Raw genomic sequence first — 244091 nt, forward strand, 5'->3', positions numbered from 1 at the left:
TATATGTAAAAATAGTATCCATTATTTTATCATTTAAATATCACTTTGATTACGAAAAAAACTTTTTTGTTATTACGAATTAAAAAAAACATATGTAAAAATAGTATCAATTAATTTATTACGTATCTCTTTCATTAATGAAAAAAAAAAATCTTTAACGTCATTACAAATTATATGCTAATATAAAATATTTTTGAAAACAAAAATTATATCCTCAATTTTATTTTGTATTTTTTGTTCTACTAAATGATCAACTCTACATTCGAAAGGGTTTCGATAATTTACACAAAGCTAAATATTTAGTTATTATTTTTCCAAAGTGTACAAAATTTAAGAGCGTATTTTTGATACATTTTACAAATAAAAATTTTTAGTCTTTTCTCTCTATCAGCTTTTGTTTTTTGTATTATTTTTGAAAAAAGGTAAAATTTTTTTCAGAAATTTCTGCACTTTTCTGACAAAACTTAATAATATTACAAAAAATAAATTGGAATTGAAAACAATGATTAACTTTCTCAAAGATTTTTTTGTTTACATTTAACAACTTAGAAAAATACGGAAATAATAACAAATGTTCAAAAAAGAAACCAAATTGAATTTTTAAAACAGAAGTCGAATATGTTTTCAGTCTTCAATAATATATAAATAAAAATAAACTAAAGATATATATATATAGATACTTACTTTAGAAATGTCAGGAATACTTGTATGATATCTTTTCGAACTGAAAAAAATTTAAAATTTATCTTTTTAAATCATTGTACATATGAAGTTTGAATATCTCGGCAAAATATTATTGTTTCATTGAATGGAGGATAATAAACAAATTCAGAAAAAAAATTTTCTTTCACGTGGTTTTGTTGGTTTATCAGTTATATTGATTTCAATAAAATCTGATTCATTTTGAAACTTATATATAGGTGAGAATGAGGATACTTGATCTCTGGGGATACTTGATTCCTTAGCTATATCTCGAAAATGGAATGTCTTACAAAGATCAAATGTTCTAGCAAAATGTGCCAAAAAAAGCAAAATAACGATGCTTGCAGTTTAAAAATTTTTAACAAAATAATTGTTAGAGTAATTGAACTTTGTTTGAAGAATTTAACAAAATGCAACTTGAAGATCTTTTTTCATCACTTTAAAATGTTCCTTACATGGTTAAATTTTAACCAAAATATTTGTTCCAATATATCAATCGTTTGAGCGTTATATGAACTTCATAATACCATATTTTCAAAGCAATCGGAAACTCCCAACTTTTTTCAGAAAAAGTTTTCTAAAATGTTGAATATGGGTATAATTGATCCCTTGAGTTAAAAACGACATATTCTTCTTATGAATTGATCGTTATAATTGTTGATTACGAGATTACTAGGATTTATTCAAAAACTAATATTTATCCAACAATTGTCTGAAGAAAAGGGCTAAAATAATGAATTATAAAAAATTTTCTTCTTCTGTCAGCTATAAATTGTGAAATGAGAACAAACATGACCAAAAAAGTCAAATAACATTCTATCTTGGGGTTTTGTTGGATTTTTATACAAGGATTAGGGCTTCCTGAATAATAGATCAAGTCATCTTTAATAGGGTATCAAGTCTCCCCTAACTTCAGAAAAATCGTATTTTTTTTACTCTCACGAAAATGCTTCTAGCTCATGTACGGGATCAAGTATCGTTCTTATTTTTGAAGCTTAGAAACTTGAAGTTACAAGCTATCAGAAAATGTAAAAGACGGCGAGTTGCTAAATTTTTCCAAACAGATGTGGTAAAAATAAGAAAAGGGGATCAAGTATCCCCACTCTCCCCTACACATCAGCAAGACTAGATTTGAAAGACGAAATCTGTCAAAAGACCCGAGTTCAGAAAGTTAAAAGCTTCCAAATAAGTCGTTAAATCATCGACACCGAAATGTTGTTATATTTTTATAGATAAGATTTTAAAATGGTAAGACGTTTTTTTTTTTGGAAAAGTTTCATTCAAAAATGTTAAAAACCCATTTTTTTTTCATTTAAATTGTTTTTTAATTTTCCAGCAAATTTTTCAAAATTTGCAGTGACACTATTTAAATTTTTTGAAATTTTTTTTTTGGAAGATTTATTTTTTTGTTTCTCAATTTGGAAATGTAGTGTTCTGAAAACATTTTTTTTAAATCTAAAAGAACATTGTGTGTTCTTTTTTTCCCTTCCAGGACCCATTATTTAAAATTTTGGCGACAACGTATTAGATCTTAAAAGTTTCTTTTATTATTTTTGTTTTATATCTTTTTTTATCGATTTTTATTATAATCTATGAAAAGTACTAAAAATTATTCCAAGTTGCCTCAGCAAAATTTATATTCTCTTCGTGATTTCTGTATCAAAACTTGGAATTCCATATTTTTTATCAGCCTAGTCTTATATTACATATAAGTTTTCAATGATAGATTGAACCTGTTTTATTTTAAATATTAGAAGTTTATATTGTGAACTGTAAAGATAAATGTGTTTTACTTTTTGTTATGATGACTGAGAGTGTTTAAGTATTAAATAAAATGATCAAAGTGAGAAATTTTATCATTCGATTTTTTTTTCTTTTTATCAAATTAAATTCAATGAACTTATAGGTATCTGCTTTGAATAATTTGTCTAAAGCTTTAAATTGACGTTCATTTTTTTCTGATCAAGAATACACATTTAAAACTGTTTTTTTTAGACTACTTAAAATTCATTTCCAAGAAAATTTATAATTCAGAATAAAGAACATCTATTTGAACATTTTTCAAATGACTTACCGGAATCAAGATTTGATTTAAATATTTGACTCTGATTCAATTTGAATCGTGAAACTAGAATTAATCATGAAACGAATGTTTTTTTAGAATTAGGATTCAATTTTTTTTTAATCTGGTTCCATATTTAATGTATTCTATCTTTACACTGATTTTTATGTCCGTAGTTTTAAATTTTTGTGTGAATTATAATTCATATTCGTTTTTGGTGTTTAGGAAATTTTGATTTCATATTAGTAAACTAGACTACTTAAAATTCATTGCCAAGAAAATTTATAATTCAGAATAAAGAACATCTATTTGAACATTTTTCAAATGACTTACCGGAACCAAGATTTGATTTAAAAACTTGATTCTGATTCAATTTGAGTCGTGAAACTATAATTTATCATTAACTCAAGTTGGTGTGAGGGTCATAAGTAGGAAAATGGTTTAAGGAATCAATTTTCTTATTTATTGTGCAGTTTTGGTTATTATTTCTAGCTAAATTTAAATTTTGAACCCCCCCCCCCCCCCTTCTCCCATGGATGAGTCCTTCGCACGGGCCTCACTCATACCATTTGAAAATGTGAAGAATGGTTTGATGTTTGAAAATTTCGGAAATGCGGAATTTTTAATGATCACACAAAATATTCATTGCAAAAAATATACGATTGGATCCCAAATATTTGAAACTAAAGCTTACATTTTCAAGGATATATTGGCTAGCATCTTACTAATGCTAACAACACCAGCCCACAGAAAGAGTACTATGTATTCCGTGACCGATACTCGATCTCATGATCTCTGGCTTAAAAGACTTAAACGCCATCCTCTATGCCACGGTTGGCGGCCAATTAACTAAAATTATTTATGCAACTTTAAACTGTAAGAGCATAACGTGGCTCTTTTAAACTTCAAGACTCAAAAATAGCAATTTTTGTTCTTCCGAGGCAAAAAGTTGCTGACCCCTGGACTACCCGCTAAGCTTAGAGCACGTGCAATCCGCTGATTGACTTGACGCGTCAGACGTCGATTTCTTGAGATGCTGCTGCTGCGTTAGGATCATGATTAGTAGAACGCCTCCCACCACCTCTGATCTAACTCCGGTCCAGCATTTTCAGTTGATTCGGTGTCCGAATTTTAGGCAGCTAGGGTAGTAGTAGCCGGGTATCTACTCTCTAAGTTAATCGTTAGCTGCTTGACGCTGACGTCGCGTCGCCTCGTTGGACCTCCGGAGTTTGATTGGAAGTTTGTTGGATTGAGTTTGGAAACGTGTATAGTTGATGACGTATGCGCGGAGTGGCGCGGAAAGGCACTTGTGTCGCCCCAAGACGCTCGTAACTGTCAGTTGTCGTTTTACTTTTGTACGGTTCGGTGGCCTAGCCTAGTGGATTGCTTCTGAGTAGACGGTTTTTAGTAGCCTTTTTGTCCAGGTTTGGCTAAGGATCGCAATCTTGGAGCTTCCGAGGAACAAACCGTGGATTTGGGCGTGTTCGTTTTCTAACAGTTTTTTAGATCGTGTTGGATTGTTACGCGTATACGTTTGGAAGTTTCCTTATTTTTCCCCCATGCGCCTAAAGGATCAACCTGATAGTTGAATGTGCTCCAAAGTGCTTTTCTGTTCGAAAGTGTATCGCAGGCCTAAGTGATCATCGCAATCGCAAACCAAAGATTCGAACCAGGATATCTGTCGTCTGAAAAATTCGGGGCTATTTGTCCCCAAGCTTTTGTGATTAATCGTTGTACATTTCGTCTAACAAATCTAGGCCATAACCTGGTGCAGTGTCAGTGTCCAAAAAATTTTGTGTGATCGTACAAATGCGACTAAATTCGATCTTAAGAAAAAATATAATTAACCCAAGTGCTTGTTTGGTTCAGTGTGTGTGCTGAAGGAAATTTAAGAGAATTAAAGGATTGCCCCTCTCGAATCCCGTCTGTGGTTCCATACTGGCAATGGCTCTAGCGGATAACTTTACGGATTTTACGACCGGTTTCCGGTTCGTGTCCCAGATGGCAGTTGAAGAGTACCATACTGGAAGGAACTGGTCTGGCCTGGTGGATCGCTACTGGCTGATCGTGGAAGAGCTGTTAGCAGGTGGGTTGATTCTGAAATGTGACAAACGGATGAGCAAAAATTCGGTGAAAACTACCGATGCGTAACTAGAACGGATAACGAAAGATAAATCTTAAGATCGCAGATTGAGCATTGAGACAATTTTTCGGGCGGGCTCATGAATAACTTCTTCTTGTGAGATGTGGCTTCAATGTGTGCTTTTATTGGTTTGATGTTATAATTTTATGTGAACTTGAACTGTGGCATGTTGTGTTGGAATGGATGCGGCTATGACTTTTGGGCAATATGGCATGGTTGTGACCATGGAATTTTTAATGCATTTCGTGGACTATACTTGACAAATGTTTACACCAAAAGGAAGGAAAAATCTCTACGATGCTGCCAGAACAACTTTTCCTAGATTCAGAGAACCTTAAAAACTAAATCCTGGAAAACTATAGTATCTATCGGTTAAATAGAGTGTAAAATGATCAATCAGCAACGTTTCATAGACATCTCCGATGCCTGGAAACCGGAAAACTAATTCAAATTATTTATCATAGCACATATCAAATCACACACCGGAATGATTCTGCGTTACTAGGATTAGTTGCCCTACTTTGGACCCATTAAGCGGTGGTTTTTAAATAATCATGTTTTTCTTATGAATGTACGGGAAATTTATATCCTTTAGGAAGTTCATTTATAAGTCATGATCTTATCTGCAAGTTTCAACGAAAATTTTCAACATGGGTTTCGCCGTTATTAAGTGATTTGCAAAGATATGGATCATTTAAATTTTCATTTTTGAACCTACTGTTCCTACTTTGGTACTTGGCCGGTTCCTTTTATTGAACCTAGAACTAAAATTCATATAAAAAGTTTGATTTTTCGAAAATACATAAACAAATTTATAAAAATGTAATCTTCAATCAATTACTATAAAATAAATAGTATTACAGCTTTTTAATATTTAAAAAAAAACTAAAATTTCTGTTATGAATATCACAAACACTTTCATTCCCCGTCAGCTCTTTCAGCAGAACAATAGCTGAAACTTGATTGTGTTTACTTACTAGTAGTTTTTTTTTGCATTAAGGTGGCAAAAATGTTTAAAATATTCAATATTGGTTTTGAATTATGCCCCAATTAAAAATTCGCACCTCTGTTGATTTGTTGGTTTTGATACAAAGATTTGGTGATGTCAGGTCTAAGCATGGAACATCAAAGTCGAAAGTTTCCTATATTTGGACCCTTTGCAAATTTTCCGAGTTTTCCCTTGATTTCGAGAATTTTTGGAAAAATAGGTAGTATGGTTCATATTCTTCACAGTGAAAGTATTTTCCCTTTAACTTTTGGCTTGGACAGTAAAAAAACGAGATTTTTTCCTTATTCACTCTAATTTATCAAAGCACTCCCCACTAATTAAGCTGTCTAATTTATCACTGATAAGAAAGTACATTTTTATATACCTTTAAAACTTTATCAGAAAGACTTTTTTCAGCTAAAAACTGTATTGTAGGATTCAGGAAGAATAAAAGTTTTTTGTGTGCATAGGAGTATCTTTATCCTTCGCTATAAAAATGAATGATTCACAATTTTTGGCAATTTAGGATTAAAGTAGGCTCTAGGTCCAAAGTAGGAGCACTCACTCTATATGGTATCATAAATGGTTATATCATATTTTTCTATTCGTATAGTTAAAAACATAGCCAAAAATATTTTTTTTTAACAATTTATATAAATTTTGACGTTTTTTTTTTTAATTTTGTAAAAAAAATTATATTTGTCAGAAACTTTGGATTCACTGAGCTACCGATTATTTAATAACTTGAAACATCGATCACACAAAAAACAAGAAAATATTACAACAGTGATCAATTGATAAGCACCAGAATTTAAAATTCAGAATCTCCTCACAAGCACTTCCTAAGTCCAAATTAAAGGCAAAGCTAGTCTTGAATATTGACTCAAACTCCTCATAAACAAAAACCCAAACATACGTCTGATCTTATGGCTTTTCACTTTTCATCGATTCAGTTGTTACAATGCATTAACATTTAAAAATGTCATCAACTGTAAAATTATTATTTTTCATTCCAAATTGAAAACAATTGAAAAGCCATTATTTTAGAGTTCATCCATAAGACAAATGGCATTTACAACAAAATTTAGTCAAGGGGTTTTTCGTGACAAAAATACATATAATGTCAACTTTCTGAAATATAATACTTGTTAAAATTGTGCTGGGAGTTGAACCTCAGTCAGCCTTTAACTAAAATGTCCATAACCGTTTCTACATAATTTGAACATAATACCACGTGTATACCACGCACCGTTGTATAACCCGCATCGGAGTTAAAATGCGAAGCCACGAAATTAATATAATAAGGTAAATAAATGCCACCTAATGTAAAAGGTTTTGTATAATTATTCAGCTTTGAGTTTTTTTTTACTATAATAGTTTGGTATTTTTTAAATTCTAACTTTTGAAATTAAATCCTAGAAATGCAAAAATATAAATGATAAATAATGGACTTTCAAGGTTTCATTTTTGAGAAAAACAATAACCTTATTCTTTTCAACCACAAAATAACTAGAAATAAAAGTAGAAGATTATGTTTGCGGTTGAAAACAGATTCAATTTTAATTCTTGTAAACTCGATTGAAATTTGAAATTTTAATTTAAAATTTGATTTTGATTTTGAATAACTTTGCAGTTTTGACTATTTTTGTTTATTCTGTAAAGCCTCAATCGGCTGCCTGTCATTGAATTCCAATGAAAAAACCATAAAATATATTAGCAGCGTAATTTTCGTTAGAAGATAATGAAAAAGTTCTTTGACCAACAAAAATTCATGAATAGCTTATTTTATAATATGAATCCTCCTGTGAACATTTTTTTAATTCAAATCTCTATTTTCCAAAATACGAATGCTTCAAAATGAATCAAACTTTTGTTGTTTATTTGTTGTTTCTGCTGGTTTGTGTTTCCGACTGACTAAAATTTTAATTTTAAATCCAGGATTGAATCTATGGAACTGCGATCTCTTGTAATATGATTTTTTTCGGATCTGAATTCTGCCTTTTAAACTTGAGTTCAAAATCTGAGTTCCATATCTGACAAAGATTTTTTAATCCAAGCTCCAGATAGTAATTTTTTAGATTACGAACATACAAGAAAAGTTTGAATCAAAACACCAAATCAGAAATCTTTCATTAATATACTGAATTTTTGGCTTTTAATGTGAATTCATTCCTCAGTTATTTATTTGTAAATTTGTTAATCTAATTAATAAATCACGGTGTGTTTTGTAGAAGGACTTCAAGAAAAAAAAATACAATAACGCTAATTTTTGCATGGGCAGAAAGGCAGCTTTTCCCGGTTCATTTCCAACAAAAATTAATATATTTGGTCGGTGACCCCCCATACAATTTTTTTTTTGAAAATTTTCTACTTGAAATCTTTAAAAAATATACATATGGATATTCCAAATAATATATTTCAAATAAAATTTTCATATAAAATATGTTTATCAATCCAAATCATCAATCTTTCTAGGCGTTGAAATTTGTTTTATGTTTCAGAATGACCAAAACTTGAATAAATATGAAAAAAATTGAGTTTTTAAAGAAAAACATTGCAATTCTATTACACTGGAATAATTTTTCTGATTGAAAATTTATAAAAATTTACTAAACATCTTCCAAAAAACAAACCGTATGGGGACTCACTGACCAAATATTTTAATTTTACCTGGAAATGACTCAAAAAAGGCTAAATTTTCGATTTCTGAAAAAATTAGAGTAACTGTTTTTTTTTCTTTTAAACATCTTCTAGAAACACACCGTGAATTGTGAATGATAGACTGTTTCACATTTTTTAATTCTGGATCACCATTATGAAACTTTCTTAACTTCCAATTCTGCAAAAGAGTCAAAAGCTAAAATGTTGTTATAGTTGTAATTTTAATTTTTTTTCACATTTCGAAATTATGAATTTCGAATATGGAAAATGTTTCTAGTATAAGTTTTAAATGCAAAACCAGGATACGAATCAGATTTTTTTTTTTGATGATACAAACTGGATTTCAATAACAAAAAAAAAAAAAACAGAATAGAGAATCCGAAATCTGATCATATACATTAATAAAAACAAACTTAAAATCTTCTTTATTTATGTTAGTTTAATACACGGATTGGTTTTACATTTTAAGAGATGTGTTGTCGTAACATTTCAGCTTCGATGTTTTTGTGCAATGTTGATTTTTGTTTTTATCATAAAAGTTTAACATAAAAATATAGTTTTGAAGCTTTGCTTCCGTTTTTGTTTATGATCACATACATCGAAATTTTAATGTTTATAAGCAAATTTTCAACCACATATTACAGAATTATTCTGACCTTTGATTATCAGACATTTCTCCGCCAACTTTCGGGCCAATATAAAAATAATTTAAAAAAAATAATTAACAAAAGCACTTTAAGACCTGTTTATTTTATATCTAAACACATCAGTAAATTTTAAATTATATTTTAAGTTGAAACGAACCATTTTAGCATCAAAAGACGGATACTGATTTAATTCATCGACAAATTTTACACCACATTAACCTTTAAAAATATTTTATCCTCTCTTTTATTTCTAAACATTTTGACTTGATAAGAATCGTTTATGTCATTACACATTACTGATATCAAATATTCTTCAAGAATCCAATTTTGGCCTCAATTAGTTTTTTTTATTCTCCTCAATGCTTAACATTACATTCCAAAAGGTTTTGATAAGGCCAAACAAATTATATTTGGTGCAATCAATTGAAAACTTACTTTTAACAAATTTGAGTGCCCTGAATTTAAATATGAACTTTTCCTATCAGCTTTTGTTATAGAAATAATTTTTGAAATAAAGTTAAAAAATTTAAAAAAGTTCTGAAAAACTTTAAAACAAAAAAAAACAATTTTAAATGAAAGTTTTGAATCAATTATCAACATTCCTTAAGACTTCAAACAATGTTGAGTTATGCGAAAAAAGTTTTTTGTTTATAAGAGCAAATTTAACGAATTAAAATGAAAATTAAATCAAATAAAAATTAAGATATATTTTAAAGCATAAATCTTATCGTTTTTCAGATTTTAACGAATTGTTCAAATGAATTCATTTTTTTATTGCAGTTATGCTAAAAATTCTTGTACCTAATGATATTTCTCCAAATTTTGAAAAACTATTGAATATTACTTTTAAAGATCATCATCTTCATCAAAATATTATTACCAAATTGATTGAAGTATAACAACCAAAATAAGAACCAATAAATCTTTCATAAATGGTTAAAACCTTTCTTTTAAATCTTCAGGTTTTGTTTTTAATATTCAAACGAATTGATCGAATTTAAAGTATTGTTTTTTTCTTTAAATTTTTTAATAAATTAACCAAATTTTAATGTCAAACTATTTAAATTTTTAGAAATATTTTTGGTGAGTTTCTGCATGTTTTTGAATTTTGAGTTTTTGAGTTTTTAAATCGACCCTTCAGTTAAAAATAAAGAATAGAAATGTGAATTAAGATGAATTATAAATAACAATTATAAGTTTTTCCCTAACAAATAATTAAGGGTAATTTTTATTTAGATCAAAGCAAGCATCGTTTTCTTGAAGACGTGTTTGACAACCGCTCCTACAAATTTTCAACATCGTGAATCTTCATGAAATTAAGGAGGAAAAATTAAAATCACAGTTTGAAGGAACAAGAGGTTCAGTGAAAATTATAGAAAAGGAAGAACTGAGAAAAACTGAAAGCTTTATCAGTGATATCGATTGTGATAAACAAAATGTCTGCAAGAAAAACCATCATACAAATCCTGTTGGCTGCAAAAAGGTTGGGTATTGTGGTATTGACGTTAAACTCTGGAAGTTTCGGGTGAGATCAATCCATTTTTTTTTTGCATTATGATTTCAACTTTACAAACTGAATTATCAAATCCAACATAATGATTTGATATGAAGCGTTTGGTAGGGAACTCCACGCTTCATTCCTCCCTTATTCCTGTTTTTTTTTGCGTTTTACATCTCATGGTTGGCCTGGCCGTAGTAGTATCTGCAATGCATGTTCTATGTATCAGATACTATGTTGAAAAGAAAAATGAGGAACGCAATTTTGTCATTTTCCAGGATGCATACAAGTATCGGCATGTTGGTGTTAGAAGAAGAAGAAGAAGAAGAATAATAATTAAGGGTAATTTTAAACCTGATCTGACATTTATTTTAGAATTCAATTTTTTTGAAATCTGTGTATTAGAAATATTAATTTAAAATTTTTAAACCAGGCTGCCTAAAAATTATTTTGGAGCAAATTGCTAGTTTGAAAAAAGAAACACCATTTTGAAAAATTAATCAAAGCCTTACGAAAAAGATTAATTATTTAAACTTTCACTGTGATTTGTTTTGGAAGTTAAGAATTATTTTATCAGTTAGTTTTTTTTTTGAGTTTTTGTTATACTAATGAGCAAGGAAATGATGTAAGAAATCAATTTCCTTTTTTTTTGGGTATATGGTATTGTTATTATTTTTTAGCTAAATCTGAATTTCAACCCCCCCCCCCCCCCCAGTGGTTCAAATCCCCAAAAAGCCGGAAAAAGCCCGTTTTTCAAGTCAGCAACAACCTAATTTTTTGTATTGGAATCGAATCTCCAATATTCTACGAACGTTATGATGTATTCAGATATTTTTTAGGACCTTTTATACACCTTCTATGAAACAAACATGAACGACAACTTTAACACAAGAATTAAAAATAGGATTTTTTATTCTCAGCCCAAAACAACTTAAAAAAGCATATAAATCTTTAAAAATTTATAAATGTTTATACAGAAGTGATGTATTATATTCTTATTCAGAGTTTGGAGATAAAAAAGTTCCTTAATATCATGAACTAATAAAGTTTCGCTTGATTGAAAACCCAAAATTAGATGATAAAAAATTTTCGATTTACCCTATTTATTTTTCAGAAGCAAAAATGAAGCATACGCTGCCGATCGCGGTGGTAAATTATACACCGTTGGATAGGTGAAAGTCTCATCAAAAACATATCTTAAAATCAGCTGCTAGTTTTTGCTATATTTTGGATACGATATCATTGAGTGGAACGCTGTTTGGTTTAAAAATGCAAATATTAAAGTATTTAGACAGAGTAAACCAAGCATTGTTTGCTTCGATACATATGCAAATTCACCTTAAAACATCAGTTTTAATATTTGTCCAACCAACCTATAGGAATTTAGGAGCTCATTCATAATTTTAACAAAAATGTTCATAATTAATTGAAAAATATTCAATTTCCCAGTATAAAGCTCAAACCCCGTTTTGGCAATTATTGAAAAAAATGACAAATTTAAAAAAAAATCTAATTCATTATTTTTCCCAACTTTTCGCCTATAATCTTTAACAAAATAGCTATTAAAGAATTTTTTCCCACTTTTTTTATTTTGAACCACTGTGCCCCCCCTCCTCCGCGCACCCCCTTTCTGAATGGGTCTTTCACACGAGCTTGATTTGAATTCTGGTTTGATTCTTAGTCGATGTTTTGAATCTTATTCGTTTCCGAGTGTTTCGGACAAATTAATTTGTAATTTGACGAGAACTAGACTGCTTAAGATTTATTTTGAAACAAATCTCTCACTAGGAAGAAGAAAAAAAAATATTCGAAACTTTGATTCTGGTTAATACTAAATCGAATCAGTTATTTTTTTTTTGTTTTCGTGAGTTGGTGTGTTGCCCATTAGTTGAAAATGGTTTGAGAAATCGATTTCCCTATTTTTCGTGCATTTTTGGTATTGTTGTTATTTCTAGCTAAATTTTAATTTCGAAAGCTTCCCAGAGCACAGGCCTGTTCACTTGACTTCTGGTAATTTCAAGCGTTCTCTAAGTTCATGTTTCAGTCCAAATTTCAAGAAGTAGACTTCTTCTTGATAGAATGCCAAATGTCAGAATTATGGTCTTTAAAATTAGATGGTAAACTCTGCAGGAGTAATAATAAAAACCAGACTCATCAGATAACAATAGCAATAATAACAATAAAGCTGGCTATTATCATCGTCATCATCCACACCCCGCAATGATGGAGGATCAATAAAAATAAACCAATCGCAATTGGAACATCCCCACTGGCATCCAACTACCTGTATATGTCTTGTTTGGTTTTGTTCGTAAATCTGCCCCCCCGGGGGGACGATGCTATAAAGCCAATAGATGTTGCACAAATGTGCAACAACACACCACAACACGACAAATATATCTCGCGATAGGCGTGAAATATATACACATCGCGGCTAATCTAGCCCCAGCGATTCTCTTTCCCATCCACAACTCGGTTTGTTTCTACTTTTTTTTAATGCCGCCCATCGTCATCGACGCGTGCAATCCAAACCACATAAAAGAAGCTCCCCTAGCTATAGAGATCCATATGCAAACAAGCGGGAGGAGACCTTCTCTCAGGTCTATCTGACATCAGACAGAAATGCTGCTAGGTACAACAAGCACGCACCGGAGATGAGCTACCCAAGCCTACACCTAGAAAGGCCTAGAAGGCAAAGTTGAACTGATGCAACGGAGAGCTTCCGACGTTCGACAAAACCGACTACGAGGCCCAAAACCACGATGAAGCGCATTCGATGACCATGGGCTAGGGTTCAGGTTCACGTTTTGCGTTTCGTTCTGAGGCACCTTTAGGTCGTTGTTTGTAGTAGCTTGTAGTGCTAATGACAGTGCTATTCGTCAGGTTTCAATTGAACATTTTGGTTTGGTATGTTCACCACTGGGCGGTTGAGTTCAGCAATTAGTATCAGATTGTTGCACCCAAAGACAAGATTCTGTATTTAGCTTAAATTGAAACATGTCTTTATTTAAGAAAAAAAACTGTTCAGAAAACTAACAATCTACTAAATATTTAAATTGGCTTTACGTTTTTGGCGCAAAGCGGAACCAGAAGTTCAGAAAGCATTAATCATTTAAATGATTCGTCATCCATCAAACAGCAACTGCTAGGATGGAACGACACCTGTGCTCTCTCAAAACCGAGTGTGGATTTGAGTTCAATGTTCGGAACGGCTCGTTACCACGTTCTGCAATAAGTCAATGACAATTGACGAATCATCATATCGTGTTGACATATTATAATCTATCAATCTGCTACGGGTCTATGTTGGTAACGCCCTCTAGCTGCAGATAGATTTGATTGAAAAAGTTCGAAACAACTTCCTGTTGAAAATATCAATGCACACTAGGGTGTGTTTTTTTGCAACTTTTTTCGAATCTCAACAACCCTGTAGTCTATAATGTTTCATTGTTGGTCAAAACAAACTAAAGAGTTTTCGCAGATCTTCGCAGATCGAGTTTCGATTTGAAATCTTGTTTCAAAAAACGTGAAAATTTGTGTCTTTTAGTTTTTCTTCAATATTTTGTTCTCAAGCAATGCAAATGAAATTTCAATATAAGGAGCTTGCTAGGAAATTATCTTCTTCAATTTTGTTCTCAAGCAATGCAAATGAAATTTCAATATAAGGAGCTTGCTAGGAAATTATCTTCTTCAATTTCGCCGACATCGGCAAAGCGGTAGAAGAAGCGAGAAAATAGTTATAATGTCTCATACAGAGCATTCTTTTACATGAAAGGTGAATCAGCAACATTGACAGATTTCTGTTCAATTTTCTGAAAAAAATGAACAAGAAAGTTTTTGGCGTTGAAATCTTCTGATGAAATGATTTTATTTAATTTTTTATCATTTGCAACAAATATAGGGCCACCAGAGATTTAAAGTCCCTAGATGATTTTGAAAAATATATTAAAATTAAATTAGCAATAGCTATGTTTTCTCTTATCGTAAAAGCCAAAAACCTCCAAAGGTTATTTAAAAAAATACATATATATTTAAAGATCAAACTAAGGCTTGTGCAAAGGTTGAAAGCGTTTGAATACCTATGTAGTTGAAAAGCTGAGGGTATGCTTGAAAATTTTCACGTATTTTAAAACTGAAACACTGAGATGGGTCTTGACTCAAACATTCAGTCAATGAAGCTTTTTTTTATGGAGAATCAAATCCAGATAGATATGACCCATTCCAAGCGCCTCTCAACTAAAGAACCGATTTTCATTTTTCATTATTTAAAAATAATTTGCCCAGCTTTTGAAAGTTTATTTCTTGAGCTTCATTTTTCATCAAAAGAATTTCAATTACCTTTTTTCGGAATTGAGTACGTTGACGATGAAATTTAAAAATTTTAGTACGAAAATAAACTGATTTTAACAATTATTCTTTATTTGAAACATAACTTTGTCAAAAAACTAGCTATATAAAAAATTATTGCAAAATGATTGAAAAAAAAGTTGAACGCTTGATTTGAGTATCAATAATCAATCATAAACATGAAATCCTCATCGAGTTTTTAAAACAATATTTGTGAACTATACAGCAGGTAGTAATTTCTGAATAAATAAAAATCTTGGAGGTAGTTATCTGAGGTTTGAAAAGAAAATTACAATGAGATCAAGTTCTTCAATATAAGAATAGAAAAACGCGCAAATAGCTTCTATCACTTGCTTATATTATGTTCAAACAAAATAACTAAGTATATAGATATGGAATAAATGCAATGAGATTAAAAAAATCCTTGAACATGGTGAATTTTATTAATCAACATTTTCATTTTTACAAATTCATAAGACTTTAAAGGAAAATAAATTTATAATAAAATAATTTAAAAAAAAATGTCCTTTATTGAAACTTCCACCTCAAAGAATGTTGCTAGATAATCCAAATCGAACCCCGTATTTACATTAAACCCCATGAAAAGACTTTTAACTGAATAACAAAATTAAAATATGAGAGAGAAGCAGGCGGTGATCAGTTCGGAACGCATACGTTTTTTAAGTCACTTTCGCGAAAAATTTTGAAAATTCTAATTGTTCATACGGAAATAGTAAAAAAAAACTTCAGACACATTATTATTCATTTTCCTGATGGAACATTAAGTGAATCAAGTATGTTGTGTTGTACTCATAAATTATCGCTGGAAAGGAAGGCGTGTTTCAATATGTTGGTTAAACTTAGCACCTGGGGATCAAAGACGAAAAAACTGACCCGTGATTGTGAATGTTATTTTTCGAATCTTATGTTCAGTTACTCATGCCCTGAAAGAGTGTTTTTTTTAATTTGAAGATATAGAATTTTAAGACTAAAATTTGTTTCATAATTTTGTTTGAGAAAGTTGTATTGGAAGAAAATTTTTCTTTCTGTACGTGCCGACGCGTTGTTGTTGTTTCGAATGCTTCTAAAAAATTTTTAATTTAATGATTAATGGCATTTCGGTGAATTATACATTCTAATAGGAAGAATTTCAAATGAAAGTAATGAAAATTATAGACGGATAGATTAGATTAGGAAGCATGAAAGGTATTGAAAATGAGCCAAGAGCGTGATTTGAGAAAACTTCTTGCCGCACAAGACCATTTGTCCCACATCGTATTATTGTCTAGAAGAAGCAAAGTCGATAGGCTGACTTTGCATTGATCTATACAATGATACATGGATGGATCGAAGCACGTGTTTTTCGTACCCCGATCGGACGCTTCTAAAAAATGTGTGTTTCTCTGCAATGGTGTTGCCTTGTGTTTGGTGGATTGCTGTGATTGAATACTTCTGTCGAGTTTTGTGGGGAAGTGTTGACAAAGGAGGTGATTCAGGGATGGTGACGATTTTTATCTGGGAGAACAGCTGCTGGACGTTCAGCAATTCACGGGAGAGGGAGTTAACCTAAAAATGGCCTAGCAATTAAAAACTTCACCGATTATTGTACATTTAAAAAATCATGAAGAAAAATCGACTCCTGCTGCGCAAAAATAAGTATCTATATATATAAAAAGCAATTTCTGTATGTTTGTTAGTTTGTTTGTTTGTTTGTTTGTTTGTTTGTTTGTTTGTTTGTTTGTTTGTTTGTTTGTTTGTTTGTTTGTTTGTTTGTTTGTTTGTTTGTTTGTTTGTTTGTTTGTTTGTTTGTTTGTTTGTTTGTCCTCTATAGACTCAGTCCACTCAGTCGTCTTAAGTGCTAGAGGTCTGAAATTTGGCATGAATGCTCATTAGGACCAGGAATGATGAAAAATGTTTTCAGATTTTCGGATGACCCCTTCTGAAGGGGGTCGTCCATACAAGACAAATATTGTTTTCGCGATATTGACGTTATTTTTGGTCGGATTGTGTTGAAAATTTGCTCATGAATGTTTTGAATGACGAGCAATTGATATCAGGTGTCAAATTTTGTGTAAGGGGTCAGCCAAAGGGGTCGTCCATATTAACTGTTCGCTGTTTTTGCGATATTGAAGTTATTATTCATCGTATTCAGATGAAAATTGGTACACGATAGTTTTGAGTGACGTGCAATCGATTTGAGGTATCAAATGTAGTGTAAGGGGCCGGCAAAAGGGGACGTCCATATTAACTTTTCAATATCTAAGTGATATTGATGTTTTTATACAACGGATAAGGATGAAAATTGGCACATAGGAGTTATTAGGGACAAGAAATTGATTTAACTTATACAAATTTCAAACAGGGGTCGGCCATAGGGGTCGTCCATATTAACTATTCACTGTTAATGCGATATTATCGTTATTATACATCGGATTTAGATGAAAATTGGTACACGAGAGTTTTGAGGGACGAACAATGAATTTCAGGTATTCAATTCAGTTTAAGGGGCCGGCAAAGGGGGTCGTCCATATAAACCTTTCAATGTTTTTGCAATATCGTCGTTATTTGACATCGGATTGGGATGAAAATTTGCACACGGTAGTATTCGGGGACGGGCAATTGATTGCAGGAGTCAAATGTTTTGCCAGGGGTCGACGAAAGGGGTCGTCCATATTAATTAGTTTTTCACTGTTTTTAGCAATATTGACGATATCATGCATTGGAATGCTTTGAAAATTTGCACACGAGAGTTTTGAGAGAAGGGCAATCAATTTCTGATATCAAAGATTGTATCCGAGGTCACCGAAAGGGGTTTAACTTTTTGGCAATAATTGCGTTGTTTTGCATTATACACGGGGGATTTTTGACACGGTCAATGGATTCCTGATTTAAAATTTAGTAGCAGACGACAGAAAACTGATCGTCCAATATTTTTGCAATTATTAATTAACAATGAGTTCAGAAGTGCATCTCAAAAATGCTTGGCAATTGACTTTCATACAAACCGCTCATGACATATTCCGAGTTGAAAGCGAAACGGAGTTCGTATGGGATCAGCTAGTCCTTAATATTTTTTACTCGTGCAATAAAGTCTATTTGAAGGTAAATAGTTATACTCATAATTAATCAAGACTTACAATTTTAAAAAGCTTACTCTACTAGTGGAATCGTAATTTATGTGCATTTTTTCCTTAAAATAAAAATTCTAACATGCATTGGAAATGCCACACATCAGTTACAGTACATTTCTATTATTAAAGTTAATTTTTAGATAAAACCTTTCGAGTTCTTAACAGACCTCGAAAGGTTTTATGATCTAGTAATATTTTTCGATTCTCTTTTTCATTTTCAAGAGCGAGTAAAGACGCTTTATCCTTGGTCGATGACCAGAAATGATTGTGCACTGAAACCCAAAACAGTTCAACTTAGAAAAAGTAAACCTTAAAATCTTTAAATCAATTTATTTATTTCATCAAATTCTTCAAAATACTTCTGTTCAGGTTTTGTGATTTCTGTGTACAAAATAAATCATTTCCAGCCTCTGAAGAATGGTCCCAGTGATTCGTGAAGTTACTTCACATATCGTAGTTTCTTCATCAAGGAGCATTTTTCTTAGCATGCTTCCAACGATATTCCCCATTTGAAAAGTATGGTACTGGTGGTCCACGTTTCTTCTGTTCCTGTGTTCCAGATGACTCTGCGTTCTCTGCTCCATGGTAGGCCAAACCAATTTATGTATTCGGTTATTTTAATATTTTAATGTTAAAATAATGGAAAACATGAACAAAGATAAGAAGAATAATAAAACTCTTTTATTATTCTTTGGGATCAGACATAACTTCTGGCTATGGAAGTACGATTAGCGATTAGTGATTAGTGAATATCAAAATTAAAATATGAAAGTTCGAGCACACTGCTCCATGCAAAATTATGGCCAGATTATACTACGAAACCTTAAATTTGTATAGAACTGAGCAAAATCTTTTCGGGTTAAACAAAAAAAGCTTTCAAACAGTTTTTCACCAATAATTTTGGTCCTTATTAACCGATTTTTCTTATAATTTCAGTGTTTTAAAGCCTAAATTATAACAATAATTCATCTGAAGAACGCACTTCGATTACAGTAATTATAAAACAGTTATTAAAGTTCAAAACAGGTATAAAGCTTAGTTCTTTTAGAAATGGGACAGTTACGAATGCGTGTATCTCAAAAACTTTTCGTTTGATCAAAATACTTTCTATGAAGGAAATGAAGGTAATCTTATGATAATTCATGACAAAATTTGAAAAAAAAATTATTTATCGTTTTTTGTAAGAATAATCTCTACTTTATTCTTGGTACCTCCCTTCGGCCAGCGCACACTTTTTTGAGTCATGATAATAATCAGTTTTTCAAACTAATACTTCGTCTAATCTGTATTTTAGGTGGCTACATCCCCCTCCTTCAATTTCTGATACTTTTCGGACCAATACTTCTCTTTTAAAAGAAACTGAGGCTACTTTAGTGGATACAGTTGTTTCGAAATTAACAAATTTGATTATTTTTGAGCCACTTTTTGAGCGTTTTGTAATGGAATTTCTGCTGGCCAAATCTGGCAATAACGAAGTAAAACCATGAGGAGATTGAACTTATTGTATAATCGGTTAGTATAGATCGTAGGTTGCGAAGGGTACATAAAAGATTACTCTTCTTAGACTTTTGAAAAGAGTGAAAATCATAGTTTTTGTTTAGAAAATTGTTGTTTTTTTTCCACAGGAGCAGAATATGGGCAAATCATTATATTTGATACAAAATAACCAGCAAATACATACTTTAATATACTCGGGACCTTGCCACGAGCAGACGTGGTATAGGATTCAAACGCTGGAATTTGTTTAAAATAGTTCATTTCATAAGTTTTGTCGTTCATCATTAATCATCTGTCCCATAGCCTCGAGACCAGATATACAGCTTACAAGCTGTGGAACTAGCAAAAAATATTTGTTTGAGGTAAGGTTTGAATGACTCATTAAGAGGCAATACTTTCAGCTTATCGGAGAAGATTTTTTTTGAAAATTTCTGCGATCTACCCTTAGTTTTTCGCTTATTGAAAATTAAAAATGCTGGTATGAGACTTAACTTCCCTGATGACCATTAGCCGAAGTTGCCGATCATATGCTTCACTTCAATGGTTGATTTAAACTTTGTGGACATTTTTCACAGTATTTCTATACTTTTCCACCACTCACACACAGTAGTTCTTTGAATAATCAACGGTTTTTTCGGCTATCAATTTGATAATGATGGATTTTGAATGAAACTGTGCAAAATTATTTTTTTTCCTTTTTATCTTGCATCGTAAATATTTCTAAAACGCATAAATTTCAAATTTTGAAAAAAATTGGTCGGATAGTAGTTTTGAAAGGCAAGAAAATGTCGTCAAAATTTTGAATGTCCAATTACTAGTAAACGAGCTATTAGCAAAAGAAAGGGCCCCATTTCTAAAAGAACTAAGCTTTATAAGCGTCGATTAATGATAATTCATGTATTTAGTTATAATTGACCCATCAGAAGCTTATATTAGAAGCTTATCGAAATGGGATCTTTGGATTAACTGTTTGTCATAACGAAAGCTTTGTGAATGACTATAATGAAAACAAATCTCCCGATAGGGACTTCAGAAATTGGTGCAAAATTGAGTGTTCATGTTTTTTCCAAGAAAAATTTCTCAAAATACTATACAAATTTTAGGCTCATTGCGCCATCTATTGTCGTGGTCCAATCCCCCCAATTTAGCACTGGACTTTGTGTTAGGCCTGGGATCTATTTTAGCTTTTCATAAGTCGGCGGATTTGTGCACTCTAGTGTCCATAAACTAACTTTTAATAGATCGCAGGATTTTGAAATTATCATTTAATTTTCCTATTCTTGGCAATTAAATATTGAAAAGATTCAGAAACATATTTCAACGCTTTTACTAATAAATATTTCCAAGAATAAGTTTTTTCTTTAATCAATATTCACATCATCGCACAAATAAATTTTGAATACAATTGATGTGCGCAGTGTTGCAAACCTTATCTGCTTATATGGATCATTAAGTTTTAATTCTCTTAATGTTTTGGGTATAAATGGATCGATTTCATCTATAAAACACATTATTAGTTGAGTTTATAAGCTTTTTCAGTAAATAAAGCATTAATTTTAAGTTTATACTTTGAATTATTTCTTGTTGCTGACCATAGAATTTCGTGACGTCACAACGCTTTGCATAACCGTGTTGTAAAAAAATGACACGTTGTGACGTCACGAAACTAAATCGCTCAAAAATAAATTGAAATCAAAATTTTAAAAACAACCAAAAACAGCTATTTGTTGGTTGTAATGAATTGATACTTGTTCAAAAACGCAGGTTTCAATGGTGGAATAGAGTAATCTTTATTCATGTTTCGTCTGTTAGGTCATTGTAATACAACTTTATTAAGCAGCGATAGCTAATTGTCTCTTTCCACTTCTTATATTCCCTATCCGCGAAAGTACTCGTTTCTCAATGAGTACTTTTATATTCTTACCCAGAATATCTGGCAACACTGTTTTGTTACCACAAACCCAATTCGAGTATTCTTCCCTAACCGTGTAATGATGTAAACATTTGTACCACGTTTATCATCATCACCTGTCATCAGCAATCATTGATCTATTGCTCTCGATTGAGAATTGAACAACAAACAAGAGGAACCAAAACAAACAATGTTTTGGTTCTGCTGCAATTGGCAGCAATGTGGGAACGGCTAAGGATCCGCCGAAACCGTAAGTTTCAACAATTCTTTTCTGAAATTTTCATGAAATTTGATCGAATGGAAGAGCAGAAAAAAAAGGTTTGGTAAAAAAAACAGAAACGTGGATAAAGTCACGAGTGACCTTATATTTTGAGAACTATTTATTGAATAAAAATATTTTTGATTCCAAATTACAGCGAAATAAATTTTGAACTTAGGGATACAGACCCCGTTCGATTTTGGCAACATGCTCGTACATTTTGTGTTGCCAAAATCGAATGTTGCCAAAATCGAACGGTTTTTTTTCTCCACTTTTTTATCAGTCTTTTTTTACAAAATAACTAATATTATTATCAAAAACGTTATTTTCAGTCAATTTCCGAACATTTCTAGTAATTTTTGATTTTGTTTTTCATCATGTTTTTGATGCATTTTGCAATCTTGTTTTGTTTATAATGTTTGTTTTCATTGGTCATATTTGCTGTTTTTTCGTTCTTCATCAATTTTAAGTTTTTTTTAGTCATTTTCAGTCTTTCGTTTGAATTTGTTTTTTAACTTTTTGAATTTTTCATCTTTTTGTCATTTTTTAGTACTTAATAATTTTTTTAAAAAACTTTTGTTTTTATTACTGCATTTTATCACCATTTCAGAACACAAAAACGTATAATGGGTATTTGTCTGTTTTAAATTGGTCCTGTAATAACGAAAACTAAATTGTAATGTTGTTTCTAAAAACCGTTCGATTTTGGCACATGTGGCAAAAACGGATGTTGCCAAAATCGAATGTTGCCAAAATCGAATGTTGCCAAAAACGAACGGGGTCTGTATATATTTTTTTCAATATGCGCTATGAACAATATAACAACATACAATATACGAGAAAATTGTGTTGCAAATGTTGTGACGGCACGCTAGAATGGGTCTAATAAACTTGTTCTTTCAATTAAAGCATCAAATTAGAGTTTTAACCCAGACAGAAGGATGAAAATGCACATTAAATTCCTATCAAAATTTATTTTGGAATTCAAGAGCTACTATTTCAAGAACAACAAAAATAAACTCATTATCAGATTCTGATTTTTTTTCTACTAATTCTATTGTTTTGAACGAGATGGTTCAATTATCCGTTGAATAGGTTCTGCAATTGCAAAACTTTGAACAAATTGATGATTTAAATTCCAAGAAATTTCAGTGCAATTACCTAACTTACAGGTGGTAAGGATACATTAATGTGCCATCTCAAACTGCTCCGTTCTCGAAAGCATAGATTATAAACACAAAAATTATGAGAAGGCCTCCAAAGTTTCGACACGTTTGAGAGATTTTTGCAAGAATTTCCAAAAGTGAAGAATCCACACATGTGTATAGATAAGAATCTACTTCAAGAACAAACGAAGAGAAGCCTTAAGGTGCCTTCAAGTCAAAACAAGCGCTAGACGGAAACGAGAGCTGCATATCGCAGTTTCCAATCTCTCAAAAGCTGCCATCGATGCTATTTCCTCCATTCGTCATCTATTACCTCAAGTTAACATTGGCGGAAGCTTTCAAGTGAGTAGTTATTTTAGCGGCCGGCCATTTAGTGCTACGCGTCAAACTTTTGCCCTAAGGCAAGTTTGAACAGACAAATTGTCTGTAGAACTGCTTAAGGTCTTTGGCATTACGGTGAGAAGATCAAACATGGGGCTGCTAGAAGTGTTCCGTAAAGTGATTGAAGGGGTCAAAATAACACATTTGGTACAAATAAGGGAAACATTTAAGAACTTTGTTTATTGTTTCATGGATTTGTGGATATCTCTTAAAATGACCCCTTGATAAATATGTAGGTTCGGTCAACCAAGTCAAATAAACAAAACCATTTGCGCCAGAATCGGGAAATAAGTTCGATGAAAAACAAAGTTAATTTACTTCATCAGCTTATCTCGGCAGCAGTTACACTCCGATATAACTCGGAATTAACAACAATTGATTTGATTTTTTTTCTCTCTGTCCCAAACCACGAATCTTCCTTCTCTCGTTTTTCTCGCATCCATTGAACATGTATTCCCCGGGCAAAGTTGGACCCGAGCTCAATGAATTGTTGGAAAACACCCATTATCCGGATAAGTAACGAGTCAGGGGGAAAATGAACGAGCGAACGAGATAAAAAAGGTTAAGGTCACTCCATGAACAGATCGTCCAGCTGTCCGATTCCAGCCAAGTAGCGAACAACAACGATTCAACACGTGCTTTTGAAACTTATCGCGATAACAACAACCCACAACAACTGAATTGACGCATTCCGGGCGCTCGAATCGAAACCTGAAATGCACGGCAGCAGCTAATTTGTAATAAATATGCCTTCCTCCTTGAAGAAGGGTGACCCAACAAGTGGCAAGTTCATATTTCTTGGACCCCTTTTGGAAAGAGGGATGAACGAGTTTTGCCACGCCGCCGTCGTCCGTCGTTAACCCTGACCCACATCCCAAAACTGGCTCTGGCTCTGGGCTTCGGGCTCAGGGCAGTTTCATCATCCCGACCTAGTATACTGACTAGTGAAAAGACCTTTGATGATTGGTGGTTCGACTTAGCATGTGTGCTTACTAAATATTTAGATGGCTTACAGTGTTCAATCGAAGGGCGGCTTCAGTCGTGGAATGAGCGAAAAGAAAAAGAAACAAATCTCCATTCAGTGTGGGCAGCTCCAAGAAGTCAATAATGTGGGCTCCGTCAACCTTTCGTTGATGTCTTAGGCGCTTGAGAGTTATGCTACAACAAATTCGAATGCTAATTCATACTATTAACAAATATGATTAATGTTTATGGTGATTATGACGATGATGATGATAATGATACTTATGGATGGCCTAGCAATTTTAGTAACTGCATATCAGAACTAACCTGCTACAAGTTTGAGACTGCTCAATCATTTGGTACTGTTGTCAAAAATCATCAAAACAAAAATTTATGACAAATATATTCCTTTGCTATTGGTATCACTTTGTAAGGGATGATAAGAAAGCTTGACAACGAGCTTATAAATTTTATCGAAGAGCTCGGCTAAAACTATAGGGGAGAATGAGGATACTTGATCCCTGGGGATACTTGATTCCTTAGCTATATCTCGAAACTGGAATGTCTTACAAAGATCAAATGTTCTAGAAAAATGTGCCAAAATGAGCAAAATGACAATGCTTGTAGTTTAAAATTTTTTAACAAAATAGTTGTTTGAGTAATTGAACTTTGTTTGAAAAATTTCACAAAATGTAACTTGAAGATCTTTTTTCATCACTTTAAAATGTTCCTTACAAGGGAAAATTATGAAAAAAATATTTGTTCCAATGTATCAATCGTTCGAGCGTAAAATGAACTTCATAATGCCATATTTTCAAAGCAATGGAAAACTCTCAACTTTTTTCAGAAAAAGTTTTCTAAAATGTTGATTATGGGTACAATTGATCCCCTAGAATTGGGTACAATTGATCCCCCTTCCAAACGGCATATTCTTCTTCTGAATTGATCGTTATGATTGCTGATTATGAAATAACTAATACCTATTTACCCAAAAACTAATATTTATCAAACAATTGTCTGAAGAAAAGAGCAAAAATAATTAATTTTCTCTTAATTATAAAAAATAGCGCCTTTAAGTATGCAATGATATTAGCGTTGAGACAAAGTTTTAGAATTTTCTTCTTATGTCTGCTATAAATTGTGAAATGAGAACAAACATGACCAAAATAGTCAACTAACATTCTATCTAAGGGTTTTGTTTGATTTTTATACAAGGATTAGGGCTTCCTGAATATAAGATCAAGTCTCCTTCAATAGGGGATCAAGTCTCCCCTAACTTCAAAAAAATCGCAATTTTTTTACTCCCACGAAAATGCTTCTAGTTCATCAACGGGTTTAAATATCGTTCTAAATTTTGGAGCATAGAAACTTGAAGTTACAAGCTGTCAGAAAATGTCAAAGACGGCGAGTTGCGAAATTTTTCCAAAAAGATATGGTGAAAATAAGAAAAGGGGATCAAGTATCCCCACTCTCCCCTACAGAAAAAAGTATGTTAATGTTATGTCGTGTGTTAGTATTTATGAATGAAATGGTAAAAAATCTGTCTGCTGATTGTTAATGTAAGGCTTTGGACTTTTTCCATAGTTTCAAGTTTCCACTTAAGATTTCAAGTGATTCTCGAATACATGCTGGTATGATTTAAACCATGGGTGGCCAAAGCTTGGCTGTCTTTTTGTGGCCCGGACTATTTTAGAGATTAGGTTTTGATGGTTTCTCTAACGATTTGAGATAAAGTTCATCAGACTCTGTATCATTCATTCAACAATTCGAAACAAAAGTCGAAGAAAAACTTGAATATTTTTTTAATTTTCCAATATTGAACACATAAGGGGGTGGTTTGGAGACTGAATTTTACCTATGATATTTTTTGCATAATATTGCACGAATTCAAAAATAAATAAAACAAATTATGTTGTATTCATTTTAAAGTATGGGAGAGTGGGGAATCATGGGCCACTTTTTTTCGTTGTTCCATAACTTCTTTATTATAAAAGATAAAATGAAAATAAAAAATGGTATGGTTTTCTATATTTTCAAGGTATCATAAGGTATTTTTTTGAAAATTTTAATAAGTTATTTTCCCCAAATTCTGTCTGTTTGAAAAAAAGCAATTTTTTTTGGGTTTTGAAAAATGGTGGGGAATCGTGGGCCACCGAATCCAAACTGACCAATTGACATGCAAAATTTATGAGTTGACCCAAAACTGTGATTTTCTAATTCATTTCGTTATTTTAAAGCAATTTCAGATGATGAAATAAAAATGAGAGCTGTGTATGATCGAATAGATTCCAACACCTGGCTCGCGCACGTTTTGGCAAAATTTCTTATACAGGATGGACAAAATATTTTTCATAACTCTTCATTTGGCATAAGAAAACTTTACAGATGGAAAAACGTATTTAACGTTCTGAATGTGTATAAAAAATGAAAAATATAGGTGGTTCAAGATGTGTGGCCCACGATTCCCCACAAGCTATGATTTGTAAATTGGTTGCGTTTGTGTGACTTATTGATGTTTTATCAAAAATTCCTTTTTCACGTGAAAGATCATGAAAAAACTAAGATCATAAGCGTATGAGCATATTTTTGTTATGCACTTTAGGTTCCCCATCGATGAAATTAGCGGTTTTTTTTTAAATTATGTAAGTAAATTTTTCTAACATTTTTTAGCTTGATAAATAAAAGAAGCATATGATGCGTATTCAAGTCAACAACATATAGAAATATATGCTCACGCAAAGCGACGACGATGGCAGTTGGTTTGAGATTTTTATCTTAACACACATCTGAGATATTAAAAGTGGCCCACGTTTCCCCATGGCCCATGATACCCCACTCTCCCCTACTTCTATATTCAAAGTTTTCGTATTAAATTGCAATTTAATTTTTTTTTCCAAGACCTAAAAGGTGAGCGCTTTTATCGATGGTTCAAGTCTTTGGATTTGTCTAAGAGCCTGGTAAATAAAACTAAGTTGATTTGAGCACTAAATAAGGTCTTTTTAAAGGTGTTTTTTTTTTCTTAAAATACTTTTTCTATTCTCAAATCAAACAAGCCCAATCTTCCAAACTCTTTTGCAAATTCAAAAATTTTATCTTCGATGAAAATAAATCAAATTTACATCAAATCACTAAAACATATTGAATTTGCACAATTTATTCTATTGGTTTGTGAAATTTTGGGGTATGACGGCTTAGGTTTTCTCGCGGTCCATAATCTGTTAATAGTGTTAAACAATTCGCTGAGAAAATAAAGATTTTTTTGCAGATTTTTCGGTGAAGTTCAGGTACATGTTTCTTTAACAGCAAATATGTTTCATAAAGAATCATTTACATATTGAAAATCATGTGGATGATTTAAAAAAATAAAATTTGAGTTATTTGCATAAAAAAAACTTATAAAATTATCCCAAATTCTATTTTTTATTTCTGACTTTCAGCTGAATTGTTTGTTCAAACTAGTTTTGATCAACAATTGAAAACTGGAAATTGAATTGACAAGCAATCTTAAGTTCATGATCTCTTGACTTCCTCTACAATTTATGTAGATTGTTTAATTTATTTACAAGCTAAATCTTTTTTCTGAAATTTTATTCTGCATTCTGAATCTGAGTTCTGAACTTAAATTCAAAAATAAAGGTTTGAATCTGTATCAATTTCTATACAAGTTCTGAAATGTACAATAAAATACGTTTTATGAATCTTAATTTTAGTTTTGAATTTTTTTGAGTCAAGGTTTTAGAGCTTCCATTCATGAATCTATAATTTGAAATCTGCAGCTCAGGTTTCATCTTAATTCACTTTTGCATACTTTTAATTTGATTTTCAAATGATGAATCTGAATCTAAGCTTTCAATTTTGGATTGCCATTTCGAAGCATTAAATGTTCGAATTTTGTGTAAGAATGAAGTTTAAGAACTTTGGTTTGGAATATAAAACGAAATTTTTCTTTTTTTTTTCATATTCGGAAAACTATTAACTAATGTTGAATATTCATATGATATCGAAAAACATGATTTAAATTTGAAACAAAATGCAAAACAAAATATTAACTAGAAGCAGTTTTCCATTTCTAACTTCTTTTGATTATTCGAACTGAAAATCAAGCATCGTGAATTTAATACAGAATCCGAAATACGAAAAAAGAAATATAATTTTTGTTATGGGAATTATAGAATCAGAACCTCCGAAATGGGTTTAATTTAATTTAAAAGTCAGTATTCAGACCTGATTTTTTATTATTAAAATTTGAATATTTTTAAAAAGTGTAGAAAAATTTTGAATTTGGAATGGGTTTTTGACTTTATGACATTAGTTTAAAGTCTACTTACTTACTTACTTAATGATCCCGCGCCGATCCTCCGGTGCATAGGGCCGTGGTAAAAGACCTCCACTGTTGACGATCTGGAGCCAGCGTCTTCACCTGGTCCCAGTCAAGATTCTCGTCGACAGTTCGGATTTCAGCGGCTAGGCTTCGCCGCCACGAATTTCTGGGTCTGCCTCTTCTTCGATGACCTACTGGATTCCAATCTAGCGCCTCTCTGCAAATCTCGTTTTCATCTCTTCGCAGCGTGTGCCCAATCCATCTCCACTTACGTTCCCGAATCTCGATTTCTAGCGCCTTTTGATGACACCGGCGATGTAGTTCCTCATTCGAGATCCAGTTGCCAGGCCACCAAGCGCGGATGATATTCCGCAGGCAGCGGTTTACAAATACTTGCAGTTTTCGCGTCGTCACCGCATATGTGCACCAAGTTTCGCACCCGTACAGCAATACGGATTTGACGTTTGAGTTGAAGATTCGGATTTTTGTTCGTAGAGAGATCTGGCGTGACCGCCAGATGTTTCGGAGACTCGCAAACGCAAATCGGGCCTTTCTGATCAGTGTTTCGATGTCTTTTCTGGTACCACCATCAGGCGTAATCTGGCTACCGAGATACTGGAAGCACTCCACTTTCTCAACTTGTTGCCCAGCTACCATGAAACTGGAGGGATTTCCTGTGTTGATCTCCATCGACTTGGTCTTTCCGACATTGACTTTGAGACCTGCTGCCTTGGAACTTTCGGTGAGGTCGTCGAGTTTGCTCTGCATATCTGGTTGTGTTTGGGCGAGCAAAACAATATCGTCAGCCAGGTCAAGGTCGTTCAGTTGCTCCATTGTTGAAGGATTCCACGGCAATCCTCGGTTCGGTGCACAGTCAATCGATCCAATCAGAATCTCATCCATTACGATTAGAAAAAGTAGCGGTGATAAAATACATCCTTGTCTCACTCCAGCAGTTACCGGGATTGGTTCGGACAAGACACCGTCGTGCAAGACCTTGCACGAAAATGCCTCATACTGTGCTTCGATGAGATGGACTAGTTTCTCTGGGACCCCTCGTCGCCTTAGAGCCGCCCAGATGTTTTCATGGTTAAGTCGGTCGAATGCTTTTTCGAAATCAACGAACACCAGCAGAAGAGAGTCCTGGAATTCGTTGATTTGTTCCAGTATGATTCGTAGCGTTGTGATGTGGTCCACACATGATCGTCGAGATCGGAATCCAGCTTGTTGCCGTCGGAGTGTAGCGTCTATTTTCTCCTGGATCCTGTTCAGAATCACTTTGCAGAGTACTTTGAGGGTTGTACAGATCAACGTTATGCCTCGCCAGTTACCGCACTCTGTCAGGTCTCCTTTCTTCGGGACCTTTACGAGGATACCCTGCATCCAGTCGGCCGGGAATGTTGCAGTATCCCAGATGTCAGCGAAAAGACGGTGCAACATTTGTGCTGATAGGGCAGGGTCGGCTTTCAGCATTTCAGCAGGGATGCAATCGATCCCAGGTGCTTTGTTGGATTTCATGTTTTTAATTGCCGCTTCTATTTCAGCCAGCGAAGGCGCTTCCGATTTGACGCCATTTATGCGACTTACTGTTGGCGCTTCGAGCTGCAGATTCTGTTGGCCATCGCTATTCGTGACTCTGAAGAGTTGTTCGAAGTGCTCAGTCCATCGTTTGAGCTGATCTGTTCGATCGGTCAATAACTGACCTGCTCGGTCTTTTAGCGGCATTCTTGCATTAGTCCTTGCACCACTGAGGCGGCGAGAAATGTCATAAAGTAATCGGATATCTCCATTGGCGGCGGCTCTTTCTCCCTCTTCGGCTAGGGAGTTTGTCCAAGCTCTCTTGTCTCGTCTACAAGCTCGTTTAACTGCCTTTTCCAGCTCCGCATATCGTAAGCGGGCGGCTGCTTTGGCTGACCCGGTACATGCCTGCTCAATTCCGACTTTCGCCTTTCTCCGATCATCGACCATCCTCCAAGTTTCATCCGACATCCATTCACTCCTTCTTCCACAAACTTTACCGAGAGTACCATGGCTCGTCGTGATAAAGGCATTCTTGATTCCACACCACTGTTCTTCGACTGTTCCGTCTGTCGGCAGCTCCGAGGCTCGGGATTCTAGCTGTTCAACGTATGCCCTTTTCACCTCTGGATTCTCCAACCGGCGGACGTCGTATCGACACCCGACTTTCTCCTCGCGCCGTTGGACACGCGCAACTCTCATTCGTATCTCGCCAAGGACGAGGTGATGGTCAGATGCAATGTCTGCGCTTCGCTTGTTGCGGACATCAAGAAGGCTCCTTCTCCATTTTCGGCTGATGCAGATGTGGTCAATTTGATTTTCTGTTCGGCCATCTCGGGATACCCAAGGGACCTTATGTGCTGGTCGATGGGGGAAGAGCGATCCACCGATCACCATGTTGTTGTTGCCACAAAATTCTACAAACAGCTCTCCGTTTTCGCTGATCTGTCCTAGGCCATGGCGCCCCATGATGCGCTCAAGGTCCTGATTGTCGGAGCCAATCTTTGCGTTGAAGTCGCCCAAATGGATTTGAATGTCACCCTTCGGAATTCTCTCAACCACGCTGTTCAGTTGACTGTAAAACTGCTCTTTCTCCTGCAAGTCGGCAACGTCAGTTGGCGCATAACACTGGACCATTGTAAGGTTTCTAACCCGTGTTCTAAATCTGGCTACGATTATTCTTTCGTTTATCGGTTCCCATCTAATGAGGGCCGCGTAGGCCTGCGGGCTTAACAGGAAACCAACTCCTCGTTCCCGAGTAGCATGTTCTCCTCGTATGCCAGAGTAAAGCAGGACTTGCCCGGATTGTGTCTTGTGTTCTCCAGTATTAGGCCAACGGACTTCGCTCAGTCCCAGAATTTCAAGCTTGAGGCGGCTAGCCTCTCTAGCAAGTTGTTCCAGTTTGCCTTGTTGGGCAAGGGTTAAAACATTCCAAGTTCCAATTCGTGTCCGTGTTTTCATGCTAAAAGTCGTCGCCAAAGTTCCAGGTCGGTCATTTCTTTCGGATTCCGTAACAATTTCAAATCGGGAGCAGTAGGTTGTTAGCCTAAAGTTAGTTTTAAGTCTAGATTGTTTTTTTTTATTAAGCTTACTCTATTATCATAATTTGATCCGGAATTAAACGTTTTGAGTGTAGAGTAGAATAACTCGCTTGCTTTTTTGATCCTCAGCCCCCCCCCCCCCTCCGTTCCTACGGCAATGGAGGGACCTATTGATCGGAAGAAAGATAAAGATATGGTCAAAAAATGGTTCATATCTTCTCTTTTTTTACGTCTTCTAGTTTTGAATAATCATCTATTTTAAAAGTATAACGCCATTTCTGCCAGGCCAGATATCTACATATATTATTGTCAGGCAAGTCTTGAGAGTCTCGGAGTTAGAAGTTCCAATAATAAAGGAGTTAGTTCATCTCAAATCATTATATTTGAAGTTCTACCATTTGCATTTGTGGAGAACATGGGTCGAGTCGAGTTTTCTAAAGGCACACTTTTTAAAGAATAATTTCTCCTTGGTAGGGGTTTCACTATATTTGGTACAAGGAGATCCATTTTATTTTTTTAAGAAAATAATCTACAAGCAAACTCAATCTAGTTTTCATGAAGGGTTGTACCATGTTTTCGAGCGATTTTACAAATGACATATGTACCTACATGGAATTTGAAGAGATCAAATTTTTACTCACTTTGTCAAACTGATTTTCCAGCTTCGCGCGTTTTATTAGTTCTGGCACTTCTAATTTGAGTTTCATTTTTAATCTTAAAATTTTTAATATTTGTTTGAATTGTGGCTTCTATGGGTATTTTTATGGCACGCATTTCATTTGAAACTGCATTTTGATTTGTTCAAATTAGTTCAGTTTTGAAACTGTTAGTTTTGGAGATCTAGTTACTTTAAAATTAATAATGCTTAAATAAGTTTCTGAACAACTTAGTGTGCTTAAACAAAATACACGGAAAATAATTAAAAGATAAAATTAACCGAGAAGCAGAGGTAATTTTATCCACCCATCTTTTTTTATTTTACTTTTTTAACATTCACATAGAAAAAAGGCAACGTTTACGACTTATTCCTTTAACTTAAATTTTTTCTCATTCACTGACTAAGTTCATAACCTGTTCAGGTTATGAATTTTTTTGAAAGTAAAGTTTAGACAACTCAGAAGGATACAGAAGACAAAAATCTGATTTTTTAATTTTTGAAAAATTGTAAGACCATGAAAAAAATTTAATGTACTCTAAAACTCCAACACTATTGAACAATTCTGTTACAAATGCTAATTCTGCTTACATACATCTACATTCAATTTAATTAGAATATACACATATTCTGTGTCATATAATGTGTCTCTTGAAAATTAATCTTTGGTCTCAGAAATGAGCTCTCAATAATTCTTTAAACTAATTTAAATCAATCCAAGTGGAAACCTGTACCGATTCTCATTAATATGTCTTTCAGATATCCGTAGATATATTTTTGAAAACAAATAAAAACAAAATTTATTTGATTGAATCATCATTGAAAATCTGTTATTTATTAATTTGCTACGAATGTTTTAAAAATATACTGGTATGGCCCGCCAGCCTATCCTATTTCTAAAACTTGGCCCGCCTGTTAGATAGATTTCACATTTTTCTTTCATATATTTTTATAAATATTTATTTAATTAAAATTATTTAAATGAGACTCATTTGAAAGTTGTATGAACATCAGGGCTGGACGAAGACGTCACACAGTTGGGCAGACCTGACGATTCGATGATAAAAACCTCATAACTTTTTCAAATCAAATCCTATTGGTTTGAAGTCTTCTGAAAAGTTGTTTATCTGATCAAAATCTTTAATAAATGTATTTTTTTTTCATCCAGATATTGTGAATATTGATCCTGATAACTTTGATTGGCTGATTTTCCCCATTAACCTGAAAGCTTCTCAGTCGATCGGCGTGAAAACTTTCATGTAGGGTTTTTAGGACCGTTAAAAAGGAAAATGATGTTTTGAGATCCCTCTCCTCACATGAATTGGGTCTCTCATGCAAATGTTACCTGAATATCTGCACAACTCTTGAATTAGTAATGCAAAAGGATCCAAATTTGTCAAGAGAGAAATGCATGTTATTTTAACGCTAGTTTTAGACCCATCTCTTTTCTGGAAAAAGGAGATTGGTACAAAATTTTTACATTTCTAAAAACCCCAGACAACCATTTGGTGGGTATTTCGAATTCGCAACGCAAATATACGTGCAAATATACGTGTAAACATATCGTATATAATGTAGCAAAACCAGTATATACGTATCATTTTGGAGGCCATATAGGTACATTAGCAAACATATTCTTGATTTGGATTGTATTAAATTACGATTTGCACGACTTGTCATGCGCATCATTTACGACTACCCTGATTCTTTTTGGAATATACTATGACAATTTACATCATCATATAGATGATTGAGGATGTAATATACGACATTTTTCGTAACAATATGGAAAGTTTGACGACTTGTTTGGTCGTCTTTTGCGACTTGAGTGCAAGGCTCTCATTTTCCGTCAGTTCAATAAAAATAAGATTATTATTATTTTTGTATTTTAAACCAATTGGTTTATTCATTCCCAAAAATAATAATAATAAGATTATTTCAAAAAAATGCTTTTTTTGCTGCCAAATTCAAGTTTATATCGTACAAATTTATTATTTGCCTGACCTGGACTTGATCCCCTGACCATACGATCTGCAGCTCATGATGGTCCCTCGACGCTATCTGGAATATATAAATTCAAGAGGATTTGCTTCAAAGGCATTAAACCAAAAGCAAATCGTATATTTCTATAACTTAAATCTTTAAAATCGTAGAACACGTCATCGATGATCTAAAAATAGACCAACATTTTGAAGCCTCCTTTAATACGATTCCAATCATCGATGTCCCATCATCATAAACGATTTTATTGAATTTTTTTGTATTCTTTTACGATTGCCAGCAAATACGTTTTACGAAAATCAGACATGCGAATTAATTTGCAAAGGTATACGATTGCATGCACATTATTACGAATCAATGCAGTTATATACGTTTTTTATTTCGAATTATTTTATGCATAGCACGACAAAATCTCTCAGTCACGGCTGATCACCGTATATCGGTCGTTTCACGGATTTTATGCGAATTGTCGTACACAAAGGTCGAGTTCATATGTACATAATTACGAGTCTCTCTTCTTGTCGAAATAAAATCATGCAATGCTTTTAAATACGATAAAGAATATGCATGGACCGCACATTGTAGGTGCAGATATACAAAAATGAGTATGAATAACATTCTATACGATGTAATCTGTAAAAGAAAATACGACTTCTGGTTGTCTGGGACTAACCAAGCAACCACAACAGATCTTACAACTGGTAAGAACTTGAAAAGGAACATACCAAGCAAAGTGAATCAAATTTGATCTGATTTGGAGATACTACATTTAGTTTATTATAATGGCTTAAAACTCATTCCATCCATGAAACGAATGCTTCCATACAAATTAAACATAAAATTTATGTATATCTCTGAAATTCAGCAAGCAAACCGAATTAAAGTGGTCAATTTTCTTACAGAAGAAGAAGCTTCCGCAGAAAAGAAACTCAAAAATCATTGATTCACTAATATTAACTAAACTCAAAACTAGATAAGCTGGCGAGAAGATGTTGTAAGAAATTTTTCCTTCGCAAGGTTGGCTTCTGCTGTTTCTTCTTCTGAACGCAAATTCAATTCTGTCTCCATTGCAAGCAGCTATCTTGGAACAAATTCAAGTAATACAGTAACTTTTTTGCGTTTTGAACGATCTTAAGGATGTTCAAAACTAACTAACGTATTTTAAGGTTTAACCATTTTACATTATATAAAAATAATTTCATATTTACCTTCATTGAAAGCTTTGTCCAAACTGATTTTTGTTTGAAGCCAAAGATTATTTTTCTCAAAAAAGAAGGTATCTGTGCGGTTAGAACGTTTCCATTTTTGTTGTATTTTGGAGCATTAGACTGAGTCAATCCAGGTTCATTTTTGAATTTCTCAAACTCTGGAGACTTAAAAGCTTCGTTTTGGTTCAAAGCTCATCAATGAATTTTTGCAGAATTTTTAAGTAACGATTACATGAGTAAATTTGGACTGTTATGTTTGAATGGGAAAATTGAATATTTTGTACTGAAAAATCAATATCATTTTTATTTCTTTTGTGGAACCGAGTGTGATCAAAGTTTTTCATTATGATGGCGCATCCTGTACAATAAAAACGATTAATGAATAAAGATTCTTGATCAGAATTTCAAATATGAGCCTAAAATTTAAATTTCGAAATTTAATCAGGAAGCTTTAATTATTTTATTTTAATTCTGATGTTTTAGATTTCAATCTGAATTAATAATTTGAATTATTTATTTTCAATATGACTTGAGAATCTGAATTTATAAATGAACTTCAAATGATGAATCCGATTCTGAGTTTTCAATTTCGATTTCATATCTGTATATTGAAGCTTTGGTACATTTGAATTTTAAGAAAGAATAAAGTTAAAAAACTTCGAATCTGAATATGAAACAAAAATTAGGATGGTTTCCAATTTTATTTCTAACATGAAGAAAATTATTATCCATATATTGAGAATTCATACGAGTTGAAATTTTGAATGCAATGCAAAACGAAATTTGAACTATGATATTTAAACAGCTTATCTATTCTTAATTGTGAAATGTCACTTATAATATTGAAAAAAAAAACTTTTTTGTAATGATGCCCGAAATCGAAAACCAAGAATCCCCACTGAACTTAATGATATGATTCCTAATAAAGAAAAACTTCACGCTTACAATATCGGAAGACTGAATACCACCTTTTGTAAAAAATGCCATCAAAATGATAATAATTACCACAGAATGTCAAAATGTAATGCAGCTACAATAGTTACAGATTGGGTAAAAAATTTGATAAGGAAAAAGTTTAAGATAAACCTATTAGAACCCGAAGATTTTTTGTCAGTGGATATTGATGATTATAATTAAAATGAAAAAGCAGCAATGTAAATGACGATTCGTTGTATTTCCCATTGCATAAAGCCTTTCTCAAACGCGGATTTGTTCATATCAAAGAAAGAAATCAGAGAAATGAAATGGGAGAATAGAAAGCGATATGAAAAATGTTTTGGTCAAAAGCTTAATATCTGTTAGGAAATTGAAGGAAAGGACAGGTTTAGGTTTTTATTGTAGCATAGCTCTGATGTAATTTAGATTAATTTAAATTCCTCAATTAAAATAAATTCTAAAAAAAATACAGAATCCAAAATATGAAAACAGAAATTCAATTTGAAATTTTATCATATGGAACTAGAACCTTGGAAAAGAGATTATTTAATTTAATTGAATTTATTATTGGAAAATAAATTTCTTTCTGCAAATGAGAAAATTTAAAAAAAATGGAAGCATAGTTCCAGGCCGGATGCGGCCATCGGGGGGCAATTTTTTTAATTTCATATGCGGTTTCAGATAACGCATAATATTTTAAACATGCAGAGGAACTGTAACAGTTCGTTATATTGCCTTCAAATAACCATTATATCTGAAAACTTCAAACAATAATTGTTAATCCATCGTGTGCAAATATTGCGGAAGGATAAATCAACTATTCGAAAATTAAAATGCTGATAATAGCTGTTTAATGCTTAACTCCATTCAGAATTTTTTCAATAACTCTATCACCATCTTAAAATTAGGAAAATTAAGATAGATATTTAAACTCTTATCATTTAATTTTCAATCACTTGGTATGATTTTCTTCGAAAGCAGAATATTTTCCTAATGATAAATGTAAGTTACATGAAGACTTCAGACAAAGAATCTAAAATAAAAAAAAATACAACAGAATTAAATTCAAACTCCATGGAGCAAAAGACAATTAAACAGTTAAATTCAAAACCTAAAATCGGATTTTATTTAGACTCACAATTCAAAGTCTCAAATTATAATCACACTATAAAATTACCAATGAAGTTCAAATACACCCTTAAAAATCAAAGTTACAATGAGAAAAAAGCAGGGATTGCAAAATTTATAATTGAAGGTTTCAGGATCAGAGGGGTGAAACAACTAAAATCATCAATTTTGAGTTAAGTATACCCAACGATTCTTCATGTTCCAAAGTACATCTGGTGAAAAACGCAGATTTTTTATAATTTTTTTGAACACTTTTTTGATTGTATCAAAACTGCTCGAATTCGAAAAATATATGCAAAACCGAATACGTTCACAACTTTGAAGCGCGTTTTCTCGAAACTATCATTTAGGCACTAGCATCCCTTTGATTCTAAGCGCCTCAATTCAAATCTAAATGTATATTTCACTGTCATATTTTTAAAACACAAAAAAATCCTAATCCTGATCATAATTATATAACTACATTATTTTTTTTCAAAATTAAAAAGGGGGTAGAATGTATAAACCAATGCAAATTTCAATAATGATCGAAAAACTCACATTAATTTTGAATTAAAGTTTTCCACCGGTACTTTTTATACAGTTTTCGCTTATTAATTTTTTTTCGGTGAGTGAAACAACTTTTTCAGATTTACGCAACGTTTCGGGTTACTTTTATTCACCCAAGCAGAATAGTAACACGAAACGTTACGTAAATTTAAAAATGTTGTTTCACTCACCAAAAACACTCAATAAGAAAAAAACCGTAGTACATTTATTTTGCACTATTCATTCTCCTACTTACGGTTTCAAAGTGAGCATTCCAGATTTTCTGGTTTTATTAATTTGATTCCCAACGAAGCTCGAGAAACACTTTAAAAGGATAAGAAATGTTTTATTTCATTTTTTTTTTCACTTTTTCTATATTTTTCAAATATTCTTCTAAAAAATGATTAATTCATTTTTTTTTACATTATGACAAATTTAAGAACATGTCAATCTATCCCCTGTAAAAACCACTACGTTTGTTTTTATGAAGAGCAAATACTTTCTTACCAGATCGTTGTGCTTGATTCGCTGGAAACTCCAGAAATATATTCTTTATTCAAAAAATAAGAGAAAGTATTATATAATGTAGGGTATGCATTCATGATTTCCCAAATTTATTCCGACATGCCCGGGTTTTCAAAATAAAGTGGATGAATGAAGCAAACTAAGGTCTGAATTAGGCTCAATTTTTCTGTGCTTGTTTTATCCAAATTCCATAGTTTTTTTTTCGGGCGTTTGAAAAGAGATTTGAACGCTGTTGACGAGTTTGGATTAAAAAAAAATGAAAATTTAAGATTGTTTTAGTCTCTTTCTTATAGATTTTTTTCAACATCACTGAATTCTACTTAGATTTGTCCGGATTTCGAAAAATTCTGGATCAGACGACCAGATATTGTCTGGTATTGAATAAGTAGGGGAGAGTGGGGTATCATGGGCCACTTTTTTTCTTTGCTTCATAACTCATTAGGCATTTTCGTTTATTTTTCAAAAACATGATTTTCCCGAGTTCCGACTGTTTAAAAAAATGTAACATTTTTTTATTTTGAAAAACTGTGGAAAAACGTGGGCCACCGAATCCAGATTGACTAGATAACGTGCAAAGTTTATAAATTGACCAAAAACTAAAATTTATAATTCATTTTGTTATTTTAAAGCAATTTCAGATGAGGAAATAAAAATGAGAGTTGTGCATGATCGAATAGATCCTAATTCCTGGCTCGCGAAGGTTTCAGCAAAATTCTTTATATCCTCTCTATCGTATTGGAAAAAAATGGACAACATATTTTTCACAACTCTTTATTTGACATAGGAAAATTTTGCAGACAGGAAAAACGTATTTTAAGTTCATAATGTGTATAAAAACACCAAAATATAGGTGGCCCAAGATACCCCACAAGCTGCATGACATGATGATAGTATCATGTCATGCGGCTTGTGGGGTATCTTGGGCCACCTATATTTTGGTGTTTTTATACACATTATGAACTTAAAATACCCCACAAGCTATGTTTTGCACATTGCTTGCGTTTGTGTGACTTATTGATGTTTCATCGAAAATTCCATTTTCTCGTGAAAGAACATAACAAAACTAAGATCATAGGAGTATGAGCATATTTTTGTCATATACTTTAGGTCTCCCACGAATGCCATTTGCGGGTACTTATTTAATTATGTTAGGCTAGTTAAATATAAGAATCATATGATGCGTACATAGGTCAACAACATATAGAAAACATGCTTACGCAAAGCGACGACGATGACAGTTGGATTGAGATTTTTATCTCAACACACAGCTGAGATATTTAGAGTGGCCCACGTTACCCCACTCTCCCTGAAGTTTTTATATTTCAGAAAATCAATTGAAGTTGAATTGAAACTTATGAAGAAAAAATCTGCTTTTTAATAATTTGTTTGTATCTTAATACTCACGTGCCATTTTTCTCCATCTTTTCTTTTCTTATTCCAGGTATGTCATCCCCACAGAAGATTGCAACGATAGAGCAGGCGTCAATCAGCTCTTATAATATGGGTTTTGTAGTAAGGAACAAGCAGTTTGTGACGATAGCAGCTGCCGTAAATCACAGATTTAGCCATGGACGTTTTGTAATGGGCAGCTATCACAGGCAGGTTTTGATTCCAAAACTGGCAATTACCAACGAATAGTTATCCGGATATATTGAATGGCACACTTTTGAAATAATACACTTCATGGGTAGCTCATAGAAGTTGTTTACCGCTCAAAGTTTCTTAGAAAATTTAAGAAAAATATGATTGTGATGACCCTGGTTGGATAAAATCGCGATTTAAAACAGAATTACCTGAACCACGATATTGAACTGAGTAGAAATGAATTTATTCCATGTAATTTTTTTCATTTCGGAATTTTTGTCACAGAAACTTACAGAAAGACCCAGTCTCCGGATATTGGAATGAATGTATAAAAAATCAAGAGGATGCCAATAACCTGAAACGATTCACTGATTAGCATTTCTCATAGCCCAAAATCGTTGAAATGAAGCATTGAGAGAGATGTTTCAGTCTTTAAGGAATGCACTAGAAATGATTTGAGCTAAGGAACCGGTTTCAGGATCATTCTACGTGGGTAAAAGCATCAAAATTTTATCACTTGAACAAGGTCACGGACACAGCTTGAGCTGTGAATGAAATGTTTTATTTCTGGTTTGGAGTATTAGGAGTAGGAGAAGAAAAAATATAAATTGCCAGTTTTTTTCTACGAATGTAATGCAATTTTAAGGACGATAAAAAAAATCGGAAACTCCAGGAATCCATATGATTGTTTTTTTTTTTATATTTCAGAACAGATTCAAGCATTTTGCATATGAAACGACGTAAAAGATAAACAGTTTCAGGTACTGTTATTCAACAACAATGAATTAATCACTCTTGGTGAAACAAGTAAAAAAAACTATAATTCCATGTTAGCTTTACTAGAACACCCGAACTTAACGTTTTAGCCTTTATTGATTTTTCATCCCATCAAGCAGGAAATTGCATTAATTGATATTGTTCACAGCTGATAGAGGGAGAAAAAAAAACCTATGTTTTTCTAACGGTACAAAAAGAGGAATTGTGTTATTAAAACGAATCGTTTCATGATCATCACCTGGGACTGCGAGATACCGGTGGTGAGATAACATTGATGCTATCAGCTGGGATGAGTTTATAAAGCTAACGATGCTGTGATGCAATTTCAATCAGACTCCATTGATGCGGTTGAGGTTAGCACAAATAGATAATCAATTTGCAACAGTTTGATCACATCATAAATTAAAGCTGATAGCGTTACATGGAGCAAACGAAAATTTCCATATGCTTCATCTGTTAGCTTTAGTCACCCAAAGAAAATTTTTGAATGAAATCCAAAATGTACGCAAAGATGCCAAGTGAAAAGCTCACTTCTCGTCTTTAGTTTTCGATTTTCAGAAGGTTTCTTGGAAAAAAGATGAGCAAATAAAAAAAAACTGTCGTGAAAAACACTGTAAAAGTATGAATTAGATAATGCTTAAAGTTTGGACAAACGAGTGATACTGACATCTAACAGTTTGAAAAAAAAACTTTTAAAATTCTGAAAATTTCAAAATTTATCTAAAATTTTGATTAGAAAAATTATCATTCAAAAAAAAAATTGGTAAATCAAATATGAGTACTCTGGGTACATTTAAGCAGTTGAAAAGTCCAGACTTCTATTGGAAAATCAGAAGCATGATTTGAATAACCCAATAATTGAGTTGAGAATCAATATTCTCAACAATAAAAAAATTATCACTGAAATAAAATATTAAAAAAAAATTTCTGTTTCTTGTTTATGGAAAACAAATGAAATTTATTGAGAAGATTTATAAGTTTGAAAAAAAGATTATAAGTTTGAAATAGAATTTGAATGGAAAAAAAAATTATAAGAATGATTTCTTACATAAAATTGCAGTTTAAAAAATAAGGTAGCTTGACCATTTTCAATTCTTTTACTAACTTTTCTTAGAAAAATCCTAAAATACTTCCTGTGACAGTTTTTGGTAGCATTCGGCTTGAAGTTACACCATAAAACTGTTGTTTTTTGTTTCTTAAGCTTTGAAGAATATTTTTAAGAAAGCTTGCTGTAAAATAAAAAGAGAGTTCATAATAACGCTGGCAATAGTGCAAAGTTGTACTTCTTTTTGCTTTAAAAAATCAAATAAATAAATAAAAATTATAACAAAGTGACAACTTGTCAGCGTTACTTTATTTGGCACATTTAAAACCAAAAGCACATCCGGTATCTAAAATAATATCAAGGATAAAATTGAATGCTTAACGGATCATCTACCTTTTCTTTACCTTAAAATGTGGAGTAGAATTTTTACTCTTTATGATTTTTTTTTTTAGAAAAACAACAGTTTTTTCCTGTTGAACTCATTTGAAACATTAAACCGTGAATTTATGCTAGAATATTTTACTTCAGTACAAATCACCTTAACTTCCTGTTCTCTCTATGGAAATGGAATATTCGTGGAACAGGTCGTAAATGGATTATTTACATGAAAGTTAACAAACAAAGTTATACCTCTTTAAAATTGTTACGTGACTTACCCAAGTTTGAAAAGAACTGAATTTAGGTAACAAAAATTTTTGCTTATCTGGACCATTCTTCAAAGCGTTCAAATTTTCTGTGCACCTTTAAACGTAATATCTTGTTATTCTGATTTGTACAACCTTAAGTTTTGAGTATCTTTTTCTTACTGGAAGGAGGATCAATATAGCTTCCAGAGCATTTTTTCCTAATAAATATTAACAAAAATAATCAAATTTTGTGACGTGCATTTGTTGTTGTAACTAAGCTGGATCTCTACCGATTTCTATAAAATTTAATCTTTCTGATTTTTTTCATCATTTTCAGTCATTTTCGACTTTTTGATTGCTTTTTAAAACAACTCAATTGAATATGACCTATTTTCTTTTCTTTCTACATAATAAAGCAGTATTTTTTTGGCTTCAAAACGTGTTACGAAAATTGCGAAAAATCAATCTTTAAATATATTTTTTAAATTATCTTGTTAAAGTTGTCAAAAATTAAATCCATCTGAAAATTTCATATTCAAAACTATGTAACAATATTTTTTTACTTTTTCCGATGGATTTTATGATTAAAGTTATAGAAATAATTGAAGATTTTTAGATTTTTTTTTTATTTTAGAGCGGGTAAAAATCACTTGTGAGTGATACAAGCGCGTGGAATTTGTCATTTGACAATCATCACCATATTTTTTCTAATCTTGAGCTCTAGCAAAGCTGTAAAATTCTTAGGAAAAAATGATAGTGTCTCAAGTTTCTGTTCTCGATTTGTAAATAACATTCTCACAAGTAAATAGTTTTGCTTTCGTTTCCCACAATTTTTTTTTTATAATTTTCTTAACCGCTTTTTAGTTTGAGTGGATGAAAATCATTCATACTTACTTTTTTTAAATCATTAAAATTACATTTTTAACCCTTCAAACGTATTTTTGTGGTTTTTTATTTAATTTTTTATTCAGTTTTTCATAACTGTTATTTTGCCTTCACAATTCATTTTCTGGATATCTCATAATTTGTACCTATTGATTCTAGTCCGAGTGTGATTATTTGAAGTTCTATAAATCTCTCTTGAAATTTAATATAAATTGTTAAACAACATTTGAATCACAGGAATCAAAAATTTTTAACGGAGAGTTGAATAACAATTCTTTACAGGGTACATACACTCTAGGGCAGTGGTTTTCGAACTTTTTCTACTCACCGCCTCCTTTTTTCAAAATTTTTAAGTTCAACGCCCCCCGGTCAAGTCTTTAGAAAATCTTAAAAAATGATAATCTGGATCGTTAAAAACCCATTGGCTTTTGGCTTTATGTTGTAGTAAATTGTGAGAGTTAACTCAAAATCTATTCAAATTCATATGAAGCCCTCAGAGCCAAAACGGTAGGGAGAATTTTTAGTGTTAAAATGTTCGATTTTTATTTTATAATATATCATATTTCAAAAAAATATTTCGTGACTTTTGAGATTTTTAGAATTTTATTTACATACTATTTAGTTTGAAAAAAAAATGCAAATTTTCGAAAAAAAAATATGGGGAAAATGACCAAACGTTACAACTTAAAAACGTTTTTTCTCGAAACGAGCATTTAAGCACTTATATCCTTTTGGATCCAAAGGCTTCATATTGCTTCAAACCTCCAGTAAACATTTAATTTAATGTAGATACAGTTTCCTGGACAATCGCTAAACCCTAAATTTCATGATTTTTTTTTATTTTCCTTAAAAATCATTTTAAAAAGTCAGAAATGATGTGTAAATTAAGAAAAAAAAATTAAAATAAAACACGATTTTTCACTTTTTTCATACATTAGTTGTTGAAAATTTTTAACTTTATGAAACGAAGGGTTAATTTGACTGATAAGTTTGTTTTGATATAAAATCATATACCTTAAATTTTGGTAAACAACTTTATATATCCACCATTAATTTGCATTATTGAATACAAACTTATTTCTATCAAGCCAAATAACGAAAAAAATAGTATTATCCCTTGATATCTGAATTTGAGTCCTGTTCTAAAGTCATGCAGCATTCACAAGTCTTATAGTTTAACTTAGATTCTGATGACTGAATTCTGGCAATAACCGAATAGATGATAAGTTTATCCATGGCAGATGGCACAATTGAATTTTTGAATCGACTTAAATAAAGATGAACAAATAAGAACTTTAAATAAAAATTCTTTTACCTTTCATATTTTTTTCCAAAAATTCTATCACAGATGATACCTTTTTTCACATATATTTTCGAATATTTCTCCTGTTTAGCAGATTTTTTGAGACAATCCATTTAAAAGATTATCAAACAATGCCAACTAAAATTAATCTTTTTTAGTACCTATAACCCAAAATAATCTTACAAAACACGATCAACATGTAGAGCGTATACAAAATCTGAGACAATTTAAAAATATCATTTAGATACATTTTAAGAAAAAAAAATTATCGAGATACTGGAACAAAGTTTGCTTGCAGCTCTGTAAAGTTATAGAAATTTAAAGCTTAGTTATTTTAGAAATGGGACACTTTCTTTTGCTTATAGCTCGTTTTCTAGTAACCGGACATTAAAATTTTTAACAGAATTTTACTGCCTGTAAAAATAAACTATCAGACCTAATTTTTTCGAAATTTTAATTTAACGCGTTTCTGAGATACTTACGATGCAAGAAAAAATTAAAATAAATATTTTGCACACTTTCCTTCAAAATCCATCATTTTCAAATTGATAGCTGACAAAACCGTTGAATAATTACCGTGTATGAGTGGTGGAAAAGTATGAAAACACTGCCAAAAATTCAAAATTTAAACTAAGCAACAAGTTTTTTGCTTATTCCAGAGCTCGTAAGCTGTATAGTTGTATAAGTTGAAAAAACTGATCAATATCATGAAAGTATTAGAAGAATAAATAAGAAAATTTGCTGAGAAAAAAATGATTTTTTTTTAAAAATTTTTTAAAAAATAACCTTCATTTCATTTCAAACGAATGGTTTTTGAGATACACGCATTCGTAACTGTCCCATTTCCAAATGCACTTAGCTTTAGTTTTAAGTCTGATGTTTAGTTCTGAAACGTAATTTCATTGTTTTGCATCGAACTTTCTCGTTGTTATTTCAAATCTACGTTGTTCCGTGATTTATGAATTATGATCTGAGCCCTTCCAACGCCCCCCAAATTTCAAAGTAAAGTTCTTCGCCCCCCTGAAAGCTCTCAACGCCCCCAAGGGGGTGGTAGGGACCACTTTGAAAACCACTGCTCTAGGGCATGGGTCGGCAACCTGCGGCTCTTTTGATATAAAGTATAAAGCTGCAGCTCTTTAGCTTACTGCGCAAATATTAAATATGATTTTGAATAAAATATTTTTAAAATCCTGTTATACAGACTTTCGTGTCTTATGACCTGGCACACGTATTTTCGTAGGTCCAGAAGAATATTTTAAAATTGCAGAGGATAAAATGGCATAATACCATTTCGAGAATTCTATTTTAACAATTTTAAGCTTTTCACTGCTTTGAAGCATCAGCATAGTGGTCATTATTTAATTTATCATTAACCTTAAATGCAAGAATAACTGTTGTTTGAAAAAAAAAAATCAAAAACTAAAATCGAATCATTTATATCCAAAATGTGCAGGCCCGTGCGAAGGACTCGTCCATGGGGGGGGTTTTCGAAATTCAAATTTAGCTAAAAATAATAACAATATTAAATTACACAATAAAGAAGGAAATTGATTTCTAACATCATTTCCTTACTCATAATTTTTACACGAACTCAAAAAATAATAAATTTTAGTTTTGAAATGATTCAATCTTTTTAAAACAAATCACAATGAATGTTTTAAATCAATTATGTTTTCGCTCAGTCATTGAATTCTTTTGCAAAATGATGTTCCTTACTCTGAACTTGAAATTGCCGTCAAAATAATTTCTCAGCAGTCTAGTTTTCAAATTTGAAATATGTAAATATTTCCAAAACACAGATTTAAAAACAAATCTTAATTCGAATAATGTCCAATAAATAAGTGTCAGATCAGGAAAAAAATAACCATCATTGATTGTTAGGAAAATGATAATAATTGATATTTATTACTCATCTTAATTAACATTTCTTTTCTTCATTTTCAACTCAAGAGTTGATGTATTTTGAATATGAATAAAAATTAATCGCGAATTGAAATGTAAATGTTTTATAAAGAATAAAACTTGAAACACCAAAATTCAGAATTGAAAAACATAGACAAACTTTTTAAAAATATTTATAACATTTCAATAGCTTGACTTTGAAATTCGGTAAATTTATTTAAAAATTGGGAAAAAACTGTACTATGAAATTCGGTAAACTCATTTGAAAATTGAAACAGAATATTAAGATGAAAAAGATAAGTTCAAGAAGGATTTTTTTTTTCAATAAATACGTCTTATCATTATTAAACTTATTTAAGAAATTAAATTGATAACTCAAGGGAGAAGCATTTTGGTGCTTATATTTAAATGATTAATTTGGAAAATTTTAGCGCCCTGAACTCGAATTTTCCGTTAAATTTGAACTATCACATTTTGTTTTAAAATGTTTCAGTTTTCAGTGAAATCAATCATTGATAACTGATTAACTATTAATCCTACATTTAAGAAAAAAAATCTGGTTCTGATTTCTTTAATAAAACTTCATTCAATTAAGGAATAATATTTTAAAGACGATGATGATGATGATGATGCATGATTTTAAAAAGTAAAATTCGACAGTTTTTGAAAATGTAGAAAGATATCATTAGAAGTATTTTAGACATTAATGCATAAAGCTTTAAAAAAAATGGTTAAAACTTCTGTAAAAATTCGTTAAATGAGAAAAGTAAACAAATAGAACTCTTAATTACTTAAAGTTTTAAGAAAACTGTTCAATTATTTAATACTTTTATTTCAAAATGTTTTTTTGTTGTTTTCAAGTTTTTTCAAAAATAAGTCCAGAACTTCCTTAAAAGATTTTAACTTATTTTGAAAAGTTTTTTCTGAAAGCGATTTTCTGTGCTCTGGTGCGTAGCGTTTTAGAATATGCCGTGGCAGTTTGGACCCCTCATCAGGCAGTACAAATCGAACGACTGGAAAGGGTACAAAAGAGGTTCCTACGATATGCACTCCGTCGATTGCCATGGAATGATGCCGTTCGACTGCCACCATATGCAGAAAGATGCAATCTGATATCTCTTGAAACCCTTCGCTGGAGGCGAACGTACATTCAAAGAATGTTCGTTTTTGACTTGTTAACGAATAATATAGACTGTCCCCAATTGCTGCAAAACATTAACATTCACGCGCCAGCTAGACGACTTCGTCAACAGAACTTTCTGTGGATACCATACAGCCGCACCGTCTTCGCACAAAATCATCCTCTGTATAACTGTTGTCGTGTTTTCAATGAAGTGTCAAACGTTTTTAACTTTAACATTTCCAAAGATATATTTAAGAATAGTATACGTAGTTCTAGAAATTAATACATGTTTAGTTTAAGATATGTTTGTGTGATTACTATCAAAGACATTAATAATAAATAAATATCAGCTGATCAGTGATAGAAAGATTGCATATTTAGATTCAGGGCACTCAAGTTAGACCAAATTACTTTTTAAATTCATTTACCTTGGGAAAATGTAGATTTTGTGGTCTTGTGTTATTTATCAAAATCTTTTCAAATCTGATGTTGAGCAAGAACAAGAAATGCAAAATGTAATTAAGACTGAAATTGGTTTCTTGAAGAATATTCCTTATCAGCACAACATTTTTAATCACATAAACGATTTTATTAAATCAAAATTTAAGTAATAAGGTAAGGATATTAGATTTTAGTTTTTTTTTTTTTTGCTAATTCGGTTGATCATTGTGTCTGTTGCATGGTTTCCAACTTACGATGTATAAAATTAGTATTCGATAAATTAATTTTAAAGTTAAAATGGTTCGTTTCAAACTATGTTCTTGTTTAGTTACAATTCTTAATAAAAATCCATTCTAAGTTTAGGGTTTTTGTATGTCAAGTTAAGAGTTTCAATACAAAATGTTAATTGAATTGCAAATCAAAATTGAATGAAGTGAAGTAGAATGAAATGTCTGAAGCCAAGGGTGATTTAAGACTAAATTCCGCCGGAGGCGAGCAAAATTTTGGACTGGCTTGTTAACCCATATTTAAGATCAAGTTGTCTGATACTACGGTGAAAATTTTACTTGAAAAAAATCTTCATGGGGGGGGTTAAACCCCTAAACCCCCCCCCCCCCCCCCCGTTCGCACGGCCTTGAAAATGTGAGTATATTTTTGAATCAATCAAACACAAAAGCTAAGCTTAGCTAACAGGAAAATCAAAGTTTATCATTCACAAAAAAGTAGTTTTTAGATTCCCTCTTTTTTGTACAACTTCTCTATGAATATCGATCAGTTTAATTTTCAAAACTCGTATAAGATTTTATCAGCCATCCCCAAAAATGTATAGATACAACTTTAACTGGATTTACCCGGATATTACCCGGTTTTGAGTTTGAAATTGATAAACCCAATACCCGGATTTGTCCGATCAACAAGAAAAAAATTCAGGACAACTTACTCAATAAATAACGGGTTAAAAGTGAAAAGATGATACATGAGATTCAAATACAAAATCCAAAAATTATGAATTGAGAATAACAAATTAAAGTCTGAAGGCTTTTCAAATTCGGATCAGCATTGAGAATGAATGAAAATATCAATTCTGATAATCTATTTGAATACTTAATCACATGCTGAATACTTGTAATCAATAGCTACTTATATTGGCCTTTATACCCCGAAGAAGTTTGTTTTATAATTAAATTGTATGTATTTGTTTGAAGTAAACATTTGAGTCTTTGAACACACTTTAAATTTCAAGTGTGATGCCTGCAGGCAATATTTATCAAAAGTACACAAATTTTGAACGAAGATCCAGTGACGGACATAATTTTGTTCATTCTGGATTTAGAATTAAACTCCGTTGATTTGGTTTTTTTTCGAAACTTTCAAAGCATCCTTGAATTGATTTTGCCATTTTAAATGTAGTGTTTCTCTGTTGTTTGTTACGAATTTTCAATGAAGGCTACAACATCACCTTATTACAGATTTATACTGGTCAAACCACGGATTTCTTCTAGTAACCTAAACTATGGCTAGCATGGATGAATAATCTACAATGTATTGAATTTCATTCTTCATTCAATTGGACTCACAATTCTGAAGTATCACATGTGACAAAAAATGATATTTTTGAATTTACTAGATGCATAAAATTCTGAAGACATGTCCGCTTAATGTCATGAAACTTAAAAATTCTACCAATCGTCAGGAGCATAATTTTTGAAGATTAAAATTTTAGATACCTAAATTTCAGTGGATTTTAACCTCATACTGCTGGATTTGGGAAAGGATTAGCTAAATCTGTGGAATGTCATAAAAAAGCTTGATAAGCTTAAAAAAATTCAATTCCCTTTATTTTGTTATTTTAAGTAAACTTTTCTTTGTCGAAGAAATAAAAAATGTTCTGCTAAAGTTAATATGTTCAAATCTTCCATGTAACATCATGCAAAGAATTCATTTAAGCTTGATAAGACACGAATGCCGCAAAGATGGTAACAAGTGTCTCAAATAAACAAAAAAAAAAAAAATCAACCTTGATATGAATTTGAAATTTTCTTAACCTGATATTTGCCAACTCATTTAAATTTAACTAATATCATGTCATGAGAGTTGACGATGAAGAAGAGAATCCAGATTTAAAAGAAATATACAAGAGTCTGAACAACTCTAATGGCTTTAAAGTTATTTCCGTAAAAATAACGTTCATTGATCATTCATTATTTTTATTTAAAACAACAATAAATCTCTAAAGTGGCTCTTTCAGACTCTGAAATTTTGAAAATTTTAAGTTTTTGGCTCTCCCGGCTCAAAAGGTTGCCGACCACTGCTCTAGGGTGATAGGCTGATTTATTTTCTGCGAGAAATAAAATTCATTAACATATCTCGGATTAAATTTTTATTTTACTGTTCAATTATATGAAGAAGTGTAAATTTCTTTTTAACTAACCTAACTGTAACCTTTTAAAATCAGGGAAAACCTGGTTTAAGGATGTTTTCAGGACCTGTAAAACATTTAATTTGTGAAAAGTTCGAAACTTTTTTTTTATTTTTTTAATTTGACAGTAATATCTACAATTGACAATAAAATTTGATGAATTTTTAGCAGATGTATTTTCTAGAGAGCAGAAATGTATCAAAAAATCTGTTTCAAAAAAAAAAAAAAAATTAAGTGCGTAAAATCAAAAGAAATTGTTATTAAAATAGTATTTTGACTGTTCACATTTTTTCTTTTCTGACTAAAATGTAGAAGCGTTAATCTATAGAAGCCCTGATGGAATGATCGAATCTCCATCCGAATCCGTTGTAGGAAAGTTTGATCATATTTAGATGTATGTATGTATGTATAATCCATCCAACGACCCCCTGAGCTGGCAGGTATGTTATGCAAAAGAGCCAATAGTAATCCGTTTGATTAAAATTGTTCAATCGCGGGTGCTGCTGGTGTTAGCTCTATTGAAATTCCAGTAACCCATTTCAGAATGGCAGCTGCACATCCCGAGGCTACTTTCATTGCCAATAAGCCCCGCCCAATCATAGCCGCATGACCAAATGGGTCATGTAATTATGATTAGTCTTTCCATCTTTTATTGTTGACATATCTAGGAACTTCATAAATATAATCGCCAAATTATATAAACTTAGCACCCTAATACGTCCAATAAGAGATGGACATGTATTTAGTTTATGATTTCAATTATAGTTTCTATTATGATATAGATGATGATAAATAGTATGGGTGAAAAAAATAAATAGTAGATATTTTTTTTTTAAATTGAACAATGGTCGTAAGAGTTGAAAACTGAAATATAGCTATCATATTTTTCTGGAAAAAAAAATGGTTAATAAAACATTTGATGCATAAATTTTTCGAAATTTCTCCTTTTCTACTTGTTATTCATCCAGTGGCGATCCAGCTGAAAATCTTAAGAATTTACAAATATTTATATTCTAATGTTAATATAATAACTACATACTTTTTACGAATAACATGATGATTTACATATTATGATATAATTTATGTGAAAATGTTAATTGAAGAAATAAAAAATAGTTGAGCCCGTTAATTTTGTTATACTATTAATGAGATATGCCTCAACTCCAAATTCCTGTAAATTTAAACTTAATTAATGGCTTACCATTAAAGACTACCGTTGTACTATTACTTCTTGTGGTTTCAAGCAACAATGACAGATGATGCTGAAATCATCATTTTAGTTTGCTGATACCTCTCTATTTTTTAATTGAATTGTTTGGCATGTTTCTGGATAGCCTGAACCTTTTTAAGTTCGATCTAAATTTTGTTTAGTGATTATTTGGAGGAAAAAAAAATTTTTTTTGTACATACGACATAAAACTGTAAAATATTAGTAGTAGGTAATATAGCCATTTCGTATTATTGGTTTTATTTCATATTAAATAAAGCTATGGTTGTTGGCACGAACTCCTACCTAAACTTACCAAAAATATCAAATATTATGTTAGTAAGAGAGGGAATTGCGGGTACATTAATTCAAACTAAAACACAAAGGTGCAATGCGTTTACCGATGATTTGATAGAAGCTGAATATGGAATACATAATTTGTAAGATTTAACATATTGTAAAAATATTCTTTCGAAAATTCAGATTTGTGATTAATGTTGTGTTTATTCTGGAAAACAAAAATTATTATAAGAAACCAATGTTTGAAACTGTTGAAGAAATATTATAGTTTAAGTTTGATAAAATAATTCCATTTCAGTAAAATTCAAGATAATGAAATGGTTTGCTTAAAAATCAGAAAGATAATTGTTATGGTGCTCCTGTTAAGAAATTATTTTTAAATGTTAAATTTTTAAATACCAATTGAATATAGATGTTGATGTTAAATTCTCAAAAATATTACAAGACCAGTAAAACGAACTAACTCATTGCTCTGGTACTGAAGCAATTTTTAAAGTTGTTGAAATATGCATGAATTTCTTGTATCAACAAAAAAAGCATGAGGAAACTGAGTAATGCAATAAAATAAGTTTTTAGTTTTAACTAGTTGTTGGTCATAATATTGAATGAAAGTGCATTTTAATGTTTTGAAAACATTTCCAAATTTTACTATAAAATTGGCCTAAACATGCGCTTCATTAAACATTATTTCATTAAACATTATTCAACCTCTCATTTACTATAAGATTCTAACACTGGTGTTAAAATAAGAAAACTTCTGAAGTACAAAAATATCATCCCCAAAGCGTAAAACAAACCATAACTTCACTTTCCGAAACGTGTACTGCCAATTATAGTTCGAATCTAGCTATGGACTGTTCACAACCCGGTGAATTCTTCACAAACACAATCATCTTATTGTGTACAACTCTTTCGCACAACACACCGATAATAAAAAAGCTGCCATAAAATCTCTAGTCCGAATGAATGATTTTAACAAATTTAACAGAAAACCAATAGAAGCAATTTCTCCCGAGAAAAAAAAAACCATTCTCCATTGAATTAAAATTCCATTCATCCAGTCGTTCCTAATTAGTGCATATTCAAAATTAATGCTCCAATAAAAAAAAAGGTTTCATTCATGAAATGCAAAATAGTTAAGATATTGTAACTCAAAGTGAGCCCATCTTTCAATCTTTACTCTCAACAAATAGTCCGATCCGATAAGCATTATGATTGAATTGGTTATTTAAATCAAGCTTTCATTTAAAATGTCCAATATTGGCAAACTCATTTCGATTTCCAAGAAAAAAAAAATTTCACAACTTTCGATTTTGCATTTTTATTGTAAAAATAATATATTCAAAAACCACTTACCAGATGACTTCCACAACTTACACCCCTGTATCAGGATAGTATTTCCTTCCGTCCCTCAGCTGGCAAGTCCATCCTTCGTTCCAAAGCAGTCGATGTTGATTCGATCCTTCTAATTTAGGCTCAGGGATAAAATTCATGTATTTAAGATTAAAATTGTCGTGAAAATTATGGATCATTTTGCTGTTTTGTTTTTGATTCCAAAACCGGAAAGTTTGATCATATTTAGATACTACTTTTTGTTATTTTTTGCAAGGCTGTTGGATAAAAATAAAATGTTCCTTTTAAATTAAATAAAAAATGCAGAAACACGAAAAATGGTTACAATTTTTTCGATTAAAACACAATAAAGGCTTTCTCGAATATTGTGTTCGAAGTTATTCGAATTTTACTTCCATATGAGGCCCTCAGAGGAAAAGGGGTATAAGTGACAAAATGGTCGATTTTGAATTAATGATGCCAAACGATTTTTGATGTTTCAAACTATTTTTGGTGATTTTTTCAGATTTTAAGAATTTTATTAACGTGTTTGAACGTTCCAAGCAAAATAATATTGTTTTAAAAATATATGGGAAATTGCCATACACAAAAACTTAAAAGCCTGTTTTCTCGAAATAAGCTTCCTTGCACTTATACCTCTTTGGCTTCTAGGGCCTCATATGTTTTTTTTATCCATGCAGCATTGCAATTTGGCTCACTTTTTCACAAATTTTAACATCAAGGGCCAAAGAGGTATATATGCAAAAATGACCAATTTCAAGTCAATAATTCCAAACAAATTTTCATATTTTCAAATACGTTTGGAGATTTTCATTTTTTTTTAATCATTCTTAATAATTTTTTGTTTGAACAAAAATTACAACTTTTCAAAAAAAATATATATGGAAAACTGGCCAATACGAAAATTTTGTAGCTTCAAAGGCCATAATAGTTCAAACAAATTATGAGAGAAAATAAATAACATTGATATTTAAAATATAAAATTAATGCTGAATTTTTGATCATAAATTAAAAAATAAATTGAATCTGGATATTAATTCTTGATTTTTTTAAAGAATTGTCACAAATTAAAAAGAATTCATAAATTTGGGAGAAATGTTCGGTTTTGTTTCAATGCTCAATAATCATACCATAATGAGTTCAAAAAAATTGTTCCAAATGTACTTATGTTTAGTTAAAAGTTATTTCTTTTCAGTGTTTGATTATATCTATGTTTTTTTAACAGCATTTTTCGTCATCTTTCAACTACAGTAGAAATTCAAAAACTGAAAAATATTAATTGGAACGATATAATTTTAGATAAAAATAAAAGTTGAACTCTTTGACTAAAATGAATGTTTCCTCATAACTACTCATAAGTCAATTTAATCATTTAAAATAGCAGTTTTGAAACTGAAAATAATGAAATTTCGTTCAAAGTATAAGTTTAACTACCATTATTGATTATTTATTTAACAAGCGGTAAATGTTTCAAACAAATAGTTAAAATTCATTATCATTTATCCCTTGAATATTCCAAAGCATCACAGAAAGTACTTGATTAATATTCGTTTAACTTTTATGCTTTTTTTCATTCTAAGTTATGTACTTCACAAAGTCTTTATCATCATAAGTAACATTTGCTTAACTGCCAATTTTTTTTCATGTACAGCTTCTTATGACATCTTCATGACTTTTAAAATACAATTTCAAACGTTTTCTCAACTTCGTTGAGGAAACTGAGAGTAGCTTAATCTGATTTTTATTCAATCAGACAGCATGATATAGCGAAAAATTTGTCTTAACAAAAAAATTTATTAATAGATTTCGATGTCAGCTGAAAATTGCTGCCCGGTTATCCGTTTTCTAAATATGGCCACCGAATTGAATCGCCCATCTGTTGTAGCTGTTGTAGCATCCAAAACCAAAACAACCCCCTTCAGTCAGCAAGCATTTGAACTTGAAAAAGGCTTCGTTCCGCTCCAGTTGCCGCCAAAATCTGTAAAACATGCACCGTCCATTTTGCACTGCTGCTGCTGTTTGTTGCAATCAAAGAAGACATTTCTTTGATCTCCGTCCGTATATTTGACATTGAGCTTGGGTTGTTGTGTGATGTTAACAGATTGTTGTTGATAGTTTATCGAAGTGCGCCAATGGGTGCTGTGCAGATTTGTGTAGCATGTGAAATAGAATGAATTTGTTTTTATATTTTGAAACTCCATCGTTTAGTTGTAGCGAGTGAATATCAACGTATTTTACTAGCTATTTGCAAATTGAAGCTGATTTTTAAGCTATTTGGAATGACAAAAAACCATCGGTGTGAATGATATTTTTTCAATGTACCGAAATCCGGGGTAAGATTGATCACTTTTTTCAGTATATTTCGATTATTTTTCTGTTAAGGGGAATGTGGCTTGTTTGATATTTTTAAAACCAGTACTGGACTCCTATGAACGGTAAACATGGGTGCAGAAATTTATTAAGCTACTTTAAATTTGATTTGAAAATCGTTTTTGTCTCTGTTCAGAATTTGATGGTTTGGGGTGACATTGATCAGTCTCTATTCTGACGGTTTTAACGAGTTTTTTTGATCATAAAGGACACAAATCACCTTCATAATATTTACATAGGCTAGTTTATCAATTTTATCTTGATTTTTAACGTTTTTTTTGAAATTTTTTTTATTAATTAAAAAAAGAACTATGATGCTGCCTACATTTAGGGGCAAAAATTGTAATAAGTGCTAAATAGTTTGAGCTTCAAAATACAAATAAAAATTTACCTTCACACATTCCCCTAGGCCCACCCTCTATTTTCATTTTCATTTTTTCTTCATAGTAAACGATTTGATAAGGTTTCTATCCATTTGTACAATACGGGCTTACTCTTGGAAAATGTCCTTATTTTTTAAATATCAAAAATTTATCATTAATTGACTATAAAAATAGCACTATAACTGTTCATATACAAAGAAAATAAATTGTTCTTTCACATTAAACAACTCGTTTGCATCTAAATGCTGTTTGGTATCATAAAGAGAGCTGTTTGTTTGCGCGCCTTGGAAAATAGATATTTTAAGATTTTTAAATAAGATTTTTACTAACAGAAAAAAGATTTCAAATACAAACCAAATTTTGCCTATTTGATACTCAATTGATAGGCTTTCAAACGTAGAAAACAGTTTTCAAAAATTCAAACCATACACTAAGTCATTGATGATAATGTGCAAAAGTTTGTTGTTGGTTAAATTTACCCCGGTGATCAATTATTGAAGTATTCGTTTGGCTGGACTTGGAGTTAGTTATGTAATGTCTATTTTTAACCTATGATTTGCCTCTGAAAAAAGAGATTTTGTTGTTCATATTAAAGAAAATTTCGGAAAGTTCGGAAATAATATTTAAATTCTTCTTATTATGATTGTTAGAATTCTTATCATAAAAAATAAATAAAAATTAGTTTTTTCGAACATCGGAGCTCAGGTTTTTGGTTCATAATTCATCCGTGATTTTATGTAGATTTTTTTAGTAACGTTGCCCAACACGAGGAAATCTTAACTTGGAAGTTTGTGTGGGAGATTTAATATTTTATATGGAAACGAGCCTTCTAAAAGAAGCCTTCAAAAACTGTACAAAAGTATGGTTCTACAAAAAAATGAAAAATTGTTATGATTTTTTTTTCGCGAAAACCTAAAAGTTAACCCTTTAATGCATAGTGTTGTTTTAAAACAACACTAATCAAAATCCAAATATCTCGGAAACGCATGGATATTTTTGAGTGATGTGTTCACAAAAAATATTCTTGAGATTAAAAGAAATTAGGTCATGGTATTTTTATAACGATATTTTAAGGTATGTGTGAGATATCGAACAAAGTATGCGGAAAAAATGCAAAAATAGAATTTATTTATTTTTTTGAAAAAAGTAGTTTTTGGAAAATCGCTGATATTTCTTCAAATTTGCAAATTCTAACCATTTTTTTAATCTCAATCAATCACAAACACCTTCCTGCACCCAATACACAAGATTTTGATGGAATCGGCAAAACCGTATTGAAAGTAACTAAGAATTTCAAAAAATATTTTTCAACTTTGATGGACCATAACTTTTATAATACTCAAAATAACAACTTCAAACCTATTGAGTTTTCTTATTCGAATTAAAATGTTACTATTTCACTGAATCAATAACTGGAATTCTCATTTAAAAAAAGTCATGCATTAAAGGGTTAAGATTAACTCGTTGAAACCGTATTTCGAAGTTGGTTCTATAAAAAAAAACATGTGTTTTGACCGTAAAGGAAACTTCTATATTTCAAGCCCTGTAAAAAATGACTTCAAATCTGCCCAGTCTAGTTCTAAAGTGTAGTTTAACGATAAAACAAATATTGCTTCAAACAATTTTTTTTTAGTACAATTTCTACATGATAAAACAGTTAATTTCCTTAAAACTGGACCATTTCATTGTCAAACGAAAGCACATGCTCAAAACCATTAGACCATTTCCTTGAAAGTCGCGTGAGCCGAAACGCCAATAGAGCGCACGATCAACATTGAAGGTACTCAAAGTGTACAGCTGAACTTCAAAGTAAAGGCAGCCTTCAAAGACCCAACAAGGTACAAACATACTGGTACATATGTACTTTTGTACATATCGGTATGTTTCAAGTTCAAGTTCGAGTACTCGTTGGTACCGATTTGATTTACCGGTGTTTGCGGTTGATTTTTTTTTACGAGATGACGTTATGAGCACAACATACCGGCATCAAAGTCTCAGCAGGTATCTGAAGAAACCTAAGCACTTATGGGCTGGTAGAGCTACCAAAGCAATATACGTTTTCGGTCACTTGAACTTGGGCCGAGTCGTCATCTTGGTTGATTTATTGTGGTTTTTTCGCGTCTTAAGTTTACTTGAGATGGAAACAGAGAGAACCGGAGAAGCTGAAATTAGTAAAGACCAACGTAAAGCATATTTATCCTAACACGAGCACAAGTTCTTGAGCATTGAACAAAGTAATAAACATAAGTGAATTTTTGAATCGGAAATTAGTAACAGTGTGCAGTTCAGTGATGATGGATCCAAATTCTCAGTAGCATTTTATTGTATCTTCTAGTTAAAACTTCAAAATAATTGACAACTTATATAAATCATATATCTTTTTAAAAATATTTTAATTAGTTTTTTAAAATTATTTCTCAACCATGAACGATATTGAAACTTTTCATGAATCTTTCATAGATTTGATGGCTCACTAGTCCGTCTACTGAGTATTTCAAAAAGTTTCTACAAAAAAGTTCAAGTTGAAAAATTAATAAAAATAAAATAACTTGGCTTCTTGAGATTATGAAGTCAAAGTTTAGAAGTATTATTTGACTCACTAAGATCTCACATTAAACAGAAGGCTCCGATTACACAAAAAAGTTACTGAGAAAATATATTTACATTTCAAGATAAGCACAAAAACGTACCTCACAAAAAGTCGAATAACTTCTCCATTAGCCAGAAAAGCAGCTTCTTTTTATTTGTTAAAAAAGTTGAAACTTGGTTCTTCATTTTGATTTGCAGCTTGACGTATAATTTTGCTTAAAAACTATACATTGAGATGTTTGAAATTGATGATAATTTGTGTACTTTAAATCATACTATTCATGCTTTATCTGGATAAGGTGCTATTCCTATTCCTTGTATCCATGAAAGATCTTAAATCAAGATTTCAATTTGAAAAGACGTAAGATATTTTCGGAATTCAAAAATCTAATATGAGTCTTGATTTTCAACTCTTATTATTTCAACCGATATAGTCAAATTTTTTAAAAAGAATAACTTTCACTTTACATAAATATAGGGGAGAGTGGGGAAACGTGGGCCACTCTGAATATCTCACATGTGTGTTGAGATGAAAATCTCAATCCAACTGTCATCATCGTCGCTTTGCGTAAGCATATTTTTCTGTTTGTTGTTTGTTACCTTTCTACCGTACTGCATATGGCCGAAACCATTCCATCGATAAATGTTGTGATCTTTTTAACTCAGTGTACCATCTTTTTGATTTTGATATGTGTAAGCGTAGATTTAAATTAGTGTTAAGCAGTTTCCCTTAGTTTTAAGTCAAAGTCTGTACGGCTATCTAACCAAAGACGAACTCAATAAAAATGTTCTTTCACGTGGAAAATGAATTTTTGATGAAACATCAATAAGCCACACAAACGGAAGGTAAAGTTTTAGTGCATGAAAAGGTAAGATTGGAACATCATCAAATGCCCATTTTAATTATTTATAAATTTCAGAACTTTATCAATCACTTTTCTGTTGGGCAGGTATATACACGAGTGAAGAATACCTGTCGAAGATTCATAACACTAAAAATGATATGAATTTTTAAACAGCTGCAAAAGTGATTGGTTTTATCGAAATTTCAAGATAAAATTCTGTTTTATTTAAATTATGAAAAGTTGTCAAAAATTTATTTTTTAAAGTCTTCATAACTAGTAATAATACTTTCAATGTATTGTATTTGTATTTAATAATATAATCCCATATTCCATTCTGTAGGTTCAAACTGAGTCGTACCGATGTTTAAAAAAAAATCAAAGTCTATTAACGATATTTGTATTTCAGCTCCTAAGATCAACGTAAAGCATTATTTAGTTATTGCAATTCATAATATCAATATTCATTAATAATAATCATAAACTAAATACGAGTCCATCTTTTATTGGGTGTATTAGGGTATTTATTGTATATAACTAGGCAATTGGCTGGTAAACGGTGGATAATGTGCAACACGAGACCCCATAGTGGTCATATCACCTCTTATTCACAACTCCTATCTCTACCTCCCCGCGGTGCCGGCTGGGGTGCGAGTAACCTAAGCGGAGATCGGGTACCCAACCCCGGTGGATGCTTTGGTCGCATGCAGACTGAGAAGGTGGCCGCACGCGTCTGTTCCCCAGGTCAGGGGCGGCGTGCAACAACAACCGAGCGTCTGTTCTCCAGGTCAGGGGCGGCTCAAACAGCGTCTGTCTTGCAGCAAGCGGCTGAATTTATGAAATGCGGCTCCCGCCAGCTAAGTCCAAGATGGCAGCCCCATCGCGGGATAGGGACTTTAGGCTAACAACCTACTGCTCCCGATTCATAACTTGTTACGGAATCCGAAAGAAACGACCGATCTCGAACTTTGGCGACGACTTTTAGCATGAAAACACGGACACGAATTGGAACTTGGAATGTTTTAACCCTTGCCCAACAAGGCAAACTGGAACAACTTGCTAGAGAGGCTAGCCGCCTCAAGCTTGAAATTCTGGGACTGAGCGAAGTCCGTTGGCCTAATACTGGAGAACACAAGACACAATCCGGGCAAGTCCTGCTTTACTCTGGCATACGAGGAGAACGGGAACGAGGAGTTGGTTTCCTGTTAAGCCCGCAGGCCTACGCGGCCCTCATTAGATGGGAACCGATAAACGAAAGAATAATCGTAGCCAGATTTAGAACACGGGTTAGAAACCTTACAATGGTCCAGTGTTATGCGCCAACTGACGTTGCCGATTTGCAGGAGAAAGAGCAGTTTTACAGTCAACTGAACAGCGTGGTAGAGAGAATTCCGAAGGGTGACATTCAAATCCATTTGGGCGACTTCAACGCAAAGATTGGCTCCGACAATCAGGACCTTGAGCGCATCATGGGGCGCCATGGCCTAGGACAGATGAGCGAAAACGGAGAGCTGTTTGTAGAATTTTGTGGCAACAACAACATGGTGACCGGTGGATCGCTCTTCCCCCATCGACCAGCACATAAGGTCACTTGGGTATCCCGAGATGGCCGAACAGAAAATCAAATTGACCACATCTGCATCAGCCGAAAATGGAGAAGGAGCCTCCTTGATGTCCGCAACAAACGAAGCGCAGACATTGCATCTGACCATCACCTCGTCCTTGGCGAGATACGACTGAGAGTTGCGCGTGTCCAACGGCGCGAGGAGAGAGTCGGGTGTCGATACGACGTCCGCCGGTTGGAGAATCCAGAGGTGAAAAGGGCATACGTTGAACAGCTAGAATCCCGAGCCTCGGAGCTGCCGACAGACGGAACAGTCGAAGAACAGTGGTGTGGAATCAAGAATGCCTTTATCACGACGAGCCATGGTACTCTCGGTAAAGTTTGTGGAAGAAGGAGTGAATGGATGTCGGATGAAACTTGGAGGATGGTCGACGATCGGAGAAAGGCGAAAGTCGGAATTGAGCAGGCATGTACCGGGTCAGCCAAAGCAGCCGCCCGCTTACGATATGCGGAGCTGGAAAAGGCAGTTAAACGAGCTTGTAGACGAGACAAGAGAGCCTGGACAAACTCCCTAGCCGAAGAGGGGGAAAGAGCCGCTGCCAATGGAGATATCCGATTACTTTATGACATTTCTCGCCGCCTCAGTGGTGCAAGGACTAATGCAAGAATGCCGCTGAAAGACCGAGCAGGTCAGTTATTGACCGATCGAACAGATCAGCTCAAACGATGGACTGAGCACTTCGAACAACTCTTCCGAGTCACGAATAGCGATGGCCAACAGAACCCGCAGCTTGAAGCGCCAACAGTAAGTCGCATAAATGGCGTCAACTCGGAAGCGCCCTCGCTGGCTGAAATAGAAGCGGCAATCAAAAACATGAAATCCAACAAAGCACCTGGGATCGATTGCATCCCTGCTGAAATGCTGAAAGCCGACCCTGCCCTGTCAGCACAAATGTTGCACCGTCTTTTCGCTGACATCTGGGATACTGCAACATTCCCGGCCGACTGGATGCAGGGTATCCTCGTAAAGGTCCCGAAGAAAGGAGACCTGACAGAGTGCGGTAACTGGCGAGGCATAACGTTGATCTGTACAACCCTCAAAGTACTCTGCAAAGTGATCCTGAACAGGATCCAGGAGAAAATCGACGCTACACTCCGACGGCAACAAGCTGGATTCCGATCCGGACGATCATGTGTGGACCACATCACAACGCTACGAATCATACTGGAACAAATCAACGAATTCCAGGACTCTCTTCTGCTGGTGTTCGTTGATTTCGAAAAAGCATTCGACCGACTTAATCATGAAAACATCTGGGCGGCTCTAAGGCGACGAGGGGTCCCAGAGAAACTAGTCCATCTCATCGAAGCACAATACGAGGCATTTTCGTGCAAGGTCTTGCACGATGGTGTCTTGTCCGAACCAATCCCGGTAACTGCTGGAGTGAGACAAGGATGTATCTTATCACCGCTACTTTTCCTCATCGTAATGGATGAGATTCTGACTGGATCGATCGACTGTGCACCGAACCGAGGATTGCCGTGGAATCCTTTAACAATGGAGCAACTGAACGACCTTGACCTGGCTGACGATATTGTTTTGCTCGCCCAAACACAACCGGATATGCAGAGCAAACTCGACGACCTCACCGAAAGTTCCAAGGCAGCAGGTCTCAAAGTCAATGTCGGAAAGACCAAGTCGATGGAGATCAACACAGAAAATCCCTCCAGTTTCATGGTAGCTGGGCAACAAGTTGAGAAAGTGGAGTGCTTCCAGTATCTTGGTAGCCAGATAACGCCTGATGGTGGTACCAGGAAAGACATCGAAACCCGGATCAGAAAGGCCCGATTTGCGTTTGCGAGTCTCCGAAACATCTGGCGATCACGTCAGATCTCTCTACGAACAAAAATCCGAATCTTCAACTCAAACGTCAAATCCGTATTGCTGTACGGGTGCGAAACTTGGTGCACATATGCGGTGACGACGCGAAAACTGCAAGTATTTGTAAACCGCTGCCTGCGGAACATCATCCGCGCTTGGTGGCCTGGCAACTGGATCTCGAATGAGGAACTACATCGCCGGTGTCATCAAAGGGCGCTAGAAATCGAGATTCGGGAACGTAAGTGGAGATGGATTGGGCACACGCTGCGAAAAGATGAAAACGAGATTTGCAGAGAGGCGCTTGACTGGAATCCAGAAGGTCATCGAAGAAGAGGCAGGCCCAGAAACTCGTGGCGGCGAAGCCTAGCCGCTGAAATCCGAACTGTCGACGAGAATCTTGACAGGGACCAGGTGAAGACGCTGGCTCCGGATCGTCAACAGTGGAGGTCTTTTACCACGGCCCTATGCACCGGAGGATCGGCGCGGGATCATTAAGTAAGTAAGTAAGTTAAGTAGGCAATTGTACATACTAAGTACCTAGATATGTCAACAATAAAAGATGGAAAGTCTAATCATAATTACATGACCCATTTGGTCATGCGGCTTTGATTGGGCGGGGCTTATTGGCAATGAAAGTAACCTCGGGATGTGCAGCTGCCATTCTGAAATGGGTTACTGGAATTTCAATAGAGCTAACACCACCAGCACCCGCGATTGAACAATGTTAATCAAATAGATTATCATTGGCTCTTTTGCATAACATACCTGCCAGCTCAGGGGGTCGTTGGATGGATAATACATACATACATACATACAACATCAATAAGCCACCCAAACGCAACCAATTAGCAAATCGTAGCTTGTGGAGAATCGTGGGTCACCGATATTTTTAAATTTTCATACACATTCAGAAATTAAAAAACGCTTTCCCTATATGTTAAGTTTTTGTTGATACTTACGGATTCGGAACCTGAAGCAGAACCGCTTTCCCGGATCGGGCCGATCCATTAGCGGAACGTGATGATTTCACCGCGACGAAACCAAACCAATTTCTGCTGCGAGCCGAACCAACACATTGTTTGTTTCGGTTCCTCTTGCTTGTTGTTCAATTCGCAATCGAGAACAATAGATCAATGATTGCTGATGACAGGTGATGATGATAAACGTGGTACAAATGTTTACATCATCACATGGTTAGGCGAGACTACTCAAATTGGGTTCGTGGTAACACAACAGTGTTGCCAGATATTCTGGGTAAGAATATCAAAGTATTCATAGAGAAATGAGTTCTTTCCCGGTTAGGGAATATAAGAAATGGAAAGTGACAATTAGCTATCGCTAATCAATACAGTTGTATTCTACGTACCTCACAGACGAAACATGTATAAAGATAACTCTACTCCACCCCTGAAACCTGCGTTTTCAACAGTTTTCTTATGCCAAATGAAGAGTTATGAAAAATATTTTGTCCATCCTATAAAAGAAATTTTGTAAAAATGATTGCGAGCCAGGTTTTTGAATCTATTCGATCATACAAAACTCTCTTTATTATTTCATCATTTGAAATCGCTTTAAAATAACGAAAAAAAATTTAAAATTAAAGTTTCGGGTCAACTAATAGACTTTGCATCCCAGACAACCATTTGGTGGGTATTTCGAATTTGCAACACAAATATACATGTAAACATATCGTATATAATGCAGCAAAATTAATATAAACGTATCATTCTGGATGGAGGCCATATAGGTACATTAGCACACATATTATTGATTTGGATTGTATTGAATTACGATTTGCACGATTTTTCATGCGAATCATTTACGACTACCCTGATTCTTTTTGGAATATACTATGACAATTTACACCATCATATACATATGTAGATGATTGATGTTCTTATCTTGTAGGTCTTCGCTCAGTATGCGATTGAGAATATCTTTATATACGACATTTTGTAACGTAGCAATATAGAAAGTTTGAAGACTTATTTAGTCGTTTTCTGCGACTTGTGGGCATTGTTCCGAAAATCACTCGGAAAAAACGCTCATGATAGTTCTAGTTGGAAACATTCAAAGGCGAATGCTGCTGCCTGTAGTTCCCTAGAGAGTCGGCAGAGCGACAATGCGAAGTCAATGTAAACAAGATTCAAAAGCGAGAGCAGATTCGCATTAAAGTCTATCTCTCAAGCTCACTACCTGGTGTATCAGAAGTGATTGTGACCCTTACTGATACAAGATCCAATTCGAAAATCCACTCACTCACTCACTCAAACTCAATCATCGGTTCATACTGAATGCGTACTTTCTGCCTTAGCGGTAGATACATATGTACATACATACTGCCTGTGTGTTTGAATGGCTATTTTGGTCCTCTCCAACAACAGCAACAACAAAGCAAGATGCATCAGGCAGACAGCATCCGATCATCGATCAGTAAATGAATGAGTGAGTGAGTGAGTGAGCGAGAAAAGTTATTGAGTGAAAAAAGAAACTGAAAATCAGGTAGCTTCTTAATCAGTTGAGAATTCCAACTGGAGAAGGAACGTCTCTCTTTCAAATTTTATTTCTTTGATTCTCGGAGCAGCGCTGCCGAACACAATCTTTGCCCCGCTGGGAGATAAACCAACCAACAATTTTGGTTTTGCTTTCTCTGTTGAAAATGTTTCAGTGTCTCTCATGAGAATTGAGTGATTTTCGGAACACTGCTTGTGGGTAGGGCTCTCATTTTCCGTCAGTTGTATAAAAATGAGATTATTTCAAAGAAATGCGTTTTTTGCTGTCAAATACAAGTTTATATCGTACAGTTTATTATTTGCCTGATTGCTGAATTTTATCAACGTTCATTAAGTTATTGTAGTACTTGGACTTGATCCCCTGACGATAAGATCTCCAGCTCATGATGAATCCTCGACGCTATCTGGAATATATGAATTCAAGGGGATTTGCTTCGAAGGCTTACAAATCATAGGACACGTCATCGATGATCTATAAATAGACCAACATTTTAAAGCCTCTTTAACCCTCCAAAGCTGTTCGGGTCAATATGACCCGAAGCGCACATTTCAAACATCTTTATCATCATTCCAATACACTGAAGAACTGGGAATTTTGACAGACTAAGTATGTTCTATGAAAATAATAACCAAATTAACGACAAAAATTAAAATTTGAGTTTTGAAAATCGCTTCATTGAAAAATGAAATACAGCTAAGCAAAGCCAAAGTTGGATGTCGTTTTTTTTAAAGTTAGATTTTTTTTCTACCGGAAGATCTGAGAAAACGGTAAAAACTTACATTGGACCCCAACATATCTATACATTGTCGGATAGATGGATTCTTGACGATTTCAAACATCAATGAAACACTTAAATATAGAAAAGCTGTCAGAAGTTATGAGTATTTTAAAAATTAAATTGATTTTTCGGACTTTTTACTTTCTGAACCAGTTTCTGATAACATGGTAATACATATCGACTTTATTTTGAAAAATTGTGTTATAAGAACAAATAACCTACACAATGATTGTAATATCATCAAAATCGGTTTACATATACAGCCAGGAGAACGAAATCAAACTACTATTCAAATTAACCCGAAACTGATATTTTGCGAACGGCTTTGGAAGGTTAAATGCGATTCCAATCATCGATGTCTTACTATCATAAACGATTTTATTGAACTTATTTGTATTCTTTTACGATTGCCAGCAAATACGTTTTACGCAAATCAGACATGCGAATTAATTTGCATAGGTATTCGATTGCATGCACATTATTTCGCTGGCTGCTCTCAACACCCCAATTCCAATACTTTCCAGCATTCCTCATACTGATTATGCTCAGATTTCTGGGCGTTCTCAAAATGGTGCGGGTATCGCTCGGAAGATTTAGATGTAAGTCAGAGTTCAGAGTTCCTACAAGGGAGTTCAAAGCAGAATTCGGTAGACCAGTTTCGAGTTTTATCAACTAGTCTTGTGCTGCCAGCTAAAAAATAAGACTGTAATATAAGCGTATACATAGGTATATAACAACAGTATCTTAAAATTTTCGGAGGCTTCTAGGTCCCTATCGGAATTGGATTTGGAAAGAATGGATTTGGGTAGAAATGTTTCGTCACCGCGATCGATGTGAACACTCTGGGAAGAACTTTTATTACCAGAAGATACCTTAGTACTTTTGTATCGCTGGAATAATCGACTGTAGATACCTTTCTTCCGACATTTTATATTATTTCGTTTTAAAATATAATCTCTCACTTTAGCAATCTTGTTTGATACAAAAATTTGCTTTCTGCTAATATCTAACACTTGGTTTTTATGATAATATTAATCGTATTTCATGTTAAAACAAATATTAATTTCGAAATATTCTATGCATAACAAGACAAAATCTGTCAGTCACGGCTGGTCATCGTATATCGGTCATTTTACGGATTTTTTGGGAATTGTCGTACACAAAGGTCGAGTTAATATGTAGGGGAGAGTGGGGTATCGTGGGCCATGGGGAAACGTGAGCCACTTTTAATATCTCAGATGTGTGTTGAGATAAAAATCTCAAACCAACTGTCATCGTCGTCGCTTTGCGTGAGCATATATTCCTATATGTTGTTGACTAAAATGAGCATCATATGCTTCTTTTATTTATCAAGCTAAAAAAAGTTAGAAAAATTTTCTTACATAATAAAAAAAACACCTGCTAATTTCATCGATGGGGAACCTAAAGTGCATAACAAAAATATGCTCATACGCTTATGATCTTAGTTTTGTCATAATCTTCCACGTGGAAAGGGAATTTTTGATGAAACATCAATAAAACACGAACGCAACCAATTTGCAAATCATAGCTTGTGGGGAATCGTGGGCCACACATCTTGAACCACCTATATTTTCATGTTTTTATACACATTCAGAACTTAAAATATGTTTTTCCTATCTGTAAAGTTTTCTCATGCCAAATGAAGAGTTACGAAAAATATTTTGTCCATCCTATATAAGAAATTTTACCAAAACGTTCGCGAGCCAGGTTTTGGAATCTATGCGATCATACACAGCTCTTTTTTTTATTTTATCATATGAAATTGCTTTAAAATAACGGAATGAATTAGAAAATCACAGTTTTGGGTCAACTCATAAACTTTGCATGTTATTTGGTCAATTAGGATTTGGTGGCCCACGATTCCCCACCATTTTTCAAAATCCAAAAAATATTGAATTTTTTCAAACAGTCAGAATTTGGGGAAAATGACTTATTAAAAATTTAAAAAATACCTTATGGTACCTTAAAAATGTAGAAAACCATACCATTTTTTATTTTCATTTTATCTTTTATAATATATAAGTTATGGAACAACGAAAAAAGTGGCCCATGATTCCCCACTCTTCCATACATAAATACGAGTCTCTCTTCTTCTCGTTAATAAAAATTATTAAAAATTAATTAATTTAATAAAAATTTTTATTTTTTTACATATAAATTTTCATCTTTAAGACGTTTGAGGTTCGCCTTAAAGTTGTCAAGTTAAATTGAAGTTTTGCATAGTTTGTCACCTTGATATACAGATCAAGATAAGGGGTTGAGGAAAGGGAAATTTAGGTTTTTCAGACCCTGCATATCACTCAGGGCCACCCCAGTGTATACAGTTTATTCTTAAACCTATATCTTTATCTGAATTTATTTTCAAACAAGGAACTGAAGCATCCTTGATTTATATTTCAAGCACACTGAGCTTCACCTTGATGGTGTCTGCTCAAAAGAAAAGCTCTCAACATCCACTCCACTTCGGGGCTAAATCAAATCAGTAAATTTCAATGGTGGATTTCGCGCCCGAAAAGAACCGCCCGCTGGACCATAAGACTTACTTAATTTAATACTAATCTATCTCCATTGGCTCGAAATGTAGCTATTTATTCCGCGCTGCCCACAATTTACTGTCACACTTTGGCTGTAGAGGCAAAGAGACAACGAACGCCAGCCTAAATGTATCCGAAAGGACATTTCCCCCCGACCTGGCTGCTTCCTTATTGGCCATCCGGTCCAGAATGATGGATAGTATGGTTCCGAGTGGAATTTTCCGGAAAACGTTTTCCATTTGATAAATTGAATCATTACTGGTGCGTTGTTCGGTAATTCAAAGACGTATCGATACCACGCCAAAACCATTTCGCTCGCTTACATTTTCTCACTTTTCTACTTCCTCTAGCAGTGGAGGACGGCTGCCGTGCTACGATAAGATGATTGATAAGACTTGGCGAAAAGCGTTTTGGAAACAATTTTTCCTGCTACCGGAAGAGATTGTTGAACTTCATGTTTTCCTGATGTTACGGCACGCGTTTTGGGAAGTATCTATTAGGATTGTCATTGATTTCTGTGATTATGTTTGTACAATAGCTTGTTTCCATGTTCACGATTTCTTGTGATGATGTTCTGGAATAATTAACATTTGTTTAAATTGAAGTTTGAAATTTTATTATTATTCTGTTTTTTTTTTTTGAGTGTCCATTTCCTGGCCTTTTTTCTGGGAATTTCCGAATATTCCGAATATTCTCTCCGAATAGAGATCCCGGATCAAGATTTTTTTCAATGAAAGTAAAATGAAGAAAAATATCACAGGAAAGAAAGACTACATCAAACATTTTTAACTTTGATTGAATACTTAACCAATCTATCAAAAATCACGACTTCCGTACCTTCAAGAGAACTTTTTTGAAAGTCCCTCCTTTACGATTACTTCATTAAGTCAATATAATATGCAAAAATATTAATTTAAACTGAAGCCCTTCGCTACGTAGACCGTTTATGGTTTTGTTAATATGTTTCACTTAACAGCAATTATAAACCGGATAGATGTTATGGCTTGATGGGCTTACAATTGGGCTAGAAAACTGTTTTGTTGAAGAATGAATGTTCATCGATAAGGAAGTAACTTTTCGATGTGACTGCTACACTTGGTTTAGCGGAATAATTATGTTCAATTACCTATATTTTCGATTTCCTACACTGACCCTAGTCTTGACATATTAATTGCGCTGATTTTTATCGCTTTAACAACTCAAACACCTTAAAACTAAACGTGTGAACGTTCTACCGTCTTCCCTGCTTAAATGGTCGATTTGTTCTTAGCAACTCCTCCACCTTACTCGATTCATTAAGCTCAAACTAATAGTGGTCTACAACAGCATTCAAGCATCAAGCATAAATTTGCTAACTAACGGTTTCTGACTAACGGAATGAAAAATTTGCTTAGAGCTGATAGTCCGTTTTAGAACGATTCACAACACTTAACACCTAGTTAATTCACTTAAAACGGTAGGGCAAACAGCAGCCTGGCTTCAGTATCTGAAGACAAAAATAAATAAAACACAATATCAACAATGGCAGTCCAGCGATGATGGTACCATGGAAAAAGACTAGCCGAGTGCCCCAGTTTTGCCTAGAGGTTAAACTTAAAGCTGAGTTTTATGCCGATTCAGCTGAATGGATGCATCATTAGCTTAAACTGTAGACTGTTAATTTGAAGGCAGTGTTCGGACTGATTATCAGTTCCAAATACAATTAGGAATCACGGGTTTGAAGAGCTCAAATGAATGTTATTTTGTTATATAGCCAGTAATTAGACCAATAGATAAAAAAAAAATTAATTCAATCTGGTTAAAATATATAATAAGCAAAATAATTGGATATCAATTTTACAGAAAGCAAACAATGAATGTTGATTTCTCAAAAAATGCTTGAACTTGAAAGTAAAAAATTAATACACTTTGGATATTATTCGAATATTTATTGATAATCTGAAATGTTTAGTCCTCATAATATGGAATATTATAAATCGAGGTTAATGAGAACAAATTAGGTAAAATTTGTTGTGATTTTAGTTTCTATTGATCTGATAGAAGGTGTGTAGATATTCTATTTTAAACACAAATTGGGAAGAGTCCAGTCCGGCCTTTTTATCTGGATTTTTTTTTTATGTAGTGGCCCACCACACTTTCCCACACTTAAAGGCTCAATTGAGCCCCCTGGTAATGGACGCTACTGTTCTCAGCACGTTTGGCAGAAAAACAAAGGAACTTCAACGTGAACATAATTTCAATCATGCTGAAAACACAAAAGTTTATTATTTAGTGCGAGGAAATGTATGCTATAATTGAACAAGATTACGATAAGGTAAGGTTGCCAGAATTTTTTCCACTCCCATCCGGGCCTAGCAATTCCAGGCATTTTTTCAAAAAAACCTGGCAAAATCCGGGCATGGATTTCAATTTTTCAAATCCAAAAACCGGGCAATAACCGGGCAAAATTTAGGTGTTATCTATATATATAAAAATGAATGTTTGTCTGTCTGTCTGTTACCTATAGACTCGGAAACTACTGAACCGATCATCGTGAAACTTGGCATCTAAGGGTTTTTGATGCCGGGGATGGTTTCTATGATAGTTACAAACCGCTCCGACTTAAGGAAGAGGGGGCTTCCATACAAAACATGTAGTTTTTCGAAACAAATTAAAGTCATGACATCCATTTTCTCGAGGTTTTTTTTCCTTTGGGCGGTTTGTTTTTCGTCTCCATGGTCGAGGCGTCGCAAACATACGTCGCGAGAGGATAGTAACCATGGCATAGCATACTGATCAGTGGGAATATTTTGGCGCGTATTTCTCAACCAAGCATTTTTTCAATGCACGTGGTGGCGATATGAAGCCTTGATGTGATTTTTTTTCTACTTGATTCCTAGCTCATTTATACAGCACATGATTATGAATGACGCCTAGATGTTATCCAGATTGACATTTTGCCGATCGAATAGGCGATGGAAGCGCTGCCGAATTTGGGTCATGGTTTTGCATTAGTGCAAGCGGGATGCAGCTAAAATTTCACCCAACTTTTGACAGATACCTACGGGTTTTTCTTAAGGAGAGAAAGAATAACTTTTCGATTCCATCGCCCATTAAACATATACATTTTTTTTTTGCCAAAATCTGAAATTGAAAAGTCATGGCATCCATTTTTAGAGATTTCCTTTTCTTTGAAGGGTTTGTTTTTCGTCTCTATGGTCAAGCAAATGTCGTCGCAAGTGGATAGTAACTAAAGCTGTTCGTTGATCGCTGGAAAAATTGAACAATTAGGCGCCTGTTTCTCAACCAAGTATCTATATTTCTTATGCACGTGGGGGCGATATGCAACCTAGATGTGCTTTTCTTGCCTAATTGTACACAGCACGTGGAAATAAAAAATATAAATTTAGTTCTGATGCTAATGAAATAATGGTATGACACTTTGCGAACAATTGAAAAAAGAAACACTGAATTAAAAGAATTTACCATACAACTTTCTAACCCAAGGTTATTTTTGAATCATATTGATAATAGAAATATGAATAAGCTGTCTACATAGGTAGATCGGAAACATTTTGTTGATCATGTAAAAATGTACTAAACTGAAAAAGAAGATAAAAAAATCTGATCCGACACATGAACTGATCAAGAGCCTTTTCTTTAAATTAGATAAGATAGGACTGACGTGTTCATAAGTGAAAGGTATCAGTGAAATAAACTGATTTTTATTGACCAAAAGTGAAGGAATTCATTTTACGAAAGAATTTTCATTCAAGTAACACTAGAGCATGTCCAAACGTTCAACTTTTCTCTGTTCCAAAAAAAAAAAAGTTATGTTTTCTTCTAAAAATTGTTACTTCAGCCCAAATACACAACAGAAACGAATTTAGAAATGAAACAGGGAGCTTTTTATTTTAAATAATTCTGAAAAAAACATCGTACTTTTTGCTCACATACCAATCCAAGTACGTACTTAACATGAAAAGTGTTTTTGTGTTACATGGCTGCATAAAAGAGACTTTTGGTCCGCTTCTTATTTGAAAAGTGAGACTTTAAAACTCATATTCAACTGGAAGCAAATATTTTATGTGAAATTTTTAGTATAGTTTGAAAGTGTTCAAAACAATATCCCCTCCTGTGAACTTACACGATGGGGCAAGGGCAAACGTCGAACTTTTAAGAAATTCATCTTTAAAACGATTCAATATGTTGAAAAGACCAGAAGGGGTATTCCGAAAGTTGAAACTGAAGCGGATATTGAAAATTCTTAAATGTCTTTGTAAACGAAGGTCATTTGCAGTGAACAGCATTCGTTAAAAGTGCAATAACAAACATAAATTTATATTGCTGGAACACTGAGGATATATCAATGATAAAACAAATAAACAGATATACGTATTAAATCCATTTCAAAGCCATTACTCTGACGCATCTGAAAATAAGCTTTCCATTAACACGTGCCCCAATATACGGGACAAATGTTAACTTAGAAATTTGTTTTGGCCAACTTTTTTAAAAATTTGACTTTCAAAGAGAAAATAAAAAAACGTGGAGAATTTATTATGTGATGCAACTGATATTTTTTGCTTTAATAAATTTACTAAAAAGAAAAAAAATGCACTGTATAAAATCGATAATTTTCATAAGATAGATATTAAAACTGCTTCGGAAGGAAGTGCTCATAATACAGAATTTTAGGAATATACTCAAAAAAACTGGCCCGATTCACGCTATTGATCGATTTCCAAAAATCTATTTTCATAAACTACAATGTACAATAAATTCCAATATGCGAATAATTTTCTTTAAATTAGAAATTTATGTAAACTCGAGCCGGGTAAATCAGCCATCTTTTTCAAGCAGTGGGGACAAAATTGGAAAAGATGGGGGAGCTCCCATGTAAGTTTAAGATAAAGAGCTTTTAAAAGAAGGGACCATATTTTAAAAGAGGGTTTTTTTGCGTACGGATATTAAGCATAACTCAAAAATAGATGTGACAAATGTTTTTATAGAAGTTCGTAACTTCCCATTTTTGGGAAAAAGGTGGAAAATCCATAAATATTGACAATATTTGAGTCATTATGAAGCTTTAAAAACAGAGTACAAATTTCAGAACTTGAAAAACAAGTTTAGAGATCAAGCTTCAGTAAATAATATAAACCATCTTTGAATTGCAATTCTGAACTCCAGCTGCAGCTCTCATCTCAAGGTTGTTGGTTCTAAACCATGATGAGGTTTGATTTAAAAAAAATGCTTACAAAAATCTTAATTTGAATCAATTTTTAGAAATTACATTTATTTTTGCAAGGTGTAGCAATGCACACCGGGTCAGCTAGTTATACATAAAAGCAAAGAAAAAATGCAAAAAAAAATTAATCAATATTTTATTAATGTAATTGCAGACTTCCAAAAACTTTTTGCAACACTTAAATATTTAAAGGTTTATAAAAGTAAATCAGCGAAATTATTTGAAACAACCGTTGAAAATGTCCATACCGTTAATCGATTTGGCTGAAACTTACTCAAAAACTTTGATTTTTTTTTGGTTTCTTTGTGAAAATTGTGAAAAATCCGGGCAATATCCGGACTTTTTTCACGATATCCGGGCAACCGGGCCGGACCGGACTTTCTTGAAATTTTGCATCAAATATCCGGGCAAACCCGGATAAAACCGGGCAGTCTGGCAAGCTTACGATAAGGATCTCAATGAAAAAAAATCCTTTAAAGAGATCCATTTCTTTTTTTAATAAGGCTAACTAATCAAATATTATGCTTGATTTACTTAAGTTTACTTAAATACGACAAAAAAATACTACGATGCTACAAAAACAAACAAAATTTGATAAAAGAAACTGGTAGATGATGGACTTTTTTAACGATTCAATTTTTCTTTCGATAACTGTTCTACTTTGACTTAAAACATGGAACGGTTGTTGATGGTCTTTATTTCAGTAGGTAAGGCGTTGTATATTGTAGGTCGTATATAAGAAATTCTATTTTGCCCTAAAGATGTCATGGATCGGCCTAGTTGCAAGTAATTATTTTGACGAGTATTCTTAGGGTAGGGTTCTTAATTCCTTAGTAAAATTAAGGTTTTGGTTATTGCTACTCGAGTGTATATTACCATGAAAATATATAACGGTGTGCAAATTACAAAGTTCGATTATTGGCAGAATGCTATTCGCTTCAGTCCAGCTGCACTGCTGCCAGCTGTGATATTTACGAACAGAGTGAGCTCAAGTGTAAACAAAGTGAGCATATTTATTAGGTTTTTCAATCAATTATTTCAATAGTTTAAAAAGGTTTTTTTGTCCGTTTTTTCTATAAGTTTGTTGTTCAACGTAAGTAGATTCAAATTTCGTATAGTTTGAAAAAAATTATACAACTATCTAGTTACAGATGCTTAAAATAAAATGCATGTTTAATTCATCGTTTTATGGAACCCCACAAAAAACATTATTTTATGATGAATTTTTGCTTTAACCCTTCCCGTTTTTTTCACTAAAAGTTAAAAGAGACATAACTAGTTGCAAAATGATTTTTGGTAGAATTTTGAAATTTGAAACTACCAAATTTTTTAACATATAAAAATCACTGATTTCATTGACCAAAACATGCATATGTATGTATGTATGTATGTTTGTATCCACCTTGGGTTTGCGGCAGCGCCACGGTTATGGCCAAGAAAATAACCCACGCGTCCATCTTGGCTACCACGCAACACAGTCATAACCCCTCAATGAGACTTCAAAGGGAATGGAATCGTTAGCAGAGTCACTAACGGTATCCAGGGTAGTAATGGGGAAAAGTCTCGAGAAACTATAACAATATTGTTGACTAACCAAGATAGCTTGCAAATTATAATCCCGCCCCCAAGGCTTCCGAAAAGAGAGTGCGTCCTTATTTTACAAAAAGTCATTGACCAAAACATGCATATGAGCACAAAACTAATTCTCTAGCGGAACCGCTTTAATCGTTCTGGAATGTACATAAAGGTCAAATGACCTAGGTGTATTCTAATTTATTTACTTTAACAGTTTTGCAGCTGCCAAAAATTTCAAATAAAATGTTTTAAAGCTCAAAGATGCAGTTCGAGTAAGCGAATAATGACTATATGCGAATGGAAGGCTACAGTTTGTGTTGTCCATTCAACTAAGTTCATTCGGTTACAATTTGGTTATTTTAAAAAGTTTTGAAAAAGTTAAAATAGTTATCAGGAATGAATAGAAAAAAGTTCAGTAATTAAACATACAATTATTTAAGAACGATGCTTCATCACATCCGATAATCAATTTCATATGGCCTCACAATATGTTTGGCAAAAAAATTATGAAAAAAAAATCAAACTATCGGTTCAATATTCAATTACTTTTAAAATGATATTCTTTTTAAATTTTACATCAAGTATAAATAACTAGTATGTCTAAGTTTTGTTGATATTATGGTTTTAATATTATTGAATTAGACATGAAAAGTACACTTTTTGAGTGAAGCATATAGTTTAATATAAAAATAATAATAAATTTTGTATAATGAATGCTGATTTTTGTATTAATTTACTTACCTTTGTGCTTATTTTCAACTGAATCAATCCAAAAATAACAAAGAAAACCTAAAAAATTTAATCAATTTTCAAGCCGATTTACGATACCTTGACGGCTTAACACAACCAAAACTCGCTTATATATGATTATTCAACTATTTTTTATGAATATAAAGTTGAAAAAATTGAAAACTGATAATTTTTCATTTATAAATTCACTTTTTAAAAAAACTTGTTTTCTAATACCATTTGAAAGCACTGACTTCAATCACATAATACTCACCTTGAGAATACATTTTAAAAAACAAAAAAAAGCAAAAAAAGAATCTTGAATAGTTTTCCGAACTTTCCCTTTCACCAGTTTTTGTGAAAAATCGGAAGGTGTTTCAAAATTTTACGTTAAAAAATGTTGATTCCATGCATCATTTGTTTACATTTTCCTTCACTCTGTTCAGCTGTCAAAATCCAGTGCGCCCGACCCCCATGCGTTCCCAGAGAGTATAACTGTTGGGTATGAAATAGCAGGGGTAGTCTGAAGATGTTTTTCAAATATCTACCCCGGGGGGTCTGAAGTTTTTGAAGATCTGACAAGAAGGCTCTTCCCCATATCAAAATAAGATAGTCTAGATGAGATGAATAAATGCATAGTAAAACTTTAAACGAACATGTTGGGGCACTAAGTTTCTTAATTTCCAGAAAACACCGCAAAGAGGAGAATTTTTTTTACTAGGTTCTCTGTGTGACAACTTCAAGAAAGTGTTTCATCCAAGTAAATTCCTAAGTACTTGAAGTAATGAACTCTTTCAATAACAACTCCATTCATAATTGGGTCATTGTTTGACAGTATTTTTTTATGTGAAGAACAAAACAACATTTATTTGGTTTTTGTATAGTTTAGAGAAAACAAGTTGCATTTAAAATATGTTGATAGTAACTTAAAATCATTCTCAATTTGTTGAGTTATAACATTCGTTGATGCAGCTGAATAAAAAATAGCTGTATCATCAGCAAATAATTGAGATGTGCCTTTAAACGGTAAATTACAAAGATCGTTTACATACAAAAGAAAAAGTAACACCAATATCAATGTTGCTCAACTCGCTTCTTGTATTTTCGATCGCTACGAATTGTTTCCTTTCCGATAAATAACTATGAAGGATGTTGTTAGCAGCACCTCTTATTCCGTTTTCATTTAATTTGGACAATAATATCACGTGGTTTAGTGCGTCGAAGGCATTTTTAAAATCCAAGAACAAAGCACCAACGATATTCTTAGAATCAATTTTTGAAATAATAGAATCTCTGTGATAGCAATTAGCGTACTCGATCCAGGTCAGAAACCTTACTGCAATTTGTACAGTATATTTTCATGATTTAGAAAATTTTCTATTCTATTCATTAGAAATTTTTCAAAAACTTTGCTAAAAACACTTAAGGTTGAAATTTTACGGTACTTATTTATGTCATGTGGATCACCTGCCTTGAAAATGGGAATAAATTTTGCAACTTTAAGACAATCCGGATAAACTCCTGTCTCTAACATGTGATTAAAATATTGCATGAGTATACCAGAGAAAATTCCGTTGTTATTTTTTAACGCATCTACAGGAAGTCCATCAGGTCCACGACTCTTTTTATTTTAAAGAGATAGAATTACTAGTCGTACAACTTTGACACGAGCTGAACGTAAAAATATTGTATTTTGTACACTATTAATATGCAACAAAGGATCACTTCCGGGATCAGATGGGAATTCATTAGCTAGTTTTTTTTCCCAATCGTAGAAAAATTTTTATATATTTTTCACAAATCTTAGAATTGTTAGTTGTTATGCCTTCTTCATCAGAAAGATTTATTGGAGCGGTGAATTTATTTTTACCAAGGAGTGTAGGGGAAAAGTTTATATAACGCCCCATGTAGCCATACGCGCCACCCTTGTTTTGAAGAATCTGAAGCATTTTAAGCCCGCAAAATATTACCAATTTGTTTTAAATGCTGTGATTGGTCATGGCAAGTATGAATTTTTCCTTAAAATGCCCCTGTGTCGTAATAATTTCGCAATTAAGGTTTTTCTTTTTTTCGATCTAAATTTTAAAACACTTTTAATAAGGTGTCACCAAGCAGAGAAAAACGGATAAGACAATATTTTATGACACACCGATAGAGGAGAAACTAAACTATGATTTTATGCTAAAAAATCATTCTGAACTCGCTAAGTTATGCTTTTTATGGGTACCTATGTTCTATCACGGCCCATGCGCTCGTTATAACGCGCCAATCGTAGTAGGCTGAAAATAGCATTAATTTTTCAAAAAGGCCAATTTTCAGAACACACTTTTCTTCAACAATTATATCCATTTTTAACACAATTTGTACGTGGAATACATAGAAAATCAGCGATTCGCTTAGGTGGCGCATAATAGGGCATGTTCCCCTATTTATGTTTCTCGAGAGCTTGGAATGTTGAGTAGTGTTTAACAATCGCTCGTTATATTGTTTTTTGCATTCTTGTTTTTTAAAGTTCCGCTTTTTGTTTATATGATTCAACATTTCTTTGAGTTGGACATTATCGAGATTTCGTTTACATCGTTTCGAATGGTTATTTTTGATTCTAATAAGTGTCCAAAGGTACCGATTCAGTACACATCCGAACCAGTTTAACCTTCCAAAGCCGTTCGCTAAAAATCCGTTTCGGGGAAATTTGAACTGTGGTTTGATTTCGTTCTCCTGGCTGCAAATGTTAACCGATTTTGATGATATTATATTCATTGTTTAGGTAATTTATTCTAATTACTCAACATTTCAAAATAAACTTGATAAGTATTACCAGATTACCAGAAACTGGTCCAGAAAGTAAAAAGTCCGAAAAATCAATTTTATTTTTAAAACACTCATAACTTTTGACAGCTTTTCTGTATTTAACTGTTTTATTAATGTTTGAAATCGTCAAGAATCCATCTATCCGACAATGTATAGATATGTTGGGGTCCAATGAAAGTGTTGACCGCTATGACTAATCTTACGGTAGAAAAAAATCTTACTTAAAAAAAAACGACATCCAATTTTGGCTTTGCATAGCTGTATTTCATTTCCCAAAGAACCGATTTTCAAAACTCAAATTTTAATTTTTTGGCGTTGATTTGATCATTATTTTCATAGAACATACTTGGTCTGTCAAAATTACCAGTTCATCAGTATATTGGAATGATGATAAAGAGGTTTGAAATGTGCGCTTCGGGTCATATTGACCCGAACGGCTTTGGAGGGTTAAAAAAATATGCAGTTAAACTCCATTTCATTAAAAGTTAAAATGGTTCTCATCAAGGGGAACAATCCCGAAATTATTATACTCTGTCATAGGTATTTGATTCTCACATCGTATATTTCGATAGTGATTGTTAGTCTCATCCTTCTCCCAACGATAGATTCTCAAGCACAAATTTCTCTGAGAAGGGGATAACGACAAGGGGACGCGGACGATGCATGCACACCATCCCATTTTCTTACGTGCCGTTCGTGCTCAGGAAGCCTTTTCCTAAGCACCACAGGAGAGAATTTCGTTTGTGGAAGCAAATTGAATCCAATTAGACAAATGCTACTCAATCCTCTCGAGCTTTAAGCTCTCGGGATTTTTTCGTTCCCTTTTCTCTTCCTCTCTAAAGATCTTATGTTGTACGATGAGAGCTTTACGTTCGCATTGAAAAATCTGTGCAATTGTTCCGTTGTTGTTGTTGTTGTTGGGGTTGGTGTCTAGCAAAGACGATCCCCCTTATTCTGCGCCGCTGCCCCCTTATCCTGCTTCGGGAATAAGGTGCCAAGACTCACGTGACTCCGACTCGACTCGACTATCGTCACCTCACGCGCGGCGCAGAATAAGGGGGGATGACGGCTTGGGAGTCAATCTGAACTTTCACTTCCTGAAACCAATGGTAACAGTAGCACCACCTAGTCCTCCATAGTAAAATTGACGAAATTCATAAAATTGACAAAATTGACAAGAACGGAAAAACTGACAAAATTGACAGTATAGCCAAAATTGACAAAATTGACAAAATTGATAAAATTGACAAAATTGACAAAATTGACAAAATTGACAAAATTGACAAAATTGACAAAATTGACAAAATTGACAAAATTGACAAAATTGACAAAATTGACAAGGTAGACCAAACTAACGAAATTGACAAGGTAGACCAAACTGACAAAATTGACCAATCTTACAAAATTGAGAAATAATTACATTATTTTCAAAATTGACAAAATTGACAAAAATGACAAGAACGACAAAACTGACAAAATTGACATTATTGAAAAAATTGACAAAAATGGCAAAATGTTAAAATTGAAAATATTGACATTTCAAAATTTTCCAAAATTTCAATACCTATAGATATTTTGATCGAATATCGTACCCTACGTTGCCGAATTGTGATCAACTCTAGCAGTTGTAGTTTTACCCAATTATTTTTTTAATATATTCGTTTTCTTCACTTGAGAGGTTGAGTTATTTAAAACACATAATCAAGCATCTTTTCTTAAATTGTTTTCTTTATTTTTTAACTTCTTTCATGTAAAAGTAGCCATATGCTGTGACTCAAAAAAAAAATGAGTGGGATTTTAATGTCAGAAAACACCATCTTTTGAATTTTGTAGCGTGTAATTTCAAGTTTATATGCTCCAAAGTTTGAATGATACATGAACTCGTAGGTAGAAGCATTTTCTTGAGACTTAAAAATTGTGATATTTTTAAAGTTATAGGAGACTTGATCCTTTACTAAAAGAGACTTGATCCTTAATTCAGGGTGCCCTGACCCTATTTGCCCGTTGACTATTTTTTGTCATATTAGTTCTTATTTCATAGTTTGTAAGTATAAGACAATGAGAGTTCTAAAACTTTGTCTACTACCAGGGCCGGATAAAGCCATCGGGGGCCCGGGGCAATTTGTCTCTTTTTTTCATATTCCGTCCTAATGAAAACATTTTATTTTAAACATATGAGAAAATGGAAATGAGTTCTTCAAGGATGCTAGCGACTTTTCGTTTAGAAATTCCAATATTTTTGCCGGGTTTTCCCCGGTTAAAAACGATGATTTTCCCGATATTAATTATACTCGTTTTTTTATTTAAAAATAAAATCATAGTGAATAAAAAAACCAATGTACAGGGCCTCAAATTTCTAACAATGGTTTACCAAAACTTGTTAACCGGTTAGAAATCATAATAAATCGTTTTTTAACACGAAGCCTTTTCGTTTAAATGATTTTTTAAACGAATTTAACGAAATTTGCATCTATTCGTTGTGTTTCTCCTCAATTTAAAAAAAATTGCAATAAAATAGTCCGGTTAAGTTGATCTTGGAACTAGAATATAGTACTTTTCAGCTACTGTGAAATTTTTTGAATTTTTATAGAGTTCTTAAAAATTGTTTTGTTTGTATAGAAATATATGAAAAAAATGCATCGAAACATAACATCAAATCAATTGAATGGAGATTTGTCCTACAAAACTCAAAATCATCAGATTGCAGAATAAAAATAGTTAATTCGTTTGCTAATGCAGTTATTTTTTTTAAGCAAATCTAAAGATAAGCTTGCGTTATGATGCACAGGCCAACTCAAATAAAATATGCAACAACAACATTGGGAATCCAATATCTTGAAAAAGAATTGTTACTCTGCTTAAAAACGTCTCTCGCTGCCAAATTATTTGTATTTGGCATAAAATATTGAAATGAAATATGTATATCGAACACTGAATCATTTGACGTCGACAACTAAAACTGGTACAGTCGAACCAGGATAAGTAAAGAACTTCTATAAGTGGAAAAAAACGCTTTTCAAAGCAAAAAACCTCTTTAAGTGAGAGTGTAAAATCTTTATAAGCTAGAGTCGTTTTCCTAACTAGACCAAGGAAACTAGAGAAAATACCACTTGAGTGTTAAAGTTTTGGTACCAGAATGATATTTTGTTACCACAGATCAAAATTTCATATACAATATCGAAAGTTCCATATTCAAACTCACTCGAGATTACTTATAACTAATGCATCAACTGGTTTCTTTTAAATCAGTGGATTTCTATCAAATACACATTTAAGAGTTACATTTCTAGATCACTTGAATGCATTTTTATGTTGCTGACTCTCTAGAAAAGAGAACCTCGTTGAGTTAAACACTTTTATAAGCGAGAAAAAAAGCTCAGTCCTTTGGACTGTCACTTATCCAGATTCTACTGTAATCAGTTTTATTTTAAGTTTTGTCAAAAATAGTTTCATTATTAAATTAATAACATTTGAGTTATGCTTTTAAGTTTAGCGCACTTCTAAAGAGCGAAAAAAAGAGATATCTCACATTGCTCTACAATCAGTTAAAAAAGGGATCAAAACTTCGTTTGTTTACTTATGAACAAAAATAAGCGATAAATAAGATAAATCTATATCGAGACTGTCATACTTTTAAAATAATTTTGAAATTCTATGAAACAATTTCTAGCATGACTATTTTGCTGGTGAGGTGTCAAAATTTCCGGTTTTTCCGGTTTTCCGGTGATGCATGGAATGATACATGTACCCGAAAATAAACTAGAAGCATTTTTGTGTAAGTGAAAAAATTGCGATATTTTTTAAGTTAAGGGAGACTTGATCCTTTTTTGAAGGGGCCCTTATATCTTTGTGAACTCTAGGGAATATCTTTCTGAATAAAGATCTTTTTGAACTCTAGGGATCAATTGAACTTATAATGAACATTTTAGAAAACTTTATCTGAAAAATGTTGAGAGTTTACCATTGTTTTGAGAATATGGTATTATTAAGTTCATGCTACACTCTAACGATTTATGTAATGGAACATCTATTTTTGATTTGATTTTTTCATGTCAAAAACAACTTAAGTGATAAAAAAAGATCTTCAAGTCGCATATTGTGAAATTTTTCAAACAAAGTTCAATAGCTCAAAAAAATATTTTTTTAAATTTTTTGATCTTATAGCATAGTTGTTTTGCTCCATTCAGCACATTTTTCTAGAACATTTGATCCTTGTAAGTCATTCAGTCAGGAAATGTACTTATTATGCAGCCAATAAAAATGAAGGAAAAATTCTGCAATTCTTATTCTAGTTGCCCCCCTTCAATTATATTATAGTGAAACAGAAACTGTTAGAAGTATTATTACACTAGAGCTCTCTTACTTGTTATGTTTTATGTTTCAATTCAATTTTTTATCGTTTCAATTCTTTCTTTTTTCTAGATTTTTAGAGCTTAAAACAGTATGATTCAAGTAATGTTATATTTTTTATTTTCCTCGGGAGCCCCCTTTAGCCGGGGGCTCGATGCAATCGTCCCCATTCTACCCCCCACCTCTCTTCCCTTAATCCAGACTTGAAAGTTGAAGCCAGAAAATTTGAATGTGCGTTGAAAATACAAAATTCTCCAATCATGGAAATAATTGATTTATGTTACTCAGACGCTTTAGACTATATTTTTGAAAATCTATAAAAAAAATTTGATCAATCATAACGGAAATTTTGAAAGGGTAATTCAAATTGTTATTGCTTTTTGAAACACCTTCATAAAATCACGATAAATTTATATTTCTTTAGGTTTACAAGGTATTTTTGTAATGAGCGTTTAGTTAAAAGGAAGATTGGAGAATCGTAGACCACGTGGAAACGTGGGCCATCCTCAATATTTTGTTTGTTTGTTAAAGGGTGATACGGTCAAAATTTAGTCAATATCAACTTGACGTATTTCTTTCAATTTTGCATTTAAAAAACCTGAACACCCCTCGTTTTGAAGGTGGATTTGTGTGTTGAATGTTGCTCCTATTTTGATTTTGGAATTCACTCTTCAGTTGTCAAAATGCCGTCCAAGGAAGAAGAGTAGCGTATCAAAATTTTGCTCACGCATCGCGAAAATCCGAGCTACTCGCACGCAAAATCACTAAAAGTCGCCAAATCAACCGTTACAAATGTAATTAAAGTATTTGGGGAACGTTTGTCGACCGCCAGGAAGTCTGGATCGGGGGGAAATCGAAAACCGAAAGCCACTGAGACGACAAAGAGAGTTGCCGGTAGTTTCAAGCGAAACCCTAACCTAAAATAAGCTGAGGGTATCGTCTACAACCATGCATCGAGCCAAAAAACGAGCCGGACTATCGACTTACAAGAAGGTAGTGACTCCAAATCGCGATGATAAACAAAATACGACGGCCAAAGCGCGATCCTGGAGGCTGTACACGACGATGCTGACGAAGTTGGACTGCGTGATGATGGACGACGAAACCTACGTCAAAGCCGACTACAAGCAGCTTCCGGGACAGGAGTTTTGTACGGCAAACGGAAGGGAAAAGGTAGCAGATATTTTCAAGCACATGAAACTGTGAAAGTTCGCGAAGAAATATCTGGTTTGGCAAGCCATCTGTACCTGTGGCTTGAAAAGCAGCATTTTCATAGCTTCCGGGACTGTCAACCAAGAAATTTACGTGAAAGAGTGTTCGAATAAACGTCTGATGCTTTTCCTGAAGAAACACTCAATCGATTTCAATCGGGCTACAAAGTTATTAGAATCATCAAAATGAAGGAATCATTTGAACTGGAATATGTAATGTAATTTAACTTTGCTGTCGTATTAGACTGAGTCAATTTGGGGTCAATTTTGAATTTCTCAAACCTTGTGGTCTAAAAAGCCAATAGGGTTTGAGAAATTCCAAAAAGACTCCTTATCGACTCAGTCCACTGTCGTATGTTGACGCTGTTTCGCTACTATTTTAAAAAGTCATCTCGAACAGTTTCAATCGATATACATTATCTAATGATTTTATTTTCTTTTTAATTTCAGGTAAAACTGTGTTCTAATCATGAGAAGGATGCATAGAATTGAACTCCCAAAAGCTGATAAATAAGTATTTATTCAATTTATTATCAAAAGATAACATATCAACACTCGAAATATTCTTCTTAGTTCATGTTTCCATTTTATTTTGTTTCAAAAACCACATTATCAAGTGCTTGAAAAAAGACCATCCAGGGAGTAAAAAACTTTACTCACTCACCTAACCGTTTCTTCCTTCGGATATATTTTTTCCGCTTACCTTCGTTCACAATCTTCGCGGCAGATGCTGGCTGAAGCCCTCCCCGGTGATTGATCATCTACCACAAAGACAGTTTGGGAGTTTGTTGTGAATGTTGGCCGTGAGTTTTATTTTTGTTTCGGGGTTTTTTCCGCATTTTTGCTCTGCGGCCCCGGTCATTACTCAGTGCCGGTACTTACTTTTTCAGTTGTTGGTTTGCTTTCTGTGTTTTTTTTTTGTTTTCTTGATGCTTCTCACCAGGTTGCCCCCCGTGCCGGTTTTTGAGATTGAAGCTCGATGTACATATGCTATTTTTGACGGCAACGAAGAGGAACGAAGGACGTGATCTAATATTTATCTCAATTGGATTTCTTTTTTGTGCTCGGTTAATCAAGAACACGTGATAAGATGGGTTTTCCCAACTTTAATTTAAAGATATTATGATCATCATGAATCATTGAGTCAATCATTAGGAAAGTCACTGATAAATATTTTATTACGAAAATTCAAGATTTTTATACGATTCCTGTGAACGATTAAGAAGCCACTGTCGATGGTCAGGAAAGGATTTAAAAAAATAACTTCTGATTCATCTTCGTGTTTACATGCGAATCAATAAAACCAAATGATCTTGAAAAAACTTTACTGCCCCATTCAGACGCACGCAAACAACATGCTTCATAAAGAATGATAGGAACTCGAAGAACACCTACTAACTAAACTAACTATAACTATAACTGCCATGACATTGACCGACTGAGAAAGAACTGATCGATTGTTCCCAAGCGCAGTCAATTCAAGAACTATAAAACGAATTCTAACACCTCATCAATCAATTACGACATAGCAAACCTCACACACAAGTTGCTTCCATTCAGAAAACTACCGAGAGCGATCGAGACGATTCGAATGACCATCGGAAGGAGGCTTCAGGCTCTTCGGTCTCTTGAATGGGTTCAGAAAAAAGGGGCAAATCGATTGAGGGGCCTCCTCTTCATTAACTAGGTGAAAAAAGCCGACAGAAAAGTTTCAATGGGGCCTGTCGACCAGAACCGTTAGATTGGTTCAAAATATTTGAATAACAATGTAAAATGAAAATCTATAACCTGAAAAAATAGATCAGCTAAGATTTGAAATAAAACATAAACAAATAAATATAAAAAAAATTGGTATAATTTTTGTTATATATTGTATCTGTATTTTTTTAATAAATTTTTCAATATAGTTAAATTTTCATATTGAAGTTGTGATCTGAAGGATCCATCATTCATCCAAAGTATGAAGAACAGTCGCAAGTAACACACACAAAGTAGGTTTTATAGTATCTGGCTTGTTTCGAATCAAGAAAATAAATTCGTTAACACTCAACATTGGATTCAATGCTAGCAACTTTTAGAAATAGGCAATCTAACAAGACTTGTTCTCATTTATTACCCAGTGAACTGAAAACCCAAAACAAAAAATAAAACTGATAGTTCATTTGGCCCCGCCCGCTAGTTTCCACAAAATGCATAAAAAGAAAATACTAACACCGACTAAGGTAAATCTTCTTAAAATGATTAAAATTCGAATCCTTATTATTTAGCTTTGAGGCCAGGCTTTTGATGCCAGAAAATGATATATTCCAAAACAGTCCGTGGTAATTTGAAAACAATACCTACTTGTTATTTCAAGATAAAAAGTTTAATGAACACTTTTTGCCAAGCAACAGATCTACAGAATCTAAATCATTTTTGGCGATAAACTTTTCTTACTCATTTCTTACTTACTTACAATGGATAAATCCATTATGAGTGTCTATTAGACCGAGTCGATTTGGGGTCATTTATGAATTTCTCAAACCCTGGGGTCTAAAAAGCTTCATTTTGATTCAAAACTCATCCATAATTTTTGCTGAATTAAACGTTAAACGTAACGTTTACATGAGTAAATTTGAACTTTTTTGTTTGAAAGGGAAAATTTAATATTTCATACTGCAAAATCAACACCATTTTTGATTCTCCTGTGGAACTGAGCTTGCTCAAGGTTTTTGTTCCAATTTATAAATTCTCTGAAGAAAAATTTCCGCTGAACAACTTTGTCGAAGACTTTAACTTTGTATCTGATAAGGCATAAAATTTATTACTGTTTAACAGAATTACGTCTTTTGGCATTGAAAAACAATAAATAGAATTGACATCACTGCTTGACATAATTGTTCCCATAAAAACATAAAAATTCAAATTTACTCATGTAAACGTTATTTAAAAATTCTGCAAAAAATCATGGATGAGTTTTGAACCAAAACGAAGCTTTTTAGACCCCGGGGTTTGCGAAATTCAAAAATGACCCCAAATCAACTCAGTCTAGTGTCTATTCCATTTAGAAAAACGTCAAACGAAGCAGTAATTCAAGCTCTTTTAAATCTATTTTAAAACTGTTTGTCAAAATTGTTTAACTACAGCATTTTTTCTAACTGGCTTGATACAATTTTAAAACTGTTTTACAACTGCTTCCAGATTTTCAATATTTGCTTACTAAACGCCATGTTGTCAATCGAAATAACTGAAGCCATCTTACTGGAAATTATATTATTATACTAAAAACTAGACTTTTTTAACAAATTTTGCGGTACTATTTGTTGTATATGTAATGGATTTCAATGCAAAAATATGGAATCATTCGAGCAAATTAATATGTTCCTTAAATTATAATTTTTTAATTAATAAAAAAACTTGCTTGAAATATGGTCAACCTTGATTTTCTTTGAGGCGCGCTTATATTTTGATGGTATTTCGTATATATTTCCTCTGAAATCTTAGATTGCATGAACTATCATGCTAACATATGAATAAATTAAAATATTTTTAAAATTATTTCAAAGCAATCTTCACCAATCACCATATGCTTAGGAGAGTAAGTAATAACACGAGGAAAAAACACGGAGCTCCCACAATTAAATTCTTATCAGACTCCATGACGTCGTTTAAAAAGAGCTGTGGGTAGTCTTAAGAGAGCTCTGAAGGGTTTCTTAAAACTATATCTATAAGGTCGAATAAAACTATCCTGTTGGATGTTTTATAATAGCTAATAAAATGAGCTGTAATGATGTTGTCAAATCAGAGCCAACTAGTCCATATTAAAGCTTTAAAGTAATTGTGCTAAAACATGGAATGCGCTTTGGCTTATAAAGTACCCAAGCAACCAAAAGTCCCATAAAACAGGTACAAACACGCTTACTCAGCCCCATTATTGATATGAAGTACGTTCTATGCACCTCAAAGTTTAAGTTCTTATTGATGCTTTCAAGTTCCAAAACAAGTCTTAATGATCTTCTATTCAGCTTCCAGCGGCCTATTAACTCAGCTTCCGAAAAATCGCAAAATGAGCAAAAAAATCTCTCTCTATATCAACTGAACCGTTGGCTTCGGTTCATATCACCTTAACTTGATTATTTACTGTGTTCTGTACCGGTGCCGCCATGATGCCACGCGCCGGATTTCAAACTCGACAAATTGTTCAATTGCTTCTTTCCTACATATATCGCATCAGAATGGTCACTCAAGTACAAAATTACTTATTGAAAAAAAACTTGCCCGGCTTGGGGATCGAACCCCGACCTTCGTGGTGAGAATCGAACACGCTACCACGAGACCACGCCTAGATGTTGTTCTAACTGAAACTAAAACTCGAAGAGGTGATTCGATTCTGAAAGCACATCAATGCACTTTGCACTTTTTATCAATACCCGTTTGAGCACTTTTGTGCCCTTTATGTGACTTACCAAATCCCGTATTGAGCACTTTTGTGCCCTTTATGTGACTAAAGTCCCGTATAACGTACGTATAGATCACTTTTGCAGCTTTCAAGTTCGTTAATGAGTACATATAGTTCACTAACGGGAATTGGGCAAAACAAGTCACATACAACGTACATATTAACCACTTTTGCAACTTTCAAGTTCATTAATGAGTACATAAAGTTTACTAAAGGGAATTAGGCAGTTGATTCTCTTTATCAGCCAATATGTTACTTTCAATGCATTCATTCAAGTAAATATGTGACTTTTGGTTGCTTGGGTAGCTTTATGAAATAGTCTTAAACGAGCTGTGGGGGCTGGCATAAAACTTAAATTGTTACTTGGGTAGTTAGTAAAAACTTATCACAAGCAACTCAAAAATCATTATTATTTTATTTTTTACAAAGTTGCTAGAAGTAAATTACCTAAATATTGCAAAAATATCGATATAAAAATCTGATAGCACAAAATAGAAAATCGTTAACACAAATTAGAATTTGGTATAGATTAGTTTAAAGACACGGTAAACCATTCGTGAGAACATTAAAGTGTCCCAAGGCAGAAATGAAAGCGCAAATAGTTTTAGTTTCAGCGTTCGGGCGATTTATTGACACCATATGTAGTATGTAGGACTCACTACACTCAATCAAATACATTGATCAAACGAGTATATTTTGGGGAAAAGTGATTTCTAATCTACTTTAAAATTATCCTATATATAAAGAGCAATTTCTGTTGGTTTGTTTGTTTGTTTGTTTGTCTTCAAAAGGCTCAGCCGTCTTAAGACCTAGATATATGAAATTTGACAAGGGTGCTCATCAGGACCAGGAATGATGAAAAATGATTGAAATGATTTTTTTCAGTAGAAGGTTTTGAGATATGAGCAATCGAATCCAAGTATCAGATTTAGGGTTAGGGTTCGCCTAAGAAGTCGTTCATATTAACCGTTCATTGTTTTTGTGATATTGTCTTCATTATGCATAGGATTGAAATGAAAATTTGCTCTTGGGAGTTGTACCTACAGCACGGATAATTGACCTCCATAATACATGTCTACTGATTTTCCAATATTTGCGTTACGTTATTCTTCATTGAATTGAGATAACAATTGACTCAAAAAAATTTCCAGGGACGGACAACCGATTTTAGGTAATAAATTTTGTGTAAGGGGATTCTACTTTTCTTCAAAATTTGCTATTCCTAATTAAACTGTGATAATACAATAGGTTTATTCGATAGTAACAATCTTGACTGGGAATTGATATCAAAACCTCGAAAACTAATCCCAAGTTTAGAACTTGGCTAAAGTTTTTCTAAATTTTCTCACTTTTTGATAGTAGTTCATTTCTAAATATTTAATTTAAAACAATATTTCATTCATATCAGGGTTCTGGTTCCATATCATCCAAATCAAACTTATATTTATGTTTTCGTACCTCGAATTATGCATCCAGTTTAGGATTCTTTATTCTGGTTCGAATCATCATTAAAAATTAGAATATAAAGGTGTATTTGAAATCGTCGTTCAAATTTTACATTTCCTTCAAAATTTAATTCATGATTTCTGAAACCCATTCGCATTTTTTTAAATTTAGTTAATATTCCTCCAAATTAAAAAAAAACTTTGAAATCATTGTGAGTTTCTGTTCCATATTCAGATTCGAAGTTCATGAACTTTATTCTTTTTTATGATAAATTCAAACAATTCAAAGCTTCCAGACAGTATAGATTCATCATTTGAAGTTTATTTTTTTTTAGATTTGCAGGTCGGGCTAGAAATACTTAATTGAAATCAAGAAGAATCTTTGAAACCAAAAACAAAACATAATTATGGATTCATGATTGAGGGCCCTGAAACTGATTCCAGTTCTTGGCTTATTTTTGTAAATTCAGAAACTGTTTTTATGTTCATTTCAGAAATCGTTTTGAAATTTCGAAACAGGTTGACAGGTTCAAGATTCAGATTCCGTTCGAAAATGAGTTCCACTATGAAAATAAAATTATTAGGATGACTATATTAGCAAAGAATTTAAATTGCAAGAGATCGCAGGCTTATAATTCTGATGATTAGTTTGATTCTGAAATTAATGACAAAAATGAAGTAGAATCTAGGTTCATTTTGCAAGTTCTGTCTTGTGAAAAACTCATTTAAAAATGAAAGGAATTGATTTTTGATGAAAGGTTATTTACGATAAAGAAACACGTATCTTCTCTTAAAGAAATGGTAGAGAATTCCATTTGTTTTGGCGTATTGTTCAACATTATTAATATTGCTGTTTTTTTTTTCTAGAACCAAACTCAAATCTTTAACTAGGATCGAGTTTGCATAAATCCGATTTTAACCGCAAATTTTTAATCTTTGACTTTTGAAAATTTGATTTTTTAATTTTTTTTTTCAAAATTTAAGCCTTTAAACAAATTAACTGTAGATTCAAATCAAATTGGCTAAATATGCTGGCCAGAACATTAGTTAATTTTTCCGGATATTGCCTGGATTTTGGATTGAATTTTTTTTTAAATAGAATGTCCTAATTTCATCAGGTTTTAAATAAAATAGCACGGATTCGCTCAGCCCGAATACGTGCGGGAGAACTTTTGGAACTCTTTAGCAAAGTTCACAAGATTTTGATGCAAACTTTAAGACTTCAACCATCGATGAAAGTAAGTTTCCTATTTTGTTAGTGAAGAACGTTTATTACAAATACTAGTCATCATTTGAAAGATTTAAGAATGCATTTTCAAAAGATACTTTTTAACACGAAAAATTATTTATGAAAATTAACTTAAAAATGAATAATCAAATAGCATTTAAAAATAATATTTTTAATTTTTTTTTAATTCATTCATTGTTTGAGCAAAAATGTCAGAATAAAAAGTCACCAAACCTTCGCCCCCCATGAGTCAGTTCTTCCTACGGCCCTAATACAAGGCACTATGGGTAAAAATGTAAAAACCTCCAAGAAATTCAATATCTTTCGTCCTTAATAAATTATATACATGAGCCTAATCTATCAAAATATACTTTCCGTTAGTGAAAATGACTTTTTTAACCCTCAATTCCCCTAAATTTTTCAAAAAATTCAGAAAAAAAATGTTTGGGCTTAAAAGAATTCCAATAAATCGAATAAAGGCAACTAAAACCAACGTACGCATCGAAAAATGGTGTTGTGGCTACCCAACAACCAAAAGTCACATATTTACTTGAATGAAGGCATTGAAAGTTACATATAGGCTGACAAAGAGAATCAACGGCCCAAATCCCTTTAGTGATTTTTATGTACTCATTAATGAACTTGAAAGTTGCAAAAGTGATCAATATGGGCGTTGTATGTAACTTATTCCACCCAATTGCCATGAGTGAACTATATGTACTTATTAATGAACTTAAAAGTTGCAAAAGTGATTTAAACGTACGTTGTATGAGACTTAAGTCACATAAAAAGCACAAACGGGATTTGTTCAGTCACGAAAAGTGCATTGATGTGCTTTTAAATTAAAATCACCACTTAAAGTTTTAGTTTCAGTTAGAACAACATCTAGGCGTAGTCTTGTGGTAGCGTGTTCGATTCTCACCACGAAGGTCGGGGTTCGATTCCCAAGCCCGGGCAGTTTTTTTTCAATAAGTAATTTGGTAATAGAGTGACCATTATGATGCGGTATATGAAGCAAATGTAGGAAAGAAGCAATTGAGCAATTTGTCGAGTTTGGAATCCGGCCGTGGCATCATGGCAGCACCATGTACAGAACATAGTAAATAATCAAGAGAAGGTGATATGAACCGATACCAAGGGTGCAGTTGAGAAAGAGAGAGATGTTTTGCTCATTTTACGATTTTTTGGAAATTGAATTAAAAGGCCGCTGGAAGCTGAATAGAAGATCATTAAGACTTGTTTTGGAACTTGAAAGTATCAATAAGAACTTAAATTTTGAGCTGCATAGAACGTACTTCATATCAATGCAATGATGGGGATGAGTAAGCATTTTTGTACCTCTTTTATGTGACTTTGGTTGCTTGGGTATTTTAACCCATATTCTCCTTATTGTTTTTTTGTTTATTTAAAAAAACTGTTCCGACTTGAAAAATTTAAAACAAATGAGACTCAGCTTGCGTGGTTTTTCCAAAGGTATTGAATGAAGGCTATTTAAGCCACCCCACGCTTCGGAAGATGAAGTTATGCCTGCTTTACCATCAATTCCCCTACATTTAACAGTTAGTTAGGAAAAAAGCATGTTCGGATTTAAAAATTTGGAACCCAGTGAGACCTTTCTTGTTTGATTTTTTTTTCGAAAAATCAAACGATGGCTATTTGAGCTACCGCACGCATCGCAAAGTGGAGTTATGGCTGTTTAATCCTCAGTTTACTAACATGTCTCAATTAATTCAGAAAAAGCTTGTTCTGATTGGAAAAATTTGAAGCAAATGAGACCTATCTTGTATGATTTTTTCCGAGTTATGGAATAACCGCTATTTGAGCCACCGCACGCATCGAAAAATGAAGTTGTGGCTGTTTTACCCTTTATTCCCCTACATATTTCAAATAGTCCTGAAAAAGCACTTTAAAAATAAAGACCAAATAAAACTTATTCTTGTGTGTTTTTTTTCCAAAGAATCGAATAAAGGCTGTTTGAGCCACCACAAGCTTCGAGTTATTGCTTAACTTTTTCCAAATTGTGGGAGAATTGAGGGTAAAATCAGCCATAACTCCATCTTCCGAAGCGTGCGGTGGCTCAAATAGTCTTCATTCGATTGCTAAGAAAAAATAGCTCAAAATAAGTCTCACTTGGTTTGAAGTTTTCAAGTCCGAACATGCTTATTTTAAATTAATTGAAAAACATTGGGAAATTGAGGGTAAAAACAGCAATAACTCCATTCTACGGTGCGTGCGGTGGCTCAAATAGCCTTCAATTGATTCCTCGTGAAAAAATCATGCAAGATAATTTTCATTTGTTTCAAAATTTTTAAATCCGAACTATCTTTTTTAACTATAAATTGAAAATATAGGGGAATCGTTCGTTTTTTTTTTCAAAATTTTGTATTCCAAATAATTTTTTTCTGGATTGTTTACAAAATGTAGGAGAATTAGGGGTTAAAAATGTTCGCAAGCGCCTTAAACTATGTTCAATCAATTTTTCGGACATTTTTACTAATGAAAAGCATATTTTTATAGATTTAGTTTGAGTAGGAGGGAAAATATTGAATTTCTTCGCGTATTATACATTTTTTAAAAATAAGGACATTTTCCAAGAGATAGCCCGTATTGGACAAATGGATAGGATCCCTATCCAATCGTTAACTTTGATGAAAAAATGAAAATGGAAATAGTGGGAGGACCTAGGGGAATGTGTGAAGGTATAACTTCATGTGTATTTTGAAGCTCAAACTATTTAGCAATTATAATTATTTTCCCCCTGAATGTAGGCAGCATCTTTGTTCTTTTTTCGATTTCAAATATATCAAAAATAAATCGTTAAAAATCAAGGTTAAATTGATAAACTAGCATTTGTAAATTTTATGAAGGTGTTTTGTATCCTTTATGATCAAGAAAACTCGTCAAAAACCGTCAAAATAGAGACTGACCAATGTCAGCCCAAAGCATCAAATTCTGAACAGAGACGAAAACGATTTTTAAATCAAATTTAAAAAGGCCTAATAAATGTCTGCATCCATGTTTTATGTTCATACGACTCCAGTACTAATTTTAAAAACATGAAACATGCCACATTCCCCTTAACATAAAAAATAATTGACATATATTGAAAAAAGTGATCAATATAACCCCGGATTAGGATATCAAATTATGCGTAAGAGATCGACAATAGGGGTCCTTCATATTAGCTGTTCAGTGTTTTTGATATATTGAGGTTATCATGCTTCGAATTGAAAAGAATATTGAAGCTCGAGAGTTTTGAAGGCCGAGAAATTGATTCATAATTTTAAACATTGAATTTGATGGCAGAAAAAGGGAGCCGTCGTATTAACTGTTTATTGATTTTGTAATAATAAGCAAAGGAGTCTAACAAAACGGACAATAGATTCCTGAATTCAAATTTGAATCAAACAGAAGAAAAATTCGTCCATGTCAACTTTTTCATCTTTTTGCAATTATTGTGTTACTATGCACCGGATCGAAATGAATATTCATACAGGAGTTTTACAGACAATCGATTCCTGATTTCAAAATTTGTATCAGATGACAGGAAAAGGGGTCGTTAACTTTATATTTTTGTTCATTAACAATTCGTCAACGAATGTTCGGTCAATCAGTCTCTTATTTTGAATTCAAATTCTATAGCTGTTCATAAATACTGTTTGTTATTTTATTTTATGCAATACTGTCATGTCGTGGTAACGCTTCCCTATTACAATTTGAACAAAAAACCCTCAAAACATTTTGCCTTTTAAAAGTGAAACAGAGTTCGTTTGAGAAGTTTCCTACATTTTTTCTAATTTTTTTTTAATCGTTAGTCACGTTATTGTTCTAATAATGTTTCATGAATCGGTCTCATAAGCCCAAGAGTGACTGGCCGAAGGTTCTCGCACTGTTCAGTTTGCTTACTGAGAAGCAGAAGAAGGTAAGTAAATCGTAACTTCTGCTACTCCGCATGAGGACTTTGCCAGCGGTCTTCTACAGACCCTTAGAGGAACATTCAACTTTTTTAAAATATTTTTCATTTTGAACTTTTTGTTTAATTTTTATTCGAAACAGTATTCGTTTTTAAAATTGTATTTTCGAAAAATTGTTAAAATAAGCTACAGTACTTGGTAGAAATTAACCTTCAAGGGTTAATTTCTACCAAGTACTCGTTCAAGTAGTTGTTAGCCATTTAGTATGGTTGGAATTGTAATTACTGCACTATGCAGCAACTGCAGTGCTAGCTGCATGAATGAATGGAGCTGTCGATGTAGCTTTTTTTTTCTTCAATTCTTTCCACCTAGCTTAGCATTCTACTAGGCTACCCATTCTCCATCTTCGTTTCCTTCATTCCACGTGCTATCTTCTTCACTATCTTCCACGAACATCGTCTCGAAAGCGCCGCATAAGGTACGCTATAAGAGCCTTACTAGGTGTGTTAGTAGAAAGATGGCAATGCATTTGCACTTGGACTTTTAAGACCTTGGCACTGACGACGTCGACGTCGGTTTTCGTTGAAGTTTATGGTCGAACGAGTGATGTCTGACGGGGTTTTGGGCCTGAGGGAGGTTCCACTTGTATGTTGCCATGTAGTTCTCATTGACGGAAAGCTTGTTTCGATTTTAGGGCTAAAATTCGGGGGGAGGCTGATTGACTTTTATTGGGCTCGAGTTGCCGTTGATTAATCTGGACTCGTTTAGATTGATATGGAACGAAATGTGGCCATAGAATGCAGATTGCCTTCCATTCTTCTGTTCATTAAAATTGTTTGAAACACTTTGAATGAACACGATTTTTGAGGCCAACGGTTTATGAATATGACTGTACTTTGTGTTATTCATTTGAAGGATTTTTATTCCAGTGTTTTTTTTTTTTTTTGTATTTCTCGTTGTAAGCATAAACTAATGATCCGGAATAAAGATTAAACAAAACTTTTTTTTTTGTTATTATAACAACACGTTGTCAGAACTGACACTTCAACCGGTGTCTTGCGTCATCATAAATGGCAGTTTCTCTCACCTGGTTCACATCGGCACTACGCGTCACAAACTCTTTGGCGGAAGCTCTGAGCCAAACAAACGCTTGCCGGCCGCTACTTAATCGCTTAGCACCAATGGGCGAAGATCCCATTCCGATCGCGCGTGCCGCGCCGCCTCAACGTGGCATGGTTGTGCATTAGCGAAGTGCATCCAACCATTTTACTAGTTTAGGCTGCTCTTCTTCTTCTTCTTCTTCTTCTGTAGGCAAACCATTCTTGGCACGTGACTCATGGCTCGTATCAATGTTGCAAGAGCTTTTTACTAGGTCCAAGAAAAATTAAGCTTCTTGCTTATAAATGTGTTTCGATTTTAGTTGAACTTTGCCATTTCTGAGTTAATGATTTTTAATAACAAAAAACTACTAAATTCAAGTTTAACAATTTATTGAATGTATAAAAAAAACAATTGATGATTAAACGAACACAAACACACAGGTCCTCATTGAAACTTGATGTTTCCTCGAAGAGAAATTACTTTTTCTTAACTCTAAGCGTTCATCTTTCAATGATATGATGGCTAACATCTAACAAATGCTAAAACCTCCAACCCACAGAAAGTGTACCATGTATACCGTGACCGGGATTCGATCTCATGTCCACTGACTTAGAAGACTTCAAGGCTATCCTCTACATCAAGGGCTGCGGCCCATTTTGCGTAGCGTTATAAAATTTCTACTTGAACTAATAAAGCTATGACTAATTAAGGCCAATTTTTGCATTTGAGGAAACGAAAAGTTTATTTTTGGCAAAGTCCCTCATAAGCTAGTTGAAATGAGGTATAAGTTCCACACTCTCGTGTATAGTAGTTAAGAATCTATATATATAAAAATGAATTTCTGTCTGTCTGTCTGTCTGTCTGTCTGTCTGTCTGTTCCCTATAGACTCGAAAACTACTGAACCGATATGCGTAAAACTTGACAAATAGGGATATTGGAGGCAGGGGAGGGTTCCTATTATGGTTTGAGACCCCTCCCTCTCTCATGAAGGGAGGGAGGGGCCTCCCAAACAAAAGAAAATTTTTTGCATAACTTGAGAACCAATCAAGCAAATGGTATCAAGTTTGGCATGGAGTTGTATTTGGGAACGAAAAATATTTCTATGAATATAAGGTACCCCGCCCTCCTCTCAGTGGGGAGATAAGAAGGGGAAGGGGGGCTACCTTACAAATTTTCATATATGTCAAAAATTATTCAAGATATTGGAACCAAATTTTGCATGGGAAGGTATTTGGATACGAAAAATATTTCAATGATTATTTGAGACCTCTCCTCTTTCCAGTAGAAAAGCGGAGGGGGCCTCTTTTATAATTTTTTACATATCTCATAAACTAACAAGGCAAATGGAACCAAACTTAGCATGGAAGGGTATTTGGATACGAAAAATATGTCTATGATTATTTGAGAACCCTCCCTCCTTCCAGAAGGGAGAATAAAAGGGGGGAGGGGTCCTCTTATAATTTTTTACAGCACTCAAAAACTAATTGAACGAATGGAACCAAATTTGGCATGGGAGGATATTTCGATACGTAAAATGTTTTTTATGATTATTTGAGACCCCTCCCTCTTTGCAGTAGAAACATATATTGGAGGGAGGGGACCTTTTTTAAAAATTTTTAAATAACTCAAAAACTAATAAAGCAAATGGAACCAAATATGGCATGCAAGGTTATTTTGGAACAAGACATGTTATAATGATTGTTTGAGACCTTTTCCTTCTTCCAGTGAAAAGAAAGGAAATAGGGAGGGGAGTTTCATACAGTTTTGGCTGCATAACTCGAGAACTACAACAGCAAATGGAACCAAATTTGTCATGGAACGATATTTGGGTACCAGAAATGCTTCTATGAATATTTGGTATACCTCACTCTTTCAAAGAGGTGAATGAAAAGGGGGAGGAGGGGTCTCCCTTACAGATTTCAGTATAACTGGGGGGTCTATATGGCATGGAAAAGTATTTGGTTACGTGATATATGTATTTCTACGATTGTTTTAGACCCATACGCTTTACAGTGTAGAAAGGGGAAGATAGGGGGAGGGGGGGGGGGGCTCCATATGAATTTTGTTGTAAACCTTGAAAACTTATCAATGAATGGAACTATAGTTGATATAAGAGGATTTGATTATATGAGAGGTATGATTATTAAAGATCCCGTCCTCCATTCAGCGGGGAGTGATGAGAAGAACAGCGGGGCATTCTTTTCAGTTTCTAAGCATGAAATCAGAACATATCAAGCAAAAATAACCATATTTTATAAGTAAGATTGTTTGCGTAAGATTTATTTGAAACCCTCCCAGCTCAGAGCAAAGCTTAAAGAAACAGATTAAAATTATAAGATCTTAAACACACATTTATAGATCAAGATTCAAAAAAATAGTTTCAGTCATCTTTGTATTGCAATTCAAAACTCCAGCTGTAGCTCTCATTTTAAAGTGATTGCTTTTGAATTATGTTATAATTTGATTTAAAATAATGCCAACAAAACAATAAAAATTTGAATAATTTCTGAAAATACCATTTGTTTTAGAAAGGTGTAGCAAAGCACAACGGGTCAGCTAGTAAAAAATAAGAATACCATCTTACCATCTTTGTGGCATTTGCGACTTTATCAACGATCCAGTTCGCGGACAGTTATTGAATAACTTCTCCGGTACAACTGTGTTCGATATTTACTCTTGGGCTCAAACTCACGGACATCTGCTCTGGAAGCAACAGACTTGCCAACTGAGCTATATCTCAAGCCCTGTGAATAGAAGCGTGGGTTGATATAAATATTGTAAAATAAGCCAGATTTCAAACTTAGCTTTATCAATATAGTTGGTCATTTCGGCAGAACGATTTCTGAAACACACGAGGAAGTGAAATATCGTTAATAAACAGTTTTGGCAAGATTTTCCCAGAATCTATGCAACCTAAGATACTTTAGTTAGTATGAAATAGCTAAATCTTTGTTATAAAATCTTCTAGGAATCACTGATTGGCCCTTATCAACCTATTCGAAAATAAGAAACATAACCGATATCGATAACCGCTGAAATTTCTCGTGTTTAGAAAGGCACTTTCATGTAAGTTTATAAGATCTTTGCTTGGACATTTCCTAAAATTAAATAAGCATTGGAGCAACTTGCTCTTAAAATAAGTGTTACGAACTACTGCCTTGATAGGTACAATTTTGTTCACCACATGTAAGCTTCGGACCACCCAAATATAATTATACAGTAAGGTTTTTACACGGTTTTTTTAATGGCTTTTTTAAGCGGCTTTCGGGAATAAACGCGTATTTTTCACGCGGTTTTAGGAATTTACGTGGTATTTAAGAGAATATATTTCAAGTCCTTTTCAAGAAAAAAAAAGAGACCTGAGACCGTAGATCTGAGACCTGAGACTTGAGGCCTGAGACCTGAGACCTGAGACATAAGACCTGAACCTGAGACCTGAGACCTGAGACCGTAGATCTGAGACCTGAGACCTTAGATCTGAGACGTGAGACCTCAGACCTGAGGCCTGAGACCTGAGACCTGAGACCTGAGACCTGAGACCTGAGACCTGAGACCTGAGACCTGAGACCTGAGACCTGAGACCTGAGACCTGAGACCTGAGACCTGAGACCTGAGACCTGAGACATGAGACCTAAGTCCTGTGACCCACGACCTTGTCTCAGGTTTCATGTATCATGTCCCATGTCATGGAAAACCCTGCCTGATCTCGTTCCTTTGATTTTTTTTCAAAATAAGTTAAATCTCATTGTACTCTTTTTGGAATTACAGCATACTTAAAAAATAAATAGAAATTGAAATATTGAATAAATAAATGTTTCAGATAATTAAAAGTTTGTTTTAAAGTGAAGAATGCAAGAATATTGAAAAAATAATAGCGTACATTCACAATCTTTAAATACGATGCTGTAACCTAGGGTCCAATAAAAGATCGAATTTACTATTGATTTTGTAAATTTTGTAAATTTTTATCAATATTTTCAACTTTGACAATTTGCCATTGTAATCTTTTTTGACTATTTTATTAAATTTAAAAATTTGAATTTTTTGTCAATTTTGTTAACAGGGTCAATGCGATCCATTTGTTTATTTTTTTTTTATTTTTATAACTTTTGAAAATTGCAATATATTTTTGTTGAAATTATTAAATTTTACCAAATTTTAAGCAATAAAAACATTGACAAAAAGAAAAAACTAACAAACTAAAAAAAAAAGAAAAATAGAAAAAAATTATAAAAATTTCTAAATTGAAACGAAAATTGCAGAAGGACAACTTGACCAAATCGAAAGAAATAAACAGAAATGCAGTAATGACAAAACTTACTATATAGATAAAACTGACGAAATGTACCAAATTTACAAAGTTGTCAATAAAACAATGAAAACTATGAAAAAAAAAATTAGCGAGCTTCACAAAATTGACAAAGTTAAAAAAAATCAGAAATTGACAAAATTGGCGTAACTGACAAATTTGAGCACATTGAAAAAACTGACATTGTTGGTCAGTTTGACAAAATTGATGAAATCAACAAAATTGACTAAACTGACGAAACTGCCGTCCATTGAGTAAATTATGTCAACTAACATAGTTTGACAATTTTTTCAACTTTGCAAATTTGGTCTATTTCGTAAATTTTTTTCATATTTGTTAATTTTTGCCCTTTTTTGTAATTTTTGTAATTGTTGTAATTGTTGTAATTTTTTTCATTTTTGTCATTTTTGTCATTTTTGTCATTTTTGTCATTTTTGTCATTTTTGTCATTTTTGTCATTTTTGTCATTTTTGTCATTTTTGTCATTTTTGTCATTTTTGTCATTTTTGTCATTTTTGTCATTTTTGTCATTTTTGTCATTTTTGTCATTTTTGTCATTTTTGTCATTTTTGTCATTTTTGTCATTTTTGTCATTTTTGTCATTTTTGTCATTTTTGTCATTTTTGTCATTTTTGTCATTTTTGTCATTTTTGTCATTTTTGTCATTTTTGTCATTTTTGTCATTTTTGTCATTTTTGTCATTTTTGTCATTTTTGTCATTTTTGTCATTTTTGTCATTTTTGTCATTTTTGTCATTTTTGTCATTTTTGTCATTTTTGTCATTTTTGTCATTTTTGTCATTTTTGTCATTTTTGTCATTTTTGTCATTTTTGTCATTTTTGTCATTTTTGTCATTTTTGTCATTTTTGTCATTTTTGTCATTTTTGTCATTTTTGTCATTTTTTTCTTTTTTGTCATTTTTGTCATTTTTGTCATTTTTGTCATTTTTGTCATTTTTGTCATTTTTGTCATTTTTGTCATTTTTGTCATTTTTGTCATTTTTGTCATTTTTGTCATTTTTGTCATTTTTGTCATTTTTGTCATTTTTGTCATTTTTGTCATTTTTGTCATTTTTGTCATTTTTGTCATTTTTGTCATTTTTGTCATTTTTGTCATTTTTGTCATTTTTGTCATTTTTGTCATTTTTGTCATTTTTGTCATTTTTGTCATTTTTGTCATTTTTGTCATTTTTGTCATTTTTGTCATTTTTGTCACTTTTGTCATTTTTGTCATTTTTGTCATTTTTGTCATTTTTGTCATTTTTGTCATTTTTGTCATTTTTGTCATTTTTGTCATTTTTGTCATTTTTGTCATTTTTGTCATTTTTGTCATTTTTGTCATTTTTGTCATTTTTGTCATTTTTGTCATTTTTGTCATTTTTGTCATTTTTGTCATTTTTGTCATTTTTGTCATTTTTGTCATTTTTGTCATTTTTGTCATTTTGTCATTTTTGTCATTTTTGTTATTTTTGTCATTTTTGTCATTTTTGTCATTTTTGTCATTTTTAACATTTTCGTCATTTGATTTTCAATTTATGTCCAATTTATTGAATTTGTCAATTTTGTCAATTTGGCCCATTAATTTTTTTTATTATGTTTTGTCAATTTGTCTTAATTTTGTCATATTTAAATTCCATATTTTTTTTAATATGTCTAAAGTTTTGCCATTTCAGTATTCTTAGTTAACTCTGCTATTGTTTCAAATTTTGTTAATTTTACAATTTTCGACAATTCTAGCAATTTTCGATCATCTTGATTAGTGTTGGTTGGATGTTCCTAAATAGCAAGCCAGATGGATATCATTTTTGGAGTGATCATTTTAATGATATTTAAAATTTGATAATTCTATTTTGTTTTTTCCCGTTCTTTTATAGAATGAAGAGAAGAAAAAACCATTTCTTTTTTTTTATAAATATATTTTTTTTTGTTCGGCTCAGTTTCGATAAAACGCCGACAACAAAGGGTATAAAAATTCATACATACATACATACATGCACATACATCGTCAAAACTCATCGAACTGATTCGGTAAGGTATGTCGAAGATCCATAATTATTGATCTCTTAAATCGACCGACAAATCTACTGTTCTGTAAGAAAAACAAAAGGATATTAATTTTCCGAAAATAAAAAAATAAATTCAAAACCTATCTGAAAGTTTCGTTCAAATTTTAAAACTTAAGCTTTATGCAAAATTCAAACAAAACAAAGCTTTATAATGACAATCTGAAAGTGAAACTCAGAATCAGATTTATTATTGGGAATTCATACTTTAATTCAGATTCACAAGTAAAATTTAATATAAATAATTGAAATAATAAACTCAAATTGAAACCCAAACCACCAGAATTCATGATTGAGGGTTTGAAACAGATTTCCCTTTTTTTTTATCATATTTGAAATTCGGTTCTGGAATTAAGATTAAGTAATAACTTTTGTATATTTCAGAAATCAAATGGAAATGCGACAGTGTTGAAATTTAAAATTTGTTATCCGGTTCAGAAATCTGTTGCTGAATTTTATTCAAATTAAAATCGTTAATGAGATTTACAATCAAGATTACAATATCAAGATGACTAAATTGAGAAATGCAAATCGCAAGAGTTCCCAGACTTTTCATTTTGATTGTTATTCCTTTCCAAAATTATAATCGTTTGTTCAAACAACTCAGCTGAAAATAACAAATGTAGAAGATAATTAGGGTTAACGTTACAAGTTATTCTTAAATAAAAAAAAAATTATTTTAAAAGTATCATCTTAGTATTGTCTTAGGAGCCAAGATCGGATACATTTATCCTACACCAATTATATAAGGAGTACTTTGCTGATTTTTACGTGAAGTGTAGGTTATTTAACATTATTAATATTTCTTTTTTTTAAGCAAGTTATAAACTAAAATCTTAAATTCAGACCTAGATTGATAAAATCAGATATGAAACGCAAATTAAAAATTTCTTTATTTAACTTTAAAAAATTTTAGTTTGAGATCATGAGGCGATTCTTGCCACGGCCCTGTCCTTCTTGTATACAGGCCAGGTAAATCCATTTTTTTTCATCATACAACCAAGCAAAATCCAGGCTTACTTAAAAAATGAACGTAAAAGCCGGTGAAATTTGAATTGTAAATTTCCATAACACATTAGCATGATTCTATTTGAATTACAAACTCCTAAAATATTGTTCAGGGGGACGATTTTCGATCACCGCTAATTTTTATCATCGATTTTGGTTGATATTTTTCGGTGAAAATTAAGCCAAATCCAAACAACTTCTTTACGTTTCGGCTTACTGTTTTGTTTCGGCCATCTTCAGAAAAACTGTATTTCATAAAATTTCAAAAATAGAATATAATACAAAAAATTTTGTTAGAATAAAAGTTTTACACAATTTTCCGTCAATTTTAACTACACTAGAAGCACTTACAATTGTTTCGCCGTGTGCTTTCCTAACGGCTTTCTAACTTACTTTGAGTCAGATTTTGAATCGCTTCTAGTAGCTTGCATTTTGCGTTCTTGGTGACGTCGTGCAGTCGGTTGTTGTCGTCGTGCTTGGGGTCGTCGTTTTCGAATTGTTTCTTGAAAACTGTGGCGTCGCTCTTAGTTTTTTTATTGTTGAGCTGTATATTTTAGAGATCTCGATAGCGTCTTGTTTTATGTTTACTGTATTTCCTTTTTTCAGTTTTATATGTAATGTTTCAGCAGTCTTTCTTTTTCCTTCTTGGTTCACTCTCTCTAAAATATAAGCCTTTTCAAAATCAAATTTGTGGTTTTGCTCAAGAGCATGTTGTGTCAATCAACAAAGAAGTTGTTTGGATTTGACTTAATTTTCACCGAAAAATATCAGCCAAAATCGATAATAAAAATATTGTTCAGTAATAATATTTATAAAACATGCTCAAGAAATTATGTTTTGAACGCAAAACTGAAAATTTGATGCATTCAATTCATTTTGCAGACAAAGTGTGTCAATGCGAACAAAATGTTTTTTATTTTAACAGAATCCGGGAAACTCCGGGACAGTTAGGACGCTTTGCAAATTTTATTTTGTATATCCGGGCAAGTCCGTGAAAACCAGACAATCTGTGACCGTTCACTGTGTTACGGCCACAAATCTATAGTCACATCGGGGGAAGCAAAGCAAATCATTTAAATTAAATAATTAGCAGAATAGGGTAGTATAAATAAAATTTCACGAAATACTATTGAAATCTTTAATATTAAAATGAATAAGTGAAATTCTTAGATATGCTAGTACGAATATGAGGAGAAATGGCACATTGATCACATCTATCAGAAAAACACAACACTCTAGGAATTGTAATCGGCCGTTTCACAACACTACACTTACAACAAACCGCTGAAGATGCCTGAACACGTCTAATACGCAATTTAGACGAGTTCTGGAAAAACTATGCCCAAGAGAAAAACAAGGGACATTTCCTCTTCGACTTTTATCTGAACTCTGGAAGGAGGAACACCTACAAAATCTATCTGGTGTCAAGTTTTTATCATCTCCCAAAAGCACGCGTCTCCGAAGTATCCTGGAGAGTTCGCGGGTGGTTATTTAAGTGGTTCAAGTGTCGAACGGATTCAGGCGGAGGCCACGAAAAGCCGTTCCTATCGGGCACTGCCTAAAGGAATCCAAGATTGGGACTGAAGCCGCGATATCGCCAACATATATCGGGCACAGTCACTGGCATGACCACATGGTCATGGTTTCTGGTTAAGGAGGAGGCATTCGTTGAGCGGAAGGGTTTTCCTCAATATCCCTTGGCCAACTAGAACGTTTATTACGGGCGGGAACTGCTCCCACGGCACAAATACGGTAGAGCGGTTTCCAGGACTGGTACGGAAGACGATCCAAAGCACGATTCCCCGGGTGGCCACGAACGCTGTGGCTTGGTTAGGAGACGGATCCTAGAAGCGGAGCGAACATCGTTGGGCCCATACACGTCACACTACACACCGTAGGTTTTGTAAGTACATCTGTATAAATTTGAGAATAGGGAACTAAGGTAAGTAAGGGAACTAGGGAAAGTGCCAAATTAACAGTTTCGACATTTAAATAAAATGATTTGCATTTGGCCAAAAACACTACAGTTCTCGTATTGTTCTTGCAAGCCGACCTTGAGTGATCTTTAAAGAGTCCTTGTGACTGAGCGGGCGTAACAAAACGGATTGTTACAAATCAGGAAAGATCAGTACAATATCCGTTCTAGTGATTTCTTGTGGGAGTTTTATAATTATTTATCGATCTCGTTCATTTTAGTCACCTTGACTATTTACAATTTACCGTTAGTATCATAAAACAAATTTCCATCTAAATTGCTGATGGTCAGTTTCGATTCATTGCTGCCGAACTGACCGATCTACCGGAAAGGAACTAATGACGTGTTAAAGCGCTCTGTTAAACCATCGCCGGATGGTATTTAGCTGCATACTTCTTATTACTGATGAACTCCCCCTAATCGCGAATGATCAGTTGAACACGTCTTCAGGGGCCAGTCGAACCTTTAAACCGAATGGATCCGATCGATTTACCACGCTCGCTTGTTGGTTCAACCAAGTTACTAGTTACCTTTTTTCATAATTAGTTTATTATATCTTGACCAGCCATCGGATGGCTTCTGTTAGTTAGGTTCTGCCGCTTTGGCGTGGGTGGTCGCGTTACGCATTTGTTTACGCGGATTAGAACAGCGTGACGATCAGTGAGCGTTCTTTATCAGCGGGATCCAGAGAATCTGAATATCTAGTCATTCCGGGATCAAAACAGGTCAGAGTGGAACCGGTCAATGTTAGAAAGGGAAATCAAGCAGCAGCAGCAATTTAATAACAGTGATTGGTAAAGCGGTTCCACTGAATGCTAATTGATGTGCGGTGAAGATCTTTGCGTATACTTACGACGACGACGACGACGACATTGTTGGTGTTGTTTAGAGCGGGAATCAATTTGCTACCCCTGAAAGTGCCAAGAAAAAAATGGATTGTGATATGATAGCTGCCAGCATGGATGACTCGGCGCAGAGTTATCCAGAATCAACTGTGATATTGAGGCTTGATAATGCGTACAACGTGGAAGGTTTCTGGGGAGGTTACGGTGAAATGCACAGGCTGACCTTCAGAACGGTGGAGGAATTGGGAGCAGGTAAATGGGGCTGAAAATTTGGATATTCCAAATTAGATAAAATTGCTTGAAGTGATTTAGTACAGGGAAGAATGAGGATACTTGTTCCCTGGGGATACTTGATTCCATAGCTACATATATCCTGAAATTGGAAAATTTTACAAAAGATCAAATGCTTAAGAAAAATTTGTCAAATGGAGTAAAACAACTTCACTTTAAGCTCAAAACTATTACATCAAGTTTCTTCTTCACTTATTGCACTTTGTTTTAAAAATTTCAAACAATATTACTTGAAAATCTTTTTTCATCGATTAAAAAAATTGGTAGAAAAAATGGTAATAAAAATGGTAATAAAATATTCATTTAAATATGTGAATCGTTGGAGTGTGATATGAACTTCATAATGCCATATTTTCTAAGCAATTATTGACCAGAAAAAGTTTTCTGGAATGTTTATTGTGGGTTCAACTAATCCCTAGAATTCCAAATATATATTTTTATTACGGAATGGAATAAATAGTTTTTATATTAAAAACTAATATTTTTCCGATAAAAGCTTCGTAAAAAGAACTCAAAAAATTGATTTTGTCAGAAAATCAGAATATATCGCCTTTAAGTATGCAATGAGTTTAGAGTTGAAGATACAATTTTAGAATACTCTTTTTTCCGCATTTATAAATTGTGAAATGAGAATATTTATGGTTCAAAGTAGTCAATGAAACTTTCATCGTTCTGTTTTCTTTAATTGTTTTTCCAAGAGTTAGGGCCCCTTGAATAAAATGTCAAGTCTCCTTTAATAAGGGATCAAATCAGCAGCAACATGTGAAAAGGGTATAAAAGACAAAGTAAACAAAACCGGTTTTTAGTGGATTCAAATAGCCCAATATAAGCTCTGCTTAACACAAAAACCGTTTTAAGTTTTTCAGTTTTCGTAAGATATATAATGCAGTTTGAGTAAAGGATCTAAAAAATTTAGAGCTATAAAATGACATTATCCTCACACAGATTGTTTTATACACCCTTTACTCCACAACAGAGCAAACGGTCTAGATGAAAAACATTAAAAGGGGAAGAATGCGGAAAGCTATTCACTCAATCCTATAGCGAGAACCATAAGCCTTTGTCAAAAAATAGGGAAAATTTTTTATCTCCATCTCACTCACACATATGAGACATACAGTACAAAGCAAAGGGTGTATAAAACATTTAGACGAATTTCATACTCCAGCTAGGGTCTATAAACAATTGCGAGCTATTTTTACATGATAAAACCGTCGTATCGATAAAAACATGTTTAGAATGATGCTACGCACCGTTTTGGCCATAAAGACTTGGGAGATTCCTCGTGAATATTAATTAGCGATTTAAAAAAGATTGCAAAATATTCAAACGCGTTTTTCTCTAAACGTCATAAATGAACATAGACCCTTCTCACGTGTTGGTGCTGAAATCTACCTTAACTTTAAAAATATCTCTTTTTTTATGTCCCACTCTCACCAGAATGATTCTTATTCATGAACGGGATCAAGTATCTTTCTATTTTTTGGAGCATGGATACTTAAAGCAGTGTTCCGAAAATCACTCATTTTCAATGAATGTTCCTGATTGCACTTCGCAACTGAACGTACAGCGATCGGGTTTTGTTATTGATTGCTACTGGACTTATCCGATCATCGATCGTTCTATTCATCGCTAAAATACAGATCACCTCGCACGATGTTTGCTGTCAAAACAGTGCAGCACTATCATCAAATTGGAATCTCACCATTGAGCGATGCATACGGCGAATCATGTTGGGCTAGGATCAGGAGTGAATGGTTCAGGCAGTGAGCGAGTGATACATGAAACCGATCATTAGCAAATGTTGTTTGATTTTAAACATAGCCAATTAATACATTTATTTGATTTTACACATTTTTTTACTACAGTAAGAATAAAATCAAACTGTAGTTGTGTTTGTGATGGAAAGATGGTCACTTCCGCCGTCTTTTCAATTTCTAATCAGCCAGGCGGATACTGAGTGAATGACATTCAGAATGGATCAGTTGGTATCTCACTCATCTCCGATATGCGATATTTGCAAACCCGATGATTCTGAATGATGGGACTCGGTTGGCATTGCTGAGTAGAGCGCTGATCGAGATTGCATACCAGTCGGGCGAAGCAGTTGCGAGAGGCGCTATCCCATTATACAATCAGAATGTATCCAACAGGAAACGCATCCTGAGTGTTTATTTTGATTGATTTTCGGAACATTGACTTTAAGTAACTCACTGTCAGAAAATGCAAAATACGATAAGTTGCTAAATTTTTCCAAAATTATATGAAAGAAACAGGAAAAAGGGATCAAGTATAATCATTCTCCCCTACTGATTTGGGCTGAAGAAGGTCAATAAAAACTTTCGTACCTTAGACATGTATGGGATTATTTAAAGTAGAGGACGAATTTAAGTTTACAGCTAAGATAAGCTATATAACATGAGAAACTGTAAATGAACCTATTTTTCGAAAAATGACCAATTTGGAAGCTTCAGAAACCCTTAGTCAATACATTCTTCGATCTAAAAAAATGGTTGGCAGTTTGGTCAAAGATTAATCACCTTTCTGGATTGATATTAAAAGAAAAAAAATCCTTTGTTGGGAAAGTACGACAACAAATCGAAAAATATGCACAACTTTTATATTTCATATAAGATTAAAAATCGTTTAAGAGGTTTTTTTGGGAGATTTTTCCAAGTAAAATTTTCTCCGTAGTTACGGAAAATTACTTGATCTTTGAAAGTTTATAGAACTAAGAGTGAACAAGCAAGTGGCTCGCCTACGGCGGAATTTAATCTAAAATCACCTTAAACTTAGGACATTTCATTTCACGACACTATAGGATGTTCACAAATTAAAAATAACTTTTAATTGTTAATTTTTATTTGCAATTCAATAAATTTTTTGTATCGAAACTCTAAACTTGTCATACAAAAACCCTACGTCGTCTTAAGAATGGATTTTTATTAAGAAGTATAACTACCCAAGTAACACAGATCAAGCCAATTGGCTTTTTTGAGTTTAAATATTGTTTTATGAAGACTTTTCGATGGCACCCAATTTTTAAAAAGGTTTTATTGTAACATAGGAAATGCTTCATCTATCGTGTGTTTTAAAAGAGCGCTGAATGTTTTGCTAAAACTTAAATAAAACACTATCTTTAGAGTGTTGTAAAAAAGTTGCAAAAGTATTGGTAAAGATTCATTAAAACACATACTTTCCTGTTTTTATTAGAGCTTTGGTACCAGTTTTAATAATACGCTCAATGCGCTTTAAAAAATAGCGTTCAAGCCAAGGTGAAAAACTGATTTATTGGAACATTGGATGTAGGCATGATAAAACTAAGTGACAGATTATTTGACAATCGAGAAGAACGTATACACGCTGATACTTTTTTACCTCTTTTTGAGATAGCATAACCAGTTTTGAAAGGATTATCACTCAAAATTGAGAAAAACGTGCTATCAAAATGATATAAATCAACACAGCTAAATTCATCTTAAAAATAAAAATAACTTTGATGTATCCGCATTGAAATTTCAAAACAACCGCAATTCGTTCAATTCTTATGGTTCGAATAAAAACAATGCGTGAAAGTGTGAATTCACGTTTTTTTTAGAATCGATAAAAATAAATGTATAAGACATTTGATTTACAAGTACGCCAAAAAAGCACTTGTTTTATGGATCCATCCCTGTCTCTCAATGTGAAGTTAATCTATATTTACGTCATCCAATCAAGAGTTAACAAAATTCTTTCCTGATCAACCGCTCTTGCAGACACCGGCTTCTCCTCAGCAAAGACGGAGAAATTGAGCTTCAAAACAAGCGAAAATGCTCATTCTATACTTTCATCAGCCTCAACAAGTTTCAGAGGATATGAATAGTCAGAATAAAGACTACTAGCAATGGCCGGTCATTGAAAATTACGATTTATTTAAAGCGTTACGTAGTTCTTATTATCGTAAGCAAAACATCCGAAGCACGTTTTATAAAATCATTTTATCGCTTCCAATTGCAACAATAACCATTATAGTTTGATATGTTGCAAACTATTAATAATATCGTTTCCCAAATCGTTAGCATACTGTTTGCAGAAAAAATTTCCCATACAACAGTTTTAACAGTTTTTAACAGTTTCAGAACCTAACTACATATTCAATATACAATTTTTTCAGAATTCACGATTCAGGCAATGTATTCGAAAATTTTTTTAATCGTTTGCAACGTGTTTTTGCGCTTCATCAAATCGTCGTTTAACGATTTAAGAAATCGTTTGGTTATAATACTCAATTATGCGGGTTATTATTAAGCATTAAGGCCAGGCTTTTGATTACAGAAAATGATCTATTCCAAAACAGTCTGAGATAATTTGATAACAATGCCTACTTGTTATTTAAAGGTAATTGACCACCCTCTAATCATAGTCAAAAGGAATCAAAACAAAAAGTTTCATGAATGCCTTTTGCCAAGCAACAAATCAAAATTCTCATTTTTTTACGAAAAACTTCCATTTCTCAAATATGGATATATCCATCATGAGCCTTTATTTCATTTAGAGAAACGTCAAACGAAGCTGTGATTCAAGGTCTCTTAAAACCATTTTAAAACTGTTTATTGAAATTGTTTTATTACAACATTTTTCTAACCGGCATGAAACCATTTTAAAACTTTTTTACAACTGCTTTAAGATGTTCATCATTAACTACTGAACGCCATGTTGATTGCGAAATTGAATCGATATTACTGACGCCATCTTGCTGTAAATAATATTATAATTCTGAAAACTAGACATTTTAAACAAATTTGACAATGTTTGTGGTACTATATGCTGTATAGGTAATGAATTTCAATGCAAAACAAAAATTGCATCATTTGAGCAAATTTTTATTTAAATCATAATTTTTTAATTAAAAAAATTCTTAAAATTGTGTCAACCTTGATTTTCTATGAGGCGCGCATATGTTTTGATGCTATTTCGTATATATTTCACCAGAAATCTGAGGTTGCAGGAAGTTTCATGCTAAGACATATTGAAAATAAAAATGAAAATATTTTTAAAATAATTTAAATGCAATCTTCACCAATCACCAAATGCTTGGGAGAGTAAGTGATAACACGAGAAAAAACACGGAACAGAAAGCTCCCACAGTAAAATTTTTATCAGATTCCACTGCTGCCACAGTAAAATTCCTATCAGTATCCGTTTTATTATAGCGTATAGAATTAGCTTTAAAGACGTTAACAAAACAGGGCCTTATTGGCCATATGTTAGCTTTATAGTAGATGTGCTAATAGCGTAGAATGCGTTTTGGCTTATAAAGTAGCTTTAGGAAAACGTCTTAAGCGAACTGTTAAGGTTGGAAAAAAATTTAAATTGTTACTTGGGTAAACAAGTTAAGAGTTTGAAACCAACCATTTTTTTCTTCAAATAAATTCATCGAATACTTATTGTTGGTCTTTACTACTAACGACGGTTATCAGAAATAGCAAATAAAAATTGAAACCAAGAATCTTCAAACTTTGATTCACAAAAAATCGTTTATGTCATTACAAATATTATGCTAAAATGAAACATTCTTAAAAAAACAATTTCAGTCTCCATTTAATTTTGTATATCTTGTTTTTTTCTATATGCTCAAAATCAGATTCAAGCAGGTTTGAATTAATTATCCAAGGCCAAAAAATTGACATTCTTTCAAGGTGCTTTAATATTTTTTTTTGCTAATTTGGATTAACTAAGGTGCCATCGATCAGCTTTTGTTATTTAAATAACTTTTGAAAATAGGTTAATTTTTTGGAAAAAAAATCCAAATCAAAAACATAAAATTTTTAAATAAAAAATTAAAATCAGTAATTAATTTTTGCGAAATGAATTAAAGAAGTATTCTGTTTCTTCATTTTTCTCATTTAACGATTTTTTGAAGAAACTTTTAAACAATGAATTTTATATAATTTTTAAAACAACAATCTAAAAGTTTTTCAGGTTTCAACAAATTCATTGAATAGAATCAAGTTGTTTTTATTATTTCTGCAGAAGTGTTAGAAATACTTGTAATATTATCTTTCCAAAATTGTTAAAACTGTATAGTTTTACTTTTTCAGATCATGCATCATCATCATCATCAGAATATTGTTCCTTTATTGAATGGAGTATAGTAATTAAATTTAGCATCATATTTTTCTTAAATGTAGATTTGTTAATAAATCAATTATCAATGATTAATTTCACCTTAAAAACATGACACGTTTTAAAACTTATCATCTTTACCATAAACTGAAGATGATAGACAAAATTTGACAAAGGTGTTCATTGAAAAAATAAATCCTTCTTAAATGTTAAGACACCTTTTCCTTCCATCTGAATATTTTGTTTTATTTCCCAATTAATCCACCTAATTTTATCTTTTGTTTGTTTTACAATGAAGATTTATTTAATTTTCAAATAAATTTGCAAAACTTTAAAGACAAACTATTAGAAATATTGGTAAAAAGTGTGTTTTTGTTTTTCAGATCTGGAATTTGGTATTTTGAAAAACATTAGCATGAGAATCTGAAATCTAAATTTTAAATAAGAAATATATCGTTTCTACCTTCTGTTTTTTCCAGGACTCTATATTTGAACTAAATGTGACAAAATCTTCAGAGTTTGAAATTTAAAACTTGAAATCTGCAATTGAAAATTGAAAAACTTTTCTTTTTTTTTTAATTTTTATCATTTAAAATCATGTATTTTTTTATCGATTATGGATTCAGAATCGATCATTATTTTCTAATTCAACTTAAAAATTCAGAATCAGATTTTGCTTTAATGTAGATTTTCTGATAAATCAGTTATCGATAATTGATCTCACTTAAAACTTATACATTTAAAAACTTATACATTTCACCATAAACTGAAGATGATAGGCAATATTTGACAAAGGTGTTGAAAAATAAAATCCTTCTTAAATGTTAAGACACTTTTTCATTTTCATCTACATATTTTGTTTTATTTCCCAATCAATCATCCAAATTTTATTTGTTGTTTATTTTACAGTGCAGGTTAATTTAATTTTCAAATGAAATAACAAAACTTCAGAAACAAACTATTAAAATTTTAAGAAATATTGGAAATAAGTTTGTTTTTGTTTTTCAATACTGAAATTTTGTGTTTCGAAAACATTAGCCTGAAAATCTGAAAATTTAAATTTTAAATAAGAAAAACATAGTTTCTACCTTCTGTTTTTTTAAAGACCCAATATTTGAACTGTAAGTGACAAAATCTTCAAAGTTTGAAATTTTGAACTTGAAATTTGCGATTGAAAATTTATAAACTTTTCATTGGTTTTAAATTTTATCATATTAAATCATGTTTTTTTTTATCGATCATGATTTTAGAATCGATCATTATTTTCTAAAAAATCTTAAAAAATTCAAAAATTGATTTGGAGTAGTAATTTTAAGCTTAATTTTGAACAAAGTTATCTTAATTTGCTATTTTTTTTCTCAGTTTTTACTAATCATTTACGGCATGACATGTACTTTGTCATTTTAACTGAACATGATATATAAGAAATAAGGTTCCTATTTTAAACTTCAAAAATGACCTTTTTTTAGCCTTGCATTTTGAAATCTGGAAAAAAAATTATTTTGGAAAAAGGTTTCATCTATCTATTTGATCTCAGGAACTCTTGAAGTAATATCGAATATTTTCTTCTTTTTATCAAATTAAATTGAATCATAAACTACATCATCATCAACACATTTCAAATCGTTATATTTTTTTCAAATTCAAAATACTAGGGTGGAATTTGGCAATAAACCCTTCAATGGAAATGTTAATAAAGATGAATAATAAATAACAATTAAATATTATCATTTTCCTAACAAATTTTATTAATGGATTATTTTTGACCTGATTTTGTTTAGAATTCAATATTTTAAATCTGCGTTCCGTATTCCAAATATGAAAACAAGATTGCTTAGAATTTATTTTCAAGTAAATTTCTAGTTCAGCATAAGACATTTAAAAATTTGACGTACCGAAGATAGATTCGAAACTTTGTTATCAGTAGAATTTTCATATATTTTTGAGTTTGTGTGATAATCATGAGTAAGAAAATGGTGTATGAAATAAATTTCCTTATTTATTGCGTATTTTGGGTATTGTTATTATTTTTAGCTAAATTTCCATTTCGAAGCACTCACAACCCCCCCCCCCCCTCATGCGCGGTCCTATGGGGGGGTGATCGGGGTGATCACCCCCCCCCCCAAATGGCAAAAATCCGTTACAAAATACCCGCAAAAGCTCGAATTTCTATAAAAAGTTGGAACTTTTATTAGTAGATGTGCTTTCCAATTTTAAAAATTCTCCACTCCGTGGCACAGTGGTTTAAAACTCGAAAAACGTGATCATGGGCTTTTTGATGCCTTAGATGTCAAAATAGCTTAATGACATGTTCTACAATGTTTCATTATTTTTAATTGCGCATATTTTGCCATTATTATTTTTCTGATCGATTCACCTAAAAGTGAGATATTTTTTTTATTTTTTGAATTTGTCATCCAATCAAAATGACGTGTTCAGAAAACTTGTAGACAATACAATTTTAAAAAACTTTGTAAAAAACTTTAAAGCTCTATCTCTCAAAACAACAGATTTATAAACATTTTTCTAAAAACTAACCTCAAAAAACGAAATTTTCGTTTAACTTTTTTCAAAGCGACTTTCGAGTCTTACTTTATATGAGAGAGTTGTAACAATTGTAAAAGTACACAACTTCATTGAAGGTGTCAAGTTTCTATCTTGACGTTAAATGGTACTTTTTGTGTAATTACGTTTTAAAATTGCATATTTTCATTGATCCATATCTCTAAAAGTTGCAAACTTATGAAAACATAATTATATGTATTTGAAAGGCACATTCTTGAGCTTTAATGAACATATAATTTCATTTGTATGTATCAGGTTTTACTACTAAAATCATTTATCTGAAAGACGGTAGTTTTGAAGTTTTTGTTAAGCCAACCCGGCAAACTCTTGCTTTTTAGCAAAAGGAAGGATGAAATCTTCTTTTTTTTTCTATTCCTAGCGTTGACAAGTGAAGACGATAGTTCTTAATTTGTTAAGATTGAAGAGTTGGCCCTGTCTAGAAGCGTTAGTTCCATTATAGTTAGTAAATCATTTATCTGAAAGAAGCTAGTTTCGAAATAATGGGCATTTTGCGTATTTTATCAACACACATCTTTAAAAAATGTTGCCCTTTTAACACGAAAGTGGCATAGATGCATGATTTTGAGACCTTTAATTTTCATGGCTATCATGGAAGCACAGTACGAGGCATTTTCGTGCAAGGTCTTGCACGACGGTGTCTTGTCCGAACCAATCCCGGTAACTGCTGGAGTGAGACAAGGATGTATTTTGTCACCGCTGCTTTTTCTCATCGTAATGGATGAGATCTTGACTGGATCGATTGACTGTAGACCAAACCGAGGATTGCCGTGGAATCCTTCAACCATGGAGCAACTGAACGACCTTAACCTGGCAGACGATATTGTTTTGCTCGCCCAAACACAACAAGACATGCAGAGCAAACTCGACGACCTCACCGAAAGCTCCAAGGCAGCAGGTCTCAAAATCAATGTCGGAAAGACCAAGTCGATGGAAATCAATACAGAAAATCGTTCCAATTTCGTGGTAGCTGGACAACAGGTTGAGACAGTGGAGTGCTTCCAGTATCTTGGTAGCCAGATTACGCCTGATGGTGGGACCAAGAAGGACATCGAGACCCGGATCAGAAAAGCCCGATTTGCGTTTGCGAGTCTCCGAAACATCTGGCGGTCACGCCAGATCTCTCTACGGACTAAGATCCGAATCTTCAACTCAAACGTCAAATCCGTATTGCTGTACGGGTGTGAAACTTGGTGCACATATGCGGTGACGACGCGAAAACTGCAAGTTTTTGTGAATCGCTGCCTGCGGAACATCATCCGCGCTTGGTGGCCTGGCAACTGGATCTCAAACGTTGAACTTCATCGCCGGTGTCATCAAAAGGCGCTAGAAATCGAGATTCGGGAACGTAAGTGGAGATGGATTGGGCACACGCTGCGAAGAGATAAAAACGAGATTTGCAGAGAGGCGCTTGACTGGAATCCAGATGGGCATCGAAGAAGAGGCAGGCCCAAAAGCTCGTGGCGGCGAAGTCTAGCCGCTGAAATCCGCACAGTTGACGAGAACCTCGGCTGGCAGCAAATGAAGACGCTGGCTCCGGATCGCCAGCAGTGGAGATCTTTTATCTCAGCCCTATGCGCCGGTCAATCGGCGCTGGACCCTTAGGTAGGTAGGGGCTATCTTTAAAGTTTTTTCTTTATTTATAAATTTTTATTTTTGGTTAAATAGTTGTGTAAGAGAGTAAATTAGAATGAAATATTAAAACTAATATTCATGATCTTCTTCTTCTGATTGTTCTAAATCAAGCTTTTTTTTGCATCGGCAACAAAAGAAAAATGTGGTCTTGGTTTAGATTTTCTTAGGCTCGTTATAAGAGGGTCCAACGATTCGAGCATCCGATGCATAAGGTCGATGTTTGTTGCTTGCCTTGAAAATTTTCGAGTGTGATGTTCTCTAAAATTTCAAATATCCTTATTCCTAGACTCTTGAGCGTCTTCGGATAATTGCCCAAAGGGTATTAAAAAGTGTATCACGATTTGAGCCCCATGAAATAAAATTTTGTGAACTGCTGCGGGTATATATGTAAAACCACGGATACAAATTGACTAGTTTCATGGCCGTTTCCTTAGAAAACTTATCGAATTTTTCCACATTTATTTTCTGGCCAAAACTAGCAGAATAGCACCGCATCGTTGGATGACTTCCAAATCTATACCTTAAATATTAAAAGTTAGTACAGAAAAAACAAATCGTACTCTATAAGTACCATTGATTTCTGCAGATTTTTCAGAGTCTTGAAAAAAATGCCTTGCTGTATTGCCATCAGGTCTTTCGGATAAATGATTTACTAACTATAATGGAACTAACGCTTCTAGGCAGGGCCAACTCTTAAATCTTAACCAATTAAGAACTATCGTCTTCACTTGTCAACGCTAGGAATAGAAAAAAAAAGAAGATTTCATCCTTCCTTTTGCTAAAAAGCAAGAGTTTGCCGGGTTGGCTTAACAAAAACTTCAAAACTACCGTCTTTCAGATAAATGATTTTAGTAGTAAAACCTGATACATACAAATGAAATTATATGTTCATTAAAGCTCAAGAATGTGCCCTTCAAATGCATATAATTATGTTTTCATAAGTTTGCAACTTTTAGAGATATGGATCAATGAAAATATGCAATTTTAAAACGTAATTACACAAAAAGTACCATTTAACGTCAAGATAGAAACTTGACACCTTCAATGAAGTTGTGTACTTTTATAATTGTTACAACTCTCTCATATAAAGTAAGACTCGAAAGTCGCTTTGAAAAAAGTTAAACGAAAATTTCGTTTTTTGAGGTTAGTTTTTAGAAAAATGTTTATAAATCTGTTGTTTTGAGAGATAGAGCTTCAAAGTTTTTTACAAAGTTTTTTAAAATTGTATTGTCTACAAGTTTTCTGAACACGTCATTTTGATTGGATGACAAATTCAAAAAATAAAAAAAATATCTCACTTTTAGGTGAATCGATCAGAAAAATAATAATGGCAAAATATGCGCAATTAAAAATAATGAAACATTGTAGAACATGTCATTAAGCTATTTTGACATCTAAGGCATCAAAAAGCCCATGATCACGTTTTTCGAGTTTTAAACCACTGTGCGTGGGGGCGTTTATTCAACAAAAAAGATAATTTATCACTTAAAAGGCTCAATATTGAAAAAAGTCGGTCCACCAAACTCAAGCAGCTGTAACTTAGGATTCCCTGGACTGAATTATACCAAATTACTTTTGTTGATAAGTTACTCAACAAAAGTGTGTTGTTGATTTGGAATTTGCTATTAATAAAATGTAGGGACAATTTTTTAAAATTGTCACTAATTTCCCTCATATGCCTTAATTAACACGAGCTAATCGTAACAAATTTTAGTATTTGCATCAAATTCAGAGCTTCTGAAATACTTGAAATATTTGTTCTGCTTTCATCATACATTTATTGCCTTCAATTGCAAAATAAAAAATCAGGATCTGAATCTCAGTAAAGATTCTCTTTCGCGAGAATTTTTCACCTTTAATCAATCCACCATTCAAATATGAATTATAAACTTAAAATTAATAACCTTTATTATGAAATTAAAAAACAAAAATTTAAATTTTAGATCTGATTTTATTTAATTCAGTTTGAAATGTATCACATCAAACATTCATATTGTTTATGACTGTGAAAAAATACAAGTACTGCCAAACAAAAATCGAATATAAAATATTCATAGTAAGAGTTTAAATTTAAAAAAAATCCTCTCAAGAGATTTCAGCAACAATAAATCGAAGATAGAGATTACGTTTTGTGACTTTTGCGTTTCCTATGAGTTTTAGTGCCAAAAAGGAACTAAAAGTATTTATATCAGCTGTTTCAGGAATTGGTGTTGGAGATAGAGATTCAAATTCATCTCTAGAACCCAAAATCTGCATTCAAAACTATAACACAAGAAAACAAAACTCACATTTTCCGAAGTGCAAAGAATTTGAAAACTAATTTCAACTTATTTAGGAAGCTCTAAATGCAAATTTGTATTATTTTATCAGCTCTTTTTTCCGGTATAAATTTTGAAAATACAAGGCTCATTGGATAAATTTGTACACTTTTTAGCAAAAGTGTAAAATATCAAAAAAATTTGAAAAAAAAGGTATTAACTTAATGATCAATTTTCATAAAGACTGTGAGTAATTTACCATAAGAAAAAATTATAGAAGTAAGTATCTTTCCCCATTTTGTAAAATGCGAAGATTATCTTGTCGAAATCTGTATTGTTTTTTTTCCGGGAATTTGTTACTTTTTAGCACTCTTCCCTCTGACCTGCATCGTTGAATGAATAAAGGATAATGAAAAGATTTAACATATTTTTTGTTGTTCAGGTTAGTTACTTCATCAATTATGATTGATCGATTTAACTCTGAACTGCTTAGTTTTGAATGCCAGAAAATAAGAAGGGAAAAAAACAGACAAAAAAATCGAGTTTGAGACGCAAAAAGCTTCCGAAATCAGTTTGCCACGGTTTTAATTTTTCCATTGTGAATTAAAACTATCCCCTTATCATTCCACTATTTTTTCGGCAACAAGGTATTCTATCACGCAAAACAGTCAGAAGATCTTTTAGTGATTTTTAACCAACACTCCTGGATTTCCAGATCTACAGCAATTATGTCACCGATACTGCTTTCAGCTGATCTACGCAATAATATTGAAATTTTAATTTAAAATTTAGCTTAAGGTTTGATAATCTTAATCTGAAAGCTTGGCCTTTCAATTGCAAATGATTGAGACTGTTCACTAAAGAGGAGTATTAACATTCAGAATTAACCCTTCATTTCATAATTTTCTTTATAATTCAAAATTATTTAAAAAATTGATAAATATGTGAAGGTGAACAAAGATTAATCACTTTTCTTCGTAATTTATTTGTTGTAATACAATTAAAATAGAAAATTTTGAATGAAAACTTTAAATTCAAGAGCAAACTAAATAAAATTCGGTTCCAGAATTTAGAAACTGATTTTGATAATCGGTTTTCTACTTAATTTATATTTAAAGTGTTGATTTAATACATTGTGTTTTAAAATTTGAAAATTATAATACTTAATCTCCAAATCACGATTTAGTAAAATACCCCAATGAAGAATTCAAAGCCCGTTAGTTATGTTTGTTAATTTGTTTCTCGGGCTTATCGGTGAATAGTAAAATACTTCCGATAAATTATAAAATACCAGAGCGCTAATATTAAGAAGCTAAGGAAAAAAATGAAGATATGTTGAATTTTTTAAACGTGTTCATCTCTTAACAACGTGTGTATTATTTTCATTGAAAAAATTACATTTTTAACGGGAAATTTTTTAAAGAGCTCTTATAGTGACAATTCTAAAATACCAGATATACCTACAAATAAAAAAAATCAACATTTTTTCGCAGTGGTTATTATAGATTCGCTGGTTGTTTTATAAAGTGATAACCCTCCTCCCCCCCCACAACCCCTCCCTTCTCCTTTCGCTAACTCAAATGATTGTTTTTTTTTTCACCAGATATTAACGTTCCTTCATATTGACTGATTTTTGAAAATTGGAAAAATCACCCCCCCCCCCAAGAGCCGACTCTAGGACCGCCCCTGCCCCCCCTATGGGTTGATCCTTCTCACGGACTTGCATAATTAGGAATTCCTATTTCAATTCCTTGAAAACTTTTATATCAACTAAATTTTGAAAGCAACCATATTTTTGTTAGGCACAGCTCTATTGTATCTCACATTAAAGTCTGAAATGTGTAGTTTAGTTGAAATTGTTAGGGAAATTTTAAGTTAATAAAGCGATTTTTTGATAATAAGCCTTGATTCTAGTTAACAATGAAAATTTAACAAAACATTGATTTGATAACTTTAGCTGGAATTCCATCCAGAAATCTTCCAAATCCATTTAATTTATAAGTTCTTATTTTGAAGTCTGTCATTCGAAATTATAAGCTTATAACACATTCTAGCGTGACGTGGCAACTTTTTAACAGGTTTTTCTTGCATAATTTGATAATTTTCCCACATTATTGAACAACCCTAACATATTATACAAATTCTTAAAGATTTTCAAAAACCCTATTCAACAAACTAATTTTGTATTTTTTTCAAAGTGCGGCTCCAAAATGCGGCGTAAAAATGACTTTTCCAAGAAAAATCGCAGAAGCCAAATTTCTTGTGTCCTTTAACATTGAGGCCAAAAAATATGTTCTAGAAATTTATAGCAAATGAATTTTCTCACAAACTTTCGTTACACTGCTTTAATCAAAACACGATAATTTATCAAGCTAAAAGAACCATATTTTACATGTGAGCATATAGATATGTATGACTAAAAATATTTCATTTATGCTTTTGGACCTCAGTGGAGAGAAGTGGGAGAGTATTTGTTCATACAAGAATTTAAGACAATGCACAATGGGGAAAAAAGTGTACAAACCGCGAAGAAATTCAATATCTTTCGTCCTACATAACTCAAATCTATGAAATTATACTTTCCTTTTGTGAAAATTTCCGGAAAATCGATTGGACATTGTTTCACACGCCGCACAAGCTCACGAACGGAGATATAGTGCCTTTTTAACCCCTAATTCCCCTATATTTTGTAAACATTCCAGAAAAACACTGATTCGAACCAGAGAATATTGAACCTAAACACACCAATCGTGTGTAATTTTTTCTGAGGAATCGAATGAAGGCTGTTTGAGCCACCGCACGCTTCAGAAAATGGAGTTATGGCTGTTTTACCTTCAATTCCCCTCAATTTTTCAAATTGATAAGAAAAAAAATGTTCAGACTTGAAAATTTTAAATTTATTGGGACGTATCTTTTGTGATTTTTTCCCAGGAATCCAATAAAGGCTGTTTAAGCCACCGCACGCTTCGGAAAATGGAGTTATGGCCGTTTTTACCCTCAATTCTCCTACAATTTTCAATGATTTCAGAAAAAAGCATGTTGGGACTTGAAAATTTTGAACCAAATTGGTTGTATCCTATGTAATTTTTTCCAAGTTATCCAACGAAGCCTATTTGAGCCACCGCACGGATTGGGAACAGGAGTTATGGCTGTTTTACTCTCAGTTGCCCAACATTTTTGAAATAGCTCAGAAAAAGCATGTTGGGATTTGATAATGTTGAACCAAATGTGTTGTATTTTGTGAAGTTTTTTTTAAGGAATCGAATGATGGCTGTGTGAGCCACCGCACGCTTCGGAAAATGGAGTGATGGCTGTTTTACCTTCAATTCCTCTCAATTTTTCAAATTTTTAAGAAAACGTATGTTCGGACTTGAAAATTTTGAATCTATTGGGACGTATCTTTTGTGATTTTTTCCAAGGAATCCAATGAAGGCTGTTTGAGCCATCGCTCGCTTTAGAAAATGGAGTTATGGCTGTTTTTACCCTCAATTCCCCTACATTTTTCAATGATTTTAGAAAAAAGCATGTTCGGACTTGAACATTTTGAACCAAATGGGTTGTCACATTTTTTCAAATAGCTCAGAAAAACATGTTCGGACTTGAAAATTTTGAGCCAAACGGAACGTACTATGAGTGATTTTTTTCGAGGAATGCAACGAAGCCTATTTGACACAGCGCACGCATCGGAAACAGGAGTTATGGCTGTTTTACCTTCAATTCCCTTTCATTTTTCAGAAAGTTCAGAAAAGCCATGATCGGATTTGAAAATTTTTTAACCAAACAAAACTTATCTTATGCAATTTTTTCCGAGGAATCCAATTGGCTGTTTTTACCCTCAATTCCTCTACATTTTTTCTGAAATCATAGAAAAATGTAGGGGAATTGAGGCTAAAAACAGCCATAACTCCATATTTCAAAGCATGCGGTGACTCAAACAGCCTTCATTGGATTCCTCGAAAAAAATTGCATAAGATAAGTCTCGTTTAGTTAAAAATTATCAAGTCCAATCATGATTTTTCTGAACTTTTTGAAAAATGAAAGGGAATTGAGGGTAAAACAGCCATAATTCCTGTTTCCGATGCGTGCGCTGTGTCAAATAGGCTTCGTTGCATTCCTCGAAAAAATTCACACATGATGCGTTCCATTTGGTTCAAAATTTTCAAGTCCGAACATGTTTTTTCTGAGCTATTTCAAAAATGTAAGGAAATTGAGGGTAAAACAACCATAACTTCTATTTCTAATTCGCGCTGTAGCTCAAATAGGCATCGTTAGATTCCTTGAAAAAAAAAATAAATAGGATTACAACTCATTTGGTTCAAAATTTTCACGTTCGGCATGCTTTTTTCTAAAATCATTGAAAAATGTAGGGGAATTGAGGGTAAAAACAGCCATAACTCCATTTTCCAAAGCGTGCGGTGGATCAACCAGCCTTCATTGGATTCCTTGGAAAAAATCACAAAAGATACGTCCCAATAGATTCAAAATTTTCAAGTCCAAACATACGTTTTCTTAACAATTTAAAAAATTGAGAGGAATTGAAGGTAAAACAGCCAAAACTTAATTTTCCGAAGCGTGCGGTGGCTCAAATAGCCATCATTCGATTCCTCGAAAAAAACTTCACAAAATACAACCCATTTGGTTCAACATTATCAAATCCCAACATGCTTTTTCTGAGCTATTTCAAAAATGTTGGGTAATTGAGGGTAAAACAGCCATAACTCCTGTTCCCAATCCGTGTGATGGCTCAAATAGGCTTCGTTGGATAACTTGGAAAAAATTACATAGGATACAACCCATTTGGTTCAAAATTTTCAAGTCCGAACATGCATTTTCTTATCAATTTGAAAAATTGAGGGGAATTGAAGGTAAAACAGCCATAACTTAGTTTTCCGAAGCGTGCGGGGGCTCAACTAGCCTTCATTCGATTCCTCAAAAAAAATTACACACGATAGGTCTGTTTAGGTTCAATATTCTCTGGTTCGAATCAGTGTTTTTCTGGAATGTTTACAAAATATAGGGGAATTAGGGGTTAAAAAGGCACTATATCTCCGTTCGTGAGCTTGTGCGGCGTGTGAAACAATGTCCAATCTATTTTCCGGAAATTTTCACAAAAGGAAAGTATAATTTCATAGATTTGAGTTATGTAGGACGAAAGATATTGAATTTCTTCGCGGTTTGTACACTTTTTTCCCCATTGTGCAATGATTGAAAAATTTATTTTAGCTCGGGTTTAAAAAAAATTATCATTTATGATTAACAATTTCAAATTCAAAATTCAGCACTCATTTTAATGAATGATTGTTTAATAAGGTTTTTATCTAAGTCGAAAATTATGTATGAATATATCAAAATTTAAAATATTTATTCAAAATTTCATTAATTATATTGGAAGGTGTAGAAAAGCACACTGGGTCAGCTATATAGTAAAATACTAAAATTATAAAATTCCAAATGACACAAACTTGTTCACTATGATCGGATCCAAAAAATCTTCATAATTTGCCTGAATTATGATTTCATACCTTTATTTAAAAAAAAAATTATTCAAATATGCTTTCCACATCAAAATGAATCTTTATTCATATTTATCCGAGTTGAAAAACGATTGAGAGCTGTTTTAAAATAAAGGATTTCAATGAATATAATTAACGTTTGCCTTTTGAGAAAAAAAGATATCTATTGTGTTTTTTTCCTGTTATATAAATTACGGGAATTCATAGATAAGTTTCTAGAATATTTAAGCTAAATGGATCCTCATCTATTTTTAAAAGCACAAAATAAAGATTTACAGTTCTCAGCAAAGTTGTTTAAAGGATCAAAATTTTCAATATGAATAATTTTTCATCGAGCATAATTTAAGTCAGATCCCTGATTTTTAAATTACAATATGTATCTCGAACAATAGAACTATTAACTTTCGAATGATGACTGATTAAAGAGAAATCAAGAGATTCAAAATCAGTTTTTGTTTTTCATATAGATTGGTTAGTTCAACAGTTATCAGTGATCAGGGATTATCAGTTTTTTTTTATACAAATTTGACTTATTTGATTGACAACAGTTATTGAAAGCTCTTGAAACATTGGCACCCAAAATGCTGTTCTTTTGTTAAAGATTATGTATTCATAATTTAATTATATCGAGTTTTAGAAAGACAACTAGCAAAGAAGTCCAAACTAACTTTTTCTCATGGAAGAGGAATTCCTTTAAACATAAGATTCAGTATAAAGCCTTATAGGAAAAATCCAATATTTGGGCATCAAAAACATCATAACATCTTGCAGTTAAAAGCCAACTACCGAGCTTAATTCAAGCTGAGACTCATTTCTCCAGTGTCACGTTTTCGTTGACCGTTAAGAATTTGAAATATTCATAGGTAGCACCAACTCAATGTTGTACACAATACAGCGTGCAAGTTTTAGATCCAAGTTATTTGCTTGCACGGAAGAAGTATGCGGGTGCTTGAAATATTTCTCAGAAGTTTTTTTTTTTTTTTTGTTGGGTACCTATCACTGCGACCAGTTAGTTGATCTATTGTAATATCAGAAGTTACTCTTCTTAGAAAGAAATTGTCGAATACATTAAATATAAGAGATGTAAAAAAATGAGCATAGCTCCTTGAAAAAAAGACTTACACAAGATTTTTTTTCTTTTTCTCTCAACAGATCCTCGTGCCAAACAGTTACCATTCATGGATAACCCGCTGCCAACCCTGGGAATGATCTGCTGTTACCTGCTTTGGGTCCTTCTCATAGGGCCGATGTATATGCGCGACAGGAAACCGATGGACCTGCGAAGGGTTATCATCTTCTATAACCTGTTCCAGGTGCTGCTCAGTGGCTACATGTTTTATGAGGTAAATTTGAGTATATATGTACATTGCTATGATTTTTCGGCATTTTCATTTTCAATTATCCATTTTTTTCTGAGCTTCTTTATATCAATGCAAGGTAATCACAAAAGATTGTTTTAACACTAAACATACCGGCACTCTTATTTTATTTTTTTTTATTTAAATAGTATTCCGTCTCACGACATAACTTGACGAACATAATTCCTAAAATTCACTCGGTTCATAGCAACCGTTCTCCAATTTCTCGGGCACCCCACGTTCGCCAGATCACGCTCCACTTGGTCTGACCACCTCGCTCGTTGCGCCCCCGCTCGTCTTGTTCCCACCGGATTCGTAGCGAACACCTGTTTTGCAGGACAGTCGTCCGGCATTCTCGCAACATGTCCCGCCCAGCGTATCCAGCCAGCCTTCACCACCTTCTGGATACTGGGTTCGCCGTAGAGTCGCGCGAGCTCGTGGTTCATTCCTACCGGTACTCTGTATATACCTATTCATACCGCCGGGGGTCAAATGACTCCTAACACCTTTTCCGCTAAAACTCTCTTGTTTCTTAACCGATTTTTTCAAAATTTATATTTTCGGAAAGCTTGTAACGTGACTCAAATATAGTTTACAGACAATATTGAGCTACAAACATCTATTTTAAAGTTATTCGAAGTCTAAGAAAAAAAAAAGTCCGAAAAAACATGCTTCGGGAAAAAGGCTGTAAGTCTGTTAATAAGTGCTCGAAGAAAAATTTACTTAGTGCCTGAAAAAGCTGAAGTTAAAAGAAATATGTTGCATGTGTAGGAAAAAAAAATCAAAGTTTTTTATGATCATGGCCACCAAAAGTGTAGAAAAGTGGTGTAAAAACGTACATTTTAAAGAATCAACCGCCAAAACTGTCCTAGTAACAGTAGACATGTTTTTAAAAGTAAATTGGAAAGTTGGCGTGATTTGTGACATTTTGGCATCTTTAGATTTATAAAACACGAAATACAGAATTCTTGAAGGTTATTTAAAGGAAGCTATTTTAAGGAAGTTTTATCAATCTACATTTTCTGAGACTATTCTTTCACTTAAATTTTGCTTTGCTCTGGATTTTGAGTATATTAACGCAAGATTTGGGCAATAAAACTATATGCACAAGAAAGGCCATTTCATACCGGTTCTAGTGATGTAATTATATTGGCGGTGCAATGCTTAAGAAATTATGATAAATATTTTTCTGAAAGTAAAACCAGAATATTTGCGCTAATGCTTGTTTGTTTTTTTTTCGTTTCCTTTCACCCGTCTTCGTGTGCGAATTGGCTTTGAGATATTGCCACCCACTGCGCCCGTCTGCCAAGCAAGAACTTGTGCTGACTTTTGAAAATTCAGGAGATACTTGCCTATTTTATTTATCATATTTTTGTTAAGCACTGTATTGACTATGTAATTACATCACTAGAACCGGTATAAAATTGCCTTTCTTGTACATACAGTTTTATTACCCAAATCTTGCGTTAACATACTAAAAATCCAGTGCAAAGCGGAATGTAAGTGGAGGAATAATCTCAGAATATCAAAATTGATAAGAATGTCTAAAAACAGCTACATTTGAATATCCGTCAAATATTCTATGTTTCATTTTATTGTAAATCTAAAATGCCAAAATGTCACAAATTACGCCAACTTTCCAATTCACTTTTCAAAAAATTTTTATTGTTACTGGAACGGCTTTGGCGGTTGATTTCTTAAAAAGTACAGTTTTTACACCTCTTTTATACATTTTTTGTTGCCATGGTCTTAAAAAACTTTGATTTATTTTCCTTCACATGCAACATATAGCTGTTAACTTCAGCTTTTTCAGGCACTAAGTAAATTTTTCTTCGAGCACTTATTAACAGACTTACAGCCTTTTCTCCAAAGCATGTTTTTTCGGACTTTTTTCTTAGACTTCAAATAACTTTGAAATAGATGTTTGTAGCTCAATATTGTCTGAGAACTTTATTTGAGTCACGTTACAAGCTTTCCGAAAATATAAAGTTTGTAAAAATCGGTTAAGAAACAAGAGAGTTTTAGCGGAAAAGGTGTTAGGAGTCATTTGACCCCCGGCGGTATTAATAGGTATGCCACATACGTATTTCGAAACTTACAAATTTAAAAAAAAATATTTTTATGAAAAAATACGTGCATTTTGAAAATAAAAATAGTCATGAAGAAAAATTTGCGAAAAAACAATTTTTAAAGGAGTTACAGTCATTTCAAGTAAAAAAAATGTCATTTGACCCCCTCCGGTAAAAATAGTGTTAAGAATGCTCATTTTGCGACATATAATTGAGATAAGTTTTTAATTATTTTTTTTTTTTTGATAATTCAATTCTTCAGTTGAAAATAAACGACACAAATTCGATTCCCTACATTCACTATTGGTTTATCATTGATCCATGTAGAAAAAACAAGATTTTTTTTCGAAATTAAAGACATTTTTAAAACTTTTGTTTACATTACACACTTATTGCACAAAATTCAAATTCTTTGTACCTCAAGCGAGAAAAATCTTTTTCCCACCTTAGCACAGTGATTAAAAATGCGAAAAACGTGATAGTTGCTTATAACTTTTTGAATTGACATTTTCGGTTATTGATGTCTTCGGAGAAGTTTGTCAGTAAAATCAGCTCTATAGTAAAACAATTTTTTTGTTTATTAATCCCCCTTCAAGTGAGATAAAACTTCTAACTTATCTACTAACTTCTCTACTATATAGACATCAACTAGTTTCAAATCAAATTTTCTACAGCTTTGTCCCAGATGTCAAGTTTAAAAAATAATTATTCTTCAAGCTATAGTCAAAATAAGAAACTTAACCTCTTAAAATCAGTTCATTAATAGAATCATTTATCATTTATCAATCAGTTTAATAATATATTCAAGAAAGTTGTGTGTCTAATGTCAAATTTAAAATGTGATACTGCAGAGCTATGTTTACAAGATTACCGAAAATATTGCTCTAATTTTACCAGCACTAGCTAGTAGAGGATACAAATGCGCTTTCAAACCTTTGCTTTAAAACTTCTGAAAGCGCACAGGGAAAAACTAAATGAAAACACACGTAGTAGAATGCGCTATAGTTTCATAGAAATCGTTGTTTTTAATGCAAACATAAAAAAGTAAAATTGATGTATCTCGCTTGGATATAAGTGGACACAGACGGTTGTAAAGGGTGATACGGTCAAAATTTGATCAAGGGAAAACGCGTGTAAATCGGTGAAATCGTTTATTTAAAAAATCAAGTTAAATTTCTTTTTCAAGATTAATTAGTATAAAATTCAGAAAAAATGTTCAGTTAGGCTTCCGCTTTTCCAAATCCGAATAGCCGGGCCTTACGCTTAACCCCTGCCATCAGATTTTGTACAGCCACATTGTCCACCTTCTTCGCCGCAGAAAGCCAGTTTGCCTTGAACTGCTGCTCGTTCTTGGCAGTTTTTTTTTGGTCTCTTTTAGGTTCCGCTTGACTGTAGCCCAGTATTTCTCAATTGGGCGGAGCTCTGGCAAGCTGGGAGGGTTCTTGTCCTTGGGAACCACCTGCACGTTGTTGGCGGCGTACCACTCCATGGCCTTTTTACCGTATTGGCAAGATGCCAAATCCGGCCAAAACAGTACGGAACAACCGTGTTTCTTCAGGAAAGGCAGCAGACGTTTATCCAAACACTCTTTCACGTAAATTTCATGGTTGACAGTCCCGGAAGCAATGAAAATGCTGCTTTTCAAGCCACAGGTTCAGATGGCTTGCCAAACCAGATATTTCTTCACGAACTTTGACAGTTTCATGTGCTTGAAAATATCTGCTACCTTTCCCCTTCTGCCGTATAAAACTCCTGTCCCGGAAGCTGCATGTAGTCTGCTTTGACGTAGGTTTCGTCGTCCATTACCACCTACCTTCTTGAAAGTCGATAGTCCGGCTCGTTTTTTGGCTCGATGCACGGTTGTAGACGACACACCCAGCTTATTTGCGGCATCTCGGAGAGAGAGGTTAGGGTTTCGCTTGAAACTACCGGCAACTCTCATTGGCGTCTCAGCGGCTTCCGGTTTTCGATTTCTCCCCGATCCAGACTTCTTGGCTGTCGAAAAACGTTCCCCAAACACTTTAATTACATTTTTAACGGTTGATTTGGCAACTTTTAGCGATTTTTCCAGCTTTGCGTGCGAGTAGCTCGGATTTTCGCGATGCGCGAGCAAAATTTTGATACGCGGCTCTTCTTCCTTGGACGGCATTTTGACAAATGAAGAGTGAATTCCAAAATCGAAATAGGAGCAACACTCTACACACACACCCTCAAAATGAGGGGTGTTCAGGTTTTTTAATGCAAAATTTAATGAAATACGTCAAGTTGATTTTGACCAAATTTTGACCGCATCACCCTTTACATGAACCTGTAAATGAACTAAAACCGTTTTCGTGGGACTTAAAAAATGATTTTTTTTGAAAGTTGACTTGATCCTTTTTAAATGAAGGCTTGATCCTTCAATCGGGATGCTCTAAACTTTGGCGAAAATCATTCAAAATCTATAGATAAAAGTTTCAACGACTTGTTTTTGGCTATATTTGTTTTCATTTCACAGTTTATAAGTGTCAGATGAAAAGAATTCTAAAAGTATGTCTACTACCCTATTTCATTGCATACTTAAAGGAGGAATTTTCTATTTTTCAGACAAGAGCACATTTTTTAGACCGTTTTGTCAGGAAATTATTCGATAAACAAAAGTTATTGGAAAAATATTTATAATTTCGAGCTGAGGAATGATCAACATGCATTCAGATGAAAAATATATCTTTTTGGACTCGAATGATTAAGTGAACCCATAATATACATTTTGGCAAACATTTTCCTACAAAAAAAGAAAGTTTACTATTGCTTTAAAAATACGGCATTGAGAAGTTCATATTATACTTTAACTATTGACAAATTAAAATAAGTATTTTTATTTTATTTTTTTTCGTATGAAAAACGTTTTAAATGATAGAAAAGGTGTTAAAATTAAATTTTGTTAGATTTTTCAATCTCAGTTCAATAAATCAAAAAAATTTTTTTTAATTGTTTATAAGATTACAGGTTTGTTGTTTAGATCAATCTGGAATTTTTTTTTTAAACATTTGACCTTTGTAAGACCTTTCAGTTTCAAGATATAGCTGTAGAATCAAGTATCCCCAGGGATCAAGTATCCTCATTCTCCCCTACAGGTACCTGATTATTAATAATCATTCTTGTAAGTTTCATCGACAAAATTGCACAACTTCAGCTATTCAGAACAAATTTGCGTCACAAGTCATCATTCATTTTATATTGTATTGCAAGAGAATTTCATCCTGAACACCATTATGCTTGCTTTAATGCGTTATTTTTTGCGCTAAAGAAGCTTTAATTATATTACTACGAGATCTAATGTTAGCAATATATTCTCAAAGAAATTAAAAAAATGTTTGTTTTGGTTGAACATTGCAAATGTGATTAGAAAGTTATACGAAGCTTCGTGATTCAAGTTTTGTAAAATTTTGAACTTAGATAAAGCAAACAAATCTGCATTTTTTTATTTCAAAATAATTCTCTAGCTTCTTTTAAAAATTCCATAGCACACCAACCAACTCTTTCAATTATTATGACTTAGGGTGCTAGAATTTTTTTCGCACTAATCCGGTCCGAAAAAATCTTAGCAATTTCATCTTCAAACCTGGCAAAATCCGGGCATTTGATTGAAAAAAAAAATTGACCCAAAATCAGGGCAACTTGGGTCAAAATTCAAGAATAATTCAACAAAAATCAAGAAAAAAAATTATTTTATTTCCATAGAAGCGCATCAGCGGAGTTAAAGTCATACTTTTTTACTTCCAAAAACCAAGGTTAAATTCGGGCAATCTGTCAAGTAAAATTTTGACTTAAATTTGATTTATCAAACATACTCTAAGCACATTTGTTTACCTTTTCATGCTTGCAAAAACAAATAATGTTTATGAAAAGTCATCGTACTATTTGGAATTTTTTTTTTTATGAGACAGGATTTCATGTTCCGATACAATGCATTTTAGGTCAATCTATTCATGCAGCAAATAACTTTCGGAAAACACTATTTAGTTATCTGCGCTGATCGAAAAAGTGAATTCTTAATGGATATCCAAAAAATCAAGTGCTGGTTATTTTTAATTCATTTTAATTTACCACCAATTTTTGCATAAGTTTTATCCCCAAATAGAAATTAAAAATCCGGTGAGGCACTAGCTAAAATAAGAACATAAATTATTTCAGTCTTGAATCAATTTTCAATGATTTACGTTAAAAATCTAAAACCTGAACCAATTGAAGAGTATTTCAAAATTACTTTTGATCAATAAAAAAAAGGAGTTTGTGCAATGAAACTGGTTTAAAACCTTTAATTCGCATAATGCTGATGCCAAAATAAAAGGCGATTAAACTTTATTTTTGACGCCATTAACCTATTGGATTATTTAACTATCCCAAAAATTCGCACTTCATTCTGGTTTTGTGCGCCATCAAGCATGGGCCATTGAAATGTGTCGCCCATTAAAATCGACCCTCTGTTCTGTTGCTGCTAATCTTTGTTAGGTATTTCAAACATTTTGATTTCCCTTCCTCTTTCTTCCTCTTCTTTCCTCTCGTAGCACCTGATGGCGGGATGGATTCGGGGCTACAGTCTCTCGTGCCAAACGGTTGATTACAACGATGGACCACTTTCTCGGCGGGTAAGTAAGCAAATTTAACGACCGTGCGTGAAACCACCTTTTTATGGGTTCGGTTCTTGAGTTTTCTGCTCTACGATTCTGTGATTTTTACCATTTTTCTTTCTTTTCATCCACCCTCCCTCCCTCACAGATGTTCAACTTGTGCTACCTCTACTACCTGTCGAAGCTGTCCGAGTTTGCTGATACGGTGTTTTTCGTCCTGCGGAAAAAGCAGTCCCAGATCACGGATTTGCACGTGTACCATCACTCGCTGACGCCGATTGAGGCGTGGATTCTAACCAAATTTATTGCCGGTAAGTGAGTCGACACCCGTCAGGCTTTTGGGCAGGCAGGTGGTCCCATCTGCGTCTCTCAGAACCAGATTTTGCTGCGGCGACGAAGGACTTTTTTATCGGATTCTGGGATTTCAGGAAAATTGGCGAAATGGCACACGTTTTGCATGGGTACGCACTTCGTCCCTCGCTCCTCCTTCCTCATGTCAAACAGCCTACCAGAAAAAAAAACACCTTTCGTAGGCAGCCAGTCAGTCACACAATCGAACAAGCCATTCTTCTTCGATCAATCCGGGGTGCACATTTACTTACCGACACATTTTCCGTTTTTTTTTTAATTTTTTCTGAGGGGGAGGTAAATGGGAGAGGTCAGAAAACCATTCGACACGTCAAGGGAGGGTTAACTATAGGTACTGCGGCAGTTCGTGGTGACTGCACAACCGAAATCAGGGGCGTCCATTCGAGAGGGGCAATGGATTTTTAGAGCTTTGTTAATATTATGTTTGTTTGCTACTTTTGAACTGAGGATTCAGTGTTATTCTAGTGAATGAATAGCATTTAGGAATAACAGTATTTTCAGCGTTGGGCGTTGAATCGTTATTGAAACTTATACACGTAAAATTATTTTTTCTGTGCGCATTTAAAAACAAAAATCACGAATTTACTTTTGTCCTCGAAGACCCGGTTTTTCCCTACAAACTTTCTTAAACTGATACATCAATCTTATGAATTAGGTTACGTTGACTGCTTAAAGGGTGATACGGTCAAAATTTGGTCAATATCAACTTGACATATTTCTTTCAATCTTGCATTTAAAAAACCTGAAAACCCCTCATTTTGAAGGTGTATGTGTGAAGAATGTTGCTGTCAAAATGCCGTCCAAGGAAGAAAAGCAGCGTATAAAAAATCCGAGCTACTCGCACGCAAAGCTGGCAAAATCGCTAAAAGATGCCAAATCAACCGCTACAAATGTAATTAAAGTGTTTGGGGAACGTTTGTCGACGACCAGGAAGTCTGGATCGGGGGGAAATCGAAAACTGGAAGCCGCTGAGACGACAAAGAGAGTTGCCGGTAGCTTCAAGCGAAACCCTTACCTCTCTCTTCGAGATGCCGCAATTGAGCTGGGTGTATCGTCTACAGCCGTGCATCGAGCCAAAAAACGAGCCGGACTATCGACTTACAAGAAGGTAGTGACTCCAAATCGCGATGATGAACAAAATACGACGGTCGAAGTGCGATCCCGGAGGCTGTACACGACGATGCTGACGAAGTTTTCTGCGTAGTAATGAACGACGAAACCTACGTCAAATCCGACTACAAGCAGCTTTCGGGACAGGAGTTTTAAACGGCAAAAGGAAGGGGAAAGGTAGCAAATATTTTCAAGTACATGAAACTGTCAAAGTTCGCGAAGAAATATCTGGTTTGGCAAGTCATCTGTACCTGTGGCTTGAAAAGCAGTATTTTCATAGCTTCCGGGACGGTCAACCAAGAAATTTACGTGAAAGAGTGTTTGAATAAACGTCTGCTGCCTTTCCTAAAGAAACATGGTTGTTCCGTACTGTTTTGGCCGGATTTGGCATCTTGCCATTACGGTAAAAAGGCCATGAAGTGGTACGCCGCCAACAACGTGCAGGTGGTTCCCAAGGACAAGAACCCTCCCAACACGCCAGAGCTCCGCTCAATTGAGAAATACTGGGCTATCGTCAACCGGAACCTAAAAAAGACCAAAAAAACTGCTAAGGACGAGCAGCAGTTCAAGGCAAACTGGCTTTCTGCGGCGAAGAAGGTGGACAAGGTGGCTGTACAAAATCTGATGCCAGGGGTTAAGCGTAAGGGCCAGCAATTCGGATTTGAAAAAGCGGATGCCTAACTGAATATTTTTCCTGAATTTTATACTAATTAAACTTGAAAAAGAAATTTAATTTGATTTTTTAAACAAACGATTACACCGATTTACACGCGTTTTAGCTTGGCCAAATTTTCACCGTATCACCCTTATTTTTAAGAAAAAAAATTATGTTCGGGCAGTTTTTGATTTTTCGTCTTCGTTACTCAACTTTCCTCATTCACGTCAATACTCAAGAACAAAAATATTTCTCCTTTTAATGTTTTTTTTTCTTTCAGTATTTTAGTGCTGCAGAACTAGTCTTTTTTCCTTATTTGATGAAATTTCTTTAAAAAAAACTGCTGAGCATATTCATCCTACAACTTTATAATGGCTTTAAACGAAAAAATGTTCTCAAGGGCTTAAAAATGCTGAGCTCACCTTAAGTCAAAAATTGTTTTGATAAAATTTTGCTTCATCAAATAAAAATATTTTTTTCGAACGTCTTAAACACGGATTGAACAATGTTGATGTGCTTCGGCGAAATATATTAGATTCAAATCACTTTTTTCTTAAATTTTTCTGGATTATTGTCTGGAATCAGCTTACATTTTCAGTTTTTGCCAGCGTTTAAAAAAATTTCCCAGAATTGCCCAAAATTGCCCGGCTCGCATGCGGCCCGCGGGACACGGTTTACTCATCCCTGCTCTAGTGCTTAAAATAACCCCCATTAACGCGTAATATTAGCGTTCAACTAACTGAACGATCGCCGAGCCTGAAAAAAAAAAAAGGTCAGTTCGACAAAATGCCAGAAGTTTATCTTGTTTCGATTATTTATTCCAGGGTTTTTACAAAATTAGCTCGGTTTTTGAGTTGAATATTTTGACATCATATGACCATATTTTGCTAGGTTTTTAGATAAAATATCCCGGCCCGGATTCATGCATTATTAATTTTTTATTGAAACTTAATTTCACAAAATAAAACACAACACCAATTAATCCAGTAGATTTTGAGATATTGAATGCCGAGTTTTGGTGTATCCTGGATTATAATTCCTCGTGATCCGAAATCACATCAAATGCAGGGAATTTGATGCAGGCTTTGAAATTCAAATTAAGCTAAAAATACTAAAAATACCAAAAACTCACAATAAATAAAGAAATTAATTTTTTTAAACCATTTTCGCACTAATGAGCATCACACATACTCGAATAAATAAGAATTTATTTTGATACGATTCAAAATAAATCAGAATCAAAGTTTCAAGTCAATGCAATTTCCGGAAGTCATAGAAAAATTGTTTAAAATTATTTTCCTTACATTTAAACTAGAAATTTGCTTGAAGATAAATTTTTAACAGTCTTGTTTAAAAATTTGAAATCAATATTTTCTAAACACAACAAGAGATTTTGAATAAAACAAGAATTTGAAGCTTTGGACATAAGAATTAGTACACAATGTAATGTGCACTTGAGGCTAGCCCAAGTAACAAAGATCAAGCCAATTGGCTTTTTTGAGTTTTAATATTGTTTTATGAAGACTTTTCGATGGCGTCCAATTTCTAATTCGATTTTATTGTTACATAGGAAATGCTTCATTTATCGTATGTTTTAAAAGAGCCCAGAAAGTTTTGCTTAAACTTGAATAAAACACTATCTCACTATCACTATCTAAAACACATACTTTCCTTATTTTATTAGAGCTTTGGTACCAGTTTTAAAAATGCGCTCAATGCTCTTTTAAAACTAGCAATCAAGCCAAGTTGAAAAACTGTTTTATTGGAACAATCGAGATGAATGTAAACACGCTTAAACTTTTTTTTTCCTCTTTTTGAGATAGCATAACCTGTTTTAAAAGGATCGAAACTCAAAATTGAGAAAAACGTGCTATCAAAATGAAATAAATTAACACAGCTAAATTCAGCTGAAAATTTAAACAATTCTGATGTATCCGCATTCAAATTTCCAAACAACTGTAAATCGTTATTCGCTCATTTCTTAGGGTTCGAATAAAAGCACACTGCGAATAAACGTTTTTTAGAATCGATAAGAATAAATGTACAAGACAATTTATTTACAAGTACGCCGAATAAAGTACTTGTTTTATTTATTTATCCTTATCTCTCAATGCGAAGTTTATCTATATTTGCGTCATCCAATCAAGAGTTAACAAAATTCTATCCGGATCAACCGCTCATGAAAAGTTCTAGAAGAATGCAGCCACCGGCTTCTCCTCAGCAAAGATGGAGGAATTGAGCTTCATTACAAGTGAAAATGCTCATTCTACTTTTACCAGCCTCAACAAGTTTCAGATCATATAAATAGTCAGAATGAAGACTACTAGCAATGGCCGATCATTGAAAATTACGATTTATTTGAAGCGTAACGTGGTTCTGATTATCGTAAACAAAATATCCGAAGCACGTTTTATAAAATAGTTTTATCGCTTCCAATTGCAACAAAAATCATTATGATATGTTGCATTCTTTGATATGTTGTATACTATTAATAATATCGTTACCTAAATCGTTAGCATACTGTTTGCAGAAAAGTTCTCCTATACAACTGTTTTAACAGTTACATAACCTAATTACATATTCAAAATACAATTATTTCGGAATTCGCGATTCAGGCAATGTATTTTACAATTTCTATAATCGTTTGCTTAACGTGTTATCGCGCTTTATCAAATCGTCGTTTGACGATTTAAGAAATCGTTTGGTTATAATCCTCAATTATACGGGTTATTATTAAGCTTTAAGGGCAGGCTTTTGATTACAGAAAATAATCTATTCCTAAACAGTCTGAGATTATTTGATATCAATACCTACTTGTTGTTTAAATGTAATTGACCATCCTCTAATCATAGTCAAAAGGAAACAAAACGAAAAGTTTCATGAATGTGTTTTGCCAAGCAACAAATAGAAATGTTCTCTTTATTGCGAAAAACTTATCTTACTCAAAAATGGATGAATCCATCATGAGCGTGTATTCCATTTAGAAAAACGTCAAATGAAGCTGGGATTCAAAGTCTCTTTAAACCATTTTAAAACTGTTTGTTGAAATTGTTTTATTGCATAATTTTTCAAACCGGCAAACAACAATTTTAAAACTGTTTTACAACTGCCTTAAGATGTTCAACATTAAATTACTGAACGCCGTGTTGATTGTGAAATTGAATTGAATTTACTGACGCCATCTTGCTGGAAATAATATTAGAATACTAAAAACTAGACATTTTCAACAAATTTGACAATGTTTGCGGTACTATTTGTTGTATAGGTAATGAATTTTAATGCAAAACAAAAATGGAATCATTTGAGCAAATTTAAATAATACTTAAATTATTATTTTTCAATTAAATAAATTCTTAAAATTGTGTCAACCTTGATTTTCTTTGAGGCGCGCATATGTTTTGATGCTATTTCGTATATATTTCACCAGAAATCTGAGGTTGCATGAAGTTTCATGCTAAGGCATATTAAAAATGAAAATGAAAATATTTTTAAAATAATTTAAATGCAATCTTCACTAATCACCAAATGCTTGAGAGAGTAAGTGATAACACGAGAAAAAAACGGAACAGAAAGCTCAGTATCAATATCTTTATAGTATCTACCAAATTTCACAGCTCCTACCGTAAAATTCCTATCAGATTCCTTGACGTAGTTTTAAAAGAGCTGTGGATAGTCTTAAGAGAGCTCTGAAAGGTTTCTCAAGGCTATGTCTATAAGGTCGAATAAAACTATTCTGTGGGATGTTTTATTATAGCGTATAGAATTAGCTTTAAAAACGTTAACAAATGTTATGTTTGCTTTAAAGTAGTTGTGCTAAAGCGTAGAATGCGCTTTGGCTTATAAAGTAGCTTTAGGAAATAATCTTAAGCGAACTGTTAAGGTTGGAATAAAACTTAAATTGTTACTTGGCTAGTTTTTTTTTCAAGTTTCCTTTATTACATCTTTAATAAACAGGATTAAATTGATAATGTATTCACTTTACACTTTATTTGATCATCACAGGCTTGACTTACTTCTCTCATTTCCATTTAGTTCACTTTTCAATTTTATTCGTTTGCCTCAAGGTGTTCATGATTGTATATTTTGCTTGTTGTAGGCGAAATGAAATCGTAAATCCGTTTTGGACACCAGTCATTATCGCCAAATCGCCTCCACTTTTGAAGCTATATGCTATTTTGGTAAGTTAAGTACGATTATTCCTTCTGGTATAAGCGTTTCTAAATCCCTGTTGTTTCTGCGGTATACCTAGTTAAATGTTTGCTGGGGACAACGTCTATGTCTGTCTATAAAACAAATACTTAAACTTGTTATATGTCTGATCCCGTATACAAGTCAACCATTTTTTTTGTAGTTTCGCACTTTGAGTCTCCTATGTTGTCACTATGTTGTTGAAGCAACCGATCCTCTGACAGATTATTTAGAAGCTTCTTTAACTGGGACGCTTAGAAACAGTGCTGAAACATCAAACGAAACCATCCCTCTGAACTTTGAACCATTTTGGCACTTTTTCTGTGGGTGCGTTTACGCCTGAAATTATCTCCCTCATTTCATTCCTCGGTTTTCGAATCTTGGGTAAACCTTTGATTCTGGGGACAACAAGGGCTTGATTTCTGGCTACTACTCTCTACGGATTCGATAGGGCCTCTCATCTATCTTATTTTGAGTCAACTGGTTGTTATCAGTTTTATTCAAAAAACACCGGTTTCATTTTGAGCTCTTTAACCTCATCAAGCACATTCTTAGTCGAGTGTCCTTTGATACCTTTCCTAAGGACTTTTGCTACTTCAGGCCTCGTACAGTCCTCTTGGGTTGGAGATAACTTGCTAGACCTAATAGCTTTCTCGACATCCAGGACATCCTGGACAAGTTGAATGGATCTGCTGAAAATTGTACCCCTCATTTCATCCACCGTTCGTCGAATAACACCTTCTAAAGGGTGATACGGTCAAAATTTGGTCAATGGAAAACGCGTGAAAATCGGTGAAATCGTTTATTTAAAAAATCAAATTAAATTTCTTTTTCAAGTTTAATTAGCATAAAATTCAGGAAAAATATTCAGTTTGGCTTCCGCTTTTCCAAATCTGCATTGCCGGGCCTTACGCTTAACCCCTGCCATCAGATTTTGTACAGCCTCCTTGTCCACCTTCTTCGCCGCAGAAAGCCAATTTGCCTTGAATTGCTGCTCGTCCTTAGCAGTTTTTTGGTCTTCTTTAGGTTCCGCTTGACAATAGCCCAGTATTTCTCAATTGGGCGGTGTTCGGCGTGTTGGAAGGGTTCTTTTCCTTAGGAATCACATGCACGTTGTTGGCGGCTTACTACTCCATGGCCTTTTTACCGTAATGGCAAGATGCCAAATCCGGCCAAAACAGTACGGAACAAACGTGTTTCTTCAGGAAAGGCAGCAGAAGTTTATTCAAACACTCTTTCACGTAAATTTCTTGGTTGACAGTCCCGGAAGCTATGAAAATGCTGCTTTTCAAGCCACAGGTACAGGTGGCTTGCCAAACCAGATATTTCTTCGCGAACTTTGACAGTTTCATGTGCTTGAAGATATCTGCTACCTTTCCCCTTCCTTTTTCCGTATAAAACTCCTGTCCCGGAAGCTGCTTGTAGTCGGCTTTGACGTACATATGTTTTGTCGTCCATTATCACGCAGTCAAACTTCGTCAGCATCGTCGTGTACAGCCTCCGGGATCGCGCTTTGGCCGTCACGATTTGGAGTTGCTACCTTCTTGTAAGTCAATAGTTCGGCTCGTTTTTTGGCTCGATGCACTGTTGTAGACGATACACTCAGCTTATTTGCGGCATCTCGAAGAGAGAGGTTAGGGTTTCGCTTGAAACTACCGGCAACTCTGTTTGTCGTCTCAGTGGCTTCCGGGTTTCGATTTCCCCCCGATCCGGACTTCCTGGCTGTCGACAAACGTTCCCCAAACACGTTCCCCAAATACTCACATCCTTCAATTTATAAGGTGATAAAAATGTAACAATTCTAAGAAAAGAGATAGTTGACAACGCTCAACTAAACAGCTTATTTGTGAATTATTTAAACAGTATTCAACTACCAGAAAGTGTTGATGAAGGCCTACAAGAAATCACATCAACTTACAATCGCTTTGTGAAAGTTTCTACTCGAACACTTATAAAAGGGTAAAACTTAAAGGCAATTGCTGTCCGTGGATGACATTTAACCTTTGGACACTCATCAAAATAAAAGATAATTATTTTAAACGATCAAAAAAGCATCCTAATGATATCAATTTAAAAGAGATGTTAATTCATTTAAATAAAAAAGTGAGTTCGAAAAAACAAGAATGTAAAAGGCTCTATTACGAGCGCTCATTAAATAATTCTCCGCATTCTAAGCTTTGGAGAAACATAAATACGCTCTTAGGTAAATCTAAAAAGACTTCCTCAATCAACCTTTCAGATGAAAGAGGTGTTATAACCAATAGTACACAGATTTGTGAGAAATTTAACAAACACTTTTCCACAATTGGAAAGAACCTTGCTAAAGAGATTCCAATAGACACTGAAAATGATCATTTGTCTCAAATCGCACAGGTAGAAAATACAATCTTCTTACGACCCGCTAATGTAAACGAGGTTCGATTAGTTATTTTTTCACTTAAAAATAAAAAGGGTCATGGACCAGATGGCTTCCCTGTTAATGTCCTAAAAAATAACCATGAAACATTCTCGTACATACTCACACAATTTTTTTTACCAAATTTTAGAGTCAGGAGTTTTCCCGAACTGTCTAAAAATTGCGAAAGTTATCCCTGTTTTTAAGGCTGGCGATTCGCTTGACGTCAATAACTATCGTCCTATCTCGACCTTAAGCGTTTTTAGTAAAGTGTTCGAGAAGCTTCTTGTTAACAGAATTGTAGACTTTCTAGATCAGAACGATATATGTACTCTATAAACTGCAATATGGATTTAGATCAGGTTCGAGCACTCAAATTGCCATCTCAGAATTAGTGGACTCTATCATATGTAAAATAGAGTCAAAAAATATTGTTGGGGCATTGTTTTTGGATCTCAAAAAAGCTTTCGACACTCTAAATCATGACATATTATTGTCCAAATTGCATAAATACGGTATAAGAGGAATAGCAAATAATATCCTTCGTAGCTACTTAGAAGATCGCAAGCAGTTTGTGGCTATTGAAAAAACAAGAAGCGAATTAAGAAATATTGATATCGGTGTACCACAAGGGAGTAATATCGGGCCATTACTTTTCCTCTTATATGTAAATGATTTATGTAACCTTCAACTTAAAGGAACAGCACGTTTATTTGCCGATGATACAGCAATTTTTTATTCAGAAACTTCACCTGATATTATAATTCAGCACAAAGAAGACGACCTAAAACTGCTTTCAAAATATTTCAATTCAAACCTACTTTCACTTAACTATACAAAAACCAAATACATGTTGTTTCGTTCTTCACATAAAAAACTACCTCGTACTAATGACCCAACTATGAATGGTAATACGATTGAGAGAGTTAGTTTTTTCAAATACTTAGGAATTTACTTAGATGAAACTCTTTCATGGAATCGTCAAATTGAACACCTGGAAAAAAAAATTACTCCTCTTTGCGGTGTTCTTTGGAAACTGAGAAATTTTGTTCCACAACATGTTCTCTTTAAATTTAATTTTGCGTTTATTCACTCTCATTTGAACTACCTTATTATGATATGGGGAAGAGCCTCTTTGTCCCACTTACAGAAACTTCAAACGCTCCAGAATAGATGCTTGAGAAACATTTTAAAGCTTCCTTTGTTATTCCCTACCCTTCAGCTATACTCTTTAAGAACGCATAACGTTCTTCCAATATCTAAACTCTGTGATTTGCAAACTGTTATATATGTCTATGATAATCTACACTCAATTGAAAATATTCAAAACCTTCATTTTACTACGGGGTTGCGAACTCATAACACTCGCCAGTCAGATTTCTTGCAACGAAGCCGATCAACAACATCATTAGGGCAAAAAATAATTTCGTTTATTGGACCTACTAAATACAACACCTTACCAACTGAAACTAAAAATATAACCAATCGTTCCATGTTCAAAACCAAAGTGATACAGCTTTTGAAAGAAAAATTGAACCATTAAAACAGTCGATCATCAACCAGTCTTTGTTTGTTTTGCTTACCTTTTGTACATTTGTAGCGATATTTTCAAATAGTATTATTCTTTAAAAATTTTGTAGTTTGTAATTTTATCATATTAAATTATTGAACATAACTTGATAAAATAAGCAAAAAATAAATAGTGTAATAGTAAATATAGTATAATGAATCTCTTCAAAGGAAATTATTTTCCATTGAGATTCATATTATAGTCAATTTAGTTAAATAATACATTTCCTCGCACGACATTAAAAAATTTTTGTGTTCTCAGCATGATTAAAATTTGCTCGCGTTAACTTTTATTATCATTGCTGCCAGACATGCGGAGAACAGTAGCGTCCATTACCAGGGGGCTCAATTGAGCCTTTTGGTGTGGAGGAGTGTGGTGGGCCGCTACAAAAAAAAAAACACTTTAATTACATTTGTAACGGTTGATTTGGCAACTTTTAGCGATTTTGCCAGCTTTGCGTGCGAGTAGCTCGGATTTTCGCGATGCGCGAGCAAAGTTTTGATACGCTGCTCTTCTTCCTTGGACGGCATTTTGACAACTGAAGAGTGAATTCCAAAATCAAAATAGGAGCAACATTTTACACACACACACACACCTTCAAAATGAGGGTAGTTCAGGTTTTCTAAATGCAAGATTGAAAGAAATACGTCAAGTTGATATTGACCAAATTTTGACCGTATCACCCTTTAGCGCTAAGTTGAACATCGTTGTACAGGATAGACCATCGTCTTTTCGAAGCCCTCTGCGTGATTCGTATCAACTCCAACTGATTTTCATAGGGGGACATGCCCTATTATGCGCCACCTAAGCGAATCGCTGATTTTCTATGTATTCCATGTACAAATTGTGTTAAAAATGGGTGTAATCGTTGAAGAAAAGTGTTTTCTACAAATGCCTATGATTTTTTACTACTCGAATTGCTATAGTTGCATCAAAAACTTGATTTTTAAAAACCATATTCAAAGCCACAGAACAAAACTGTGTTGCAAATATGAGCCGCTGTGTATTCAATACGCGCATAGCAGCCGAACACACCCGAAAGCAGCCGAAGACCGAAAACACACCAATACTTACAGACACTTTGACTGAAAAGAAAACCAAAAATGGACTAATCAAAATTCACAAAAAAAATGGAAAAGTAGATTTTTTGTGCTGAAGTAACGCTCAAAATATGGTTTTAGACTTTTTGTTCATTTTCAATGAAAATTGTCCTTTTTGAAAAATTAATGCTATTTTCAGCCTACTACGATTGGCGCGTTATAACGAGCGCATGGGCCGTGATAGAACATACCCATAAAAAGCATACCTTAGCGAGTTCAGTATGATTTTTTAGCATAAAGAGAGTCGGTAATATCCCTCTAGCATCCTTAATACACGCACACAGACGACGGCTGAGCTGACGTATTTTGAGCGGTCATCAGTTCGTGTTCGATTCTTAGCGAGACAGGGCGTGAGTAGGGGAAAGGTTTCCTAAATGGGCTTATCGAGTTAAATGACCCTACGGCTGTTTTATGAAATGGCCGACTAGACAGCTTATCTGACCAATGCATTTTGAGGGTGATACGCTTAGAACATAAGGCAAGAAAGAATTTTACAAACTCAAAAAAATTTAAAAAATCGTACAAGATTTTGATACATTTTGATGTAATATTTCGACTTTTAAAAGTTATACGTAAAGAAGCTCAAAACAAAAACTAGGATGTTTTTTGTTTCTTTCTCAAATGAACTTAAGAAATTAAACATATTTCAGCTTTTGTGGAGGTTTAATAATGATTATATAGTGGAATAATAGAGTGTTTTTGTAAGCCCCCATCATGTTTGTAAAAAGCCTCCATCCTAAAATAACAGGTTAAATTGAATAAATAAATGATTTTTATAACTGAACCTTCAAATCTAAGCTCTGAATAACATCTTAAGAAAGAATTGAAGATCCAAAAACAGATTTGATAAAGTTTTTCTCATGGATGAACTGCCTCCATAGTATGGCAACCCTAACTTTTGTTTTATTCCATTAAATTATAATATACATAGATTTTTCTTCACGACCATTTAAATCACCGCTGGATGTAATTTTTCGGGGTTTCATTTGTTGATTTTGTTCGGTGATGTTTTTTAAAAAAAATCGCTAGTTTTACGTTTCGGCCTACTTTATTCGACCATCTTCAGAAAAAAAGCAATTTTTCCGCCTGCTAGGGCCGTCTCTCTGCTCTAACTGGGCGTCAATCTGTTGCTGCTGCTGCTGCTAGATGTCGTCGGGGCGTCTTGTTGAAAATTTAAAAAACAAGACGCCCCGACGACAACTAGCAGCAGCAGCAGCAACAGATTGACGCCCAGTTAGAGCAGAGAGACGGCCCTAGCAGGCGGAAAAATTGCTTTTTTTTCTGAAGATGGTCGAATAAAGTAGGCCAAAACGTAAAACTAGCGAATTTTTTTAAAAAACATCACCGAACAAAATCAACAAAAGAAACCCCGAAAAAAATATAGATTTTTCTAAAACGTCAGCTGTTTCCGGAAATTATTATTTTCTAGCAGTTTCAATGAAATTATAGGAAATATTGCCCAAAAAACATAAATTTTGTTCAAAACATAAATAGGCGCATTTAGCCCGCACGGTTTGAGGTTCGGCATTTTAGACAACACTTATAAGAAAATCGTTTTCTTGGAAACAGAAGAAATTTTTAACATAAAAGTTACTCCAATGTATAGAAAACAGATGCCTGCACACGTGTGTATAGTTTTTGTACACATATTCGATGTGATATTTTATTAAATCAGTGTTCTGCTTAATAGGCGCATATAGCCCGCTCCTCCCCTATATTACCTTTGCATGAAATCTATCGTGCATACCTTAAGATTCTACATTGGGCGCCACTGAACTCTCTCCTTGGGGGCGAACATCGAAAGCGAAATCCAAACCAACCTGATCCCTTGTGTGCACGTCGAATCCATCGTTGCTGAACCTGAAATCGGTATCCCCAGCTCGGTGACAATCGAGTGTAATCGAAATTTATGCCACTCACCGGCAGCTGAACCTCCCCATTGAAGACCTGCCTAGCCACCATTCACGCATTCGTGTTGCTTCCCTGGCCCTCAGAATACTTACTCAACCGTGCTGCGGAAAATATGCCCATCGAGGAATCGATACCAGTGAAAATGGTTCTCTGTGCTCGTTTTGCTTCCCAGAAGTGTGAACCGTTACAGGCTAGAAGCTTGATCCAGTAAATTGAGCTTTTAGTATTAGGATTCGATAAATGCTCCTCTGTATTTAGTTGGATGTGAGAAATTTTATAAGTTTATCGCCTAAGGTGGTGATATGATTTAATTATTATGTGATTGGAAGATATTATCATTAAATTTTAATACGTTTCAATGTTAATATACATGAATTTTCGTATGAACTAATAATACCTTGAAAAACATATTTTTTTAAAAAGATGCATATGGAGGGTCGAGTAAACTACTTTTTATGCTTCATGCTACCCTGATATATTCCAGGAAATTATTAAATAAACCTTCTTTACTAGCATCACTTTTGCTGCGGCTTTCGGTTGAATATTATTGATATGGGTTGCGGTTGTTTTCTGGTAACGACCGCAGGATAAAAAAGTAGCTAACCAAATGCCATCAAACAGCAGAGCGTGCGATGCGGTTTAGCTGCCACCAAAACTTTCAACGCTCGTCTGACGTTGGCTCAATGGTTGTTGGTGACAATTGTTTGTGTGCTCGTATGTGTGAGTGTGTATTCCTCCTGAATCCATTCAGGACTAACATGCGACAGTCTGGAATCGGATATGTTGTCAATGCTTCGCTATGAGTACATAATCATATTTCACTTTAAGTTGACGTTGCCGAATTGACTTCGGAAGGTGGTGACAATTGCAGAGTCAGCTCTGCCTGAAACGCAAACTCAACTTTGACTCAATTGAGATTTGTGGGTTAAAGTTCATTTTCGGGTGAAACACGATTGATTTATGATAATGTGCTTTGGGCGAGTTATCCATTCTGGGTTGAATTTGGCCCTGTAGTCACTTTTCCAGGAAGTATTTAAGGTTTTTTTTTTCTTTGTGGGAACGTATAATCTTTTGAGTTTAAAGTCTTTATCTTGTATTATGGCAGTTTGTTACTTTTTGTAATTTTAAAAACAAAAATACATTAAAGTATACATATGTGAGCTTTATATCAGCATGTTTGCATTTCAGTTGTGATCACTATAATCTCAGAACAATTAAACATCACATCCATCACAAGAGTGATTCTCTAATACTTTTCAACTTTCCTCGTTCACTATCCATAGGTGGAAATGCAACGTTCCCGAACATCATCAACAACTTTGTACATGTGCTGATGTACTTCTACTATATGCTGTCGGCGATGGGACCCCGCTATCAGAAGTATCTCTGGTGGAAAAAGTACATGACCGAAGTGCAAATTGTGAGTATTTTAAATGAAGTGTAATAAAAATAATTTTAAAATTATGCTTTAATTCAGAAATCATTATATTATTTTTTAAAATTTAAGCCATTTAAGCATATGAGAGAGAAGATATAAAGTGAGGTTTCACCAAATATACCTACCGAATACTTCTTACAAATGGCCAAATATTTGACTTATTTTATAACTGCGCTAACATTAAATCAAACAGGTCGATTATCACTCTTCATAACAGCTTTATTAAACTTTCAAATGTTGCTTTAAAACAATTAAAAATTTAAATCGGTAGTTAGCCCGTGCCGAGCAAAAATTTGGCATGTGGTGATAAAACTTCTAAGAATTTTCTATCTGCTCATTTTCACCACATTTCATTTCTTCTAACTTTCTATCCGTCTTTCAAATTATATAACCTTAAGATGTTCTGACAAAAAAGACATCACTTTTTACCGATAAGGCTGATAAATTAAGTAACAAATATATTTAATTCTTTTTTAAATTACTATCCCCGAGTTACATGGCTCAAATTTTAGCAAAACTACAACAGAATATAGTTCGTAGGTAAGATTCTAGAGAGGAGAAAGAGAAATCTTAGTGACTTTTCATACGAAAGACAAAGTTTGTGTGTTTGCAGAACAAGAGGTGTCAACATTTTGAGCGTCCAGTTGTTCATTAGCTGTCTTAATCAAGCAAATAATTTCAAAAAGCCAAAAGAAAGTGTTTTAAGAAAAAAATTGGAGAGATAAAATGGAGCTTACATTCCTGCGAGAAATAAGCCATATATTTGTGAAAAATAAATCTGAGGCTCTTGGATCAGAATTTAAATATGTATGTAGGTAGGTGCATAAAAGTTACTTTCAAGACAACACCCCTTGATGTTACCGTATTTCTGAAAATTTCCTTAGGATTTAGAAAGATAAACAGTGTTCCGAACAAGAAAGTATGTACATAATAATCTAAAAATCAGAAAATGACATAAAATAAGGTTTGAAATATTCCAAATCCAATGATATAACAAACTCAAATTCAATAACACTAGAGAACACAATTACTTTAGGCTAACAACCTACTGCTCCTGATATCTTTTATTGTTACGGAAACTGAGAGAAGAAATAACCGAATTGGAACTTTGGCAACGACTTTTAGCATAAAAACACGGACTAGAATTGGAACTTGGAATGTTTTGACCCTTGCCCAGCCAGGTAAGCTGGCTCAACTTGCTAGAGAAGCTAGCCGCCTCAAGCTAGAGATATTGGGACTGAGCGAAGTCCGTTGGCCTAACACTGGAGAACACAAGACACAGTCCGGGCAAGTACTGCTTTACTCTGGCATACGAGGAGAACACGCTACTCGGGAACGCGGAGTTGGCCAGCAGATCGTGGCCTAGAGGATAGCATCCTTGTCTTCTAAGCCAACGATCATGAGATCGAATCCCGGTCGTGACATAACCTGGCACACATAGTATGATGAAGGTTGGCGGTTTTAGCATTAGTGAAATGCTAGCCGTGTATACCTTGGAATTGTACGCCTCAATGATGCAGCATATACTTGTGGATGGATCTTTTCAAGGGAACTTAGATTGCACTTGAAGATCCTACTTAGTGATGTGTGTGCTCGTAGTGCTACCGGTAAACAACTGCAACTTCAACCAATAGTGCAGGGGTGTCAAGTAGCATAGCAAAGTAAAAATAATAACGCGGGGTAAACCACAATAGATCAACTTAATGGTCGCAGTGGACTCTCTCCCCAACAGGAAAAAAAAAAACGCGGAGTTGGTTTCCTATTAAACCCGCAGACCCATGCGGCACTCATAAGATGGGAACTGATAAACGAAAGAATAATCGTAGCCAGATTCAGAACACGGGTTAGAAACCTAACAATGGTCCAGTGTTATGCGCCAACTGACGTTGCCGATTTGCAGGAGAAAGAGCAGTTTTCAATTGAACAGCGTGGTTGAGAGAATTCCGAAGGGTGACATTCAAATCCACTTAGGCGACTTCAACGCAAAGATTGGCTCCGATAATCAGGACTTTGAGCGCATCATGGGGCGCCATGGCTTAGGCCAGATAAGCGAAAACGGAGAGCTGTTTGTAGAATTTGGTGGCAACAACAACATGGTGATCGGTGGATCACTCTTCCCCCATCGACCAGCACATAAGGTCACTTGGGTATCCCGAGATGGCCGAACAGAAAATCAAATTGACCACATCTGCATCAGCCGAAAATGGAGAAGGATCCTCCTTGATGTCCGCAACAAACGAAGCGCAGACATTGCATTTGACCATCACCTCGTCCTTGGCGAGATACGACTGAGAGTTGCGCGTGTCCAAAGGCGCGAGGAGAAAGTCGGGTGTCGATACGACGTCCGCCGGTTGGAGAATCCAGAGGTGAAAAGGGCATACGTTGAACAGCTAGAATCCCAAGCCTCGGAGTTGCCGACAGACGGAACAGTCGAAGAACAGTGGTGTGGAATCAAGAATGCCTTTATCACGACGAGCCATGGTACTCTCGGTAAAGTTTGTGAAAGACGAAGTGAATGGATGTCGGAGGAAACCTGGAGGAAGATCGATGATCGGAGAAAGGCAAAAGTCGGAATTGAGCAGGCATGTACCGGGTCAGCCAAAGCAGCCGCGCGCTTACGATATGCGGAGCTTGAAAAGGCAGTTAAACGAGCTTGTAGACGAGACAAGAGAGCCTGGACAAACTCCCTAGCCGAAGAGGGAGAAAGAGCCGCCGCCATTGGAGATATCCGATTATTATATGATATTTCTCGCCGCCTTAGTGGTGCAAGGACTAATGCAAGAATGCCTCTGAAAGACCGAGCAGATCAGCTGCTGACAGATCGAACAGATCAGCTCAAGCGTTGGACTGAGCATTTTGAACAACTTTGCCGAGTTACAAACAGCAATGGCCAACAGAACCCGCAGCTCGAGGCGCCCACAGTAAGTCGCATTAATGGCGTCAACTCGGAAGCGCCCTCGCTGGCTGAAATAGAAGCGGCAATCAAGGACATTTTTTTTTTTATTTACGACACTTTACCATCCAACAATCAAGGACATGAAATCCAACAAAGCGCCTGGAATCGATCGCATTCCTGCTGAAGTGCTCAAAGCCGACCCTGCCTTGTCAGCACAAATGTTGCACCGTCTTTTCGCTGACATCTGGGATACTGCAACATTCCCGGCCGACTGGATGCAGGGTATCCTCGTAAAGGTCCCGAAGAAAGGAGACCTAACAGAGTGCGGTAACTGGCGTGGCATGACTTTGATCTGTACAACCCTCAAAGTACTCTGCAAAGTGATCCTGAACAGGATCCAGGAGAAAATCGACGCTACACTCCGACGGCAACAAGCTGGATTCCGATCCGGACGATCATGTGTGGACCACATCACAACGCTACGAATCATACTGGAACAAATCAACGAATACCAGGACTCTCTTCTGCTGGTGTTCGTTGATTTCGAAAAAGCATTCGACCGACTTAACCATGAAAACATCTGGGCGGCTCTAAGGCGAAGAGGAGTACCAGAGAAACAAGTTCATCTCATCGAAGCACAATACGAGGCATTTTCGTGCAAGGTCTTGCACGACGGTGTCTTGTCCGAACCAATCCCGGTAACTGCTGGAGTGAGTCAAGGATGTATTTTGTCACCGCTGCTTTTTCTCATCGTTATGGATGAGATCTTGACTGGATCGATTGACTGTAGACCAAACCGAGGATTGCCGTGGAATCTTTCAGCGATTGAGCAACTGAACGACCTTGACCTGGCAGACAATATTGTTTTGCTCGCTCAAACACAACTAGACATGCAGAGCAAACTCGACGACCTCACCGAAAGCTCCAAGGCAGCAGGTCTCAAAATCAATGTCGGAAAGACCAAGTCGATGGAAATCAACAGAGAAAATCGTTCCAATTTCGTGGTAGCTGGACAACAGGTTGAGATAGTGGAGTGCTTCCAGTATCTTGGTAGCCAGATAACGCCTGATGGTGGTACCAAGAAGGACATCGAAACCCGGATCAGAAAATCCCGATTTGCGTTTGCGAGTCTCCGAAACATCTGGCGGTCACGCCAGATCTCTCTACGAACTAAGATCCGAATCTTCAACTCAAACGTCAAATCCGTATTGCTGTACGGGTGTGAAACTTGGTGCACATATGCGGTGACGACGCGAAAACTGCAAGTTTTTGTGAATCGCTGCCTGCGGAACATCATCCGCGCTTGGTGGCCTGGCAACTGGATCTCAAACGTTGAACTTCATCGCCGGTGTCATCAAAAGGCGCTAGTAATCGAGATTCGGGAACGTAAGTGGAGATGGATTGGGCACACGCTGCGAAGAGATGAAAACGAGATTTGCAGAGAGGCGCTTGATTGGAATCCAGATGGGCATCGAAGAAGAGGCAGGCCCAAAAGCTCGTGGCGGCGAAGTCTAGCTGCTGAAATCCGCACAGTTGACGAGAACCTTGGCTGGCAGCAAGTGAAGACGCTGGCTCAGGATCGCCAGCAGTGGAGATCTTTTATCTCAGCCCTATGCGTCGGTCAATTGGCGCCGGACCCTTAGGTAGGTAGGTCAGTAAGTAGGTAGAGAACACAATTTTTGGTACCTTTGTTTAAATAACTTATTTTGAAAGGTTTTTTCATCTTGAATTAAAATCTTCGTCAGTCGATTTTATTTTTGTATAACATTTCGTTTGAACTCCCTTGTTTTGCAGCATTGAAAAAAACCAAAAAAAATTCAATTATTTTTTCAGAAACCAATGCAACGCGCGATCTTGGGAATAGATAATAATTTCAACACTGATGTTATGAAATCGTTTGGTACATCTTTGTACTTGAAAATAATCACATTTTCGTAGATGATGGAAAGAATTAAAGAAACATGAGCTTTCAAAGAACGAAATAACATAAGCCGTAAATATCATGAATTTTTCGAAAAAGATACAACGGCTCATCGGCAGGACTTGAACCTGCAATCTCCGCTTCAGTACAACGGCGCGTTAGCCAATTTCACCACGGTAAACGTCATGAAACCGGCGAATCCGAGCAATCTAGCTCTGCCGATCAACTGCTGGACCCTCTATCGAAAACACAATGTATATCCCGCATGTGATCTTTCCCGCTATTGATATCTCTCTGGTTTCTCTTACCCCACCCATCGACTCGTTGAGGGTCCAGTTTCATCAGTTCGTTGTACTGAAGCCGAGATTGCAGGTTCAAGTCCTGCCGGTGAGCCGTTGTATCTTTTTCGGAAAATTCATGATATTTACGGCTTATGTTCTTTCGTTCTTTGATAGCTCATGTTTCTTTAATTCTTTCCATCATCTACGAAAATGTGATAAAAATTTTTTTACTTCATTTGAAAATATGTGTAATGTTTTGCCGAAAAAGTGCACAAATCATTTAAAAGAATTTACACCTATTTTCAAAAGATTATGAAAAATATAAATGAACGAAAAAAAAGTAAATGTTAGGAATCAAAACAATCCCCCCTCCCTTCCTTAATCAAAATAAGCACTAAGTTTGTGAACCACAAAAAAATGAGAAATTTGTTCCTTTGTGCAATTTTAACCAGCCCCTTTCAGAATGTTTCCTAATGATAGAACGATATCTTTGTTAAATGACCTCTACACCATACACAAAATACTAATGAAATGGGCGTTACAATCTTCCACAACAATCAAACAACCTAATGAAAAAATTAAGTCCTTATACCAGATTTGAACCGCGACTTTGCGAGATGATAGCCAAACATCCGTTTAAATAATATTAGTTTAAATAAAAATGGAATTCCATGGTTATAACTTTTAAGCATAAAATTATTCAAATTTTTGATTTTATCTAGACATTTAATTCGTGAATTGCCTCATCTGAATTTCAATGTGTGATAAACTCGTGGTTTGTAAATACAGGAGAATGAAATTTTCTACGGTAAAAAAAAATTTCTATTTTCAAAAACGATCCCTTGAGAGTACGCTTTTAGTTTTTCAAATTGAGCTTTTAATGTAAATCATACAAATAAATGTACATGTAAATAATACAAAAATGATTAATTGATTATTTGCCCTTTTGTGATGTCCGCTCACATTTCATATTCATGAAATAACAGACATGTAACGAAAAGGCTATTTAAGGAACTTTTTCGGACTCCATAGATGGGCATTTGAGATCTAACTTGTTACTTTTATACTGAATGGATGCGATTGACGTGTCACGAAATGTCTATTTGAGGTACATTTTGTAACTTTCATGCTCGTATTCGAGATAATTCGGTACCAATTCCCTTTGGAACCTTTGTTCAGCGAAATTCGAACTTAAAAGGCACTCGTTTAAAAAGGTATGGGAATTTTGGATGCTTGGGATATCATCAATTTGATATCCGTCTACCTCATATTGAACGTGGATAAACCAGCTATCGTTCATTCGAGTCACTATTGTGTACGATTAACATAAGTAATTGTTGATTTTCGTGGATTTACAATGAAAAGAAACTTCATATAATGAAATTAAAGAAGGGGAAGCAGCATTCGAATCTCAATCTTACGTCAGTCACTTATTCTCTACCCTAGTTCATTGATCTGATTTCTGTAACCCTAAACACTCGCACCACTTTGTATTCCCAAAATTTCAATGATATTTATCGCTTAAATCAGATAGCCACGAACCTATTCAACTTCAATTGCACAGAAGAATAACGATTCACACCACTTGCTGCGCTAGCAATGAACCCCCACAAGCCCGTTCCAAACTAGGGTGGTCTAACCGGTTTTACCGAAACCGGTAAAACCGGTAAAACCGTCCATTTTCCAATACCGGAAATACCGGATTTTGGGACGGTAAAAAACCGGTATTTCCGGTAAATTTTTCACCATTCTTTGGCCCTGTAATATAATTGACAAAGCTAATTTTTTTTACCAAATATGAATGAGTACAAATACTCATATTTTGTTCAATTAGTTTCAAACTCTAAGCTCATTAAACCTTACTACAAGGTTTATGTGAGATTTCATTATTGCTGAAACTTGCCGATGTAACTTTTATAATTCAAGCTAGAGTGGCGTTAAGAAGAGCATTGACAAGCTGCCATCTCTCTCAGATGATATTTTTTCATGAAACTTTACACATTTCAGTTCAGCTATCGAGCTAATGCTCCACAACATTTAAAGACTATACAAGTGTACGTACAATGACTGAAAAAATTATACATCTACAAGAAATTTAAGATTGCTTCACTGTACTAATCACTGTAGTTTTCATTGAAAAACTGTAAATTCTAAAGATGCAAAAATGTTTTATCTATAAACAGGCCAAGTTTATCAAAATTGTTCTAAGCGTTGCCAGGCTTTAGATTAGAAACTTCCTTCTTGGTTTTAAAACATGAAATATTTCAACAGAGTCAGCATTAAACACATGTTAGATTGTTTGTATGAAATTTCTCTATCAACTCTGTTTTTTTTTTTCTTTTTTCAGACAGAACAGTAATAAAGTTTTTATAAATTTGCAACAGATTATAGCAACAAAGAGCGTATAGATCAGATCCTAGCAACTATATTTATAGCTGAATTTTGACTATAGATTTATAGATTTTTTATACATTTGTTCGTTTTAGTTTTGGAAAGGCAAACTCATGCGATCACGACCTAGGTTGCGGGGAAAACATCCGTATTTTAGACAACAATAATCATTAATTTTGTGAGTCAACTAATAGCTTTGTGACAGTGTTTTGAGCTTTGTTTAGTAATTAATTAAGTCATTTTTTTCAACAAAAAATCTATTTGTATATCAAATTTCATATCATTTTCATGTAAGACTATAAAAAGTTTTACTGAATCTGTAAAATCTGTTCTTCAATCTGAATACTGTTCTACAGGGTTTAGGACAAAAATTTGTCGAAAACTATATGAAACTACATGAAACTTCTATAATTTCTGCAACCTCAATGCGAAATTATAATAATAAAATGACGATGATAAATGTTATGGTTATCATGAGAGTGATGTTAGATTTATGACAAAAGAATAATTTAAAGGCACAATACCATCTTTTTCAATTGAAAATGTTGGAAAATCTAGCGTTAAAAGTTCTGAGCAAGCATTAAAATAAGAAAGCGTTAAAAATTTTGAGCACTTTATGCCATTACTGCTGCATTAGACAAAACCTTTTCATGAATTTGATAAACTTTGAAAAATACCGGTTTTACCGGTTTTATCGGTTTTATAAATTACAAATAACGAAATACCGGATTTGAAAAAAACCGGTAAATCCGACCACCCTAGTTCCAAACACTTCCGGTGATCAGTATTTCAGAAGCCATCTAGTCACTCAGAAGTAGGAACAAGTTTTCGAACAATGATTAAAAAATTTCTATCAAAAACAATCCAATGAGACAATATTTTTAATGACCCGAAATAAAACACATGCGTTGCCACTAGAGATGCACCGAATAGTGGTATTCGGCGAACGGCCGAATACCGAATATTAACCTTTTCAACTAATCGGCCAAACGAATATTCGGCCGAATATTCGGTCGAATATTCTGTTGAGTTTTCAATAGAAATACTTCTATTTCAACTGCTATTTCTAATACAAATTTTCTTTATCTGCAATTTTAATGTCCTTCGTGTTTTTAAGTCGGTTATATCCAACCAGATCTTTCAGATCATCAGATCTTTTTTAAGTAGAGGATTCTTTTATTTTCGAAATTTCACCATTACTAAAAAGGACATTAAATGACTTGTAGCTTCTAGGACGTTTATCACAAAAGAGATTGGATTCCAGTGAAATCTGGGACAAAAAATGTCAAAACAAGTGTTAAGCTATTTGAAAAAGCTTTTCATTATATAGAAATATATGAATGTCTAATTTTTGCTAGATGTCATCAAAATACTTGTTAAAAGAACGATGATATTTAACCTTAAGCATCCAATACTTCCTACTAAACGTATCCAAACGGCCGGGTCTGAACGATTTTTTGAAAAACTTGTAAAAAATAGGAAAAATCTGGACATAAACTAGGCCTTTTTCTCAAACATACAAGAGAAAATAAGAAAAAAATAACTTGAAATTTAAAGTTATCATCGAATTACAACAGCAGTGTTCAAATCGTATCCAACGAGTAAATTTACTCTAAAAAACGTTTTGTTACACAAAATTTAAAAAATTTCAAAGAGACATTTGTTTTTTTATTTGATTCAGCAACAAATCTGAATAAACCCGGGTAAAATCCGGAAAGTTTAAAAAATATGTGGCCATCCATCGCTATCAGATTTAATTTTCTCGAATTCTTTATGTGGTTCATGGGCAAGCCTGGATATATCAAGAAAATTTGTAATAAACGATAATCAAAGTATAAAGCTTTCTACAGTGAAAAATACACGGATACATCTGAAATGTTTTACTGAAACCAAAAGTTTTTTATGGTTTTAAAGGTTTTCCAATATTACTTTTGGATATTTTACTCATTATACAACATCAGTTGAAAATATTGAGAAATCTGTTTTTGTATATAATTAAAAAAAAAAAAATTTTCGGCCTATTCGGCCTATTCGGCCGAATACCTAGCTCAACTATTTGGTGTGCCGAATATTCGGCTGAACGGTTTTTCGGCGGTATTCGGCGCCGAATATTCGGCCGACCGAATGTTCGGTTCATCTCTAGTTGCCACCCAGTCCACGCCTACTTCCTGTTTTCAATTAATCTAGATGGTGATCCAGAATAAGATCTTAATCCTGGTTCATATTCTAATCTCTATTCTGTTCCCTATCCTGATTTCGATAGTAAACCTAATTTATAAGCTGATCCTGATTTTTAATTTGATAATCATCTTCACTTAGATCCAGATCTTGATTATAAATTGATCCTTAATTTGATCTTTATCTCGATCACTATCATTTTCTTGATTCATTTTCTCTTTAAATAATTCAAAAACTGTGACTGGTCCAAGTAGTAGTTTGTTCTAACTAAGCTAGGTTTAGATTTCGAGGAGGTTGTGGATTATTTTCTCGGGGAGCTATTTTTTTATTTGATCATAAGGATTTAAACATCAGGATGTCATTCATCCCTCAGACGGGGAATAACACTTTCTAGCACCACGTTGAACATCATGCAGGATAGACCATCACCTTGTCGAAGCCCCCTGCGCGATTCGAATGAACTCGACAATTCACGCGAAATTCGCACACAGCACTGCGTTCCATCCATCGTCCCCTTGATCAGTCTGGTCAGCTTCCCGGAAAAGCCGTTCTCGTCCATGATTTTCCATAGCTCGTTACGGTCGATCGTGTCGTATGCGGCTTTGAAGTCGATGAATAGATGGTGCGTAGGGACTTGGTGTTCCCGGCATTTTTGGAGGATTTGCCGTAATGTGAATATCTGGTCCGTCGTTGACCGTCCCTCCATGAAGCCGGCCTGATGACTTCAAACGAATCTGTTTGTTTGTGGCGTTAGGCGGCGGAGTGAGATTCGGGACAACACTTTGTAGGCGGCATTGAGGACAGTAATCGTTCGATAGTTCTCACAGTCCAATTTGTCGCCCTTCTTGTAGATGGGGCATATTACCCCCTCCTTCCACTACTCCGGTAGCTGTTCTATGTCCCAGATCCGGACTATCAACCGGTGTAGGCAATCGGCCAACTTGTCCGGGCCCATTTTGATGAGTTCAGCTGCGATGCCATCCTTCCCAGCCGAATTAGTTTTTTTTTTCAGCTGGCTAATAGCTTCTTTAACTTCACTCATCGTTGGGAGTGGCTCCTCTACGTCGTTGGCTACGCCGGCGATGTACCTTCCCCCACCATCTTGATCTTCTGCACCGTTCAGGTGCTCATCGAAGTGCTGCTTCCACCTTTTGATCACCTCACGATTGTCCGCCAGAATTCCCCCGTCCATATCCCGGCACATTTCGTCTTGCGGCACGAAGCCTTTGCGGGATGCGTTGAGTTTCTGATAGAACTTTCGTGTTTCTTGGGAACGATGCAGCTGCTCCAGCTCCTCGAGCTCCTCCTCCTCCAGGCGGCGCTTTTTCTTCTGGGAAATTTGAACTCGCTGCCTCTTCCGCTATCGGTGATTTTCCACATTTCGACGGGTGCCACTTTGCACTAATGCCGCCCGCGCGGCATTCTCTTCGTCCATCACCCTCCTACACTCCTCGTCGAACCAGTCGTTCCGTCGAGTTCGCTCCACATAACCGATGACGTTCTCCACATCACTGTTGATAGCTGTCTTGATGGTATCCCAACAGTCCTCGAGAGGGGCTTCGTCAAGCTCGCCCTCTGCCGGCAGCGCTGCTTCGACCGATTGCGCGTAGTCTGCCGCGACCTCAGGTTGCTTCAGTCGTGCGATATTTAACCGAGGCGGGCGCCGGTTTCGTGTGTTATTCACTACGGAGAGCTTTGGGCGCATCTTCACCATCACCAGATAATGGTCTGACTCGATGTTGGCGCCTCGACAGGATCTGACGTCGATGATGTCCGAGAAATGCCGGCTGTCTATCAAAACGTGGTCGATCTGTGATTGCGTTTGGTACGGTGATCTCCAGGTGTACTTGTGTGGGAGGCGGTGCTCGAAAAAGGTACTACGTACGGCCATTCGTTTGGAGGCGGCGAAATCTATAAGTCTGAGGCCGTTTTCGTTGGTCAGCTGGTGCGCACTGAACCTTCCAATTGTCGGTTTGAATTCCTCCTCCTGGCCGACCTGAGCATTAAAATCCCCGATAACGATCTTGATATCATGTTTTGGGCAACGGTCGTATTCACGCTCCAGCTGCGCGTTAAATTTGTCATAACCATTTGATACTAAATTAATCAGTAGAGTGATAGGGTAACGGACTTATTTTGGACCAGCGGACCTATTTTGGGCCACCTTGTCTAGCGCTCTTATAAAGCAACTAATAAGGAAAAAAATTAGTATATTACATTAAGTGCCCGAACTTCAATGAAATAGGTTAAAAAAATTCATGAACAGTTGCTTTATAAGAGAGCTAGACGAGATGGTCGAAAATAGGTTCGCTGGTCCAAAGTATGTCCGATACCCTACTCATGATACTAAACTAATTAGTATAGTGTGCTTGCTATCACACTGTCAAACAGCCGTTATTATGTACTGCTCAATTTTGTATTTCGATTCTCTATCAATGGTATCCGTCCATTAAATCAAAAAGAAACTTGTTTCAAATAAAAAAAAAATATTTTCAAAACTAATCATCAATGCTTGTATTTTGTGATTGCGACTAACCAACAAATATTTTCTATTAACAGATTCAATTTATCCTGTGTATCGGTCACTGCATAAACGCCCTGGTATCCGGATGTCCGTTCCCACGCTTCATCTCGACGTTGCTGTTGATAAATGCCACCATCTTTCTGTGTTTGTTCATGAACTTCTACATCGCCAGCTACAAACGGCGTCCTGCAGCTGCAGCTAAAGCAGCGGAAGCAGCCATTGCTGAAGCAACCAAAGATCAACAGGTTCAGAAGACTGGATCCGAGGCTCAGGACCTGATCGAATTCCACAGCAAGGAACAAGAGATCAACAATAATACCATTGAATCTCTCGAAGGAAAACCAGAAAGGGAACATCTTCTAGATGCGGAAGATTTGCCAGTTGACGACTGTAAGTCAGCAGAAGTACCAGATGATAAGGACTCCCGGATAGAAGAGCTTCTGTCCGAGGCAGAAAGTCTGGTGGAGGAAAGCATATTGAAGCCTGTGCCCTGCAAAGATGTGACCGGTGAAGCGGTTGAAGGCCTTCGGTTAAGGATAGGAAAAGATCAGGAAGACCACCAGCTTCCGGGACCTCCCCTGGACGATACCATCAATCGGGAGCTATAGGCTGCCGCTTTCATGTTCCGAAATGTGCCTGCCAATTTATGCCCCTTTCATTTCATTGATCCCAAATCACATTTCCCTTCCAAACATTAAAAAAAACCCCCAACAACACCATTCCATAGTTTCTAGCATTTGAGAATAGCTTTAGTTCGTAATGAAGTAAAAACGAGTGTACATTGTAAGATTCACTGATAGCTGTAAGTAGTAGCACAATCATGACAGAGAGCGTACATTATATAAGAAGATAGCTCTAACCCTAGCAAGACCAAAACCGGAACCAGGTCTAGAGAAGCCATTCACCGAGATGCTGATGCCCGCGAGAGTCAAACATATTGTGGATCGATCAGTCCTTGGATGAATGAGATTGATGATTTCTAAGTCAAATCAGAAATTAAAAATATGAAAAAATAAAGCTAACCTTAAAGTTTGAACTTAATAAAGACAGAAAATTTAATTTGTACATAACGAAACTGGACACGATTTTAAATAAGGCACTCTATACATACGAATGTTGTTTAAATTGTAATAACTTCAAGAAATGCTTTCATTTGAAACCATGATCTTAACTGGAACTGTTTTCTACAACGTTCTTTAACTAAATTTTCCATTCTGCATGGAAAAATAATTGCTTTCGACTGGTGAAAATTGCACACGAGAAATTTTCAGTGTTTCCTGTCACTATAACAGATCAAACGTAATCTCTTCTTAATCTATCTTAATGGCAACTTTTTGAAACTACTCTGAATTTTTGGTTTTAGCATTTGATTCACATCGTATTTGCATTCCAACTATTTAAACTTTAATGAGAATATTGTAAGGGATTTTTTTTGCATTTTTTTTCTGTGAGTATCATGAGTTAAGTAAGTGTTTTCGATTCAAAAACTAGGATTGTTCTATTTTTAGAAAAATATCGATCTTCTAGATCGATTCCGATGAAGGTCCGTATTATAATCGACCCCATTGCCGTTTTAAGCAAGGAAAGGCGAATTTTTGTAAAAAAAAAACACAAGGTTTAAATGGTGAATACAAAGCAAAATGAGTAAGGTGGAATAATGTTGGAAAAAGTAGACTGAGGTTACATGCGGTGGAGTTGGGCAAAACGAGCCCGGAATTTTGACAGCTGGCTGCTACACAAAAAATTCAAACTTTACTCCAATCATGAGTTTTCATCATTTCAACGTCATTGGCATAAGATGTGAACGCCAGCGGCGATAATCAATTTGAGTCTGCTGGCATTGAGCTCTCAGCGCAGCCGCATTGCGTTTGACTGAAGAGAACAAAATGAAAAGGTTTTCATGTCCTTCCCTATCCCATCACAAAATAAATATGGATGGAGATCCCATCAAATGTTTTTCTTGTTTCGCTTGAAGGTAGTGGTCTTGCATCATTTTGCTCATGAGCTTGAGTCTTTATCCAGTAGTACTTTTCCAATGATATCTTCTTTGGCGTCATGCGAATTTCAGCGCATTTTCAGCACATAGCTAGCTTCAATGACAGTTGAGACCACCTTACTCAACTAACCTTGGATGTATCAACTTTATACTATTTTTTATTTGTTTTGATTAAAATTATTTTACTACCGGTACATCTGTGTTCGATGTTTACTTTTGGACTCAAAATCACGGACATAGGCTCGGGGAGCAACAGACTTGCCAACTGAGCTATATCACAAGCCTTATATTGTTCTTTGAATCTAACAAACTTATGTACTTAATGTTTTGAAACTCCGCAAAAGTCTAATTTATTTCTTAGATTGATGTCGACCAGATGCCCAAAAGATTGCACTGTTTATTAATAACTGGATGAAAATAAGCCAAGCTCACCGAGTAAAAGAAAGAAATTTAGAAAATCGGAAGATCGCATTGAAAATAAACCTGGATAAAGAATCGATCTTAAAAATAAAAAAATCTGAGTTAAAAAGATTGATCCAAGATCGAGCAATCCTAATCAGCACAACGGGTAGTAAATTGCATTTCTCAAATACGTCATAATATTTCAAATCAGTAATAACAAATTTTCGTGAACATATAAAATCCTTGAAGTATAAAAATTTCTAATTTGTCAGAAATCCTGCGATCAATCGATCAATCAATCGATATTTGAACATTAAGTTGAATCTATGGTGGGGTTACCAGATATTTTAAGCAGGTGTCCGGGCCGGACAAATCCGGGCAAGTTGATTTAAAAACCTGGCAAAATCCGAGCATTAAAATTCAAAATTTAAGACCGAAAATTCGGCCAATTTCCAGGCAAATTTGGTCAAAACCAAAACCATATAAATTTCTCAACCAAAATCAAGAAAAAAATAGTTTAGAAAATTTTAAGATCAAATTACATAGACAGATCTTAAATCGTTTTTTAACCTACCAAAACCTACCATGATTATTTATTTTAAACATGCTCGAAAAATTTCTTTTTGGAGGCATAAAAAATTGTGTGAATTTAAAAAAAAACGTGGATTAATCAGGGATTTTTCCTATAAAATCCAGGCAACCGGGGTGCATTGAATATCCGTGCAAACCCGGATAAAACTGGGTAAACTGGGCACCTAAATCCATGGGGATATTAAATTTATTATATTAAAAAACTCATATTTAGCTTTTGTGAAAATGCATGAACTCCCTGAAATTTAAGTTTCAAATTACTTTTTCTTTTAACTTTTAACAGATATCCTTGATTCAGTGCACATATCAAGTATCAATATTTAAATTTTCAATTCAACACTAAATCAATAAGTATAACACAGCATTGCCAAGGCTGCCAAAATATCAGAAAAATTTCTTATCTTACCATTTTTAAGCCTCGTTACCTTACTTTTTAAAATTAAGCAAGTCCACAAAATCAATTTTTTTTATTCAAGAGTTTCTGAGTGTCGAAACCGATCGATATATTCTGAATCTGTTTTCACTATATTTTCTCAACTTCTAGTATTGCCTATCGATTCCGCCATTTTCTTCCACTCAAATTTAAATATATTTTTTTCCACAAGAAAAATAATTTAAAATTGGTCAGTAAACTGATTTGTCGTTTCCTTTCGGTTTCTGTCAAACACTATGAAATTTCAAACGCATTTTTCTCGTGTTGAGCTAACTTCCTCTTTCAACCTTTTGAAATGTTACGCAATAATTTCATTTTCATATACATATAAGGGTTGCCAATCTTCGAGTTGTTCATATTTGGTCTATTCTAGCACAAATATTTCATCTCATTTTATTCCCTACACTGAGATGATTTTTTTTCTAATTTGAGGGCTGAATCGAAATATTCAATAATTTATTCTCTAATAACTCTTGTTTTGTTTTGTGATCGAAGAGTTTTTTTTCCTATAGAAAAATTTATTTTAAAACCGTATAATTATTGCTGGTAACACCAATGAAAACATATTTAAGGCTATTAGTCTTCCACTTCCACTTCGATTAAACTTAAGAATTTCTTGGCAATAAGTAAGGAATTTTAAACAACAATAAAATGATTTCCATTTTTCAAAGTGAAGGCACGTCCAAACATTCCACTGTCTTGAAAAAAAAGGACTAATATAATAAAAATCTTAGAATTCAAAGGTCAGTAGAAGCGTTGCCAGTTCTACAAATATCTGATTTGGGACATATCCATCTCTGATTCTGAGAGCCTCAATTTATAAATCTTCAAAAAAAAAACTTTCTGTATTGCTTTTAAGAAATCTGGAAAACATGTTTGATATCATTTTTCTCTTTTTTGAATTAAAAATATAATTTTATTTCAATCAAATTGACCTTTAGAATAAGGTTGCCAGATTTTTTCCAGCACGTATCCGAGCCGGACAAATCCAGGCTTTTATCCAAACACCTGACAAAATTCGAGCATTTGATATTAAAATTGTCAATCAAAATTTTAGGCAATGTCCGGGCGAATTTGTCAAAATCCGAAAATTTCTTAAGAAAAATAAAGAAAAAAAATGCATCAAAACATTGAATCGCTTCCACAAAACTTTTTATTATAATTTTTGTATAAATGTAAAAATCGTTTTTGATGCATAAATAAATGAATAAAAATACAAACACAAATTTTTCTTGATTGTGCCAAAAAAGTGAATAAATCAGGGTAAAATCCTGGAAGTCCGGGCAATCGGGCCGGACCAGACTTTTCTCAAATTTTGTATTTTATATCTGGGCTAACCCGAATCAACCAGGAAAGCTGACAAACTTACTTTAGAAGACACCCAAACTGCTCTTTAAAATCCCCATTTAGATATTTTTTAACTGTTCAATTCTCAGTATTTTAAAAATACAGAAGAAAAACTGGATTGCAATTTTCTTTTAAATCTTTATTTCATTTATATAAAGTACGAAAATTTTGGAAGATTGCGTTATTTTTACTCTTTAGAATACACACAGGAACCAAAATTTTTCCTAGATAAAAGAAGGTCTTTCCTAGAAAAAGTTATAATTTTTCCAACAAACAGTAATTTTTCCAATCTTTTTTTTCGATGACATTTTAGAACCAATATAAATTTTAACAAAAACTTTGCAACAGTTACTGGAGGTAAAACATGTGATAGAGTACGGATGCCATAATTTTTTCAGCTCGTTCCGGATCGGATAAATCCTAAATTTTTTTCTCTTGAAACCAGGCATTTGACTGCAAAATTGTGGACCTAAACTTCAGGCAATATCCTGATATATTTGGTCAAACTCAGGAACCACTCGACAAAAATTAAAAAAAAATTGAAAATAAACTCTTTTTCCATCAAAAATTTATCAGTAGATTTAAAATTTTTAGGCTTCCAAAAAACCTCTTATGGTTATTTTTATAAAACTACCGTAAAAAATTTCGATTTGCACGCATAATTAAAACAAAAAATTACATCATGATTTGTTTTTTTTTTGTTTGGTTAAGCAAATGAACTGCGTACATCCGGGTAAAATCTGGGCTTTATCAACGAAATTTGGACAACCGCTGTGAAGAGGACTTTTCTCAAATTTTGTTTTAAGTATTCCGGCAAAACCGGATAGAACCGGGCGATTTGGCAAGCTTATGATAAAGTGATTTGTTCTCAAATAAAAAAAAAACTCCATCATTACTTCTGATAATATTTTTTTTCATTCTTTTTAAAATTTATGAAAAAAATATTTTGATAAAAATGATTATTAGCTCAGTTTTTTAACAGATTTGTTACTTTTATAAAAAATAATTTTTTGTTTCAATTCGATAGAAATTTTAAATGTCCAACATCATTTTTTTCTTTTTTGAAAGTTCAAGTACAGTTGATTCACAAAACATGGTAAAATGTCTTGAATTTAAAAGAAAATTGCAAATCACACAATTCGAAATACAGTGTACAGTTTACGGCAGGGGTGAGCAACCCGCGGCCCGCGGGCCGCATGCGGCCCCCGAGGCATGTTTGTGCGGCCCGCGAAGCTTATCTCAAATTAAATTTATTTCACGATTTTTTTTTTACGAAAGATTGTTAATTATCATAAAATAGCACCTACAAAACCAAAAACATGATATATCATTAACTTGATTTGCACGTCGCTTGTTTTCAGTTGCATTTTTCTCATAATCATCTAGATTGTTGACTTTAGGATTTAAGCTTTTTATTGAGTTCTTTTTATTTATCGGAAATACGTTATATGGGAGGTAGTTAAGACTTGATTTTTCGTTTCAAACAAAGTTCAAATTGTATGATGAAGTGAAATATTTTTGTTCTTGATTAGTGACAGAAATAAGGAAAATTTTATAATAAAAATTGGGCTAACGATTATAGATTTCATATCGATAGAACTCAGCGATATTCTGATACCTCGACAAAAACAATATGTGTAATTCTGTGATTTGTTTGTAACGATTACTCAGTGAAACAGCATTTTTGATGCCTATGTTTCAACTGATTTTGTAAGAGATTGGCGTCCTTTATTCAAAACATTTCACATATTTCGGTTATCGCTTCTAGTTTCGGTAATATGGCGTGTGGAAGTTTTTAAATTGATCAATTTTGGGTAAAGGTTGCATCTTTCATAACTGATAAACCAATAAACCTACATAACAATCAAAAGCTAATTTTCAAACAATTTACTACACTTTTTTCAATCAAGGACTCAGATATTATCAAGATATTCTTGTTTTACAGATAAAACGCTTTCAAAAATTTAATTCTGCGATTTATAGAAATTAAAAAAAAAGATTACAACTTCTTCTGACCTCATTAAAGAATGTTCTTGAATTGAAGATTTTAATTTTTCAGCAAGTTTGTTGAAGACTGCGGAATAATTTGACTTACGGTTTTAAAAATATCAAAGATTCAATTAAGTTTGATTTTTCTTTAAAATTTCGTATAAATTCCAATTTTTGCAGGCTTGGATAACAAACAGAAAACTTCCATATATTTTTTCAGAATTTAAAATTACTTGTGTTTTTTTTTAAGTTGATCATTGAGTCAATAAGTATTTGTATTTAACAGTTTTATCAAAAAAGGACATAAATTAAAACTTTTTTTTTACCTATTTTTTAAAATTATCTCGAAAACTAGCGCTGACAAAAAAACTAATTGAATACATATTTGGATTCAGCGCCCCTGAATAAGTCAAAATCAGTTCTGAGATTCTTTGCACCTAAGAAAAATGTGAATTTTGTTAACTTGTGTTATGTGTGATGCTATTTTGAGAAATTTCATAGACATATCATGCAAAACATTGATTAAATGGAGTCATTAAACTTAAAAATTAGATATCCACATAACCAAAGTCAAAAGATTTTTATGATTCAGCCTTACACAGTAAACGACAATTACCGAGTTCGGTAATTTTTTTACCAAAATCCTAACATGTGTAAATCGTTAAACTGTTCGGTATTTTTTTCGGTAAAAAAAAAACAAACATCGGAAATGAATGATCGATTTACCGATGTTCGTTTATTTTTTACCGAAAAAATTACCGAACAGTTTAACGATTTACACATGTTAGGATTTCGGTAAAAAATTACCGAACTCGGTAATTTTCGTTTACTGTGTAGAAAGCCTGCCCCAGAGGTGTGTAAATTAAATTTAAAATCTATGAAATCTGTTAATATTTTCTAGAATCAAAAATGTAAACTGTAACATTGACAAATCTGGTTAAAATTTTTTTTACAATAATTTTGAAACCTTTCTCAACATCTCTTATAATATAAATATTAAATTTTATTTTGATGTGGCCCGCCGAAAGAATCTCAACTTAAAAGTGGCCCGTTGCTTCAAAAGGTTGCTCACCCCTGGTTTACGGCTTTAACCTTGTAAATGCGTGGAGGATTCATTGTTTGCCCCCAACAAAAAACAATTTTAAAATCTATCAGTCGTACAACCTTATTCACATTTTTAATTATTTTTTTTAAATTTCCATCTTATTATAATTCAAAAGAAAATATAAAAAAACCTTGTGAATTTGAAGCAGCATTCTCTGCCGAAAAATCAAGCAGCGAATACAACTGGATAAATTACCATTTATGATTGATTATTTTGATTGTTTCATTATATGACTAGTAGTATCATCCGCCAATCAAAGCACCAGAAAAATTATGAAAACAATTAAGATTGAATGAAAAACAGATCAATAATAGTAAATGAAAAAAATCACCTCGACCAGGAATCAAACTTGCGCCCTCTGAGGTATATCCCCATCACCTTACACTAAGCCAAACTGACGGATGGAATTAGTCATGCTGTTGCTCTTTCAATAAGTTGACTTCATCGATTTGAATTCGCTGCTATATTTTACGGCAGAAAGAGCCCATTGTGGTGAATCCTTATTTTCATGGGGATATTCTTTCCCATTAAATTTCCTTTTTTTTTCTTCTTACACCCGCGGCTCGTCAAAGCCTAACTGCGCTCTGTAAAACTCGTTTATAAACTGACATCTTTTCCTCATCTCCTCTTCGATCAGATCATTGAGATCGTACTCAGGCACCCACACATGGACGGATCAATTAATTTGACATTTTGTACCAACACTACTACGAGGGGTACATTCTACACGCTAAACTAATAAAACCAACTAAAGTAGCCTACGATCAAACTTTACTAGGGTGGTCGGATTTACCGGTTTTTTTCAAATCCGGTATTTCGTTATTTGTAATTTATAAAACCGATAAAACCGGTAAAACCGGTATTTTTCAAAGTTTATCAAATTCATGAAAAGGTTTTGTCTAATGCAGCAGTAATGGCATAAAGTGCTCAAAATTTTTAACGCTTTCTTATTTTAATGCTTGCTCAGAACTTTTAACGCTAGATTTTCCAACATTTTCAATTGAAAAAGATGGTATTGTGCCTTTAAATTATTCTTTTGTCATAAATCTAACATCACTCTCATGATAACCATAACATTTATCATCGTCATTTTATTATTATAATTTCGCATTGAGGTTGCAGAAATTATAGAAGTTTCATGTAGTTTCATATAGTTTTCGACAAATTTTTGTCCTAAACCCTGTAGAACAGTATTCAGATTGAAGAACAGATTTTACAGATTCAGTAAAACTTTTTATAGTCTTACATGAAAATGATATGAAATTTGATATACAAATAGATTTTTTGTTGAAAAAAATGACTTAATTAATTACTAAACAAAGCTCAAAACACTGTCACAAAGCTATTAGTTGACTCACAAAATTAATGATTATTGTTGTCTAAAATACGGATGTTTTCCCCGCAACCTAGGTCGTGATCGCATGAGTTTGCCTTTCCAAAACTAAAACGAACAAATGTATAAAAAATCTATAAATCTATAGTCAAAATTCAGCTATAAATATAGTTGCTAGGATCTGATCTATACGCTCTTTGTTGCTATAATCTGTTGCAAATTTATAAAAACTTTATTACTGTTCTGTCTGAAAAAAGAAAAAAAAAACAGAGTTGATAGAGAAATTTCATACAAACAATCTAACATGTGTTTAATGCTGACTCTGTTGAAATATTTCATGTTTTAAAACCAAGAAGGAAGTTTCTAATCTAAAGCCTGGCAACGCTTAGAACAATTTTGATAAACTTGGCCTGTTTATAGATAAAACATTTTTGCATCTTTAGAATTTACAGTTTTTCAATGAAAACTACAGTGATTAGTACAGTGAAGCAATCTTAAATTTCTTGTAGATGTATAATTTTTTCAGTCATTGTACGTACACTTGTATAGTCTTTAAATGTTGTGGAGCATTAGCTCGATAGCTGAACTGAAATGTGTAAAGTTTCATGAAAAAATATCATCTGAGAGAGATGGCAGCTTGTCAATGCTCTTCTTAACGCCACTCTAGCTTGAATTATAAAAGTTACATCGGCAAGTTTCAGCAATAATGAAATCTCACATAAACCTTGTAGTAAGGTTTAATGAGCTTAGAGTTTGAAACTAATTGAACAAAATATGAGTATTTGTACTCATTCATATTTGGTAAAAAAAATTAGCTTTGTCAATTATATTACAGGGCCAAAGAATGGTGAAAAATTTACCGGAAATACCGGTTTTTTACCGTCCCAAAATCCGGTATTTCCGGTATTGGAAAATGGACGGTTTTACCGGTTTTACCGGTTTCGGTAAAACCGGTTAGACCACCCTAAACTTTACCCAATTTTGTTCAATAAATAGTAAACTTAATTTAATTCAATCCTGTTTCATTTTTTTATTCATGTTTTTCATTATTATTCTTATATTCCTACTCTCCACTACCACACCCATCATGCCTCGATTAATGGTGCTTAGACTGCCCCAGCGGGTTCCCATCTAGCCCACACAGTGATTGACTTTAAGCTTTCGGCACACGTTTTTTAAATGCATTATACAACGTTACTATCAAACTTTGAAAATTTCCAAACGGATACGAAATGAACTTTTTTAGTGCTTGAACACGATTCAGTTATGCAACTCACTATTTATTATTTTTTTTAAGATCCCAAAGATGTCCTTATCTTATTGGTTATCCGGAGATAATATTTTTAAAATTTCCCATTAGAGTTGGGTTGACGTTTGGGACTAGATGCAGGTTTATTATTTTTTTAACAACCTCTTCCTACAGACATGTGCTTTATCTTTGATGTATCTTTTTTTGTAAATTTTTGCAACGATACAGGACTAACACGAGAGTACAATTTATGGTTTCAAATGAAAACATTTTTTTTTGATAATTCCTAACTGAGAAGAACTTTCCCCAAATCATCCGTAGAGAGCATCGGAAAAGTTTCTTCCGGAACTTTCCAGGGCTTTTCCAACCTGTTACAGAAATACACTTACAGAAGTATTGTCGACTACCACACCTCAGTGCAGTGGTGCTGCTGCAAACATTCCAAGGAAAGATTGTAAGATATTCCATAATGCAGTTCTGAGGTAATTTTCCCGCTCTAAGAAAATTCTACCAACCAGACAATTAGACTTTGACCGAGTGCGAGAAGGCAGCTCAGAATGATGCAATTTGAATGGGAAATAAACTTCCAGTTTCCCTCGAATGGAATAAAGCTGAGCGTACGCGAGAAATTTTGCTCAACCAACTAGGATAAAGTTACACTCTCTTGTTACATAAAGAAATAAATCGAATTAATCTAGCTTAAGACTGAGATAGAGGTAGTTCACACATTCGTTCTCCTGTTCAGGTCAGAGGGTAAAGCAAACGTAGAGATAACGGAGAAATTCAGAGCTATGATGTGTGTTTTGTGCAAAAGAAATTTAAGTTATCAATTTAAGTTACGACTCTAGTGAACGATAAAACAAAATCATGCTTGCCAAGCTTTACGATTGTAGCAGTGTTATTTCCAGGAAGTGAAAAAAAAATAAACTAACTATAAATAAGAAAGCTACTGGTAGTTTTTTTTTCCTTCATTCAGACGCCTTCCGAAAATTCCTGTTTACCAAAAAAAATCCTTCAAACTGGGAAACATTTTCCCAAAACGCAAACAAAATAAAACTCCCATTCCGCAGTTGGTAGTTGGCAGTTTCGAAGTCGTAATTCAAATTTCAATTTCCTTCAAAGTCAAAGTCGTTCCCGAGTTTTGGTGCGATAGGCGACGATGAACGTTTGTAAAATGAAAGAAGAGAAGAAAAAAAACTGAGGAAAAAAGTAAAACCGAACAGGACGAAACTCAGACGGTTTCGGAAAGTTTTCCAATTGAAGTTTTTTTTTCCATTCACTACTGTTCATATCACTATTTTCCCCGAAGGCGATGCGTATGTAATGCAACGATCGGGAAGTAGTTTTTGTATGAAATTTGTTCTCATTTTTGATCGTGTCGTTTGAGTGTGTAAAGAATTTTTTTTATAAGTTTTCTATCTAATTTTTTTTTTCAAACTTTTTTCAAGTGAATATTTTTGAGTCAAATATTTCTTTAATATTCAGATATGTTAATTGCATTGCTCGATTTTTGAATGGAAAATTGAAGAGTTAAAATGTGAAACATTTTCAACCCTAAGTACAGCGTTGAAGTTCATTACAGAGGTTGCCTTTATTGCTGGCATTTCTCTTCAGTTTAGTTTGTTCAATGAAAGAGAGTGCAACTTAGTTTCTACTGTTCCCCTCAACTGCGCGAAGAGAGATAAATTGCATTGCTGACAAGAGTGAGATTCTCTGTCAGAGGTACCAAGAGTCCTGATTTGTCAGGATTTGTCCTGATTTTCGAGAGAACGTCCTGATTTTTCTAAAAAATTTCGAATTGTTTTGTTTTTTTTTTTTAATCTGTTTTTAATATGTCTTGAATTGTCTAGGTTTTTGAAAAACATCTTAATTTTTTCGAATTTGTATTTGAGCTTTTACATATCTGTAGTAGTGTCTTGATTTTTGACAAAACCATCTGGCATCCCTGTTCTCTACTCACAAGAGTGAGCGGGAGCGTTCACATCTGCTAATGAAGAGAATTCTCTTTTTCAGAAAATTCTATTGCACATCAGGAGAAATCTGGAAGAAAACACAGTTTTTTTTTGTAGGCGAAAAAGACGCACTGCCAAACCTACCTTTGACATGAATTTTTTGAAAAAAAAAATCAAAACAGCAGTGACCAGAGTTATTAGAAAAACAGAGTACATATATTATTTTTAGGATTTAGTTAAGGCTGGTACTGATTTTTCACTCTTTAAAAAAAGACATTTTTGATAATTCTGTGAAGCGATGCCAGATGGTTATGTCCGAAATAAGAACACAGCGAAAAAAAAACAATCAGGAACAATAATATGCTAAAATTGCAACTGTAGAATTGGAACTGTAATCTAGCGCAACTACCTAACATATGTAACTGGAAAACACCACTCTGATATCATTTGAACAGAAGATTGTCGTCGCTTCAATGGATTAAACCAGTGATCGGAAACTTTTTGAGTCGGAAGAGTGAAAAACTTCAAATTTTCATTGTTTTAGAGCTTAAAAGAGCCACTTAAAAGATTAAATTGTTTTGTTTTCAATAAAAAGAAACAAAATAAATGAATGATCAATGAACATGAGTTTAACGATAATAGCTTTCAATCATTAGAGTTTTTTTCCCGCATTCTGGGATAATTATTTTTAACTTGTTTCTGACTACCATTAAGTACATGGATTCTGTTCTGAATTTTATGTAAATTTCAATGTTGCGTTGGCAAATATTGTGTCATGAATATTGAAAATTAATATCAAGTACATATGCATTTAAATTTTGCATGATGTTAACGTGACAGATTTGACATATAAACATAAGCAGAATATTTATTATTTCTTCAGAAAAGAAAACTTATAAAATAAAAATGTAATGGGAATTAAATTTTCTTAAAATTAGCATTTTTAGAACTTTTAAAATAAATGTCATCAAACGAACGAGTCTTTAGAATTTTATGCATCTGAAGAATAAAAAAATCTCACCTTATGTCACACTTGGTTCTTCAGTATTGTGCGTCCAATTGATTTTGATTTGAAATTTGTTTGTTTGAAAGGGTACCGTGACGTCCAATTGAATGAAGAATGAAATTCAATACATTATAGATTATTTATCACTGCTTGCTTAAGCTTAGTTTACTGAAAAAAATAGGTGGTTTGACTAGTATATTCCTAGGAAAAAGGCGATTTTGTAGACCAGGGGTTTTCAGATCATTTGCTTGGCGGAGCACTTTATAAAAACAAAAATTTTGGCGGAGCACCTGCATTTTTGAACGAATGAAAAACCCTAGTTTTAAAAACTTGATAGTATCGTTAAAATAAGATGAGTATTGTCATCGTCGTCAATAAAATCAGTAATGAATTGCTACTCTTTGAATATTTAGTCTTGTTTTTATTACCAAAATATGTGTCATCAAAAATTTATGATTTCAAAAGAAAAATACGCTTTTCGTCAATTTTGCAAGCTGTAATATGTTTGGTTCAATTTGTGTCAGTTGTAGCCTGACGTCTGATTCCGCGTTTAGTCGAGATTGGTATTTTGTCTTCGAAGCGAGATATGTGGAAAATCCAGACTCACATAGATAAGTTGTGGAAACGGCAGAAGAATAAGTTTTGCTTCATCGGACAAAATTTGAAATTCATTTTTCAGTTGACACCAAAACTCCCCCTATGACTTCTTGGTTGCGAATCTTTCCTGTATCTTTTAATCCGATGTCATATCTATCAAGCATTCATATTCTTGCGATGTTAATGATTCTGGTTTCTTTGATACCCAAAAAAGGCTGTTCCACTCATTTTAAATCTTCGATATTTTTATGATATTCCTCGGGAAAATATTGCTGAAAGCTGTTCAACAAATCCTGCGAAAAAACTATGTAATAGTAATTCAAATTGACTTCATTAGATGCGCGGGCCTGTTGTTCAACTTTGCATCAAGGAATACAAAAAAATTTTATCATCGAAAAGTGTTGTGATTGTCAAAATATGTCCCTGCAGATGCTCGTTGAATTCATGAAATTTTTTGGATGATAACTTCAAGGTTATTTCTGATTGAATGCTTCTTAAATTTGGAAAGCTGTCCAGGTTGCGCTTTTTGAGCGAATCTGCCCAATATTTGATTTATCTCTTGAAGGGCATGATTTTACCGTTTGGATCGAAGATTGTCATTCATTTTATGAAAAATGTCAGCCAAATAAGCCAACCTGAAGGGCCACTGATCATCATTCAATTTGACCCCCAATCCAAAATTAATGTCGCTTAAAAACGTTCTAACTTCCGATCTTAATTCAAACGGGCGGAAAAAAGTTTTCCATGAGATAACCAGCGAACTTCGGTATGTAGTAGTAGCGTGGAATGTTGGCTACCTATCTCTTCGCACAACGCCTTGAATAACCTTAAATTTTCCGGTCGAGCCTCAATAAAGTAGAGGTTTAACGCTTTCGTCCAAGACTTCTTTCAAAGATGATGATAGTTCTTCATAGCGAGTGCATTTCAATGAAGGATGCAATGACTACTACCGCAACCATTGGTCTTTTCTTTGATCTTGACAAAGACTCCAGCAGTATTTCCAACCATAGCTTTCACATCGTCCGTACATACATAAATACAATTTCCCCATGGAATATTGTCGTCCGCAACATAATCATCAATTAGCTTGAAAGTTTCAGCCCTCGTTGGAATGTGGGCAACGGTTTGCAAAGGAAAAATCTTCTTCGAAACATTCATAACCTTGATAGCGGACAAATAACATTAAAATTGCTAGTCCTGCCACACCTGTGTATTCGTCAAGCTGCATGGCGAATTTTGAAGTTCTCAATCTAAAAATCAAATGATTTCAATATCTTCAGCTATTCCACAAATTTGCCGAGAAACTATATAGTCAGACATAGGAATCGGGTTTACCAATTCCACTATTTTATCATAAACCCCGGCACGAACGATTTCTTGAATACAAGGTTTGATTAAGTTTTCAGCAATAGTATGCGCTTCTCCAGCTTTTCCAATCGGTAGCTCACTAAGTACGACGCAAGAACAGCCTTTTCATAGAGTGTTTTGTAGCGATTATTATTTTCTTGACGTTGGATACATTTTTCGGCTGAAGTTTTTTTATTTCCTCCAGGTTCAGCTCAACGACGATAGAGGTTCTGCATTTGATGCATCACCAGTTGCAGGTGTGTTGTCATTCTACTCAATAAAGATTGAACGAAGAGCAACCAAAAACTACTCTCATCCACCGAAATCGAAATTCAAGTTGCCGAGTGTGGACTAGGCTTTAACCGTCAGTAAATACAAACAAAATTTATTCCCTCGTACTATATTTTATGCTATATTTTTTTATGCTTCGATAAAAACTAAGCGATAAAAAATCAGAGTTTTTCAAGGTTGGTTTATGATTTTCGTTGCCTACGTCGCGGAGTACTTTCAAAAGCTTCGCGGAGCACCAAGTGCTCCGCGGAGCACGATCTAAGAACCCCTGTTGTAGACTTCACGGAAAATTCGTGATTCAGGATCAGTACATTTTAACTAAAAAAAGCTTAAGGATACTTTTAAACACTTTTTGATATTTACAAATGGTTTTTATTAAGGCATTTTACTTAAAAAGTTTATGTGCCGGGAGTGTTTTTCCTTTTAAACTTTTGCAACAAAAATTAACAAAGTAGAATCACCGGTGGTTAACTCTTAATAAAAAATAAAAAAAAATTGTCCGCTACTGGTAAACAATGGCTGCAGGCATCATACTTAAAATTTTAAGTGTGTTCAGAGACTCAAAGGTTTACTTTTTATTCAAATAAATACAATTAAATTATTAACAACATGCTTCGGGGTGTTGGTTATTGATAACAAGTATTTAGTTTTCAAATGGATTTTCGGAACTGAAAATTTCATCCATTCTCAATGCTATCCAGGCTGGGTAAATCCAAGAATTTGGTTTCTAATTATTATTTTAAAAAACCGGGTAATATCTGGGCAAATCAAGCCAACATGAAAGTTTTATCCATAAAAAGGCAAGAGAAAAGCTGAAAATCAACACACTGAATTGATTTTTAACGTACACAAAATAGCCACAATTTCATACCCGCTGCCAGCGTTGCCACATTCAAATCTTTACTCTTATTAAAAAAAAATTGCAAAATTTGCACTTACATCAGAAAAGATCCTCAGTGAAAAATACAAGGAAAATTTGTAGTTTTCCAAAGTTTAGTTTTACTGTTCATACTATTTCTATTCGCTCAAGTTTTCTATAATCAAAATTTATCAATTAGCTAAAAGGTGTTTGAAAGTTCGGAACCTACTTCAACTGTTGATAGAATTATTTCTCATAATCTCATAATTGACGACCTTCACATGAATATGACTGATTGATTGAAGTGCGTTTATTTGAGAGGGTGCCATGCGCCAAGCGAATAACCATGCTCCACATGAATATGAATTCTGTCATAATTTTAATGAAATGTTCGATCAATGTGGTTTCTATTTCGTGTTTCAAAGGTTTTTTTTTATCAATTAATCTGTACTTTTTTTTTTATTTACATAGTATTCCGTCTCACGACATAACTTGACGAACATAATTCCTAAAATTTACTCGGTCCATGGCTACCGTTCTCCAATTCCTCGGGCACCCCATGTTCGCCAAATCACGCTCCACTTGGTCTAACCACCTCGCTGGTTGCGCCCCCGCTCGTCTTGTTCCTACCGGATTCGTTGCGAACACCTGTTTTGCAGGACAGTCGTCCGGCATTCTCGCAACATGTCCCGCCCAGCGTACCCGGCAAGCTTTCACCACCTTTTGGATACTGGGTTCGCTGTAGAGTCGCACGCTCGTGGTTCATCCTTCGCCTCCACATTCCGTTCTCCTGTACGCCGCCAAGGATGGTTCTAAACTTTCGTCGTTCGAATACTCCAAGTGTACGCAGGTCCTCCTCAAGCAATATTCATGTCTCGTACCCGTAGAGAACAACCGGTCTAATGAGCGTTATATATAGGTTACACTTCGTGCGAGGGCTAAGTCTTCTCGACCGTAGTTGCTTGTGGAGTCCATAGTAGGCACGACTTCTGCTGATAATTCGCCTCCCGATCTCACGGCTGGTGTCATTGTCTGCGGTCACCAGTGAGCCGAGATAGACAAAGTCTTCGACTATCTCCAGCTCGTCGTCGTCGATCGTGACCTTGTTATTACTGGACAAGCGGGTTCGGTCGGTCTCGGATCCGCAGGCCAGCATGTACTTTGTCTTGGACGTATTAATCATCAACCCAATCCTTCCTGCTTCGCGTTTCAGTTTGCAGTAGATCTCCTCCACCGCCGCCGATGATCTGCCGACTATATCAATGTCATCGGCAAAGCAGATAAGTTGACTGGATCTGTTGAAAATCGTGCCCCGCATTTCGCCCACCGCTCGTCGAATAACACCTTCTAGCGCCACGTTGAACATCATGCAGGATAGACCATCACCTTGTCGAAGCCCCCTGCGCGATTCGAATGAACTCGACAATGCACCCGAGATTCGCACACAGCACTGCGTTCCATCCATCGTCGCCTTGATCAGTCTGATCAGCTTCCCAGAAAAGCCGTTCTCGTCCATGATTTTCCATAGCTCGTTACGGTCGATCGTGTCGTATGCGGCTTTGAAGTCGATGAATAGATGGTGCGTAGGGACTTGGTGTTCGCGGCATTTTTGGAGGATTTGCCGTAATGTGAATATCTGGTCCGTCGTTGACCGTCCCTCCTTGAAGCCGGCCTGGTGACTTCCCACGAATCTGTTTGCTTGTGGCGTTAGGCGGCGCATGTTCACCATCACCAGATAGTGGTCTGACTCGATGTTGGCGCCTCGACAGGATCTGACGTCGATGATGTCCGAGAAGTGCCGGCTGTCAATCAAAACGTGGTCGATCTGTGATTGCGTTTGGTACGGTGATCTCCAGGTGTACTTGTGTGGGAGGCGGTGCTGGAAAAAGGTACTACGTACGGCCATTCGTTTGGAGGCGGCAAAATCTATCAGTCTGAGGCCGTTTTCGTTGGTCAGCTGGTGCGCACTGAACCTTCCAATTGTCGGTTTAAATTCCTCCTCCTGGCCGACCTGAGCGTTGAAATCCCCGATGACGATCTTGATATCATGTTTTGGGCAACGGTCGTATTCACGCTCCAGCTGCGCGTAAAATTCGTCTTAGTCGTCACCGGTACTTCCGAGGTGAGGGCTGTGCACGTTGATGATGCTGATGTTGAAGAACCGGCCTTTGATTCTCAACCGGCACATTCGTGAGTTGATCGGACACCACCCGATCACGCGCTTTTGCATCTTTCCCATCACTATAAAAGCTGTTCCAAGCTCGTGTGTGTTGCCGCAGCTCTGGTAGATGGCACGACCATCTGGGTACGTTCGTACCGTGGAGCCCTTCCAGCATACCTCCTGCAGCGCTACGTTGTCGAATTTGCGGCTCTTCAATTCGTTGGAGAGCACATGGGTACTGCCCACAAAATTTAGAGATCAGCAGTTCCATGTTCCAAGTTTCCAATCGCTAGTCCCTTTTCGTCGCGTGGGTCTTTGCCGATTTCCATCCGAAATTTGTTGTTCGTTGTTCGTTGCTTATGTTTGGAGTTGCAGACAAGAGGTGATATGACCACTACCCGAAGGTTGGGTGTACGGGGTCTCGAGTTGCACATTGTCTACCGTTCGCTAGCCAATCTGTACTTATCATAACCAAATCATCAAAATCTGTTTTATGTGTGAACAGAATCTGTACCAAAAAATATTGCAAAAATCTGTACTCTTTTAGATAAACTTGGCTTTCATGCCTACTGCTGTATGCTGTTTAGGATTTTCTTTCTATCGAAGAAACAAAACAAGATTTCTCAATACACTTGTAGATTGGTAGAAATAAAATGCCTCTAATCAGGACAAATCATAAAAAAAAGTCAGGACACCTCTGATTCGTAGAGCAGCGTCTTTTCACGTGAACATACCAAGAAAAAAATTGTGTTTGACCTCAGATTTCTTCTCAACACAGTGCGCAATAGACTTTTCCGGAGAAGGGAATTGTGCGATTTATCTCTCCCCGCACGGCCTTTGGAGAGCAGACGAAAACAAAATGCACTCTCTTCCACAGGACAAGCCAAACTTAGGAATTTTACCATCCATTCAAGAAAGAACTTCAAATTCGTAAATGTTTTGCAAATTGGAACAAGTGCCTATTTTAGATACATACATGGATTTGTTTGGTGGCTCATAAAATTTGAAGAATATTGAAGCATCAAGCTTAGCATCTGGTTATCTCAAACAGATTTCTGAAGGTTTCCAACTTGATAGCATTATATTAAGATGATTACTAAATCAGATACAATTAAGACCACTAAAAAAGGCAGAAATACAAGTCTTGCATTCAAACTTGAATGAAATTGTTTGTTATCTTGTACTTATTCACCTGTATGCAATGCTGAACTGTCTTCGCGAACCCTCAATGAATTCTCGAAACATTTAATTTTGTATCATTACGTTTCTCATGGACGCACCCTGAGAGCCCAGACTAAAAAATACCCCTAAATCAGACCTTAAGTGTTAAAAAGGTACTCCTCGTTTGTAAAGTATTCCAGCGCTTATATAATTACATCACAAGAACCGGTATAGAATTGCCTTCCTAGTGAATGTAATTCATCGCGGACATAGAACGTTAATAAACTCAAAATTCAGTGCAAAGTTTAATTTTAGTTTGAGAAAATCTGAGGAATCTGAGGAAAATCTGCAAATTGAAAAAAAAGTTCGAAGAACAGCTACTTTTGAGAATTCGTCATAGTTTCTGTGTTTTTTATTTTGATAATCTGAAGATGTAAAAATGTTCCAAATTACGTCAACTTTCCATTGTTCTTTTCAAAATTTATCTGCTGCGACTGGTGGTTTCCCGACCTTTTTCCCAAAGCATGTTTTTTCAAGAAAAAAATCAACTATGAAAACCTTTAAAATAAATGATTGTTGCTCAATATTGTATGGACATCAGATTTGAGCCACGTTACAAGCTTTCCAAAACTATAAATTTTGTAAAAATCGGTTGAGAAACAAGAGAGTTTTAGCGAAAAAAAGTGTTAGGGGTCATTTGACCCCGGTACTGTAAATAGGTAGGTATACCACATACGTTTTTTGAAATTTACAATTTTTAATAAAAAAAATGATTGAAAATAACGTGAATTTTGAAAATAAAAATAGTTATAAAGATAAATTTGCGAGGAAACAGTTATAATGGGAGTTATAATCATTTGAAGTTGAAAAAATGCCATTTGACCCCCTCTGGTACGTTAAGTGTCAAACAATTTTGACAGTTCACTGATTGAAAAGTACGGTATTTACACCACTTTTTTAAATTTTTTTGTGATCAGGATCTTAAAAAAAACATTTTTATGCAGAATGTATAGCTTTTAACTTCAGCTTTCTTTGACACTAAGTGAAATATTTTTAAGTAGCTGATCTACACTGTCTTTCCGAAGCGTGTTTTTTGGCTTATTTTCTGAGTCTTTGAATAACGAAAAACTTATGTGTTATAGCTGAATATTAACTGGAAAACATATTTAAAGTTGCATTAATAAGTTAACAAAACTACAAATTTTGTAAAAATCGGTTGAGAAATCAGAGAGATGGAGTGGTTTTAGTCGTGTATGAAATTAACACGTTCGTCGCTCGCCGCTCAGGTTAGCCACATGTTGTCTTAATCTTAGTGTTCTCTGTTTTTTGCTTTCCCGCTCCGAGAATTTCTATGGGCCCAGCTATTAAAACTATTAAAATGAGCGAGGCGAACACCTTATTAACACTCCAGGAACTCTAACGGGTAAAGATATCTGGGACGGATGAGGACTAATACGGATTTGATAGAAAGTTCGCCATGATTACAGATTTTTAATGATTTTGCTCATTTTTCTCCTACCGCACAGACTTCAAGTGAGAAAATCATCGTCTTATTCTCTCTGTGAACTGCAGTGCATACTGATGGCTAAAAATAAGATGGGTGAGAGTACTGGAAAATATTGTCGCTGGCAACGGTTTGAAGACTTTGAAAGCAAAATCTTGAACTTTCCTGCATTCTTCCGATAGACATGAATAAGGTTTCATATAACGCCCTATTGGTGTATTTTTCATCTCTTTAGAAAAAAGTGAAATTTAAGTAGGTAAAGCATGAATCACGCAATATCACGCATTAAAAAGGGTCTATCTCGGAGCTATGTGAACGAAATAAAAATGTTTTGTAATCAAAATGTAGGGTTTTTATTGCACTTCAAAGGAAAAATAATAAAAAAATTATTCCGATGTTATTTTGGTGAAATTTTGAACTTTTTATCGAGAACCACTCATCATAGTTTGGACATTCTATTCACTGACCTCAGCGGCCATTCACTCTCCTCAGTGGCCATTTTGTTCCACAATCTCTTCATCTCTGTTGCATTCCGAGTCGTCCTGCTATTCTTCTTCATCTTCTGCTTGACGACTACCCAACATTTTTTGATAGGGCGGAATTGAGGGCAGTTGGTTGGGTTGATGTCCTTTTCGACAAAATCCAGCCGTTAGCCCGATACCACTGTACAAACCTCTTAACTGTAGTGGCAGCTAACCAAATCTAGCGAAAACTTTACTGGTCCTTTGTGAGATCTGATGTACGAAAAAAAAACGTTTTTTAAGGCACTCCTCCTTGTACATTTTTGAGTCCATGGTCTTGTTTTTCACAAAAACCGGGGTTTTTCGTCCGCAGCTGCAAATACCTTGCCAAATCAAACACTTTCTTGCCAACTTATCGGCAAAAACGAATTTGAAATTTGCAGGGACATCACCCCGACCAGTGGCTTTGTAAAATTTTTAAATTTTTGGCCAGGTAGTCGCCCAAAATCAGATTTCACGATTTTTGAACCAGACCACGTCGGGTTTTTGACGTGGGTGTCCAAAATTAATTTTCGTCTCGCGGCTTCCATTACGTTTAACTTTATTGGAACAAAACGAATCGTTATGAAATTTTCAGCACTGATAGAGGAAACATTTCCAAACAAAGTACTGTAAAAATATTCCAGATCCGACAACAAAGAGCGCTAAGGTATAATAAACAGTGCGTCCAGATTTTGGATGATCCATGCTTTATATTTCCTCAACTTTTGTATGTTGATTATGTATGTTGATTATCCACCATGGGTGCACGGATTCACCGCAGTTTCTGCTAAAGTATGTGTTCACATGCATTCTTTAGATTATTAAGTACGACAAATCTCCAATGCAACGCGTACATCATACCCGGACCCCATGGCTTCGTATGAACTGTTATGGAGTGAATGTATTGTGTTGATGTAGGTTTATATTGGAAGAACGAGTCAATCCGGTGGGCTAGTTTACTTACAGGTATTCCGGCATCCGTGTTTATACCTGGCCAGCTGGCAACTGATTGAACATTCTTATACTATAGTCAGTAATATGAGGAAACACATCTTACCTGTCGGCCGCTTATGGAATTCGAACCCAAAAGTTTTTCTTGCCGATACCGGGAATCGAACCCAGTACGCCTGGCATACCAAAACCAGACTCGCGCCAGCCTATCCGCTAGACCACATCGGCGCTAAGCTTTATATTTCCTCAACTTTTGTAGGTAAAAACTGTTTTTGGAACGTACATGCGGTAATTATATAATGTGTATGGAACGTTTATCAAAATAGCATAGATATATATGTAGCTACAAAAATGTTTGCTGGGCGAAAACCAAAGCATGAACAAGTTTCCATATTAGAAGATTGTTCTTTGCATTGAATACCCAAGCAACCAAAAGTCCCATAAAACAGGTACAAACACGCTTACTCAGCCCCATCATTGATATGAAGTACGTTCTATGCAGCTCAAAATTTAAGTTCTTATTGATGCTTTCAAGTTCCAAAACAAGTCTTAATGATCTTCTATTCAGCTTCCAGCGGCCTCTTAACTCAGCTTCCGAAAAATCGTAAAATGAGCAAAAAAATCTCTCTCTATCTTAACTGAACCGTTGGCTTCGGTTCATATCACCTTCACTTGATTATTTACTGTGTTCTGTACCGGTGCCGCCATGATGCCACGCGCCAGATTTCAAACTCGACAAATTGTTCAATTGCTTCTTTCCTACATTTCCTACATATATCGCATCAGAATGGTCACTCAAGTACAAAATTACTTATTGAAAAAAACTTGCCCGGCTTGGGGATCGAACCCCGACCTTCGTGGTGAGAATCGAACACGCTACCACGAGACCACGCCTAGATGTTGTTCTAACTGAAACTAAAACTCGAAGAGGTGATTTGAATCTGAAAGCACATCAATGCACTTTTTGTGACATCAATACCCGTTTGAGCACTTTTGTGCCCTTTATGTGACTTACCAAATCCCGTATTGAGCACTTTTGTGCCCTTTATGTGACTAAAGTCCCGTATAACGTACGTATAGATCACTTTTTCAGCTTTCAAGTTCGTTAATGAGTACATATAGTTCACTAATGGGAATTGGGCAAAACAAGTCACATACAACGTACGTATTAATCACTTTTGCAACTTTCAAGTTCATTATTGAGTACATAAAGTTCACTAAAGGGAATTAGGCAGTTGATTCTCTTTGTCAGCCAGTATGTAACTTTCAATGCATTCATTCAAGTAAATATGTGACTTTTGGTTGCTTGGGTACAACTCCGTATTCAGATGTATGTTTTTTCGTTTCGAAGATTAGTTTTTAAAACGCCTGCTATCTCTTCCGAAAAAATATGTCGGAAAGAAGCACTTTTCTATAGTAGAGTGTCCTACCCGGGATTTCCCGGTCAGGTATTCCCGGGATTTAAAAATAAAATCGGGAATTCCCGAATCCCGAGAAACGCCTAAAAATCCCTGGAATTCCCGAAGACAATACATTGTTCTAAATTACTAAAAATTCACACGATCTTAATTGGAAAAATGAATCAGATTGAACAAGGAAAATGATAGTTCTACCTTGATGGTTTTGTATAAAATAATATTTTTTCTTAAATCTGGTTATTACATTGAATTTGATAAAAAAAAAGTTTTCCAATCAAGAACTTAGTGTAAAAGTGAAAAAAAACCAAAGAAACAATAAAATCAAACAATTCCAATAATAAAACGCTACGGAATGAATCTGAATGTTCTACTTTGTTAGACTCATCATTTTCTTACTGTTCCGTTGCGGATTCTGTTGACAGTAGTAAAATCATTAGAAAAGTAATGACATATTGTGAACCAAATGGATTGTTATCTGAAAATTTACGAAATTTGAAAGATAACCTGAATTTTACCTTACTATTACTATCGATAGTGAGAAATCTTTCTCAATTATTTCAAATTTTTGCAACTATAACCAGACCAGTTCGGTTAAGGTACTTTGGTTTTGGGTCTTTGATTTGCTTATTGAATTTTCGAGGCATTAAAAAAACTTGAAATGTTTTGCAAAACTACTACCTTAAATTAAAAAATCCCATATGGATAAGGATTCGTACGCAGTGGAGGGTTAAGATCTTCATGTTTTCAATTTTCCCGGGATCCCGGGAATTCCCGAGAAAAGGATTGTCAGATTTCCCGATTCCCGGGAACGCTAAAATGGCCGGGAAATGGACACTCTATTCGATACAGTTTTCAAAATAGCGATGCTACATCAGTGAATTTAATAGAATGAAATGCAATTTGAAGATATAAAAAGTTTATTGTTCACATGAGTTACAAGTTTTTCAAAGGTTTATTTTGATAAGTAAAGTGATGTTGTAAAAAAGTATGAGTTTGGATGGTTTTCGAATTGTATTTGATATCGAATTTGTATATTAAGAACAAGAACCAATAGAAAGGCATTTGAAATAGGATCAACCTACTTGTTTGAATTTCAATCGTTATTTTCCAAAAACCAATTCAACGTTTATCGATCAGCAGCTGTTCCTGTTTTATCTACTCCATTTTTTTTTATCTTGTTTAAGGAAGGTTTTAAAGTGGTGCATAAATCCAGCGATGAAGAGAATTTAAAAACTATTCTACTTGTTTTCAATGGTTTCCGAAAATATTAAGATCTTCTTTAAAACATTTTTCTGTACCTGATAAGATATAAGTTGTTTCAACCGGAATGGCGACAAAACATCCAATTCAACATTTAAATTTTATTAAATTACTAGATATAACTAGTAGAAATTGCTTGTCAACTAACTGACAAATACTTTAGCGAGATAATTAGATAGGTAACAAAAAGCGAGTACTTATAAGCGATCAACGGGTAAACATTTTTGTGCCAGACACTAAAATTCAAAACACGCAGTGCAAAAATGACAATTTGAAACGAAAAAAGGTTGAAGTGAGGCTTTGTTCCAGGTCTGATTTGGTTTCAAGCTTCAATTGTGATCAAGAAAAGACAAACCCCTAGATATGACCAGACATCATTTTCCAAATCAACAGAAGTATCAAAGTTTTAATAATCTTTCAAAAACTTTTCTCAAACCAGAACCACTTCGCATCTTCAATCTGTTAAGTGATGAACCGAACCGAGGAGGCAAAGAAGTGAAGGCAAAAGTTATCGAAGCTCAAACTGTTCAACAATTCCGTAATGCAATCCTGTAATCGAACCATTCAACAAAACATTCCGGGTGCATTCAGAATAGGGAAAAATTCTCTCCAAACCATCTAAGCTTATTCATGTGCATCGCTCTGTGTATGCCATAAGCTTGGACTGGCTAACAAGGGTTGATTGCAAATACAGAAAGCTGAGTGAGAGAGAGAGATAGATATATATCTGGATGGATTTGGCATTCCACATGCAGCTAGCAGCAGTCAGCAGCGTAATACAGTCGAGTGGAAATCCTTCCGGTTTTCTTGTGTAACTGCTCTTCCGGTTTCCTCTTCCAGCCTCAGTCGCCTCGATTTACCTCAGCTGGCAGCGAGCCTCAAAGCTCCGAGCAAGTGGAAAATCTAATGCAATAAGGCAGAAGCTTCGTTTATATTCTGATTGAAATCCATTCAAGTTTCAGTGCACAGTAGGGAAAACTTTCGCCGAGGCGGCATCCCAAATCAAATTTCGAAATCACTTGCTGCGAGCCACACCGAGAATCAATCTCGAATTTCGCTTGGTCCATGTCTAATTGCACAACCCGAAACACTTGGTGCAATTTAAGTTTAAGTCCGATTTATTTAAGAAATTTAGTTTTCGGATTGTTTGGCATAAAAACATTTATCTTATAATCGTAAATCCGGATTTGATACACCCACAGAGATAAAAGCTTGCTTTCATAAATGGTGTTTCCCAATTCTTTGAGTACAAAAATGCAATAAGCGATCCATAAGTAACATAACATAACATAACAAAACGTAACATAAAATAATATAATATAACATAACATAACATAACAAAACGTAACATAACAAAATGTAACATAACATAACATAACATAACATAACACAACATAACATAACATAACATAACATAACATAACATAACATAACATAACATAACATAACATAACATAACATAACATAACATAACATAACATAACATAACATAACATAACATAACATAACATAACATAACATAACATAACATAACATAACATAACATAACATAACATAACATAACATAACATAACATAACATAACATAACATAACATAACATAACATAACATAACATAACATAACATAACATAACATAACATAACATAACATAACATAACAAAACATAACATAACATAACATAACATAACATAACATAACATAACATAACATAACATTGGTTATTTTTAGTCGCAAATTGATAAAACTTTCACCAGTTAAAAAGTATTTGAACACAAGGTTGCCGAAAAAAAAATCTGTGTTTTTGAGAAAAAGAATTCTGATTTTCTGTGATTTCACCCAAAAATTCGGTGATGGATTCGTGTGAAACTGTTTCTTTGAATTCCATAGAAAATTCATGGTAAATTGGGTCTTTTTCACATTTTAGTTGGGCAAAATTAATTACCATTTCTAATCTAATCATTCTTTTCTAATTCAAAGTAAGAAATCTAAATTTCGATACTATCAAAAAGAAAATTATAATTTCGGAAATTCATTCAAAATTTAAAAATTCCGTGAAATCTGTGAATATTTCAAAATTATGTGTTCTGTGACACAGATTCTATAATGAAAATTGGATAAAAATTCTGTGAAATTACCTATTTTTTTGTGATTTTGGCAACCTTGTTTGCACATGATAATTTCTTAAATTGATTTTACCACCCGAGAAAAGTTGAATACGATAATCACTGTTTTTAGACAGATTGAAGATTCTTAAACAAATTTGCGAAACTCTTCAGTTTTATTCAACTACAAACATCCTCTTTATCTAGCTCTGCAGTAAAGTAAAGAAATCTTCCTTCATTATTGAAACAGCGTGAGGTAAAATTATGCAAAATTATATTGCATTTAATGAAACATTTCAAAGATGCAATGACTTTGCTTTAAAATAAGAAATCATTGAATAATGAAAACTAGAACCAGCATTTGATCCAGTAACAGTACTTTAACTGAAATACAGCTTCAAAATTTTAGTGTGGAATCTAATTTTTATTTGATTTTTTAATAAGATTTAAAAATGGTTCAAATTTGAGGAGTAGGCGTTGATCGTTTTGAAACAAACGCGTTTTTTGCGCTCTTCAAAATTTTCTAGAAAATTAATCTAATTCAGGTGGAAAGTGGTGGACAAAATTAGGAAAATTTACCAGCCAATCACGGGAACTGATGCGCATTTGATGCATCTGGTTTAATATGTGTTTGTAGTCCTCAGGTAGGTGTGTACTGAACTGCGAATACGAATTTATTTTCGTTGCTGACAGTGACAGGTTTTGATTTAATTAGAATATTCAGTGAAGAAATATAAAAATCTTTGGAAAAACAGTTAGTTGTTTAGTGTGATAATTATGATCCCGGGCAATGTGATCATCAGAGAAAACGTCTTTAATAGTGGAGAACGAAGTTTCTCAAATGAGTGAAGGGTTAAGTGAATTTTTGCAAGACGTTAAGGGCAGGAATATAAAAGCACTCCACTTTGACTGAATTTTGCTTTTCGGGTTATGCAGAGATGAAGGCTGAGGAAGAAATGACGCCCTGGCAAAGTGTTAAAGTAGTGCTCGATGGGGTCCCGAAAATGTGTGCTCAAATTTTCTTAAATGATTCCTGGAGAAAGATTTCAAAGATCAATGTTTTCAACGTGGCTTGAAGCTGACCCGACAGAAATATTCAGGTTTTATTTGGAAAAAGCTACTTGTGGAAACTGTTTTCTATGCCTGCTTTGTTATTTTTTTATGATGTATATTGCAATTGCACTTGAAAGTAGCATTTTAGCACATTTTAGTGTATTATATTGGATGGATTCTTGGTCCTTGGCATAAGAAATTTGCAGTTAGGTTTGATGCACATCGTTGCGTCGTGGGCCGCTTAAAAACTCCTGAAATCTTTAGTGGTATAATAATAAGTATCCTATAACTTTAGAGGTGTTGAGGTAAGTACAATGGGAATTTTTGATGGTGATAAGGTATTTAAGATGTAAAACATGATTAAAAATGTGTTAAAATTCTTTGATTATAAATAGCTTAACTCTATTATTGGGGATAAGAGGGTGGAATGGACAGGACATTGAATTATCGGAAGACTGATATACAATGGATTGTGGGTTCAAGACAGCCGGAGTATCTGGGCAAATTTGGAATTCTGATGAGGGTACTTAGGTACCTTTTCAGGATTCTTTATTTGTTTCAAACAGTTTGAAGGGACTAAGATGAGTCAAACCTGTCCCAAGCCAGTGGTAACGGACCTCTTGGTTGTAATGCAATTATTGTTGATGAGTTAAGCATGAACAATATTTGAATATGCGATCGAGACTTCCCGTACCGCCTCGGGTCGAGAGACCTATCAGCCACTGGTGGGTCAAACATACATACATACATACATACAGATTCAAAAATGGTTCAAATTTCAGCTAAACAAAATTTGTTAAATCATCAATAATATTTTGAATTAAATTATGTCAATTCTCTGGTAAACGGTGGATAATGTGCAACACGAGACCCCAAAGTGGTCATATCACCTCTTATTCACAACTCCTATCTCTACCTCCCCGCGGTGCCGGCTGGGGTGCGAGTAACCTAAGCGGAGATCGGGTACCCAACCCCGGTGGATGCTTTGGTCGCATGCAGACTGAGAAGGTGGCCGCACGCGTCTGTTCCCCAGGTCAGGGGCGGCTCAAACAGCGTCTGTCTTGCAGCAAGCGGCTGAATTTATGAAATGCGGCTCCCGCCAGCTAAGTCCAAGATGGCAGCCCCATCGCGGGATAGGGACTTTAGGCTAACAACCTACTGCTCCCGATTTGAAATTGTTACGGAATCCGAAAGAAATGACCGATCTGGAACTTTGGCGACGACTTTTAGCATGAAAACACGGACACGAATTGGAACTTGGAATGTTTTAACCCTTGCCCAACAAGGCAAACTGGAACAACTTGCTAGAGAGGCTAGCCGCCTCAAGCTTGAAATTCTGGGACTGAGCGAAGTCCGTTGGCCTAATACTGGAGAACACAAGACACAATCCGGGCAAGTCCTGCTTTACTCTGGCATACGAGGAGAACATGCTACTCGGGAACGAGGAGTTGGTTTCCTGTTAAGCCCGCAGGCCTACGCGGCCCTCATTAGATGGGAACCGATAAACGAAAGAATAATCGTAGCCAGATTCAGAACACGGGTTAGAAACTATAATGGTCCAGTGTTATGCGCCAACTGACGTTGCCGACTTGCAGGAGAAAGAGCAGTTTTACAGTCAACTGAACAGCGTGGTAGAGAGAATTCCGAAGGGTGACATTCAAATCCATTTGGGCGACTTCAACGCAAAGATTGGCTCTGACAATCAGGACCTTGAGCGCATCATGGGGCGCCATGGCCTAGGACAGATGAGTGAAAACGGAGAGCTGTTTGTAGAATTTTGTGGCAACAACAACATGGTGATAGGCGGATCGCTCTTCCCCCATCGACCAGCACATAAGGTCACTTGGGTATCCCGAGATGGCCGAACAGAAAATCAAATTGACCACATCTGCATCAGCCGAAAATGGAGAAGGAGCCTTCTTGATGTCCGCAACAAACGAAGCGCAGATATTGCATCTGACCATCACCTCGTACTTGGCGAGATACGACTGAGAGTTGCGCGTGTCCAACGGCGCGAGGAGAAAGTCGGGTGTCGATACGACGTCCGCCGGTTGGAGAATCCAGAGGTGAAAAGGGCATACGTTGAACAGCTAGAATCCCGAGCCTCGGAGCTGCCGACAGACGGAACAGTCGAAGAACAGTGGTGTGGAATCAAGAATGCCTTTATCACGACGAGCCATGGTACTCTCGGTAAAGTTTGTGGAAGAAGAAGTGAATGGATGTCGGATGAAACTTGGAGGATGGTCGATGATCGGAGAAAGGCGAAAGTCGGAATTGAGCAGGCATGTACCGGGTCAGCCAAAGCAGCCGCCCGCTTACGATATGCGGAGCTGGAAAAGGCAGTTAAACGAACTTGTAGACGAGAGCCTGGACAAACTCCCTAGCCGAAGAGGGGGAAAGAGCCGCCGCCAATGGAGATATCCGATTACTTTATGACATTTCTCGCCGCCTCAGTGGTGCAAGGACTAATGCAAGAATGCCGCTAAAAGACCGAGCAGGTCAGTTATTGACCGATCGAACAGATCAGCTCAAACGATGGACTGAGCACTTCGAATAACTCTTTCGAGTCACGAATAGCGATGGCCAACAGAATCTGCAGCTCGAAGCGCCAACAGTAAGTCGCATAAATGGCGTCAACTCGGAAGCGCCTTCGCTGGCTGAAATAGAAGCGGGAATCAAAAACATGAAATCCAACAATGCACCTGGGATCGATTGCATCCCTGCTGAAATGCTGAAAGCCGACCCTGCCCTATCAGCACAAATGTTGCACCGTCTTTTCGCTGACATCTGGGAAACTGCAACATTCCCGGCCGACTGGATGCAGGGTATCCTCGTAAAGGTCCCGAAGAAAGGAGACCTGACAGAGTGCGGTAACTGGCGAGGCATAACGTTGATCTGTACAACCCTCAAAGTACTCTGCAAAGTGATTCTGAACAGGATCCAGGAGGAAATAGACGCTACACTCCGACGGCAACAAGCTGGATTCCGATCTGGACGATCATGTGTGGACCACATCACTACGCTACGAATCATACTGGAACAAATCAACGAATTCCAGGACTCTCTTCTGCTGGTGTTCGTTGATTTCGAAAAAGCATTCGACCGACTTAACAATGAAAACATCTGGGCGGCTCTAAGGCAACGAGGGGTCCCAGAGAAACGAGTCCATCTCATCGAAGCACAGTACGAGGCATTTTCGTGCAAGGTCTTGCACGACGGTGTCTTGTCCGAACCAATCCCGGTAACTGCTGGAGTGAGACAAGGATTCTATCACCGCTACTTTTTCTAATCGTAATGGATGAGATTCTGATTGGATCGATTGACTGTGCACCGAACCGAGGATTACCGTGGAATCCTTCAACAATGGAGCAACTGAACGACCTTGACCTGGCTGACGATATTGTTTTGCTCGCCCAAACACAACCAGATATGCAGAGCAAACTCGACGACCTCACCGAAAGTTCCAAAGCAGCAGGTCTCAAAGTCAATGTCGGAAAGACCAAGTCGATGGAGATCAACACAGGAAATCCCTCCAGTTTCATGGTAGCTGGGCAACAAGTTGAGAAAGTGGAGTGCTTCCAGTATCTTGGTAGCCAGATAACGCCTGATGGTGGTACCAGAAAAGACATCGAAACACGGATCAGAAAGGCCCGATTTGCGTTTGCGAGTCTCCGAAACATCTGGCGGTCACGCCAGATCTCTCTACGAACAAAAATCCGAATCTTCAACTCAAACGTCAAATCCGTATTGCTGTACGGGTGCGAAACTTGGTGCACATATGCGGTAACGACGCGAAAACTGCAAGTATTTGTAAACCGCTGCCTGCGGAATATCATCCGCGCTTGGTGGCCTGGCAACTGGATCTCGAATGAGGAACTACATCGCCGGTGTCATCAAAAGGCGCTAGAAATCGAGATTCGGGAACGTAAGTGGAGATGGATTGGGCATACGCTGCGAAGAGATGAAGACGAGATTTGCAGAGAGGCGCTAGATTGGAATCCAGAAGGTCATCGAAGAAGAGGCAGACCCAGAAATTTGTGGCGGCGAAGCCTAGCCGCTGAAATCCGAACAGTCGACGAGAATCTTGACTGGGACCAGGTGAAGACGCTGGCTCCGGATCGTCAACAGTGGAGGTCTTTTACCACGGCCCTATGCACCGGAGGATCGGCGCGGGATCATTAAGTAAGTAAGTAATTCTCTGGTATTCATCTGGAGATAAAAAAAAACATTATTGATGTCATATGAAGATACGGAAAGTTGGCTCGATTTTTTTATAATGTGATGGCAAATAACTTAAGTTAAAAAAAAAACTTTTTGAAAATATTTTTGGTCTGAGTTTGTTTTACAAAACTATGTTATAAAATGTATGCTTCAAATAATGACCTTCAAAACTAAAAAAAAGTTGATTTCGATAAAATGTTACATTTAAAACCGATATTGAGAGTATTTTTGTACAAGTTTAATTACAGACTGTATTTAAACAAAGTTCTTTCTTGTTCATGCAAAATCATTTCATCTGGTCACTTTTTATTTCTGGTAACTCTATTTCCAGAAAATTTCTTGTGCGGATAATATTTCTGAAAATATAACGGATAATCTGACAGCCTATCTTTTTACTTTTCATGGAAAATGTATGCTCTGTTCGGGGCGTTATAACTATTTTTCAGCAATTCCTACAGCTTTTTCGTCTTTGGCAAAGTTATAGCTAAAAAATTTTCCAGTGAGCTCCATATATTGTTGTTTCATTTGCTCTGCGTGAGAAGAAAATATTGAAGTAAAACAAAAAAAGTGATATTCCAGAAACAAATTTTGACTTTTTTTCAATGCAAAAAGGTGCGTCAATCTCAATTGAAAACTAATGATGTTCGTTTTGACCAAAAAAGAAATTTTATTGACTACTAGCTATTGAAATCTTCAAATAGTTGCAAAACAGCACACCATCATAACTATTAAATTGAAAATTTATGTTACTTAACGCACTAAACATAATTTGGAGCTTCAAACTGCTAAAAGAATTCATTTCCAAAATATATTTGAGAATACTCAAGTTCTGATAATTTTCTTCGTTTGAAATTTTTTTCGAATTTCTTCTTAAAAATCTAATTTTTATTTGAAGTAGTTGATTACGAACTTAAACTTAAGATTCATCATCAGATCGGTAGAACATATGGATTGCAATTTATTTGCTATATTAGCGAATGAATTCGAATATTACTGAAAAATCTAAAAGTTGATCTCTTAATAAGATTCGCAGAGTTACTGACAAATTATTAGAAACGGGCAACATTCCTGAAGATTGGCGGGAAACAAGAACTGTACCAATTTTAAAAATGAATAAAGATCCATTGATTCCAACATCATATCGCCCTTTATCAATGATGTCGGTTCTATTAAAGGTCAACAATAATACAGTTAAAAATAAATTAGTAGACTACCTTAACGAAAACAAAATCATTCCGCAAACATCTTTCGGATGTAAGAAAACTACTTCAGCAGTCAACTGCATAAACGCGGTAGTATCCGAAATACAAGAAACAAAAAAAGACGGTGGAGTTATCATTGCCACTTTTCTAGATCTCACTAAAGCTTTCGATAACGTTAACGCCATTCCAAATCAACACGATAACGTTAATATAGAAACGTTTCTAGGAATACTTGAGAACGAAAACATACCAGATCAAATTACAAACTGGATCTACCACTATTTAAAAACTAGAACCACTATTTTGACACTCCAAAAAGGAGAAAAAATAATTAATAAAACGAACAAGGGTCTACCCCAAGGATGTCCCTTGAGCCGCATATTATTTAACATATACACGAAGAAATTACATAATCTGATGAGAAATGATATCTTGAACTGTATCACACTGTATGATTTCACAATATTAGTTAGAGCAATAAATGCAACAATAGCAGCTAGAAATACAAACACTATACTCAACAAATTAATACAGGCGTTCAAAGATTTAAATTTAGAAATTAATCCATCCAAATCAGCTTCCATTACATTTACAAATAAAATTCCACCGACAATCAATATAAAAATAGAACAACAAGTAGTAGAACTAGTACAAAATCGCAGATTTCTAGGTATAATATTAGATCATAAACTCAAATTTAAAACCCATATTCAAGAAACAATAATTAGAGCAAAACGCAAAATTAACATTTTAAAAATGATTAGTAGAAGAAAAAGTGGAGCTCACCCAGCACAAATGTTGCAAATAACAAAAGCTTTGATCAAATCTATATTAGACTACGGAATAACTGTGTTTGCAGCCACCGCGAAGACTAATTTCCAAAGACTAGAACCAGTCTTACTCTTAGCACTTAGACTTTCAACGAGATTATTACATACAACTCCAAATCATGTAGTTTTCCAACAAACAGGAGTAGAGTGTCCTTCCCGGGATTTCCCGGTCGGGAATTCCCGGGAATTTGAAAAATTCGGGAATTCCCGAATCCCGGGAAACGCTTAAAAAATCCCGGGAATTCCCGAAGCCAGTAAAATGTGCTAAAGTACTACAAATTTACACCATCTAAATTAGAAAAAATGAATTAGATTGATGGAGGAAAATGAAAGTTCTACCACTGACCATGCTGACTGGACACTCGATTTCGGTTAGATGATTTTTCCAACAGTACGCAATATCGATTCTAGAGTGCGCATTGATTGATTTGAAGAAATGCCATCCCAGTTAGAAAGTGGCACCCAACTTTAAAAAATATAGGCAAAAATAGGCAATTTCTACGATTATACCGGGCTAAACAGTTACATTTTTCCTACAGGGCTTATTTTGTCAAATTTTGCAGGTTCACAATACCGACGGTAGGTGGACCTGCAAAATTTGACAACAACTTTAGCCAGAAAATGGTCGAATTTTTGTTCTAAGTGTCATGTGAGTGTGATCAGTGGTTCTACCTTGATGGCTTAGTTTTAAATATTTTTTTCTTAAATATGGTTAATACATTAAATTTGATTGAAAAACGACAAAGGGACTCTAAAACCAAATAGTTCCAATAAACGCTACAGTAAGAATCTGTATGTTCTATTTTGCAATACTCATCTGTATGTTCTATTTTGCAAAATCATCAGAAAGAATGACATATTGTTAAACAAATGGACAATTATCTAAAAATTTACGATACTTGATGAATAACCTCAAGTCTAGCTAACCAACTTCTATCGATAGGGAGAAATCTTTCTCAAATTTTTGCAGCTAGAATCAGACCAGTTTGTTGGTTAAAGTACTTTGTTTTTGGGTCTTTGGTTTGTTTCTTGAATTTTCTAGGCATTAAAACAGGTTGAAAGGTTCTGCAATACTAGGTATTAAATTAAAATTTAAAATTACCATATTGATAAGAATTCGTATGCAGTAGAGGGTTAAGATCTTCATGTTGAAATCTTCATTTTCGATTTTTCCCGGGATCCCGGGAATTCCCGGGAAAAGGATCGTAAGATTTCCCGATTCCCGGGAACGCTAAAATCGTCGGGAAATGGACACTCTAAACAGGAGAAATTCCGCTTAAACTGAGAGCGGAGTGGCAAGCATCTAAAGAAATAACAAAAATTTTATATTATAGAAATAATCCTTTCATAGAACATCTCTCAGATCTGATGTTGCCAAATACAACATATAAACACTATAGGGGATTTTTTTTTATTATCTGACAATTTGCGCCGGGGGTCTTCAGATTTTCCCCAAAATTGAAAATTTGGTTCATTTTTGCGACTTAAAAACACATGTATTTTTTCAGATTTCTAACATTTTTATTTTTTGAGTTAGCTTCGGTTAGATTTTTTTGTTAATAAAAAATAACCATTTTTCAAAGCTACATAACTCTGTTATTTTTCAACGGAAATTATAAAATAGCACATCAAAATGCATTGAAATTATCAGCTTTCCAAATAAAATAGCTGGAAAAAAATAAATAAAGACCTTCAACATGAAAAGTTGTAAATAAACTTTAAATTGTGTCTAAAAGTACCGGCTGCACCACCGAATATTTTGCAAAAAATACCATTGAATAGCTCAATTTATGATGCAACTTTCATCTGAAGACACCAAAGTGGGCCATCAACTCCTTGAAGAGTTATGAAAGAAATAATGGCAACAAATCTCTTTTTTTGCATCGAAAACAAACAATGGTCGAACAATTGCACTAATATATGGAGTGAGCGCGTACTTCTAACAACATGGAAATAAAAGAACTTTTCAAAGCAGGTAAAAAACACTATTTTTTGTGCTTTGTAGACTGCCCCTACTCGCATAACAGTCCCATATGTATTTTCGTCATTTTAGCTCAACATAGGGATTCAAAATAAAACACTAAAAAAAGAGGTTTTGTTCTACAAGTTTCGAAAAAAATATCAATTCGTGGCTGTCCTATATGGAATATACTCGAATAACAGTTCCATGAAATACCACGGATTTGGTTACTTTTCAATGCTTCTTTCGGCGATATAGTCTTTGATTTATTCCTTTGAATCATTTAAAACAAATTTAACTCACTTGATGTCGAATGATGCACACGAGTTTTAGAAGGCAGGTCTGACTTCCTTAGGAATGACTTCCTGAGCGAAAAACTATCGGATGCAATCAAAAATCGTAAAAAGATTCAACTTACAATGTGGAATTTACGATATTTTGTATGTTTCTTTTTCTGACAATTGCATTTAGAAGTTCAAAAATGATCAAATTTAAGTCTTAGAAAGTAGAGAAAAAAATATTCTGGATGGGACTGTTATGCGAGTAGATTTGAAAAAGGTTTCAAATATGGTCGATTAACAGTCCCATAATGAATAAAAGTGGTGCTCTCGACCTTACCAATAACTTAATTTCGAAAATATCAGGTCTTACGATATATTATGACAACCCAGAAACGATTTTCATTTATGCCGGAAGTGGTGATCACAATTTAAGGATGTAATCCAAAACAGGAAAAGCTGATTTTCTCGCTTGCTTGTTTTTGCACATGGGACTGTTATGAAAGTAGGGGCGGTAGGGTGTTGCAGCTAAACTGACTTCATGTTATATCCAAAAATCTAATAACGTATTCGTTTATACCCAGTTTTGCACCAGGTCACAACAAGTTTTGCAAATTTTGCTGTCATTTTTAGAAGTTTATGCGCTCAGTTTTGCATCCGTAATTCCCCAGATTTGATTTAAAATGGACGGTGGAACACTGAAAATTCGTTTGATCGAGGTAGCAAAACACTGACGACAAATTATGTTCGTTCTAGTATGGTAAACCTCAAAACTGGGCGAATGGAGAAAACGAATACGGTAAAAGTATCATATTTTCAATGTCATATTATCTACAATGGGAATGATGCTGTTTACAGCCTGGGCTGGCCATACTGAGCTCTTCGATTATTTCTACATTTGTGCCACACTCTTTGTTAATGATCAATGGGAAAGGATTTTGGTTTCCAGTGCTTAGCTCCCGATATAAAAATTATGTAAAGCACGTCTACACAGTAAACGAAAATTACCGAGTTCGGTAATTTTTTTACCGAAATCCTAACATGTGTAAATCGGTAAACTGTTCGAACATCGGTAAATAAAGAATCGATTTACCGATGTTCGTTTATTTTTCACCGAAAAAATTACCGAACAGTTTACCGATTTACACATGTTAGGATTTCGGTAAAAAAATTACCGAACTCGGTAATTTTCGTTTACTGTGTATATTTCATTTTTTTAATCACATTTTTGTGATCCCAAACACAGGGACTGAACCTTCTACTATTGGCATTGATTATGCTTCACAATGATCTTTGATCGAAAAGTTAATAAGTTATATAGCATAAGACCAAGTTGTAAAAGCAACATTTCCATTATTTGTTGTATCACATTAACAATACGAAACTAAGAATTTTGGTTAAAATTTTAAGTCAGTTATGCTGCAAATACTTTACAAAGCACGAAAAATTAGTGCTTTTTACCTGCTTTGGTAAGCTCTTTTGTTTCTATGTTGTTAGAAGTGCCCTCTAACTTCATATGTGTGTGCAGTTGTTCGACCATTGTTTGTTTTCGTCGCAAAAAAGAAGATTTATCGTCATTATTTCTTTCATAACTCTTCAAGGAGTTGATGGCCCACTTTGGTGTCTTCAGATGAAAGTTGCATCATAAATTGAGCTATTCAATGGTATTTTTTGCAAAATATTCGGTGGTGCAGCCGGTACTTTTAGACGCCATTTAAAGTTTATTTACAACTTTTCATGTTGAAGGTCTTTATTTATTTTTTTCCAGCTATTTTATTTGGAAAGCTGATAATTTCAATGCATTTTGATGTGCTATTTTATAATTTCCGTTGAAAAATAACAGAGTTATGTAGCTTTGAAAAATGGTTATTTTTTATTAACAAAAAAAATCTAACCGAAGCTAACTCAAAAAATAAAAATGTTAGAAATCTGAAAAAATTCATGTGTTTTTAAGTCGCAAAAATGAACCAAATTTTCAATTTTGGGGAAAATCTGAAGACCCCCGGCGCAAACCCGTCAGATAATAAAAAAAAATCCCCTATAGTTACCTTTTAAAAGTAGCATCAGAGAACAGTTATCTTTTCAGACAGTGGGCCTTTGAAGTAAAAGAAACAACTAGCAATAAATTAATAATTGAAAATAAAATAGAAAATATCACTTAAAAGGATTCATCGAAAGAAAAACAGAAAATTATGATAACAGACTAAACAATTATAAATATAAAAACCAATATAAAGTTTTCACTGATGGCTCCATAATAGAGGAAAAGGAAGGCTACGGATACTACGATCCTCATGAAAAGATGTCCAATAGCGGTCGACTTAAGCCAGAATACACTATCATGAATGCGGAATTTATCTGAGGCGATTGCCAAATATAAAAATTTCTTACATAGTTCCACAATCCAAGAAAATTGCCCTCTTATTTTTAAAAAAATTGAATTTGATTAAGGAAAATTTAATTTTGTATAAATGTAAATATGAAAATTAAATTGCTGTAGAAAATATCTCCAATAGAGTCTTGAAAACCTCGGAAAGCTAACGTGAGATTACTAAAAGAGAGATTATAAGATTTAGATGAAGTTTTAGCTGTAAGTAATTTCTTTTATTGATCAGTAAAGCATCGATAGTTTTGTTTGAGAAATAAATTATGATTTTATATTGGGATCAAGATCTCTACAATCATTTTAAAGTAAATTTGAAAATTTTACCAGAAAACAGAAGAAGCGTAGGAGTGTTTATTATAGAATACTTAAACCGTTACACTAGTCAAAAGTGTCTCCTGTTCATATCCTTTCACCCAACCTCCCAACCCTAAATTGTTTTGCTAGGATGCAGAGGTGACCTCGGTCCTAGAGCGTAAAATTTTTCTTTCATCCTTTTCTCATTTTTCCGAACCTTTCTATTGACTACTAGGGCGTGGCCGGCGCCGTTATTGATGTTTAAAGAGAGAGCATCAGTTTTGGGCATTGTGAATGTTCTGCCAATCCCAGGCACCATTTGTTTGACCTATGATCAAAATTGATGGCCTCGGTCAATCACGGAGTAGCAACCATTGGCGATGTGGAACTTGTTCTACTGAGCCACTCCTGCGATCGTGGAATTTGAAGTGCTCATAATAAGAATTGTTGAACAAAAAATTGCAAGAAGCTTTTTAAGGATTGGTTAAAATAAAGGAGAAGCGTTTCAGGTTCTACGATTTAAGGTGGATGTGAGTAGGCAATCAAGCTAAGCTTAGCTAAGCTATATTAGCGAATGAATTCGAATATTGTTGAAAAACTTTCACAAGTGTTTGAAAAAACTTATCTTGTGTTATCTAAATGTCTGTTTTTTCAGGAATATCTTCAAAAAATTGTGAAACGGAACATATTTGGATAATGTTCATCTTATCAAGGAATCATTGTAAATATAAATGTTACAATTTCTGAAAGATTTTTTTCTATCAAACGTACTAAATATTTCAACGGGTATTAATAGCTTTGAAAATGCTCAATCGGGTACTTAAATAATTACGGTTTGTTTCGTCGAAGAACTCAAGGAAGAAGCAGCAATGAGTATTTTTGCATGGGAAGAAAGAAGAGCTTTTCTCAGTTAATTTTCACCAAAAATTGAAATATTTTGTCTGTGACCCCTCATACAATTGTTATCGAAAATTTTCTATTTTAAATATACAAAAATAATTTGATAAAAAACATCTTCTTATCTTAAAAACTGAAAATCGGCTGGCAAATCCAGTCAGCAGTCTGGGAGGGTTCAATTTAAACATCTGAAATTAAAAGAATCATCTGAAATCGTTTGAATCCTTATTGAACAACTTATTGAATAACTTATTGAATAACTTATTACCTATAAATATTCTGATTAGGAAAAGATTGGAGGGAATTTCAATAAACAAACTTAAGGATTGAGAAAAAAACTTTATACTTGGAACCGTTTTAACATCTTTGTGATAACGCTTATCGTGATGCGATCTGTTGTTTAAATTTTTGTCTTTATTTACGCTTTAGGATAATTAAACAAATCGTTATTCAAAAGTACACAACTCATAAAAATATTATGCTCGATCTCAAACGTTTTGGTTACCCTGGAATGCGCCTAAAAGTAGACAAGCTGTGATTCACCAGATTTTTGAATGCTGTAAAATCTTTCCAAGCGTTTTTATTTTTTACTAGCTGACCCGGTGTGCTTTGCTACACCTTTCAAAATCAAATGATTTTTCCAAAAATTATTCAAATTTTTATTGTTTTATTGGCATTATTTTAAATCAAATTATAACATAATTTATAAGCAACCGCTATAAAATGAGAGCTGCAGCTGGAGTTTCAAATTGCAACACAAAGATAACCTTAACCAAATATTCTAAATCTTGCTCTATAAATTTGTGTTAAAGATCTGATAATTTGAATCTGTCTGGAGGGTCTCAAATTAATCGTACGCAAACAATCTAACTTATAAAATATGGTTGTTTTTTCTTGATATGTTCTGGATTTATGTTGAAAAACTGATAAGAGAGCCCCTCCCCTGTCCTTCCTTTAATCTCCTGTTTAATGAAGGTCGGTGAAGGTCTAATAATCATACCTATGTTTTGTTCCCAAAAATCCTCTTATCTCAAATATAGTTCCATTGGTTGATAAGTTTTTAAGCTTTACAACAAAATTTATATGGAGCCTCCTCCTTTCTTCCCCTCTCTACACTGTAAAGCGTAAAGATCGATACAATCGTAGAAACACATCTCGTAACCAAGTACCTTTCCATGCCATATTTGTTCCCATTTGTTGGCTTCGTTAGCATAAATTGAGAACTTATGCTAACACTATTGTATTGGGCTCAACTCACTCCCCCTATGTGCCTACTCACTGAAAGGAGGATGGTGTGTCAGATAATCATAGAACCATACCAAAATGATTTTCCATGTTAAGTTTTGTTCATTTCTCGGATTTTGTAAAAAAAAGTTTAATGTTAGCCTCCTCTTCCCTTCCTATATTCCCAATTCTATCATCCTACTGCAAGAAAGGAATTGTTTCACAAAGAAAAAGTATTTTTCGTACTAAAATACTTGTTGATGCCAAATTTGGTTTCATTTGCTCGATAAATTCTCGAGTTATGCAAAAAAATTATATGGAAGCTCCCCTTCCCTCTTTATATCTTTCCGCTGAAAACAGGTGGGGCTTCAATTTATGATAGAAACATTTCTCGTATCCAAATACCCTCGTATGCCAAATATCGTTCAATTTGCTCGATCAACTCTCCCATTATACTGAAAATTGTAAGGGATACCGTTATTCCCTCTTTTCATCCACCTCTTTGAAGGAGTGAGGGATACCAAATATTTATAGAAGCATTTCTCGTACCCAAATATCGTTCCATGCCAAATTTGGTTCCATTTGCTGATTTAGTTTTTTAGTTATGCTGTAAAAATCGTTTGAAACTCCCCTCCCTCTTTCCTTTCTCCCCGCTGGAAGAAGGAAGGGGTCTCAAACAATCATTAGAACATGTCACGTTCCCAAATACCCGCCCATGCCAAATTTGGTTCCATTTGCTTAATTAGTTTTTGAGTTATGTCAAAAATTATAAGAGAGGCCCTCCCCTCTTTATATCTCCTCACTGGAAAGAGGGAAGGGTCTCAAATAATCATAGAAATATTTTTCGTATCCAAATACCCTTCCATGCCAAATTTGGTTCCATTTGCTTTATTAGTTTTTGAGTTATGTAAAAAATTATGAAAGAGGCCCCCTTCCTCTTTCTACTGGAAAGAGGGAGGGGTCTCAAATTATCATTGAAATATTTTTTGTATCCAAATACCTTCCCGTGTCAAATTTGGTTCAAATATCTTGATTAGTTTTCGAGTTATATGAAAAATTGTTAGGTAGCCCCCCTCCTCTCTTCCTATCACCCCACTGAGAAGAGGGAGGGGTACCTTATATTCATAGAAATATTCCTCGTAACCAAATACCACCCCATGCCAATTTTTATACCATTTGCTTGATGGGTGCTCGAGTTATGCAAAAAATTGTCTATTGTTTGAAGGGCCCCTCCCTCCCTTATTGAGAGAGGGAGGGGTCTCAAACCATAATAGGAACCTTTCCCTGCCTCCAATACCCCCACCTGCCAAGTTTCACGCAAATCGGTTCAGTAGTTTCCGAGTCTATAGGGAACAGACAGACAGAAATTCATTTTTATATATATAGACTAGCAGACCCGGTAAACTTCGTCTTACCATGTGAAACTTGGCGTCCATTTTTCATTTTTTTCTTCGCTGTTTGACTTTAAAAAAGCATCAAATCTTGATTGTTAATCGTCTCGCTTTCGTGAACATGTCCTAGTTTTTCTACATATTCTTCTTTTCCGTTTACTCGAATTGTCCCTCTTAAATCTATTGGAATCAAACCTAAGAATTTTAACTCAATTCTACGGGTCTTTGCATAAATTATCAAAACATAACCTTCAGTGAATCTTACGTGCATCTTACATGAATACTTTTCATTTACTTTTCTTTGATTTGTATGCTTTGAATATTCCCGAATGGTATCAGGTATCAGCTTTCCGTTGCAAATTTGATTTTTTCAGCACTCAACCTAACCATCAAACTTGGCAAGACTCATGCTAAAAAAATCCACTTTTTGTAACTTGCTCCATTAATAACTATATGTTGAAAATATCTATGTTTCATTTATTGAATACTATTTAGTTGATTTACTCCGCTTTGCTCGAGTTCACTTTAAGGTTGAAATCAAAATCAAAAGTTTTTCAATAATTGAAATTTATTGCATATGATACTTTATGGAAAAAGAATTTTAAATTTTGGGACCATTTTTGGAGTATTTGCCCAATATTCTACCTATCGCAGCACTTTCAGCTCCCGAGTAACTTTGGATGGTATATTTTTTAAAACTGCAGAAATGAAAAAACATTAGAGGTGATTCTTTACTGACCATTTTCAAGCAGCAGTGGAAATTAATATCCATATGTTCATCAAAACCATGTCCAAAAAAAAAGTTCGCCGTTTTATTATTTGTTTAAGCAAAAAAATTCTTTATACATTTACCCAATTTATCAAGAAAACGATCAGTTTTGAATGGGGGAAAAAGTGTTTAGATTATTTACTTAAACCGAATTACAGCATTTTTATTTGGATTTTTATCCCAATGGACATATCTGCCAATTTAAACCATTGTTTTTAAAGATTCTTACTGAAGCATTGGGGTGTTCTGATTTTAAAATTTCCTGAACAGTGTTGGAGGTGATCTGCTATTTTATTTAAGATCATGTGATATTTTCAAGATTCAATAAAGTTTGATTGAAATGCAACCTGCAAATTAACCCTGCAAAACCTGCAATTTAAAAATTAAAAAGACCGAAAAGAGGTAACCTGTTAAGGCTACGATGACTTCATGAGTTCATTCGTTTTCTCTGGAAATTTTCATGTAAATATACCTCGAAATCTTTGAAAACATTAAAGTGTCTTTCGGCTATCATCACAGCTCAACTTTCATATTCCTTCAAAAAGAAATATCTTAGTATACATTTGTCCCATTTATTGACGCAAGTGGAAACACTTTACTCTTTTTTAGATGCGTCAGTGTAAAGACTTCAAAATGAATTAAATTCTTGTTCCTGTTTGTCTTTTTAATCAACTTTTATTGATATATCTGCAGTTTTTCTCCAAAATGAAATAATGCTTGGTACTTCAATTTCACTGAATACTGTTTTACCATATGACCTTCATTTACAAAGACATTTAAAAATTTTGAATATCCGCTTCAGATTTAACACTCGGGATACCCTTTCTGACCTTCTGGAAAAAAAATTCTTGAAAGGTATATCTTTAATGGCTGAAAGGCGCATTGCCACTTGCTTCACCGTGTGAAATGACAGGAAAGAATGTTATTTTCGGCAGGTTATAATTAAAAAATTATCAGAAAAAAATTCTGCTTCTCCTATCAAAAAATAATGTTTCTGGAATATCAATCACAAAAAAGCGGTTCTAAATTCTTGTCATTGTAGTCAAAATATAGTAAACAAAAACACACGTTTAATTTAAGTACGTACAAACAGTGAACCTGTAAACAGTTTTTCGGTGAATGATTTGACAAAAAAGTTGAGTTTTTTTAGTCCGATTTTTGTTTGGGCTCAACCATTTATAGATGAAGAAATAATGTATACCTTTTTTTTTGTAAATGTTGAACGTTTGCACTTGTTCTAAATAAAAGCCTCTAATGTATGTTTTAACTGAAAATTCTTCTTATTTTATTGATAACTTTCACTAAAGCTTGCATAAAATCAAAAAAAATCTATGCATTAGACCTTCATAAACTTCAATCGTGTATAATCCATTTTGAAGGACAGGCTCTTGTTCAGTTCAAGTGTGTGTCTTCAACGGATTTTGTTGTTGTTCGGTAAATTGTAAGCACTTCATATATCTTCAGTTGAGCACAGTTGTACATGTTCGAAAAATGATTCTAGGGGTATTGGATAATAAAATTGTTTGTAAATTTTCCCACTTTCATTATTTTAAATGTCCGCAAAGAGTCGTACCATTATTTTATATGTATCAGTACTAAATTCATATTTTTCAGACAACAATTTCTTCTGAACTAAAAATAATTTCATTTTTTTTAATCGTTTAAATGGTTTTGATTTGATCGGTAAAATATCAATCTGGGCGTCATGCATTACCATGTGCTGTACAAATGATGTAGGAATCGTGTAGATAAAATCACATCTAGGCTTCATATCGCCACCACATGCATTGAAATTATGCTTGGTTTAGAAATGCGCGCCCAAATATTTCAACTAATCAGTATGCTATGCCTTCGTTACTATCCTTTCTCGACGTTTGCTGGCGACGCCTCAACCATGGAGATGAAAAACAAACCGCCCGCCCGGCGCCCAATGGAAAGAAAATCTCGAAAAAAATTGAAGGCCATGACTTTAATTTGATTCAAAAAACTACAAATTTAATTATTACGGACAATTGATGCCACTTTTTGTTATTTTTATTCAATATAAACCGATTCGCATGCCTACAGAATATTCCAAAAATAATTTCATTCGAATCGTTTGGGCCATTTCGGAGGAGTAGTACTACAAACACCGTTACAAGAGAATTTTATATAATAGATTTGCTCCAAAATATTGATTATTTGAGTATGAATAAAAAAAATTCAAAGAAATACATTGCTATTCCTTTGCACTGAAATAATTTTACAGGTTAAAATTTAAAAATATGGGTACGAATCTTTAAAAAATCAAAGAATTGGGTTCTCACCGACCAAATAATTTGATTTTACTAAAATATGACTCCGAAAAACTTTTATTTTCCATTTGTGAAAAATTTAGAGAAACTTTTTTTTTCTTTTTTTAAACAACTTCTATAAACACACCGTGAGTTTCCATCAACCATATGGTTGAGTGAGCAAATAAGTTGCATTCCGGAAATTTGTACCAAAAGTTTTATCTTAAAATTGAGATATTTAAAACAAAAAAAATATAGAAAAACAAAAACGTTTAATGCTGAAAATTCGATTTTTTTTAACTTAAAGCTCTTGTTATACTTCACTGGGCATTATAGTCGAAATTAATTAACTATTTACCTATATTACATTATACGCTGCTAAAAAAATAACTTTTTGCTCCCATATGTTTATTTGTTGCCTTTTGGGTCACCAAGCATCAGTGTAAAATTTTAGATGATTTGATTGTTTCCTGAGTTAGCGCAAAGTGTTTCAATTTTGTATGGAAATTTGTATGGAAGAAGAAATTTTTGCACATTAAATCATCCAGAAAATTCAAACAAGCTTGAAATTAAATTGGTCTTCTATTTTTAGTTTTGACTATTCTTATCTAAGCTTTATTTTAAGCAAACATGAAAAACAGCTAAGCAGTTAATGAAAAAAGCTATAACCATTTCAAAATGAAAAATCTGAATCCATTGAAAAGTATTTATAAATTGTAGACTTTGCTTGCTTGAGCTTTTAATAACTTGATGAAATGTTTCTACAAAGATTATATAAATCAATAAATCTCCTGTCTATGTAGTAGATTTGGTAGATTTTTAATCTCATCCTACGGTTACACAGCTTTGAAAGCTAGAAGTCAAAAACGCAAAAATTTTAAAAAAATCTTGAAATATTTTTTTTTTAGAAACTCGAATATCTGTTTTGGGGTACAAATTCTAGAACTTGTGCTTCTTCTACATGAATTATACTGCAAGAATCATGGATTATTTTTCATTCAAAGTTATATTTTTTGGAATCTTCTGCACATCTCTGGCGATTTTTGAGTGAAAAATTTTGTTTACCCATACAAAATTACATAAAATTTTTACTTTTTTTGCTATTTCTGGCAGCCAATACAACCAAAATAAGTAATGATAGGTGCAAAAAGTTAATAATTTGAAATTTCCTTACATAGCTTGCAGCAGTTCAATATGCTGTGCAAAGAAGTCGGTTGATTCTTAAACATCCTCCTGATAGTTTTTTTATCAACTTATCTGGAAATTTTATTTAAAAAAAGAGTCCTTTAAAATAAAAAAAATAATCTGATGTCAAATCAAAACTTTTTTACTCAATCTTCTAAATACCAACACCATTTGCTCATAAAGTCAATTTGAGGTTGAATATCAACCTGAATACCGACCTGTGAAGTTTAGAGCTTCAAATATTTTTCATTTAAAAGTCAATATATAATCAATTCCAAGCATCAGCTAATCGCTATGTCGAAAAAAATTGAATTTAAAATTCAAATTGTAATTGAAATTGAAATAGAAATTTAAAATTTTGTCTCTCAACCACTTCTTGCCCTGTTTTTTTTTTAAATTTCTGCTGTCGTACTTCTATGTAAATCATCATTTTTGACTTTTCCTCCTAGTTGATTTTAATAAGAAACTAAACACCTTTAATAAAGTTCCATGCTCTAGCATTTTTCTTATTTTGCACACTCGAAAGCTCGAAACTGTTTCCCAGCCAAACTTCTTCAACAGACAAATCCAATATTTTCCGCCTGAGTAACAAACGTCCGGCCAGCTAGCGAGCAAGAGCTTTATTATTCGCCGCCAGTAATCGCCATTCATCAGGAGGACCTTGCTTGCGCTTGCCATCCCATTTTCTCCATCATTCAACAATAACGACAGCTTAATCCTTTCCCTTTGAACTGTCAATTAAATGGCAGAAATGGGAAAAAGCGTTTCCTACTTTTTTGTGGGTGGAGGTGAGGGAAGGGCGTTTTCATTCGTTCGGAAATCGGATGAACTGAGTTTAAAGCGAGTAAAGCAGTTGCAGAGCTTCTCGAATCTTTCATCCAGGTTCCCTATTTCAGTTACTAACGCTTGAAAGCAAATCAAAGTTTCGCTTTCATCTGGCCCTGAGGGAGCTGAACCAAAGCCGGGGAGAAATTCGATTTTCCATTTTCGGTGTCGGTGATTTTTTTTTCACCTATTCGATTTGCCCATAATCCAAACGCAAAGAAGCTGTTTTATTGAATGATGGAAGTTAAAATCAATCCACAAGCAAACGGGATGATTCTGGGACGACCTCTGCCTGGAGCGGGGAAAACATCATTCGGAGTTTGCTCTTCTCCCACACCAGTTTTTCAACAAAATAGGTCTCTGTGCTCTAACGCGACAGGTCTTTGCGTTCGTTCCATTATGCTGCTGGTAAATTGCATTTCATTGAGGTGATCATTTTTGTATGTTTCCCTTTATCATCCGATTTTGAAGGAAGCTTGAACGGTCCCTTTCAAAGATCGAATTTAAGCTGATGGCATGAGTTTACTGAGGATTGTAATTTAACTTTTTTTGAATTCGGCGTTTGGTTTTATGATTTTGCAGACGATGTATCAGAAAGGATACTTATGGCATCCAAAATAAGAGTTCCATTCAAAAAAAAAAAAAAAATTAAGAGTGACGAAAAAAACGCACCTGAGACTTAAGCATTTTTGCTTGGTACCTACATAATGAATTCATTGTTCCTAAAGTGTTATTGAAGTTTTCGAATTTACCTTGATACTCGCTTGCTAATCGAAAGCTGTAATGACCAGAGAATGCGTCCAATAAAGGATTGATAGATCTTGTATCAACCCTTGAAATATCGATCTTTTAAATTCCGATTTTGTTTTTTTTTGTATCGATTGTTTAGCCTGGAAAAAAACGACGAGATCTGTTTTATTTTGATAAGATCTTCCGTATTTTTTCCGTTGAACATTTTGAGAATCGATTTCCTTCCTACCATCGTCCTCTGTTTGACATTTTGCGCAAGTATGTTCTGCAGATTTCAATATACTGAGTAAACCTTGGATTAATTTTTAAAAAAACAGCTTCCTATTTGAGAGACGGAAAAGATCGATCTATCGAAAATCGAAACCTCAGATACGATTTTTTTGATGCATCGATGTAATAACCGCTTATATAAATTGATCTAGGGGAGTAGCGAGTTTGAGCAGCGAATTCGAGTAGCGAGTTTGAGCAGCGAATTCAAGTAGCGAATTTGAGTAGCGAATTTGAGTAGCGAGTTTGAGTAGGGAATTTGAGTAGCGAATTGGAGTAGCGAATTTGAGTAGCGAATTTGAGTAGCGAATTTGAGTAACGAATTTGAGTAGCGAATTTGAGTAGCGAATTTGAGTAGCGAATTTGAGTAGCGAGTTTGAGTAGCGAATTTGAGTAGCGAATTTGAGTAGCGAGTTTGAGTAGCGAGTTTAAGTAGCGAATTTGAGTAGCGAGTTTGAGTAGCGAATTTGAGTAGCGAGTTTGATATTTTAAGCTAAGTAGTCAACGCTACAAGAAGGACGGGTTTGACAGAGGCTCTGAAAATTTCAAGAGTTTTTAGGAACAATCGTATGGGTGTAGAGAAAAAATAATACCCAATTCCCGAAACGAGCGAACTGCAGAAATTTCCGATCAAATGTTTTCCCAAACTGCTCTGTGGACCTAGGATACCAAGCGAAGGGAATGGACTGCTGAACCAACGATATTTTCCACAAGGACTGATGGAAGAATTTGGTGTGATCGGCCCTTGATTATTCTTACCAGTTAGGTTCCCGATTCCTGACTCGGATGGTTTCCCTGCAGGAATGCTCTTCATTTGAAAACCTGATACTATCAGCCTGAGCTAAGTATTTTTTTTTAATTTTAAGTCTTTGAGTAAGGTTAGAATTTGATAAATCACAGTTCCTAAATTGTGATACAACTTTAGCTTCTATTGTAAAACTTTGACTTCATTTTCGTCGGGTTTATCGGTTTGATTTAATCGTTTAGTTATGTTTCTGATTATCGATCGTTATATTTGTTATATGCAGTTACATACATATATTGTTAATCTACATCACTTTTTTCTGTCACGAAATTGACTTTGAAAAAACCACAGAATTCATCGGCGTTAAAGTGCAATTTCGGAAGTTAAAAATTTGCAAAAAGATGCAGTTTTGAATGGAATTCCAATTTTAGTAGGATCATAAATCCTGGATTCCATAATTTTGAAATTTGGCTAAACCTTTAATGGATAATTAACTTTTTTGGTAACACAGTAGTAATATTTCATAAACTAAAATAAGTTTTGACAAAATTTTGAAATGGACTTATCTGATATACACTATTTGGTCGGGATTTGACCAGATCGAACTGAATGCCATCAGGATTTTTTCGTGGAACTTGAACTTAACGTGCAAATATTTTCATCAAGAGGCTTAATCCTTAATGTTTATGAACCAAAATCGATAGTTTTTAATTCAAGCAATTCATTTCAGTCAAACATTCTCGCTTTTTGGATCTAGAAAAGGGATTGTATAAGATTCATTTTCGGTTGTTTTAAAATTTTCTCATGGCGCTCAGTTCGGTCTGGTCGAAGCCCGGCCATTTTATGTTTGGATTAAATTAAGTATATTGAAGATTAAAGAAAAGAAAGACAGTCGCCATCGTTTTATTAATAGATTTTTTTTCATTGAAAGCATTTTTTTCTTCAATTTAATTCTTCAATCATGGAAGTTAATGTATAAAAACATTATGCATTTTTAAACTTTTGAGTGTCGTTAGGGAAGAACAATAGCGTAGTACAATATATAGTATTTGGTTTTTCACATCATTACACTAGTCAAAAGTGTATCCTGCTCATGTCCTTTTCTCCCAAACCTCCAACTTAAAATTATTTTGCCAGGATGCAGAGGTAACCTCGGTCCTAAAGCACAAAATTGAACTTTCATCCCTTTCTACCTTTTCCAATCTATCCATTGACTACTAGGACGTGGCCGGCGCCGTTATTGATGTTTAAAGAAGGGCATCTGTTTTGTGCATTGAGGATGAGCTGCTAATCCCAAGCACCATTCTTATGACCTTTGAGCAAAACTGATGGCCTCGGTCAATCACGGAGTAGCAACCATTGGCGACGTGGAATTTGTTCTACTGAGCCACGCCTGCGACAATGGAGTTCGAAATGCATTAAAAGTAATGTGGAAGCAAAAATGGAATCACCTAATGATAAATAAATTCAAGATGAAGTATTTCGGGTTCCATAGTTCAAAGGTGGATGTGAGTAGTCAATCAAGCTAAGCTAAGCTAAGCTAATTTGAGTAGCGAGTTTGAGTAGCGAATTTGAGTAGCGAGTTTGAGTAGCGAGTTTGAGTAGCGAATTTGAGTAGCGAATTTGAGTAGCGAATTTGAGTAGCGAATTTGAGTAGCGAATTTGAGTAGCAAATTTGAGTAGCGAGTTTGAGTAGCGATTTTGAGTAGCGAATTTGAGTAGCGAATTTGAGTAGCAAATTTGAGTAGCGAATTTGAGTAGCGAATTTGAGTAGCGAGTTTGAGTATCGAATTTGAGTAGCGAGTATAAGTAGCGAGTTTGAGTAGCGAGTTTGAGTAGCGAATTTGAGTGGCGAGTTTGAGTAGCAAATTTGAGTAGCGAATTTGAGTAGCGAATTTGAGTAGCGAATTTGAGTAGCGAATTTGAGTAGGGAATTTGAGTAGCGAATTTGAGTAGCGAGTTTGAGTAGCGAATTTGAGTAGCGAGTTTGAGTAGCGAATTTGAGTAGCGAATTTGAGAAGCGAATTTGAGTAGCGAGTTTGAGTAGCGAGTTTGAGTAGCGAATTTGAGTAGCGAATTAGAGTAGCGAGTTTGAGTAGCGAATTTGAGTAGCGAGTTTGAGTAGCGAGTTTGAGAAGCGAGTTTGAGTAGCGAGTTTGAGTAGCGAGTTTGAGTAGCGAATTTGAGTAGCGAATTTGAGTAGCAAATTTGAGTAGCGAATTTGAGTAGCGAATTTGAGTAGCGAATTTGAGTAGCGAAATCGAGTAGCGAATTTGGGTAGCGAATTTGAGTAGCGAATTTGAGTAGCGAAATCGAGTAGCGAATTTGGGTAGCGAATTTGAGAAGCGAATTTGAGTAGCGAGTTTGGGTAGCGAATTTGAGTAGCGAATTTGAGTAGCGAATTTGAGTAGCGAATTTGAGTAGCGAATTTGAGTAGCGAAATCGAGTAGCGAATTTGGGTAGCGAATTTGAGTAGCGAATTTGAGTAGCGAGTTTGAGTAGCGAGTTTGAGTAGCGAATTTGAGTAGCGAATTTGAGTAGCGAATTTGAGTAGCGAGTTTGGGTAGCGAATTTGAGTAGCGAATTTGAGTAACGAATTTGAGTAGCGAGTTTGAGTAGCGAATTTGAGTAGCGAATTTGAGTAGCAAATTTGAGTAGCGAATTTGAGTAGCGAATTTGAGTAGCGAATTTGAGTAGCGAATTTGAGTAGCGAGTTTGGGTAGCGAATTTGAGTAGCGAATTTGAGTAGCGAGTTTGAGTAGCGAGTTTGGGTTGCGAATTTGAGAAGCGTATTTGAGTAGCGAGTTTGAGTAGCGAGTTTGAGTAGCGAGTTTGAGTAGCGAGTTTGAGTAGCGAATTTGAGTAGCGAGTTTGAGTAGCGAATTTGAGTAGCGAATTTGAGTAGCGAATTTGAGTAGCGAATTTGAGTATCGAATTTGAGTAGCGAGTTTGAGTAGCGAATTTGAGAAGCGAATTTTAGTAGCGAATTTGAGTAGCAAATTTGAGTAGGGAATTTGAGTAGCGAATTTGAGTAGCGGGTTTGAGTAGCAAATTTGAGTAGCGAATTTGAATAGCGAGTTTGAGTAGCGAGTTTGAGTAGCGAGGGTGATTAGCGAATTTGAGTAGCGAGTTTGAGTAGCGAATTTGAGTAGCGAATTTGAGTAGCGAATTTGAGTAGCGAGTTTGAGTAGCGAATTTGAGTAGCGAGTTTGAGTAGCGAGTTTGAGTAGCGAGTTTGAGTAGCGAGTTTGAGTAGCGAATTTGAGTAGCGAATTTGAGTAGCGAGTTTGAGTAGCGAGTTTGAGTAGCGAATTTGAGTAGCGAATTTGAGTAGCGAATTTGAGTAGCGAATTTGAGTAGCGAATTTGAGTAGCGAATTAGAGTAGCGAATTTGAGTAGCGAGTTTGAGTAGCGAGTTTGAGTAGCGAATTTGAGAAGCGAGTTTGAGTAGCGAATTTGAGTAGCGAATTTGAGTAGGGAATTTGAGTAGCGAGTTTGAGTAGCGGGTTTGAGTAGCAAATTTGAGTGGCGAATTTGAATAGCGAATTTGAGTAGCGAGTTTGAGTAGCGAATTTGAGTAGCGAGTTTGAGTAGCGAGTTTTAGTAGCGAATTTGAGTAGCGAATTTGAGTAGCGAGTTTAAGTAGCGAATTTGAGTAGCGAGTTTGAGTAGCGAGTTTGAGTAGCGAATTTGAGAAGCGAATTTGAGTAGCGAGTTTGAGTAGCGAGTTTGAGTAGCGAATTTGAGTAGCGAGTTTGAGTAGCGAGTTTGAGTAGCGAATTTGAGTAGCGAGTTTGAGTAGCGAGTTTGAGTAGCGAATTTGAGTAGCGAATTTGAGTAGCGAATTTGAGTAGCGAATTTGAGTAGCGAATTTGAGTAGTGAGTTTGAGTAGCGAATTTGAGTAGCAAAATTGAGTAGCGAATTTGAGTAGCAAATTTGAGTAGCGAGTTTGAGTAGCGAGTTTGAGTAGCAAGTTTGAGTAGCGAGTTTGAGTAGCGAGTTTGAGTAGCGAATTTGAGTAGCGAATTTGAGTAGCGAGTTTGAGTAGCGAATTTGAGTAGCGAGTTTGAGTAGCGAATTTGAGTAGCGAATTTGAGTAGCGAATTTGAGTAGCGAGTTTGAGTAGCGAATTTGAGTAGCGAGTTTTGAGGAGCGAATTTGAGTAGCGAATTTGAGTAGCGAATTTGAGTAGCGAATTTGAGTAGCGAATTTGAGTAGCGAGTTTGAGTAGCGAATTTGAGTAGCGAGTTTGAGTAGCGATTTTGAGTAGCGAATTTGAGTAGCGAGTTTGAGTAGCGAGTTTGAGTAGCGAGTTTGAGAAGCGAATTTGAGTAGCGAGTTTGAGTAGCGAGTTTGAGTAGCGAGTTTGAGTAGCGAATTTGAGTAGCGAGTTTGAGTAGCGAGTTTGAGTAGCGAGTTTGAGTAGCGAGTTTGAGTAGCGAGTTTGAGTAGCGAGTTTAAGTAGCAAATTTTAGTAGCGAGTTTGAGTTGCGAGTTTGAGTAGCGAATTTGAGTAGCGAGTTTGAGTAGTGAGTTTGAGTAGCGAGTTTGAGCAGCGAATTTGAGAAGCGAATTTGAGAAGCGAATTTGAGTAGCGAATTTGAGTAGCGAGTTTGAGTAGCGAGTTTGAGTAGCGAATTTAAGTAGCGAATTTGAGTAGCGAGTTTGAGAAGCGAGTTTGAGTAGCGAGTTTGAGTAGCGAGTTTGAGTAGCGAGTTTGAGTAGCGAGTTTGAGTAGCGAGTTTGAGTAGCAAATTTGAGTAGCGAATTTGAGTAGCGAATTTGAGTAGCGAATATGAGATGCAAATTTGAGTAGCGAATTTGAGTAGCGAATTTGAGTAGCGAATTTGAGTAGCGAGTTTAAGTAGCGAATTTGAGTAGCGAATTTGAGTAGCGAATTTGAGTAGCGAATTTGAGTAGCGAGTTTGAGTAGCGAGTTTGAGTATCGAATTTGAGTAGCGAATTTGAGTAGCGAATTTGAATAGCGAATTTGAGTAGCGAATTTGAGTAGTGAGTTTGAGTAGCGAGTTTGAGTAGCGAATTTGAGTAGCGAATTTGAGTAGCGAATTTGAGTAGCGAATTTGAGTAGCGAGTTTTAGTAGCGAGATTGAGTAGCGAATTTGAGTAGCGAATTTGAGTAGCGAATTTGAGTAGCGAATTTGAGTTACGAATTTGAGTAGCGAGTTTGAGTAGCGAATTTGAGTAGCGAATTTGAGTAGCGAATTTCAGTAGCGAATTTGAGTAGCGAATTTTAGTAGCGAGTTTGAGTAGCGAATTTGAGTAGCGAATTTGAGTAGCGAGTTTGAGTAGCGAATTTGAGTAGCGAGTTTGAGTAGCGAGTTTGAGTAGCGAATTTGAGTAGCGAGTTTGAGTAGCGAATTTGAGTAGCGAATTTGAGTAGCGAGTTTGAGTAGCAAATTTGAGTAGCGAATTTGAGTAGCGAATTTGAGTAGCGAATTTGAGTAGCGAATTTGAGTAGCGAGTTTGAATAGCGAGTTTGAGTAGCGAATTTGAGTAGCGAATTTGAGTAGCGAATTTGAGTAGCGAATTTGAGTAGCGAATTTGAGTAGCGAATTTGAGTAGCGAATTTGAGTAGCGAGTTTGAGTTGCGAGTTTGAGTAGCGAGTTTGAGTAGCGAATTTGAGTAGCGAGTTTGAGTAGCGAGTTTGAGTAGCGAATTTGAGTAGCGAATTTGAGTAGCGAATTTGAGTAGCGAATTTGAGTAGCGAATTTGAGTAGCGAATTTGAGTAGCGAGTTTGAGTAGCGAGTTTGAGTAGCGAGTTTGAGTAGCGAGTTTGAGTAGCGAGTTTGAGTAGCGAGTTTGAGTAGCGAATTTGAGTAGCGAATTTGAATAGCGAATTTGAGTAGCGAATTTGAGTAGCGAATTTGAGTAGCGAATTTGAGTAGCGAATTTAAGTAGCGAATTTGAGTAGCGAGTTTGAGTAGCGAGTTTGAGTAGCGAATTTGAGTAGCGAATTTGAGTAGCGAATTTGAGTAGCGAATTTGAGTAGCGAATTTGAGTAGCGAATTTGAGTAGCGAGTTTGAGTAGCGAATTTGAGTAGCGAGTTTGAGTAGCGAGTTTGAGTAGCGAGTTTGAGTAGCAAATTTGAGTAGCGAATTTGAGTAGCGAATTTGAGTAGCAAATTTGAGTAGCGAATTTGAGTAGCGAGTTTGAGTAGCGAATTTGAGTAGCGAATTTGAGTAGCGAATTTGAGTAGCGAATTTGAGTAGCGAATTTGAGTAGCGAGTTTGAGTAGCGAGTTTGAGTAGCGAGTTTGAGTAGCGCGTTTGAGTAGCAAATTTGAGTAGCGAATTTGAGTAGCGAATTTGAGTACCAAATTTGAGTAGCGAATTTGAGTTGCGAGTTTGAGTAGCGAATTTGAGTAGCGAGTTTGAGTAGCGAATTTGAGTAGCGAGTTTGAGTAGCGAGTTTGAGTAGCGAGTTTGAGTAGCGAGTTTGAGTAGCGAATTTGAGTAGCGAGTTTGAGTAGCGAATTTGAGTAGCGAGTTTGAGTAGCGAGTTTGAGTGGCGAGTTTGAGTAGCGAATTTGAGTATCGAATTTGAGTAGCGAGTTTGAGTAGCGAGTTTGAGGAGCAAGTTTGAGTAGCGAGTTTGAGTAGCGAGTTTGAGTAGCGAGTTTGGGTAGCGAATTTGAGTAGCGAATTTGAGTAGCGAATTTGAGTTACGAATTTGAGTAGCGAGTTTGAGTAGCGAATTTGAGTAGCGAATTTGAGTAGCAAATTTGAGTAGCGAGTATGAGTAACGAATTTGAGTAGCGAGTTTGAGTAGCGAGTTTGAGTAGCAAATTTGAGTAGCGAATTTGAATAGCGAATTTGAGTAGCGAATTTGAGTAGCGAATTTGAGTAGCGAGTTTGAGTAGCGAGTTTGAGTAGCGAGTTTGAGTAGCGAGTTTGAGTAGCGAGTTTGAGTAGCGAATTTGAGTAGCGAATTTGAGTAGCGAATTTGAGTAGCGAATTTGAGTAGCGAGTTTGAGTAGCGAGTTTGAGTAGCGAATTTGAGTAGCGAATTTGAGTAGCGAATTTGAGTATCGAATTTGAGTAGCGAATTTGAGTAGCGAATTTGAGTAGCGAATTTGAGTAGCGAATTTGAGTAGCGAATTTTAGTAGCGAGTTTGAGTAGCGAATTTGAGTAGCGAATTTGAGTAGCGAATTTGAGTAGCGAGTTTGAGTAGCGAATTTGAGTAGCGAGTTTGAGTAGCGAGTTTGAGTAGCGAATTTGAGTAGCGAGTTTGAGTAGCGAATTTGAGTAGCGAATTTGAGTAGCGAGTTTGAGTAGCGAATTTGAGTAGCGAATTTGAGTAGCGAATTTGAGTAGCGAGTTTGAATAGCGAGTTTGAGTAGCGAATTTGAGTAGCGAATTTGAGTAGCGAATTTGAGTAGCGAATTTGAGTAGCGAATTTGAGTAGCGAATTTGAGTAGCGAATTTGAGTAGCGAGTTTGAGTAGCGAGTTTGAGTAGCGAGTTTGAGTAGCGAGTTTGAGTAGCGAGTTTGAGTAGCGAGTTTGAGTAGCGAATTTGAGTAGCGAATTTGAATAGCGAATTTGAGTAGCGAATTTGAGTAGCGAGTTTGAGTAGCAAATTTGAGTAGCGAATTTGAGTAGCGAATTTGAGTAGCGAATTTGAGTAGCGAATTTGAGAAGCGAATTTAAGTAGCGAATTTGAGTAGCGAGTTTGAGTAGCGAGTTTGAGTAGCGAATTTGAGTAGCGAATTTGAGTAGCGAATTTGAGTAGCGAATTTGAGTAGCGAATTTGAGTAGCGAATTTGAGTAGCGAGTTTGAGTAGCGAATTTGAGTAGCGAGTTTGAGTAGCGAGTTTGAGTAGCGAGTTTGAGTAGCAAATTTGAGTAGCGAATTTGAGTAGCGAATTTGAGTAGCAAATTTGAGTAGCGAATTTGAGTAGCGAGTTTGAGTAGCGAATTTGAGTAGCGAATTTGAGTAGCGAATTTGAGTAGCGAATTTGAGTAGCGAATTTGAGTAGCGAGTTTGAGTAGCGAGTTTGAGTAGCGAGTTTGAGTAGCGCGTTTGAGTAGCAAATTTGAGTAGCGAATTTGAGTAGCGAATTTGAGTACCAAATTTGAGTAGCGAATTTGAGTTGCGAGTTTGAGTAGCGAATTTGAGTAGCGAGTTTGAGTAGCGAATTTGAGTAGCGAGTTTGAGTAGCGAGTTTGAGTAGCGAGTTTGAGTAGCGAATTTGAGTAGCGAATTTGAGTAGCGAGTTTGAGTAGCGAGTTTGAGTAGCGAATTTGAGTAGCGAGTTTGAGTAGCGAGTTTGAGTAGCGAATTTGAGTAGCGAATTTGAGTAGCGAATTTGAGTAGCGAATTTGAGTAGCGAATTTGAGTAGCGAATTTGAGTAGCGAGTTTGAGTAGCGAGTTTGAGTAGCGAGTTTGAGTAGCGAGTTTGAGTAGCGAGTTTGAGTAGCGAGTTTGAGTAGCGAATTTGAGTAGCGAATTTGAATAGCGAATTTGAGTAGCGAATTTGAGTAGCGAATTTGAGTAGCGAATTTGAGTAGCGAATTTAAGTAGCGAATTTGAGTAGCGAGTTTGAGTAGCGAGTTTGAGTAGCGAATTTGAGTAGCGAATTTGAGTAGCGAATTTGAGTAGCGAATTTGAGTAGCGAATTAGAGTAGCGAATTTGAGTAGCGAGTTTGAGTAGCGAATTTGAGTAGCGAGTTTGAGTAGCGAGTTTGAGTAGCGAGTTTGAGTAGCAAATTTGAGTAGCGAATTTGAGTAGCGAATTTGAGTAGCAAATTTGAGTAGCGAATTTGAGTAGCGAGTTTGAGTAGCGAATTTGAGTAGCGAATTTGAGTAGCGAATTTGAGTAGCGAATTTGAGTAGCGAATTTGAGTAGCGAGTTTGAGTAGCGAGTTTGAGTAGCGAGTTTGAGTAGCGCGTTTGAGTAGCAAATTTGAGTAGCGAATTTGAGTAGCGAATTTGAGTACCAAATTTGAGTAGCGAATTTGAGTTGCGAGTTTGAGTAGCGAATTTGAGTAGCGAGTTTGAGTAGCGAATTTGAGTAGCGAGTTTGAGTAGCGAGTTTGAGTAGCGAGTTTGAGTAGCGAATTTGAGTAGCGAATTTGAGTAGCGAGTTTGAGTAGCGAGTTTGAGTAGCGAATTTGAGTAGCGAGTTTGAGTAGCGAATTTGAGTAGCGAGTTTGAGTAGCGAGTTTGAGTAGCGAATTTGAGTAGCAAATTTGAGTAGCGAATTTGAGTAGCGAATTTGAGTAGCGAATTTGAGTAGCGAATTTGAGTAGCGAGTTTGAGTAGCGAGTTTGAGTAGCGAGTTTGAGTAGCGAATTTGAGTAGCGAGTTTGAGTAGCGAGTTTGAGTAGCGAATTTGAGTAGCGAATTTGAGTAGCGAGTTTGAGTAGCGAGTTTGAGAAGCGAATTTGAGTAGCGAATTTGAGTAGCGAAATTGAGTAGCGAGTTTGAGTAGCGAATTTGAGTAGCGAGTTTAAGTAGCGAATTTGAGTAGCGAGTTTGAGTAGCGAATTTGAGTAGCGAGTTTGAGTAGCGAGTTTGAGTAGCGAGTTTGAGTAGCAAATTTGAGAAGCGAATTTGAGTAGCGAATTCGAGCAGCAAATTTGAGTAGCGAATTTGAGTAGCGAGTTTGAGTAGCGAATTTGAGTAGCGAGTTTGAGTAGCGAATTTGAGTAGCGAGTTTGAGTAGCAAATTTGAGTAGCGAATTTGAGTAGCGAATTTGAGTAGCGAATTTGAGTAGCGAGTTTGAGAAGCGAATTTGAGTAGCGAGTTTGAGTAGCGAGTTTGAGTAGCGAGTTTGAGTAGCGAGTTTGAGTAGCAAATTTTAGTAGCGAATTTGAGTAGCGAATTTGAGTAGCAAGTTTGAGTAGCGAATTTGAGTAGCGAGTTTGAGTAGCGAATTTGAGTAGCGAGTTTGAGTAGCGAATTTGAGTAGCGAGTTTGAGTAGCGAGTTTGAGTAGCGAGTTTGAGTAGCGAATTTGAGTAGCGAGTTTGAGTAGCGAATTTGAATAGCGAATTTGAGTAGCGAATTTGAGTAGCGAATTTGAGTACCGAATTTGAGTAGCGAATTTGAGTAGCGAGTTTGAGTAGCAAATTTGAGTAGCGAATTTGAGTAGCGAGTTTGAGAAGCGAATTTGAGTAGCGAATTTGAGTAGCGAGTTTGAGTAGCGAATTTGAGTAGCGAATTTGAGTAGCGAGTTTGAGTAGCGAATTTGAGTAGCGAGTTTGAGTAGCGAGTTTGAGTGGCGAGTTTGAGTAGCGAATTTGAGTATCGAATTTGAGTAGCGAGTTTGAGTAGCGAGTTTGAGGAGCAAGTTTGAGTAGCGAGTTTGAGTAGCGAGTTTGAGTAGCGAGTTTGAGTAGCGAATTTGAGTAGCGAATTTGAGTAGCGAATTTGAGTTACGAATTTGAGTAGCGAGTTTGAGTAGCGAATTTGAGTAGCGAATTTGAGTAGCAAATTTGAGTAGCGAGTTTGAGTAACGAATTTGAGTAGCGAGTTTGAGTAGCGAGTTTGAGTAGCAAATTTGAGTAGCGAATTTGAATAGCGAATTTGAGTAGCGAATTTGAGTAGCGAATTTGAGTAGCGAGTTTGAGTAGCGAGTTTGAGTAGCGAGTTTGAGTAGCGAGTTTGAGTAGCGAGTTTGAGTAGCGAATTTGAGTAGCGAATTTGAGTAGCGAATTTGAGTAGCGAATTTGAATAGCGAGTTTGAGTAGCGAGTTTGAGTAGCGAATTTGAGTAGCGAATTTGAGTAGCGAATTTGAGTATCGAATTTGAGTAGCGAATTTGAGTAGCGAGTTTGAGTAGCGAATTTGAGTAGCGAATTTGAGTAGCGAGTTTGAGTAGCGAGTTTGAGTATTGAATTTGAGTAGCGAATTTGAATCGCGAATTTGAGTAGCGAATTTGAGTAGCGAGTTTGAGTAGCGAATTTGAGTAGCGAGTTTGAGTAGCGAATTTGAGTAGCGAATTTGAGTAGCGAATTTGAGTAGCGAATTTGAGTAGCGAATTTGAGTAGCGAATTTGAGTAGCGAATTTGAGTAGCGAGTTTGATTAGCGAATTTGAGTAGCGAATTTGAGTAGCGAATTTGAGTAGCGAATTTGAGTAGCGAGTTTGAGTAGCAAATTTGAGTAGCGAGTTTGAGTAGCGAGTTTGAGTAGCAAATTTGAGTAGCGAATTTGAGTAGCGAATTTGAGTAGCAAATTTGAGTAGCCAATTTGAGTAGCGAATTTGAGTAGCGAGTTTGAGTAGCGAATTTGAGTAGCGAGTTTTAGTAGCGAATTTGAGTTGCGAGTTTGAGTAGCGAATTTGAGTAGCGAATTTGAGTTACGAATTTGAGTAGCGAGTTTTAGTAGCGAATTTGAGTAGCGAATTTGAGTAGCGAATTTGAGTAGCGAATTTGAGTAGCGAATTTGAGTAGCGAATTTGAGTAGCGAGTTTGAGTAGCGAGTTTGAGTAGCGAGTTTGAGTAGCGGGTTTGAGTAGCAAATTTGAGTAGCGAATTTGAGTAGCGAATTTGAGTACCAAATTTGAGTAGCGAATTTGAGTAGCGAATTTGAGTAGCGAATTTGAGTAGCGAATTTGAGTAGCGAATTTGAGTAGCGAGTTTGAGTAGCGAGTTTGAGTAGCGAGTTTGAGTAGCGAATTTGAGTAGCGAATTTGAGTAGCGAGTTTGAGTAGCGAGTTTGAGTAGCGCATTTGAGTAGCGAGTTTGAGTAGCGAATTTGAGTAGCGAGTTTGAGTAGCGAGTTTGAGTAGCGAATTTGAGTAGCGAATTTGAGTAGCGAATTTGAGTAGCGAATTTGAGTAGCGAATTTGATTAGCGAATTTGAGTAGCGAGTTTGAGTAGCGAGTTTGAGTAGCGAGTTTGAGTAGCGAATTTGAGTAGCGAGTTTGAGTAGCGAGTTTGAGTAGCGAATTTGAGTAGCGAATTTGAGTAGCGAATTTGAGTAGCGAATTTGAGTAGCGAATTTGAGTAGCGAATTTGAGTAGCGAATTTGAGTAGCGAGTTTGAGTAGCGAGTTTGAGTAGCGAATTTGAGTAGCGAATTTGAGTAGCGAATTTGAGTAGCGAATTTGAGTAGCGAATTTGAGTAGCGAATTTGAGTAGCGAATTTGAGTAGCGAGTTTGAGTAGCGAATTTGAGTAGCGAGTTTGAGTAGCGAGTTTGAGTAGCGAGTTTGAGTAGCAAATTTGAGTAGCGAATTTGAGTAGCGAATTTGAGTAGCAAATTTGAGTAGCGAATTTGAGTAGTGAGTTTGAGTAGCGAATTTGAGTAGCGAGTTTGAGTTGCGAATTTGAGTAGCGAGTTTGAGTAGCGAGTTTGAGTAGCGAATTTGAGTAGCGAGTTTGAGTAGCGAATTTGAGTAGCGAATTTGAGTAGCGAATTTGAGTAGCGAATTTGAGTAGCGAGTTTGAGTAGCGAGTTTGAGTATCGAATTTGAGTAGCGAATTTGAGAAGCGAATTTGAGTAGCGAGTTTGAGTAGCGAGTTTGAGAAGCGAATTTGAGTAGCGAATTTGAGTAGCGAAATTGAGTAGCGAGTTTGAGTAGCGAATTTGAGTAGCGAGTTTAAGTAGCGAATTTGAGTAGCGAGTTTGAGTAGCGAGTTTGAGAAGCGAGTTTGAGTAGCGAGTTTGAGTAGCGAGTTTGAGTAGCAAATTTGAGTAGCGAATTTGAGTAGCGAGTTTGAGTAGCGAGTTTGAGTAGCGAGTTTGAGTAGCGAGTTTGAGTAGCGAATTTGAGTAGCGAATTTGAGTAGCGAATTTGAGTAGCGAATTTGAGTAGCGAATTTGAGTAGCGAGTTTGAGTAGCGAATTTGAGTAGCGAATTTGAGTAGCGAATTTGAGTAGCGAGTTTGAGTAGCGAATTTGAGTAGCGAATTTGTGTTGCGAATTTGAGTGGCGAGTTTGAGAGCGAGTTTGAGTAGCGAGTTTGAGTAGCGAATTTGAGTAGCGAATTTGAGTAGCGAGTTTGAGTAGCGAATTTGAGTAGCGAATTTGTGTTGCGAATTTGAGTGGCGAATTTGAGTAGCGAATTTGAGTAGCGAATTTGAGTAGCGAATTTGAGTAGCGAATTTGAGTAGCGAATTTGAGTAGCGAATTTGAGTAGCGAGTTTGAGTAGCGAGTTTGAGTAGCGAATTTGAGTAGCGAATTTGAGTAGCGAATTGTAGTAGCGAATTTGAGTAGCAAATTGGAGGAGCGAGTTTGAGTAGCGAATTTGAGTAGCAAATTTGAGTAGCGAGTTTGAGTAGCGAGTTTGAGAAGCGAGTTTGAGTAGCGAATTTGAGTAGCGAATTTGAGTAGCGAATTTGAGTAGCGAATTTGAGTAGCGAGTTTGAGTAGCGAGTTTGAGTAGCGCATTTGAGTAGCGAGTTTGAGTAGCGAATTTGAGTAGCGAGTTTGAGTAGCGAGTTTGAGTAGCGAATTTGAGTAGCGAATTTGAGTAGCGAATTTGAGTAGCGAATTTGAGTAGCGAATTTGAGTAGCGAATTTGAGTAGCGAGTTTGAGTAGCGAGTTTGAGTAGCGAGTTTGAGTAGCGAATTTGAGTAGCGAGTTTGAGTAGCGAGTTTGAGTAGCGAATTTGAGTAGCGAATTTGAGTAGCGAATTTGAGTAGCGAATTTGAGTAGCGAATTTGAGTAGCGAATTTGAGTAGCGAATTTGAGTAGCGAGTTTGAGTAGCGAGTTTGAGTAGCGAATTTGAGTAGCGAATTTGAGTAGCGAATTTGAGTAGCGAATTTGAGTAGCGAATTTGAGTAGCGAATTTGAGTAGCGAATTTGAGTAGCGAGTTTGAGTAGCGAATTTGAGTAGCGAGTTTGAGTAGCGAGTTTGAGTAGCGAGTTTGAGTAGCAAATTTGAGTAGCGAATTTGAGTAGCGAATTTGAGTAGCAAATTTGAGTAGCGAATTTGAGTAGCGAGTTTGAGTAGCGAATTTGAGTAGCGAGTTTGAGTTGCGAATTTGAGTAGCGAATTTGAGTAGCGAGTTTGAGTAGCGAGTTTGAGTATCGAATTTGAGTAGCGAGTTTGAGTAGCGAATTTGAGTAGCGAGTTTGAGTAGCGAATTTGAGTAGCGAATTTGAGTAGCGAATTTGAGTAGCGAATTTGAGTAGCGAGTTTGAGTAGCGAGTTTGAGTATCGAATTTGAGTAGCGAATTTGAGAAGCGAATTTGAGTAGCGAGTTTGAGTAGCGAGTTTGAGAAGCGAATTTGAGTAGCGAATTTGAGTAGCGAAATTGAGTAGCGAGTTTGAGTAGCGAATTTGAGTAGCGAGTTTAAGTAGCGAATTTGAGTAGCGAGTTTGAGTAGCGAGTTTGAGAAGCGAGTTTGAGTAGCGAGTTTGAGTAGCGAGTTTGAGTAGCAAATTTGAGTAGCGAATTTGAGTAGCGAGTTTGAGTAGCGAGTTTGAGTAGCGAGTTTGAGTAGCGAGTTTGAGTAGCGAATTTGAGTAGCGAATTTGAGTAGCGAATTTGAGTAGCGAATTTGAGTAGCGAATTTGAGTAGCGAGTTTGAGTAGCGAATTTGAGTAGCGAATTTGAGTAGCAAATTTAAGTAGCGAATTTGAATAGCGAGTTTGAGTAGCGAGTTTGAGTAGCGAATTTGAGTAGCGAATTTGAGTAGCGAGTTTGAGTAGCGAATTTGAGTAGCGAATTTGAGTAGCGAATTTGAGTAGCGAATTTGAGTAGCGAGTTTGAGTAGCGAATTTGAGTAGCGAATTTGAATAGCGAGTTTGAGTAGCGAATTTGAGTAGCGAATTTGAGTAGCGAATTTGAGTAGCGAGTTTGAGTAGCGAATTTGAGTAGCGAATTTGTGTTGCGAATTTGAGTGGCGAGTTTGAGAGCGAGTTTGAGTAGCGAGTTAGAGTAGCGAATTTGAGTAGCGAATTTGAGTAGCGAGTTTGAGTAGCGAATTTGAGTAGCGAATTTGTGTTGCGAATTTGAGTGGCGAATTTGAGTAGCGAATTTGAGTAGCGAATTTGAGTAGCGAATTTGAGTAGCGAATTTGAGTAGCGAATTTGAGTAGCGAATTTGAGTAGCGAGTTTGAGTAGCGAGTTTGAGTAGCGAATTTGAGTAGCGAATTTGAGTAGCGAATTGTAGTAGCGAATTTGAGTAGCAAATTGGAGGAGCGAGTTTGAGTAGCGAATTTGAGTAGCAAATTTGAGTAGCGAATTTAAGTAGCGAATTTGAGTAGCGAATTTGAGTAGCGAATTTGAGTAGCGAATTTTAGTAGCGAATTTGAGTAGCGAATTTGAGTAGCGAATTTGAGTAGCGAATTTGAGTAGCGAATTTGAGTAGCGAATTTGAGTAGCGAATTTGAGTAGCGAGTTTGAGTAGCGAATTTGAGTAGCGAGTTTGAGTAGCGAATTTGAGTAGCGAATTTGAGTAGCGAATTTGAGTAGCGAGTTTGAGTAGCGAATTTGAGTAGCGAATTTGAGTAGCGAATTTGAGTAGCGAATTTGAGTAGCGAATTTGAGTAGCGAATTTGAGTAGCGAGTTTGAGTAGCGAGTTTGAGTAGCGAGTTTGAGTAGCGAATTTGAGTAGCGAATTTGAGTAGCGAGTTTGAGTAGCGAATTTGAGTAGCGAATTTGAGTAGCGAGTTTGAGTAGCGAATTTGAGTAGCGAATTTGAGTAGCGAATTGTAGTAGCGAATTTGAGTAGCAAATTGGAGGAGCGAGTTTTAGTAGCGAATTTGAGTAGCGAATTTGAGTAGCGAATTTGAGTAGCGAATTTGAGTAGCGAATTTGAGTAGCGAATTTGAGTAGCGAATTTTAGTAGCGAATTTGAGTAGCGAATTTGAGTAGCGAATTTGAGTAGCGAATTTGAGTAGCGAATTTGAGTAGCGAATTTGAGTAGCGAATTTGAGTAGCGAGTTTGAGTAGCGAATTTGAGTAGCGAGTTTGAGTAGCGAATTTGAGTAGCGAGTTTGAGTAGCGAATTTGAGTAGCGAATTTGAGTAGCGAATTTGAGTAGCGAGTTTGAGTAGCGAATTTGAGTAGCGAATTTGAGTAGCGAATTTGAGTAGCGAATTTGAGTAGCGAATTTGAGTAGCGAATTTGAGTAGCGAATTTGAGTAGCGAATTTGAGTAGCGAATTTGAGTAGCGAATTTGAGTAGCGAATTTGAGTAGCGAATCTGAGTAGCGAGTTTGAGTAGCGAATTTGAGTAGCGAGTTTGAGTAGCGAATTTGAGTAGCGAGTTTGAGTAGCGAATTTGAGTAGCGAGTTTGAGTAGCGAATTTGAGTAGCGAATTTGAGTAGCGAATTTGAGTAGCGAATTTGAGTAGCGAATTTGAGTAGCGAATTTGAGTAGCGAATTTTAGTAGCGAATTTGAGTAGCGAATTTGAGTAGCGAATTTGAGTAGCGAATTTGAGTAGCGAATTTGAGTAGCGAATTTGAGTAGCGAATTTGAGTAGCGAATTTGAGTAGCGAGTTTGAGTAGCGAATTTGAGTAGCGAGTTTGAGTAGCGAATTTGAGTAGCGAGTTTGAGTAGCGAATTTGAGTAGCGAGTTTGAGTAGCGAATTTGAGTAGCGAATTTGAGTAGCGAATTTGAGTAGCGAATTTGAGTAGCGAATTTGAGTAGCGAATTTGAGTTGCGAATTTGAGTAGCGAATTTAAGTAGCGAATTTGAATAGCGAGTTTGAGTAGCGAATTTGAGTAGCGAATTTGAGTAGCGAATTTGAGTAGCGAATTTGAGTAGCGAATTTGAGTAGCGAGTTTGAGTAGCGAATTTGAGTAGCGAATTTGAGTAGCGAATTGTAGTAGCGAATTTGAGTAGCAAATTGGAGGAGCGAGTTTGAGTAGCAAATTTGAGTAGCGAGTTTGAGTAGCGAATTTGAGTAGCGAATTTGAGTAGCAAGTTTGAGTAGCGAATTTGAGTAGCGAATTTGAGTAGCGAATTTGAGTAGCGAATTTGAGTAGCGAATTTGAGTAGCGAATTTGAGTAGCGAGTTTGAGTAACGAGTTTGAGTAGCGAGTTTGAGTAGCGAATTTGAGTAGCGAATTTGAGTAGCGAGTTTGAGTAGCGAATTTGAGTAGCGAATTTGAGTAGCGAATTTGAGTAGCGAATTTGAGTTGCGAATTTGAGTGGCGAGTTTGAGTAGCGAATTTGAGTTGCGAATTTGAGTGGCGAGTTTGAGTAGCGAGTTTGAGTAGCGAGTTTGAGTAGCGAATTTGAGTAGCGAATTTGAGTAGCGAGTTTGAGTAGCGAATTTGAGTAGCGAATTTGAGTAGCGAATTTGAGTAGCGAATTTGAGTAGCGAATTTGAGTAGCGAGTTTGAGTAGCGAGTTTGAGTAGCGAGTTTGAGTAGCGAATTTGAGTAGCGAGTTTGAGTAGCGAATTTGAGTAGCGAATTTGAGTAGCGAGTTTGAGTAGCGAATTTATGTAGCGAATTTGAATAGCGAGTTTGAGTAGCGAATTTGAGTAGCGAATTTGAGTAGCGAATTTGAGTAGCGAGTTTGAGTAGCGAATTTGAGTAGCGAATTTGAGTAGCGAGTTTGAGTAGCGAATTTGAGTAGCGAATTTGAGTAGCGAGTTTGAGTAGCGAATTTGAGTAGCGAAATTGAGTAGCGAATTTGAGTTGCGAATTTGAGTGGCAAGTTTGAGTAGCGAGTTTGAGTAGCGAGTTTGAGTAGCGAATTTGAGTAGTGAATTTGAGTAGCGAGTTTGAGTAGCGAATTTGAGTAGCGAATTTGAGTAGCGAATTTGAGTAGCGAATTTGAGTAGCGAATTTGAGTAGCGAGTTTGAGTAGCGAGTTTGAGTAGCGAGTTTGAGTAGCGAATTTGAGTAGCGAATTTGAGTAGCGAGTTTGAGAAGCGAATTTGAGTAGCGAATTTGAGTAGCGAATTTGAGTAGCGAATTTGAGTAGCGAGTTTGAGTAGCGAATTTGAGTAGCGAATTTGAATAGCGAGTTTGAGTAGCGAATTTGAGTAGCGAATTTGAGTAGCGAATTTGAGTAGCGAGTTTGAGTAGCGAATTTGAGTAGCGAATTTGTGTTGCGAATTTGAGTGGCGAGTTTGAGAGCGAGTTTGAGTAGCGAGTTTGAGTAGCGAATTTGAGTAGCGAATTTGAGTAGCGAGTTTGAGTAGCGAATTTGAGTAGCGAATTTGTGTTGCGAATTTGAGTGGCGAATTTGAGTAGCGAATTTGAGTAGCGAATTTGAGTAGCGAATTTGAGTAGCGAATTTGAGTAGCGAATTTGAGTAGCGAATTTGAGTAGCGAGTTTGAGTAGCGAGTTTGAGTAGCGAATTTGAGTAGCGAATTTGAGTAGCGAATTGTAGTAGCGAATTTGAGTAGCAAATTGGAGGAGCGAGTTTGAGTAGCGAATTTGAGTAGCAAATTTGAGTAGCGAATTTAAGTAGCGAATTTGAGTAGCGAATTTGAGTAGCGAATTTGAGTAGCGAATTTTAGTAGCGAATTTGAGTAGCGAATTTGAGTAGCGAATTTGAGTAGCGAATTTGAGTAGCGAATTTGAGTAGCGAATTTGAGTAGCGAATTTGAGTAGCGAGTTTGAGTAGCGAATTTGAGTAGCGAGTTTGAGTAGCGAATTTGAGTAGCGAATTTGAGTAGCGAATTTGAGTAGCGAGTTTGAGTAGCGAATTTGAGTAGCGAATTTGAGTAGCGAATTTGAGTAGCGAATTTGAGTAGCGAATTTGAGTAGCGAATTTGAGTAGCGAGTTTGAGTAGCGAGTTTGAGTAGCGAGTTTGAGTAGCGAATTTGAGTAGCGAATTTGAGTAGCGAGTTTGAGTAGCGAATTTGAGTAGCGAATTTGAGTAGCGAGTTTGAGTAGCGAATTTGAGTAGCGAATTTGAGTAGCGAATTGTAGTAGCGAATTTGAGTAGCAAATTGGAGGAGCGAGTTTGAGTAGCGAATTTGAGTAGCGAATTTGAGTAGCGAATTTGAGTAGCGAATTTGAGTAGCGAATTTGAGTAGCGAATTTGAGTAGCGAATTTGAGTAGCGAATTTTAGTAGCGAATTTGAGTAGCGAATTTGAGTAGCGAATTTGAGTAGCGAATTTGAGTAGCGAATTTGAGTAGCGAATTTGAGTAGCGAATTTGAGTAGCGAGTTTGAGTAGCGAATTTGAGTAGCGAGTTTGAGTAGCGAATTTGAGTAGCGAGTTTGAGTAGCGAATTTGAGTAGCGAATTTGAGTAGCGAATTTGAGTAGCGAGTTTGAGTAGCGAATTTGAGTAGCGAATTTGAGTAGCGAATTTGAGTAGCGAATTTGAGTAGCGAATTTGAGTAGCGAATTTGAGTAGCGAATTTGAGTAGCGAATTTGAGTAGCGAATTTGAGTAGCGAATTTGAGTAGCGAATTTGAGTAGCGAGTTTGAGTAGCGAATTTGAGTAGCGAGTTTGAGTAGCGAATTTGAGTAGCGAGTTTGAGTAGCGAATTTGAGTAGCGAGTTTGAGTAGCGAATTTGAGTAGCGAATTTGAGTAGCGAATTTGAGTAGCGAATTTGAGTAGCGAATTTGAGTAGCGAATTTGAGTAGCGAATTTTAGTAGCGAATTTGAGTAGCGAATTTGAGTAGCGAATTTGAGTAGCGAATTTGAGTAGCGAATTTGAGTAGCGAATTTGAGTAGCGAATTTGAGTAGCGAATTTGAGTAGCGAGTTTGAGTAGCGAATTTGAGTAGCGAGTTTGAGTAGCGAATTTGAGTAGCGAGTTTGAGTAGCGAATTTGAGTAGCGAGTTTGAGTAGCGAATTTGAGTAGCGAATTTGAGTAGCGAATTTGAGTAGCGAATTTGAGTAGCGAATTTGAGTAGCGAATTTGAGTTGCGAATTTGAGTTGCGAATTTGAGTAGCGAATTTAAGTAGCGAATTTGAATAGCGAGTTTGAGTAGCGAATTTGAGTAGCGAATTTGAGTAGCGAATTTGAGTAGCGAATTTGAGTAGCGAGTTTGAGTAGCGAATTTGAGTAGCGAATTTGAGTAGCGAATTGTAGTAGCGAATTTGAGTAGCAAATTGGAGGAGCGAGTTTGAGTAGCGAATTTGAGTAGCGAATTTGAGTAGCGAATTTGAGTAGCGAATTTGAGTAGCGAATTTGAGTAGCGAATTTGAGTAGCGAATTTTAGTAGCGAATTTGAGTAGCGAATTTGAGTAGCGAATTTGAGTAGCGAATTTGAGTAACGAATTTGAGTAGCGAATTTGAGTAGCGAATTTGAGTAGCGAGTTTGAGAGCGAATTTGAGTAGCGAGTTTGAGTAGCGAATTTGAGTAGCGAGTTTGAGTAGCGAATTTGAGTAGCGAATTCGAGTAGCGAATTTGAGTAGCGAGTTTGAGTAGCGAATTTGAGTAGCGAATTTGAGTAGCGAATTTGAGTAGCGAATTTGAGTAGCGAATTTGAGTAGCGAATTTGAGTAGCGAGTTTGAGTAGCGAGTTTGAGTAGCGAGTTTGAGTAGCGAATTTGAGTAGCGAATTTGAGTAGCGAGTTTGAGTAGCGAATTTGAGTAGCGAATTTGAGTAGCGAATTTGAGTAGCGAATTTAAGTAGCGAATTTGAATAGCGAGTTTGAGTAGCGAATTTGAGTAGCGAATTTGAGTAGCGAATTTGAGTAGCGAGTTTGAGTAGCGAATTTGAGTAGCGAATTTGAGTAGCGAGTTTGAGTAGCGAATTTAAGTAGCGAATTTGAGTAGCGAATTTGAGTAGCGAATTTGAGTTGCGAATTTGAGTGGCGAGTTTGAGTAGCGAGTTTGAGTAGCGAATTTGAGTAGCGAATTTGAGTAGCGAGTTTGAGTAGCGAATTTGAGTAGCGAATTTGAGTAGCGAATTTGAGTAGCGAATTTGAGTAGCGAATTTGAGTAGCGAATTTGAGTAGCGAGTTTGAGTAGCGAGTTTGAGTAGCGAGTTTGAGTAGCGAATTTGAGTAGCGAATTTTAGTAGCGAGTTTGAGTAGCGAATTTGAGTAGCGAATTTGAGTAGCGAATTTGAGTAGCGAATTTGAGTAGCGAATTTGAGTAGCGAATTTGAGTAGCGAATTTGAGTAGCGAGTTTGAGTAGCGAATTTGAGTAGCGAATTTGAGTAGCAAATTTAAGTAGCGAATTTGAATAGCGAGTTTGAGTAGCGAATTTGAGTAGCGAATTTGAATAGCGAATTTGAGTAGCGAATTTGAGTAGCGAGTTTGAGTAGTGAATTTGAGTAGCGAATTTGAGTAGCGAGTTTGAGTAGCGAATTTGAGTAGCGAATTTGAGTAGCGAGTTTGAGTAGCGAGTTTGAGTAGCGAGTTTGAGTAGCGAATTTGAGTAGCGAGTTTGAGTAGCGAATTTGAGTAGCGAGTTTGAGTAGCGAGTTTGAGTAGCGAATTTGAGTAGCGAGTTTGAGTAGCGAATTTGAGTAGCGAATTTGAGTAGCGAGTTTGAGTAGCGAATTTGAGTAGCGAATTTGAGTAGCGAGTTTGAGTAGCGAATTTGAGTAGCGAATTTGAGTAGCGAATTGTAGTAGCGAATTTGAGTAGCAAATTGGAGGAGCGAGTTTGAGTAGCGAATTTGAGTAGCGAATTTGAGTAGCGAATTTGAGTAGCGAATTTGAGTAGCGAATTTGAGTAGCGAATTTGAGTAGCGAATTTTAGTAGCGAATTTGAGTAGCGAATTTGAGTAGCGAATTTGAGTAGCGAATTTGAGTAGCGAATTTGAGTAGCGAATTTGAGTAGCGAATTTGAGTAGCGAGTTTGAGTAGCGAATTTGAGTAGCGAGTTTGAGTAGCGTATTTGAGTAGCGAGTTTGAGTAGCGAATTTGAGTAGCGAATTTGAGTAGCGAATTTGAGTAGCGAGTTTGAGTAGCGAATTTGAGTAGCGAATTTGAGTAGCGAATTTGAGTAGCGAATTTGAGTAGCGAATTTGAGTAGCGAATTTGAGTAGCGAGTTTGAGTAGCGAGTTTGAGTAGCGAGTTTGAGTAGCGAGTTTGAGTAGCGAATTTGAGTAGCGAGTTTGAGTAGCGAATTTGAGTAGCGAATTTGAGTAGCGAATTTGAGTAGCGAATTTAAGTAGCGAATTTGAGTAGCGAGTTTGAGTAGCGAATTTGAGTAGCGAATATGAGTAGCGAATTTGAGTAGCGAGTTTGAGTAGCGAATTTGAGTAGCGAATTTGAGTAGCGAGTTTGAGTAGCGAATTTGAGTAGCGAATTTGAGTAGCAAATTTGAGTAGCGAATTTGAGTTGCGAATTTGAGTGGCGAGTTTGAGTAGCGAGTTTGAGTAGCGAGTTTGAGTAGCGAATTTGAGTAGCGAATTTGAGTAGCGAGTTTGAGTAGCGAATTTGAGTAGCGAATTTGAGTAGCGAATTTGAGTAGCGAATTTGAGTAGCGAATTTGAGTAGCGAATTTGAGTAGCGAATTTGAGTAGCGAGTTTGAGTAGCGAGTTTGAGTAGCGAGTTTGAGTAGCGAATTTGAGTAGCGAATTTGAGTAGCGAGTTTGAGTAGCGAATTTGAGTAGCGAATTTGAGTAGCGAATTTGAGTAGCGAATTTGAGTTGCGAATTTGAGTGGCGAGTTTGAGTAGCGAGTTTGAGTAGCGAGTTTGAGTAGCGAATTTGAGTAGCGAATTTGAGTAGCGAGTTTGAGTAGCGAATTTGAGTAGCGAATTTGAGTAGCGAATTTGAGTAGCGAATTTGAGTAGCGAATTTGAGTAGCGAATTTGAGTAGCGAGTTTGAGTAGCGAGTTTGAGTAGCGAGTTTGAGTAGCGAATTTGAGTAGCGAGTTTGAATAGCGAATTTGAGTAGCGAATTTGAGTAGCGAGTTTGAGTAGCGAATTTAAGTAGCGAATTTGAATAGCGAGTTTGAGTAGCGAATTTGAGTAGCGAATTTGAGTAGCGAATTTGAGTAGCGAGTTTGAGTAGCGAATTTGAGTAGCGAATTTGAGTAGCGAGTTTGAGTAGCGAATTTGAGTAGCGAATTTGAGTAGCGAAATTGAGTAGCGAATTTGAGTTGCGAATTTGAGTGGCGAGTTTGAGTAGCGAGTTTGAGTAGCGAGTTTGAGTAGCGAATTTGAGTAGCGAATTTGAGTAGCGAGTTTGAGTAGCGAATTTGAGTAGCGAATTTGAGTAGCGAATTTGAGTAGCGAGTTTGAGTAGCGAATTTGAGTAGCGAATTTGAATAGCGAGTTTGAGTAGCGAATTTGAGTAGCGAATTTGAGTAGCGAATTTGAGTAGCGAGTTTGAGTAGCGAATTTGAGTAGCGAATTTGTGTTGCGAATTTGAGTGGCGAGTTTGAGTAGCGAGTTTGAGTAGCGAGTTTGAGTAGCGAATTTGCGTAGCGAATTTGAGTAGCGAATTTGAGTAGCGAGTTTGAGTAGCGAATTTGAGTAGCGAATTTGAGTAGCGAATTTGAGTAGCGAATTTAAGTAGCGAATTTGAATAGCGAGTTTGAGTAGCGAATTTGAGTAGCGAATTTGAGTAGCGAATTTGAGTAGCGAGTTTGAGTAGCGAATTTGAGTAGCGAATTTGAGTAGCGAATTTGAGTAGCGAATTTGAGTAGCGAATTTGAGTAGCGAATTTGAGTAGCGAATTTGAGTAGCGAGTTTGAGTAGCGAATTTGAGTAGCGAATTTGAGTAGCGAATTTGAGTAGCGAATTTGAGTAGCGAATTTGAGTGGCGAGTTTGAGTAGCGAGTTTGAGTAGCGAGTTTGAGTAGCGAATTTGAGTAGCGAATTTGAGTAGCGAGTTTGAGTAGCGAATTTGAGTAGCGAATTTGAGTAGCGAATTTGAGTAGCGAATTTGAGTAGCGAATTTGAGTAGCGAATTTGAGTAGCGAGTTTGAGTAGCGAGTTTGAGTAGCGAGTTTGAGTAGCGAATTTGAGTAGCGAATTTGAGTAGCGAATTTGAGTAGCGAATTTGAGTAGCGAATTTGAGTAGCGAATTTGAGTGGCGAGTTTGAGTAGCGAGTTTGAGTAGCGAGTTTGAGTAGCGAATTTGAGTAGAGAGTTTGAATAGCGAGTTTGAGTAGCGAATTTGAGTAGCGAATTTGAGTAGCGAATTTGAGTAGCGAATTTGAGTAGCGAATTTGAGTAGCGAATTTGAGAAGCGAATTTGAGTAGCGAATTTGAGTAGCGAGTTTGAGTAGCGAATTTGAGTAGAGAGTTTGAATAGCGAGTTTGAGTAGCGAATTTGAGTAGCGAATTTGAGTAGCGAATTTGAGTAGCGAATTTGAGCAGCGAATTTGAGTGGCGAATTTGAGTAGCGAATTTGAATAGCGAGTCTAAGTAGCGAATTTGAGTAGCGAGTTTGAGTAGCGAGTTTGAGTAGCGAATTTGAGTAGCGAATTTGAGTAGCGTGTTTGAGTAGCGAGTTTGAGTAGCGAATTTGAGTAGCGAATTTGAGTAGCGAATTTGAGTAGCGAGTTTGAGTAGCGAATTTGAGTAGCGAATTTGAGTAGCGAATTTGAGTAGCGAATTTGAGTAGCGAATTTGAGTAGCGAATTTGAGTAGCGAATTTGAGTAGCGAATTTGAGTAGCGAGTTTGAGTAGCGAATTTGAGTAGCGAGTTTGAGTAGCGAATTTGAGTAGCGAATTTGAGTAGCGAGTTTGAATAGCGAGTTTGAGTAGCGAATTTGAGTAGCGAATTTGAGTAGCGAATTTGAGTAGCGAATTTGAGTAGCGAATTTGAGTAGCGAATTTGAGTAGCGAATTTGAGTAGCGAATTTGAGTAGCGAGTTTGAGTAGCGAATTTGAGTAGCGAATTTGAGTAGCGAATTTGAGTAGCGAGTTTGAGTAGCGAATTTGAGTAGCGAATTTGAGTAGCGAATTTGAGTAGCGAATTTGAGTAGCGAATTGGAGTAGCGAATTTGAGTAGCGAGTTTGAGTAGCGAATTTGAGTAGCGAATTTGAGTAGCGAATTTGAGTAGCGAATTTGAGTAGCGAATTTGAGTAGCGAATTTGAGTAGCGAATTTGAGTAGCGAATTTGAGTAGCGAGTTTGAGTAGCGAATTTGAGTAGAGAGTTTGAATAGCGAGTTTGAGTAGCGAATTTGAGTAGCGAATTTGAGTAGCGAATTTGAGTAGCGAATTTGAGTAGCGAATTTGAGTAGCGAATTTGAGAAGCGAATTTGAGTAGCGAGTTTGAGTAGCGAATTTGAGTAGCGAATTTGAGTAGCCAATTTGAGTAGCGAATTTGAGTAGCGAATTTGAGTAGCGAATTTGAGTAGCGAATTTGAGTAGCGAATTTGAGAAGCGAATTTGAGTAGCGAATTTGAGTAGCGAGTTTGAGTAGCGAATTTGAGTAGAGAGTTTGAATAGCGAGTTTGAGTAGCGAATTTGAGTAGCGAATTTGAGTAGCGAATTTGAGTAGCGAATTTGAGTAGCGAATTTGAGTAGCGAATTTGAGAAGCGAATTTGAGTAGCGAGTTTGAGTAGCGAATTTGAGTAGCGAATTTGAGTAGCGAGTTTGAATAGCGAGTTTGAGTAGCGAATTTGAGTAGCGAGTTTGAGAAGCGAATTTGAGTAGCGAGTTTGAGTAGCGAATTTGAGTAGCGAGTTTGAGTAGCGAGTTTGAGTAGTGAATTTGAGTAGCGAATTTGAGTAGCGAGTTTGAATAGCGAATTTGAGTAACGAGTTTGAGTAGCGAGTTTGAGTAGCGAATTTGAGTAGCGGTATGAGTTTTGACTTAAATCTATTTGCTAAGTGTTAGTGAATCTCGTTTTTAAGCTTTTTTTTTGCCTTGAGAACATAAGAGATGTATTCTTAAATCTTATAAATAAAAACTTAAATCTGTCAAAAAAAGCTTAAATCTCAGAGATGTGCCCACACGGGTTGCTTAACCTTGCATCTATCTGTTCAAATTAAAATAGACGCTTCAATGAAAATAACGCTACGACACCAGATCCTTCGCCGATGGCACGGAAATCTGACGGCGGTGGTCTCAGCACACTAACACCTCCGGCGAACGACAAAATCGAAACCTCGGATTGCCTTGGAATCCTATACTTTTGAAAACCACGACGATCGTTTCCGCACACGAATGGGCGCAACGGAAAGAAAAAACTTTTCTCAAGACGAAAACTGAAAAACTTTTATTATCACTTTCAGAATATCTCAATTAGTTAGAACACATTTTCATGCGAAGTTATACTTGAAAATTTAATGGACTCTGTGATATTTCAACCTTACAAAAAATAAAAATCAAACCCTTAGTTGTTCAAACACTATAAACTCAAAATTTTATTCATAACACAATAATAGTAGTTGGATCGAAACTTTTTGTGGCACAAGTTGTTTTTTTGGTATTATTTTCTGAATGACAATTTCTGCACTACACAGAATTGCCGCTCGACTTACTCGACCTCTAAAGTTCGGTATTAGTTCCACTTAATTCTCTACTTACTTTTTTTTCAGAATTTTAAACTGATTTCTTAGTTATTCAACTAACGTTCAACAATAATAGTAAAAGGTTACCTTATAATTTTCCCTTCAAACTTGGCTGAAACAGAAACTGAAGCAATTTTGGTTTGAAATGATACTTGGAAATTCGGAAAAAACAAACGTTCAGTTTATGGTACAAAGATTAGAAAAAAATAACACGATGCTCGTAATGGGAAAAAAGTTGACCAATTGGTTTTAATGAAAACAAAACAAGGGCTTGGGTGAAGATACTAGTTTTGGCATATTTTTGGCTTTTATGTTGCTACTTTTTCTCTGTCTCCTTATTTTGAATGACTTTTGCCTAGATAAACATTACTTTACTTTTGATGGTTTTGTTTTCTTCTTTCGGTTGGTTTTTTGACAAACTAGCATCTGGCCGCAAAGTTGTGTTTCTCGCTTTGGTTGACTTCTCGAAAAGTGTGGCTTTGCTGTTTAGCCGGCTGGAGATTTCGTTCTTCGAATGAGTGAGCTGGAAGGAAAGGCACAAAATTAGAAAACGAAACATCTGAAGGGTAATTTTCTGTCCTAATATTGGATGCCGGTTGGATGGGAAGTTTTTTTTCGAGATACGTGTCCTGCAGTCAGAAAAAGAAAACAAATTCAATTCAAGAATTGAGTTTGTTTCCTTTTTAAATTTTTTCAGCCCCAAACTTACATGATTGACACAATTTTTTATCATATTTAGTTAAAAAATTACTGGATCAAGCCACTTACCACTTAGAATACTTGCACCCGGTGGTTCTCCCGGTCGCACACCAAAATGTTCCCATTGGACATGATGGCCACTCCCTCGAGACCCTTAAACTCGGCATCGCCGGAACCCCAGGAGCCGAAGGCCCGCAGGAAGCTCCCGTCCGGATGGAAGATCTGGATCCGGTTGTTGCCGGAATCGGCTACACAAATGTAGCCCTGATCGTCAACCGCAACACCCCTGGAATGATGGAGAAGGCAGAAAAGGCCAATTTCATTAGATTTTTTTTTCGTGTTAACTTTCTTCAATATAGTCTTAATTTTTTTTTAAACTTGTCCTAGATTCTACCCTTTTCGCCAATTTTGTCTCATTTCTAACATACCTTTTTTCAAATTTGGTCTTCAGTTTAAATAGTTCTTCATCAATAATGTAGTTTGCTTCTTTTTTAAGTCAATGTTTGTCTCGTGCATATCAAATTTGTTTTATTTTTAATTGTTTGAGTTTCTTCATTACCTACATGTTTGTGGTATGATTTATCAACTTTTCTTATATTTTCCTCATTATGGTCCCTCTCAAAGCCGTGCGAACGAGGGGAAAGGAGTTTTATGGGATTGAGAAATGAGATTTTTTTCAAAGTAAAATATTAACTGGATCCCGAAAGCCATGAAGCCTTAGTAGTACATGTCAGGCGGAATTAAGTCATGTATCACTCTACGCCTGATACATTTAATTTCATGGAACTTTATAATGTTCACAAAATAGAACTGATTTCTTATGGGGAATATCGAATTGCAATTCCAAAAACCTTTTGTTTTGAATATCTATTCTTGAAACTCAAAACCCTACCTCGTCTTAATAAACGGTTTTCCTTAAGAAGTGTAAATAAACAAGCTCAGAATTTTGAAGTAGCCATTTTTACTTCAATTTACATAAACTAAAAATAATTATAACGCATCGACAATCTCGTAGTCATGAGACTGGTGTGACCCACAAAAGTCAGTGAAAATAGATTGAAATCATTTTAAAGATTTTTCCACCCTTCTGACAAAGCTGTAAAAAAACAAAATAAAAGTGTTAAATCAATGATTAACTTTCCTGAAGCCGCAATTTGACTTCCGAGATAAAGTTTTAGTAGTTTTTTTTATTATTTTCTTTATCCCATTCTTTATAGGGGAGAGGCGGGCTATATGCGCATATTAAGGAAAGCAATCATTTTCTCCCATGTTACAATAGATAGGAGTCTGAAAACTATATACACATGAGCGGAAATCTGTTTTATATACGTTAGAGCAATTTTTCTGTTAAAATCTCTTACAGTTTTTGTGAAAATAATTTTATAATAAAAGAAGTCAAAATAGCCGATTTCCGAAACTGGCGGGCTAAATGGGCATATTTATGTTTTTAGCTATATTTCATTAACACTTGCAATGTTTTGATATTATTTAATTGAAAATGGTAGAAACGGATGTTATGCATACGCCAAGGCTGAAATTTTGGTGAAATTTTTTACATCACTAGTTCTTTTGCTAGAAACATAGTTAGGTATGCCATATGGCCATATTTCATGGTAATATTTTGTTCACATCGTATTTTTATCGAATCAGTATGAAGTTCTTCTTTTTTCGCTGTAAGATCGTGATTTGAGCGTAGGCTTAATGTTTAAATGATAAAAAGTAAAAAACTTATAAGACTAATCTATTTTTCTTGATATAGGCATTTAACCTGCCTTGATATGGGCATTCAGAACCTGTCTCTTATTCCAATATTTTATCATTTACAACCTTGCCAAAAGTTTCAATTTGTTGAATTTCCGATTTCCAGATGAATAAGAAAGAAAAACCATTAAAATTTTTGTTCACAGAATCTGTACGCACGATAATTAAAGTTCAATATATTATAACAAAACTGACAAAAATCTTGTTTTAATTTTTAAATTTTTTTGGTTTTATATAACAATCAAATTTTTTCATGCCATGTTTCAATAGCGTATTTTGAGGGTAATACGCACTGCACTAATTAGATAAGTTGAATCTCTTGCCATATCGCCTATCGGCTGTATGCGCATATTACCCAACATGCGCATTTAGGAACACTTCCCCCTAATACGGAAAATTTGACGAATTTTAGCAGAAGCTTTTAAACAGTGCGACCATAATGACACTGGATAGAATAATGCTTTTCCATTCAGTGAAAAACATGAACAGCAATCATTAGAAATCTGGCCTTTGGACAAAAACTCAATAAACAAAACAATGGGCAGCAAATTCCCTCGAAAAAAACCAACAAAACTGGTGTAAACGTGGGGTATTTTAAAAACCAAACGTTGTTTGATCTTAAAAGAGGACCGAAATAACCGAATCTAAATTTTAATCTCTTTATGCATGACTTTTTTAAAATGAGAATTGCCGTTATTGATTCAGTGGAATAATAACATTTTTACTCGAGTAGCAAAACTCAACCGGTTTTAAGTCATTATTTTGAGTATCATAAAAGAAGATGAAAATTATTTTTCGAATTCTTGGTTCATTTCATTACGGTTTTGCTAATTTCTTTAAAACCTTTATAATTGTGTGCAGGAAGGTGTTTGTTATTGATTAGGATTAAAAATTTTGTTAGAATTAGCAAATTTGTAGAAATAACAGCAATTTTCCACTAACTACATTTTTCAAAAAATATATAAATTTGATTTTCGAAATTTTCCGCGAACTTTGTTTGATATCTCACATATACACTAAAATATCGTGACAAAAATTACATAGGCTAATTTCTTTCCATCTTTAGAATATTTTTTTGTAGAAACATTGCTCAAAAACATCCATGTGTTTTTGATATATTTGGATTTTGATTAGTGTTGTTTTAAAACCACACTATGCAGCAAAAGGTTAAATAAAAAAAAACACTTTTTGTAACTTTTGTCCTTCCCACGATCCAAATTTAAATTTTAAATTTTAAAACCAGTTCTGGAAAATTTATAAACCACTTATATTCATAATTAAAAATCCATTTTTTTTGGATTTTATAATAAATCTATGAAAAGTTTTAAAAATGATTCAAAGTACCATCTTTAAAGCCAAATTTAAATGCGCAATGTGAATCAGTGCTTCGTGCATCCAATATTTATAATAAAATTTGGAATTTCTTATTTTTACTTTCATAAATTTCTAATTGCTCATTCATGAAATCAAATTCCCCAACATATACTTTTTCAGCTTAAGGTTGCCATGGTGTATTGAAATATTCAAAGTAAAGATAACAAAAATAACTGTTTTGCCTGTTTTGATAACAAGGAGAATTTGGATATAACACTGGCACTCTAAAAATATTATTAAACAGTTTCTCCTATTTATCAAATTAAGTCTATTCATTAACTATGTGTTCTATAAAAGTTCTCTTATGTTCAAAGCGGATGGTTTTTTTTCCCTAATCGAGAGGTCATATTTCAAATCTTGAATGAATTTTTCCCAAATTTATAATATAATCGCAAAAGCATCTTATCAATCCTTGAATTGCAAATGAAGAAAAAATGAAATGAAACTAAAGATGACTAATAAACTACAATTGTTATCTTTATAGTAAGCAATTTTAATAAGATTTAATTTTGATCTCATCCCATTATTTTTGGAATTCGAATTTATTTATTTTTAATCTGGTGTTTTTTTTATGCATATTTTTTCTGTGATTCTTATGTCCGAAGCTTTAAAATCTGGTGTTATTCGAAATATATTTTCGCGTGGTTTGTGAATATAGATTTCATATTTCAAATACACCTATTCAAATTTCAAATTTAGAATAAAAAAAATCATTTGCTATTTTTTAAGTTAATGTGATGGTCATAAGTAAGAAATGGTTTAAGATATGGTTTAAGACGGATCCTTCACAAGGACTTGACCCCTGTACTGTGAATTGAAAATGTTTTTTTTAAATTTTTTTTTTATTTTTTTTTTGTAAATTCTTTATTTGAAACGGATTATACCTTTAGGCTTTAAGGAGCCAAACTCGTTGTGTTTGATTACAATTGTGTGCTTATATCTAGTTCACTTTTGGAAGAAAAAGTAGATAGATAGGGAAATATGAAAATAAAAAGGATTATAGACGAAGATCAATAGTTTTAAGGAAAGGATATATTTCAAACATATAGTCCAAGTCCATCACAGCTAACAAATCCCTTACTGGAACGTTGGGTGGCTTTCCTCGGGCCCGAAGGGAATCTATGAAATTCGCTCTGGCGACAAGGTGGTCCTCACACGACCAAACAATATGCTCGATGTCATGGTAACCTAGGCCACAACCAGATAGAGTACCGCATTCAAGGAAGAATGATTGGACATGAGACCGGGAAAATATACGGATAAAATCCCGACTCAGGTTCAATCTATTAATTTTTTTTAGCTTTTTATCATTTTTTAAGCTTTTTGGTCCCAATTTTGTCCTGATTGTCGTTTTTCCTTTTCAATCTTGGTTTTGCCCTTTTTTTTACTTGTTTAATTGCTTCAATTCAAAAATAATGTTTAGTTTATACTCATTTGCATTATTATTGTTTTCAATTCCAGTTACATTTGTTAAAAATTATTTTTTTTGTTCAATTCTTGTTTCAGATCTATCTTATTTGTTTCTCAGTGTCGTTTTTTTTTCTGTCGCAATGCAGTTCTTATGATCATATTCCTGAACCATTTTGTTAGATTTTCGTCTTATAGTTGTTAATGCGTTTGATCATTTTTGTTTTGAATCGTGTTTCGTCTTTTTTTTGCAATTTTGTTATTTTTTAAATCTTGTTTCAATTTTAGTTTCTTTTCATTTCTTTGATTGTTGTTTTTCGTTTCTAATTCATTTATTCAATTGTCGAGATATTAAAGCTTTTTCATTTGTCTTAAAAGCTTTTTATTTTTTTTTGTTTTAAGTTTTTTAGCCTTGTTTGTGTCATTAAAGTCTTTTTTATGGATAATTGTTCCCGATTAACAAACTTTTTTGTGTCGTTATTTATTTATTCTTATGGTTTTATTTTTTGTCAAAATTGTTTGTTATTGTTTTCATTTCTATCTTAAATTCAACTTATTTTATTTCATTTGAGTGTCATTTTTGTATTGTTTTCAACAAATTCTTTTTTTTCAGTGTTTCATTATTGTCACATTTTGTTTAATAATATTTGTCTCATTTAATTAGTTTAACCAGTAATTGTGTAATTTTGGTTTTGTTATAGTTCACCCATTTGTATTCCATTTTAGGCCTAACGTTTTTCAGTATTTTCTTAAATTTGGGTCAATTTTGTGTCATTATAGGCTTATTTTGTCCAATATTTGCCATATGAAAGTCTGTAGTATACATTATCCTATTTGTAATAGTGGAAATGTTTTTTCTTGTGAATTCAAAACTTATGAACGAGGGGGGCAAAATGACGTGAAATTAGCTACACGAGGGTTTTTTAGGCCAAAGATGGTTGATCATAATGTATAATGGTTTTCAGACCCTAACATTTTATGAAAAGGAGGCTCCCAGACAAATTAACTTAGAAAAAGGAACGATATTCAAGCGATATCCATTAACATTTGTTCAAAAGCATGATTCGACAAAACAAATTGATTTCTTAAACAGAATGACCTCTATTGCTTTGAAATAGGGGGCTCCGATCCAAAATTAATAGAAAAAACGACATAACTTATACAATATTCATGTGATATTTATGAAATATAATAAACATTTAAGTTATAGCATGACAAGATTTTTGTTTTGAAATGGTGGACCTTTCTCAAAATATGTAGGGGAGAGTGGGGATACTTGATCCCTTTTTCTTATTTTCACCATATCTTTTTGGAAAAATTTAGCAACTCGCCGTCTTTGACATTTTCTGACAGCTTTTAACTTCAAGTTTCTATGCTCCAATAATTAGAACGATACTTGAACCCGTTGATGAACTAGAAGCATTTTCGTGGCAGTAAAAAAATTGCGATTTTTCTGAAGTTAGAGGAGACTTGATCCCCTATTGAAGGAGGCTTGAACTTTTATTCAGAAAGCCCTTTTCCTTGTATAAAAATCAAACAAAACCCCAAGATAGAATGTTAATTGACTGTTTTGGTCATGTTTGTTCTCATTTCACAATTTATAGCAGACATTAGAAGAAAATTCTATAACTTTGTCTCAACGCTAATAACATTGCATACTTAAAGGCGCTATTTTATATAATTAAGAGAAAATTAATCTTTTCTTCA

General features: G+C 34.8%; 2 protein-coding genes across 5 annotated transcripts in view; one reads left to right on the top strand and one right to left on the bottom strand.

Moving 5' to 3' along the window:
• The first annotated feature begins 4574 nt into the window (after positions 1 to 4574).
• LOC129757907 (elongation of very long chain fatty acids protein 7-like) lies at positions 4575 to 161799 on the top strand. Its single transcript, XM_055755291.1, has 6 exons — positions 4575 to 4850; positions 126930 to 127120; positions 133755 to 133835; positions 133966 to 134128; positions 148399 to 148535; positions 160780 to 161799. The coding sequence occupies exons 1-6, from the start codon at positions 4709 to 4711 to the stop codon at positions 161350 to 161352; spliced, it is 1287 nt and encodes a 428-aa protein (XP_055611266.1). The 5' UTR covers positions 4575 to 4708; the 3' UTR covers positions 161353 to 161799.
• A 75166-nt stretch (positions 161800 to 236965) lies between these two features.
• The window catches only part of LOC129754509 (RING finger protein nhl-1), a 168326-nt gene continuing 161200 nt past the window's right edge, over positions 236966 to 244091 (bottom strand). For all 4 annotated transcript variants that reach the window (XM_055750624.1, XM_055750623.1, XM_055750625.1 and 1 more), the window contains 2 exons: positions 237912 to 238128; positions 236966 to 237666 (listed from right to left, as the gene is read on the bottom strand). In XM_055750624.1, the coding sequence (XP_055606599.1) occupies positions 237915 to 238128 (214 nt within the window). In that variant the 3' untranslated portion in view covers positions 236966 to 237666; positions 237912 to 237914. The remainder of the gene's footprint in view (positions 237667 to 237911; positions 238129 to 244091) is intronic.

The sequence above is a fragment of the Uranotaenia lowii genome, chromosome 3 (assembly GCF_029784155.1).
Source record: "Uranotaenia lowii strain MFRU-FL chromosome 3, ASM2978415v1, whole genome shotgun sequence".
NCBI lineage: Eukaryota > Metazoa > Arthropoda > Insecta > Diptera > Culicidae > Uranotaenia > Uranotaenia lowii.

What these genes read in the sequence shown, in the direction of transcription:
- LOC129757907 (XM_055755291.1), top strand. Translation starts at nt 4,709, where the DNA reads ATGGCTCTAGCGGATAACTTTACGGATTTTACGACCGGTTTCCGGTTC. An exon ending in CGTGGAAGAGCTGTTAGCAG is followed by an intron (nt 4,851 to 126,929) that starts GTGGGTTGATTC and finishes TTCTCTCAACAG; the next exon opens with ATCCTCGTGCCAAACAGTTA. An exon ending in GTGGCTACATGTTTTATGAG is followed by an intron (nt 127,121 to 133,754) that starts GTAAATTTGAGT and finishes TTCCTCTCGTAG; the next exon opens with CACCTGATGGCGGGATGGAT.